The sequence below is a fragment of the Cyprinus carpio genome, chromosome B13 (genome assembly GCF_018340385.1).
Source record: "Cyprinus carpio isolate SPL01 chromosome B13, ASM1834038v1, whole genome shotgun sequence".
NCBI lineage: Eukaryota > Metazoa > Chordata > Actinopteri > Cypriniformes > Cyprinidae > Cyprinus > Cyprinus carpio.
Window position 1 is genome coordinate 20,807,468 of NC_056609.1, and position 234,001 is coordinate 21,041,468.

Sequence of the window (234,001 nt, forward strand, 5' to 3'; positions counted from 1 at the left end):
AGATATCTCCCCTCCTACTCAATTTATCCCTTGATTCACTCAGTAACAGTGTCCTAGTGGGCATGAACGTCAGATTTTTAATGCAGATTTAAGACACATTCAAGTGTGAAGTAAAAAGGGGGTCTCCAGTGGGGTCCCCAGGGGCCACAGGAGGTGTTTAATGGCACGCAATGACCCAAACGGCCGGCCTTGTTATGGTCTCTCCACTGGAGCTCCGGGCTTTCACAGAACCAGCATTGTTGGCACAGTGCTGCAGACACTCCACACAAAAAACAGAGGTGACAGGGCCGTTCCCCCAGTGTGCTTCATGTACTGAATGAAATCACTATAATGAAATCAAGCAAAGGCACTCACAAATATTCAAAACTCTTTCAAAGTAGCCTTTCGGATTTTGCATTTGCACTCTTATGTTTACTTTAAAGTTTACTGATAAAGAAGGGAAAATGCACAAATAGCTTCTTATCTTTCTTTAAACGTATTTATTCAGTTTTCTTTTATTTCATTTCCTTAATTTCCACGAGGAAACTTTTTATTGTATTATTACATGAGCTCTAATGCTTGCTTTCTTAAAACAGGTCAGCTTTGCTGTCATCGCCATGACATAAATGTCCATTGGACTCATATTTATGGATGTAGATCACTGGATGCATACAAAAAGGTTTTATGGCATATTGAATATTATGTAAACCTTTAATGTTTGAAGAAATATTGAACTTCTTTAGAAAGTAAACTAGAACGTAGATGTTTAAGTATTATGATGAATGCTTGTAGTAGCTAATTACCTTCTTGGTGTGTAAAATCAAAGTGTATCTTTAAATTTGGTGATTCAAATCAAAAAATATGAAAATGTAAAACCTAATCTGTTTCATAAATTTTTTTGTAAAAGCTATGAGAGCAGCAGTGTAGTAGTTCATTATAAAAAAAAAAAAAAACATCTTAAAAGTAATTTTGTATGGAAAAAGATAGTTTTTTTTTTTTTGAGGGCTTGTTGGGAAAAGCGGTGGGGGGAAACAGTACAATAACCTAGCACCTTAAACTGTGAAAGTGCATGTTTGCTGGATTTGTCCTCTTGTTGGCCTCCTGCTGGATCGGGTGTAATGTAGCAGCAGCTCCCGTTGGCTGATGGGCGGATACGTCAGCACCTCACTCCGCTTATGCCTGCTCCCGTGGATAGTGGCGGTCAGAAGAAATAAGTGATGTATCACAGGTTAAGCACGAGACCGACAGAACTTCTGAAACACTGTAACACTGCGTTAAAAGGCGGGAATCACCGCATCACTGGAAAACGTCACTCCAAAGTTGTCATACTGGAAACCTTGTTTTAGTCGCGTTTTTTTTTTTTTTTTCAGCTACACGGCATTCAATCGTTTGGAAGCTTTTTTCTGTGCAACATGACGGTTAAGTATGTGTTTTTAACACACCTGTTACTGCTTTGGGTCGGTTCCGATGCTGACGCGTCTGAAGCTGTTTGGAGAAGTGCGCGCGACAGCACGACAGACGCGCTCGTGGACACAGATGCGCTCTCACAACATATGTTTAAACTGTATGAGAAGTACAACATTGAACCTAACCGACTCAAAGAGGGAAATACCGTAAGAAGTTTTAAAGCAAAACCTGGTAAGTAACAAAAGAATAAATACATGATGCATAACAATGTACAAATATATAATGCATTTATTTTAAGTTTTAAATGTTTGATAAAATTCTACAATGATTACAATAGTAGGTAGGCTATTTATTTGAGCTTAATTGTGTCTTCTGAATGACTTGGTTTTGGTTTATCTGAAAATGGCATGTCTTTTTAAAAAAGATTGTATCAGAAGCAGGCATTTTAAAGATTTTTTTTGGGGGGGGGGTAGACATTTTCTGTCAGTAATTTTCAGCTCTATTGAAGTTTGTCTTGTGCAACCCAAATGTGTTACTCCTAGGTTTTTATGGTATGAGTTTATACTGTGTAAATATATAATATGCTAAATAATGTCACTACTATGCTATGTTTTGTAGATATACCGTGCAATACTGAACTGAACTGTTGCTATGGTTACCACCGCAGGCAATTTGTGAACTTTTGTTAATGAAACGTTTGAAAACAGTTACGTATATATAAGCTAGAATTAATCTATACAGACATAACTGTGCACTATGCATGATAATTGCGCATTGTCAAGAGCAGGCTTATAATTGTTGTGGCTCTTGTAGTTATTTCACATTAATATTCATTAATATAATTTAAACCTGAACATTAAAAAAATAACATTTGTTACACTCTGATGAAACAACGCAGTCTTTTTTTTTTTGCAGTCTGCTAAAGCATTTAATCATTGCCTATTGAAAGACTGACATTGTTGCAGGTTCTAACTCTTTAGGGAACCTAAATAAACATTTCCATATGTTTGCTCTAGGAGTAACATGTCTTCTCACTTCCTAGTGCTTTCTCCAACCCCACTGACAAAACAAAAAGCCTGTTGTTGGAGCCCATATTCATAATTAATATGTAACTCAGCAGTTTCTCTCGTATCTTTGCAGAGAATGTGGAGGAGAGGGTCTCGTACTGGTTGAATCTTACTTCTCTTCAGGGGTCTGAGGCGATTCTCACATCTACGTTTCACTTCTTTTTTGACAAACGGCCACGCCAGAGGTCCTGGTTCTGCAAGCGCTTCAAGAATCCGTCTTGTCACATCCCAAACCTACATCTGCTACCCTCTGTCCGTCTTCTTTTCCGGTCTCCCTCCTTCAGCTCAGCTCCAGGATCTCTACTCGGAAACATCACCGTAGTTCCTCACAGACGTGGGACCTGGCAGAGCAAGGATGTGTCTGTCATTATAAAGGAGGCCCGAGATAAGAATCACCTTTTGATCACCGTGGAGTTTGACTATGGAGAGCAGCATCAAAGGTATCAGGACCAGCTCCCGTCCTCCAGCCTTCCATACTTGCTGGTGTACGCTAATGACCTGGCAATTTCAGAGCCCAACAGCGTGGCTGCGAGCCTACAGAGATATGACCCTTTCATTGCAGACCAGCAGCCAACTCAGTCTCCAGACTCCTCACCTGACATACGTGTGAAGCGGGAACTGGACTTGGACTTCTCTGATCCCATTGAGAACAACGAGCTCCCGGAGGTGGAGTACAACAGCTTCAAACAGCACGATATGTGGGAAAGTGCTTACTTTGCGCTCAAGCCAAAGTCCTTTAAAAAAGAACGTCGGAGGAAAGGCCAGGAGCATGCTGATGGATTCGGCAAGTCTCAGGTTCTCCGGTTTGATGAGAAAACCATGAAGAAGGCTCGGAGGAGACAGTGGAAAGAACCTCGCAGCTGTTCCAGGAGGTACCTGAAGGTGGACTTTGCAGATATCGGATGGAACGAATGGATCTTGTCTCCCAAGTCTTTCGATGCCTTCTACTGTGCAGGAACGTGTGAATTCCCCATTCCAAAGGTCAGAGAACCTCATGGCGAGGATCAGCGTATGCGAATGTGAATCGTTTAGACATATTGAAATATTTAAAAATGACTATATGGTTAATACAGCTTTTCTAGCCAGAGGTTTTAAACAAAGAATCCCTTCAGAAAATGTTTCAGTTCCAGCACAACTAAAGCACACCGACTTTATGTGCAATTATAGTCAAATAATTGTACGCTTAATAGGGGTTTTAAGCACATTTTGGACACATTTTCTTTTGAAATAAGCCAGTTTTACAGTTCCTCTGTTCTGAATAATAGAAGGGTTTTGAAAGACATAATTTCCTCTGCTTCATTGAAGAATGCAAAACAAAAGTTGCATATCTAAACGCTACCATACCTCATTATCCTCTCTTTTCTGCCCTTTTCAGGTGGTCCGCCCCTCCAACCATGCAACCATTCAGAGCATAGTCAAGGCCGTTGGGATAATTCCAGGTATCCCAGAGCCCTGCTGTGTCCCAGAGAAGATGAAACCTCTCAGTGTACTATTTCTGGATGAGAGCAAAAACATTGTGTTGAAGATCTACCCCAACATGTCTGTGGAGACGTGCGCTTGCAGATAGACTCGCTGGTCACAGGAAAGAAAGACAAATGGGCATTGTTGTGGTTTTGACACCCAAATTTACCTAGAAGAGGCATATTGTCTTTAGTTTGCACTTGTTAGAAAGTGCACACATTTTTAAGGACTGCATTTCATTTTTTATAAATGCTTACAAGTGATATTTTAATTTCCTGTGTTTATCCACAAAGGAAAAAATTTTCATTGTATTAGTTGAGTAACATAAGCACTTACTCTTAAAAAACGTTCCTTATGAATTGTCGGCTTTGCTTTCATCTCTGTGACTCATGTTTGTAGATTACTGGATGTACAATGAGGTTTTATAGCATATTGAATATAACCAACCTTTTTTTGGCAGAACTGCTGAATTACATTGGAAAGTGAATTAGAATAAAGCATTATTTTATTATTCAGATGAATGTTGTAGTTACAGGTTAAGATAATGTCTTGGTGTTCATTAGAAATCTAAGTGTAACTTGATATTTGGGTCATTTAAAAGTATAAATGATGAAGTACATGTGAAAAGTGTGAACCCTTTAATCTACATCAAACTATTAGTGTGACTGCAAAGCAGTCTTGTTGTAACTAATCTGAACTTAGTTTTGAAACAGAACTTAAAAGATCCCAAAAGATGGAGTGTTGCTAATGGCTAGTGCTAGTTCTTTTCTCCTGTGCATTTGTTTTATTTTAAGAGATGTTACACAAGGTTAATATTTTGTATTCAGATGCATTTGATGATCTCAATTTGGTGCCATAAGCAAGGAGTATTTGGGCCAAATGTGTCAGTGTGTATAAACAGTTGTTCATTTGGAATCAGTATATTATATTTTAGAGAATGTATTTTTGTAAATGTGTGTTTTAAATTATGAAAACTAGCCTTATAATAAGTAGAATAAAATAAATGTTAAACCACCAGCTTGTATTTTCTGCTGCATATTTCTGCATTTCATGTGTTCATATTCTTCACTTAATGAAGAGAACGAAGAGTCTGGACAACTAGCATTGACATCAGAAACCAGTCTGGTACAGTACTTCTTTAACTTGACATCAAAGACATCTCTAACCCCCAGTTCCCACCTTCAGCCCACTTCAAGAGCATCAGGTCTCAAAGTGCAGGAAGTTCCAACTCTTACTTCAACAGATGATGTCACCCAGCTCAAACTAATTTGACATAAACCCTTTTAATCCCACTAGCCCGTGAATGAAAATGAGAGAAGCATTCTCACAGAACAGAACCCAATTACTGTCTGCTGTGTCTTTCCTTTGTGCAAGTTTGAGTGTTGAATGGCTTCTGTGTGCAGTGTGGAAAAAGAGAAACTTAAAGATGTCAACATGTTTGATTGTGTAGACTGAAGAGATGTGAATGTGTCTGCTGCTTTTACTATTTATCACTACAAATGTGAATCCAAAAACTTATTTTATATTAAACCAGCCTAGTTTGTTGGTTTTTACTGGTCGTCCACAAACCCCCTAAAGCTACCTGACCAGCAAACCTCAGATAGGTAAAACCATTTTTAAGTAGAGTTATCATCAACTAACTAATTTATTAGCATAGAAATTTGGCGGCAACCGAACTGATGAGATGATCAATGGTCTCCATCATAATCAAAAGCTGTTTTCTTCTCTCAGGCTAGGTTTGACAGTGTCAGCATGAATGAGGTTTGTTAAACTGTAGATCACTAGGTCTCCCACAGAGACCATAAAATAACAGAAGAATGTGAGAATGTAACGCCAACATCCACTAAAGCTGCCCAGAAACACTGAGGGAAACTCTCAGGTGAATCCCCTTTAGGCAATTTTTAGTTTCCTGGGGTGCACTTTAATATTTAAATCAGTTGTATAGGACACCAGAGGCTTCGTCAAAGTGTAAATACTCAAAAGTTACTGAAAACCAAAGTCAATATTTAGTTTTCCAAATGAGGCCTGATCAATTAATGGCAGCGATGAAAGATGCTCTTTAGAGCGAACAGAGGATTTTCTGTGTGTATGAAATGACTCTCTTCCAGTGATTACCGTCAGGAACAGACCGCTGGGCTTCTAATTGCACCAATATTAGGCCAGTGTATACACATCTTTTCATTCAATCTAATGTCTTTAGAAGTTCAGTATTTACTTTCTTGAATGAGCAGAATGTTTATAGCTAAATACAGATGGGCGTCCTTTTGAACTTCGCAGTAAGGTCAAAACTTTTGGCGTTCTGGTGAACTTTCTCAGTGTTGAGTTTATTACCTATTTGCTGCCTATAATTAAACGGAGACTTGCATGGGGCTTTAATAAAAAAATAAAATTAAAATTAAAATTAAAATCAATGCGACCACAACACCATTCTGACGTTACAGCTTTGGTAAAGTCATGAGGCTTCGGGGACTTAATAATTATTAGAGAGTGCACTCTACCGGTCACTCAGTGTTAGTGGCTGTGAGTGTATGCACGCCACTGATTCAAAAACGTACAATTATTTAAATAAAATTAAAATGCAAAAATGGTCAACCTCATTATTTTTTAAAGAAAGTCAGTATTTTAAAATACAAACTGAGACTTCATCTTCTAAACATACTTCTTTAAAATAAATTTAAAAAAAAAAACTAATTTGACTAGACAAAACTACATTGAATTAGAGTCATCTCAGTGTCACCGTTCTCTAAAAGAAAGTACTGTTCTCCTTCATGGCTAAAATCAGAGGCAAACACCTGGGGAATATGCTCAAAATCTTTAATGAAATACAATGACTGTACTTATCTCAAAAAGAACAGAACAAGAAAATATTTAAATAAATACATCCTCCTTGTCGTTGTGCTGATAAAAAAAATTTAAGTTATCTGAAAAGAACATTGTAACAAAGATTTGGGGATGGATGGATTTTTCAAATATAAAATCTCTTTACAAAGCAATGCTATTAGTTCATAATAGTTTTATTCAGCTGTTAGCAAACCTAAAAATGCTGGAGTATTTTATTCTACGGTTTTTCAATAGCATTTACATGTACTCATCCTGACATTTGTAAGGCACTGTTAAATTGAAAATGACCAGGCAGTTCAACAGTATTAGTCACAACTAAATGTATAAGGTACAGCTACCTCTAAATAGAAAGTTATTCATGTCTATAGCCACCTAGCGGCGATGCAGGCCTATCCTGAATTGCACTACCAAAGACCACCATTTAAAAGCATTGCCGAAAAGACAATGAATCTTTACCAAAAGTAAATGGTTGAAAGGTTCTAGTTTTTAGTCGGTCTGTAATGTATTGCTACAGAAAAATACTTCCCCTGTCCAATAGCAACCTACCCAGTTAACAGAAAATGTTCTCGAAACATTCTAGTAACTTTCTTTCAATGTTTGTTATAGCCTATTAGCCACCGGCTAACAGAGAACGTTCTTAAAACAAACTCTCAACGTTCTTCCACCGTTCCAGTAACGATAATAGAAAGTTTACAAAGTTATCTTGACTTTAATGTTCTCAAAACTGGAATGTATTAGCTGAACGTTTTACCTGGAATGTTTTCGAAATGTTTTAGCTGGACGTTCTACTTGTTTTAAATTGTTCAAAGAACAATCAAAAGTAACATTCTCATAATGTTTGCAGTATGACAAAATACAACGTTCCCTCAATGTTCGTATAACTAACATTTTTCAAACAATTAAAAAATTTAACGTTTCGAATATGTAGAGAACACTATGAAATAACGTTTTTATTACTCAATGGGAACGTTAGCAAAACGGTCTTAGAACATATTTTGTCAGCTGGGTAACTATAAGCGACCATCGCAGTATAAATGCATAATTTATGGTCAATGCTTCTTAATTACTTTTATATTGGCTACCTTGTTAAAGTGCGATGGAGTTTTTCTTCTTAATTATGTGATGTCATGTGACGTGAGAGGTGGTGACGCTCTCGAAAGTACTCGTGACAGATGGGACAGGTGAGTTTCTCCTCTCTTCTCCTCCTCACCTGAGCCTCTGCGGCGAACTCTTTCTTATGATGGGACCGCATGTGAAACACCAAATCGGAGGTCATTCGGAACGAGAGGTTGCATTTGGCGCACCAGTTCTGCACTGAAACACCCAATTGTGTGAAAGTAGGGGGTAGAAGTGTCAAAGAAGATGTGGACTGCAGCTGTCCACCTATAGATCTGGTCCAGTGCTCGGGCGCGTAATAAAAGGATCCTCCTGTAGCCAGAGGAGCGGACATCACTCCACCTGCATGAGCGCTTGGCAAGTCAGCGTGAAACAGGTGCGAAGCCAATACATTTCTGTATCCTAGTGAAGGTTTTGATTTGAAAGAGTGTGAGATTTTATCCGAATCTGGTGGTGAAGAATTATGAACTTTGGTGATGGTGCGTTTGTTGGGTTCACAAAACGCGCTCTTCTGTTCCGGGTGCGCGCTCTTGGGTACAACGAACGAGAAGGCGCTGCAGTCGGATTTCAGGCCTACTTCTGGTGGTTTTTGAACCTCGGTAAATGCGCTGCTTTTACTTAGCTTTGATACATTTGTTGATAATTTGTCTGATTCTGACAAATCCTGGAAAGGTGGACAGTCTTTGTTGACGTTGGCGGTGTTGCTGTGATTAGTGATGTTGGTTTTCTCTAATAAAACAGTTTTTTTGCTCCGGGGACTTAGGGAACCCTCTTGTTTTCTTTTTCTAGGTATGCCCGAGTCTTCGGGAGAACCGTTCATTTTGTGCTCCAGATCTCTTGCAATGTTGTGAAAATCTATGATTTTGCGTTGTTGCTTGACTTCTGGTTTCTGGTCGTTGGTTGGTCGGATAATATCTACTTTTTCCTGCGCACATAAAAAACGGCAGTGGGCAAGGAAAGGGTTTTCGTTCTTGAAGGCCTGGCCGCATCTCGTACATGTGTAGCCTGCGTATGAAGACACAAACGCTGTCAGACCACGATGGTAATAACAATATTAGGACACTTAAGCAACAATTCATTTACAAATAATTCATTTAAATATTACGGTTGCATAAATACAAATTTGGTAAATCTTTGAATAATGAACAAGTTGTTGTTTTATGCATCTTTTATGCATCTTATGGATCCTCTGTGTTCAGTGGTTTTCGTGTGACATGACAACAAAATGGCTTCCTGCATATATTTGTTTTTGTATAAAACCATTTTTTTCTCAAATATGAATAATTTACTAACCAAAAATTTACAGGAAAATTGCTTAACTGTTAATTAATATATATAAAATATCAAAGTACTTGTACAAAAGTTTTGAAGAAGAGATATTTAGACATTTTATTTTTGAATATGACCTATGAATAAACATTCCATGACATTGTTAACCAATTTGAAGGTACATTCAATTAAAATTATTTAATTAACATATTATTTAAACATTAAATAATTATTTTATTCCATTAAAAAAATCCTTGAAAGCAGCCCATACTCACCATCTGTCAGGGCTTTTGTCTTTATGTCTTCGAACCCCAAAAGATGTGACAACTCCTCGTCGTACCAAACAAGCAGTTCTTCCCCTTGTTTCACATCTCGAATAGTCCGAAAGTGCAGCTGTCCTCCTTTCAAGTAGGCCTCAGTATTCTGGTCATCTGTGCTCATTGCAGCCTGTACTAACCGTAGCCATGGAACTACTGGAGAGCCTTTCATCGCCTCAGGATCTACCTGTTTATATTGGGACATATTTGACATTAGAATAAATTTAATTTTTACAGTAAAATAGTTAACAATTGATCTTTTGCAGTGTATAGTGTATTACAACTTATATGTCTGGAAAACACGTTTCATTTACAGCACAAGACAATTTCTGTAAATCTAGTCAAATTCTGCAGTCTAAAATAAAAATGCAGTCTAAATCTAACATTTTACTCACCCGAAACACATATGATTTATTCCATTTGTCAAAGGACTTCAATGCAATGAAGGCTATAGTGTCATAAAAGGTATAATGAAGAACACAAGGTCCAAATGATGTTCCAGCTGGTATATCCTGTGTAACTTGTACACTTGTGAAGAAGTCCGTGACATGATGGTGGAGAAATTTGCTGTCATTAGTCCACAAGGAGCGAGGAATAATACTTGGCTCCATGCTTTATTTCTGGAAATTTAAATAATGAAAAGTTACAAAGAAGAAGGCAAGTACATGTTTCCATGCTTAAAATGGATTAATGGAGCAATCTGAATTTTTAATCAGCTAATTCTTTTTTATCAGTATTTTTCTAAAACACAGGGACATAGGAAATATATTGCCATGCATGCAATTAGTTAGACTACTGAAAAATAACTCGGTCTATGCGAAATCGATTGGTAAATCAGAACTGTTCAGTTTTTCGTTTTTCTTTTACGCTTTGTTTGATGTTCTTTAGACTGTAAATAGCGTTTAAATTCGTATAGTCAGCAGGCATTTTGTATAAAATGCAATATCTCACAAAATTAGCCTATATGCAGTAAAATTGCTACTCACGTATAGCAGGTTTGGGTTGAGGATGTTCCGTGGCAGGTGCACAGTCCAAGGAGACGTGATTTGCAATTATCCACAGAGAGCGCGATCACGACCGTCTCCTGATCCTGACTGTCTCTTGACTGTCTCTCGCGCTGCGCAGTCACGCACTTATCCACTCCGAGGACTCGGAGCTGAAGCGCCTCAATTCTCCCAAACCCCCGACCCCCGCCCCAGGTGGCAATTTGATTGGTGCCTCACCAGCTTTGCAGGCGTGTTAATTAGAAGCGAGGGTAATCAATGACAGAAGTCAGAGACCGTTAGATTGTGATGAGAAGCACAAAAGGCTGTATGCACTTTTAAAACGAATCCTAAACCAAGAGACATAACAAGTAGAAAATGTCGAATCAAAATTCAACTGTTAGATTTTTGTGACTATTCTCCAAATTGGTAAACTTTTATGTAGCATAACTTTGGTTGACTTTTAACGAAGAAAAGAAAAATTATAAAATGTATATTTGTTGTGTCTGTTCAACCTGTTTCTAATTTTTAACAGTGATTGTTTTATTAGGCTATTTTATTTCAGAAAAAATATATATCTTTAAAAATATTTTACTTTACTCGTTATTTATAATGCTTAAGATTTTAATAACATAATATCAAATAGAATTTAAGGAATTTCGTTGAAGCCAAAATTCTCTCTCTGCCGGAAAGAGGAAGTCTCAGTAGCTGTTGGCTGCCAGCTCGCCGTCCGGTCTGTGGTCGCTCCTCCAAACATTTCTCCTTGAGGAGGAGCTTTTAGTGTTTTGGAAGCGGACTCAGATGACAGCGGGATATAACACTGTGACAAGACATTCAAATATCTTTTTTGAGGAATAAATTTCATGGAAAACAGTTGCTTTCCGTTTCTGCAGGAATAATATGAAATGCAATTTTATCCCAGTGCTTTTGGAAAGAATATGAAATGGCACGTTCACTGATTCACATGAGTCTTGTTGTGGGTATTTTAGTGATTTTGATGCACAGTCTTCATACTGGAGAAGCTGAGCCTCATTTTGAGGACGAGAAGAGATCTTGTCAAGGTGCTTTCGACTTGTATTTTGTCCTCGACAAGTAAGTGGCCTTCATATTTATGGCATCTTGTTCTCCTCTCAGACGCCTCTGACGCCCTCAGACGCGCGTGCACTTCTATTATAACAACAGCCGAATAACAGCTGAATTGATCCAAATGCTTTAACATGAAACAATTAATTAATATTTTTAAATGGATAGTCATTTATTCTATTAGAAATAGTCTGGCGAGATATTGTGTGAAAAGAGTTATTCCCAAAGGAGACCAGACAAGGATGCATATGGCAGGATGCACTGACATGAAATTCGAGCAAAATTCATAACCATATAAACAGTGAACCATTAACAATCTATACAGAATTAACACAACACTGCTTTTAGTTTTTCTGATGGTGGATTCCTGAAGTTGTTGTCGAGTGTTAAATAGCTTTAGACGCGGTAAATAGGAGGACAGGACTCTGCCTTGGGCGATGCTTTAACAAGCAAGATATTCTCTTACCTGGTGCGGTTCACACGCACATTTGTGCATCATTATCTCAGGGGCGTCTCAATCATAAAAGGCAAATAGAGACCTCATCACAAGAGCATGCAATATTAGTTAGCTATACAAATACCCGTTTATAAAAAAAAAAAAAAAATAGGGTGTGTCAAGATAAATAAAAATGCATATACTGTATTTTTTTTCTTGCAACTGTAAACAACTGCCTGCAGTTATGTGTAACGTAATGTTTGCAAATAGTTATTTATATTTAAGTGTGTAATGAGCTCTTAGTAAGCATAAGTGGCATCCTAGTCCTCATAATTCTTTAGCACCTTGGAGTTGTGAATACCCAAACAAGCCTAAACATGCTGAAGCATGCTAGAGAACGGTTATAAAATAAGAGTTTTTGAGGCCATCAGATTTTAGACAAATATAAAGTAAAGCTCAAGAGCAACATTCAGTAGCAATGCCTGTACAGTTTAGACAATAATTTTGCTCATTTAGTGAAATCTATATGAAATCTGAAGGAATCCAGTTAAAGATCTATTACAGTACAAAATTTGGGATTTTAGCCATAACCCTTTGTTACTGTGTTTGGAGTGCAAACGCATTTTAGTTACACTTCACAGTTCGCTCTTCTGTTTGAAAGTTTTCTGAATGCCTTTAGAGACCTAAGGGATTGCATGCATCATCAGGCTTTTGCCACACTTCCACACTTTTAATCAGCTGAATGGTTCTGGCTGAATTTTCGAGGCCTTAAATGCCACTCAGTGACCCTACACTAATTGTAAATATCAGGCCATCGGTTCAAAGAGTTTTGGAAAGAAAAGCAGCTCCATTGCTTTTCAGAGAGAAAATACCTTTGATTATCAGTGGAACGAGAACTAGTTTTATCCCACTATACGTGGCTCCTTTTAATTTACGGCTCCTTTTAGACCATTTCTTAATATAACAATATTCTAAGTCAGCGGTTTGCTGAAGATTGATGTTAGTTTGGAGGATAAGAGATAAAGCCACATCAAAGGAAACCAGAACAGTCTTGTTATTCTAGACTGCTGCATACCAGCACAATATACTGAAATGTAATGACTTATTTCAGTGGCCCTAAAATGTATTTAGACACTAAACTACACTTAAAATGTCTGAATGTCATTTCATTGTATAACAAAATATCAAATGTATGTGTCATCTGTAAACACAATATGCTAGACCTTGAATTAACTACTTTTTGTTGTCCTTTTACTTTTTAAACCAGTTGGTCTTAAGGTGATTTGGATGCATTAGGATAGGAAATCAGTTCCCCTTTTGTACAAACAGGTGCAGAGTAACTAGCAGCTCTAGTTCATCCGATTAACTATGGATATTTTCCTTTGAAAGCCAGAAAGTTTCCTTTTTTTTCTCTTTCATTTTGAATGGAAGCCTATATGTATTGTTTTAAACTGACTAGCTGAAACTGTCTTGTGCCATTGGTTTCATATTCTGTAATCTAATGCAGCTACATACACCAGTTTGGGGTATTTATTATTATTATTATTATTTATTTTTTACATTTTTTTTTTTTTTTTTTTTTGCAAGTGTGGCCCAAATGTCCATTTTGGAACCACAGTGTATCAGTATATAAAATTGCAGATGTGTTTAAAACTGACAACAGATAAGCATTGATTGCTGGTGTTACTGCTAGATCCACACGTCCAGTTTTATGTTTCCTGACCCCCTGTCAGAGATGGTGCTGTGAGCCTTTTTTGATGCTGATGTAGATGCCAACTCTATTTTGGATCCCAACCTGTTACACTCATCCATTGCCATCTGTTCCCATTCAAATGGCTGGCTCCAGGAGGAAGGGGTGTTGCTCTCTGCTAGGAGGCAGATTCATCTGGCACAAAGGCAATTAGCCCTTGTTGGGAATGCTTTGGGGCCTGTAATTAATTAGTGGCATGTGCACATTTTATAGAGTACTCAAGGACCTGCTATTCTCAGATAGTGTATGTAAAGATGGTAATTGTTGCACAGAAGAGATAGTAGCCTCTGACTCTTTGAAGCATGCAGTTTTTCAACATGTTTGATTTTATTATAGATCAGGAAGTGTCAAAAACCACTGGATTGAAATTTACTCCTTTGTGGAGAATCTTGCAAAGAAATTTATAAGGTAAAGTTGCTTTAGTTTTGATGTACTTTTGTACACAGATACTATAATACCTTTCAGAAGTAATATGTGAATTTTTTTTTTTTTACAGCCTTTCAGAAGTAATATGTGAATTTTTTTTTTTTTACAGCCCAATGTTACGGATGTCCTTCATTGTCTTCTCAACTTATGGAACAACGGTTATGAAACTCACAGAGAACAGGTATCACACACATCAGCACCAAAACAATATTAATGTTGCACAGACATACACATATTGTTTGTCTCCATTGTAGTGACTTTCCTCCATCATCTGTATTTTAGAAATGAAATTACCAGAGGCTTAAATGTTTTGAAGAGAGAAATACCAGGAGGTGATACATTTATGAATCTTGGATTGAAACAGGTATCTTTTGATTCTCATTGAATCAAATGAGTCAATTTAAATCAATCACTGAATCATGTTCTAGCCTTCAAATTGTACTATGGTTAAAAATGGTTAATTTGGCTGCAGAATGCATTTACTCCTGTAACACTTCTTAGTACTGATCACTCTAGTTTTTTAATTCTACTATGGTTAAAATTCCTGCATTAATGCTGTAAACATCTGCTTTTAAACTGCAGGCAAATGAGCAGATATATCACGGAAATTATGGTAACCGTCACTCTGAATTACCATGCAATTCATTCACACTTCCGGAAAATCAAGCCTCAATGAGATGATGTTTATTTCACAGGGACAGCCAGTATGATCATAGCAATGACGGATGGGGAGCTAAACGACTATCAGTTTGTCACAGCACAACAAGAGGCAAGTACACAAGCCAGTGATGTGACAACGGATGTGGCATGTTCTCTGGCAGATATGTAATTGACTGTGGCATTTGCTCTGTAATAGAGCTGACTGTCTGTTGCCCATCTATGAGCAGGCGCAGAGAGCTCGGTCTTTGGGAGCCATTGTATACTGTGTGGGTGTAAAAGACTTCAGTCAGACACAGGTAACACAGCACCACTGCACAATAAATTGCTTTAGTGCCATCTCAGATTTAACCATAATTTCTGTACTGGAGATATCCCTGCAAACCTGTGTTGTATTACTTTTTTAGCTGGCCACAATTGCAGACACCATAGAGCATGTGTTCCCTGTAATTGGTGGCTTCCAGGCCCTTGAAGGAATGATAGACTCCGTAAGTTTCTCTGTTTATCTCTCTGTCCTCGGCTACGTATAAAGTTAAAGTTTTGGTAGCAACAGCTGCATTTAAATGAGGGGCTGAATCACATAAATTTTCCCTCCATTTGTACAAAAGACAGGAGTCACTCTCATAATTGTGATTGCTGGCATCTTGCCACTGTAAACGACAAACATGGATGCCATCTTTTAACCCATTTGGAGTCTGATATTTTTGTCAAAAGGAATGTAAATGACCAGGATGGAATAGAAGAATAGAAAGTAAAAAATTAATTGTGAAAAGTTTAAAAAAAGAAATAAAGTTGCATTGCTCAGTTTAATGTCACACTGTAAGATATACATTCATGTTTTGAGATATAAAGTCCCATTGCAAGAAGCTGCATTCAAGATATAGGCACATTGCAGGATATAAAGTCACATTGGAAGATCTAAATTGACATTGTGGGATATGAAGTCACATTTGAGATATAAAAACACATTGCAAGATATAAAGTTATATTGCAAGATAAAAAAGTCTTATTGTGAGATATAAGTCACATTGTTATATGTAAACACACATTGTAAGATAAGAGTCAGATTGTGAGATAAAATTTCATTGTGAGATAAGTCACACTATGGGATAAAAATGTCTTATATGAAATATAATGTCACATTGCAAGATACAGTCACACTGTGAGCTATAAAGTCGCATTGTGAGATTTAAAGTCACATTGCAAGATGCTGCAATTGGGAGATACAGGAGATTGTGCCGCTTTTATGAAGAGATCTAAAAGCATAACAATTTAGATAATTAGCTAATCCGCCTGTTTGCGTCACCAATGAAGAGATCTAAAAGCATAACAATTTAGATAATTAGCTAATCTAATTGTGTGAAAGCCCTGAGCAGTGTAATGGAAGCTCGTGAGTTGTGTAATTGTGAAATGAAAATTGCATGTCTGGCAGAGTAATCCGCCTGTTTGTAACGCCTGTTTGCGTCACCAAGGAGACTAAGTGCAAGCTAATAAGGTCATGTCAAGCCACATCCATCCTCTCTGGTCTACACACCACTGCTTAATGTGGCAGGCCTGTCTGCTGAGCAGCAGCCAATTAAACAAATGGGCATTTCACTGGTAAAGGCGGAGCGGAACTGCAGTGCAGTTATTCTGCAGCACCTCGGCTAGACAACAGATCCGATGTGGCAAACTAGGCCAGGAAGAACCAGCCAGGCAAAAAACAGCTCTCTAATTTCACTTGAGCATTCTCAACAATAAGTTCTCTGTCAAGTAATGGGACATCATACCCTGAAGCACACAGAGGGAGAGAGAGAGGGCACGCAGTGACCACTGCCAAACGATGGTGGTTAAAACAACAATACCCCTGCAGTTTGACCAAACACTTTTGTGTCTTAGCTCTAAGATATATTTTAGTTTAAGAGATCATTTAAATAAAAATTATTAATATCTTTATCATTATTTTGCATTTAATTAGATTTAAAATGATAGTTCACAACAAAGAAGATATTTTGAAAATGTTTCAACATTATTTGTCCATACAATGAAAGTCAGTGGTGTCTACAACAACAATAGATTGCACTGACTTCTACTGTAAGGACAAAAAGATACAAAAAAAATAAATAAATGTATGTCTTCTTTTGTGCTCTGCAAAACAACATAATTTGATAAACTATCCCTTTAACAATCATCTTGTATTATGTCTTTATTTTAAAACTACTAATCCAAAACAAAACAGTTAATGACCCCAAACCACTTAGATTAACATGATTAATGAACACAATCTGTAAAGGAAACATTGCATGACAATGAATGCCATAATTAATGAAACATGTTGTGTAATTAAATCAATCCTTGAAGTAATGCACTGTGACAATGTCCATCCGCTGTATGTGTAATATGGTGCTCCAGATATTACAGTTTAGCCAAAGTTGCATTTGAAGCTTGGGACTCATTTTTTGTTCTTATTTGATTGTGGTTAGTGGTTTGGTGTTTTAGTTGAGTGGTTTGGTTTGGTTTATTTGTCCATTAACATGATCCATATTGGAAACATTGAATGGCAATGAATGCCATAATTAATTAAATATATTGTTGTGTAATTAAATAAGTCCTTGAAGAAATACACTCATACAGCAATAACTTAGTAAATTAGTCATACAGCAATAACTGCATTATATTCCTCTAAATATTACAGTTTGGTCAAAGATTCATTTAAAGCATGGAACAATTTTGGGTTATTTTCGGGATAATCTGCTTGTGGTTAGTGGTTTGGTTCGGTGTGCTGTGACAGCAGTTCCAGTGTCTGACAGTCTCAGCGATCAAACTGATGAGAAGTGACCAGCCCGTGCAGCCTGCAAACAGGCCATCACTCTCTGTTCTGAGAGGAGGCCCAGCCATCAAACATGACAGGAATCGTTGCTTTGATTGACCCTTGTGGTTCCTCTGCACCCCATCCCCCAGTTTGGGCAGTGATTGAAGTGTCCGTGTTCGGACGTGGCACCTCTGCTCTAAACAGCCCAAGCCATCAAACTCTCAGGTGTGGATGGGAAGCGTCAGCTCTCCCGTGCAGCACAACGGGTGCGAGCCGACAGCGTACCAGCCCCTGCCCACCATCTCGCTGCCAGCGCTGCCCGCTGCCAAGCCAGTGTTGACCTTTTTACCCCTGCGCTGTCCTGTCAGAACCCGACACACCATGTCTGACAGTAACGAGGGAAGAAAAGGACATGGATGTTGATCCCCGGCCTCAAAAATTAAATGGAATTAGCCATTTCAGCTGTATGGACGTCACATTAAGCAGGCATGAGCAAGAAAGCTGGGCAAATTTAGATGCAGAGGTGGGGTGGAGAGGGGCTTCTGCATGGCAGACAGGATTAGTATAATTAGAGAGGAAATGACAGGTTAATTGGATCGGATGGGAGTGGAATTTGTTTTGGTAGATCCAGGATGAGACAAGAGACATGCTGAGAATTTTTTTTGGCTCAAATTTTCCCATGATCAGCATTTTCGTTATTCGCCAGGTCTTGCATACATATATTGAATAAAGGTTCCTCAGAGAAAATATTAAAATTGATCTTGTTTACATTGTTAATGCACACTTCTGGTCTTATTGTGATTGATTCATCATTGCATGTTACTCCAAAGAATAAATTTGTCTTTCCATGCATACATTGCTTTTTTTAAACCGCATAATTTTTAACTAAGAATAACTCAATCTTCCACTGAAACAACAGACTTCTCTCTGGTGATGTATGAATTTCTATTCTATCTGTTTTCTTTTTATTTATTATATTATTTAAAAGCCCTTGCTACGTATACTGTGTTTAGGCTAACTGAGACTTGTTATAGCACTTATATATCATTGCTCTTTTGTTGTTTTTGATTGCTTCCATTGTCCTCATTTGTAAGTCGCTTTGGATAAAAGCGTCTGCTAAATGACTAAATGTAAATGTAAATGTAAATGTATGCTAGGCTCCTCCAATTATTCCAAGAGGGTCTGGCTGCAGACTTGCACTTGCACTCTCAGACTTGCACTCTCAGACACTTGCACTTCCGCTAGTGACATCACTTGCAGTCTTTATTTTATATTTTGTTCTATTTAAATTATTATTTTTTGTTTGAATCTCTCAACATTTTACAACAGCAGCCAGGTGTTGAAGACAAGAAAAAATAAACTAAATTACAAAGTCACTTGCAATTGCCACATGAACTCTCAGCTACCTGCGACGTCACTTGCAGTCGACACAAATCATGCACATTGCCAATGGAGACAAGATGCTGTGGTGATTAAACGATTAAAACTAATTTAGTACCGTAACGTACAGGGGTCCTGCAAGAAAAAGACAAGACCCGCAAATCCACGGCCACAAAACAGCAGAATATGAATGCAGTGTGCAAAGTCTCTCATTAAGCGTTTCCTCCTGTAGAACACATAAACACTTAATATGGCTTAATGTATTAATATGCTATTAAAATATCAAATTCAATATAGTTTATTAATATAATGAATAATTTATAAAACATGGCAAAACATGTGCAAAACATGGCATAATGTGGCATAATAATAGACTAAGATGATCAAGATGACCAAACTCAATATGCTCCTCTTCATTATTCTAAAAGTGAAAAAAATGTACAGGCAAGCAGGTGAGCCCAGAATAAATGCAACACGCAAAGTTTCGCGTTAAGCGTTTTTCCATATAGAATAACTGACTACAGCTCTTTTATATCATTGTCTTTGTCCATTAAGCTACATTACGTGTTTTATTTATAATGATTTTCTATGGGAGGAAAATGTTTAACGTTAACCCATAACGCATTGATGCTTTTAATATCACTTAATGTATTTCATAATGCATATATACAGACAAACATATTTGTTGGTCTGTATATACTTTAAGTCAACAGAAAGACATATAGGCTCCTGAATTGTCTTTAAAGTCCATTATTATGCCACATTAAGCGTTTTGCTGTATTGGATGACAAGTGAAAGTTTGCTCATTGTGTTTATGGCCATCTGCTTGCCTTGTAGTAAATTAAATAATATCTGTATATATAATTTGATCTTTTAATTTCACTTCATGTAGGCCTATCTTAATACATTAAGCCATATTAAGTGTTTGTTTTTTCTATGGGAGGAAATTAAACACTTAACGAGAGACTTTGTGCATCGCGTTCATATTCTGCTGTTCTGTGGCCGCGAATTTGCGGGTCTTGCGGGACGCTGTACGTTATAGTACTAAATTAGTTTTAATTGTTTAATTACCACAGTGTCTTGTCTCCATTGGCAACACACATGATTTGTGTCGACTGCAGTGATGTGATGTTGCAGGTAGCTGAGAGTGCAAGTGGCAATTGCAAGTGACTTCGTAATTTAGTTTCTTTTTTCTTGTCTTCAACACCTGGCTACTGTTGTAAAATGTTGAGAGATTCAAACAAAAAGTAATCAACAAATAGAACAAAATAAAAAAAGACTGTTAGTGATGTCATTAGCGGAAGCGCAAGTGTCTGAGAGTGCAAGTCTGAGAGTGCAAGTGCAAGTCTGCAGCCAGACCCTTCTCAATTATTTAGTCTGCTTAAAGTCTGTTCATTTCTTACAGTCAACCTCTAGCTCGCATTTAGATCTGCTTTCATCCAACTGACAACTAATGAACTGAACCAAGTCAACATTTCCTGCATATGACACAATACAGGATACAGCATCTGTTGCTACTTCTATTACATTGCAACTTTAGTGATAATGTAATAAATCTTTCTCTTATTTAAAAAAGTACAATTAGCTGTGAATGGCAAATTACATTGGTTTTTTAGGTGTTTACTTATTAAAGGTAAAAGAGAACATCTACTATATTCAGGATTTGAAGCTTCGAAAGCTGGTGTAATACAGAAGACGAGAACTGAGACTTACAGTATAGTGTTCAGAGCAGTGATATTCTCCTGACCTTTCCATACAACTGTCTCGCCCTGATAGCACACAACACAGAATGTTTTTCATCTTGTGAACTTTACACACTTAAATGTTAAAGGTTTACAACCAGAGCATTTTCTGAAGGTGTAGCGTTATTCAGAGATGAACAGCAGACTCAGTACAAATCCACTCAAATCTCCCTCAAACACACACTGGTGCGCAGTGCCATGAGTAAGGTCACATCCACTCTGCATCCTTTGATGCCCGCTGAGACAGCTTCTAAGTGAGCATGTTTTTCTCTCTAACATATGCTGCTTAGCAGCCTTCAGAGGGTCTACAGCATCGCCTGGGGGGTCTCAAAGGTCAGGCAGCCAGCGTTGTCGGCCACCAACACAGCACCTCCAGCTAGAGATTTGTGAACCTCTTCGCTTTTATTATTAGCACCACTGGAGCATATGCATTTGCCCAGTTGAGTTGAGCGTTCCTGAAAGGTTAAGGGTGGAAAAAAAATAAGAAAACATGCCCTCTGGCTGAGCACACGTTATAATTTCAGAGTAGGGCTTTTTTTTTTTTTTTTTTTTTTTTTTTTTTTGGAAAAAGTCTACATGAGACAAAGATCTTATGTAGGAATGTTTCTCATATTTTAAAAAAGTATAAATAGTACATGAAAACAATATTTTATCAAATTTTTGGTTACATTTTTTCTGGAAGAAAAAAACATATGCTTTTCACTATGCATTAAAAGGACTTGCTAAATGTTTAGTTATTATATTTTTGGTTTGTGTTTCTTTAAGATTCTTTCCAAGTGGTTGTGAAAGGAAATGGATTTATGCATGCCAGAAACATCAATCAGGTTCTGTGCAGCTTCAAAGTAAATGACACAGCTACAGTGAGTAAGTAACATTATTTTATAAACAGTCCTTTTAATATTACATTCTTCTAAATAATGTAGGCAACATTCTTTTATTATGTAAATGACCATTTCTGCTATAGTAATAATGAAGTATTTAACCTGAGAGTAGGTCAAAATGATGATTATTGGGAAAAATGTATCTTATTCTTTTTCACGCAATTCATTTTTTAGATGAAAGACCTGTCAGTGTTGAAGATACGTTCCTTCTTTGCCCCGCACCAATCATAAATGAGGCTGGAAAGTAGGTGCACTTCATCCTGCCACTTTATAGCTTAATGCATTGGTACCCTTGAAAAATTAGGGTCAATGTCATTTGGAATTATTCTTATCAGTCAATCTTCACGCACCCTAACACGTCGAGACAACAGGCATGTGGTGTAAAAAGCCCAAGAAGAGCGTATAATTAGCCTCTCTGAGAGATTAGTCACCATGGGCTTGACCTGTGTGAAAAGTTCCCAGTGAGTGTGCATGTTAGCCCAGGGCTCTGGTGGTTTTCTGAGTTGAGAGAGAAAAGAACAGACAGTGAAATACAGAGCCGCTCGTATCCACATCAGCCAGAGCAGAGCCCCGGAGACTCACTACAGGTTACTTGCCAGGCCTTCTACAACAAATGAGCTGCTGCTGGCAGCTCATTTCTCTGCAAGCCCTCTGAATAATTATGTGTACCGCCGGCTGTAGACACCTTGAGGATTTCATCTGTCTTGTTCTTGTCAGGAAGATTCTTTGAGATGCCAATGAAGGAGCCTCTCATGACACTTTAAGCAAAAGAGGGCTGTTTTTCAACTCTGGGTCAGACTACATCACTGTACACCGTATTGCGTTGCATTTGCTTATGTGACACAAAAACAGCTGGTGTTAATATATCAATATTCAGCACTTTCCATTCATTTTAAATTTTGGATTGATTCATGTGTTCTTAGCATTATTTGTTATTGGATATAGTAAAAATTCACAGTTCCAGATTAATAATCATGCTGCCAAAGAATATAGAATACATAGTATTTTTATTTATCAAATCTCTCTAGAACACTCATTTCTGACTGGTCAACTGTGCCATCCAGCAGTCAGATGTTTCTTAATATTCTTAGTAAGATTTCTTAATAATATAATACTTTTTATTAATCAACTCATCCGTTAAAGTGAAAATGACCTTGAAGTGCTTCAGTATTTAAATTACTGAATATAATGAACTGTTCTTTTTATTAGTGAAAGTGTTATGATAATATTCAGGTAAGATAATTTTTTTATATATAAAATCAATATTTCTTGCTCATATATTTATTTAGTGAATTTGTGTAATAATCTGGAGGAATTATGTGGAATATGTGGATTATGCAATGTAAATATGTGGCTGGCGACCCCTAATAGGACCAGTGTTATTTTAGTATTATTTATAAACTATTCTAGTATTTATTTATTTATTTTATGTTTTGAATTAGCTTTTATTTTTGTTTTCATTCTGATTTTGGTTGAAGTTTTAGTAATTATATATATATTCTATGATAGGTAAAAATTGATAGCCTGAATGCACTGTAAGTTGCTTTGGATAAAAGCGTCTGCTAAATGCATAAATTTAATTTAATTAAATTATCTGCTTTGTCTTTTTTATATATAGTTCTTTTTATTTTTAATTTATATTTGTTAGTACATTTTAGTACAAATTAAACTCATTTTATTGCAGTTTTTTGCTAAGGCAATATTTCTAAAATAATTTTAGGTTTTTTATCTAATGTAAATTTAATTTGATTACAACTTTACTTCAAATGCAATTTTTAATAGTCTTAGTTTTTAGTTAGGAATCAAAATATTTAATTATAAATTAAGTAAGTAAGAAAGTGAGAAAGTGAGAGTCGTGTAATAGGTAAGATGATGTCTATTTTGCAGTGACATGTCTGGATATGGATTTAGTGATTATTGAAATAGATTAGTGTCTAGGTCTCTCAAAAGTCAGCCAGGATGGTATGCATTCATATAAGGGAAAAATGGAGATGAAACATTCCATCATAATCCAGATACAAGAGGGATGGAATGATTCCAGCTAATTAGAGTCAATGGAGAGTTAAAAATGCCATCCTTTTATGTAGACTTTGATGTTGTGGTGTAATAAGACCAACCATTAAGTCAAGTGATGTCTGTATAACCTGATTGTAATAGACCATGTGAGTGATGTTCATAAATTTTCGAGGGGTGAGAAAAGGCAATTTTGGGGCAAAGTCTGCCCTCTCCTCCTCTGTATCCACATCTTGTGAGACGAAGCTGTCAGTGCTGTCACCTAAACGCGTGGTGACTGAGTGGCCTCCTGAAGATGTGCTCAAAAAGAGCCAGCCGCTTCCTGATTGATGGAAAATGAGATGGATCTGTCACTGGACCCCCCTCCACCCAACCCCCTGTTATCCTGTTGTGCCCTGTTTCAGCCCATCCCCCATCCTGCCAACAGAGTGGCACTGGAAGGGGTGTGTAGGACCGACAGAGAGGAGATGGGGCAATACCCCTTCAGTAACTTATTTTCAGCTCAGTCTTCTCCCCCAACAAAGCAGAAGAAGAGTGGTCGCCTAAATCAAGAAAGCTGAGACTTTTCCAACATACAAGCACTCTGAATGCCCATGGTAGAGCCAAACATCATGGTAGATCCCTGATGTTCGAAGAAAATCCATTTTTGTGAAAGTTGTCAGGGGGAAATGGACACATTGTCAGTTTTGATGTCCATAAGCATGTCTTTATAGACTGTTATCAGTCACATGACAAACCCTGCTTTTTCATTTCTTTCTCATCTCAAGATTTTAAAATATGATGCATTACTAAAGATCTTATCCATTTTAAAATCCATATCACATATTATCACGATACATTACTTAGATCTCTTCTAACACTTTTTTTTCAGGTCATTAAGGTCACAGCTCAAGATCCAACACATAAGGGCCTTTTATTGGATGAAAAACCCAAAAATCATGGGAATTAAGCAAAAGTCTTCATTTGATTCCCACAGTCTCATTGTGACTTTGAGAAACATTTGAAGTTTTTAACTGATCTCAGTTGAAGCCTAAACAGAAATCATTGTTTGAAAGGCTCATTGTGTGCATATAAAACCAGATTTTATAAATGCATAGTATGCATACAGTAGTTCTACCTTAGATAACACTTATCAGTTAAGTTCCTGTGCCTACATGCTTTCAGCATGCTGGTCTTTGAGGGTTGGTGTTGTTATCCATCAAAGAGGAATGCAATGCAAGTCATTCAGGCTCCAGATTACAAATTTGAACAAAAAAAATGCTGATCTTTATGGCTTTAATAATAACCCCATTACAAGCTCACACATGTCCATCTGAGGAATGCAATGAATATGCCTTTTCAGCAGGTGTTATTGAAGTGTTTTGTGTGTGTGTGTGTGTGTGTGTGTGTGTGTGTGTGTGTGTGTGTTACAGGGTGATATATCTGCAGGTTAGCATGAATGAAGGTTTGTCCTACATCACAAGCTCAGTGCACATCACCACTACTGAATGTGTAAGTACATCTTTGTTCCTTTCTCAAAACCACTTCTGCCTGTAAAAACATGAATGGTGGATTGAGCTATGATAGTGATTCAGCCTCTCTGAATGTCTATTCGACATTGTTGTTTGCTGTCTACTACTATTTTGTTTTTTCCCCCTTTTCTCTTACTCTTTCTTTATCTCTTATGAGGTCTCCTCTGCTTTCTTTCATCAGAGGAGTCTGGTTTTGTCACGTAAGTTCAAATTAGCAGTGAAAAGATTAGTTCCATTGCTTGGAGTAGCCATTTGCCCTCTTCTTCAGTCTCCTTATCTGCATGTTGATTTGTGTTATGCCAGCAAATACTCATGAAGATTTATTTGTGTGTGTCTCTGAGTGCAGTATGATGGGACCATCCTGCTCATCTCTTTACTGGCTGTTTTTCTGTTGCTGGGACTGGTGCTGATGTGGTGGTTCTGGCCTCTGTGCTGTACAGTGGTACGTCCTAAAGGCTGAAGCTGTACACAGTTAACAATTACAGTGACGTCAAAACATATTTAAGCAATTAAACTTTAATTGAATTATATATATATATATATATATATATATATATATATATATATATATATATATATATATATATATATATATATATATATATATATATATAATATTATATAATAATAATATTGTTGTTGTTTTTGTAATTATTATAAAACTTATAAAATTTATTTATGTCATTCATACACAATGATTTAACAATGTCAGTATAATAAAAATAATAATTATTATTATAAAACATGTACTTATTTGTGTTATTCACACACTCAAACAATGATTTTTGTACCTTTCCCCAGTGATATATACAATATAATGCTTTTATGCTTTATACTTTATACTGTACTGTTTATAGTACTACTATTTATACTGTATTGCTCTTAGCTTAGATTACATTCTTTTACTGGGAATTATTTTTCTTTCAGGTCATCAAGGAGGTGCCTCCACCCCCTCCCCCTGAGCCTGTGAGTCAAACTCCCTCTAACCTCATTTTGTGCCTATGTTTGTGTATGTGTGTGTTTAGGCACAGCCATGCACCCAAATGAACCATGGAAATTTAGAGCCGATATGAATCGGGACACAAAGAAAACAGATTGCACACGATAAAATGAATAACTCTCAGAAGTTGAACCCAGCGTGGCCCAGAAATGGCATCATTCCTTGTAAACTGCATTCCCCAATGCTGCCAATATCCGTAGCTATGAGTGCAACTGCTTTGCAAAACTGTCCGTCACCATTTAAGGACATTTTCTATGCCACGGCCGTGTAAATAAAGACAAGTGAGCAGTGAAAGTGGACACAGTGGGGACCACAGCCTCAACCGTAGGATGACTGAATAGCAAAATTCAAGAAAAAGGGCTCATAATGATCCTCTTGTGTTTGCTTTGTTTCCAGAGGTCAAAGGCAAGCAGTCACTGAGGCTGATGGGAAATAAAAGAGCTTTGTGGAAATGGCTTTAGAGTGTGCATCTGTGCTTCTTAACACTGTGAGCGCAAACAAGGCGCTCTGTCTCTAAAGCTTCCCTTTGATTAGGAGACACAATGTGGTTGCTACTTTTGCAGCTAACATTATTTAACCGTGTCTTTGTGTTTATTCTGTCTGTGTAAACGGATGGGTCGAGTATGCTGTAGCAAATTTAAACAAAATAAAGTGTTGTTTTCAACATAACGTTAAAAGTATAGTCATTTTATGCTAATTATTACTGGTGTGATATTAGGTTTATGTAAGTTCTGTGTGCTCAACAGGAGTCCGATGATGAAGATGGCATGCCCAAAAAGAAATGGCCTACAGTAGATGCATCCTACTATGGAGGAAGAGGAGTTGGTGGAATCAAAAGAATGGAGGTGATGCATGTATGCTTGTACACAGTGTGTGTGTTTCAGCTTTATATAGGGTGTGTTGATCATAGGTTAAAACAGGCTACAGGGGGATGAAGGCCACACATGACGAGTGATGTTATATGTTATGAACCCTCAAGGCATTAGAACACATCACTGTGACCTTAAATGGTCCCTGTCTGCCTGGTGCCAAATCTAGATCATGTGACATCATCAGACATGCTAACGCCTGTAGATTTACTCCTGTCATTTGCAAAGGTAGCATTATTGGACATGTACATTGTTGTACTTTGCAAAAATACACACCCTTTTCACAGTTACAGTGCCTATTACTTGTTAAGTGCACTATGTAAAAACACTAGTGTTAATACAAGCTTGCATGAAGGGTCAAGGCGCCATTTCTCAGGATCATTGAGACATACAAGCACTAACATAGCTTCTTAGTATTGTTTACATGTGGAAACAATCATTTTTCTATAGTCTGTGTGGGCTATAACTGGACTGTGTTCCTGTGGTCTTTAGGTGCGTTGGGGAGACAAGGGCTCCACGGAGGAAGGAGCAAAACTGGAGAAGCCAAAGAACGCTGTAGTGAAAATGCCTGAAGACGAATATGAGCCTTATGAACCCAAACCCAGAAATCCTCATGGACGCAGATCTGCCCATCACAGAAAGTGGTACAGTCCTATTCAGGTATATGACTTTTTCCCCCCATAGAATTGAATATGAAATCATCGGTATTCACTAGATTAGCTTTGAAATATCAGTTAGATGTAGAAAGAGACAATGTAAAAGTCCAAAATTTGAGATTTTGAAGTCAAAAAGGTTTTAAAAGAACAGTTCTATGTGTCTTAGGGGAAACTGGATGCTTTGTGGGCCCTTTTCCGTCGAGGATACGACCAAGTGTCACTCATGAGACCTCAGCCCGGAGATCAGGTACAACCATAAGCACATTAAAGTAACAGATATTCCAATACAGCTTAATATTCCTCCTCAGAATAAAGACCTGATGCATATTTGTGCTTGAATATTATAGCATTTCTATTTTCATAGTGCCTTTGTTTATGTTGTTTATTCTTTGAATAAGATGATTTTTTAAAAGACTGAATCCAGCTCCAGTTTGTGTTGTTCTGTAATAGGAAAAGTCTTTATGTGTAATAGAAATTACCTTAATATATTGTTGTATCAAAGTTTTTTTAAGAAATAATACTTTTATTAATTAAGGGTGCATTAAAATCATCAAAAGTAGCTGTTAATGTGTGGGTTCTGTATAAATTTGCGCTTACTGGGTGCTGCCAAAGAAGGAAGCAAGGCAGCTCACTTGTTTTTGGAACCCAGCTGTTGTGACATTCCCACCCTTTCTAAGCATGCTCAGTAGCCGGGACAGGAAATAGCAGTCTAATTACGCTGCTTTTAATTCCTCCTCTCATGGAGCAGTAGTGTGGCCGAGCACAGCCTCTCATTCTCTTGTGCCTTTTGTAAGAGATGTCCCTCAGTGTCTGAGCCCTGCTCTCTGCACCCTGCATTATTCCATCAGCACAAGCTGTGTCATGGCAACACATCTGTGTGTCTATGAAAGGCATCTTTCATGTGGGCCGCAGTGTCGCAGACTGTACAGTATGATCCCATTGACATGGGCAGGCTATAGCTCCGTTCTCACTGTAGATGGACCGATCTGATTTACTTTGTTTTATTCTTCATGCTCCATAATGGGCTGCTTGTCTGAGGCACTGCCAGTGTACAGCTGCTCAGTGTACTTTGCATGAGCTTTAGAAGGTGCTGGTAAAGGCCAGGGCTTGGGTGGAAACAGCTGTGCTATTCAGGGAGATTTGGGGTGTAGTTGTGTGTTTCATGCCCACCTGCAGCACAATGCCTAGACAGCAGACACAAACAACTCGCTGTGCCCAAACAAGACTTCTGCTCAGCTATAGACAGCTTAATCTCTACATTAGTCCACATTTTTCTCTTTCTTTGCATTTCCTAGCTCTGACTGATTCACTGTCTCCTCCATCTCTGTATCCTCTTTGTCTTTTCCTCTATTTCTATTCCTACCAAAGGGCCTCTTATGTATATGGTTCTGGTCTTGTAGAGTTCAAAGATGGACTGCAACTAAACAGACTAAACAGACAACATTATATTGCTTGCCAAGCAACACTGTACTGATGTTCTTCAAACACATTGGTTAAGGGTTGTTCTAAACTAGTTCCCATCTTTCTCCCTTTATAATGCATATTTCATGATTTAATGTGTGCTAAACCCCAAGCATAAGTATTGAACTTCTGCAATTAATTAAACATGAACCGTTTAATGTAAAGATTAATTTGAACATTTAGTTATAGTTTTTAAATATGAGAGATCCTGTGTCTGTAGCTAAGAAGAAAAACCTGAGCGGAATGTGTGATGTTGTTGAGATCTCTTCTAAAACTTTAAAGGAGACAAATGTGAGACCACCAGTCTTTAGACTAGGAGAAACATCTGAGCACAGTGTGTGTGATGTTGTTGAGATCTCTTTTAAAGTTTAAAGGAGACCATTGTGAGAGTGTTAGAGTTTTTGTCTCAGGAGACAAGTTTGAGAAGCGGGAGACTCAAGCTAAAATCTCCATTCGATCTTAAAGTAACCTCATTTCTGTCTAAGAGAAACATTTGAGACGTTAAACGATTCTTCTTTCCTGTGGGTTAACTTGTGTGTAACCAAACCCTGAAACCCACATTTACATAAAACATCAACAGCAATCTTTTGTCATCTACTAAACACTATTTTTCTCCAGGAAGTGCAAATCTGGTTATTATTTCTGACTTTTTTCTATTGGTTTCAGCAGCTTCTGTCTCTCCAGACATTTTATTAGTTTAGAAATATTTGTGTTATTATATTATAAATTCAACTAAACTGAACAGTATCGCATAGGCATCTTATATTTTGAATGAATGTTAAACATTAACATGTATGACCTGTGCTAATGTGTTAATGTGGATGAGTCCTGGGTCAAACCCTTTACCCATAGGCCTCAGTGCACACATTGTGATGCAGAGGTGACAGCCTTGCTTTATTGCTGACTTATAAGTGTTGTGTAAAGAAAGAAGCACTTGTTGTTGAAAGTCTTTGTCTGGCCAGTTTACAAGCTTCACCTCCAATGCTCAGTATCTTCCCCCTCATGTCTGAGTGCCACCTACATTTCACACAAAGAAACTCTGTGGAATAGAGACTGTTTTCGTTTTTTCCTAATGACCCACAGAGATGTAAAAGTTGACTCTGGTCAACAGAAGGAAGTGGCTTTTTAACATAATTTACGAGTCAAGGTGAATGACATGCTCCTCTGATTGTTCTCAGGGATTTCCCTCTCTGCGCTCGAGTCTAGCCCTCACGTAACCAATGCTTGGTGGTCTGATTTAACAGCTAATTAAACAGAGAGCCCCATAACATGACATGGGGCCCATTTGGGAGCTGAGTTTTATTGTGATGGGCTATTGTTAGGTTGGTGGTGATTGATTCACGTCTGTCTGGCTGTGGGGCAAAGTCATCATTTTCCAGTCGTGTGCGGCGAAAAGGACAATTTGGAGAGGAGCACAGCAACAGGCCTGCACAAGCGTGAGCATATGGGCTGAATGAGAAAGGAGACTCATGAATACTGTGCAGATGTGGGTGGAGGGAGTGGGGAAGAGAAATCTGTCCATATGGTGTTTTAACTGCTGTGGATGGCCCCCAGCAGGCTACAAGATTCTACAGGCTTTACATCAGGGGTCTCAAACTCAAATTACCTGGGGGCCACTAGCAAGGTGTTGCTCTCTATCAGGATCTATTGAACAGCTGCAACAAATACAGGTGTTTTAACTGTTTACAGAAAACAATATAAGAAAATAGACACATTATATGTAGACCTTTCTTTACATCTGTTTCATATTTATGCAGATCACTTTCGGCATACTCAGTGAATTGACTCCACCCTTATTACTACACAATAAAAAGTCATATCCTCTCGTACCTTTAGACCCTTGAACAAAAAGGAGGGAATCTCTCCTGTGGCAGTTTAGCTAGTGGCCTTTAAACCGTCCATCTGTTTGTCTGATAAGTGCTCAAACAGCATGACAGAGACTGACTCCCCCCTTAACCGCTCTCCTTTCCACTCGAGTGAAAGTAATTTAAACAGAGTTCAGCAAGATCAGAGTAGGACACATATTAGTTCACGCTGTGCTTTTTTGTTGAAGGTGATAGTAACAATTGCTGTGGTGGTTCTAGAGCCTAATTAGACATGGCTGCCATGTTTAGCTAATATTTGACTGTTCATCATTTAATTAATTTATTCATTTATTATCTATTTTGTTAAATAAATTAGTATCACACTCCGTATTAAAATTGTATACACTACCATTTAAAGGTTTGGGGGCAGTATTTTATTTTATTTTATTTTATTTTATTTTATTTTATTTTATTTTATTTTATTTAAGAAATGAATACTCTTATTCAGCAAGAACAGATTAAATTAATCAAAAGTGACATTAAAGACATTTAAAATATTAAAAAATATTTCTATTTAAAATAAATGCTGCTCTACTGAACTTTCCATTCATTGAAGAAACCTGAAAAAATGTATCATGGTTTCCACAAATAAATTAAGCATCACAACTATTTTCAATATTGATAATAATATAAAATGTTACTTGAGCACAAAATCATCATATTAAAATGATTTTCATGTGACACTGAAGTAATGGCTGCTGAAAATTCAGCTTTGCCATGGAAGGAATAAAATACATTTGAAAATATAATAAAATAGAATTTTATTTTAAATTTAAATTGTAGTTTTAATAAAATAAATGCAGCCTTGGTGAGCAGGATAATTCTTTAAAATATATATTTTTTAAACTTACGACCCCAAACCCTTGCACCTTTGATTTACTAACATTAATAGAAAATAACCAAGAGCAATTTTAGTATATAAGAACAAAACTTCTTTTGAACCTGAAAGTTTGTTTTATGAAATTATGCTATGAAATGCTGTTTAAAAGTTCAAGCAGTTTGTTTATCACTTCAATTTTTAAATGTTTTATTTTTTGTAGCCAAGTATACTGTTTAACGGAAAAAGATTGAGAGCTTTGCCTTTATTCAAGCACTTGCATATGAATACATTACTTTTATTAAGCCCTGGCAAAAGTGGGTGTTGTAGTGGATCTCGAGTCATCCACAGTTTTCATTTTTTGCACCTAATGAAGCGTAAAGTGAGTTTTGAATGGCTTTGCTCAGTCCGTCCCAAAGTCTGAACCCTCTCTGACGATTCCTCCTGAACGATCAGCCTGGCTGACAACAATGAATCACTTCATCTTGAAGAATGTAAGTTTTTCTCAGAGACCAGCCCCTTGTTCCAACACCGTTTTCACAAATAGCTATTCTTCCTTAAGCGCAGCACTGCAACTCTTCAACCCTTCAACCCCACCCCCATGATTTTAGGGACAGAATTGCAGTTGACAGCTGAGTTTCTGGATGTCTGAAGTGCTGTGGGTTCATCTTCTGGGCATTTCTAGCGAAAGCTAGTAAGAGAACGCAGCCTAGGATCAGCTGTACTGAGCTTTGTTTTTGAATCCCACGCATTTCGCAGTGAACTTGTCACCTCTGGGGTTAAAAATACAACCTGTCCATATAAAATATATGAAGAGCATGGGTTATGTTTTATCCCCAGAAGTTATAGCTACTGATAGCAATGTAGTTTCAGCTTTGAACTGACAGTGATCCCGCCATCTGTCCTGTTTCCACAGGGGCGATGCATCAACTTTACCCGGGTTAAAGCAGAGGAGCCAAGGTCACCGCCACGCAGCAACTGTCCACCTCCACCTCCACCTCCACCACCCCCTCCAGACCATCAGCCACTCATGCGACCTCCACCCAAAAGACCACCATCTCGGGGACCCTCCATCAACCGCTCACCCCCAGGACCTCCACCAGCCCGGACACCCCCAGGCCCACGCGGACCCCCTCCTTCACGACCCCCACCCTGCCCTGGGAACAGGCATTGAGAACAATGGAGGGCTTTCACAGCTATCCTGAAATCTCTGCCTTTAATTCAGATTTGTGATATTTGCCAAAGCCACTGGTTTCCCACAGTTTCAGATTGATGAGTTTGCTTATTTAGAGTGAATGAAATGTGATTTGTTCTTATTATAAACACAGGCACTGAAAGAGGGACTGCAGTAATGCATGAAATTATTACACATGCAAATGAATGGTTTTTAAGGCACTCAAGAGCTTTGAATGTTGACTTTTGGGTATTTGTATATCAAATTTTGCATGATGTTAATGTGTCGGTAGGTTAGAGCTGAAGTAAATATGATATACATTATGCCCTGTTTTAATTTGTATCATAATTTTAATAGGTCACATCTTAAAAAAGGAAAATCAGATGTGTTGTGACTGCAGGGCAGTACAAACCACTAATTTATTGAGCTTTGGGTTCCTGGTAGGCACTTGAATATAAAATGACAAGGTGTCTACCACTGGTACAGGACACTCAGCATGATATTTTATGTAATATATTTTGTGTTTTGCTTTATGGATCATGGTAATTAATAATAGTCCTATACAGCAGGAAAATATTAATGTTATAATATGTTAATGGGTTGGACTTTAGGTGTTCTTTTGCCTTGACAAAAATCCCATTGTCTTGTTTTTGTTTTATATTAATATTTTCTCTCTCTCTTTATTAATATGAGAATGAGAAACAACATTATCCCCATTCTATGTAAATGTATAAAAGCAAGGAATAATAATAAAGTATTCAGTTCTAAAACTGTTTAAACTTGAGTTGAATAAGTTTTATAACCATGTCAGCCAAATGTGCACAAGCTTAGGGTTTTGAAACATTTCAACCAATTCCTTTAATTAAATTATATATATATATATATATATATATATATATATATATATATATATATATATATATATATATATATATATATATATATATATAGACACACACTACCAGTCAAAGGTTTGGGATCAGTAAGACTTGTAATGTTTTCTGAAGAAGTCTCTTATGCTCAAAAATACAGAAAAAAAAAACAGTAATCTTGCAATACAAAATGTATGGTCTATTTTAATATCCTTTAAAATATAATTTATTTCTGTGATGCAAAGCTGAATTTCCATCAGCCATTATTCCAGTATAAAGTGTCACATGATACTTAGGAAATCATTCTAATATGCTGATTTATTATTAGAATTATCAATGTTGGCAACAGTTGTGCTGCCAAATATTTTTTGGGAAACTGCAATACTTTGATGAATAAAAAGTTAAAAAGAACAGCATTTATTTAAAATATAAATCTTTTCTAACAATATAAATTTTTGCTATCACTTCTTAACAATTTAACACATCCTTGCTGAAAGTTATAATTTCTTTAAAAAAAGAAAGAATAAAAATGTACTGACCCCAAACTTTTGAACTGTAGTGTATATTGTTAGAAAGGATTTCTATTTTAAATAAATGTTCTTCTTTTTAATTTTTTATTCATCAAAGAATCCTGAAAAAAGTATCACAGGTTCCAAAAAATATTAAGCAGCACAACTGTTTCCAGCACTGATAATAAATAATCAGCATATTAGAATGATTTCTGAAGTATCATGTGACACTGAAGACCGGAGTATGCTGAAAATTCAGCTTTGCATCACAGAAATAAATTAGATTTTAATGTATATTAAATAAGAAAAACTTTGTTTTACATCATAATAATATTTCACAATATTACATTTTTTCCTGTATTTTTAATCAAATAAGTGCAGCCTTGATGAGCATAAGAAAGTCCTGTAAAAAACATAAAAAATTTCAACTTTTGTAAATCTTATGAATGCCGCTAAGAAAGCAAAATGGATGCTCATGTATAAACACAGAATATTTTTCTTTGATGAAGCCATTCTCCAAGAATTGGTCAAATTTCTTAAGATTGCATCATTTTCTTCTGAACCTTCTGCATGATTGTGGACTGTCTTTGTTGTGTGTCTTTTGTTATCAGACACATTTTACTGCCCTAGTGTAAAAGTAACAAAAACGCTTGATATGAATGAATATGATATGATATGAATCTACACGAAAAGTAATATCCCTACTGATGCTTAGACAAATTCCATAGAAAGAATAACTAATCTGGGAGCTGCATGTTTTAGCTTTATTTCCACTCATGCCTCACAGTTAACCTCATTTCTCTCTGTAAGCATTTAATAGCAGGACCTTGATTCACATCATGTAACATGACATGATTCATATGGTCTGATGACTGCAGCTCCTTTGGCTGGGTGCACCGAACACTCATGAGAAACATCAGTGTGTTTACTGGCTAGAAAACCTGGAGCCCTGTGGCAGCACTGGGGATGTTCCCATTACAGTTCTTGACAGCTACACATTATTCGTCTGCCTGCTCTTGTACCAAAGGAGAGTCTTTCAGTGACTCTATCTGTAAAATACAGTCTATATTTCCGATATCAGATTCAAACTTAGAACGTAAGAATGGAAATTATTTTAGTATGTATCTGAATGCTGTTGCAATAACGTACTCAGCTACCACAGCGTTGACGTCTGTGTTGTGAAGTGAAACAGTGCCCTCTATTGGCCAAAATCCCTGCAGTACATCAGACCGGATCCAGTGTTCGATTTAAGTTCAAATAATCTATATAAACAGCAGACTGATGTAATTTCGTGACTTAAAAGTTGAGGTTAAAATGTATGACCTGTCAGTCAAGAATTTTCTTTATTTGCAAAAGCCCTTCAAAATGAAAACAGAACAAAGAAACTCACACAGAAAACTTGAAAGTAAATGACAGAATCATTTTTGAGTGAGCTATCCCTTTAATAATAGGCCTTTGTCATGCATTGTTAATGAAAGATACCTCTCAAAATCAGCTAAAGCCAACAGACACCACCATACATAAACTGAGTCTGTATCACTCGATTCTCACAGGTCCATCAGGGAGAATCCATTCGAGCTTGAGTAAGAGGACACGTCTGACCTCCAGCAGACCTCCTCGTTCACTCACACACACACACACCAATATCCTCTGCTGAAAAACTGTAGCACAGAATATCCACCACTCTGTACCATTCATGAGATTTAAATGACTACATGGGAAGTGTTTTTATAACTTTAATAAAGTAATTTAGAAATCATTCTAGGTATGCTTTAACAAAGCACTACCGTTTAACTGTAGAAACATGATATTAGTCTTAATATTTTGGGTGGTTCAATACATAAATACTGGAAGGACAAAGTGAAAAGCAATATGGGATTTGTAGTTTTTATGGGGTTTTCTGAAGAGTTTATTTTCTGTCCAACACAGCAAGTCCATAAATACATTTGGCACAAAGCTACTGTCATACTGCTATGTTCTTAAATCCAACCACAGCACACATTTACTAGGACCTCTTGAAATCATCTTTAGAAGAGAGGCTTCCACAGGAAGTTCTCAAAGCATTTGCACAGGAAAACAATTCCTCTCTAGCTTTAATCTTAGCACACCACGGGAAATGAGGGCAGATATAGGCAGACCATAACAATAACACACTTCAGGCATTCCTCTTCTTCAGTATTTTCGATCCAGAGCGTGCTCCTTTTTTGGCCCCTCTGACCATGCCTTTGAACTGGCCTTGGAGTTTGGCCTTTTTCCTGTTAAAGGTAAAAGTAATGTTTAATCAGCTGCATCACTCATTTAAAGAGAACACGTGTGAATACAGGCTTTGATCCCTACCTGCGGTTGAGCTGGGCTTTCTTCAATGGTACATACGCATATGGGTCACACTTGCCAGACTTCTTAACATCACCTTTTCCCTTCTGCAACAGAGATGTTTAGCAGCCATTCATTTTATGTTAGTTACTAAAAATATTCTGATGAAAATGGCTCTTCACTTCTAACCTTAGATTTATACTCCGTCCCAAACTCTGGTCTTCTATCCAGAGGCCTGTGGATTCCAATGCCACCAGCTGAGGAGTTCAAAGAATCACAATGTACCATGATATTACAATCATTTCTTGGGCATAGTACCATGGTAAAAGCTTTATTTTAATACAAGTACCACTATATCCTTTGAAGTATGTAAGGATGCAATGATATTAATATAGTTGACATCGAGTTGAGTGATGCAATCAAGTCTAAGAAACTGTCTAATTAGAGATTCAGTGAATCTGAAAGTGTGTGTGTGTTATTTTTGCACTTCTGTACACTATACTGTATACATCCATACTATATTATTTGTAAAGGAAAGTTAACATGCACAAGATGGAATTGAACTTAAATGTTGTTGTCCTACCTTTGTATTTCATTGCAGGGTTGACATCCATATCATCATCATCTAGATCTTCATGCATTTTCCTCTTTGGATTCTTCTTCTGTTCAACAGGGACAGAGAGAAACTAACATCACACACCGCAAAACCTTTCTGTATACTTCCCAATTCTGTCGAAGGAAGTGGAATACAAACACCTACAGTTTTGACTCCAGCCTCTTCAAGTACATCATCCATTTCAGCATCTGAAGAAAGATATGGATATGATTGCACTGTGGTTTATTACAATTAAAAATGTGAGCAATTCATTTAAACAAAGATGATTATGTCCCACCTTTTGTTTTACAATCATCGTCATCTTTCTCCTCTTTGATGATCAGCCTTCCATCGGATGTCATCTTGAATCCATGCTCTGTTTTGCAGGCCTTTTTAAGATTAGGGTTGGTGGCTAGATATATTGTGAAAAAAAAAAAGCAATATAATACACAGATATATGAATGTACTTTATCAATTTGAGATGATTGAATCTAACTGGACATATCTAAAGAGCTCTTACCCAAAACTCTCTGCGCTGCTTTTGGATCAAGGAAGTTGAGTGGTTCGTCAGATACACCTTCCTTTAACCAGGCCTGGCCCTTTTTCATTGGCTTCTTCTGACCCTTTTTAGGCTTCTCATCGTCATCTGAGTCAGAGTCTGTCTCGGCCAGAATGTCCTCAATACTGCAGAGAGACAAATAAAAGCAAAACATCTACTCTCTGAAGTACATCCTACTCTGCACCGTCAACTAAGCTTTAAAATAAAAATTATTCTGGAAACATTGTACCTCTCTGCTTTCACTTTAGGCTTCTCATCCTCAGTGTCTGATCCATCCTCTTCCGTCTTGTTCACGAGTTTGCGTCTCTTATTCCTGGCCTCCGTTTTACGGATGTTCACTAGAATCTTGTGTTGATCAGCCGGCAACATGCTTTTGACCAGCTCAAATCTGAACACATTTTAATTTACAATTATACAAAGACACAAAAAGGAAAAAATGCATAAAAAAAATAAAAGGACCAAGTTGTCAGGTTTGATTAGCTGCTAAACTTACCCAAATTTCCTAATCAACTTGGTGTAAATGTTCTTAAGTTTCACCCTAAAATGTCTCCGCATATCATTCATATTGCTGATGCCTTCCATCTGCAAAATGATAGGGGGAAAAAAAATGTTACACGGTCACTTTAATAACAGACACCTCTCACACAATTTTTAAATGTTGAAATATGAACTCGAAAACAGTCTCTCTCTTCTTCACTTACAATAACAGCAATATGGCTGGCTAAAACCTTGACATCCATAGAAAAGAGCAAGACTTTTAGGAAACCCAGAGAGGCTTTGACGACGTCTCGTGTCCTGCTCGAAAGCAGCAGACACACATTTTGCAGCAGCAGCTCCAGTGAGGACACGTCAATGGTATCTGCACATAAAGACCAGACCAAACAACATTTTTGCTTTACAGTCAAAGATTATAAACATTTACTGATTCTTTACAATCTATGTATCATTACATTTTCTGCAGAAAAGGAGTTGTGCTTCCTCATAAAATTAAAGGCTAGTTGTTTGATTGTTCACCAGGGGAACAAACCAGCAAAAATAGCTCAAAAGTAGTGTTTCCACCTTATTTTTAAAGTAAGAATGGACATGTCTGCAGCTATTTGTAACTTTAACATGCAATGCTTCCGGTCACGTGCCCATTACGCTGCTTTGTATTATAAACTGACAATTTGTCATCATATTTTAATTAATTAATCAAACACTCTGGTTTGTAGTGCAAATAGTCATTCATCTAGTTATTTACAAATAACAGCAAATTAACTGGAAGTATTGCACATTCAAAGAAAATAGCTTACTTCCTTCTCGCAAATTAAGGTGGACAGCAGAAGTCACTCTTACCTTTGTAATGGAACACTAGTCTTGTTAAAGCCAGAACTGTACAGGTGATCATCGTTACAGAGCCAGTTAGTCCAATAAAGACATGGCTTAAATACTCATTTATGGCATCTGAAAACACATGATTATAAAAAAAATTATTTGAGCTCATTGCTTAGCAAGATACATCTTAATAATGCAAATTCATTTATTAAAAGGGTTTTATTCTTACCTTTTGTGTTCCCACAAAACCTTACAAATGCATTTCCGATCTCAACTAGAAGAGAGTAGGCATTTTTGCGGGCACCAATTGACATTTCCTTAGTGCAAAGAATCACCTAAACACATTAAAAGCCCCAATATTATAACTTTTTATAAAGATAACTCTCTAATTTAAGACTGTGCTCTATACAAGACATACCTCAGGAAGCAGAGCTGTAATAAAATCACGGTGTTCTTCATTCAGCTGCTTTACTATGTGAATCAGACACTTGAGTCTAGGCTGAAAAATGTCAAAAAAGCACCACATATTAATCCATTACACATTCTGTGTGTAAATATGATGGTGTTTTACACAACTCTCACCCGTTTGGAAGATGAGGCCGCTGTCGTCAGGCTATCCATCAGCATTGTTTTCAGCTTCTCAAGATTCTGCAGAACAAAAGCCTTACAAGACGCACTCTCTCCTCCACAAATTTCCTCCAGCACACGGTAGGCTTTCTTCTGGATGCTAGAATCCTTGCTCTATATACATAAACAGACAAATATTACCTGGTGCACTCATAACACGAGAGTGAAAATATGTTTTAAATTAGTAACAGGAAGATTCTAACCTCCACAAAAGGTTTAATCAAACTGAATGTCTGGGTCATGGATGCTTCATCTACAAACGGAGCCATTGCCACAATCAAGTCGATAACTGCAAGCCTACAAAATAAGAGCCACTTATTTTCCAAAGCATGATATAAGTGAAGGTGCAATTCCACTGAAACAAAGCACTTTTTAGGCTGACAGTCCAGCCACAAAAATACGGTTTCAAATTATGCATTTTTAAGGTTTTCATCTAGGTCTCTACCCTTTTCTAAGCGTCTCAAAGATCTGCTGAGACAATAAACGTGTGGTGCTGTATTACCGTGTGAATTCAGAGTTGTCTGCACCGCTGAGTCTCTCTGATGCTTTCTGCAGAAATGTGCACACCATCTGAACCAATGGAACAAATATTCAGAACCGGCAACAAGGGCAATGGCTCAATAAATATATGCAGACTGCAAGATATTCGCAGCTCATTTGTAACATCTAGGGGAGACTGCAATAAAGTTATTTTTGCTATGACGTAATTAATTTGTTAATATGGTAAATTAATTACCGCCTGTTCTGTAATGCTTAGGTAGACTCTGACTGTGTCCAGGACAGCCATTCTAGCAGACGCCGTCTCTCCAGGTTTCGGCTGCTGACTGTAGACATTAAAAAGGATGGGAAGGAAGTTCTTGGAAAATCGTTGCAATTCTGCCTTTTCCTCCTCTGCAGATGACCCAGAATAAAAAGAAATGCATTTAAAATACAATCATAAATCTCGATGAGCAGTCATCAGAGAAAATATAGATTTCAGATTTCATCTTTTCAAATATCAGATTTTGAGTTGGTTTGGTTTTAACAACCCAGCTGACCTGTTTCACAGCTCTTGTTGATAAGAGTCCGCAAGGCCTGGCAGATGCACAGACGGAGGTCAGGACGATCATTCAGGGCCATACCCAGAGACCGAGCAATGCCCTTAAATGATGCCAACAGATCGGTGGGTTTAGTGCAGAACCCAGGTAACATGGTCCAAATCTGGAAAAACAAATTACACCTTTAAAACACTGGGGGGAAAAAAGGCAAATCAAATTTGAAAATCCAAATGTTTCTATGTATGTAACAAGGACCAGTGGGAGAAAACAGTATATACAGTATTCAAGAGAGCATGAATAAAAATTACACAGGTTTGGAACAGCATTATGCTGGGTAAATTATTTTCATTCGCAGCCACTGCATACATAGTAACAATCAAAATAATCAGCCATTGTTTGTCAAAATATTTAGCGTACCTGCATCTGTAGAGTCTGATACACTTTAGCAATCAAGTTCTGTCCTGACTGCTCCAGTTCATCAGCTGCAATATCAGAGATCAACATTTGCATATACATATATCAACATGTAATTTAATACAGTATTACCGACACCACACAACATTTCCACATGTAAACCAATGTGAGTATGTGTGCTCGTGTGACCGATACATACCTGTCTGTTTAAGTTTGTTTGCCAGAGGGAAAAAGTATGAGGTGAAGTAAGCCAACTGAGTGTTTTTCACATGATCTCTTATGACTGGGATCAGCCAGCTACGCGGGAACTCCAGGTCATCACTGCAAAAAAATCAAACATTTCACAGAATTAATAAACTAATTTTTAATTCAAAAGACTGAGATGCACCAGCAAAGTAACTCACTCTGTTCCAGTGATGAGGAGGGGCACAGCTTTCAGGACCACCTCTGGGCCCATGCTCTCCACCGCACTGCCCACAGCCAGATCCAGCTCTCCAGAGAAGGGGAACTGAGGGGTGGCGCGCAGGTCACTGAGAGACTGCAGACTCTGAGGATCACACACACGTCTGTGAGTAAACAATCAATTACTTAGAAACTCACAAACTGCAGAATATACTGTATTTCAGTCAACCTTTATCATAATAGGATGAGCATGTTTTCCTGCAGCTCGGTAGAAACAGCCCAAGATCTGCAGCACAAATGGCCAAGAGGCGTGAAAACGATAGGACAATCCTTCCTCCACGATACTGAAAGAGACAGAAGTTAGACTTTAGCAAGACCATGCTCTAGGAATGGATAGCATTATGAAAGATGAAAGTCACAGGTAGCTCACCGAAACATCTTTAGGATGCAAGCCCCATTTCCAACTGATGTGTTTGGTAAAACGGATCCGATCTCAGCCATATGCGGAGCCACACACTCATTTAACAGAGTCTGGATGGAGAAGGGGAAAGCAACTCAACATACAAGAACAATAAGAAATACAATACACTGCTGATACACAAGTCGTGACATACCTTCAGAGTCTGAGTCGCAGCAGAGACTACTTGTGTGTGTGGAGACAGAAGACACGACATGGTGACAGTGAAGAGGCGAGGAAGATGACCGATGCTCAGAGAGCTCTGTAAACTAGAGGCCAAATATTATGTAACGACCAAGATTCCTCACAAAGGCACCCAACAAAAGACTCAGTGCTGAAAAACACCTACCTGGAAAGATGAGCATGGGCTTTTTCCATTACAGCAAGCCATGCTAGTAAAGGCTGCAGATCATTCTCACTTGGAACATAGTCATATAGAGCCTAGAAGAAAGGTGTTGAAAGACATGTCAATCTACAAAGTGGTAAATTAAAGAGACCATGTACATGTGTTTAGTGATTATCATACTCACTGTGATGATCTGTGCATTCAGTTCTGCAGACATGCTGGCAGGATTAGGCTTGTTGCTGAAGAGCTTGTGGAAAGCCTGCATTGCATTTGCTGTTACCAGCCAGAGAAACAGAGGCGGGTGTTAAGAATTGACAAGTCAATGAAAACTGATTGATCATTTTTAAATGAAAACGAAAATGTATCCCTTAAACTGCTATCTTACCACATGGCTCAGGGTCATCACACGGAGAAGGGTCTCACAGCAAGATTTTACAGAGCTCAGAGGAAGAGCAGACAGCAGGTCTTTTAGAAGACCAAGCACGTGCAGAGTGGTAGTGTCTTCTTTGCTGCCTGAGACGGAGAGAAAGATAATCACTCAATCAGTAAGCAGAAAATTATTTCATTCTGTAAAATATAAGAAAAAAACTGATTTGAGTCCACTAAGTGTAATGGACACTAGGTGGTGCTATAGGACCATTTTTGCTACACAACTGCCTATACAATAACTTAATGCAGTTTAATTTTCAACATTAATTTGTATTTTTTATCTAAAATGCTTTTGAAAAATAAAACTTCATTTACACACTTTGAGGATTAGTTCCACCAAAAATAAACAAGCAGTGAGATATCAGAGTAGAATGGCTGTGTGAAAAGATCAAGGAACTACTCATCTGTCCCGTACTTGCATTCTTCACAGAAATGCACGGTTGCTGATTTTCCTAATTTTTTATTCTTTTTAATTTATTTAGTGGTAGCCTCAGATGCTGGATAATTTCACCTGTTATCAAAAGCAGGTGTTATTGCTTGTTTTGAGCATTCCGACAGTAAGAACATGAGTTCACTGACCTCCTGACTGCTCCAATTCTTTGCAGCAGAATTTGGCTGTGGCGGCTGCTGCTGGGTGATGGACCGGGGCATTATCAGAGAACATGAAGTCGCTGTAATGAAGGACTGAGCAAATACCCTGCTGCGCTGCTTTTCGCACCTGCAACTCACAGACAAACATTATTCAGAAATCTCAAATAATCATAATCAGTCACTCTGCAATCTGAGTACAAAAACAGTGTTCCCATTGTGTATTACTATAACAACTAGTGCTGAACAGAATGATTAAAATAAAAACTTAAATGGCACTAAAGGAATATCAACGGTAACATTCCAACTCTGAGCAAATGGGAATCAAACAGACAGACCTTTGGTTTACAGTGCACTGTGAAGCTCAAAAGCCCATGGTACATCTGTAAAGTTGAAGGGTAACTCCAGACTGACAGATCCTGTTTACGCAGCAAAGTCGCAAGACAGGATATGATCTGCAAATGAACAAGGCTACGATTAGCATTGAACAGCCATGAAGCAGTCTTTGAATATCTAATCTACCTTCCATGCATTAGATTTTAAATACCTTTGATTTATTATTAACTAGAATACCCCCAACTGCTCCCCGGGCGCCGCAGCATAAAATGGCTGCCCACTGCTCCGGGTGTGTGTTCACAGTGTGTGTGTGTGTTCACTGCTCTGTGTGTGTGCACTTCGGATGGGTTAAATGCAGAGCACTAATTCTGAGTATGGGTCACCATACTTGGCTGAATGTCACGTCACTGTCACTAACTTGTATTAATTGAAAATGTAATCCTTTCCTAAAATATGTGTTCTTATCTAGAAATAAACTTAGAGGTGAAAATTGTCTAGAAATCCTCTCAAAATACTAAAACAATATGACAAACAAAATACAGCCTATTCATTTAATTAAAAAAAATACAAGCTTCTGCTAAGAATCAAAGTGTTAGATTTATTAGAAAAGTGTACAAACCCATCGCAGAGAGGACAAAGAGTCAGAATTGGCTTGGTTTGACATGATATCTATCAAAGCCTTGGCTGTTTCTGAGAACTTCTTCTTAAGCACTGCCACAGGCATCTTGAAAAGATGAGAAGAACATGTACTTATTTAGATCAACAGCTAAGGCCAATCTAAATTCCTTCCTATGCTTTTGTTTATTTGACTCATGACACGCCATTACCTTTTCATGACCAGGTTTAGGAGGTAAGCAACAGCTGCCAGAGATTCACTGCTATCTACAGCTTCGAGTGTTGTCATCTGCCAGTTGAAAAATGCAAAATGAAAAGACATTCATAGATTGATCCACAGAAAGTGCACTATTAAGCATTTCGACACAACCAAGTCGGTATGAAACAAATTGATTTCATTGGTGACTTTTATTTACCAAGGCTGCAAAGTACTCTGTCTCTGTCTCCTTTCCTCCCTGAGACCGAATCACTTCGGTTACAGCCGCCAATACAGCACAGATCTGTAGAAAATGAAGACATTCGTTATACACATTCAGCAATTTAATTTTTGGGTGAACTTTCCTTTAACAATATTCTAGAAATAATAGCTTATGGTGCAGCTCTCTGGCCATCAAACTGATTACAAACCTCTTTATGTGCTGCGGAGTTTGACTCCCAGTAGCGCTGTACTTTTCTGAAAGTGAGGTTGGAGCAGTCCGACAGTCCACTAAGAAAAGTCCCAGAGGTTTTCTCTGTCAGGGCTTGATCCTCCATGGCATCTCCTGCTTCCATGGCATCACTGCTTCTCTGCAGAGATCCTGACTGAAGCTCATTGTGGAGTTTCAAGGCATCTACTGTCAGATCACTTTTTTCTGTTTAAATATAGGCAGAGGTCTGATAAATCTGACGCTCACATCAAACAGACCATCTCAACACATTATGACGACATACTAGCCACGAATACAGTCAAAACATCGGCTATCCAACTAACTGTCAGAAATTAAAAAGACGCTATGATTTAAACTACTTTTCAATAAACCCGAAATTAAATGAGTCGTCGCCTTCCAAATGAACCAAGCATGATTTTTTTTGATTGTTTACGAAGTTCGACCAGCTAACGTTACCCACGTGTTTTCAGGAAGGCCAAAGTCTTACCAGAGGGACGGCTGAAATATCGGCTTCTCGCGGCCTTTCGATAGCGACTTGTCTCCGGATTGGAGTCACTACTGTGACCTTTCTTCCATCGCCTGATTTTCTGAGCTGTTCCGGATCGAAGTTTTCCGGACTTCACCATTTTAGCAGGTGAAAATCTTACAGTGCTGCAGTCACGTTTGTCTCTCCAGTCTGACTCCGCGTGTCGCGCTTAGGCTTGCGTCATCAGCAGGCGTCTTCTTTGGTGGGGGTCGCATACCGCCATCTACTGAGCATTAAAAAAATAAACTCACGAGTTGATTTTATGTCCATGTCACAGTTCCTAATTAAATTTTGCACAGTTTTAATTATTATTCCTTCTCCTCGACCACTAAGTAAGAGATCAACTTAATACTTAATACTTAACGGTAACCCGAAATTTCTAATTCTTTTATTATTTAAATATGTTCTCTTTCAAAAAGAGAGAGTTTTTAAAAATGTTCTACTGTCTCAACTTCGAAAAATTCACCACATACATTAAAAGACCATTTTATCTACTTTTTCATTTCCCTTAATTCCAACAGCTGGCACGCATATAAAATATACTATGCTAGTTTCAATTTGCTTCATCTTGTATATTATTAAAATATAAAAATATCAAAGGATAACAAAAAGGTTTCCACTTGCTCACAGATGACAGAACATATGATAAGCTGATATTAGGAAAATAAACCAGAGTTTGTCAGTCAGAAATATATCTTTGTATGTTGTTTATTAAAATATGGTGTGAAAAATAAACCATTCTCTGGTATTTACACTGACACACATGTTGACATGTTTTAAATTTGCTATTTAATTTCATCACATCATATTAAAAAAGAAAAAAAAAATCTTGTGTTCACTTCAGGCCAATTCATAATTGAAGCGGTGAACCTTTCAATCAAAAATTCAGTTTAAAAAAACACCTTTGCCACAGTATAAAAATTTGTCAAAATTAAAAAAAAAACTTGTGAAATGTTGACAGTGAGAAAATGTTAAATATTACAATATGCAGTAATTGTACAGTTTAGACCCATTTGCTTTGTTTCAACATTGATTACAAACTTTATTCATTTAAAATGATTTTTTATTAGAAATGATTAACCTGTCTGTCCTGCAATCAATTATAAAAGTATGTTTATAAACAAATGTATACAAACAACTTCAGCACAGGTTGTTGTTTTTTACAGATAACACAAATACGTAAAAGTCTCATAACAGTCTATGATTAGTGCCCTAATAAGATTTTAAAAATCCATACGCTCTGTAAATTGAAAAAAGTTATGCTCAGTAACGGACAGCAGATTGAATCAAGGATCAAGGCAAATGATACCACATAGAATATGGAAATGAATATCCACACATCATATGTAGGGATATTAACACCAAGAAGGCAAGGTATCTAATTTAATATTATAAAAATAGTGTGCTACAGTTATGGATTGTTAAGCATACAGTAAACAGAAACTTAAGAACTGATTTTGCTAAATCTTGTGAATATACTCTGCAATTGCTGTGGAACTATATAATTGTTTTACACATGCTTATATGCATGTATATTTGACCTTTTCAGCTCCTCATAGGTTCAAGAAAATAGACATTTCTGTAATTTTAAAAAAGCACAATAGTTGAAACTCACACTTGATCAGTGACTTGATGGAAACATAGGTTTGAGTTCATTGAGTCCCAGTTCAAAGATTTTTGTGTTTAGTTGGGAACAATGGGCTTACTAACAATGACCTGTATTACAAAGTCCTTCTGGATCTTGGTGTCTTGTAAACGTGTTTTATCCGTGAGTAGCTTTCCAGAGAAAAACCAGCGCTGGTGGGCGGTATCAATGTCTTCCTGAACTTTAAGCTGTTTTTTCAGCTGACGAATGGAATCGGCCATCGTGGCACTGAGGCGAAGGTCTTTTCCAGTGGAGAGACGCACCTTCAGCTGGAACTCCTTCTCCTTCTCCTGCAGCTCAGAGTTTTCAGACAAATTATGATCATTGCACTCAGACACCAGGTTGACTGGAGGAGCCAAGCAGTATGCAGGGAGCTGATAGCGGTTCCCCAGTTCATCATAGCACTCCATAAGGGACCCTGAAAGAGCAAATCAAAAGCTCCAATTCAGCTCAAATGCTGTTGTCATTAAACCAAATGTGTATATTTAGTATGTGTATACTGTATATGTATATTTATATGCATACTACTGTCTAAAAGTTTGGGATAAGAAAGGCTGTTTTTTTTAATTATAAATACCATAACAACAGTAATATTGTAAATATTATTATGAATTAAATGAACTTTTTTCTATTTTAATATATTTTAAAATGTATTTTTTTTCCTGTAACGACAAAGCTGAATTTGATGCTCAAGTAACTTCTCTTATTATTATCAATGTTTGAAACAATGTCATTATCAATGTTTAAAATGCTTTTTAAATGTTTACCATGAGGCAGTGTGATGCTGGCTCCATCTACAATAGCCTGGGCCAGTTCATGGTCATTACAGTCAATCGCTACAGCTGCAGCTTTCAGTGCATCCCAGATCTCTTTACGGCCATCAAAAGCTGGGGCCGTGTCCCAGAATTCATCTCTTTTACTGCGCAGCTGGCCCTCTGTCATAGGATATTCGCTTTTCCACTTGGGCTTATCTTTCTTCAGGGGCTCATTGCGTCCTACAGGAGAAAAAGACATAAATGTAGAAATGTCACCCGAACAATCTCCTGATCATTTAGATATGCATTAAGTGGCCAGACTGTATCCAGATGGCAATAGTGTTTCGCATAAATGGTTCTGATTTCTTATTAAAGAACAAGGACAGCAAATATGTCTAGTGCATGTGACATCACAGCTTTTGCCTAAATGAGATTCAGTGGACCTTTCCAAGAATCAGATTTTCCATGCTAGAAGCTTCTCTTTGACATGTAGTAAAGATTTCTAAGCACATAAATGGTGGTTTAAAACTACTTTTCCTTTAAATGAATGGAGCTATACAGATCAAATGTAAAAATGCAATAAAAATCAGCATCTAATCCACAACCTAAATCCCAACAGTCAAGCAAGCACAGCTCAATGTCAACTAAAAGACGAAGAGCTCATGTACAGTAGGCCAAAGGGAAATCCCTTTGAAGGCTATTGGCTCAGACCCTAAGTGGCTTAATCATTTGTATACAAACAAAACGTGACAGAATCACCGCACAGATTTTAAAAGAAACATACTGTAAGTGATCTTGAGAATCTTCATCACAATTGTAATAAACCTGCTTTCGAGTCAAAGCAGTTGTCACTGCGATGCACTGGAAAAAGCAAAACAAATTATTTATAGTGTCTGAGATTAAAGACTTAATCGGGTGATGCAAAACAGGATTTAGTGGCCTCTTTCCCATCATGCATCATTCCTAGTCAGATGAGAGTTTACAAGAGAAGAACGCCACAAAACACACTACATCATTCAGCACTTTCAATAAATTTGAAAAAATTAACTAATATCAAACCATTTAGCCTTAATTACTAAATTAATCCTTTTTATTACGCATTCTTCAGATAAACAAAGTCTTATTAAGTCCAAGTACATGATGCACTGTAATAAATCAGCATGTTTAGCACGCATTTAATACTGTATAATCAGTAATACTGTAAGTCATCAAACTAAAGTAACATGTTACAGACTTCCTTTTTCATTTCTAAATACAGGAGAATAAAATGCTAATTTAATTTGGCTTCCAATGGCAGGGAACTTTGGTGTGACAGAACAGGTATGAACAAAACTCTGCTAGCATGACCAAAAACCTGCCAAACCTTTCTTTAGATTTAGGGTCTTATACTAACAAATAAGTATGCTACTGTATATCAACAGCCTCAGCAGTTGTAGTATCTCTAAACATACACTGCTATTAATTGTGTGCTGTTCGATACTTACTTTTCAGCACAACTGTTATCGTTGGTTGATAGTCTCTTGAGTTTGCAACTCCCATCGCGTCTGAACAGTCAGTTATTCCTCTAACCAGTGAAAAGTTACTGGACAGTCGCTCCTATGACTTCATTCAGGGGTTTGAGAAACAATCAACTCCACATGTACAGTACTACAAGTCCTGTCATAGCAAAACTCATGACACTCCACTAGTAGCTTCAGTTTCTTGCAAAATGTACACGCCCCTCACCTGTTTTCTGAATCTAAAAATAACAGAACAAATATAAATCAAAGCAGATCACCAAGATATCTTTTAGCAGCAAGAAATAGACCTTGCTTTTACAATCCCTGGCTTGGGTTTAGATGTATGAGTGACTTTTTACAACAAACCTAATCCAGTCAACGCTATTTTAGACCAGGACGGATAGTCAAAAATAAACTGTAAATCCCAGGATTGTCTAGAGCAGGTGAATCCAAGCAATTCCACAAATACATCTAATCTAAAATGTCCCAATCTTAATGGATTTCTAGGTAAAGGAAGAACATTTTAGCATTTAAGCAGACAAGAAGTTTATATAATATCCAATATGTTAATCTTCTTTGCGCTGTGCCATCAAAAGGAAACAAGGAAAATTCAAGGAGACTTTCTTGTATGTTGGTTTGCTTAAGAAATTAATAACATTCTTTAGAGTTACTGCAGGGACTTATGGGTTCTATAGTGTAAGATCTGCCCTTGTACAACAAAGAAAATTTACCCTAAAAGCCCATTTAGAAATGCTGCCTAGAGGTATTTAAGATGATTTTGGTGATCTAAGGCAGAGGTTTTCAAAATGGGGTCCAGGGACCCCCAAGGGGCCACAAGGAAGTGCATGGAAAAATTTAGATAAATGTAAAAAAATTAATTAATTAAAATATTATTAAAACAAATAAATAAAACTTTAAAATAAATTAATTAAAATAAATAAATTAGTAAATAAATATCTAACAGTACAGTACTAAAAAAAATAATTTAATAGAAATATTTTTCAAATAATAAGAAACATTAATATTAATTTATAGTACAGGAAATTCTATAGATTTCTTTAAAATTTTAGTATGAGGGTCTCGTGCACAAGGACATATATAGGAGTGCATGGCATTTAAAGAAAAAAAACCCTATTATAATAGAAAAGTTAATCAGATCTTGCCATTTTACAGTGATACATTCTCTAAAATATCAGAAAATATATCTAAATATCAGAAATATCAAAAAGCAAGAAAATTCAGAGTAGGGCGAATAAGAAAACGCATTCAGACTATTTGCAAACAGGATTCCTCACAGATGAAGCCTTACCTCCTCCTTTGGTGCTGTATCTGGATGCATTCCTGGAGGACAGGTGAGACCTTTGACGTATCACCCCAAAACAACTTCCCATCACTCAAACTCACATCAGGACCAAGCTTCAGACGCCTGGATGCCCGAATAAATGCATTTCTACAGGATCCACAACGTAAAAATGCCTAGTCAATGACGTTAATAAATGATATTTTCTTTTTGCATAAGAAAGATTTTGTCTAGTTGAATATTATTTTAGGTTATCAGATGTGTTGCTGTCCGAGGGCAGAAACAAGCCGGCTGTATTCCGCTTAGTCGACATTTGTCTAAGACTTAAGCTGATCAGTAACCTTCCAGGAAGACAACGTTATCACACCAATGCAGACTACAGACAGTTAATACAGATCTAAACTTAATATTAAATTATCCTCGGAGTTCAACACACACATACTTCCCGACGTATTCCACACTCAAATCCCTAAAGAAGAATAAATCAATGTAGAGCTTAATCGGCGAACTAGTGAAATCTGCGACTAGAGGGCGCTCTTGCACGTCATCGTGAATGGAGAAACAGTAGAAAAACATCATGGGTAACAAATCTTCAATATATATTACAAAAATATTATTAAATAAAATATATTCATATATATTTTCCCAAACGCTGCTCCAGTTACTGTTACAACAATTAAACTGTAGTCATTTGTTATTAATCACCACTGACCTGGAGGGGAAAAAGAATGTGAAATGGTAAAACGATGGTACACTGCCATCTAAAGGCAGCAATATATTTAATGCACAGCGATGCATTTACAGATGTTAACAAAAATCCAAAAGGTAAGATGATGAAACAATAAATGCTTTTTATTTAACATATGATAAAATTCTAGGCAAGTTTCTTCAGATATGGTTGGATTTCAGTGCATTTAAATAATGATACTGTAAGTGAGATAAATAATGAGTTAAAAATCATATTTACATAATTAAACATTAAGCCCCACATGGCTACAAACCCTGCTTTAAAGGAACAGTTCACCCAAAAATGGGAATGCTGTCATCTTTTACTCACCCTCCACTTGTTCCAAACCCGTATGACTTTCTTTCTTCTGTTGAACACAAAAGAAGATACCTTTTTGGTAACAGCTGACAGTAGCCACTGACTTTCATAGTATTTTTCTTTTCCATACTATGGAAGTCAATGACAACTGTTAATTGTTTGGTTACCAACATTCTTCAAAATATCTTTTTTTGTGTTCAACAGAAGAAAGAAACTTGACGTGGAGGGTGAGTAAATGGTGACTGTTTTTTAATTTTCGGGGGGAACTATCCCTTTAAGTACAGTATCTTCCATAGATCGCACAGACAGCTGTCATGATTTCATTATAAAATATTGAGAGAACCATCCAAAATATGCATGGAATTTTTTGGAGGGCAGCCCTTTCATTTGGCCAGAAAGAGAAAAAGTTCTCCAGTGAGATCACTGTCTAAATCTGGGCTCTGCAGACTCCTGTGTTCCCAGGGTTCTGGTTCTGCATTCAGCCTTGGCACAGCAGGTGAGACTCACCCTGAGGAGCATGTTGGTCATCGCCAACTAAGACAGTCAAGTCTTTAATGTCTCAAACTGGCAGCATGTCTTTTTTAAGAGGGTAAATGTCCCATGTCAGTCCGTCACCATATGGGGTGTGTCCAGAGGGCAGGAGAACACGAGTCAGCCAATGACTGTGAAGATGATTATAATAATTTACATTAAAATCACAGCTTACAGAATGCAGAATTTGACTAAAAGCATGTAAAATGTGTCATTTTACCTTCTCTTTTCTACACCAAAGAACACCTTCCAGTTGTTTAGTTTGCCATAACTAAAAGGATTACGATAGACCTATAAAAAGAGAGAAAAGGTTAAATCATAGATCAAAAATAATTATAAAATTTGTTATAGTTTTGACATAGTTACCAGAGATCAAACAATAGGAGGAAAATAAATTCCAATCAGTTATAAAAGTTGAGACTTTTATAACTTACCTTTCCACGTTTAGCTAAACGTTTGGCCTCTTTGTTGTTTATATGGCGTTCAATGCTGGTTTCTCCACGGGTGATAAGTACAGCATGCCACAGTGTGAGAGCTCCTAGAGCGACTGACACTGTGCTGATGGAAAAAAACAGCAAACATAACAAAAGATGTGAGTCTATGGAAATAGTAAAGTCAGTATTGGGGCCACAGTGAAAGAACAGACTACCTTGTAAGGACCCACATGTAGATAACACTCTTGTGAAACATCCTGTCTTTGTAGGTGTATGGAGGTTGTGAAATTTCCTTTGTCCATTGAAGCATCAGAAAAGCAAAAAGTATTTTATATTATTCAAAATATAATGCATGATAATAAATATTTAGATTCATAAAAAATAGCAATATACTTGAAGATAATTTTATCCTTCAGAAATCATTCTAATGTGCTCAAGAAACATTTCCTGTTATGGTCAAACTAAAAACTACACGTTTCTACAGCAATGTTTCTGATTCATTGCTCCAAAGGGAAACTGTAATGCACCAGATCGTACCAAACAGAGCTTAAAAAGTCTAAAGTTCACCAGTAAATCCCCCTCATCCAATTGTGATAAAAGCAGAGTCAGTAAGTAATGCTCATTTAAATATGCACTGTTAGCATTGGGAGAGGGAAGGTCAGAAATCATTTGATGGTTTTCATAGCATGCTGTTTGTTTAAGAGTGTTAAATAATAAACCATGATACAGAAAACAAAAATGACAGCCCTAAAGCCAAATCAACAGCAGGAAAAACTACTTGAGCCACCTGTACTCCCTTCCCAGTCACGCCTTCTGACGGGACAATGCCGATGAGCAACCCAATCCCTGTCACCGGGACACCCTGTTTCTCCGCTTCCAAGTGTCTGAATTGCTATGGAATGGCAGAGAGACAGCTGGCAGTTAAGACATGCCCGTTACACCAGACTTTGAGAACAGACAGAGAAAAGGAGAGACACAACCATTCAGAGAGAGAGAGGAGTTAAACGCTATCTACCTTATTCATTAGAATAAGTAAAAGGAAAAAACCAACGCCCACAGAGGTGTTTTCAAGCTTCAAAATGTTATGATACAAAGACAGAGTTATACTAAATTGAAAAGTGCAAAGACAAAACAACAAATGTTTTAAAAAACAAAGCCTTACATCTATGGCATTGTATGCATCGATAAACAGATTGCGACCGCTGATGCTGCAATACATGCAGCCCAAAGTCAAAAAGAGACAAAAGGAGAAGAAGTAACGATGATTGTAATGGCCAACACAGTTGTTAAGCCAAGCTGAATATAAATAATTAAGGACTTAACTACACAGAAGTGGAAAAAGGCTGTTAAAGGAATAATTCCCCAAATTCAATTTCAATTCTATCTAAATTCAGTTTGATTGTTTCTTACTTATATACAAGTAAGGGAGCTGCATGCGTAATTATATTAATTAGCAACGTTATTGCTGCATGCGTATATATATATATGTGTGTGTGTGTGTGTGTGTGTGTGTGTGTGTGTGTGTGTGTGTGTGTGTGTGTGTAAGCAGGGAGTGGGGGGGGGCTAAAGTGTTCTTTTGGGGCAATCTGTTTGTTTAGTTTCTCTGATTATACATGATTATTTAAAAAAAAATATGTTCAAATATTGTGAGCTGATGGATTCAACAAAGGTAAACAACCTTGTAGCTCACAGTAGGTTGTCTTTAAAGCTTTGTAAGTTATCGTTAATTTTTTTTTATTATAATTTATAATAATTCTGTTCTAAATCTGAATATTATAATGAATGAATGCAATACAACTTGTGTATAGTTTGCAACAACATGAATCTGAATAATTGATGACAGAATTGTAATTTTTGGATGAACTATTCCTTTAAACTGAATGTTTAACTAAGACAACATAGCCAATATGTAAGAATTTTAGAGTAAAACAAGACCAAATGGGTGCACTTTTTACAAAATGTATGGTGATTTAAAAAGGATACGGCAATGATGATCCATTTTTAGAATACATCTGTAGAGAAAGACACAGGGATGTTGATTCATGTGAGTTTCTTACAATAATATTTTTCAGTGCAGCTGACACTGAGTCACCAGTCAGATTTTATAAGCCTGCTGGGACAGAGAAAACTGTGTGTCTCTTACGTTTTACAGATGCCACAGTGATGACTTCGTGCTGGTTTAGGAATGACACACTTTTTACAGAAAGACACAAACGGGACCTCGTTTTTCATCTGAAACACAATGTGAAGAAAGAAAGAGGAACTGTCATGTCATGAATGACACTGAACACACACTTCAGTTCAGCTACTGGATTATGGCATGTCTAAGGGTGCCAAACCTTTGGAGGGTATCCAGGAGGAGTGTTTGTGGCTTTGTAGTAATGGAAGACTATCATGACCAAGATCCAATTCCCATAACAAATGTGCCACATCATCCAGCCAAGAGAGTACGTTTGAAGGACCAATGGTAGAAGGCATACATATGCGATGAAAACCACAGAACTGGTAAGAGCTACTACCAAAAACACAAAAACCAAGAGAACAAGAAAAAGTGCACGGTGTAAGAGAAACAAACAGACATTGCAACAAAACAACATGATGGTAATTATGAGATTTACCATTCCAAACCATCGTGTGATAACCTCCACCATCCAAAACACTGGTTCAAGGATGCAGTCAAGTACCACTTCAGAGTTAGTGAGCGAGTTAAAATAAAGGGATTTGAAGATCAGTTTGATGTAGCTCATAGGCTGCCTCAGTCTTCTGGGCATGCGACTGCGACTGTGTCTGCCACATCCGCGCATGCATCGCAGCAGCAGGTGCATGACAGTAGAGCAGGGACGCATGTTCAGCCCCTGTAAAGACAAGATCATATCTTTTAATAACCTGTTCGAACATCCTGAATATCGGCACAAGCAAGTTCCTCTGCATACGGCCTGCAATTTGCTCACTGCCATTTGCCCTCATGCTGAACCTTTAAGACAATTAGATTAACCAAGTATCCTTCTAAGCAGATGGTGTGGATTGATATAAACCAATAATGCAAGCATGGTTTAGTTTTCTGACACCCCTGAATTATCTAGCATAATACAAACATACGAAAGGTTGATGACCTCTTTTGTTCAGTCTTTAGAAAGCAGCATACTTTACATAACTGCACTGATAACAATGCACCTACAACACCCCGCCCTTTCAAGTTTAGGGATGGTTAGGCTAGTGACTAATGCGTCTTTCTGTGGATTTGTAGTTGCAATCAAACCATTAATCTTACTAGAAGTGCTTCAAGCCGTCCCTTAAAGAGGCGCTGGATGTAAATTTAGATTAAAATATGCATAAACAAAGATCTGGGATGATGAAGAGAAACTTTGTTATTTATTTAAAAACGTAAGGCAAAACACAAACTCAGTGGCAAGCCAGTTTCAAGACAATACATTTATTAATCATATAGGTGTGTCCTCAGTTAGAATTTAAAAAAAAATTAAATGTTAGCACTGCATGCCCAGACGTTGTAATATTCAGATATGTGAGCGACGGATCTGGACAGTCTACATTCCGGTCACACCAGTGAATGTGGAGGGAACACCACCACCCAACATTGTAATTGTGACAGCGAAAGCAGAAAGAGATGTAATAGTTATATTGGACAGCAATATAACTATTACTTTTTTTTAAATCCCCCCCATGTCATAAACAGACTATAATCTCAAGGACAGATCGTGAGTCTGTGCCTCTAAAATTATCATTAAGAGAAATACACCCATAGATATTAAGTTAGTACATCACAGTGTCAAAATGAAATAGCTACAATATATAGTTACTATCTATCTGTCTGTCTTTCATGTATCTATCATCCGTCCAATACACACTCGTGTCTAGATACATAAATATACAAATATACGTATATGTATTTCTCTGTATACCGCACATAAGTGATGAAACAAGGGATAACAGTGATGTTGAGTACCTCGACCTGACTGAATCAAACAGCAAGAGCTAAACATCAAAGAGCACAGCATGGCAGAAATTTGTACAATCGGTTGTCTTACCTGCCCAAGATCTTCTCCTAAAACTGCGATTAAATCAACTCATGATACCGCTGAATGTTTTTTAGATATATTTCAGGACAGACGGAGATAAACAATCGAAATCAGCAGTTTCTATCCCTTTGATTTCATCTGATGTCTGCCTATCTGACGCTCAGGGACGTGAGCTCAGCTGTCACGCTGGGAATTCTGGGAATTGTAGTTTAAGTCGTGGAACGCGGAAATGTGATCTGGGAATATTTTTATAATGTATATTTTTATATTATTAATAATCAAAATTACGTTTTATTGTGTGGTATTTAATAAAATCATCGCATTTCGCTTCAATTTTTATAAGATTAAAAACAAACTGCAGCAGGGAATTGTGGGAATTGCAGTTTGATTCATATCCAAGTCATTTTCGCGAATCGGTTCTTTCGAACACTTCCTTTCAAAGGAACGGCTCAAGAAACAATTCAGTGAATCTTTTACGCTGCATGTGTGGGCTCTAAAATCAGAGATGCGGCTTTGCTCAAATGTTCTCTAAAGCGGCCCAATAAAGGCAAATTACGTGTTTTGTTTATGAAGTTGTACTATTTCCTTGTTTGTTGCAGTTGAATAACCAGTCCATAAAATCTCTCACAATAACCATGATTTTATTTAAAACGCGATTCTAATTTGCATTTACATTGTTAAAATAATTTACACCTGTTGGCTGAAAATGCTGTTTAAATAACTCGGACCTATTTCTGAACCTGTTCTGTTCAACCAATGCATTGAAAAGATCCGACTCAAAAGAACAATTCGTTAAGGACTCGGATAGTAGATGTTAACACGTGCTGTGGTCGAAATAGTATAAGAGAGATGGCATTCAGTTTCAACTTCGATATTCCTTTAAAGACAGACGAAACAAACGACAAAGCAAATGAAGTGGATCTTAAGTGCTCGGTAAGGTCATTCATTATTAGCTTGTTAAACCCGGCTATATCTTGGCTAGTGCTGCAAGACAGCTGACTGTAAAATCTAAAATTATGCTTAGAATGTAACGCACGCTTTAAATTCTAGGACTAGACGATATTCCATTTTAACAGTTAATGTGAAAGCGTATATGTAGAGGTAATTAAGCTACACCCCATGTTGTGATTGCATCTGTCAATATCATATGTACGTTGTATTTTTTTCCATAGGAAGTCAGTGCAACTGTCCCAAAGAAGATGAAGGATGCTGTGGAGCACCAACCTTTGTTGGATCCTCTGTCCCAAACTGAGAACTGGGTGCCTGAAACCATCACCATAGGTGCCCTGCCTCCCCTGCTCTGTCTCAATGAATCAGTGTTTGAGAAGACTGCTCCTGAACGAGAGGACAGTGAGGAGATTCTGGCCAAAACACTGACTCAAAACTCAGACTAGGGCTGCACGATTAATCGCATGCATTTGTCATGCGTGTCTCATCAGTAAAGCCGGTTCCGTGATTAGCGGTAAATATCCGTCACCTGTTTTCAAATGCACCGGGAGTTCATACACAGAGCCATAGTTCACTGACAAGCTACGCAATATCGTGTTCATAATCGAATTCGATTAATCTCAATTATGAACAGAATATTGCGTAGCTTGTCAGTGAACTACGGCTCTGTGTATTAACTGCCGCTCCTGTTTGAAAACAGGTGACAGACATTTACCGCTAATCACGGAACCGGCTTTACTGATGAGACACGCATGACAAATGCATGCGATTAATCGTGCAGCCCTAACTCAGACCTCATCTCTGGAATCTATGAGGGTGGACTTAAGATATGGGAATGCACTTACGATCTACTTGAGTACATCGATGATGAAGGAGAGACCTTCGCTGGGAAAAGAGTGTTAGACTTAGGCTGTGGAGCTGGTCTACTTGGCATACTTGCATTGAAGAGAGGAGCCAGCAAAGTTGATTTCCAGGATTATAACAGCACTGTGATAGAGCAGTTAACAGTGCCGAATGTTTTTCTCAATTGTGAAGATGATGATGAAAATGAAGAGAAAAATAGCAGCCCACCATGTAAGAGAAAAGCCCTGGATGCAACAGAGAAATTACTGGATCGTTGTGGTTTCTTCTCAGGCGACTGGAACTCTTTTCTCACACTTTTGCAAAATAAAACCCCATCTCCGAAATTTGACATTATCTTCACATCAGAAACCATATACAACACGGACTACTACTCTTCACTTCATAATGTGTTTTGTGACCTGCTTGATGAGAATGGTATTGTTTATTTAGCAACCAAATCTCACTATTTTGGAGTAGGAGGTGGCCTTCATCTGTTTGAGAAATTTGTAGAGCAGAAAAAAGTCTTTCAGATCAGATATTTGAAGGATGTGGAACAAGGTCTTAAAAGACATGTTGTATCATTGACATTCAAAAAGTGACATTCAAATTGTATTGATGTATGTTATTGATTAATGTGCCTATGGAATTATGGTGCAAGTTAACATAAAATAATGGATGCATATTCTTTATAGGTCAAATGGATGGTTATGAGATCCTAAATTGTGCTTGGTGTAAATAACTAATGCTAAAACAGCAAGAGCACCATCACTGAAACTGGAGTTTGGTGAAACACTCTGAAGATTTGTTGAAGTCAGTGTTCAAGCTGCAATAAAGCACTGCAGAACCATCATTAAATAAACAAAAACTGACACAAGTTTACATGTACCAGCATACATCTCTAGCATTTATCAAGCAGAATCACACAGGCCAACAGACAGTCTCAACACTGGTTTAATGTGAAAAGAAATGTACTTGGAGATGCCACATTGACAACGCTTGACCAAATATAAAGTGGAGACAAAGTAAAGTATGGAATGAATTACATAAAGACAAATCCAAACAAAAAACGTGTGGTCCTTGTAAACTGTTTAAGTTATAAATACTCAAAACCACTCCAAAATTCTAACATTTCAAACTGGTTACATATAGGTCCTATAATTTTTAACTTGTATAAACTTTTTCTACAGAGCTCTGTCTCGCTGATGTTAAATATGGGAGTCTTGTTTAAAGTAATTCAGTGCTGATGTATAATTATAGATTATATACTCTATTTCTTGGCTTTGCCCTGTGCTGCCACAGCTTCCATGGCTTTGCGAACAGTTTCCTCGTCTCCGAGGAACTGCATGGGCTTGATGGGCTTCAGGTTCTTGTCCAGCTCATACAGAATAGGGATGCCTGTGGGCAGATTCAGCTCCATGATGGCCTCCTCAGACATACCTGCAGGTGTGAAGAAACAAACTGAGACTGTGGAAGGAATTCAATTTAAATAATCTGTGGTGACCCCACAAGTCATTTTTATTTTTATATTATCCATTTTAATTTTAAAGTTTGAGTCATTTTAGTGTCTTTGGCAATTTTTTTTTTTTTTTTAAGTGTCTAAATGGCTTTTATTAATTTATTCAGTTTTAATTGTAGTTACTTTAGCACATCACGTTTAATTAAATGAAAGTGAGAAATGCCTAAATTAAAGGTTTTTATATCTTATTTGTATTTTATTTCAGGTCATGTATTTTATGAAAGATTCTATTAATTTCCATGACTTTTCCATATATGGAAATCATATTTAAAGGATTTCAATGAGGGTGGGAACCTTGAACAAGAGATTTAAATGATACTGTGGGATAATTACCCTCTAAGTGCTTCACAATCCCTCTCAAACTGTTTCCATGAGCAGCAATCAGCACTCTCTTTCCCTCCTTGATTTGAGGCACAATCTCCTCATTCCAGAAGGGTAGCGCTCGTGCAATAGTGTCCTTCAGACTCTCACAAGAAGGCAGCTGGTCCTTAGTCAAATCAGCATAACGTCTGTCCTATAGAAAGACAAGACATCCCAGAAGACAAAACTGGTGCATTACTCAAATGTTCTATAAACAAATCATCACCATGTTATAGTTCTGCTCTTTTAATCTAATAGAAATTCTTGTTCGTTTGTTCTAGGTCATAGGAAAACCAGAGTGCTTGAATGTTATCAACATTTGGAAGGGGTTTCCTATACAAATAAGGTTTGAACTTTGTTTTCTGAGTCTTTGCACTGATTAACTACTAGGACGTCAGTTTCAATGTGTAACATCAACATGCTGCAAGAAATTTGGTTTTCAGATTCATGTGTTGGTATAATGCATGTTAAAATGGCGTATGAATTCTATGATTTTTGTTGTACGGGATGCAAGAATGCAGATAATAAAAAAGTTGATAGGCATGCTGTCATTATGCAGTATCATCCATTCAGAAAGCTAAAAATTAAGTACATCCTCACCATGTGCACTTATTATTTGTTTCTTATATATTTTGAAAATCTATGGAATATAAGGGGGGGGCGGTGACTAATTATAAAGACAAATACATCCAAAGTATGCATTTGAATGTAACAAATTAAGGGTTTAAAGTACCATAATGAATAAAAGATGCTGAAGAACCCACCTTGCTGATGATGCTGTAAAAGTCATGATCTGCATCCATAGATGGTGGAGGGATGTCATAGGAGCGCCTCCAAATCTTAACCTGGGCTTCACCATGCTTGGCCGCAGTCTCAGCCTTGTTTAACCCAGTGAGACCACCATAATGGCGTTCATTCAGGCGCCAGGTCCTGTGCACAGGCAGCCACATCTGATCAATACTGTCCAAAACAATCCATAACGTCCGGATGGCCCTCTTCAGTACCGAGGTATAACAGATGTCAAACTCAAACCCTGCATCTGCAAAGACACAGTATAGGCTTAATATGGAACACAGAATTCAACATAATACAACTAAATATACTGTGATCATCATTTATTTTTCCTATTATTAAAATATTATTTAATGCACATTGAATACAGCATAGCCCTAATATGGAATTAAAACTACACAAATTAATATTACAATAACTTAAAAAATGTAGATAATATTTTTGTTATAGTTATTAAAATAATATAATATTACATTATAATTACTAAAATATTCTAATTTATTATATATATATATATATATATATATATATATATATATATATATATATATAGGCACTATATTTTTTGCTATATATTTTTATATAAATATATAATGCATAACGGTAAATGAAAGTCACTTCGTGCATCCGATTGGGAAATTCAGCACGTGAACAAAATCACGTCCTGTGCTGCACGTTCGCATCATGTAGGCCCCGCCCTCTACCCGTCAGTAAAAGGCAAACCGCCAGCTTATTGGATCAAATCGTACACGCGTCATGTAGGAGGCGGGGCTGTGCTGGGGATGCACAGTCTTCTGAAAGTCATTTGAATTTTCCGGTTTGAATTTTATTATTTAAAACGCAAACATCTCAAAGCAAACATTAATAAAACAACGCGGGCAAAGTGACACTCAGTTAAGACATTTCGCACATGTTCTTTCAAAAACCAAACTAGAGCTAATCTGCTGATATACATAGGACAGCAGATTCACAACGCTCATTCACAAATCATAATGCTGGAAAATATAATACTATACAAACCTTTTAAAGCTTGACCGCCTTTCTTTGCCTCCTGAGCCCCTGTCTCGCTCAGGTCCGCGTCGAACCAACCACAGAAGCGATTCTCCTGATTCCAGCAGCTCTCGCCATGGCGAATGAGAACCAGCTTGTATGCAGCCATTTGGGACAAATAATAAAGGTAGCAGCTAAACACAGCACCGTGAGCTCTGAGCTCTGATCGAACTGGCTGTTGAGCTCTGTAAAGAGTACTGTCAAAAAGACCCTCCTCTCATCTCAGTCCGTAATAAATGACGTTCCAACCTCCCCATCTCAACTCTCAACCAATCAACGCCTCGGAGCGATGCGCACCACGTGAAACTTCAAACACGACATGGAAAAAAACCGTGATCTTCCTGTAACGCATGTGAATAATTTACTGTAAAGCGTAAACCTCCTGTAGTGAACCCCGGGTTCAAAATGTTTTAGCAAGAATAAAAAGGAGTATAATATATTTAATCGTTCATAGTTAATCGATCCCAACCAGAGAAATGCAGTATTATAAATCACTAAACTAATAAAGGAGGATTCTAACTTCTCGTTAGAGTTCATTGGGTGTATCTTGGAGATGAGGTTCTGGAGAGCCAATCAAAAGCTACTTTTTAGGTGTGGGCGGAGTTTAGCCAGGGAGCTTGTCTGAACTGAGCATGTTCGAGTGAATGCTGCTGTTAATATATATCTGAAACATAGTAACTATTAATCTTTGGTATCTTGATAGTAACTATTAATCTTTAACTATATATATATTTGACTTTTTTTTTCGAAATGTATGTACAGAACTGCAGATCTAACCATAATCTGATGTTAAATGACTCATGATAACTCATTATGAGTAGATGGAAACTGCATTTTGCCACACCTTTTATTCCAGTGGGTATTTCTCCGGGTTGGCTCTTGAAAATCAGCCTACAAAAAGCTACTGAACATTTCCACTGTTATTTATAGTCCAGGGATAAAAACAATCTTGTCACTGGAACCTTCTATTAAACTAAAGACCTTGCCTTGTTTACTTTAGTCTGCATACTTAAGATTTTTTTTGCCCATTACTCTGACTCTGAGTTTACACTTAGAAGCAGTCAGTGCTTGGATGGATACAAACTGACGTAAATTACAGTATATTTTTATACGTTTTTTCTTTATGTCACCTTTTCTTTTTTAATTTTTATCCTATATCATCTTCTGCATCTCTATCAGCTTTGTACAAAAGTAAATTTTAATTAAGAAACAATATCAGAAACAATAACATTAATTTTAAGAGGCTGTACAACCATATATTTGCTTAATTTATGGTCTAAAATTATTTTGAACTTTTTTTCTGGCAGGCCGTGCTCGGTGAAGGATTTGGCGGGAAAAATCGTCACCGACTGATACGTCAGGATTCTGAACGTTCAAATCAACAGTCGCTGGTATCTAATGAATGTTATTATATTTAGATTAACGTTAATATTTCAACAACTTACTTTGGTCTATCATATACTACTACAACAACAACAAAAGTGTTCGTTATTTTTTAGAAATAAAAAAGTGCGCGTTAACCTGGTCTCCGCCCCACCTGCTGGCAGGGCGGCCGCGGCGCGGAAAGAGATGCTAGAGAGCGCGAGTGGACGAATGTGAGCTCTTCTCGGCGTTTGATTATTTGTCGTTTTTTCGTGATTTTTGTATGGTTTGTGCAGGATGCATCAGGCCATCACATCAGCTCAGATAGCCCACTGGTTTACTGTCGGGGTACAGTTTGCAAACATCACAATCACCGACGAAGTGAAAAAGGAGGCCGAAGCTCCTGCTACTGCAGACAGGTAACGTATAAGTTAAGTCATGAGTGTAAGTTTTTGCTGATTAAAAATTTTAATTTTATTATACAGGCATGCTTTAAGAGGATTCAGAAATATGAACAATACATATTAATGAGACGTGTGTATTTATCGCTAATTAGAATAAAAACACGACGGGAGACACGTGCTTTTAGGATCTAGTCTATAAGCATACATTTTAATAAAATAGATATTAATGCATGACCCTTTGTCAAAGTTTCGTTTTAAAGGGTCTGCCGTACTAAACCACATTTAGCATTTTGACAGTATATACACAGTTTGTTTAAAAATACCTTTAAAAGTGTCTTAAATCTTTTTGAACCAGCGTTAAGTGTTGCATAGAGAAGTATAAATGTGTGCAGGTGAATTAATATGATTGACAGCTGGTGGTTAACGAGACCATAGACTGGGAGGAGACCCAAGGATACACAATTTTCACTTTGTGTGTGCGTTTGCTGCAGCTCTGTGGAGCAGTTGTCTGAACAGACTTCTCCAGAGAAGGCCGGATCAGATGGAGGAAACCAGAAGAGCAGGAGGCCAGAACTACCAACCAGTAATCACCCACATACCAACTAAAGACCGTCTTTATTATTTGATTTTACTGACGTGATTAACTAGAATCAGTATTGTACGGTTCTGTTAACATAACATCTGTCCTACCACCATGTTTGGCTTCTGTGTTACCAATTAGGATGGAATTGCATAACTCACATTCACAATTCAAACTGTTTTGACACGTGACCTTTGAACTATAGGTCCAGGAACCACCCCGCCTTCACTTGGCAGTTATGAGTATCCAATTCTCCCTATTACTAAGAACAGACAAGAGGTACACACATACAGATACAAGGCACATGCAGACACATTTACACATAATTCAAAATAAGATTTTTCATGCTTGGTTATGTTGTGTATTTTCTTATATGTGCATATATCAATCCCTCTTTGTGTTTGTGTGTGTGTAGTTGGTCTCTCTGATTGAGAATAACTCTGTGATCATCATTCGTGGAGCGACAGGCAGTGGGAAAACCACCCAGCTGCCACAGTTCATTTTGGATCACTATGCTGAAAAAAAGACGCCCTGTAACCTGGTTGTCACTCAGCCTCGCAAAATTGGCGCCACCAGCATTGCCCGCTGGGTGGCACGTGAACGCAAATGCACCCTGGGCAGCTTGGTGGGGTATCAGGTGTGAGATCCATGGAGTAGAAACTGTTTACCTCAAAAGTGTGAATAGAATCATTATCTTGAATGGGAATAAAGTCATGACAAAACTGAAATAGTAACAGTTCTTTTTTTTTTCTCCATATTGTGACGTAAATATAGGGTGGGGACTGTGCATCGGTTGTGAGCATTAGAACTAGAACAAATTCCTCCCTTCCCACAAAACCAAACCTATAAAATATGCATATATATATTTTTTTTTTATTCTAAGCATAAGCTACAAGACTCACTTAATACTATGTACATTTTATTTAATGTCTCTTTCTCTGTCTCCAGGTGGGTTTAGAGAAGATGGCCACAGAGCACACCAAGCTGATTTATGTGACCACCGGAGTCTTACTGCAGAAATTAGTGTCATCGAAAACCCTCACAGAGTACTCTCACATCTTCATAGATGAGGTAGATACACAATCTGCAATTTATAGAACTAGACTACTGCCACATTTATTTGATCAAATATACAGTAAAACAGTAATATTGTGAAATATTACAATCTGAAATAAAAAACGTGTTTCTGTTTTTAAATACTTTTGAATGTTATTTATTGCTGTGATGCCAAAGCTGGATTTTCAGCAGCAATTACTCCGGTCGTCTTCGGTCTTATGATCCCTCAGAAATTATTCAAATATGCTGATCTGGTTGGTGCAGATAGTCTTTTGGTTAGTGTGCGGACATATAGCGCAGCTGTGCTCACAGCGACCCGAGTTCGAATCCCGCCTCGATGTCCTTTACTGTTCCCGCTCCCCTTTCTCCACCCAATACTTTCCTGTCATCTCTCCACTGTTCTCTCAAAATAAAAAGCACAAAAAGGCCATAAATATAACTTAAAAAAAAAATGCTGATTTGCTGCTCAAGAAACATTTCTTATTACTTCTTATGTTGAAAACAATTGTGCTCTGTTTAACATTTTTGTGGAAACCGTGATACATTTTTCAGGATTTTTGATGACTAGAATGTTCAAAAGAACAGCGTTTATTTGAAATAGATGTTTATTTGAAATTGTAACAATGTGAAAGACTTTATGATCAATTTAATGCATTATTGCTGAATAATTAATTTCGTAAAAAAAAAAATCTCACTGATCCTAAAGGTTTGAGCAATAGTGTATATTTATAGAAACAGTATGTACACTTGCCAGGCTAGTGATATTCACAATTCCAAAAGTTCAGTACTTGAAATTATGCCATACTGGTAAAATTGCTACAAATGTGAATCTTACAGTGAAACAAATATGCTTCTATAGAAAAAGTTTAAAATAAATATCAATTTAAATGAAAACTATGGCATGTAGACTTAATTGCTTGTATTTTAACCTGGTTCAGGTCCATGAGAGAACAGAAGAACTTGATTTCCTGTTGCTGGTTGTCAGAAAACTGCTGCGGACCAATTCCAGATATGTCAAGGTTTGTTCAGTGCACATACTTTAATTCACACAATCAGATTTTACCCTGTAGTTTAACTCTTCATCTTTTCTCCATTTATCCCACCTCACATTCTGTAGGTCATTCTGATGTCAGCCACCATAAACTGTGCAGAGTTTGCAGAGTATTTTGGTACTCCGATCCGCAATCAGATGAATCCAGCATACGTGTTTGAGGTAGAAGGAGCCCCATACGCCATTGAAGAGTTCTACCTGGATGAGCTCAAAACCATCCTACCTCTTGGAATCAATGTATGGGAAGCATAAAATATGCTATATTTTGGCATTTTCTGTTTAAATTCCTTTTATAAGTGTTTGTGTGTATGTGTCAGGTGGACCTAACCTTCCCAGTAGACCCTTGTATCACAGAGGAGATGTATAACGTTGCCGTCTCTCTCATCCAGAGCTTTGATGAGATGGAGGCTAAAGATCAAAGGTCAGGGATCACAATGAGACACACACTACCATTTAAAAGTTTTGGTTAAGATTTTGAAATTATAAATTTTTTTCAAAGAAGCCTTACCAAGGCTGCATGTATTTGATCACTATACAGTAAAATGGTAATATGGTAAAAGTGCGAAATATTATTACTATTAAAATAACTTTTCTATTTTAAAATATATTTTAAAATGGAATTTATTCCTGTGATGGCAAAGTTTAATTTTCAGCAGCCATTACCCTAGTCTTCAGTGTCACATGATCTTTCAGAAACCACTCTAATGCTGATTGGGTGATAAACTTTTTTTTGTTTGTTTTTTTAAATCAGTGTTGAAAAAGTTGTGCTGCTTAATATTTTATTGGTAGCTGTGATGGTTTTTCAGGATTCTTTGATGTATTAGATATTGAACATTTATTTGAAGTAATTTTTGTAACATTGTAAACTGTCACTTCTGACTAATTTAATGCTGTCTTGCTAAATATTAAAAGTATTAATTTCTTTAAAAAAAAAAAAAAAAAACACTAACGCCAAACCTTTGAATGTCACTGTATATTTAATGTTTTGGTAGTTTTGTGAGGTCAGCAATGCATGAAATGCTTTATATCTTTGTTGTATGTTTAAGTATTAAAAATCATATTTTAAGTAATTAATCTTAATGAAGTGTGTGTTTGTGTGAAGCAGGTGCTCTGAGCAAACTGGAAGTGCTACTCATCCAGAGAGAGGTAGTGTGCTTGTCTTTCTGCCTGGGCTTGCTGAAATACAGTATATGAAGGAGGCCCTCGCAAAACTTGTGCGCAAGAGGTACGTCTGTGTGTAGTGTGTTTAAACAAGTGTGCTTGTGTATGAATGTGTAAATGTGTGGGGTTTTTTTGCTCACAGGTTGCAGGTATATCCTCTTCACTCAACTGTCACTTTAGAGGAGCAAAATGGAGTGTTCCTGGTTCCTGTACCTGGATACCGGAAGGTAAAATTTACAGTGAAGCCAAAGTCTCTTGTATGTTTAGAGTGTTTGAAGAATGTATTGGTATAAATTTCTGCTCTTTGTATTCACAGATTATTCTCTCCACAAACATCGCTGAGAGTTCTGTCACTGTGCCTGACGTTAAATATGGTGGGTGTTTATTTTTACACCTTGTGTGAGTTCTTGAGGTCATCTCACAGTAATAACTTATGCATTATTTTGTGTGTGTTATGCAGTGATTGACTTCTGCCTTGTGCGTCAGTTGGTTTGCGATAAGGAGACCAATTACAGATGTCTTCGAATCACCTGGGCATCCAAGACCAGTTGCAACCAGCGTCGAGGTGCTGCATATGTGGACTGGTGTTCAACAGCACAGATGGTTCTTGAGTTTTCTGAAATGCAGTCTATAATTGCTTTTCCTGTCCATCTTCTCAGGTCGTGCTGGACGGGTGTCTAAAGGCTTCTGTTACAGATTGGTGAGCAGGCATTTCTGGGAGCATGAGATTCCGGATTTCACTATCCCAGAGATGCTGGTAGGGGAGCAATTACATCAATCTGTGGAAGCAAGACTTCAGAAATAATAATTTTTGAATTATAAAGTCTTTCTAAGTTGGTTATGGCAGTGTGTGTATTGATCTGCAGCGATCACCATTGGCCAGTACCTTGTTGAAGGTGAAGTTGTTGGATATGGGCGATCCCCGCTCAGTTCTCTCCACAGCCCTCACACCACCCAACCTAAATGACATCGAAAGAACTGTCCTGCAGCTCAAACAGGTCAATGAAACTTAGTGCTTGTTGGTTACTGCTTGGTAGTTGTTTGAACTTCCAGCCTGACATTAAAATTACATGATGTATTATGGCAAACACACAGCATTTTTGTTTAAGTTTTAAATGCATATATATTTAAATAATTAGCTATTATTTTATGTTCTCAGCTTTCTTTTTAGGTTTCATTTATAATTTTCATATATTTATGTTGTATTTTTTTTATTTTACTTTTTTTTTTTTATTATTGTGTGTTTTTTTTATTTTTAATTTTTTTTTTGTATAATTAATAACCCTGACCTCTGTGTGTGTAGATTGGAGCTCTTTCTGTGCAGAGCAACAGTCAGAGGCAATTTGATGGCGAGTTGACATTTCTGGGTCGTGTGTTGGCGCACCTGCCTGTGGATCTGCAGCTGGGCAAGCTGATTGTTTTTGGACATGTGTTCGGCTGTCTGGAGGAGTGTCTTATCATTGGTATACATTTTGTGTATTAGTGTGTGTGAAAATATCTGTATATCAATTATATAACAATGTCAGGTTGGACCAAGTTGCCATAAAATTTTAAGAAATGCTATAAATTAGGCCTGGTAATTTAACATGTTAATTAAATTAAATACGGTGAAAAATAATGCACTTTCCCTGCCCCAGACCTATGTGGGTCATCTGACATTTAATACAGTTGATAAATGACGTATATGAGGCAGGGCACCTCACTGCGTGATGAAGCCTTGAGAACATAGCTAGAATGTCCCTAAAATTCAAGATATGGGGCAAAAATGCCCCTGTTTGAGTTTGTCTTATATTAACATCATATTGTCAAGCAATAATTATTAAAGGTATAGTTCACCCACCCAAAAATGACAATTGTATCATCATTTCATCATCATCATCACCCTCATGGTCCAATATGTAATACATTTTATCAATTACAAAATATTTCTTGCTGAAGCTACTTTTTATAATGTCTGTTGGATGCTTTACATAACAATGACTTTAAATGACCTTTTGGGAGTAATTTCTCAGCCAAATTTGATGTGCAATTAATTAATCACCACATCATGTAAAAAAATTAGATTAAGACTTTAAATGGCTTCCCAGCTCTACTAAAAATATATGAACTGTCTTTCAGCTGCGTCTCTCTCTCTGAAGAGTTTCTTTGCCATGCCATCACTGCAGCAGTTGGCTGGGTACAGGTAGGTTTACCTTTCATCTCACATACACTTCATTGATTTTCTGAATTAGGTTTACACTTGATCCTTCTCGCTGGATCCTTATCTGTTTGATCTTACAGGAGCAAGCTGAGCTTTGCACAAAATGTTCCAAGTGACTTAATTGCTTTCGTCAATGCCTTCAAGGTATGAAATGGCAAAACTGAGCGTGCTCAGTAGATTTGTTTAGATTGTGATCTCATAAAGTACAGTTTATGAGTGTAAAGTGTAACAGTTTATGTGTAATGGTAAATATTAGTTACTACACAGTAGTTTGGTAACATTATTGTTATGGGTTAATATCAACCTTTTTTCAATTAATTGGTCTGTTTTTGTTCTTTTTTTTTTTGTTGTTGTTCAGGCCTGGTACACATCTAGAGCTAAAGGAGAGCTCAGACACCCAAAGGTAAAAACATATATATTGATCATATATATGAAGATGGGAAAGGAAACATTTGGGATGAAATACAAACGATACAAGATTATTGCCCTCAAAACCCGCTAGATGGAGCCCTTCCAAGATATGGTTTTATTTACCTTGACAACTGTCCTAAAGGCACTCAGGCTACATATATCAGCAATTAAAATATGAGACAAGAATGTTTCTGTGTACACTCTGACACCTTTGTTTTTTCCAAATATCAGGATGAACTGGAATGGGGCAAAGAGAACTGCATTCAGATCAAACGAATCCGAGAGGTAAATACAGTGTGCGCACATACAAAACATGCTCATTTTATACAAAATTTGCATTTTATACCCATTGAATGTGTGTTACAGGTGGCAGAGCTCTTTGAGGATCTAAAGAAGAGGGTGTCCAAATTTAACATGCACATCAGCAGCTCCTCAAATCCCACAGACTACACCAGCCTGCACAAACAGAGATTCATCCTGCAGGTACACACACACACACACACAATAATACACTTCACTGAACTACTGGTTTTTAAAAAAGTAGTACCTTTAAATCAGAAAGAATGCTTTAAATTGAACAAAGGTGACAGTAAAGACCGATTGTTACAAAAAAATCTATTTCAAATAAATGTTCTTTTGAACTTTCTATTCATCAGCTAATCCTGGAAAAATGGTTTAACAGTTTCCGCAAAAATAATATAGAAATTGTTTAAATAGTTTTAATAATAATAATAATAATAATAATAATAATAATATTTTTAGTTGATGTTTTTTTGTCAACAATTAATATTATTGTGATGATTTGTTGTGGATAGTGTGAATAATGGTGTATTTTTTGCTGAAAATGCATTTTTGCGATCACTGGAATAAACAACAGATATAAAATATATTAAAATAGAAAACCGTAAATGGAAATTGCAGATATAATTCACAATGTAACCATTCTTACTGTACTTTTGATCAAATAAATATAGCCTTGGTTGTTTCAAAAACATCAAAACCATCTTACCAACCCCAAATGGTACTGGATGTTTGAGTGTGTGTGTGTGTGTGTGTGTGTGTGTGTGTGTGTGTGTGTGTGTGTGTGTGAGAGAGATACTACACAGAATGTACTTTCTCTGTCTTTCTGGATTAGGTAGCCATTGCGGGAGCATTCTTTCCAAACTATTTCTCTCAGGGAGAGATTGATGAGCAGCTGGCATCTAAGGAACTTTCTGGAAATGATCCAAAGACCACAATTATGGTACCAGTGTCTCCAGTTACAAAAGTCTGTCAAAAAAATTATGGAGCCATAGTTTCAAATTAATTGTGCTGAGCAATTTGATTTAATGCAACAGATTTTGAAGGTAACTTTAAGGTAGTAACATTTTAAGGTGCCCCCTTTAGAACCAGAAATGGTACCTCAGGCTTGCAATTAATTGACCAATTATTTGTGTACTTGTGTTGATTATGTCTCTGGCCTAATGTCTTTTCTCTCTCTCTCAGATTAGGAATTTGCCTCCATTTGCATTCCTGTGCTATAAGCAGCTGCAGTCACTGTTCCGTCAATGTGGACAGGTCAAATCAATCTGTTTCGATGGATCCAGGTAACTTGCACACACAGTGTGTTTTGTAAGAAAGTCTGTTTTCACCACAGAATAATAAAAAAAAAAAAAAACTTTTTATCTTATAATTTTTCTTGGAATTCTGGATTTATATCATAAAATAAATTCAGTTTTGACTCAGCATATCAAAATTCAGATTTTTTTTTCCTGGAACATCAAGTTTATCTTGCAGTTCAGTCTTTCTTTCTTTTGCATATAACTAAGTTAAACATTGCTTGAACTAAATATGCATTTTGTAATACAAACAAGTCCTTTCATCAATTCAATTAGGTGTCTCTTAAAAGAGATGCTATATTTACTTTTATCAAAATAAAGATTTCTTAGAAAAAAAGTTGCAAAATGATAACTCAGAGTTGTAAGATATACAGTATACTCGAAATTGTGAGCAATAAAGTCAGATTTGTGTTATAAACTTGCAATATACTAGACGTTAACTTGCAATTCTGAGGAAAAATAGTGAGAATTGTGAGGAGAGAACTCCAATTACAAGATGTAGTCTTTTTATTTTTTGCAGAGCGTATGTGGAGTTTTATCGCTCTTGTGTGAGGGAAACAGGTGTGTTACCTGAGGTCTTGTTGGCACTGCTGCGAGCACGGCAAACTCCAGCGCTCCAGCTGCAGGTGCACCACGCAGACGAGGTGGAGGCCCACGCTAAAGGAAAGCCCATCACACACCTACGTTACACAAGGTAGCTGCAAGTCCACGATACACACAGACCTCATCAAAGACGCACGGGGGGCTTTATTTTGAAGATTTTTTTTGGGGTTTTATTGTTTGTTTGTGGGGGTGATGTGTGTGTTGTTGGAGTTTTTGGAAGGTTTTTAAATAGAGATATATTTTAGTGTTGATGGGATTTTATCATTAACATCACAGAGGTGAAGTCTAACTTCTTTAGTTTTTAAAAGCTTTTAAAGGCTTTTAGAGAAATGTGGCTTAATTATGACCCATTCTTGGTTCATCTTTGCGAGCAGTGTGCAGGTCATTAATGTGTATAATTGTTCTAAAGGTGATCGATGTTGGACATTTTTGGGGCTTTCGGACAGATGAGAGCAGTGTCGAGAAACAGTGTCAGTTAACAGCAGCCCTAAACATAAGAGATCTGAGACCTGTATCTGTCTCTCTCTATCCAAACCTGCTGTGTGTGGCCCCTTTCAAAGATGGACAGCAAATGGCCAAATACTATCGAGCCAAAGTACTGCACATCCTTGGCAGCAACGTAGAGGTACATGCCATACACACGTATGCACACTCACAATGTTCCAATGCAGAACAAAACACGAAGTCATATCTATAACTATTGCTCTTTGTATATATGTGTGTAGGTGTTTTATGTGGATTTTGGTAACACCTCTGTGGTCCCATGCAGCAGTCTGAGAGAGCTCCCATCTGACCTCATGACTCCTCCCTTTCAAGTACGTGTTTTCTCCCCAAACTTTTACATTTTAAAAAAGAAAAGTTTTCTTCATTAAGGCTCCGCAATATAGCGAAAAAATAACATGTTTAATCCTTTTTTGGTTTTTGTTTTATCCCCAAACTTTTTGTTTTTACCAGGGTTGAAGAATTGTACAGGGCTCTAGACTGTGAATTTTTTTTGAATGTGGGGCTCCTGATTTTTGTGAAACGGTCGCTGCCATTTAGCACGGTTTAGTTTTGCTTTCGTTTCATTTGCTGTTTGATGCCTCTCAAATGCAACAGACCATTTATCAGCTTGGACCGCAACACAAACAAACTTGTCCAAACTCAGAACAGTGTTACTCGGGAGCCAGAGATGATTTTGTGACAAGTGTTACTGCACAGATGCAACAGTGCTGTGAGATCCAGTGAGAAGCGTTTGAATTCGCCGCACAATGACAAGGTTGCTGCGAGATTTACTGAGAAGCATTCAAATTCTGCACAGATAATCTCTGTTATAAACAGCTCTGACATACGTCAGGAATCCAGAAGCGTATCGTTAACTGTAACTATGGTGTTGTGGTAGAAATAGTCTAATGTATTACATAATTCATTTCAGGGTTTGTACAACCTTTTGAGAGAGATTCAAGCACTTTTCAGTGACTTTCAAGCATTTCACACAACTATTTCCAGCACTTTAAAGCCCTAAAATGATCCAGTTTGAATGTTATTTTTAATGGGATGAACAAAATATACTTTGGTAAAGAAACGCTTATGTAAAATTAAAAAAAATACATCAAATCACAATTATAACCAGTAGACAGCATCAGAGAAGCACTTATTGGCTTATTAGTCATTGATTTATGCTTTTTCTCTATATTTTGAAACTATAAAATCATTATTATAAAATATCAAATCAAGAAATCAGATTTCTTCAGAATTTTACACATTTGTGAACGAAATTTTCTGCAATTTGCTGCTAAATCACACATAATCACTATGCTAAAAGAATAATAAAAAGTGACAAAGTGATGTGACATACAGCCAGTACCCATACTCAGAATTTGTGCTCTGCATTTAACCCATCCAAAGTGCACACACACAGCAGTGAACATACACACAGTGTGAACACACACCCGGAGCAGTGGGCAGCCATTTATGCTGCGGCACCCAGGGATCAGTTGGAGGTTCGGTGCCTTGCTCAAGGGCACCTCAGTCGTGGTATTGCCAGCCTGAGACTCAAACCCAAAACCTTAGGGTTAGGAGCCAAACTCTCTAACCACTAGGCCACGACTTCCCCTATTAAATGGTTTAATTTAATAAGAGTGGAATATATAGATCTTCTCTATATAAAAATTAAGTACATTTTGTATGCATCTTAACTCAAGCTGTAAACTGTCAAATCTGTATAAACAATAAACAAGAAATGAACATGAAATGTTATTAGTGACTGCACTTATTAATGCAAAACAATAGTAATTTTTATTATTAAATGACCTTTATTTTGAATACCCCCACACACCACCCCCAGCGCTACCAAATCTGCTCCTGGCGCTACCATCTGTAGAACTTAGTGGCGCTGGTGCCACTGCTCTCAAATGTTAATCTGGAGCTCTGGAATGTTAGTGTGCGCGAGTGCATGGTCTGCACTGTTCCAAAGTTCTTAAGATTAAGAATAGCAATGAATCAATCTTTTGTATTAGTCTTAAAAAGTGAAAGGTGTATAGATGTAAACAAAACAGATAATTATCTTTTCTTGTAAAATGTGACACCAAGATCGCAAATTCAAAAGTCCATAGTCCAGCTTATAAAAGCAAAAGAGTAAATCCTGTTCACAAAATTTAAATCACAAACAATACTGATGAAAAAGAATGGGTTGAATGTTGAACACTCGTTACTTGTTTATAAACTGATAAATGTTCATCAGCATGCATTGATTAATCCCATATTGTAGCAAAAAACAAACAAACAAAAGTGACGTAAATTCACATACATACTTGAATGTATGTATGTGAATGTAAATGAAATTAAAAAGGCATGTTTTATATTGTTTTTCACAGTAGGAAATATTTTTTAATAATTTAAACATTTAAATACATTTTTAACAAAACATTTTAACGAAGTTTGCTATAAGTTATCTGATGCTTCAACTCATCTGACACTTTAAAACTTCAAGTTAAATGTGGTCTGATTGGCTGTCTGTTTAAAAAAAATAATTCTGAAAGTGATTCCAATGATTGTTCCACAATCATTGTTAGAATTGTGGTGTATAATTAAAACAATTATTAAAACTTGAATTATAATTAAATATATAATCATCCTTGGTGTGACTGGGCCTGTAGTCTTAACACTCAAATATTCACTTCAAAATGAATCTCTTGGCAGACATATTTTGGCAAATTACTGTCCAAATAAAACGTTCATTAAAATGATTGCAGTATCCGTGAAGCTGCTTACATTTGTCGCCAACAGAGTCATTGTGAATATATGGTATATCTCTCAGCTCTCTGTTACAGCTGGATTTTCTATGGATTTCAATGAGCCATAAGATGTACCTGCATGTTTCATTGCAGGCACAGGAGTTTTGCATCGCAGGCATGGGTCCGTCTGCGCATTCGCTGATTCTGGGTGGTCGCTGGAGCAGCCGGGCACGTAACCGTTTTAAGACGCTCACGAGCGGCCGCTCTGCCATTGTGTCCCTTTACTCCATTCTGCACGGCGTCATGCGTGTCGACCTGCACATCTCTATGGAGGCGGGCGATGTCAGTGTGGCAGACCTTCTGGTGCAGGAGGGACACGCCTGTCACATACCTGAAAGCTTTGAGAGTCAGGTAACCATGCCACCACCACAGTAATGTCTACCTGACACGTTGTCTTGAATGAATTTGAATTCAGTTTTTCACATTCCTCTTTTGCCAGGCATCAATGAATAATGCCTACTAAAATATTTCTGCATCAAGTTTAAAATTATTTATGGTTCAAATATGGAAGCTTTTTCTTTCTTCCACTTTGTGTTTTTCGATCAGTTTTTATCTCGCAGTTGCAAGTTATAAACTCCTAATTGTGAGTTTACATGTCACAGTTTACACTTTTTTTTTTTTTTTTCCAAATTGCACGTTTATTTCTCACAAATGTCTTTTCTCATAATTGCGAGTTTATATTTTGCATTTGCAAGTTTTAGATTGATAATTATACATTTACATCTTACAGTTCTGACTTTTTCCTCTAAATTGTGAGTATATCTCAGACTTTTAGCCTAAGGACTGTGATTTTTTTTTTTAGATCTGACATTTCTGACTTTCTTCAGAATTGAGTTTGTATCTCAACCTTGGTAGAATCAAGTTTCCATATATAAGAGAAAATATTTGAACATTTACAAGTCTCTTAAAACATTCTGACCTGAATCAGCCAGGTCACTGTTGTTTATGCTTCTTTTTTTGTGTATTTGCAGCAGTCCCATGAGGTTCTGATATCTCTGTATGAGGACATGGCCAGTGGCAGATTCACCCCTAGTTCTACTAGTGGTTCATTGAACAGCAGGATGGAGGAAGACAAGCTGCTCATCAACGAGCTCCTTCAGCACTTTTGTGCCTCTAGCAGCAGTGCCCCCAAGTGCAAGGTGCTGGCATAGCAGCCCTTTAATCACCTACGTTCAAACTGTGCGGTGTATTTTCTGTGGGTCTTATGCTAAAGGTTCTGTTGTGTCACTCTGCAGGCTTTAGTTTATGGTCCCAGCAGCCCACATAAGGTCAGCTTTCACAGCATGAGCAGGATCAGCAACTTCAGGTTTGACCTGCCTGTCCATTTCACAGAAAGTTTCACACAAGTTGCACCCCAGGAAAGGATGGTGGTAAGTGTTGTGGGTTTGGTTTTGTTTGCAGGGCTGTTGGCATTGAGAGGGACGGTATTAACTCAGTAATGGTGAATGAAAGTCCACAGAACTGGCATGAGAGGATGTTGGTGGCTGCAACTGTGTCTCTCAGCGCATCAGGTGTGCACACAATCACATGATAACAGTTGGTTGGATTTGTCATAGTAAACGTAATGTACACTATCATTCAAAAGATTGGAGTTAGTAAGATTTTTGTTTTTGAAAATTAACTTTTATTCAGAAAGGATGCATTAAATTCAGGAAATATGATAATAGAAAAAGTGTCCTGAGCAGCAGACAGTATTAGAATGGTTTCTGAAACTGACACTGAAGACTGGAGTAATGGCTGATGAAAATTCAGCTTTGCCATCACAAAAATACTTATTATTCATTTTTATATCGGTGGCTAATTTTAAGTTACCACAGCTGGTGAGGTTAGTGGTAATTTGGTAGCTACACTAAATATCATGTGTTGTGTGTTTTTTTTTTTTGTTTTTTGTCTAATTCATGATTCAATTCATGGTACAGGTTCTCGTATCTTGCTGAAGGAAACATCTCTGATGCCTCATATCCACGGCCTTCCCTCCATTATTACTATGCTCTTCACCCCTGTCATGGAACTTCGGTAACAGTCACCATAAAAACTAACATCATTCTTTAAAGAAAAAAATCGATTTGTGTTTGAGGGGATGATGTTCATAAAACAAACTTACCAAGTGCAAATTTTCACAAGATGTCAAAACTACTGATGCAAATTGCAACCCACAATTTTTTATCGTCATAACTATCCTAGCATAATATGAACATTTGAATATGTTGGCTGAGTTTAATTACACGGAGATGTACTCTGCAGTACTAATGAGGACAGGACCTGTTTTACTGGTGCGCTGTGTGGACTGGGCTGGAACTCTGTTTCCCAAAATGCAGTGCTGCCTGAACATGACATTGAGCTTGCCTTTGATGTCAAGTTTGAAATTGAGGACATCACAGAGGTATGTTTTGGTGTGTATGTGTGATGATATGCATTCAGAGGTCAGTTTTGCATGTCAGGCTTTACCTGTGTAAGCTAGCAGGCTCTTAGCTAGAGTAGGCTACATCATGAAATTTCTAGATTATGCATATTTTAACAAAAGATGTGTATGTGTAGATAAATGCTTTGAGAGGCACAGTGAACAAGCTGGTGTGTGACGGACCAAATGGCCTGACAAATCTGAGTCCTGAAAAGATCAGCAGCCTTCAGGAGGAGGCCCGGGAACGACTTGTTGGGTACTCGATTACCATCCACCCTCCTCCTGAGACATTTGAGAGTCTCCATGACATGGGAATACTAACCTAGAAACATCTGTGGTTCTTTCTGTTTAGACTGTTCATTAAAAACCCTCCCAGACCAGAGTGTACACCTGTGTACTATGAGAAATTCAAGAAATGGAACCAGGTATAAATCATCCACTCCTAAAGTCTTTATTTCCTAAAGCTCTTATTAGAATGAGTTCATTGGGTTCTTCACTATGTGTGTCGTCAGGTGGATCGCTCCCAGCAGATGGAGCTACAGGAGAAGGATGATGGGAAATCCAAAGGTGTGCTATTTCAGCTCCATCCAATCACCTTACTGAACATGTGAGGAGCATCATACACAAGAATCTAGATGATGGAAAAGCTTGAATGTTACTTCTATTAAATGTGCAGTATTTTAGTTTTGCTAGTCATTTTTGTTACTTGAAAAAGGAAATTTTATTTGCTCAATGCAGGGTTCATCAATCTGTTTTGGAAAAATATTATTTGACTGCACTTTTTTGGTTCTTAAGAAACGCATCTAATTTTGATGTTATGTTTTAAATCGGTGTCTGTTTTAATTTACCTGTAAGCCGAGTTGATTGTTGTTGCTGTAGTTGAATGTGTACAGTAAATAATTTGTTCAAATTCTTGGACTTTTTTTTTTTTTCTTTCGGAAGTTACTTTTCTGTCTCTACCCAGGTTTAAAGCTCAAATATGAGTAGTTCACCAATTAGTTGTCCATAGCATTTTTGTGCACTATATTCCAAGCCGTCTGAAGCTGTATGATACCTTTATGTAAGGAACAGGACAATTTGTAAAAAAATTTTTTTTAAAAAGTTGTATGCTTATTTTCCTTGCCTTTTAGTTAAACGGAAATTCACCCCCTCACTCTTATAAATTAGTTATTGCCTTAAATGATGCATACATGTAATTTTTCTATAACATTTTGACCTAAATGTTTAATGAAAATACCAGAAACTTTAATTGAAATGACACTTCTCTCTTCTTCAATCATTTAGTCTGCTTAAACCCACTCCTTTGTTACAACTGTCTACAAGCTCACATTTAAATCTGCCTTCGTCCAGTTAACAACTAATAAATAGAACCAAATCTCACTCTGTCCCATAACAACCTTCTCAGTTCTCTTTGCTATGAATGACAAAATGCAAACCCTCCTACATTAAGGAACATTTATTTTTCCCATTCGTTAATTAAATACAGAGTGCAAATAGTTAAAGACTTTAAAATAACTGAACACTGAACATCGTACAAAGTTGGACAGTTTAGTACAGCTGGAGCTCTGCAGTCTGACAATCGGGTGCCCTAGAGAAGGACCACAAAGCTCGTCTTTAAACACCTACACATATCCCTACAGTTCTGCAAAAATTACAGTTACACATTTAGTAATAACATCTTCAAATTATTGTGCTCGAATACACAGAAAAGAACAAAAAAATCCACAATTCAACTCGATATTAAGAAGTATGTCTGTACACAGAGCCACTCGACCAGTGACGGTGAATTGAAGCGATTAATTGACATGGCAGCAGGAGATTATATGACAGGCATGATTTTCATTTTTTGTGTCACATTTTACAGTAGGAAATATGCACTGCAAAATAAAGCAGAGAGGAAGAGCACTGCAGAGATAGCAAATATTTACTCAAGACTGGACTTCATGCACTTAAATCAGAAGCAATAGAAGAGAGAAGCACTGTGTGTGTCTCCGGTATATCTATAGCTCTACAATCGCCCACAAGGTGTCATTTATGTGAATCAGTGTTAGTTACTTATGCAGGGCTTCACCTGTGACTGGCAACAGTGGGAGGGGGAGGGGGGTATTGGTGCCATTAACTAACATGATGATCTTTTATTGTTAATGTTTTTATTTATTTTTTATTCTTTGAGGTGACATTGGCCTCCTGTGTAGTAGGGGTCCTTCAGTGCTGGCAAAGTTGTAGATTTTACTGGCTATAGTGTTTACTTGAACAGAAGCGAAGAGTTTATTCCTTCTTTTTGGCCCCAGGAACCTTTTCTCTAATCCTAAAAAAAAGCAAACAGAAAATTAGGCAGGTTAATTTTATGTAAAAATAAATAAATAATAGATTTTGAATAATATTTATATAGAACTCACTTTCCCATTATCGAGTTAACCTGGGTGCGCACCAGTCCTAAGTACTGATCAATCTGTGTCTGAAAGAGAAAAAGAGTGAGGATTCACCATACACAATATGAATGTCAAAACAATCAATACTAAAACAAAACAACTATACCAAAAGAAAATCATTCACTATGGAAGCTTGTTTCTGCCATGGGATGTAAAAAAAAAAAAAAAAAAAGCTGATTGAATTACCTTTTTATTTTGTGGCAGAATAAAAAAGAATTACAAGATATTAACTAAATTGCAAGATTTTTATTTATTTATTTTTTTAATCCAGTGATGGAAACAAGTTTACATAATTCACTACTTTCATTTTTTTTCATTTCATTTCATTTAACTGTACATTGATAATTTATTGGATTGTGTACTTAATTCTGAATTATAGGAATAACTTCAAAATTAAAGTTTAAATTTATTGTAGCTTTTTTTTTTATATATAAAGAATCTTTAATAGCATATTATCACTCAAAATTGACATTGAGTATCATGAAATTTCACTGTTATAGGAACCAACATAGTTGTGGGGATTGGGAAAACTTTACCTGGTACTTCTCGTAAACCAGTGGCACGGTAAACATGGAAACCACCGCTAAAGAGAGAACGACCAAGGAAAGATACAGTCAGGGCAACTGAGCAGTGCTCCCAGAATGCTGTGTGATGTCACTTGATTACAGTTGTTTGAGGTTATAACACCTTGACCTACAGCAGTGTGTGTGACATGGAATTTCTGGGTGCAAACGCACAGCACAATAAAAACTGTTGAACATTTCTTAGAAAATCATGTCTTCATTAAGACTCGGCACTGATATAGGAGAAAGGTTATCATTTTCATTTTCATTTAAAATTCCACCAACTGACTTCACCCACTGGAGGAAAAATGTGTACTTTGTATAATAATTGTAATGTTTTCCATAATTACTGCTTTTTTCTGTATATTTGATCAAATAAGTGACACTTTACAAAACATTTTAAAATTTTGAAAACCCTAAACTTTTGAATGGTAGTGTGTGTTTGGCTGTTTTCTTACCCAGAATCAACAGGGTCAGGCCATTAAACAGAGCTCCAACATAGGTCAACAACCACATCAACACTGCAAACTAAGAACACACACACACACACACACTCATATATACTGTCAAATTATCTTCACAGCTTTTAAATATTTAAAGGAGCACTCAGTAACTCTTCCCACTGTCTAACAAAATTAACAGCACTTACATATCTTTAAAAGGATGCAAACCTACATGAGATGAAGACTGCAGTCGTATTACTGACCTAAAACTGCTGCTTTATTCTACATTGGGTGGGCGCCACTCGTGGTTTAAAATAACATGAGCTGAATGCATCGTCAAAAATTATTGGCCACTTTTGGTTCCAAAATATGCCTGGAAATAGTTATTTCCTGTAACTGAAATCTTTTGTGTAATACTCCGTGCCAATAGGTTTCAAGACCACTGTTCAACCAGTGAAACAAAATTAGAGAGTGCACCTTTAATACAAAAGGTTATCACGAATTTGGCTTTCACATTGAAATTGCAATAGTATCACAGAAAATGAGGGAAAGAAATATTCAGGAATGGAATGTTTATCAGCTAGCATGTTTTCACCTTTATGGAATCGACCAGATCCTGAACCAGGAACAGCCTTCGAAGCTCCTTCATGGTGGAGTTGATGTACAGCTGAGTCTTCTCCACATACTTACTGATCTGATCTGCAGACAGAGCGATCTCCACCTCAAGATAGGCCCTGAAAAGAGAGAAGCCATCAGAGTGAATGAACAGATTCATTACTGAATACCTACAGAGGTGAAAGACACAAACTGAGTGTTGGACTAACTTGAAGGGGTGGCCCTCGTCCGTTTTTTGCACTGCCTGCAGGACTGATTTGTAGACTCGGTAACTGATGGTGGCGGAGAGGACAGCCAGAGCGAGATACGCTATGACACTCACCACGCTGAACTGGGTTAAAGAGAACAGCAGCAGCAAAACACTGCCGAACACCAGCCCGGACTGCTTCACATCCCGCCAATGTAACAGATCTACCACTGAAGAGGGGGAGAAAAACAAGTAGAAATGTGATTAGAACAAGAACCTTGTACGTTTGTGCAAAATTTTACAGTGAGAAATTACAGCATGGACCTGATTGGTCAGCATCAAATCTGCACATTCACAGGTTGCAACTCTCTCTACACTTGTTCTATTTTAGTTCAGTAATTCTGCTCTGTAAAACATTATTTACGTAGCCGTCACAAATTAGCAGCTATTTAGTATTTGCACTTATTATGTAATAGTCAGCAGCATTGGCCATTTACTCATCACTATTAAAGAAGGTCTCATTCACTATATGTGAACATGAAATATGACCTTTATTTCTATAGCACTTTATACTACATAGATTGTGTCAAAGCGGTTTCCCAAAGATTAAAAGGAAATAACAGAAGCAACTATGAAAACCCTTCTAAGGAGATTTAAATTCTGCTGTAAAGCAGCTCTCAAAAACAATCGTGTCATTGTATAGCTTAAGTTAGTTCAGATCAATAACAGTGTGAAGTTAATCGATCAGCTATAGGCAGCAATGTTATTCATCTCAAATCAGTTCAGTGTTTTTTTAATTTAAGTTTAATACCAGTGTCAGTGTTGCAAGATGTGATTCAGCTATAAAGCAGCTCTACAGAAAAAATAATGCAACTATCCAGCTTAATTCAGTTCAAGTTCTGTGTGGTCATATAGATAAATTACTTAAAGTTAGGTGTCTTTCAGAACCTAACTAAGCAACCAGAAGGCGACAGTGGAGCCCTATCAGAAATTTCAATTCGTTTTATTTATTTCAATAATTGTGACTTTTACAGGTCTGGAAATCCATTTTTAAATTCTCTTTTGAAGTTTTTTTCTTGACTGTATTCATCGTGCATTTTCCATGAAGAGAAAATGTGTAACCTTGAGGCTATCAGTTCACACCTGTCTACCTCCCACTGCACCTGTTGTCAACTGTTCACACTGTACTGGATTAATTATTGCTATTGGCTAAGACAGTACAAATAGTCATGTTATCAGAAGTGCTGTAATATAATGACCACACAGTGAGCTATGAGTCTTCACCATACTTACATAAACTTTTAGAAATATAGCAGTGGAATGGAAAGGTGAAAGAAGGTTATAACTTTTATATTGCAGATTTGGTTTTGGCAAGTGCTCGAGAATATCCACCTAAAATGGATTGGATAAAAGGCAAAACTTTAGGTTACTATCGTAACCCTGGTTCTCTGATAATGTACCTAACAAGATGTATCTAGTCTATGGTGAAATTATCATCACTCAACATAGGGGAGATCAATTTATTTCTACAGCGTCACTATAGACGTGTACTATCTTAAGTTACAGTGGTAATCCCCCTTGGCGCAACCTAATATTAAGTGTCTTGCTCAAGGTTCACCCCTTGCAGTTCAGACCTTTTGGTTACTGGCCCCGACATGCATCTCACAATCATTTAGATATGAAAATGTACAACTACCGTTCAAACCTACAAAGTAGTCCCACTTTTATCCAGGAGCAAGTCATTCACCAAGTACAGGGAGCATGCAGTATATGCATTAAACAGATTAAAACCAAGCACACTCAATGACCAAATTTAACTTACAAAACACAATGCTCTGTCCTGCTCTAAGACCCAATTCTTAAAACATTCTGGAGCTTGTATTTGCTATTGATGTGAATCTGACCGATGATGAAGAAATAACGTATAAGCTTTCCGTATAAAATTTAGCAGGCAAATATCAGTGCAGTAATCATTATAGTCCAGGATGCTGATTGATCAATATAGAGTCTCCTATAGAAGCCTCTTATAATCATCAAAGCTGTATTTATTTGATCAAAAACAAAGTAAAAATGGTAATATTATGCAATATTACAATTTAAAATACCAGTTTTTTTTTTATGGATTTTCAAAAAACATAACATTCCTGAGATGGCAAAGCTGAATTTTCAGCAGCCATAACTCCAATATACAGTTTTACATGATCCTTCAAAAATCATTCTAATATGCTGATTCACTGCTTCACTGCTCAAGAAGCATTATTTTCAAAGTTTAAAACAGTTACTGCTTCATATGTTTTGTGGAAACTGTGATTTTCATTAATTTCATAAATCTTACTGACTCCAAACTTTTAAACGGTAGTGTACATAGCAAAAGCTATGAACCATCTGTTTGGTCAGCACTGACCCATTCATTTTGACCCATCCATTTGTTCACCCAAAGAGAATTTCTTTGCATTCTTGTATGCAAGTTCTTTCTAATTATTATGATACTTCACAACGAAGCAAGTGTGTAAGATGGTGGACAGGTTTCAAGCACTGTAAACTAGCCTAGGTCGTTCTTCTCTATCTGCTGAAGGAAAACACATTCCACCTTTCCATCATCTCTCCAGCCAAATATCACAAAGACAACACAAGTAGAACTTGTTGCCATGAGAACCAGCAGACTGAGATCTCTGAATCATCTTCAGTCTCTGCGGCAAGCGAGAGCTCCATGTAACTTCTGTATGTTTTCTTTTTTAAGCACCTGTATTTTTACACCTTCTGCTGCTGCTTCGGAAGAAACCGTTACACACTCACAGAAGCTGGTCTGTCACACTCGAGCGTGTGCACCACATCTGTAGTCCCCTGTGTGATTCTCTCATCAGTCCTGCTGGGCTAAATTTAGCCTGGCAGAGTTTAGAGGAGGGCAGAAATATCGGCCATTTTTATCTCGAGATTTCTGCTCGAGTCCAAGTTCAAGATGAAGTACAGATTTCATATTCGACTGATCGTTGAACACACTGTCAATTATTCTTAATAACTTCGTATGGTCTCTAATCAATAATAATGTAAAACAAAAAATACAAAAAACTTTAACACTATTAACAACACTATTAAACTATAACCTTTGATGATGATACTTGCCTGCTCTGACAAATCCTTCAGTTAACTGACTCTCTAAATAGAACAAGACTAAAAATAGCAACGTTCACACTCTTTTTCCTAACACACACCTTTAAGTATTTACTTAACTAAAGCAGACTGATATAAGACTATTGTTGAAGGATATCCAGTAGTTAGGTGACTTGACATGGGACATATAGACACTAAAGCACCACTAAATTCACTTCAATCCATCAAAACCAGTGACATCTGTAGTTAATTCCATCACTATAAACAATAGTCTCAGAGATCCCTGATTTTTATTCTAAAACACCAAAGCTAGCAAAAGACAGAGAGAGCTACTGACCTGAACCAGCCATGACTGCAGACAGCAAGAAAAAGAGAGAGAGAGAAAGAGTGAGTGGGAACGCACACAAAAGCAGAGAGAGAAAGGCAGAAAATGAGAGGGAGGGGGACCGGCTCATACTACCATTGGCTTATAATGGACACACACACCACACCACACACACACATTCATACAGCACACAGGGTGACAAATAGCCCAGACTGAAACACAAATACAGTCAAAAATCACAATTATGTGTGACCCTTTTGCAGAACCTAATTAATCCACCTTGTTTCATATGTCCTATGTGGCGAGTGTGTGTGAGAAGAGAAAAAAAGGGGGCCGCAGCGGTTGCTATAGATACAGTGTTCCAGTTTCCTTTACACACATTGCTTGGGGGCCAGCTTAAAATAAGAAGGTGGTGGTGGGGGGTAATTGTGTGCCTGTGTGCTGGTGTTTAAATGTCGGAGTGTAATTATAGCATCAGAGATGCACATCCAGCTTGACAACCAGGCTAACATTATATCCAACCATTCACTTCCTGAATGAAAGGTCAATGCCACGGGCAAAGGCCTATATGGAGTACGGCAGTTAAATTCTGGAAGTAAAAATCAGATTAATTTTTTTCCATAGGGGTTTCGATTTTTATGGATAAAACAGACTTAATAAAAACAGACTAACTGTGAGCTATAAAAGGTTGTTAATCAATGGCATATGCCACTAAGCTCACATTATTTCAACTTTTTTTTTTTAAATAGTTGTGTTCAACAGCACAAATCCTGGCTTAAAAAAACATTACACACGGTTCTGCAAAAAAACGGCATCAAATCAAAAAATCAAAAAAGGTTGCAAACCTTCAAGCACTGTAAATTATCTAACTAATCTCACTACGCTCTCAAACTACTTAAATGTTTGTATATATATATATATGCACATTTTGCAACAGTTGCAAAGTATGTTGTTTCTATATACGCAATCAACATCTTTAAATCAATATTTATCCATATTTTGTGTTTATTTTAGTTACATTTCCAGTTTGTATTTATTTTAATCATATTTGCAATGCTCTGGATTGTAGTTCGTTCTCTCATTAAAGTTGTTAAGCACAGTCTTGTACCTTTGTCTTTTTATATTAAAATAATTTTTCCTTCAAATCAAATTTATTATATTGTGATTCACCTTGTAGCTGTTTGGTTTGATTCATCGCTTATAACTTTTAATTAAAGACTTTTTTAAAATATTAAGGGGAACCAAGGCAGCTGAAAAAGTTTGGGACTGAAATCGAAATGGTTGAATAACTTAATATACTGTTGTAGCGCATCATAAAAAGATTGTCTTAATCAGCTACCAAAATGCTAAGCAAGTACACAAAACTATGAAATGCATCCTGGACCAGAAGGAGAGCATGTGTAACTGCCATAAAACCTTCTCTGCACTTCTGACCTTCACAATGCCCAAGCATAGTTACTGCACTATATTCCCATTGGACACTTTACTTTTGACATTCCATGTACATTTTCACTCCCTGACTGTCTTTGTTTACCTTGCCACTACAATTAAAAATGAAAATGAGATGTCATTGTATGGCTATTCTGCAGAACACAAAATCAGATTTTGAAGAATGCTGGAAACCAACATTTTGGTTAACACTGACTTCCAAAGTATTGACAAAAAAAAAAAAAAATTTTATGCTCTAAAGTAAGAATGCCATGCAGGTTTGTATCAACACAATGGTGAGTAAATAATGACAGAATTTTCTGTTTTGGGTTGAATCTCTTTAAAACAAGTTAACAGTGCCTTAGTCTTCCCAAATAAACATGACCGCTGTTTTTGTCACATTTTGTGCCAGTTTAAGTTTTAATTTGGGTTGGTAGTAGCTTATTGGTTAATGATCTGGGCTGCTGACACAAAAATCTCAAAAATAGATGACCCAGGCACCAGAGTTACTGCGATCACAATCCGGGTACTCGTACATTTTGCTCCTAATCAAGACCCCATACAACACACACACAAGCCTGGAAATTCCAGAGCTAAACAGGAAATGGAATCCAGCTCCACCAAACGATACAAATAACTGAAATCTGAAGGGAATGTATGTTCCCAATATTTCACTGATTGGTTACACATAACAGGGAAGGGGTGTGTCAAGCTGATTTGAGGCAGAAAAACAGAGATACCTCGATATATATATAAACACAAATAACTAAACATTGATACTGAATTAAAAATGCACATTTCCATTCAAAGGTCTACTAAACCAAAGACTATAGAATACCTTAAAGGGACTTTGACTAAACTAAACTCCAGTATCCCAAATCATGGATATTTCAGGTAAATCTACCACTTCATATTTTACATATACTGTGCTTGCTTTTGTAAAATGTAATCAGGAAGAATATTCTGTCCTGGCTTTAGAAACCCTGTTGTTTTATCCATTATTTAGCACATTAGAGCAATTGTTTTATTTACTTTATTTTACTTTTATTTAATTACTTCATACAGACAAATGTATATGGATGAGTTCAAATAAAACACTTCCTTCAGGCCTGTGAGTGGTTTAAAAATACAGCACTGTATGTTTTATATATTTATGTGTTGCTTTATGCATGTCTCTGTGTGAATGAGAATGCAGTAAGATGGTCTAGACTCTAGAGAGTTTGTTATGAATCATCAAAAAACAAGAAATGATTTCATAGTGATGTCATACAATCATGCAGGGAAAATGTGATGTCATACAAATAGCATACATATAGAGATAAACTGAGTAGAGTAAAAATGTATTTGTGCTGTAAAATGATCACGCTAGGAAAGGATTTAAGACATATCTCCTACGGTTTAGTTTAAAAGGCCCTAAATATATCTAAGTAGGCACCAGAATATATTAGAAATCCTCATGTGGGCTCTTGGCCCATGCCAAAACAACCACCCAGAATACTCTATCAACGTCCTAGAAACCATTAAGAATGACTTACACTGAGAATATTGTCAGGCCAATTATAATGTGGTGAATTTTGCATCTAGTTACAGACAGTAGTTTCAGGAAACACAACCATACACACATACTGTAGCTTTACAAACACAGACTGCCAACACTCACACAATGCAGTCCCCATAAACAGTGTGCCTGCACTCCCTCCCAACACCCTTTATTTAGGTGGACATTTAAATTGTGCCTGCCAGTTTACTAGAACAGCCTAGAGAATCCTGTCTGTTGGTTTTTCTTTTAAAAACTATCCTAGCTCACAATTTCTAAGTCTTGCATGCCCTCCCTCTTTCGTTCTCCAGGTATCATGGATGCCTGTTGAAGAGAATGATGTAATCAGGATGGGTGTGACCTGGTTGCTATAGCGACAGCCTCATCCAGCGCTGCTGTAACCGCGAATGAAGATAAAAACAGCCTCAACTCCGAGCCTAATCTAACGACACAGCGGGGTTACCATATCAGCATTACTATGAAGCAGACAGACCACCTGCCATCCCTCATCCCAAAACAGATGCCTCTCCCCTCTTCTCTTTGTCCCACCGGCGCAGAGACAGAGGCTTCATGTAAAACGCAAAACCTAATACAGCATAAAACACACAAGGCGTTGTACCATAAAACATGGTTTTATACAGACAAACACGAGATCTGTACCCTGCCCTCTCCAGCTGCTCCAGGTGCACTCTTTCTTCCCTTTATCCATTTCAGTCGTTTCTCTCGCTGCGGTCGTCTTTCTCTTTTCCCTTTCGCAGATCTTATATCTTCCCGTGGCCCACTATCTCACGCGTCCGAACGGCATGAATGGCCAGAAAGGAGAGAAGAGAGCAGAAGAGACACAAGCTACGTTACTGCTACTCGGTGAGGAAACGGACAGAGAGAGAGAAAGAGAGAGGCGCTGCTCTGCTGGATGAAACGGTAAACACTGCAGCCTCCGCCGCAAAGAGCGGAGCGTACCATATGCAAGGCCCCACCCTAACAAAGCTAATACATAAACATTAGCGAAGTCACGTGACCACGTTGGCATTGTTGTCGGTTAAAATGGGCGGAGTCTGCTGGGTTTTTAATCTTTCTTTTTTTTATTTTATCGCATTCAAACTTTAAAAGAATAGCAGGCTAACACATGTGGAAATAAATATCCTTATCCTCATAACGGTTAACGATTTACAAATATTAATTCAAAATTATAGTAAAAATTATAGTTACATATTATTAATATTCTCATTGCAGAGAAACAGAGACTAAACAAATAGAGAAACATAGAAACAAACAGCAAAAGAATAAAGCAAAATAAATAAAAATAAAAATCCTTTATGGGATAAATAGGGATAGCTTAATTTAAACATTTTATAATTTTTGGACACGTCACAGTCGTGTGTAAATTAATGAATTGATGTCGTTTTGTATTTATATTGTTAAATAATAATAATGGTGATGATTATGCACAATAATATTTCTGAATCAGTAAATAATAAGGTATTTCACCAGCAAGAGTCTTGGCCACTGATCTATAATAGAGAAAAATAGAGAAAGTCGATAGTCATTATATATAGATCAGTGGTCTTGGCTTATTCATTTTCATCATCATCTTCTGTCTCCTTCAGCATCTTTTCTTCTCTCTAAGGGCTCACCACGGTAACAGCTCAAGCGCTCGCGCTCCCGTGTTACCATGGCAACAGGCTGATCTGTGCTGATCCAGATTGTCTCAGAATTGCAATGCAATGTAGAGCGTTGTTGTTTTAATGTTTTGATATCACCACATTAAAAACACCAACCGGTTCACACGAAGACATACTTCCGCATTACTGTGATCTGTTGGTAATGTTCTTATGAAGTTTTTCCATGATAAAAACCTAAAGCTGTGTTACATAAACCGGCGGTCTCTCTCGCCCTCTGCAGGTGCTTTACGGCAGCGCTGCCGTAAAGGCGTTGACCTCTTTTTCTAACATTCCAGAACCTTCATTGTCAGTCACCACACAATGACTGGAATATGTGTTAAAATGCAATTCACAACATTAGACTTACATATTGCCTATCTATTATAAAACATCTTCGTCAGTTAATATGTAGCTGCCTGTAATTTTGTAATATAAGAAATTAATGAATAAAGGAAGCAATATAGCAAATAAATATTTAATAAACTGCTGATCCTTCAGACAAAATGAAGAAAAGCACTTCATAATGCTTGAATCATCATACGTGCACTGTCCCCATTTTACAAGAGGATTATATATATATATATATATATATATATATATATATATATATATATATATATATATATATATATATATATATAAACTGTTTATATATATATATATATATATTCTAGAAAGAACCACTTGATCCAAAACAGTTCATATGTTCTAATGTTCATTCCTCCCACTGCTGTCACAAATTCATGTCACTCAGGTTCACGTAAACACTGAGAGACAGACTAACTCCTGAGATCAGCATGTTAAGAGCTGTGTTCTGGTTCTGGAGTCAACAGTTTCATAAACACACACTCCTGCTATGAATGTACAAATAAAGAATTCCAGCTTTATTAATGGGCCTACAGAATATTTATTACGAGCAACATCAGCACATTTCAACATAATGTTGTTTAAATGTGCAACCTTAAACGGTTTTAAAAAATAATGACATGAGATCTGCAATATCTTTTGGGTCAAAATGGTGGGTACACCATTGCTTGAGCTTTTTAGCTTTTTCTTTGTTATTTTGAAGTTATGTAAATAAACCAAAGAGCAGTTTTTAAACCCACCACTAGAGGGAGATTTCCCCCCTAATTCAGCCTCAGTCGACCTCAGAAAAGAGTGGATCTGTCTGTGGCTGTGTGCCTGGCAATGTCAATGACTTCACAAGCAGCATGTTTGTATGAAGGAACTTCACAATGAAACTGATTTCATACCAGCTTTCAAGGCACCATGATGCACTCTCAGAAAAAAAAGGTACAAAAGCTGTCACTGGGACGGTACCCTTTTAAAAGGTACAAAAATGCACCATTTAAGTACTAATATGTACACTTTAGGAACAAATATGTACCTTTAAGGGTCTAAAATGCAACTTTTGGGGGTAAATGAGGTACAACGGTGTACATTTTGATAGGGTACCATTCCAAGTGTCAGCTTTTGTACCTTTTTTTCTGAGAGTGTGTAATGATGTTTAATGATCTAAAATACATTCTTGTGAGCTTTTGTGATAAAAAAAGGCATTTAATGACTAAATGGTGAATTTATTGCTAGAAATTTTAACATTTATGAAATCATTTACTCCATCGAATCATAAACCTATGCCGCTTTCAAAATAATGACAGGTGAAGGCATCTTAGACAGGATGTTACACAAATACTGGATGTTCTTTAATGCCTTACGTAAAGGCTGCTGATTGTGCTTTTGGACATAGTCATTGTCTCTCAGACTCTCCACTATTGAATCAAATTAGTCCTTGTAACATAAGCAGGTTTTTCTAATTAATCTTTAATGGAAAACACCAGCTGTGACAATAATCTGCTCAGCACTGCTTCCACTGAGCATTGTAGAATTATGAATTGGCATGACTAGTACGCATTCAAAGAACAGATAATAAAGAATGAGAACAGTGAGCTACAAAGCAAATCCAGGAAACTCTTGATTTAAATTAATACTTTGGATTCAATACAATAAAAATTAAGGTTTATTTTTATTATATATTAAAGAAATGGTCTCTTGTGAATCATAATGTGTTTCTGATTGATTCAGACTGTAATTCGTTATTCTGAAATATAAGTTATTATGTGTGCCATACTGTATGTGTTTAAGTCACTATAAGAGACGACTCATGAGAGTCCTTTGTTTGTGAATCTGAACTTGTACACAACCCAACAGAAATACATTTCTTGCCATTATTTTGTGGTTCATGTTTTTTATTGCATCACATTCAACACTCAAGTTAAATATGACTTTTTAATTTTTTTACTTTTGTCTGGCATGACACTTTTGCAAAAGGAAAAAGATTATGCTAATTATAATAAATTCTGAATGATCTACATAAGTAAACTACTGATTAAGTAAACTCGTGTTCCTTTTAAGCTTCTATGATCATAACATCTATTTAAAATAGTTTTTGCTTTGAATGTGTTTTGAGACACCACTTGGTGATAAACAGGAGATGAGCTGGTACTCCCACATCATCACTTCATGACACTCACCACCTCTCATCACAGCTGTCAGGCAGGGGATGTTCTCTGCGTCACAGAGCTAATGTTAGCTCGGTTCCAAACCTGCAATCATCTAGAACAGTGGTTCTCAAGCTTTTTGACTTCAAAGCCCCCACTATGTCCAGCACAATATTTGAACGTCCCTCATACTGGCTATTAGAGATATTTCCTCTAGCATTTTGCTTGTTGCCAGTGGGAATGTTAACATAGTAAGGTAATTAAACATTTGTTTTCAATAAAAAATAATAGTTAGTGAGGGGGAAAAGAAATATGATGTCAGTTTGCATCTGGAATTTTTTTTGTTTTCAGCATATTCATTAAGCTTCATTGGAAGTATGATGAGCCTTGGTTGAGAACCACTGTCCTGAACTCTCTGGCTGATACTCTAAAAGTATCCTTAGGATCTAAACCACTAGGCCACGGGGGAGTCGTGGTCTAGTGGTTAGAGAGTTTGACTCCTAACCCTAAGATTGTGGGTTTGAGTCTCGGGCCGGCAATACCACGACTGAGGTGCCCTTGAGCAAGGCACCGAACCCGCGACTAATTTTGTGGACTAAATGAAAAAAGTTACTGTCCATAAATATTTCTTAAAACTGTAAAATGCATTATTTTCATTTTAAAATGTCTTATTTAAAAATGTTTCTATGATAGTAAATTTAGCTAATCACTAAAGTGGCAAAGTAAACCCATAGTGAGTTTTTATTTGAATTTTCTTTTTGGTGGCTTAATATGAAAAATAAATGATGCCAAAAAAAAACCCTTACGCATTTGATCTAAACCATTAACTAAATGTTACAGTCATAAATTTAATTTACCCTCCATCGGCAAGTTTCTCTTATAAAAACTGTTATTGTAGTAGTATTTACAATTATATTACTTATTAATTTATAATTAGCAATTCTTTTTATATTTTCACTTTTCACACTAAGTTTCAGTCATTTTAATATGCTAATTAGCTTAAGTTAATTTTGTTCATCTAATATTTTATATTTTCTCTCTGTTATTTCAGCTTTATTTCAATTGACATGTTTTCTAATTAGTTATAGTTATCAATAGCACTGCTGCTTGTAGGAAGAATAATGCAATGCCCCTTACCTTTCTGTCTGTTGATGTTTTGGAGGAACAGGGACAGATCAGGCTCTTTCTCTGTGGTGGAACTCACGATACTGCTTTTGCTTTCATTCTCCTTCTCCTGACTGGAATGCTGCTCTGGAGTCACTGTAGAAGTTCCCATTACTGCAGGCCTGGGTTTGGTGGACCAGCTGTCCTCTGGTTGCGGCTTGGGCTTTTCAACAGGTACGACTTTCTCTTTTTCCTTCTCTTTTTCTTTCTCTGTTTCTCTCAAGGTGCTAGCTGGGGGGTCGATAAAGGGAGAGGCTGTAGCGCAGGAAGTCGAAATGGGCTTAGAAGACGTGACGTCTGTGGTCAGGGGAGAAGATATTTCTGGAGGTTTTGGGGCAGAATATTCTTGCTCCCTCTTGGGACTTTCCTCAGAAGCTGATTCGATTAGCAGGTCGCTGTCGAGCTCTGCCTCCCTTTCCTCTCTTAACAGACTGTAGAGCGGTGGGTTGCTGGATTGACCAAAGCCCCCCTTGGAACCCACAGAGAGGTCAAATGGGTTACTAGCACTGACCTTGTTGGTTTGTGGCTTGTCAAATGGGATACTAGCTTTATCGGTGGCAGATGTGTAGCTGGTCTGCTCAAACGGGTTGCTTGCTTGACTGAATCCACCTTTTGCGGGTGGGGTCTTAGATGTCAGATCAAGTATTGGCGAATCAGGTTCTTCAGCCACTTGCTCAATTTCTGAATCTCCAGACTCATCTCCACTGCCTTGAAGGTCTTGAGCCCATGGGGACGAGGGTTTGGCTGTGCTCTTGATGTCCTGGGCTTCAGGAAGATTGGGATGAGAGCTGATGCTGCTGGAATCTTGGGTGGAGCTCACAGACTTCATTCCTGCAGGCTGGAACAGCACATCAGACGGAGACTCTCGACCTGGAAAAGAGAAAAGTGACAGAAATGTCAGAATTCAAGAACAACTAAAGTATAAGTATTAATTATATACTGAAATAAACGGCAAAATTTTAAATGATAAGGTGGTATTAGAGGCAAGATAATATCACGAGTCACGACTACAGATCCTTGCTCCTTTACGCTTAAGGAAGATTAAGGAAAGCAGTTTGACACCGTCGTATAATAAGCACACTCGTGCCCTAAAGAGAACAGCCTGGAAAATGGAGCGCAGCTGGAGGAAAACAAAACTACAGGTATTTCATGTTGCATGGTGGGAAAATACCCTATCCTACAGAAAAGCATTAAAAACTGCTAGATCTGATTACTTTTAGATCTCTTTTAGAAGAAAACAGGTATGTATTCAAAACAGTGGCTAAATTAATGAAAATAAAGCACCAACAGGCATTGACATTTCCCAAAAGCACAGCAGTAATGACTTTATGAACTACTTTAATTCCAAGATCGATACTATTAGAGATAAAATTGTAACCATGCAGCTGTCAGCTACAGTATCACATCAGATATAGATATAGATCCCCTGAGGAACAATTCCACTCATTCTCTACTATAGGAGAGGAAGAATTTTATAAACTTATTAATTCATCAAAACTAACAACATCTTTCTTATTCCGAGGTCACCGTAGCCACCAGATCCAATCCATATCCAGCCCAGATGGTTGATCAGCACCTAGAGACGACCTCTATAGCCCAGAATTTCAGCGGAGACCAGGACAACTAGATGAGCCCCAGAGACAGATCCCCAGTGAAGACCTTGTCTCCTAGAAGGCCATCGGGACAAGACCAGGGCAACCAAATGAGCCCTCTGCACAATCTAACTTTTCTGCAGCATGTATCAACCTGCTGGTTTGAACTGAGCTGGAAGATGACATCACTGAATTCAATGATGAACTGCCTTTAACTGAAAATTGAGTGTTTACTATTGTCCTTTTGCATTGACACACTATTTTCCTATTTAATACTGTAAAGCTGCTTTGACACAATCTGTATTGTTAAAAGCACTATATAAATGAAGGTGACTTGACTTGACCTGTCTATCTATCTATCTATCTGTCTGTCTGTTTGTTCGTATGTTAGATGTTATTAGAGGCAAGACATCTTTCAGTTCATCTATCTTTAACTACCATTACATTTTGACACTTTTTGAAAGCTTTTTGAAACTTTCAAACTAAGCTTGACAACTTTGCTTTTCTAATTAAAAAAATAGTTACATTAATTTCAATCTATTTTAATTATACTGCCTTACTTTCAAATTGCAATCTGCTTGCTAATAAAGAAATGGATTTGGAAAATAAAAGGCTTTCTATTGAATTTTGAATGGTGCAGCAGGTGCATCACAAGGGGACGGGATCTACCTGTAGGGGAGTGGTTAGGGGAATGGTTAGCTGAGGAGGCTGCGCTGTCATCCTCTGGTTCTGACAGTGTTACCGTGGGAAGACCCTGCTGACCGAAACTGAGCACGCTCTCTCTCTCGAACATGCCCCCTTGTGGAGACACTCTCACCGGCTGGGACTCTGTTGTAACGGTGATCTTTACAGGACTGGCACTCTGTGGCGTTTCCATCCTACGGTAAGATCGGTAATCTGCCATCTCTTCATCCGAAGGATCCTCCACGTACGGGAATGCGTGCTGCCCACCGGCCGAACCCTGACTCTTCACCTCTGTATCTTCAGATCCAATAGGGCTCTTCTCCAAATAGCGACCCAGGTCAAAGGGGTCATGGCTGGATTCTTTATTTTCCTTTTCATGTGTCTTAGGCTTGAAATCCTGAATGTCATCTTCGTCTTCTTCGTCATCATCTTCATCATCTCCATAGCCAGACATGAGAGGCTGCTGCTTGTTCTTGGCATTGCCCACACTTCCAAAATCACAGAGGTCATCCCCCATGTCCATGTAGTTGTAATGGTCAGTCTTGTGTGAGCTCTGCAGGGTCGTCTGATGGTCTGAGGGGTCACCTGGGGTCATGCCGATGCCGGAGTCGGTCCCGGTAGGAGCAGGTGGGGAACGGTTGCCCTCAGTGGAGAAGATAGAGGCACCATCATTAAAAGGATTAGAGGAGGACTTTGAGGAAAGGAGAGAGGTGTACAGATCACCCTCTCCTGATGATGACTTCATAAACATGTCAGACAGAGAGTCACCTAGAGAAAGAGAGAGAACATAAAAATGTTATTAGTAATCAATGGATGGACAAAATGGAAATGGAAAACTGTTTTATATTTTTTATTGAATTATTTATTTATGTTTGTGGTAAAAAAAAGAAAAAGAAAAAAAGATTGGATGTAAAAATTATTTGCATGGTGTTTGTTTCCATTATTGGCTCTTGAATGTTTGCATTTTTGTGCTGATGCACATAAAACAACATAATAAAATAATAATGTTTTTTCATATGATAATATGCATTCAAACATAAATTTTTTTTTTCCAAAAAGCAAAAAAGCATGATATGGTACTCATGGATTGAGTTTTAATCTAATAATCCCTTGTGATTTTTGGTTGGGGGTTGGGGTATGAATGCGGGGTCTGAGTCTGAATGGGTTAATTGTAATTTAATATATTTGTAATTTAATATATTTGTTTAGACAAAAGTTTATTTGCATAGAATTCACTAATGGCAATAATACATAAAATATATTAGAAGAGCTCTTTATATAACACTTTAAAGCACATAGATGTCGACTCCCTGCTGAGCCCTGTGCAGGAACCAGAAGTCATATTTACTACATTTAGATATGTAGATGCTCATGGACTTTTAGAGTAGATAAAGAGTAGATTTATGCATCTACATATGAAGTGAAGAAAAGACAATAGACAAAGACAGCCCCACACAGAGAAAAGACACAAAATAAAAGAGCTTAACAAGAATCTATGCAGAGAATCAACATGAAAGTCGATTATTTTTTCAGAAGTGATTCCTACTGGACTAAGAAGAAAAGCAGATAGTAAGTTTGAACATGTAGTGATATTCAGACTGGTTGGATACTGTGAACATACACAGCTCCCGAAGACACAACTGGAAACATCTGCTCTGTCTCTGTGAAATCAGTTGAGTCTTAAGAGGATTAATGAAAGTTGGACAACGAACCCTGTGACTGTTAAATCTCCGATAACATGTGCACATCAGCCTGTGCTTAAATTACGGAAGGAAATAACATCATAATAGACCAATGGCTGACTGCAGTTTGGGAAAAGGAATGATATGATTCCAAAATCTATCATGCCATCTTGCTGTCTGCAGCTTTTATAGACAGCTGTCTTCTAAGGCAGCATAGCAGTGTTGTTATTGTTGACTAAAATAAAACTGAAAATATTACAAGTCATCTTCAGCCACTGAAATAAAGCTGAGATAAAATATAAATATTAGATAAAAAAAAAACAACTTAAATGAAAATTAATGCTGCCTTGGCAGCTACTGTACAATAACTACTTACAAAAACTAAATCTGAATTAAAAAATAAATTAAAACTAATATAACAACAAAAATACACATACATTTATTAAAACTTAAACTAAAATAAAAAAATATAAAAATAAAAGCTAATTCAAAATTGTAAATAGTACTATATAAAAAAATATTAAATAATACTGCAGCATGAAATGGAACCAAGTAAGTAGCAACTTTTAAGTGGCAGGAGACTCAACTCAACAATAATGTTTGGCATTAGTATGTTGCTAAGCTCATAACCCAATACTAAAATATAAAAATATATCTCACAAACAAATACTTGGAAAAAACAGTCACTTTTTAATCAGAACAAACTGTTTTCACAAATCCTTTTCAGTACCCAAATAAGCATGATAACACTTATTATCAATATATCTTTCTCTTCCTCCACCAACTTTGATAGATTTTTAACACTGAAAAGTGCATAATGGAAATGCCTTCTCAATTTTTGTTTGTACATTAAATGTGGGAATATCAGACAAATGCGTATGTATCTGTATTCAGTGACAGCCCGTTTTTTCAGCAACCTTGGTTCTGATATTTTTCACATTCATTTAAACCAGACATTTTAAAAAAAATTTAATACAGGATTCTAAGCTACAGACCAAAACAGCCACAAGTGAAAAAAGTTCTCTGACAAAGACAAAATTTGTTTTATGGGTGTGGCTGAATTCTATAGAGCATCCTAATTGCACCATTTTAGCAACATTTGCACTCCCCCACTTCACATATTCTGCACAAACGTAGAGTTGATGTTCATGTTTATTTTGTATTTTATATTTTTATGTTCCTAATTTATTTTTTCAGCTCTTATTGTATAGATTTTACTTGTCTTATTTTAAAATTGTTTATCTCATTGTTCTATTATTTATTCTTGTTTTTCTTTTGTCTTTGTCAAGCACTAATTTACCAAGACAAATTCCTTGTATATGTTAACATACAGTAGGCTACTTGGCAATAAATGTGATTCTGATTCTGATATTTTTATATAGTCAGAGTAGTATGCTTTTCTGAATTCAGCCAGTGACTCGATCACTTCATTTGCAATGCTTGCTGGTAGTAGGCGGACACTGCTGAGCTCTTTTGGCAAGACTCACATTTCCATGGTAACAGTGACTTCTCTGATTGTTGGAGGATTGTGGGTAGTGTAGTTCTTTGCCAGAAATTAAGGGGACAGCAGCCTCAAAAATGTGCATTTTGTACAGACTCTCATACATACTTTCTTTCTTCTGTGGAATAGAAGACATTTTGAAAAATTACTGTTTTGTGGTATATACAATGAAAGTAATTGGGGTGCAATGTTATTTGGACTTCTTTTGTGTTCTGTAGAATAAATAAAGTCACACAGGTTTAAAATGACATGAGGTAGAGTATATGACAGAGTATTGATAGAAAACATCATTTTACAATGAAGCTGAAATCACTTTGACTTGTCTACCACCATTTTACAGCATAATTCTAGGTTAAAGGTTTATACAGTTCATTTCTCTACAGTGTTGTGCTCTATTCGAGATGTCCTTGTATGCTAACCGCCTTTGGCTGAAAGTGACAGAAGGAATGGTCTTTTCACATTCACCCTGAACTGTTTGTTGAACTCGCTCGGCCTCTCTCTCATGCCTGAGTGACTTTGTGAATGCAGACAGACAGTACACACCAGCATTCCTCCTCGTCTAGGCCATTCCTCTCAGCGTACTAGACAGGCAGACAGAGAGAGAGACAACTAGGGAGAGACAGACAGTCAGAAGTGGATTATGGTGGACATATTGACATGCGTGAGCGATGTTACTGGTGGTGCGATCAGAGTTACGGGATTTCTGTTGTGTTGAGCCGCTCACCACGTGGACAGATCTTTTTCCAGCCTGTCTTTTAAAGATCCGTGAGCTCACAGGCTTGGTTACTGTAAAAAAAACTGTGCGATGTCTCACTCTCACTCAGCCTATAAATAGACCTCCCTCTGTTTAAATAAAAAGGGAGAATGCTAAAGACAGAGCCAACTACAGCCCAAACCAACATTGTATGAAAGACAGGAAGAGAGAGACAGAGAGAGAAAGAGAGAGGGAGACAAAGGGAAGAAACAAGAACCTTACCATAGCCAGAGTGTGAAAGAGAGAAAGAATCTTTGTGTGAGTGCATTTAAATGTGTTAAGGAAAATATGTGTATTTGGGCTTGTGTCCATGAGAGGAGGAAAGACTTTGTGTGTGTTTTTGTGTATGTGCAAGAGTGTGTGTTAACGCTAACCAGTGCATGGGGGAGCTGAGGGATTTCAGGCCCTGGCTCATGAATATTTGAGCATGTGAGAGAGACTGTGCATGGGCGTATGTGTGCATGCAGTTTCCCCATAGCTAATAATAGCACTCTGAGCCATAAAGGTGGTTCAATCAGACTCTTAATGGACCAAAGAGCACCTGCAGAAGCAGAAACTGACAATTAGCAACAGTAAAAAGCCATGAAAGCGAGCTGCGATGGCTTTCTGTATGAAAGTTTGAAAGCATGCGTGTGTATTTCACCTTATGTATATTACATGCTACTGTATGTGTGATAGGCTGTAGTCCCATGTCTCCACTCTGAAAGGGTTTCTATAGATACATCGCTACTTTAGCTGTCACACTGATCCATAGAAACACTAAAAGCACATTAAACAATGCAGCATGTGGTACAATTAAAGTACGACTTTGTCTGTCTCTGTACCTCAGATCATGTACACTTCCTTTTTGATAAGGTTCTATGTTTTATTATTGTCCGATATTATTGTCTGAGGTTTACAGTGCAGGATAATAATTTCTTGATGAGATGTTGTTCATAGCATCAAAATAAGTTTTTTTTTTTTTTTTCATTTTTCATTTTTTCCATATTTATGGCAATAATACAAACTTTACCCAACATGCTTCCATAAATGTTGACATCCTAAACTAATATGAGTCTGGGATATACGTTTCTTCCACTCCTCTTTGTTTTATTAACCATGCCATACTCAATACACTCTCTAGTATCTATAATACTACCTAAATACCGATAATATTCTCATCTCTAAAACAGTGGTGCACTCAGTTATTTTTGTTTATGCATTAGGACCAGCCAATATGGTGATCATGTTTGAAATGTAAGCTTTTGTTACTGTTCACAGTCCGCCACAATTATTTCATTCAGTATGCAAATGTGTCCAACAACAGGAGTAACCCAGACAAAATGAGCACTATTTGGCTGGTCATGTGATCTCAACACGGTGGCCCCCTGAGATGGTCCTCCATGTAAAATAGATTAGGCTACTGATGTTACTGGAGTTGTCATTTCAAAGGATATCATTTTCAAGTACTACTCATTAATTTCTTTGTAGAACTTATTTATTTGTGCACTTTTAAGGTTAGACTCAACAAACCAGATGTAAATGACAACATTACAGTTTATACTGAAATACATTAAATTGAATGTGAATGTTTTTTTATTTTATTTTATTATACAACAGAAGGTTGAATCAGCAGGGCTGGCAACTCTCGTTTCATTTTTTTTAAATAGTTTTATGTTTTCATGATTTCTTATGATTTCAGTCATATTTCTTTATACGATCTGCTTACACCCCACACACAGGTTAGGTTTGGGGTGGACCTTTTCCTTACAAACCGTGTAAAATAGCTGACATTTTCTTATTAGGTCTGGCAGTGAATTTGAAGGTTGTACTGCTGTTGTCACTGCTGTATGAACTGTCATATTGAGAAGTTTTAATAGTCTGGCTATGTGCTGCATGAAAAGGTTTATTAGAGGTGTGGACAATGCCCAAATATTGAGCCATACCCTGTGATTTAGAACAGTGAGACAGGCCGAGGAGAAGAGAAGGCAGAGAGACAGGCAGTGAGCACAAAGACAAAGAAATGATGATTACTGAACACACATCATGATCATAAGAGTTCTGTCAGCGTGATCGCTTAATTCTAAACGCATCAGAGAGCAACATAAGAATGTTTTGTTTGTTTTACTGTGTGTGTCGTTTGTTTGATCGTGTTATTTGAACTACCACAGTTGCCTGGAGCGCACTGTGCGTCTGTGTACGCAGAGACATCCAGGCGCTGTCACACCCATGGCCTGCTCTGTCTCTCTTCATCTCCAATTCATCAGCAGCACCAGCTTTTGCTTCATCTTTTCTTTAATCGCCGGCACGGGTGTCGCCGCTAAAACACAATGCGTAATTATGAAAAGCCCAAATTTACCTGTAGATGCAGTCTCCATGGCAACGCCGCTAGCCTCAAAGGGATGGAATTGTTGCTTGGGCGCGTGCGGATCGTCCCGCATCTCGTCGAAACAGGGCCCTGCGCTCCCAAACATCCCGTCCTTCTCCTCCTCCTCCTCCTTGAACCATTTTCCATCCAAACCCGGCCCCTCGCTCGAATTGGCGGACATGCTTGCAGTAATCGCACGCAGAGAGTTTGTTCGGAAGCGAGAACGATTGTGTGAGATCGCAGATTCAAAGATGTGACGCGTAATATGGCCGATCCTGACCGATGCTTCCCGTCTCGCAGCAGCGGAGCCAGTGGGCTCGATGTGTTTGGTTCGGTGTCTCGGAGCTGACGTCACTGTATCTGTGCGGCTCGCGGTTGGCACGGATTTAGGACGGAGAGCGACATTCCGGTTAGAGGACGGTCCGTGTGCCACGGGCGTGGTTCTAGCTACCTCACAGTACACATAATACGCACGCTATATTAATTTTTTTTTAACTTCAGCGCAAAAAATACATTTAGCGATGAATGAAACCGTCCGGTTCCGACTTTTTTATTATTATTATTATTATTATTATTATTATTATTATTATTATTATTATTGTGGACAGAAATGACTGGATTCGCAGGAGTTGTTACCAAAAATAATGTTCTTGATTATTTTGATTAGTCATTAGTACATTTATTTTTGTATTGTTTATGATTTATTTTAATATTTTATATTTTAAATGAGCTGTTTGTTCAATATCCTCTACCCAGTTTATTACTACTACCCAGTTTATTTTTGCTGAAATGGGATAAAATTGGTTAAATTTTGATTTATTTTATTTTATTTCTTCCCTTACCATTGGCTATGTTGTGTGTGTATGTTGTGTTGTGCTCTGAGGGTTTGGGGTGAGAGAGAAATGTTTTTGTCTTCTCTATTTTAATTTCGGTTTGGTAACGTTAGGCTGCTGTTTAGTTTCCTTTTTTAATTATATAAAAAATGTGGATTTTTCTTTTGCATTTAAAAAAAGTGTAATTTGAAATGATTTTATTTTGTGAAATAAGGATTTTTATTTTCAAATAAAAATATTTAAACACGGAGTAATTCTAAAGTCGCCATGCTACAAGAAGCAAAATTCCAAAAGTGACCACTGCCCTGAAACACTTTCACATTTGATGTAGTTTTACGGTCAAGTTTGTGAACGGATGGATGATCGGGTGTTTAGCACCATCTGCTGTCGGACAACAACACATTCCAATAGGGCTTCCTTAGCACCGGCGACCCACGCTTCCTTAGCAACGGCCTGGCGTAAACATTGCAGTAAGCAAAATAAAAAGGAAAATCACTACAAGTGTGGCTCGACAAAGGAGGGTTGATATGTTCACTGTTGAAAGGTATATTTACACTTAACAGGCATCACGCAGCTGTGGAACTTTATGGTGGAGAGAAGGTAAACTGATCTGTTGTAGTTGTAGTGCTAAATCATGGAATGTGAAGGAATTTGACTTGGTCACCTCACCTGCTGGGCTCTGACTATACAGTTGGACATAACGTTACACAAACAGGTGAGGAATTTCTAATGCAGATACGCATTAGTAAAGATTAGGGATGTATATTTTTGTGAAGTAAATTTTTATAAGTAACTTATATGTAAAAGGTGTTTGCAGCATTGCAGCAATTTGAATGTTTTGTCGTTGTTGTTAAGTATCAACTAAGATAGAGATTTAGTAACATTTTATTGTAATGTTTAGTAACTACAGTTGTAGTATTTAATAAAGAATTAGTGTATACGTTTTCAGTTCTTTACATCTGTTGAATGTCCATAAGCCTTTGAAAAATACTGTTTTTAAAGAGATCATGACACAGAATGAAAAGCAGAAACTAAGTGGAGACGAAGAAATTATAAAAGAGCTGGTGAGTTTCCTTTTTTTTTTCCTCAACTAAATTAACTTGATGTGCAATTTGCTCTTGTGGTGTGGTTTTCTAATCTAAGCCACATGTGCTGGTCTGTGCTGAAGTATCTTTGGTTTGTATGTCCTCAGTGTGTGTCTAATGGACTCTGCTATGAGAAGGTGTGTCAGGAGGGGAGTGGTGAAATGGTTCTGGAGATGTTTTTCTCTGGCTTCCCGCGCATGGTGGGTCTCTCTCTTTTCCCTAGATTGTCCAGTCTCACTATTGTCGGCCAGAGCATCAGCTCAATCCAGGGTCTGGAGTACTGCCCACTCCTCAAAGAATTATGGGTAGTGGAGTGCAAACTGAATGTAAGTTACTGAAAACATTTGGAATGTTTCTAGTGTATTTTTGTGAAAATGTTTTATGGATTGGATATCAGTGTGATTACAAAATTATTATTTTTTTTTTTCAATTTTGCCAAGGTTGTTCATTTCAAATGCTTATTTTCTTTTACTGATTTACTCTAATTAAGATGAAAATTAGCAAAGGAATCTAGTTGATTTTGATCTGTCTGGTATTGTTTGTGTTTTGTAGGAAATCTCTGGCCTGCATAACTGTGTGCATTTGCAGAAATTATTTCTGTACGACAACAACATCCAGCAGATTACAAATCTAGAGATGTTGGTCAACCTTCACGTCCTGTGGCTTAATAATAATGAGATCTCTGAAATACAGGTAGCCGTCGTTTCTAAAATACTGAGATACTGTAAATGAAATTTCAATGTATATTATATTTGTGTCTATACCTCTGTTTTACACCTTGTTTTACAGGGATTGAATTCACTTGTAAACCTTAAAGAGTTGAATCTTGCTGATAATGCTGTTGAGACTCTTGGTAGGTCCACTGTAAAACACCACATTTGTGCAATTTTAGCATTTAATTTTTGTACTGTAATATATAGACATTTAAAATATGTTACCGGATAAACTGATATTTAACATGTTTATTTCTAAGGTCATTGTCTGGATTCCAACATCAATCTCCACAATCTAAACCTCTCAGGGAACAAAATCAGTTCCTTCAAGGTATGAGAAATATAGCATTATTTGACCTGCTATTTTAAAAGCTTATCATAGCAGAGCAATTTATTTTCATGAATAAGGCATCAGTCGTATTGAATTGAATTGAATTTAACAGTATTTGATAAGGCGCGCAGCCATACTATCATTGCTCATTCTTAATTCATTTTTTAATACCTTACTTTAAAAGTACAGTCATATTTACTGTTGTTAAGCGAAATTTCCTGGGCAAACGGGAGTGCACACACACCAGATTTATATAATTACTTAATACAAAAATGCATTTAAAAAATAAATTGCTTCAAATTGCTTTAAATAATATAATTGCTTCAAAATTTATGTTTTCATTCTGAGTGCGTGTAATTTACATTTCAGAGTAAAATGTCCAACTATCGTTGATTCATATTTACTTATGACATTGTCTTACTTACAAATTGGAAACCTCGTTATTAAAACCCATGGGGAAGTAGTGGGGGAACCAATGATGAATTCGTTTTCTGGGTTTTGATGTCGTGGCTGCAGCACTCTTTAGACAATGGACATTTTTTGCCTCCAAAATTTAGCTAATGTGACCGCAACTTAAGTGTTAAACTTTGAAGCATAGCTACGTTTTTGTTGCGCACATGGATGCCTAAAATCATGTTTTCTCTTATTAGATTGTTGATTGCCCTTTGTGTAGAGCCAATTTTGTTTGTTTGATTGTGTCCAAGATTACCAGGTAATAATTTCCTTCTGGCCTTCACACCATTATTACCGCAGGCCTGTATCTAAATGCCATTATTGCATCCTCCCTCTCCTGCTTACTATAGATCTGATTACTGTTATTTCTGGCAAGGCTCTGTACTTTCCCAACTCCCCCAGAGAGACCTGATCATTTCAGGAATTGCTTTTCGGTTGTTATCATTATCATAATGTGGCATCTCTGATCTCTGATGCTTCTCCTATTTCCTGATGTTGCAAAAATAACAAAATATTAAAATCAAAATATCAATAAAAAGCAGCATTTATAGTGTAAATGAATATACCATAAATATGGGCAATAGTAATAGTGATGCTTGACCATGAAACATCAATATAAAAATCATTGCAGAATGTCAATTTTTTTTTCTCACAAAATTATTTCATGCTCATTAATAGTCCTGATCTCTGAAAGAAAAAACAATGTATGTAAAATCTGTACAACCCTTGTTTTCCATATAGGAATTGACCCATCTGGCTCGACTGCCCCGTCTACGGCACCTGAGTCTGAAGGACCCTCAATCCATTCCAAACCCGCTGTGTCTGCTCTATAATTACTACATACACGTCCTATATCACATGCCACACCTGCAGCGTTTGGACACATATGACATATCCAGCAAACATCTCAAAGACACTGCAGAGGTGAGAGAATCTCTATTTCATGCATCTGAGAGTGTATCTTTTGTGTTTGAGAATGATGAGAATGTGTGGTTGTGCATCAGTCCACAGTGCTGAAGAAAATGATGTATTACACCATGCGGGTACGTTATGCACAAAGACAGTTTGATGAACTCAAAGCCAAGCTCAGGCAGCAGAGGAAAGACCAGATACAACTACCAGAGGAGAGAATACGTGTGCTAACATACATGCTCAGAAATGTGAATATATACAGTTTTTTTATTATTATTATTATAATTAATATATTAATATTTAATTTATATTTTTAAAAGATATTATTCAATTAAGTCATCCTCATATTTTTAGCAGATTATTCCATATTCAATTTATGGGGACAAATTTGACAAACATTTGTGTTACAAACACATTCACCCTCTGTGAGCAGATGGAGTGTGAGCTGTCCTGTGTACAGTCTGTTGGTAAGAAGTCAGGAGAACCTGAAGACTTGACCTCTGACTTTGGTAATAACCACAGCCATGAGCAGAGACTGCAACACAAACTGGATGCTCTTAAAGACCGACTGAAGTTCTGGGAGCGGAGCCTGGAGGAGTGAGTGTGCATTTTTATATACCTAAACCTGTGTGCATGATTATTGTCCAGTCTTGCATATATGTTTTTTTGTTTGTTTGTTTGTTTTTTTGTCTCAGGGTAGAAGCATGTCACCAGCAAAATGTGGCTTTGGCCTCAGATAGAAGGGATATGATGGTGCGCTTTCTGCTATTGGAGCTGGAAACCGTGGGGAACATTCGCTTTGAGGAGGGAAACACCAGCGAACCTTGGTACCACATGTATGCATGCAAGATCTTTCGTACAGATACACAACATGCAGGATTTCTGATCTATACTTTTTTCTGCTTCCTCTCTCAGGTTCACATCATGTTACGATCTCTTGCTATCCCGTTTCTGTGCATGGGATTATAAACCTCACAACATCTCTGGCATTAAGATCAGTCGAATCATCCGTATCCATAACCGAGCTCTGCGGCAACGCTTCCAGGACAAAGTAAACTCTCTGCTCTGCAGACAGGAACCTTCACCCTTCTCACAGTGAGTCAGTCACACACTTGTTGTGTGTCACAGAGCCAGACTTTTAAATATATTTTTGCCCAGAAAAATGTACTTAGATAGGAAGAGGCAGTCTGACTTAAATGCAAAACATATGGTCAGTTTCTTTTTGTTTTTACTCATTGTTTATAGACAGATAAATCTGGTATTAATACCAGAAAAATAGACCACACAGATTATAAATACAGATTATTACAGATAAATATAGAATATTGTAAACATACAAACAAACAAACAAACTAATTTTGTCCCATGCATCAGGTATCAATATCAAATTAATTACATGCCATTCATAACTAGAGAGACTCTGACTGATTCAAAAAGATCATGAGATATGATTCTGACAGCACAGCGTCTGTGGAAGAGATTGTATATATATATATATATATATATATATATATATATATATATATATATATATATATATATATATATATATATATATATATATATATATGTGTATATATATATATATATATATATGTGTATATATATATGTATATGTATATATATATATATATATATATATATATATATATATATATATATATATATATATATATATATATATATATATATATATATATATATATACACTGTATATGCAGTTTTACTATTTGTGTGTGTGTGTGTATGTGTGTGTGACAGGAACTATAAACGCTGCATGGAGTATCTGTTCTACGTGCCCGATCCAGAACATTCCTGTGAAAGTGATGAGATACTTCCAATCCTAGAAAATGGTTTTAAAACTGCTGATGCATATAAGGTACAAAACCCATCAAAGCCTGGTGAGGACTGGTTATGAATTTCTGTTGTTTTTAATGGACCCATCATCTTACATGGATGTGTGTTTCTTGCCTTCAGGCATTAGGCAGAGAGAGAGCCATCCCCCTCTCTAACAGTGTGAGTGTGTCTGATCAGCTGCGATTGACATTTATGCAGAAGAAGAGTTGCTCAACTTCAGGAAGTAGCCCTGTAGATATTCTTCCCTTCAGACATGGTCCGTATTCACTCAGAGCCTTTAATTTAAATTTATTTGAATGTACTGTCAGTCATTTCTACACTACTACTGGCTCCAAACAATAATACAAAAATAAAAGTTTGGGGTCAGTTTTTTTTTTTCTTTTAAAGAAGTCTTTTATTGCTCAAAATACAGTATGATCAAAAATACAGTAAAAATGTAATATTGTAAAATATTATTACAATTTAAAATAGCTGCTTTCTATTCCTGTGATGGCAAAGCTGAATTTGAATCAGCAGCCATTGCTTCAGTCTTCAGTATCACATGATCCTATTAATATTCTGATTTGATACTCAAGAAACGGTTGTGCTGCTAAATATTTTCGTGGAAACCATGATACATTTATTAAGATTCATATATGAATAGGAAGCAAAAAGTGTACAAAACAGCATTTTTGATAATTTTCTCTCTAAAAAAAAGGTTTGCTTTTGTGCATTTTTGTATGTTTGTAGGTCAGTTGATAATTTCTAAAGTGTTCCTGGGCCGCAGTGCTGCAGTGAAGGAGGGTCTCCCAATAGACTGTGATCATTACCCTAAAGCAAACTCTGTCTACCACAGTACCAGCTCTAAAGAGCAAAAGCACATAGCACAAACAGCCCCTGGTGAGTTAGAGTGTGTGAACCCTTCAGAGAAAAATGTCTTCAGGGTAGTGGTGATCAAAGCAGTAATGTGTGTGTGTGCATGTGTGTTTCTGTTGATCAGACATGCTGTGTCCCTCCAGCCTGCCGGACAGCTGTGAGTGTAAACAGCAGCAGAAACTGTGGTACATGTTTGACAATGAAATGGTGCTCCCAGAGTACCTTGTAGACTTTGAATATATAACACAGGTATATGTGTTTAACAGTATATACCCTCACGAATTTACACCATCCTCTTGATCTCATATCAGAAAATAGTAATGAGTAATCAAATCATCTTCATCTTATGACATCTTCCTCTAGGACACATCTCAGCCCTCTCCAGACTCCCCGTCCAGTTCTCATGCATCCCCGGCTGATGCCCCATCTGTGTCCCGAGCTGAGCTGGACCTGGATGAGGAGGCATTAAATATGGAGCCCATCCTGAAGCCACACCCCAAGCTGCTCAGTCTAGATGAGAAATCCACACTGACAGTGGCCAGAGCAAACGTCCTCAGTCAGATCACAGTGAGACCTACAATACTTAACAGACACAAACCTGTATCTCTGTGATCATTTTATTGACGAATTTCCTGTCATAAAGGTGCTGAATCTACATGGCAACAGTCTGAATAAAATACCTGAGATTTCTCGACTCACAGCTCTAAAGCAACTGACCCTCAGCTTCAACGAGTTCACTCATCTGGACGATATTTCACATATGGTGATGAGATCATTCTATTCATTCATAACCTTCTTCTAAACATGACAGTATCACAAACATTTAAAGGCAGCATGCCATAATTGACAAAAGTCAAAACTGACCCTATATACTCTTTTAATACAACTTATTGGTCTTCATTCACTCTGAAATGTAAATTATTTTTGTCACTAATTACCTTTATTTTTAACCACTTGTCATAAAAAAAAACACTTTTAATGATGTAACCAATTAAATTAAGTCCTGTCATTGAATATGAATTTATTCTTGTGACTGTCTTTGTTTCTCATTGTCTTTCTGTCTTTCAATCCTTTAGCCAAACCTGGAGTACCTGGATGTTAGTTTTAACCATATTTCCTCTCTGGAGGGTTTGCGTGGACTTGGTCAACTCATAGAACTGGATCTTCGCTGGAATCAATTGACTCGAATCAGGGATGACATGAATGTTTTGCGTAAACACGTCCCTGCCCTGCTCCGTCTGGACACACGGCACAATCCTTGGCACAGGGTAAAAGTTACCTTACATGATTGAGTTTCATATTAAGACAGTAGAAAATGTGAAGCATCATGGCAAATGAAGGTTGAGCAAAGTCGTATATACACTCATGTTCAAAAGTTCGGAGTCAGTAAGATTAAAGGGATACTCCACCCCAAAATGAAAATTTTTGTCAATAATCACTTACCCCCATGTTGTTCCAAACCCATAAGAGCTCCGTTCGTCTTCGGAACACAGTTTAAGATATTTTGGATGAAAACCGGGAGGCCCTTGACTGTCTTATAGACTGCCAAGTAAATAACAGTGTCAGGGTCCATAAAAGGTATGAAAGTCGTCGTCAGAATAATCCATCTGCCATCAGATGTGCAATCTGGGTTATATGAAGTGACTGGAACACTTTTTGTAAGCGAAGAAAAAAAAATAACGACTTTATTCAACAATTCCTTTGTCAGCAGTCTCCTCTGTGTCTCTCCATATCACCGTATGATGCGTATGCTCTTCTGTATCATCCGTGCCACAAGGATGTGCTGTTTTCTTTCAAATCAAAGCTAAATCCTTTGTCAGCAGTCTCCTCTGTGACTAAAACTGCAATTCATCGATGGCCGCTTGAGGCTGGCTGCAAAAGGGAGTCAGTCCCATAGACTTGTTAAAATGCCCAACTTTACAGCAGAAAAAAAAACATGTTTACAGCCTGGTGCACAAAAATGATTTTGGTCTATATTGCTAATTTTGCCCTTCATGACAACTAGGGTGGTGAATTTTTTTATAACTCATCCGTTTAAATTATATTAAGCCTTAAAGTTCTGCATAATTAAGGGCGTGGCCACTTGAGTGATGGCGTCGCGCTAGGTCGCGCAACCAGCTCCCGCCTTTTTGCCCATTTTCGATTTTCCGGGACAGTCGCGCAGCCAAGATGGCGACGGCCCGCTCTCCACACTTTGAGCTTCAAAAACGCTATTGAGGAGTCTATGGGTGACGTCACGGACACTACGTCCATATTTTTTTACAGTCTATGCTAAATACACATAGAAACATCCTTGTGGTGTGGATGATACAGAAAACTGGAATAATGGCTGATGAAAATTCAGCTTTGCTGTCACATGAATAAATTTCATTTTAAAATATATAAAATAAAATTGTTTTCAAATAGAAAACAATTATTTTAAATTGTTAAAATATTTCACAGATATTACCGTTTTTATATATTTTTAACAAATAAATGCAGCTTTTTATAACATAAGAGGCTTCTTTTCAAAACCATAAAAAAAAATGTAAATGTTAGTGTATGCAAACACACAATTCACCATTGTAATCCCTAAACCAAGTTGGCCCTGCTGAGTATTTAAACAATTAAATTTTATGTTTACATTTAATGTGAATATAAGTGCATTTGACTTGTGTGTTTTGCAGAATGAGTGTGTGCGTATGGTGGTTCTTGGTCGGCTGAAGTCTCTCACTTATTTGGATGATGTTTTCGTGATGGAGGAGGAAGCGGCTGCTGCTGTTCAGGTGGCTGCCCGATCTAGAATCAACCAGGTATGAATAATCTGAACATTATACTCAATGTTTGTATCCATGTTTGACCTGGAACGTGTGTGTTTGCAGGCATCTCTGATGACCCACTCTCGGACTGACAGCGAACGTCCCCGCAGTCTGAGTTTGCTCTCTTCTGCTCACCTGCTCACACAGATCAGCCCGTCTCCATGGAAACACTCGCAAGAGCTTGAGTCCGGCTGGACCACCAAAGTATGACATATAAACATTTCTGTGTTTGTTCTGTGAAACACAAAGATATATTGTAAAATGTTGCGGATCTTGGCATTTCCAACCAGCATTTTTTATATGATATATCCCAAAATTTGCATTAAAAATAGGTGTATGGAAACATAGCTAATGATTTCATAATTCCTTGGTAGAGCCATATCTTTAACTGATATACTTTGCCCTTTGCCCTGCGGGGTCAGATCACAGCACTGAATCTTGATGGTCTGCGGTTAACCAGGCTCAGTAATCTTGAACGACTGGTGAATCTACGCTGGGCTTCATTTGACAATAATGAATTAACACGAATTGAGGGTCTGGAACACTGCACCCTACTGGAGGAACTTTCCCTTAATAACAACAGTATCAGCAGACTGGAAGGTAGTGCTCCTTCTTTCCCTTTCTCCCTCTTTTTTTCCCACTGTATCAGTTTAATATAAAACTAGGGACAAAGCTGTGTAAGCATGTGTTCATTGCTGCTCTTGTTTGTTTGGTGTGTGGCAGGTTTGTGTGCGATGCATCGTCTGACTCGTCTGAGCATTAACAGCAACCACTTACAGTGTTTAGACGGGAATGTTTTGGACCAGCTACCCAACCTTCACTTCCTGTCTGTAGAGAACAACATCATCTCATCTCTGCATGGGCTTCAAAGGTCACGGTCCTTATTTGAGCTGTATGTCGGCAATAATGACATCAGCACCACCCGAGACATATACCACTTAAAGGTAAGGAGATTTTATAGATTTGAATATCATTTTGTGCAGTTAATGATTTTTTAAGCCTTCATTGAAAGCACCTGTTGATGAGAATGCATGCAAAGTGCTGTAAGGTAATGTTAAAGAGAATAAAGTGTGGTGGTGATGTAGTGTCTTTTTCTCTCAGGCACTGTCTAGTTTAATTATTCTGGATCTGTATGGGAATCCCCTTGTAAAAAAACTGGAGAACTACAGGATCTACATGGTTTTCCATCTGCCTTCACTCAAAGCACTGGATGGAGTAGCTGTGGTAAATATAACTGATGCTTAAGTATGTATAGTGTTTGTTTTCATATGTATGCTACTTTTCAAAAGTTATAAAGAAATTAGGACATTTATTCAGAGTACATTAGTACATTTATTCAGCTGCACTTTTCCATGCAATGAAAGTGAAAGGGAGGCTGACTGTTGCCAGAATTTAAATTTATGGGTGAACCATTTGGGAATTTAAGTTTTAAAAAATACAAACGTGTCTGTGCTGTGTAGGAAACGTGTGAATCAGAAACTGCTAAGGACGTGTTTGAAGGGCGGCTCAATGCAGATATGGTGGCTGAGAAGCTGGGCCATACCAACTACAGAGACCTGTCAGAACTCAACCTGCAGTCTAGCTCAGTCAGGTACACATTAACTCTCACTACAATCCTACAGTCAGAATTAAACCAACACAGCAGAACTGGATATGTTGCTTCACGCTTTATGATTTCTATTTTACTGTGTGTTTTAGAATGGTGGATCTTGCTCCTGCTGATTTGTTCAGTAATTTACGCAGTATTAATCTAGATCACAATAACCTCACCTCATTCAGTGGTCTCGTCTTCCTGCCCAACATTAAGGTACGAATGAGTTTAGGATAGAACGTAAATACAACACTTATGTCTGTCTTTGTCTATGTTACTGGTTATGTATACTAACATTATATACTAATGTCCACTATGTGTCTATGTACATATGTATATATATATATATGTGTGTGTGTGTGTGTGTGTGTGTGTGTGTGTGTGTGTGTGTGTGTGTTTTGTTTGTGCATGTGGTCTTACAGGTGTTGTCTCTGAACTATAACCACATTGAGTCAATTCTACCACGTCAAAAAGTTCAGAGTCACATGAGCAACAAGCAGATTCTCCATCATAAAGTCAGTTCCAGTGGATATGGGCAGCAGAACAGCAGGCCCAGCAGGTGCTCACACACACACACACACACACACACTCAACATTACTCTGTCATAATCTATTGTGATAATCTATTGGTGATATACTGTAGTTTCTTGTCTAACCACTAGGGCGCATCACAATTACATATAATAAAAGATCCTGACCCAGTGAGTGTGTTTATAAGAGAAAACTCACAGCTTCATAGGCTGTAAAGTTTTGGTAGTAAAAGCCACATTTATAAACAAATTGTATGTACCGCATACAGTATTATTGCCATAAACTATACTCTTCTAGATGACACATACCTCTACATGTGCTTCTCATTCATTTTTTCTCACTTTTCTTTAAAATATGCTTCTCCTCTCTTTGTTTGTAGGGAAGGATTAAATGATAATTTGGAGCCTCTGATGTCCAGTTTGGAGGTTTTGCATTTAGGTTATAATGGTATATCCAACTTGATCAATCTACAAATCAGCCGACTCACTAACCTCAGAGCGCTGTTCCTACAAGGTATGTACAACCAAACCCCCTTTAAGGCAAGTCATGTCACTCAGCAGCCATCTTTGAAATGCCTCTCGGCATGCCAGTGCAGCTCCTATCTCTTTGAATGGGGAAACATCAATTTCTCCAAAACTGTCCGCCAAGGTTATGATCAAATTTCATAATTGAAATCACCAATGAAATCTTGCAACAACTGTATCATAAATGTTGTTTATTTGCTCAAATAGCGTTATTTTTCAGGCTAGACAAGCCAGTGTGCATGCGCAGTCCTAGGCGCACGTCTCAGAATGCTTACTCTTTCTTATAGCAACTTCCCATTAACGCCATTATGGTATTCATTCAAACTGGTTCGCAAACGAAGAATGCGCATGAACACAAAGTGGCGTGATTTATCATATGGACCAATCACAGCGAAACATAACCAGTCATACACAATCATATTGCGATAGTGGCATTGTTAAAACCTTCAGGGGAGGTGAGAGAGATGTAGACTCCTGCTGTAACATACCTGCTGGTGCCGCTATTTGACAGTGTTTCTATAGAAAAACGAGTGATTTATACTCTTTTTTTAATTAACAATATACAAACTAGAATGCGAACATGACAATGCATATCAATTCAACTTAACCACCTACCCTCCCACACTTTTTAATGTAATATTTTGTAATATTGGCATTGTTTTATTTTTGTACTACAAATTTTTTTCTCATCCAATATTTTGAGGAGACACTGCCTCCCTTGCCTCCTCAGAGGAAATGCCCCTGGTACAACCTCTCTTGTACAGCTGTTCATCACTGTCTGCAAACACATCCTCACTGAAATATACGGAAAAAATTTATGTTTCAAATAAATGCTGTTCTTTTGAATGTTGTATTCATTAGAGAATCCTGAAAAAGAAAATTAACAGTTTTCACAAAAATATTAAGCATTACAACTCTTTTCAACATTGATAATAATAAGAAATGTTTCTTGAGCACCAAATCAATATATTAGAATGATTTTTGAAGGATCATGTGACACTGAAGCTGAGATATAAGCTTTGCCATCACAGGAATAAATTACATTTTAAAGGGTTACTCCACCCCAAAAGGAAAATTTTGTCATTAATTACTCATCCTCATGTTGTTCCAAACCCGTAAGACCCGGAACACAAATTAAGATATTTCTGATGCATTCTGACAGCTCTCTGACCCTCCCATAGACAATGATGTAAGTAAAACGATCAAGGTCCAGAAACGTAGCAAGGAGATTGGTAAAATAATCCATGTGACATCAGGGGTTCAACCGTAATTTTATGTAGCTACGAGAATACTTTTTTTATGCAAAGAAAACAGAAAGAATGACTTTATTCAACAATTCGTCTCCTCCGTGTCATTTTGGAGAGTATCCACTGAACATAAACAGCGTATGCTGCTCTGTGTCAGCCGCACCACACAGATATATTTTCTATGTTTATTTACGCTTTGATTTGAACAAAAACAATGTATCAGTTATCCTGAAAGTCGTTATTTTTGTTTTCTTTGCATACAAAAATTATTCTTGTAGCTTCGTAAAATTACAGTTGAACCCCTGATGTCACATGGATTATTTTACCGATCTCCTTGCTACGTTTCTGGACCTTGATCGTGTTACTTACATTACTGTCTATTGGAGGGTCAGAGAGAGCTCAGAATGCATCAAAAATATCTTAATTTGTGTTCCGAAGATTAATGAAGATCTTACGGGTTTGGAATGACATGAGGGAGAGTAATTAATGACAAATTTTTAATTTTGGGGTGGAATAACCCTTTAAAATATATTAACATACAAAAAAAAAATCATTTATTTTAAATTGTAATAATGTTTTTCAGTATTACTATATTTGATCAAATAAATGCAGCCTGGGTGAGAATAAGAGACTTCTTTTAAAAGATTAAATGTTTAAACAATACATATATTCTTTAATATAATCTCTAAGTGTCTTTTCTTTTTCTCTAGGGAATGAAATCAGTCAGGTAGATGGATTGGATGGTTTGCGGAGACTACGTGAGTTGGTTCTGGATCGAAATCGAATTAAATCTTTGAGTGAGAACTCATTCTGTGGACAGGGAGTTTTGCTGGATTTGCACCTGGCAGAGAATCGCATCCGTGAACTGAACCACCTTCAGCCTCTCACTGAGCTCCGGAGACTGTTCTTAGACATGAACAAAATACTGGTACACAATAACACCTACACAAAAAAAACTAAAACCTACCTAAAATACAGTTACACATTAAATATGCACACAAAGTTTCATTCTTGACTGTAAAGCTCTACAAAGGACAAAAAAACTGTGACTTTTCCAAGCTCCTGTTGGGAAACACACTATAATTGGTTATATGCTGGATAAAGCTGGAAACTATCTCTTTAATTTATCATTTAAACAATTGTAAATCACCCAACTAATAATGAAAACATATTATCTTATATATATATATATAAGAATCTACCAAGAGGAACACAGTTACTCTCAACCCAACTGAGAGTGTGTGTAAGTTTGGGTACTTGAGGGTTGCTGCTCTTATTATTCACCCCTCCATTCTCATCTATCTGTATGTGTGTAGCTGCAGTTTTACTGTAATTACTAAATTACAGTAATTCAGTCACTTAGTGTGTTTGTATTAGTGTTGTTAGTCCCTGTGAGAGCTCTGCCTTTTGCCTGCCCCTGAATATAAAGTAATTACAGACAGCCATTACTGCGCCAGCACAGCAGCCCAAGGGGACAATTAAGCAGTATTTACATTGATTGAAGGTCAGAGGTGTGCGTGTATGTTTGTGTGTGTGTGTGTGTGTGTGTGTGTGTGTGTGTGTGTGTGTGTGTTTGTTCTTGAGTGTGTTTTTTTTTGTTTGTGTGTTTTTTTGTTTTTTTTTTTTGGTTTTGTGTGGTTTTAAAGATATCATTTATTTTGATTTTTGTTGTGTGTTTTTATTTGTTTTTTAAAAGTTCTTCATATGCCTGTTTATTTGAAACATTTTAATACAGTAAACATAGGAGTTAACAATACAAAAACCACTGTTAAAATATTTGAGATGAAGATATACTATACTGATATATTATGCTACTATAGTCAAATAAGGAAGCCTAAAAGAATAGTTGCTCTGCAAATTTCGCAGGCAATTCCATTCATTTCATTTCCATTGGAGTTTTGCATGAGGGCACAAAAGGTCTTGAAGCAAATTTTGCCCATGTTCAAGTTGATCATGCATATTTGCCATGCTGACTAACAAGGCTAAACTGACAAACTGAAAAAAGGACAGTTTTTTTGCCCACAAAAATTTGCATAGATTTTGCAAATGTGACACCTTAAGATGATAAAAGGGAGAAATCTTTATAAAATATAGTTTAAAATGCATGTGCCACATTCTTAGAAATGTAATTTTTGTATTCATATTGGTTTTATACTTAAAAAAAAAATTTCATGACAAATCTGAAATATTGAGTTGTGTAACCATCAAGCAAAAAGTAATAAAAGATGTCCACATATTTCAACATAAACAGTTTTCAACATTGATAATATTAAGAAATGTTTCTTCACTAAAGATTGGAGTAATGGCTACTAAAAAAATTAGCATTGCCATAACAGGAATAAATTACATAAAAAATATATTAAAATAGGAAACAATTTAAAAAAGAATTTTCATAATATTATCATAATATTCCAGAATATTAATGTTTTTACAGTATTTTTGATCAATCAAATGCAGTCTTGGTGAGCATGAGAGACTACATTCAAAAACAACAACAAAAAAAATCCTACTACCCAAACTTTTGTGTATATAAAAATTATATACTTATATGAAAGCATACAATAGTCAATGTGTTTCTTTTTTGTAAGTGTCTAAATGCAGTATGTATATCAAAGCGTATTTACGACCTAATATGTCTTTTGTTTGTGTTACAGGACATTTTAGAGCTGGAGAAACTGGAGGTGCTTCCTTCCCTCATGGAACTGTCTGTAGTGGGCAACCCAGTGAGTCACACACACACACACACACACACACACACACACACACACACACACACACACACACACACACACACACACACACACACACAATGCTCTAGATGAAGAGATTTCAAAATTGAGACCTTGGCTGAACTGCAAACTAACCATGATTACAGACAAATCCTTACACACACTCACTCTCCGGTTCTGAATAAATACAGTATGTTTTGTCCTCTTTAGTTGGCTGAAAATCCCTTTAATTAGACATTATATTCTGCCCTATGACTTACCAAGTGTGTGTGTTGCAGGTGGCTCGGCGGTCACTGCACAGGCCAGCAGTTGTACTGCATCTGTCTACACTCCAGGTTCTGGATGGCACGACAGTCACCCTGGAAGAAAGAACAAGAGCAGAGATTTTAAATAATGAAGCACAGGTAGCTCACACTTACTATCTAGATTAAATGAATGGATCAGATACAATTTATACTGCAGAGACAGTTACCTTGTGCATGTGTGTAGGGTTCTAGTTCAGGTGGTGAAGTGACTTTACCCGGTTTGGTACCATTGGTGACCCGACCGGCTCCTTTAAGAGGTGCAGGAATGCACTCACTCGTACCTGATCAGCAAGACGACACACATGATACCAGCAGATGTACGTATGCATACAGTACAGACACACACCAGATGTGTGTTAAACACAAACGCACACCATGAATACATGTTTGTGTGTGTTTTTTTAGATAGGAAGCAGAAAGCAGTTGCCTCTCTCTTGCGTGGAGTTCAGAGTGACTTCAACTTCAGGCAGATCAGAGGATCTTCCAGCCACTACATGACAGCGCTGCAGCAGAGCGGATACAGAGTTCTCTCCACTTTCCCTAACGCTGATCCTGAGACCAGGTCTGTACATACACACACACATATACAGTATAGGTCTTTATGTGATGTTGAAGGATAGAAAGTATATTAACCCTCATGTCGTGTTCTTGTCATTTCACATGGAGAGGATTTTCTTTTCCTAAAAATGCTAGTTAATGTTATTGCATTGGGCTAAAACTTACAGACTTCACTCACACAGGGTATAACAACTTCCTGAAACCACAACCTCTTTAACTTTTTTTGTTAAATATTTTTTTTTAAATCATTTTGGTCCTGGTCCCTCTTCTTTGATCTGATCTTGTGCACCTCAGTTTTTAAGTGAATATTGCCAAAATTATCCACAAATAGTGCTTTTTCATTCAAAAACTGAGATGCATAAGCTTCGATCAATGAAACCTATGACCAGTCAGTTCTAAAAAGAAACACAAAACCTGTGCTAATTGAAAGAAAACAAGTTGACAACAAGATTGAATCCAAGGATAATTTACAATTTTACAATTTACAAGCCATTTTTAAATGGTTGGTCATTTTTGACTGTGAACACCAGATTAGGTCAAAGATTTTCAGCCTAGCACAAGGGGTAATCTTGATATTCTCCACAGGTACAAGTGTCACAGTGTACCCAGACCTCCTCCTCCTCCTCCTCCTCCTCTGTAACACAAAGTCATAGATGCACTATGTGTGTCATGAATTTCAGCTTTGGTCTTGTATGTTGTTGTTCATCTTTGAATCTTAGATAAGACTTAAATCTTTAAATTTATTTATTTGGAATTGTGTCAATATCAAAAGATATTAAATGTATATTTTCTATTCAAGACTTTGAGTGGTGTCCTTTATCTTAAGTCTTTGTCCTTGCAACATTCTCACTTTCCATGAGGTTTGGTTTTATTTTTTAAAAAATGTATTTGATAGTTATGAAGTCACTTCAAATATAAAAGTATATACAAAACATTTGTCAAAAAAAATCTTTCTTGGAAACTCAAATGTTTTGGCCTGTAGTTGCAAAATTTGTCCATTGAGGGGTCCCAGAGGGCTTGTTTGGTTTTTAATTTATTGTGGAACTTGGTTGGAACATATAAACATTAAAATTTAACAGTGCTAAAAAAATTTAATTGTGATATCTGTTCTCAGTTTTACTTTTATAATAATAATAATTATTATTATTTGTTTTAATGTATTCTATAGATAATAAAAAAATTATTAGTTGTTATTGTTGTTGTTGTTAGTATAATACATAATTGTACAAAAGCATAATAATAACACTTTTTATAGAATAATGTAATTTGTACTTGATTCTTAAGGAAAACCATTTCCTGCTAATTTATAATACTCACACATACACACTATCAACTATTGCCAGCTTTGCACTTATGTGTCTGTTTTTCTTTTTATGACAAACACATCTCACGCGATTCGGAGTTTTGCCATCAGCTTTTCTCTAAGAAATAAAAGCCCACTCTGGGGTGGAATAGTTCTCGTTACAGCTATGGCAAACAGTGATTTGTGTCAGACTGTGACACTGAAAAGAGAGCAGAGGTTTTAGTCTGATGTGTTTATTTTCAGTGGGCTGTATTATGAGGGCAGTTTAGCAGCACAGCTGAAAATCCAATGTCTGGAGAAATTCAAAGGCAATCACACACATAATGTGTTCAGTAAAAACCTGTTATCACAGCTCAAGGTAATTCTCTTCCTGTTTTTCTGTGGAGTATAATGGTGGGGGGTTGCAAAAGGAGAAAGACACAGAGAGAGAGAACCAAATCCAACAGAATAAAAGAAGATATATTAAAATGTGGAGAAAATGAGAAAGGAAAGCCAGAGTGAATGCTGTTGAATTTAATGGTGGATCTGCAGTGGAAATAACACAGAGCACAGTGAGTGTGTTGTCCAAGCAGTGTTCAAAGCAATACAGAGATACGTCTGAGCATCTTGCAGCAGGAACGTTACTTTTTATCTGTTGATGTGTCTTTTACTGTTGGTCTCATGCAGGGATGTGTGTCAGACTTGAAAATAGTTAATTATAATTAATTTTAAGCTCACTTTAAAAATAAATAAATAAAAAATTCAGTGTCTGATTGTATAACTTCTTTTTCATTTGGTTTATGCATGTATATTGTCATTTCCCCATGTCTAATTAGCCTATACTAGATAAAATTAGTTACCTTTCTTTTATCATAATTTTCACATTTAAATGAGAATGGGGTTAATTTCATTACGTTCATTGCTTTGGTTTAAATAAATGTTATTTCTGCTATGCACATTCTAACAAAAAAAGGGTCGAGTCTTATTAAATGTGTTTCTTTGTTTGTTTTTTTTTAAGTAAATGTTTAATTAAATTGATAACTAAAGTAAATATTCTTTACATTGTGCAAACAGTCAAATATAAATGCCAGAGCTTGAGCATTTGCAATAGTAATAACTCTTTAAATTACTACACAAGCATATTATTTTTTCAAAAGGCTACTGCATAACAAGAATGACCTTGTTAATAGGTTTGCCAGCATACCATTTGCAGGTTTGCCATTTTATATTTTCATGGCTAATTCTGTGAGGGGAAATAAAGGTCTGTACGTAAAGACGTAGCCGTGTGTCGTATAGCGCCGCCCTTCAGGCCGTGTTGCCCAACTGCAGCAGAAGCAGAAGTGATGGATAGCGGGTTCGTTTTATCCCTACACAAACCCTATACTCACCCCTCTAATACTTCTCAAGCCTTTCACATTTAAAGGTATGTGTTGTTAAAAACAAAAAAGGCTGTTTCTATTTCTTTTTTTGCCATGTGGAAAAATAAACCGACTTTACGCCCAAACAGGAGCAGCTAACGCTAGCCGCGCTAACGAGTTTATAGCCGCTTTCTCGCCTCTGTCCTTTATCTGCTGTGTTTGGAAGAAACCAAGACGATATTATAATGTCATAAGATATAAGAGTTGTGTGTTTGGTTATTGTAATGGCCTGTAAACCGGTTGTCACGTTAAAGCTTGTCTCTTGTTGTCATAGCTGCAGTGTTAGCATGTGAACAGATCACAGGATACAAATCAACAAGACTGCATTAAAAACGTAAATCTGAGGATAAGAGCACGTAATTGACAGGAGAACCCCGTGAAGTCACTGGTTTGATGCTGATTGACTCCGCAACAATCAGCCTGTGTTTATGCTGTGTGTTTATTTAGGCTATAATCATCTCTGCTTGTTTTGTTCGGGTAACATCAACAAACAGGTAAACTGGGACTCAGATGTAAAAATACACAGATGCTCTGAGGTTATATCCTGTGGTTATTATTATTATTTTATTTTTTTACCACGTGAATATGGTTAAAAAATAATAAAATAAAATAATTGAAACTTGGTAACTAATATCTATCAGGGTAACTTACTTCCCAAGTTGATTAATTACAAGACATTTTTTTTTATTTATTTATTTTTTATTTTACTGAAATAGTGTGATTAGTATGCAAAATAATCATTCTCTAATTAAATATAAACAAACTTTCATACATTTCTGGAGCTGATATCTTGAACCCAGATTCAAAATTCTTGTTTCATGTTGTTTCCAATGGCATATTAGAGTTAGCCTAAAGGTTTTTCCAGATCAGATTTTTGATGTCTTCAGAAAATACGTTCAGCAACCAGAAAAAAATGGTCACCTTTTTTTTTTTTTTTTTTTTTAATGTTCCATAAAACAGTTGAATGATATATGAGCAAACCCCTTTGTAAGAAACTTCAGAATATAGATAGGAATAAAACTGGAAAGTTTGCTTTATGTAAGTGGAGATTTCAGGCTCAGTGCATGATTAAATAATATTTTGAGAAAATGCCCTTTAAAGATATTTATTGTAATTAAAATATACAGACAAAATAGATAACGTGTGATAAAATAAACACTTGTTTTGGAGGTTATATTCTTTTCACTAGTCTAACTTTAAAACAATTGCTTGGCAAGTAACACTGTCCTCCCATCAGAATAAAGAATACATTTATATATTTCTTAAATATACATATTGTATATATTATAATTATGTAATGTATATGATAAAACAATAGCTATAATTAATGTAAATACAATTATATAATACATTTAGTATTGTGTATGTATACGCTTCTGTTAGCATTTTCATTTAATTCAGTTTAAATTAATTAATTACATGAAATACTGATTAATTAATTGAATTATTTGCATATATAGAAATGTGCTAAAAAAAAAAACTCACAAATGAAGATAATAATAATATTATTGAAAATATTTTGTACATTATTTAATATATATTTTTTTTATGTTATTCTAGTCATTACATGTTAAAGACAATGCACCGCTACTCCATCTATGCCCTATGAAATATTAGTGTAAATTGTAATATTGTTTGTGTTTGTGTGTTCCAGTGAATCTCTGTTAGCGGAGCATGTGTGTGTGTTCCGGAGCAGCTGGGAGGAGATGACCGAGTCTGTCCCTCCCGTGCTGCGTTCATCATCATGGGGCCTGATGTGCCGCTGCTCAATGATTACAAGCAGGAGTTCTTTTGGAAGCGTTTCCCGCAGACTGTCTTGGGGGGGCCGCGGCTGAAACTCAGCTACTGTGCCCCGGCGTATGTTTATCTGCACCAGCTGGTGTTATTTCTGACACCATGGCTGTTGGGAGGCATCGGGACCCTCCTGTACCAGCTGAGGGTGCTGGATGAAGCCTTTGCAGGTGTTGTTTCCGGTGTGCTGATGCTGGGTGTTGGTGCCACCCTTCAGGGACTGGCACAGTGTATGGCACACAGGAGCGGAGTGGTACAAAGGCTGCCTGCTGCCAATAACATCCTTGCAGATGAGGAGGAGGTGGAGTTTACTCACTGTGTGGCTCCTGAGACGGTACATTTTGTGGTGCCTGGGAAGAAGTTTATGGGTAATGTAGTTTTGCACACGTTTCTTGCTGGAGCACTATGTGGATTGTCCACATGGTACCTGCTGCCAGACAGACTCAGCGGCCTGTATGATAACACGGGTGCAGGACTGGGAGCTGTCGTGCCTTTGTTTGCCCGAGCTGGGTGACTGTCTGTATTGGGGAGTATTCGCTCATAGTCAGCACGGCTACAGAAACAGCCACATTTCAGCCGCAGGACACATACGAGATCACGCCGCTCACCAGACCACTCTACATACTCTCCTTCATTACCGTGGACCTGGCACAATTCACCACTACACCCTGACAGCATATAGGACAATGACAAAGAAGTCTGTCCATGATAAAGAAAGGGAAACAACCTTTTTCTTTATTCATGTTGTGGTTTTTTTTTTGTTTGTTTGTTTTTTTTTGGAGGAAATGTGTTCACAATTTTCAAGATAAATTACATTTAATAACATTTAAAAATAGCAGCTGTTGTAAACATCAAGTAAAAAGTAATAGCATATATTCCTGGAATATATATACTTTTTATATTTTTTTTTTTTTAATTTTGATATATTTGTAACATTATACATGTCCTTAAAGTCACTGATTATAATGTAATCAATTTATTGCTTCCTTAATGAATATTAAATACTGAATATTATGTATTTTACTGACCCCAAGCTTTTGAATGATATTGTGTATCAAACCTATATTTTCCAGAGAAATAGCCTAATTTCCCAAACTACATAAGACTTTTCTTTATTTATTCTGCAATTCAAAATGCTCAGACATAGAAGAGGTGTATTTAATTCATTGTATGTATGAATTATATTTTTATTGTTTCTTTGAGTAAATTAATAGATTCCAGACAAAAAGTTGAGCATCTTGTCAGTGATTCATATGCTGAGTGTTATGAGCTTATACTTGAAACCTGGCATTGTGTACTGCAAATATTAACGGCTCTTAGAGAAATTGCTTGTGATGTTCCTCAGTAAGTCGCTTTGGATAAAAGCGTCTGCTAAATAAATGTAAATGCTTAGATTTATTTGAGTGTTTTCTTTGAGACCGTTGTTATATAACCTAAACTTATGAGGATTGTATGAGTAGCTTCTTCATTCCCTCCTCATTGGTTGTGGTTCTGTTCACTGTTGCAATGGGTTACCTCCTCAGCCAGGACCTGACCCAGCTGCTGGTGCTGGTGAAGGGCACATCTCCGACCTTGGGTCTGGGCTGGTGGGGACTTCCTCTTTCCCTGATGTTCATTATAGGAGCTTTGACTGAGGCTGGACTCCTTCATCAGCTTTACCTCATCAACTCAGGGAATCTAACATCTGTAGAGCGCTTGGAGTCTTCTGTTGTACCCCCAAGCCCACAGGAGGTGGTCGGCTGGATCCTTATCGCTCTGTTTCTTCTCACTCATCTGCTGAGAGAGCTCCAGGGGGCATGCGTGTTAGGAGGTGCCATGCTCAACCCACTGTACCCCAAACGGGTCACGACTGCCCAGGCTTTCAGGCAGAAGACCCGAGGTCTGCGTGTCGCAGGGATCATCCGGAGGATCCTATTGAACCTCGGTGAGGAGATGCTTGCACTGTACCATCCAAACAAACAAACCTTAGTCTTTCTGTTTATCTGTATAGTCTGTTGCAGGGAGATGTTGACTTGGCATTGATAACAGGTATGGATGCATGATATATCAATGCTACATTGGTTATTTGTTTGATTATCACAGTTTTTTAAAATGTATCGCTATTTGTCAGTATTGGGAATTTTACAATAAATATTACAATTGTGCATGCACCTAAAAATTTAAGTGTAATTTTTTTTATCATTTAACATTCACTGAAACTTTATCTTAAAAAAATGTTTTATAATAATTAAAAATAAAATATTACTTTATAATTTAATACCACTGTTTAGCAATTCTTTAGCAAGTCTCAAAATGAATAACATACTGTACATTGAAATGTTGTGAGTGTTAAATTTTGTAGCAATTCGAAGTATGGATTTTCTCTCGCCATTGGTTTCACATGGGCATTCAGGATGGTACGAAAGTTTATTGTTACACCTTCTTGAAGCATTATGAGGACATGAACAGCACACTTTCACCAAAATACCCCCTTGGTCTTTGGCCCCTGACTCTTTGGCCTTTGTACGGCAGGTGTGGCAGAGCTCTGAGGCTGCTTTGCTAGAGATGGTGTTGGTGGTGGTCATCAGACTTGCAGGGGGGCACAGAGTCGCACGCTGGAATGAGTTGGGCACTACAGTGCACCTGATACTGGTGAGCCAAACCTAACTTAATGCATTTACTGTAATAAAATTGCAGAGATATTTGTATAATAACACTTTTTTTTATCCATCCCTGTTTCTGGCAGGTCTCTCTAGTTGTGAACCGTGTATCTCAGTTTGTAAGTAAGCTGAGTTTTGCTCTCACGGTGTTGATCACATCCTGGACAGAGAGTAAACAGCGTCGTCAGTCAGCGGGAACTCTGCTAGCACTCAATGCTGCTCTGTTCCCAGTTTTGCTAGGTGTTGTGGCTCTCTCTTCCCTTCTATCTGCCCCTCTCCTTACTCTCTTCACACTACCTGTGTTCCTAGTGGGATTCCCCAGGCCACTGCGCTCGTGGCCAGGCACCCCAGGCACCGCCTGCCCTTGCCCAGATTCTGTATATTACCAGCAGCTCTGCAAAAGACTTGCATCTGCTATCAGACCTGCATTTGCTAATGGTGCATTTGGTGAGTGAGACCAACTGAGAAACATATTGCTGATCTCTAGCATTCTGAGCTCAGAATCATATTTTTAGAATGTTCCTCTACCTCAAACAGTAGAGCATAACGCTAACAATGCCAAAGTGTTGGGTATTTTAAGTCACTTTGGATAAAAGGATGCATTAAATTGACCAGTCTGAAATAGTCCAAATATAAAAACTTCTTATAGGTGTACCATAGTGATTCAAGATAAGCCAAAAACACAGTTTGGAAAATGGATTCATGATGTACTCACTTGTTATATTAATTTTGTAAAATTTGAACACACAAAAAGTTACGGACTGCAGCTTTAAATAATAACTTGTAAAAAATAGCAATGAATTTGTTAAATTTTATCTAATATCCATGCAACACTTCAAACTGAAGTTTCTATAATGAAGTTTTTTTTACCTGGTTGCAGGTTCCTGTACTCCAGAGTCTCATTACCTTGGACGCTTCCAGGGTCGTCTTCTTTGGATCTCTGTTCTAGAAAGAGGCTACGGCTATTGCACCGTTAACATTAAGGTATACTTGCTTTCTTGCCTTTGCTCTGTCTACAGAATACCAGTTTTATGATTCTCATTTGTGTGTTATTTCTCATTACCTGTCATGTTTCACCGCAGGGCTTGGAACTACAGGAGACATCATGCCACACAGTGGAGGCTCGGCGTGTGGATGAGGTTTTTGAAGGAGCGTTTGATCATGTAGAACGGCCTGGCCAGTGTTTCCGAATATTGAACCCTCACTGGGGTAACGTTCTGACACCCTGCTCTTTGTTGCCCGTCAGGGTTTACTCTGATGCCCAGAACGTTCTAACTGGAATCATTGACTCCCCTGACCACCTGCGTCAGCTCAACTCTGACTTCCTTAAAACATTTGTCTGGATTTTATTGCGTTACTGTGTACAGGAATTGACACGTGGTGCTCAGCGAACAAAAGGTCATTCACTACAGACCTCTGGACGCAAGTCACAAAGCTCTCAGCTTGCCGTGCCCTCGGAGCAAGGTCCGGCTGTGGTTAAAGTTGCCATGGACTCTCATATTCGCCCTGAGTCCTCCTCATCCTCTCACTTGAGGGGGCAAGACAGCTCCAGCCTCTCATCCTTTGCGGATTGGTCCGACGAGGATGATCTATTCGGTCCAGTCCCCGTACGGCGGCCAATAAGAATGATGGTACGGACAGATGAAGGACAGACCAAGTTAGGGATGGGAGTGTCTCTTCCAGGTTCTGTAGAAATCCACAGCCTGTACGAGAGCATGGCTCTGTCTTCTCTCCCCACCCTTAGACCTCTGGGTCTGGGTTTGGGGCTCGGCTTGCCCTTTGTAGATAAAGGGAAAGATAACATCCCTTCACTCACTTCGACTACTCTTGTTAGACCAGGCATCTCTAGGTCCGGTAGAGAGTCTGGATGAGCTCTACACAACTTTGCAGGATTACCATGACAACTGGTTCACTGGCCTGGTAACAGACCGCAGTTGGCAGGACAGTGTTGCACAAGAGAAGCCCTTCCTATTCTCTCTCGGACTCGATCACACTATGGTAAACACCACATTTACTGGAATGTAACCATTGCTACCGAACACTGTCTAGTATCTAATAGTGAAACAATAAAAGCATCTCTTCTGAGTAATTCTGTTAATATAATTACATTTTAATAACAGAGTTAAATGGAATTTTTAAGGAAATCTTAAAATGAATATAATTTTTTTTTATACCATACATTTGTGGTTAAGATGCTTAAATTCACATTAAGCATTTAACCAATGATTATTATTATTATTATTTTTAATTCGTATAAAATGTATAGAATTTTAATATTGGCCATTACATGAAAATTATTATCAGCTTGTCTGTAGTGACAAGAATTTAAACTGGTCTACCCCTAATCTTTTTCATGCATTATTATTTCCCTTGAGTTTATAAATTTAATTTAACAAAATAAAAGCCAAATTATCACTTACAGTTTTGTAATATTTTCTCTGTTTTTCATAGGGGACATATACGAGCTGTGTGTTGTCCCTGCAGGAGAATCTAGTCCAGGTGGGAGTTTTGAATGAGGAGGGTGTGAGGGGCCAGTGGGCCAACCTGTCATGGGAGCTACTATATGCCACTAATGATGACGAGGAGCGCTACAGCATTCAGGCACATCCTGTGATGCTGAGGAACCTAACTGTTCAAGCAGCTGATCCACCTCTGGGATACCCCATCTATTCATCCCCGCCTATCCATTTACGCTGCTTATGATAATAAGTGTTTATGGGTGTTACCCACAACCCTTCAGAGATCATGACACACAGGGATGCTACCAGCACATGAATTTCACAGTCAGAATTTTTACATTTCATTTCATCTTCATTCAGGGTACGGTAAAATATTTCATTGAAAGTATGAAACATTAAAAATTGTTACTGTTTTAGTGACATTTGACTTTTGAAAGAAGTATGAATATATGAATGTCAGCAGATAGTAAATGTGCAAAATCTTCTTCACACAATAATACTGTAAACTCGTTGAGACACAGAGCCCAGTTTAAATTTGTTCTCTGGAAAGTGTGCTCTATTTTCTCAACAGTGAACCCTTGGGTGTCCTTGACTGAATCTCACCTCACACTGCTACCATTTCACATTTTTAATTTTACTTTTATTTTTGTATTTTTCCACTTTCTTGTTAAGCCTCCGTCAAGAGTCCTAAAAAGGAGAAACAGGAAAACCGTTGTTCTTTAAAAAAAAACCTGTTTGTCAGATATCAAGGATGTGCCTTGGTTACTATATTCAGTGGTTATGAATAATATATATATATTTTTTTGTTCATGTGACCACCTTGTGTCATAAATATGAAGGTAAATTGGCTATGGCACCTTTGAGCTCAGTCTTTATATTGTGTAACTATGTATAGAAGTAATACAAATGTTTTGTATAAATACTTTACTGTCTTTTTTGTTCACAGAAACTTAAAATGTTAGAATATTAAATCCTATTTATAACTGATGTACAACATTTTAATACAGAAAACACAAAGAAAACAAATCCACTGCCCATGCATTTTTTTAAAGAATGTACCATTTGTCTTCTTGCTATTGATACAGCAAGCAAATTATAAGTTGTTTTCATATTTATTTAATGACAGTGAAATGTCTGTGTGACTTTCCCAGGTCCTTTTGGTAAGGAATTCACAAATCAGTGTTTTCTGAAGTTAGATTTTCAAGTTGTCTTGACCTTAGGCTTGCTGAAATAAGCAGAGTCTGCATCCTAGAAAAGAAGATGATTGAGAAAAGATATTACTGCTATTGTAGCATAAATAAACCAGTTCAGGGATCTGTTTACACCCACTACTCACCAGTCCAGCTTTGAAGTTTTGCACACGTTTTTTACCCAGAATGTTAGTCAAGTACCAGGCCAGAGTTGGAGTGTACTGCCACAAATAGCAGAAAAGTAGAAAGGGCTGCTCGGCGATCCACATCTCTTTCACACGGTTGGCCAGACCTACCAGGGTGAGTTGAACACAGCGTTCTGTAGACATCTTATGTGTCTGATCACCAGCTGAGGCCACAGGCTAAAGAGAGAAAAAAAACAGTACTTTATAGCTAAGCAAATGCAAAAGTATTTTGATATAATGATCATTGATCAATGAGCCTAAGTGCAGATAATTGTTATTTAAGTTATAGTTTTTATTACTATTTTGAATTAGCTATTAAATATACAAGTTATAGCCCCATTTGATGTTCACTGACTACTATGACATTCATGGGTGTATCTATCAATCTTGTTACCGCTCAACCAATAGCGAGTGTTTGGGGCATCGCTAATGTAGCAGACTGATCCAGAGGGTGTTAAGCTGACGACTTCTTATATGGGCAAAGAATTTAGTTTCAGTTAAATAAATAAAATATGCAGACAACGGGGTAAAACATGGGTAAACACTCGTGGTTGTTTTACACAATGGAGGAATGTGCTGGAATGGTTGGATTTGAATCAAGACGCCGAACTTGCAGAGTTTCTTCTCAACATTGTTAAAGTCAACTGTCAAGCCACAGAAAAAATAGTAAGATTTCTTAATGATGATAAGAATAATATTAAGGGTGTGTTGAAGTGGTTCTGCAAAAGATTGCATTTGAAAATATGCTTTTTTTTGTAATTGTGCTAAGTGACACTAGTGGCGCAGATAATTCAGTAAAAAAATGTTTAGTTGAAGTTTTTCCTCTAATTTTTATTTTATTTTACCAAAAAAACAACTGGTGCAAATACCTTGCCGAGCTCCTCGGTTAACGCATTCTGAACAATGCTTGATATTACAGGTCCGGGACAAATGGTACTGATGGTGATGTTCGGATAATCAGTGAGTTCTGTCCTCAGAGAGTTAAAGAAACCCTGGAGAAACACAACAAACCAGGAGCTTTTTTGTTTTTTTTTATCTTTTATGACTATTTTTACCAGACAATGCTGCATATGTGTAGGCAGATTCTCAGGGAATTCTGTCAGTTTGCTCTCACCTGCACCGCATGCTTGCTCGCAGCATAGCCCGTTGCCAGGGGCACCCCTACAAAGCCTGCAACGCTGCTGACGGTGGCTATGATACCACTACCACGGCGGATCATGTGGGGCAGCACCTGCTTAGTGACAGATACGGTGCCAAGGTAGTTGACCTCCATAAGTGCCTGGTACACATCCACATCAGCCTCTGTGCACAGCGAACGCTGCGTCCGGCCTCCGTTGTTTATCAACACATCTATCTGAAAATACACACACACAGGTGTGTTTTCTACACACTTGTTTCTGCTTACTGGTGCATTTTATGTTGAATAGTTCACCCATAAAATTTAAATTTGATGAATATTTACCCATCCAAGATGTAGATTAGTTACAAACATACAGCTTTTCGCTCATCAAACTCATCTATATCTTGGATGGCCAGAGGGTGAGTACATTTTTAGCTAATGTTCATTTTTGGGTGAACTTTTCCTTTAACCAGTGCATACTTTAATTCTTAGGTGTTAATACTAGGAAAATTCAATCAAAATCAGTATTTGGAAAAATGACACTTTTTGGTGTCAGCAATGTTTCTGAAATAGAAGAAACAATAACAGAAACACTCTGAAGAATGGACATGAAATCCAGATGGCATTTACATCACCAAAGTGCTTCAGAGCTGCAGCAGTTTTTTCTTGATGTGATCCGCGGTCCAACAAATCAAGTGGAAGGACAAGAATATCCTCATCCTTTAGAGAGAAGCGCTCTAACAGAAGGAGAGAAAGAGTGTATTTTGTGTCAGTAGGTCATGGTGTGGATGCTTTTAGTACATAAGTGTCAGGTACTGACAGCAAAGATACTTGAGAATCCACATTCAGAGTCACTCTGCAGCTCTGAGGGAAGAGACATGAGTTACAGTGTACTTAATTGACCCCTGAGAGGTTTTATGTTTACTTCTTCTCTCAAATGTTTCTCAGGACTGTTCCTACCTAAACATGTGCGCTTTACCCTCTCCAGCTCATTCCCCCTGCGGGCAGACAGCACTAGCCGAGCACCGAGTGCCGCGAGCTGATAGGACAACTCCTCCCCGATGCCACTGGAGGCTCCGGTAATCCACACCACTTTGCCTCTCAACTTTGACTCTGTAAAATGAAAAATAAACAAATGAATTAATTAATAAAATTCCACACCATGACACTATATATTATTTAATTTATAATTATCAAAAAAAAGCATAGTAATTTTTACAGTATATGGTGTTTATATGTATAAGGTGAAGTGCATCTTTGTAAAAGTTTATAAAAATATGTAAATAATACATTGTATTATGCAATCTCAAGCTAAATTAATACATTTTAATCTATACTGGGATATAATTGTGCCTTCTGAAATGATTCATGGTAACTGCGCTGACAGTTCTACATTTAATTTGATATTAAAACCCGGCTTGTGGGCAAATACAGCTACAAGGTGCTTGTACAGCTAAATTAGATTTACGGTTAGGGGATAGAATATAGAGTTTGTATAGTATAAAAAAAAAACATTATCTCTATGGAAAGTCCTCATAAAACATGAAAACCCAACATTTGTGTGTATATAAAGACACTGAAATAACAAATAATGGCCTCAGCTGTAATAGGTATTCTATAGTCTTTGATTATAACCATGACAATTCATGCAGACTTTATCATTTACTTGAATAAAAATGTGTGTATTCTGCAAACTCCGTAACCTTGCAGAAATGTGTCACACTTTATTGCACAAGTAGCCAGGTGTTGGTTGATTTTAGATTGCAAACATATTTCTGTGTATACATGTATATGTCTATAAGCGATTCTGATTCATATTACCTGGGCTGTTGCCGAACCTCGCCGCCCATAATAAAGTCAGATCAGCGTCTGCGAAGATGAAGCGTATAAACTGCGTTAGTAAATAAACTGCGCTCCCAGCAAAAATCACACACAGCCAACATATATCCAACATTTCTGTATAAACGCCGAGAAACTTTAAAAAAGGTAGCTATTTTACAGAGCAGTGGCTGAATGCGCTGGTGAATCTTGCACAGGCTGAGCGCTTGACAGATCCGATCCGCCTACAACATGCTGAAGCTGCTGCTTCTGAACCAAACAAACCCTGCTCAGTTCAGCCAACGACCCGGAAGGACCTACAGCATGAGGTCAAAGCCTTCCGGGTTAATCTTCTGTTTTAATGGAACACACAGTTTCACCTTTATTTTAACCTATCTATCTATCTATCTATCTATCTATCTATCTATCTATCTATCTATCTATCTATCTATCTATCTATCCACTCGAAGATTACAAAGCTTAGGCTACAGTAGCCTTATATTATATTATTTAATATTTATATTCCATAAATATTCTGGTTTTGTATTCAGATGGTGTTGAATAGGCTACAACAGTAGACAGACAGACAGACAGACAGATAGATAGATAGATAGATAGATAGATAGATAGATAGATAGATAGATAGATAGATAGATAGATAGATAGATAGATAGATAGATAGATAGGCAGAAATAAACGTGGAGCTCTTAAATTTTTGTTAAATCAAATGTCGTTTTGTATTTAGAAATGTTTGATAGACATTTTATTCATAGGGTATTACAAATAATTGCATTAGGCAGCTTGAACTTTATAGTTTGACACCTGTTCAACTTTTCTCATTTCTATTTTCCACCTAACATATTGAAATCCATTTAAGTGTGCCTAAAAGGGGCTTTTTGTTCAGTCATGTTAGATTTAAAAAATGTCCCGTGCTTGAGAGGTGAAGGATGATGATGGAGGAGGCATAGTGGTAAAAGTACAGAGGGATGGTGAATGAACGATGGCTAGGGAAGGATGCGATTGTGATGACAGATTGATGTACAGATGGATGGATGGATGAATGATGTTGATGGAGAGATGATGATGATGATGATGATGTCATTCTTTTAAGTGCGCAACCCTGCTGAATCCACATCCGGGTCCTGCGCTTCTGCTGGTGTGCAGAGATTCGGTCCCGAACGCAGCGGACCAAAATAGCGGTCAAACCCGACCCCTTACACGTTCAGGACACAGCATAAATGGGAATTATGCATCCCTGGTTTAAACAGATAAGGGTGATCCGCTCTTTCACAGACTGAATGCAGAGCAAAACAATCCGCCAGCCTCTCTCTCTCACCTCCACCGCCGCGCTCAGTTTATATCTCTCTCTTTCTTTTCGTCCTTCTCTTTTATCTGGTTTTTAGCTTCTCCACAGCAGAACTCCCCAGGACTTATTTTTAGTGGGTAAGTTTCTGTGCTTTTGTATTTTGCCTATGCGAATGGCAGAGCTAGCCTGTTAGCATGTAGGCTAAGGGAGTATGCGGGTGTTGTTTGAGCTCGGTGTGCTGACCTGTCGCATGTGGCCGTCGCATGGCGCGCAGAGGGCCGCAGGTCTGACAACCAAATCCCGAGGCTTCACTTGGCCTCTCGTTAGCATTTAGCTTGCTAGATTGTCTGACCTCAAACCGTAGACGCGAGTATGTGCCAGGCTCTTAGCTCATTCTCTTTCCCGATTACATTCACTAGCCTATTTCACTTTGTCTAAATGTTTCAGTCAAACTTAAGGGAGGCAAACGACAGTATTAGCATTAAGCTAGCGTGCTAACAGGCTCGCGACACCATGACGTAATGCGGAATAGAGGCGCGTGAACATGCGGCAGGTCTGCACGCAGACTTTCAGTTCACTTCTGTTCAGCACTAACAATGGCAAAGAGCACTGATTGCTGATATCTCACTGTAAAGTGTGAATGTACTCTAGCAGTAACGTTAAACCCAATCTGCAGCTAGATCAAATTTATAGAGAGTTTACCTGTTAAATATAGAGGAGTCAAGTCCGGAGTTCTATAAATTGCACTGTTTTTGTGTTCAGAGTGCGTAACGCTGTGAGTGGCATCGGTAGCAAAATTAATTTTGAATGTAATCTGCAAAATGGCAATACAATATGTAAAATGGCAATGTATTTCTGTAATTAAATTTACATTTTCCCATACATATGTGCAACATTTAGTGCTAAATGAAAATTCAGTTATATAATTTATATTTGCCATTTTCTAAACTAGTTTTAATCTGTAAATTAAAACATTTTAACACTTTATAAGTTGAAAAAATGTAAATGAAATTGTATTACCCAAATTGATTAGATAGGTTTAACATGTCCAAGCGAAAACTGTAGCAAAATTATCATTTAAATGCCATTTTTCCTAAATGCATTTAGACATGCGGGTAGGACACTTGAGATTGCATTTTCACCATGATACCATGTGATAATTGTAGCAAAATGCAATGTGAATTTCAAGATGCATTCTGAGCCAAATGTGCAGCAAAATGATTGCAAAAACTCTGATTGATGCAAGACGCAGAAAAGGTCAATATTCCCCATTTACCTATTTGATTTTTTACTTTATTATTATCTTGTTGTTTTTCTCTGTGAGTATTATGTTTGCAGGTGCATCGCACATCTCACTCTGCACACAGAGTGATGTACGTAACCAGGGTCAGCAGGGCTCATACAAAACGTCTTGCTCTGAAAAGAGCTGTTTTTGACAGGGTAAAAAGGGTGTTGTTTTACACTACCATTGAGGGAATTTTATTAAACTATGTTACAGACTTTTCATTAAGACCCTAAAGAATCCCCCCCCCCCATGAAAATATCCAGGTAAAATAAAATATATTCCAGACTTTTCAAGGGCCCTCTCTTCCTTTGGGGCCCTGGTAATCAGTACTGGTTTTACCCCCAGTCCGACGCCCCTGGGTGCATCCGATGACCCCTTTAAGGCAGGGGTGCCCAACCCTGCTCCTGGCGATCGACTGTCCTGCAAAGTTCAGCTCCATTCCTAATCAAACACACCTGAAGCAACTAATTAAGGTCTTCAGGCTACGCAATATCGCGTTCATTATCGAAGGCAATTCATCAATATATCGCCCATCCCTAGTCTGTGGTATATTTTCACTGCAAAACAATATGAAATGCCGCAAATATAGTTGCTAAAAAGAACTTTATGTTGTGTATTTGGTGTAATGCAATGTGTTTGTGGTTTAATGTGGTTCAAAAAACACATTATTTTCCACATAATGTACATTATTGTTGCTCTTCTATGTCCCGCCTTTCTGAAACGCATCGATTTTTACAAAGCTTATCGTTCTGAAAAGCGAAGTGTGATTGGCTGAATGCCTCAAGCGTGTGATGGAAATTTTACACCTTTTACCATACTGTGATGCCGTCTCCCGGCATGGCGAGACAAAACCAATAAAACCCATTACAAACGAGGCATTTGTTGCATCCAGTGGGGACATAATTACTGATTATGACGACACATACTGTGTTTTTACGCTTTGCATTGCGTATTGTGCCGCGTAAACATAAAACCCTGTCTGCATTTGTGATAAAACTCAAGTTTGAATCATCAATGTCAAATCCTTTACATATAAAGAACGTACTTACAGGCTGAGTCAGAAGCGAAAGACTGTCCATGCAAAGTTGGAACTGCCCCACTTTATAGAAACAGCCTTTGAGCGCAGACTTATTGTAGGCTACTCTGCAGGTTCAGGAAACGGTCCTCCATAAAATGCTCAGCTCACATCTGAGTATTTAGGTTGAACTGTTCTGCAACAGTGTTGTAAATACAACTTACCACTGATTTCTAGTTGTGTCCTCTTTTGGAAGGCAAAACAAAGTAGTTTCGCTTTCACAATAAAACACACAGCATCACACACGGTGGGCTTGAGTGAGGAACTGCCGGGGGGCTTGAATGAGGAACGGCCGGAGGGCTTGCGGCAACCACATGTGATGACCCCAGACTGGACTACGCTTCGTCCATGGTGAAAGGCGATCCGGCGATCCCCAGCACGAAGTTTCTGTATTTCCTTAGCGATCAGCTCTAGGCATGGCGAAGCAGATGTCATCCTCATTTGGAAGGCAAAACAAAGTAGTTTCGTTTTCACAATGAAACACACAGCATCTCCACAACATGGTGGCGGCATCAACAATACTACAGCGAGAATAAAAGTTACTCCTCCTTTCTTTGCATGAACATTTGGCTGGTGTTATACAAATATTCCCACACAGTGACGTAGTCATGTAAGGGCGTGTTTAAACAAGGCGTTTTAGGAGTGCGTGGACAAGTCTTAACTTTTATAAAGAGTATCTCTTTGGATTTGAGACTTTAGTCTTTGCAACTTTACAGATCTTCTTTATGCACCAAGAGCTTGTAACACTCCAAAGAAAAAGGAAAAATTTGAAATCGCATCATATGACCCCTTTAATATATCTAGAAGTAAATGCAAAAGTAAAAAGCATTGAATGATGTGTTTCTTATATTTATTGCGTTTAAACACTTCTATGAAATATTGTATTATACTGTGTAAAAAAATCACAAAGCTGAATTAAGCATTTTAAGTAACAATGTATTTAAATCAAAATAATAGATAAATGTTGTTTGAAGTAAACAGCCACGGATCAGTTGCAGATTTCAGTGTGAAATCACAATGAGAGTCAGTGCTGCTTCTGCACCACTTCTGTACACGGACTGCATATGCACTGCAAACGGAGTATGTGTGAACCTGGTGTAACTCTACCTCACATATAGCTCACGAAATCAGGCTTGTGCTTTGTGTAAGCTATTGTGTAACAATTGCACGATTGTCAAAACAAAAATGCAGTGCATGATCAAACATTTAGGTGAGACATATTTTTGAAATGTCTAAAAAATGCCCCCCTCCACCCCTCAAGTGAAAAAAGCCCTCTCACAAGAGTCACCTAAAAGGGAATTCATTTTCGAAAATGAAATTCAGGCCCTGAATAAATGTCTAAAAATCTTAATTGAATATCAATAAATAATTCTACATGATAAAAAGAAGTCCTTAAAAAGATCAGTATCGGTGATCGGATCGGCAGATACTGCTTTCTATGATCGGTGATCGGCCTCAAAAATCCTGATTGGAACACCCATAATTTAAATCATTTTTGCAACCATTTTGCTGCACATTTGGCTCAGAATGCATTTTGAAATTTACACTGCAATTTGCTACAATTATCACATGGTATCACGATGAAAATGCAATCCTAATTAAAGTGTATTAAATTTTAGTGTATGTGAATTTAGGAGGTGCAAGCATTTAAATTATAATTTTGCTACAGTTTTTGCTTGGACATGTTAAACCTATCTAAACAATTTGGGTAATACATTTTCTTTTTAATTTTGCAACTTATAAAGTGTTAAAATATGTTTTTAATTTACATATTAAAACTAGTGTAGAAAATGGCAAATGTAAATTATATAATTGGATTTTCATTTTGAACTAAATGTCGCACATATGGTATGGGAAAATGTACATTTACATACAGAAATATATTGCATCGTCATTTTGCATATTATATTTCAAAATGAATTTTGCTACCCAGATGCTTCCATAGTACTTGTCTATTTTTAGTATACGAGTGTGTAATGTGTGTAGCATTGCGTTATCTGACAGCCATACATGGCTGGGAACCCGCTGTATGTGTGTCTGCCTGCCTTTGTGATGGGGTGTGTGTGTGTGTGTTTACATTTGTTTCTTGTGCCTGTTGGCATGCCATCGTTTATTTCCAAAGTGACCATTGGCATGACAAGACTTTTGTAGTTTCAGTAATCATGAATTATGAATAGTGGTTTAGTGCTGTCTTTGTGCGTTTACGCTTGATTCGGGTTAGCGGGAAATTTCCCATTAAAGGTTTTTCAAGTTCAAGTAAATAGTTTCAAGTTGAAATTAAATTCAAATCAACCCTTAATGAATGTTATTAAATACTGATCATATTGTAAACAATTCATCCAAGCATTTGTTTAGTTGTTAATCTTCTGACCTCATAATTCTTAATCAAAATCTTCCAGTGAACTTGTCCCTGGTGACACATATGCCAGATTTCTCCAATCATTTAGTCCACTTAAACCCTGCCCCTTTTCTTATAACTGACTGCATGCTGGCATTTAGATCTGCCTCCACAACCAGTGAATATAATCAAGTCAGTCCCCTTGTTTTACAAATCCATTTCATTCAAATGTGCCGCAGTTTAACAAGAAAAGATCTGTTGCTACTCCCATTTTATTAACTCATCTTATCATTATCAGTAGGCATTGTCAATTTTTCCTGTTCTTATTTGGATCAATAACCTACATTAAATTGGCTTTAATGTTCACATATCAGAACTACACTGCAGAACAAATTTTTCTTGACTGTCAACATGAGTAGGCTTGATTTTGCTTATCATTTGGCAAAGATTAAAAAGTTGTTGTTAAACATTTACTTGTTGCAATTTCATGCAATATTTTAACACTTGAACAGGGTTATTGAACTCTGCAAATGATGGGTGGGAATATAAATTTACTTTAAAGTTGTAAGTCTATAATTTCTGTACCGCTAGTGTCACCAATTTCATTGAGACAGACATATCATCCTGCCCTAAACGTATACCACTGCATATCTAATTTGTAAAAAAAATAGCAACTGCATTTTAAAATGTGATTTTAAAAAAGCCTCAGGTTTGCTGCGCTTGTTTGTGGAGATGCTCAATTTGGGTACAAATCTTGTGATTATATATATAAAATTGTTGATGTTGTTATCTGAATTATTAGTAGTAGTTGAAGTAGTGGTAATGATATAAAGAAGTGCTTAGTAACAGTTGGTGGTAGGTAATCAAAATTACATGTATTTGAGAATTGTGAAATTTTGATTGTATTGACTGCTGAAGTTTGGTAACATGACTACCCTATACAGAATGAATTTTTCAGTGAATCGTGCGGCCATATATCTGGTCCATTTGGGATGCGAATAGCAACTAGTTTGGCGCTGTTAGTGGTTTTTATGTTGCTCATCGTTCTCAAACTTTTCTGTTCTAGATTCCTAAGCAGCAGTGATGGGTGCATTTCTGGATAAGCCAAAGATGGAGAAACATAATGTCCATGGTGAAGGCAACGGCCTGCGCTATGGCCTGAGCAGCATGCAGGGCTGGCGTGTAGAGATGGAGGATGCACATACTGCTGTCATCGGTCTGCCCAATGGCTTGGACCCCTGGTCATTCTTTGCTGTTTACGACGGGCATGCAGGATCGCAAGTGGCACGTTACTGCTGCGAGCACCTCCTGGAGCACATCACCAGCAACCCTGACTTCCAGGGTGGAGGCGGAGGAGGAGGTCCAGCTGTGGAGCCCAGCGTGGATAGCGTGAAATCTGGAATCCGTACTGGTTTCCTGCAGATCGACGATCACATGCGGCAGATCTCGGAGAAGAAGCACGGTGGCGCAGACCGCAGTGGCTCAACGGCTGTCGGTGTGATGATCTCACCCCGCCACATCTACTTTATCAACTGCGGAGACTCACGGGGTTTGCTGAGCCGCGGAGGGGCTGTGCACTTCTTCACACAGGACCACAAACCCAGCAACCCCTTGGAGAAGGAGAGGATCCAGAACGCTGGAGGATCCGTGATGATCCAGCGCGTCAATGGCTCCCTGGCAGTGTCCAGGGCTCTGGGGGACTTTGACTATAAGTGTGTGCATGGTAAGGGTCCCACAGAGCAGCTGGTGTCGCCGGAGCCCGAGGTGTATGCCATCGAGCGGTCAGAGGTGGAGGATGAGTTTATTGTTCTTGCTTGTGACGGGATTTGGGATGTAATGGCCAATGAGGAGCTGTGCGATTTTGTTCGTTCACGACTGGAGGTGACTGATGATCTGGAGAGGGTCTGCAATGAAATTGTAGATACCTGTTTGTATAAGGTGAGTTTAAACAGACTTTTACCAGCCAGTCTGACGAATGCTTTTGTCTATTAAAAATACAGTGAAAGGAGATAAATCACACTTTGTTGATAGTTAGCAAAGTATTTTAAGCAGTCAGTTTCCAGTACAAAAGTTGGGGGTCAGTTCATTTTTTTTATTTTTTAATCTTTATTCAGCAAGGACACATTAAATTGATATAAATTGACAGTAAAGACTTTCTACAAAAAAATGGCAATTTGTCACACAAATATGTCAAATAAATGCTGTCCTTACGAACTTACTGTTCATCAATGCATCCTGAAAAAAACAACTCAGTTTCCATTAAAATGTCAAGCAGCAATGTTTTCAACATTGATGAAAATTAGGAATGTTTCTTGAGCACCAAATCAGCATATTAGAATGATCATGTGACACTGAAGACTGGAGTAATTGCGAGTGAAAAGTAACATAAGAGACTGCTTTCAAAAACAAACAAACAAAAAATCTTACAGACCTCAAACTTTTGTACCCATTAATTTTATTGGACTTTAATTGGTCTTTTATTGATGAATCTTAGTTTTTTTTAATATATATTTTTTTATATTTAATGTGATGCATACAAATGTTGTAATAAGTAATGGAAAATTATTATTTTTTTTTTTATAATACATTTTTAATAGCTTTATCTACATCAGTATTATACAATGAACATGTGATCCAGCTGTACTGAACACAAGTGGGTTTTTTTTTTTTTTTTTTTTTTTTTTTTTTTCATTTCTATACTGACAGAGTGTTCATAACACAATTCTTTCAATTCTAAATCCTATCTCCCGCATTTTTCCACAGTGTTTCATTGATATTAAATTTTGATTTGGTTTAAATTTTGATGAACCCCTCTGTTCTTCTGTGTCTGGACAGGGAAGTCGTGACAACATGAGTGTTGTGTTGGTGTGTTTTGTTAGTGCACCGAAGGTTTCCCCTGAAGCCGTCAAAAGGGAAGCAGAGCTTGATAAATACCTAGAGAGCCGAGTAGAAGGTATGAGCTAACCTTTACAAGCCTTCTGCTATTAAATGGAATCAGTAATTCTGCTGGACCAAACTTGATTGCTCTGAATTGTTGTTGATATAATAGAAATCCTGAAGAGGCAGGGGGATGAAGGTGTGCCCGACCTGGTACATGTGATGCGCACGTTAGCATCTGAGAGCATCCCCAACCTACCACCTGGAGGAGAGCTGGCCAGCAAGTGAGTACCACACAATCTCGCTTTCTCTCTTTACTTCAAGTTCCAAAACCTAGTGATCTGTCCATCCAACATTTTGTGAACCATTGGTGGGTAATTCTCACAGAACCTTTCAATAACACAATAACATTCAAAAGTTTGGGGTCAGTTAAGACATGAAAGAAGCTTGGGTCTGCACCAACCGCTCTCTAGTTGCTGTACTTGAAGAATCACATATGAAGTTCCATTTTGCTTTCAATGAGGCAGCTCAGTAGGTTTTGCTACAGAGGTGATGTTTCCTTCCCCTTTCTTTCTTCACTCAGATGATTATACCTGTCTCTGTTTTTGTCATAGACGGAGTGTAATTGAAGCAGTATACAACAAACTTAATCCATACAGGAACGAGGATACAGTGAGTACATCAGCCTGACTCTGTGTGTGTGTGTGTGTGTATAAATGCTGGGATGTTTGCTTGCAAGATTTTTTGTTTTGTTCTAGAATTAAGTTGCAATGCACAATTTTGTTGTTTGTCACCTTAAGTGTTCCAGAGTTTTGTTTTTTCATTTGTGCATGTTTCCATCCTATTCCATATTATCCCCTCTCATCTGACAGTGCTGGATAGGCTGAGCTGTGCTTTGGAAAGAGTTTTGGTTGAGTGCAGGGTGGAGCCCCTCAAATTTGTTGAGCAAACAATTTAATATTTAAAAGAAAAACTTAAACACTTAAATTAAATGTTGATTGAATAATTTGTAATGGATTGATTGGATGATTACAACTCTCTTGACTCAGTACAGTTCTTGATCTGAAAATAACTTAATTACATAAGATGTGATGGTACTGTATAGGGCTATCATGGTACTAAATTTCAATAGTCAATAATACCAGTAATATCTGCAAATTCTCAAATAGAATCAATTTCAATATAACAGAAAAAATGAATATTATCTAACACACTTTATTTAAAAGAATAAACCTAATAAAATATTAGCATTAAAGATTATTATTATAATTTTTTTACAATTAAATCATTTTTAAAGTTTTTAAAAGTAATGACTTCAAAGTAAATGACAAACAATAAGAATAATAAAACTAGGCAAGCATTTTGACCAAGAAGTGCATTTGAATGTTTATAAACAGCTGCATTTTACCATGAAGTGTGATTGCTCTTTATAATAGTGGCATTTTAAAGCATCGTTTACAAAATAGAGTTGGCACTTGGTACTACCAGTGCCATAGAAAGAGTGGTATGTATTTATATGTATATATAAAATAAATAAATAAATATATATATATATATATATATGTATATGTATATGTGTATATATATATATATATATATTTTTTTTTTTTTTTCAAATATGGACTTTCTAAAAATACTTTTGGCATCCCTAGTGGCAAATGCATTGTGATTTGTGATTTATTTATTTTTAACAAACTGATTGTGTATATCCATTTTTGTTTCATATAGACTTGACTGAAAATCAGGCACCTCGGGTGCTCTTTACTTCAGCACTCAGCACTTGATTCTGATGCTTTTCATGACTACCAACCTTGACCTGCCACACCTCAGGCTGTTCTTCCAGTTCATGTATTTTTACAAACCAGTTCAAGCCTTCCCAAAATAACAATGGAACATTTTCAGTCTGTCATTTTCCTCTCTTCCATATTTATTTAATAATTTGTTCATGTCGTATTCATGTCATATTTATGTTTTAAGGGGCAGTTCAGCCTGCTAAGTGTGAACCCTGATAGGTTGGTGTGCATATTGATGGGCTTAAGCTGTTTGATCCATTGGTGATATTTTTCTTTCTTTTGGGGTGGTGCTTTGCTTTAGGTGTAGTCTCATAGATTGCTGGGGTTGGGTAAACCCTTATAGGAACCTGTAGGTTTTTGAGGAAGATTTTTTTTTTTTTTTTACAGTTCTGCAAAATAATGAGTTTCCCTGTGAATTGGTGTAAAATAGGCCCAGAGAGGTTGTTGTGACTTTAATGCTTGTATTCCAGATACAGGACTTGTATTTGAATTGTCTTAGAATTGGAATACACAAACAGCAATTTTAGTCCAATACCTGAGCAAATCTGAATTTGGGAAACTATTACAATAGAACCACAATAAATCTGTCTTTTGGATCACTCTGGACCCAAATATGTATATCATTAATATAGGGTACTGTGATTATAGCCAAAACTGATATCTCAATCGCTTTTGTGCTTTTTTCCATATTCAGTGTAGTATGTGATTTTCCCCAATCCAAGGAAGCATCCTCTCAAGTAATAGTAATAAACAGCAGTATTTACATACCTAAACACTACCATCCAAAAGTTTGGAATCAGCTAGATTTAAAATGAATAAATGAATACAGACATTCCCATTGTTAAAAAAAAAACATTACAAATAAATGCAGTTCTTTTGAACTTTCTGTTAGTCAAAGAATCCTGCCAAAAGTATAGTTTCCACAAAAATGTTAAGCATTACAACTGTTTTCAACATAGATAGTAATAAGAAATGTTTCTTGTGCACCAAATCAGCATATTAGAAGGATTTCTGAAGGACCATGACACACTCAAGACTGGAGTAATGGCTGCTGAAAATTCAGCTTCACCATCACAGGAATGAATTACAATGTAAAATAGAAAACATCTATTTCAAATTTTTAATAATATGTGGTAATGTTACTGTTTAACTGTATTTTCAAATGATCAAATAAATGATGAAATAAATACAGCCTTGGTGAACAATGTCTTTAAATAAAAACTTTTGAATGGTAGTTTATATAATCAGTGAAATCCTCGCAAATCATAACTATGTAATTTAAAGCCCTAAATGTATGTAATAATTGCCTACCTTTCAGCATCACAACGATACTAGCTTAATTATTACATTTTTAAATAACTAATCCTGCATTCTACATGTTTATCTGTAGCGCGTGTCTCAAGTCTGTTCATACTTACGGCAGTTTTGTCTCTGGAGTTCGCCACTCTAACCAAGTGATTGATGCACCACAAAATCTCCAAATAGCCTGTTGGCACACAAGCCGCATCAAGTGCTGTAATTTCTGTCAATTGCAATCAGCGTATCAGTTTGGCCATTTAAACCCAAGATTTGGATCCCTCCATCATTTCCATCAACATTTCCTAGAATCATTCCTGATTTATCTTCACCTGTGTTTCATACTGTTTCTCACACAAACATGCTTTTTCCTGAGTGGTTGGCAGTTGGAGCTTGGTGGGATCTCACAAGCTGCTCTCCTCCTCTCTCCATTCAAGGACTCTGCATCCACAGATGACATGTGGTAGCCCCGCCTCTTTAAACACTGCACAGAGTTTACAACCCTCCAGAACCCTGCACAACAAGCTTTCCTACAGGATCCGGCACCAGAACCCTGCACAAGAACCCTCAACTACTACAGAACCTTTACAAGAACCTACCACAGCCCAGCTCAGCTGCTCTGGACTGTTCGGAGGAAGAAGAGGTGGAAGAAGAGGAAGGGAATGAGGGCTCCCTCCCCTTGTTCACATAATGCTCCCTCTCAGTGCTAGGCAATGGTACCTTCTGGAAATTTTCTGCATACTCTTCTGTCCCGATTCACTCTTTTCCCAAATCCTTTTATCCTTAACATCACCCTCTCAAAAAATCCAACACTTTTTTTTTTCCATTTAAATAATTGTTTTGGGTGTTATTAATTTGATTCACATTTCCTTGTGTGTTTGTATATTTCAGCTTTTATTTCTGTGAAGTGCAATTGTCTTGTACAAAGAAAAGCCTGTATCAAATGCAGCTTTAGTTTTAAGTTTATAAAAATAGAAAAAAAGGCACACCTTTATTGCCCTGCCTGCTTTTGTTTCCTCTCCAACCGCTGAAGCCCAACACATCTGCCTCTCATCTGCTTTCCTTTCACTTTTTTTTTTTTTTTTTTTTTTTTTTTTTTTTTTTTTTTTTTAAACAAAATATAACTTTTTGTATTTTTACTTTTTAAGTGAAACGGGTAAATGATATGGGCTCACAGCACAGTACAGTAAGCTTTTTTGTAAATCTCACCGCACAGATGACAGTAATCGTTATGTTCTCTCAGTACTACTGTTTTTCTTTTTCTGGTGGGGTGGGTCTTTTATTTTCGCCCCTTTTTTTTCTGAGGAAACCGCTTTAACTTAAACTAAGCTGAAATTGTGTGCGTGACTGTGTGAGAGAATGAGCGAGTCTTATGAGAAATCAAAGGTTTGTGTTGTGTGTGTGTGTGTGTGTGTGTGTGTGTGTGTAAGAGGATGCATGTTTGATCCACCAAACTGTTTCCATAGTGCAAATTTTGTGTGTAATTCTGTTACCCGATGCGCTAACCCAGATTCTCTCTCTTATTATCAACACTAGGACTCTTCTCTACAGTGTTCTGCACTACTGCAGCTTCTTGATTCTTGATTTGTTTTAAGTTGGTCTAGGAGCATTTTTAAAGGATCTCCTGCTCTTGCTGGAAAGTAATTGTTAAGAAGCACTCAGAACTGGGACAGGCCCTATTAAGTGCGTTTATGTGTGTGTTTGGTTGTCATTGCATATGATCTGAATGGATGTGAGAGATTGCATGTTTATTGTGCTTAAAATTATGTGGGTTTTAATGGGAATATTTAGTCTTTTGACACATATATAAAGCTTTAGCTATAGTGCTCGATCACCCATCTGCACTGCTGAGAGAGTGATGAGTGAAAGCTATCTGAGATTAACACTCAACTCAGATTTTTCTTCAACTTAAACCATTCGCCTCATCTCGTGTTGATTTATATTATATGTGTCTTTTTTTTCCTCTTTTTTTTTTGATGTGGTGATTACTATCTCTCTCTCTCTCTTTTTTCAAAGAACAAATACAGTGTGATGCAGTGAGCTGGCCAGGTTTAGGCCAGAGCCTGCATGTGTTCCTCTGACCAATAGGGAGCGCAACAGAGTACTGTTTGCTGCTAAAGTGTGTGCTTGAATCATTCGTTCATTCATTTGAATGCTCTTAGTTAATATTCTCCCACACCTTTTCCCCCAATGCTGTATGTAACATAGTTCTGAATTAATTTAACTGTATTTTTTTCAGAGAGATTGTCACTTGTTGATTTGTCCTGATTGTCTGAAACGTGACTCGGTAAAATCACCCTCTTCGTCCTTACATTCCCAAACTAAATTTTATGTATGGAATAGATTATATGAACAGGAATTCCCTTGCATTTAATAAATATAAGTTAGCTTTTTAGTCTAATCCTGTGTATTTGCATACTGAAAGAAGGGTAGGTAAAAAGATCACTACTTTGAATCTTTTTTGTGAACCTCACAGGGTGATTTAATAAACTAATATTGTAACAAAATGACAATCTAACAGTGTATGGCTAATGTTAACGTAAAAATCTCCCTGTATCCTCTATTCTTTTGGCTTGTGTTATAACACTGGCATAAAGATCAGTGTGTTTGTGTGTGGAATTGTAAGCTGTGTGTTTTCCCCAGTGGAAGCTGGAATGTTGTGTAACTGGAGATTCACGAAAATAATCTAAAATTAACAGGATGTTTTAGGATGGTCTTAGAGGCCAGGATATGTTCATGTGTCTTTAAGCTTTTTGGATCCGCAAAGCTACGTGGAATCACTTTAGGAATGTAGACACGAGGAAAAACGACTCTTAATAGGATTCTATTGGCCTGCTTAACCCTCAGTTTGGTCTTTTATGGGCTTAAAAATCACTTGTATGAAAATTAAATTATGTAACTTGTTTTGAAAAAAGCGTTTTGTTGTATATGCAATTCTGAGATTCATGGACTGCTATTAAACAGGTTCTCCTTTTTTGTTTGTAAGAATTCCAGATGGTTTTTAGATTGGGGAAAAAAAATCAAAAATACAGATTTTTTTTTAGTTGTAAGATGGTCATAAGCACAGGTCTATTAAGTGAGGAGAGGTTATGGCTTACAGTGAAACATACAAGCCCAGTTATAGATGATAGAGATGTTTATGAATGTGTTTTTACTAAGTCTTGTCGCTGAAGTTGACAAGGGCATTTTGCAAGGAATTCAAATGACACATGAACCTTTGCATTTGTTAATTGCGCATAGATCTTTTGCTAAATATGCGGCACAAACCCTTTGTATTTTAGGTTTATGCTCTGAAATCCTATTTCTGTGGTCTCTTGCTCTGTAGTGTTAGCTTGATAGCTCATTTCAGTTGAAATTATCCGGACCTGCCTTCTAATGTATAAACCAAGTGATTAATGCAGCCTTAATGCCTCCTGCAAAACCCCACCCACAAACCCTTGGGCTTTACTCGTATATTACAGAGCTCTGTATGCAAACACACCACAATTTTGTGCTAAAGGGAACTCAATTTTATAGCACGGTGTGCAATTCCATGGTTCGGCCTCACACGTTCTCATAGACACACGTATGGTATTTTACTCTGGTGAAATCCCACCTCCTACCCCAACAGGATTATTTTTGCTGATGTCAGTCATCTGCTGTCCTTATAAGCTAAGCTATTTTGTTAAACAATTGATATGTATATTTGTATTCATTTATAAATATGTACACAAAATGAAGTGAATAATCAAGGATAATCTCTCCTCCCTGTAACCCACTGTGACCCACTGGTCATCCTCTAACTGTTCCACTGTCCATTTTTGTTTTAATCTTTTCAGACTGGAAATAAACCTATTTTATTTGAAAAAAAAAAAAAAAAAGATTGTGTAATTGTTTTTTATCTTGCTTTTTCTACAAGAAGCGTTGTTGTTTTGATGATACATAATTAAATATTATGAAATGACAGCTCACAATGAAGGAAGGATATGCTAAAAAGAAATTCTACAAACATTTGTTATATTTTGCCTGTTTTAAAAGCAGTGCTCAGAAATTATACACAGGAATTAATACTTCATCAAGGATGCATCATCAAAAATGACCAATGCAACTGATCTAAAGTGATGGGAAAGACATTTAAAATATTGCTATTTCAAATAAATTGTTAATTTCTGAAGTATCAAGTGACACTGAATGAAAATTCAGCTTTGCCTTCACAGGAATAAATTACATTTATTTATATATATATATATATATATATATATATATATATATATATATATATATATACACGCACATAAAAATACCGATATTCTTAATTGTAATCATTTCACAATATTATTGTTTTGGCTGCAATATTGATCAATTAAATACAAGCCTTGGTGAGCATCTTCTTTAGGGACCAACAGTGTGATCTAAAATTTGTGCTTAGAAGCTGCGGTTTATTTTTATTACTATTACTAGTGCTTTTGGGGTTTCTGAGACCCATAATCTAAAGTAAATGTAAAAGCAGTCGTAATGTGTCCTTTTTGTGTTTTAAGATTTAAGGTGAATTTGGCCTCTTGTTTCTGAAGGGAGGGCCAATTAAAAAAATCAAGAAAGATGGCTTCAGATGTAGGAAAAAGTGCTCCAATTTATTTAAAATATACTGTTTATTTTACATACATATTTACCCTAAATATGAGTCATATAATGCTCACAGCATTTCAGTCACAGTGATATTTTCCCCTTACTTGGGAACCAGCTACGTGATTTTTTATAGTCTGACCACAATGTCCTTGAAGTTATTAAAACACTTTAATTTTTGAGATGAATGGCTGGTCTCTATTTAACAGATTTTTCATTTGCCTTTCATATGTTGATGAATTTGTAATATGAGTATTGATGTCTCATTTTGACATCAGTCTTAAAATGAAAACGCAAATGTACATCTTTTGTGCAAAATCTTTTGCACTTTACAGTGGTAAATTAAAAAGGGGTTTGGTAGTGGAAAGATGGGTGAGAGCGCTTAAAGACTGCTTTGTTTAATTATGAGAGACTTATTTTTTGCATTTCAGAAAAAACAAGAAAAAGGAGTTTTGCTTCTCAGGCAAACTTTTAATTGTAGCCACTCTTATCACATTCAATGTTCCTATTTGGGTGATGTCAGTCCATCTATTTTATAGATCTGAAAAGTTCTACTTTAACTATTTTGTCTTTAAGCAGCCAGGTGGGGGCAGTGTGAGTTGGATAAAAGGAAGTGACTATAAAGTGTGGCCACTGTCAAAACCAGTTTAGAATGAAGAGAATGAAGTGAAGCCACTGTTAAAACCAAAGGCAGTCAAGAACAGACTACTTAAATTTAAATAGCTACAGCAAAATGGAAATTTATTAATGTCTGATCCTCTCAAATCTAAAGTATCCAATCTAAAGTCTAACTCTGATAAAATGTAATTTTATATGTGTACCAATGAATGCGGCTAAAGTAGGTATTGAAGGGTAAATGCAAACATTCACCTAGGAGCTACAAGACAGAAGTGTATTTAAGAGATTTTAAGATTTTAGATTCAAAAATAAAAAATTCTTCAAACATTAACTTACCGTTGTCACCCCCCCCCCCCCCAACCAAAAAAAAATTTTTTTTTTCTTTTTTTTCTTTTTGTGTGTGTGTGTGTGTGTGTGTGGAATGCAAAAGAGGATTTTTTTTTTTTTTTTTTTGAGAAATTTTTCAAAAGTTTTTTCAAACTGTTTGGTTTCCAAAATTCTTCAAAATATCTTAATGTTCTGTAGAAGGAAGAAATTCATACAGGTTTGGAACAAGTACAGCAACAATACAGCATGGCCTCAAGTGCCGTATTGCTTTTTTTCCCCAAAATAATTAAGGAGTTGTAACATTTGTTTTAGCATAGTTTTATTAAGCTAATTCATTAAGTAACTTTATTGACCAACCAGAATTCTAGAAAACAACTGTTTTAGATAGCAGGTTAAGGGCTTATATGTTCAAATGTGAACTGATTGACAGTTGGGGTTTGAAATCATGAATATTCTGAGCCAAACTCTCAACATTCCATGATCCGACTGGAATATGTGACTTTTAAAGATTTTAAAACACTTGGCATCAATCACATGCTGAACGTTTAAGTGGTTACAGAAGAAAACCTGTGCATCTTACTCTAAACAACAGATGGTCACACACTACCAGACTTTCAATTATTCTGAACAAAACAACCTCGCGCAGAAGAGACACATGACAATTGTCAATTGACAACAAGACCATCATACTCTAGACAATTATCTGTGAAATCTGTCACTCAGACTGGCCAAAATATGCAGACGGGCTCTGACGTTTGGCTACTAGTGTCTTTAGATCAGGCAATCTGTACATGTAGTGGAGTACTATGCTGAGAAGAGAAGTTTTCAATGCGTGTATATAGCATTTTTATTCACAATATAATTATAGACAGTAGTAGATTGCAGAAAATCTACTGCTAAAGTGAGTGAACGTCAGGAAAGCAGCTGGACCTGATGGGATTTCTGGCAGTGTTCTGAGGTCCTGTGCTGATCAGCTCGCTGGTTTGTTTACATCCATCTTTAATGAGTCCCTTGCTACCTTGGTGGTTCCCACCTCCTTTAAAAAAATCTTTCATCATCCCTGTGCCTAAGAACAATAACCCCTCTTGCCTGAATGACTATCGTCCAGTTGCCCTCACGTCAATAGTCACGAAGGTCATTGAAAGACTTGTAAAGAACAAAATTTTCTCCTCCATCCCTGATACTTTGGACCCTTGGCACTCTTCCCTCATGCACATTGACAGCAACAATGGGGACTATGTAAGGCTGCTATTCATCAACTTTAGCTCATCTTTCAATACTATAGTCCCCATTGAGCTAGCTTCTAAACTCATGGACCCTGGCCTGAACTCTTCACTCTGCGTCTAGATTTTAGACTTCCTCACTGGTAGACCTCAAGTTGTGAAAGTAGGCCAGTTCACCTCCAACTCCATCACCCTGAATGTGGGAGCTCCACAGGGCTGTGTCCTGAGTCCCCTGCTCTACTCTCTCTACACACCTAACTGCGTGTCTACCCACAGCTGCACATCTGTTTTCAAATTTGCTGATGATACTGTGGTCCTTGGCCTCATTTCCAACAAAAATGAGTCCACATACTTGGATGAGGTAGAGAAACTTGAATCATGGTGCCAGGACAATTGTCTCTCTCTGAATGTGAGCAAAACTAAAGAGCTGATTGTGGACTTAAGGAAGAGACAGCAGTGGCCCTATACTCCTGTTGATCAGTGGGACCCCTGTGGAGAGGGTGAGCAGCTTCAAGTACCTTGGTGTAAACATCTCAGAGGACCTGACTTGGACTTCACACATTCAAACTCTGAATAATAAAGCCAGGCAAAGACTGTGCCATCTGCGACAGCTGAGGAAATTCAGAGTTTCGCCAGCAATCCTGAAAACTTTCTATTCACAGATCATAGAAATTGCATCAACTCAGTGTGGTATGGGAACAGCTCCAGTCAAGAGTGCAAAGCCCTGCAGAGAATTGTGCGCTTAGCAGAGTGCATATGAGGGCCTGCTCTCCTCTCTCTGCAGGACATCTACCTCAAATGCTGCAAAAGCAGAGCTGTTAAGATCATCAAGGACTCCAACCACCCTGGTAACTGTCTTTTCATTTTGCTGCCATCTGGTAAGCGCTTCTGTAGCCTGATGGCAAAAACTGAGAGACTTAGGAGGAGCTTCTTCCCCCAGGCCATCAGGCTCCTAAACTCAAACTCAGTCTCTTAACATCAACATGACTTCACTTAATAATCAGTAAGATATTTAATATACTGACATTGTCACCTCCACACCACAATTTCTGTAATTTTTATTTATTTACTTTATTTCCTCTATTGCTGCTATGTAACTACCCTGTACAACATGTTTGCACATTCTTCTCTTGTACATTCCTGTTCATCATAATATTTATGAAGTCTACAGTAAACTGTCCTATGCATTTTATTTTATTCTTTATTTTTTTTTTATCTTTTTCCATACCTATATTTATATATAATATTCTTTGTGTTTGTATTCTGTAATAATTTCACTGTCCATGGAGTGGACCTGACTTACATTTCACTGCTGGTTATATATTCTCTATATAACCATGTATGTGACGAATAAAAATCTTGTATCTTGAAATAAACCTGCAATGATGACTCTTCGCCACAGATGGGTTTACAGCCTCCCTGTTTGGCACAACTGTGTTTTTTCTCTCTTAGAGGACTTTTGAACACTTTTCATGCCTGTTGACCTGATGCATGCTGTTTCATAGGGACCTAAGTCTGTCCTATTATTGTTTTTCCTGTTATACTGTATGTGCATGTTTGCAAGGAAGAGTTGTATCTCTCTGCTGCACCTGCAAGGATTCATCACAGTCATACAAAACAGCTCAGCCAGCCGATAAAAGACATATAATATTGACTCTGCTATTACACTTCTGTTCTCTTTTATATCTCTTCTTTTATATTCTCTCATGCTTCTCTCAACAGTTATCACTCTATTTTGCTGTGTGCAGTTTGTGTATTTCTCTGTCTTCCTCTGTCATTCTCAGTCACTGAAGAGCACTGCTGTGTGAAACAATGCAGTGAAATTCTAGCTCTTTTTGTTTAAACCTTATTAAAAGCTCTTGGGTGTGTTTTCAACTTACTCTGTAGAGATTTGAGTTTTGGGATGTAGATTTCTCTCCCAGCCAGTATTTTTCATTTGTATGTATTTGCTTTGACTGGGTGCTGAGTTTGTATTTTAACCCTTAGCATGCTCTGTTGTGCTCTTCTCAAAATGGCATGTGCATTTCTGTAGTCAATTCTCTCTATTCTTCTCCTCCAGGATCCAGACATCCTTTTCTTCAGAGGTTTCAGCTAGATGCAGCACAAGTCCTCTCCTCTTCTTTCTCCTTTTCTCCTTACTTCTCTCCTTTTGTCCATTTATGCTTTTAAGACTTATGCTTTTTAGAGGTAATAACTTTAGAAGATCTTGAGAATGAGCATCCTGTTGTTTAGCACTTGCACAGGTAGTTTTGTGTCTCTGTGATGGTTGTTTTTAGGATTTAGGTTAATTTTAGTCTCGCTGAATATATCATATTCTTTCAGGAAGATATACATATATGTACTACCTATCAGAATTTTGGGGTCAGGAGGTTTTTTAAATGTTTTTGAAAGAAGTCTCCTGTGCTCAACAAGAGAATTTGTTTTATCAAAAATACCGTAAAGACAGTATTATTAAGAAGTATTACAATTTAAAATAACTTTTTTTCTATTTTAAGCATAATTTAAAATGTAATTTATTCCTTATTTGGTGCTCAAGAAATATTTTGTATTATTATTAATGTTGAAAACATCATGCTTAATATTTTTGTGGAAACCATGTTACATTTTTTCATGATTCTTTGATGAATGGAAAGTTCAAAATAACAGTATATATTTGAGAAAATGTAATGGATCCTTGTTAAATGAAACTATTCATTTCTTTCAAAAAAAAAAAAACCTTACTGACCCCAAACTTTTGAACAGTATAGTGTATATATCGTTTTCCACCAGAAGTGACTGTCTTCAAAACGAATAGTAAATTCTTAAAGCATTCTAACTTATAAAAGGCATTGTTTCATGGAACACATATTATAATGTGTGCCATGAAAACAACAGAAGATCCTCTTTATAATGATTTACCCTCTATGAAGTGTGGAATATCCCTCTTATTGCATCTACAATGCAATAAGTATTCATAAATCTGGGAACAATGATGCATAGACCATGAAACAAGGTCGACAGGCAGAGTACTGCTGAGTTTGATAGCAGGCGGTTGTTGTGATTCTGCTTTGTGTTGTTGTAATGAGAGCACACAGCACCACAGTTCCTAACCATCAGAGAAGAGACGTGGGGCTTCTGAAGGGACCAGTCCACAGTGAAACTCTTCAGAGAGCTTTTCATTGGTGCTGATGGTACTGATTACCTCAGAGGGATTCAGTTACCTTACAACGAACCAGGTTTGCCACAGACGGATCCGGCTGTGTGATTTTATAACTCAGGTAGAGCAGTGGATGGCCGTCATGTTGATTCAGGTTTTTTGTTCCTTTCTAAACTCAAAGTGCAGGTGGAGACTCACACTGTTCCAGTTTCTCATACAAGTCATATTCTGATTTAAAGGCCATTGATTTTTGAGACATGGGACAAAATGTACTTGACCTGCCATAGGATTATAAAGAAAAAGTACAGTAGGTTAATTTAATGGATAGAGACCGAATACCAAACAAAAAATCCAGAAAAAAAAAAAAAACATTATATAACGGTTAGAGATTGATTTGTATTTCAGTGAGTGAAATAAGTATTTGATCCCCTACCAACCAGCAAGAATTCTGGCTCCCACAGACTGGTTATGTGCCCATGTGGAACACAGATTAGTCCTGAAACTTTAAGAAGTTACTCCTGATGTCAGCTCGTTAGGTGTATAAGACACCTGTCCACACAATCTGTATCTTCCATTCCAACCTCTCCCACCACCATGGCCAAGACAAGTGGGAATGGGCTACAAGACTATCAGCAAGAAGCTTGGTGAGAAGGAGACAACTGTTGGTGTGATTATTCAGAAATGGAAGAAATACAAAATAACCATCAATCTGCCTCGGTCTGGAGTTCCGTGCAAGATCTTGCCTCATGGGGTAAGGATGATAATGAGAAAGGTGAGGGATCAGCCCAGAACTACACGGGAGGAACTTACTCGCCTCGCCGTGTTTGGAGGGAGAGAAATGCTGACTATGACCCCAAGAAGACCATCCCTACAGTCAAGCACGGAGGTGGAAACATTATGCTTTGGGGCCATTTTTCTGCTAAGGGTACAGGACGACTTGATCGCTTTGAGGGGCAAATGGACTGGGCCATGTACTGTAAAATCTTGGACAAGGACCTCCTTCCCTCAGCCAGAACACTGAAGATGGGTCATGGATGGGTCTTCCTCTTCCAGCATGACAATGACCCAAAACATACCACCAAGGCAACAAAGGAGTGGCTCAAGGAGAAGCACATTAAGGTCATGGAGTGGCCTAGCCAATCTCCAGACCTCAATCCAATAGAAAATCTGTGGAGGGAGCTGAAAGGGAGTTTCCAAACGACAGCCAAGAAACCTTAAAGATTTAAAGAGAATCTGTAAAGAGGAGTGGACAAGGGCTTCTGCATCAAGTTCTAAGTCATGTTTTGCTTGGGGATCAAATACTTATTTACTCACTGAAATGCGAATCAGTTTCTAACCTTAATATAATGTGTTTTTTCTGTATTTTTTGGTTGGTATTCTGTCTCTAAATGTTAAAATAAACCTACCATAAAAATTACAGACCCTTCATTTCTTTTTAAGTGGATAAACTTACAAAATCAGCAGGGGATCAAATAAATATTTCCCCCACTGTAACAGTGCGTGTAGTTCGACATCACACAGAGTTGATGTATTTTTATATATATATATTTAAATTATTTTAAGAAATTGCACTCATTTCACTGAATTTTCTCTCACAACTGTTAAATGTCTTGTAAATTGTAAAGTATAATTGTTTGTTTTTTTTTTAAAATAATTTCCTTAATTTTAAAAGGTCCTTAATAAAGGTCCTTAATACATTTATTTTAATACATATATTTAATACATAATGTTTTTAATACATTTAGTAATGTATAATAAGAAAATGGTGGTGCTTTTGTCTGACTGCTGGTCAACCTCAATTCTTCAATTAATTGAAGTGAATGTTAGATTTATCAATATTTTTGATAATATTTGACTAATTTGGACTATTTTATTCTGAAATTCTTGATCCATATTAAATGTTGTGAAAAAAATCACTCTTTGTGAGAAAACTGATTGCAACAAAATACATCTAAACATGTTGAACAAAATTCTAAATATATTTTTGTTTTGTTTTGTTTTTCCCATGTCTCAAGAATCAGTGAAGTTGTGACTTTGATTTACATCATCAGAGCTGCTAGACTTTCTTCCTTCTGTATGGTGCTAAATATTTAAAACAACCTAATAAAGATTTTAAAACAGCATCCTGTCACAATATTATTTATTGTGTCTTCCTGACTCTATTGAATTACACAAACTAAAGTCATCCTAGGAGTCATGTTAGGTAGAGATAAGAGATCCCTAAGGTAACAACCGCACATATTCTGTTTTTTACAGTACAAACACACACACACACACACTCATTCTCAGGGTGAATGTGATTCTCGGTAAAGGTCACTGTTCTGTGTTACTGACACCCTGAGGTGTGAAGTTCCCTCATCGTGGCATTTCAAGTCAGACACACACAGACACCATATATCAGCTCTCAGTTGCAGATCAAAGTGGCATCTTATGCTTGGTGACTGTAGGAAAGTGTTTCTCACAAGAGTAAAGACAGAATATGAGCGAAACATTCCTGTCAAATTGTGTGTTATTAAATGAACTTTCATAGATTTTGGTGTGACTCATAATGCCTCTTGATTCATACATTTTGCTGGATTTTGTAAGGGACTATCCCCTCTCTCTCCTTTTCTCTGTCTGTCTTTTTTTTTTCGTTGTTGAACAGGTGCCGCTTTGACCAGCGACAATGGTGCTTTAAGTTTTTCTTTCAGTTGCTCAGTGGGATGTCTTCTGCTTCCGTTTGCCATTTGGAAAAAAGGATGTGACAGAGGGAAGGAAAAAAAATAGAGTGAGAGATTATTTGGCAAATCACCCTTGTGGATTTGGCATTATACACGAGAGCGTATGCGCTTGTTGGTAAATATGTAAATGGTGCACTGTGAAGACATCCTGCCTGGCACGATTCTTGAGCCAAAAGAGACACAAAGACGCAATTCAGAGAATAACTGCAAGGAAGTTAAAATAAGGAGAGAGGGCAACATTTACAGATGAATGACACTTTATGGACAAAATGGATTGCAGATTAAATGTTCGTAACGTAAACTGGCAAAATGATCAATTTAAATGCAATTAGATATAATTTGTATTAGTATTATACTTAGGCTATTTTTAAACAAAAATAGTTCATTCTCTCATAATGCACGTGAAGTGAACCTGCTAGCTTTTAGCTGCTTTTTCTAAAGGCACTTAGTAACTAACAAGTGAAAGTTTGACTTAAAATGTAATAGTGACATTAAAAACCCTCTTATGTTTGGAGTTCAAGATATAATTTAATTACGTTTCTGATACCTTTCTGCTCTGCATAATAAAATAGAAATTGAATCCCTGAATGGGAGAACTTATAAGTTTTGTGGTGCTGTGATCTACTGCATAATGTAATATATTTAAGAATCACCCATCCTACCACTTCATGTGACTGAGAGATGCATAAGAAAATGGGTAAGCTTATTATCAATAATAATTTCTGAAACTTTTTCCATTGTCAGAGTAAGTTTCCTACGTAGCAGCTAAAATAATTTGTTAAAGCAAATTTGTATGGCTCTAAAACATGCCATACATGTATAAAATTATGTGAAGAATTTTGTCTAACAATAACCATGGATTATTAAATGACATAGCTATTTGAGGTGCCAGTAATAATGCTTTCCCCACCAAGTCATTTTGGATGTGATCTTGTGGGGCAAGTTGTGTCACTGGACCACTTTTTTTATAAGTAGCTTACCACCTGTATGTTAGAACTTTTATTTCAGTTTAATATAATTTTCACTCGGGACTGAATGTAGTTCATATGAAGTTTACACAGCCGGTCACGTGGCAGGAATGAACCAGTAAAGCTCAGCGATCTTCTTTTTACTTGTGCCCTCTGTTTCCAGAGCGCGCAGGTGAAGGACGCGCATTCATTAAAGTCGCATGACACCCTGTTTGCCTGGCCCTATAGATTTAGCTGTATTGTTAATATAGATTGCTTATTAAATATACTTTTCAGCACTGGAGATGACTTTTGAAACTGTCTCTCAAAACCCTGTTGTTTTGTTTTTATCGTCAGGCAAATACTATAAAATTGGAATTCAATAGAACAGGGCAGCAATTATTTCGGGTTGTGACTTTAATGGATCCAGATTGACAGAGCAAAGACTGCTACATAAGAGGAGGTGAACACAACTTCACCTTCAATTCAACAACTTTAAATGTGAATTTTTAGAATATGTTCTCATAGTCAAAGGTGATTTAATTTCCCTGCCGGGAATAATTCACAGCAGCGCTTTTGCTTTTCACTTTGGAATGTTTTGTGAGGCCGGATTATTGGGGGGACAAAACTCACCTCATATCTTTTAGAATGTTTTAAATTTTTCTGGTGTAGGCCTATTCATGAAGAAGCAGATTAATTATTCATTAAGAAAAATAACTAATATTTTAGAAAGATGTATTTCAAATTGAAAACCTTTTACCAGCTCGTAAGTCTGATTCAAAAATGAAAGTTAAAAATTAGTTGAATACTTTAGTTTAAATCACTCTGACCTTTTTAATTTCTTTTTCAGACTTTTTTTTTTTTTTTTTTTTTTTTCAATTTCAAAACTTTTTCAACTTTTCCAGAAACACAAAATTGGAAAAAACAGAACATTCAGAATAAAAAAGAAGTGTTAAATTGGTTGTTTTATGTGTATTTTCTACTCGGTGCAGTCACTAAAATCACCATAAAATCTAAAAATATATATTTTAAACGGAGGATATAACAGAAATCTCCGCCGCTCACGACACGTTCTAAATGGACAGCACGACCCTACTGAAACATTTTAATAATTGGCAAAGACTTCTTGTTTCTTGTCAGGCCTCATTCTAGTGTTCCCGTGCGTGGCCTGTTCGAGTGGCCCGCTATTGTCCCACAGCAGCCCGCAGGGAGGAAGCGCTACTTTGGGTGGTCTGACAGACCCCCGCGGCTCACAATAGCGCGGTGCCCAATTATGAAGAGGACGTTTTTCTACTTGAAGGTTGTTGATTTACGGCTCGCAGTTCAACCGCCTCAAATTACCATTCTGAGTGAAGCAGACATGCACATTCAAAGCACTTTCCGTATAAAGCATGAAGAGTGAGAGCCCAGTTTGTTGTTAAGGTAAGAAATAATGTTTTAGATAAATTTGTTGCATAATAATATTATTTGTCTGTTAAATCATTTCATTTGACCTTATATAATAGGCTTCTGTGAATTTAGTTATGAAGAGGTTTCTTTGGTGAACAGTTTTAGCAAATTTACATTCAGCAGATCTGTCAGGCCCGGCCAGGTTTTTACAGTAGAATAAGTGCTAATAATGGCAAACGGATAGGCTATGAGAGGTGATAATGAATCGTTTTGATGGCCATCTATTTCCAAAACACCGTCAGTGTAGCCGCTTCTTTGCACAAACTAATACATTTCAGTCTGTTCGACTGAATCTTTTTGACGATGATTAAAATTACTTTTATTAGCCTAATTATTATATCGTTACTTCTTATTAGAGGTAAAATCTACTCATCTGTTTACATTTTTTTTTCTCGGTTTGTTGACAACTTGATGTTTTTGTTGTTGTTGTTGTTGTTGTTTTCTTCTATTCTTTGTAAAGGTTAATGTTTTTAACATTAATTTTATTAAGTTAATGTTTTTTTTATTATTATATCAGTTGATTGTAGTGTGGCCTAATTGTTTGCATATAGCTACAATTTATAAATGTGCAGCAGACTATTTTGTCTCAGAAGGTCGAGCAGATTTAAATCTAATAACATCTTTTATGGCAATTTTATTTAACTGACCAAATTATGTACATTTTATATAGCAACTATTTTAAAGGTAAATAACATTTCTTACAAATATTGCTTTAAATGCTCAAGACAGTATACATGCAAATCTAAATAATTTCTGTATAGGCTACCTTTTAGAACCCAAAAGTCAACTTGTCAGTTTTTGGACTCACTGATGAATTTTATCCTTAAATTATGTATAGTTTACTCTGACGTATTTTACTTGGTTGTTTAGATCACCTTGATGAATTTTACCATGAAGTTTAGGGTTGTCATACTGTCAGGAGTTGTTGGCAAAGAAGAAGCAGGTTCAGATTTAATCTCTCTAATTCAACCTTCTTGGTTGTAAAACTCTGAAACTACATAAACATGACAGGAATGTTAGGGATTAAATCTGTTTTGGAATCCCCAGATAACAACAATGACAAAGTATTCCCATTTTAGACCCTTTATGTGTAAAAATCATCTTATCACCAACGCAGAGCACAACATAAAGATTTTCTTCTCCACTGAGCATTCAGGTGCCTCTGAAATATCAGAAATAACTGTGGTAAATATTTGTTATGGATCCAAAACAGAAGGAATTTTTTTATGTAATGGATAAAAAACATCCATCAGCCATGCTCTGTAAAAATGTCTTCAGCAGCCTTTATTAAAGGCCCATAACTGACCATACTGTCATTTATAGCTTTGCTTCTACGCTGCGTGGCCTTCACCTCAGAAACATTCCTTTCATCGCCGTGTATGCGGTCTCTGTTATGCACTTCCCTGGTATGTATCTGCGTGGGTCAGTGCTCAAAATGACTACAAATCTAAAATGAAACCGTATTCTGGTGCGGACAGTCAAGGTCAGAAGCCGCAGCGAAGAGCATGAATACTTAAGTCAGAAAGGTTAGGAGAAACAGAATGTCTGCCATTCATTTCCAGAGGTTTACTTGTTTCTAAGAGTCCAGATGGACTTTTTTCTTTAATAAAACGTGGTTCTGCTACAGGCCACTGACATTCCTATGCAAAGGCATTGCCCCTGTATAGAGGAAGGAATAGTAAGATCTCTCCACACTATTTATACTCAGAAGGGGACGCATCTTCAAGAGACTGGTTGAGTATTTTTAATCGATCGATGGGAATTGTATAGGCTAGCCTATTCAAAATATTTGTTCCTCCTGAAACTACAAGCATCACTGACTTTCTTCAAGTATGTACACACAATTATGTGGGTTGAGATTTCAGAACAGTAAAACGCGCTCGGCTAAGTTGTGCTGATTCGCACCATCTGATCTCGAGGTGTGTGTATATATTTCCTTTTTGTCACAGAATGCTTTATTCTGAAAAAGCACCACCTACACACAAACATAAGGAAGTGTCCTCATCTGTTCCGCAGTATTTGCCTTCACCTCCGTGTACGGAGGGCAGGTGGGGGAGTGGAGTGAGAGTGGGAGCAAAGTGAAAGAGTCTGTGAGCCTTAACAAGCTCCAAATAGAAAAAGAACATCATTTTCATTAGGCTGCCAGACAAAAGCAGAGGCCCCCGTGTTTTTGGGGAGGTCTGCTGTGTTTGTGCGCGTGTATGCGTGTGTTTCCTTGGGATATGCCTCTTCGTATGATTGTGAGAGACTCTGTGTGTGAGTGTTTTTCAGGGACTGTCCTCTTTCCTGGCTGCTTTGTCTCTGATGGTATTGTGCGTTGCTCAGAGAAAGGACTTCCTGGTCAATAGGGAGTAGAGTACCGTGAACTCCACAGCCCCCAAACCACTCCACACACACACACACACACACACACACACACACACACACACACACACACACACAGACTCAGACCCTTCTCAGCAGGCCGGGAAGCTGAGAGAGGGACGGCAGGATGGTGCATTTGTGAGGAGCACTGGTTGCTAGGTGACTGACAGACAAGTGCTCAAGTCAGGGCCCTGTTTTTAAAGCTAAAACCTGTCTTTCTGAAATGTTTTACTGATTGAATAGATTCACAGCAAAACATAGAACCAGAATAATGTTAGGGTCATCGCTACTGAATTCTGTTTCATTTGTTACAGAAATGCTTGATTCTGAATGAAAGCTCAATTTCTATTCACATATTTGTGTATAATGTATGAATTGACATTTGTCCCAGGCAAACTGTTACCTCTATTGATGTGCTAGTTTCATATTTCAAGATTCTTCATGAATTTTGATTGTGTTTGTAGTTTTTATAAATCAATCTTTTTTTCCATGCACTTGTGTTAACTGTGGTTAATAATAACAATGGTTAAACAGTGGTACTAAACAGATCAGCAAGCTCATATGAAGCCACAGCATGAACAAGTTTTTGTTTTAGAGAGATAGTTACCTGCATTAATGTCTTTGTGGTCCAAGTCCCTAGCTTTCAAAAGTTCGGGGCTGGAAATATTTATTTAATGTTTTTGAAAGAAGTATTTTATGCTCACCAAAGTGGCATTTATTTGATCAAAACAGTCAAATCAGTAATATTATGAAATATTATTACAATTTAAAATAACTATTTTAATACTTTAATGCTGTAAAATATAATTTACTCTTTGGGTGGCAAAGCTTACTTTCAGCACCCATTAGTCTTCAGTGCCACATGTTCCATCAGAAATCATTATAATATGCTATTATAATATAAAAACAGTTGTGCTTTTTAATATTTTTGAGATTTTTTTTTCAATATCCTTTGATGAATACAAAGTTCAAAAGAATAGCATTTATTCTAACTAGATAATTTTTAAAACAATGGAAATGTTTTTTCTGTCACCTTGCAAGTATTAATTAAAATAAATAAATAAATAAATAAATCTTATTGACCCAAAACGTTATACTGTGTGCATAGTAAATCCTAAGGCAGATGGGGGCCAAGGAAGGGAAAGGTAGATAATGCAATTTTTTTTTTCACTTTGATAGATTTGGATTATTATTTATTTTTTCTCATAAATTCATTCATAATATGAACACCTGTAACTTCATTTTCTCATCATCATTTTCTTTATTTCTTACGTTCTTGCTTTTTATGTGAGTCAGTTTAAGAGATAGAAAATATCATTGTCTCAGCATAAGTCCATGGAAAGACACAAACACAAACATTTTATTTTTGGGTAACAGCATTGTTAAGTGATTGCTGAACTTTAAAATAACCCCAAAACAGATGGCTTTGTCTTTTTAGCTGATTGGCTAAAAAGATTAACCTGTATTTCTTTATGAGGATAAACTGTCTTGGACAAGCTCACTCAACTAAAGACCTACCCTCTGTTTACGTACACATTCTCTACATGCGAGACAGACAAAAGCTAAATCTAGTACATTGTTCTTTTGCTTCAGGGCTTAAGGCTTGATCTCAGATTTATGAGTCACTCACTGCAAGAGTATCACAGCACAGCACCATCCCCTGACTGCTCTCAGAGGACAGAGAGCAGACGATCAGAAGACCTAGTGCAGCCACACGCCACATTTACTCACTGCTGTGTGTGTGTGTGCCTGCTGGGAGTCAAAGTGAGACGAGTCTCTGCTGTCACTAGCTGTCAGAATCACTGCCACGCACACACATGTAGTAATTACTTAGAGAGATGACCTGTTTTTCTTTGTCTCTTCTCCTTTAGCTCAGTAACTTGGACACATACCTGTCACCAATGACCAGTGAATGATCAGCCTTGAGACAACCAAGTCTGTGTGGCTCTCCAGCACACACACATGCAGTTCCCAGATCTTTCTCATGAAAATCAAAAGTGTCAGATTGGCATTTGACATACGCCCTGAGTACAGAGATCACACCCAGCCGTAAATATCCTCCTGACACACACGCGGCTGACCTTGTCATCAACACACACACACACACACACACACACACACACACACACACACACACACAGTCTGTAAGCTGTGTAGCTGAGCTCATTCAGCAATAGAAAAGTCTGTTTATGTACTACCAGAAGGCATTCAGCATGTACGGCAGCAGAGGCGGAGATGATTTATTTCTCTGAAAAGCGCAACAGCATCAGACATCCATATGTCTGACTTTTATGTTGCCCTGTTTAATCAAAAGCGTTATTTTAGAGATCATTCAGTGCAATGACTTATCAGCAAGCTTCTGGATAGTTTCACATTTTATTAATGTATTAATGCTTTCCATGTCACAAGGTGGTTTTTGAACAAACTATTATACTTTGTTTAATTTAGCCATTTTATTTTTATGTGCCGTTTAGAGGAAGTTCTGTCAAACTTTTTTGATAAAGAAAAATAAAAAGTATATAAGTATATAATCGTATTATTATTACTTTATATGTCTCATTTTTTTATTATTGAACTTTATATCTCACAATGTGGCTTTATTTCTTATTTTAAGCTAAAATTAAACTTTCTTATTTTACATTTTATTTTTATAATTGTAAGTTTTTATATGCTGGAAATGGGCATACAAAATATACTACAATAACAGACAGACATGGGGAAAAATATTCAGATAATGTTACAGCAGTCCATAGAAAATGTCCAAACATGAGAATTTTTTTTTAGATTATATATGCATCAGATGGTCTGTTAATGCTGCTAAAAAAGTTTAAGAATGGTTCATAGATTTTGAGAAGAAAAGTTTTCATGAAGTTATTATTAATTAGTTGGTGAAATAAATAAATTAATTAATTAATTAATGAGAGTCAGTTGCAGTTACCAAAAAACAGAATGAAGCATCTTAGAACTTCTGTGCGGTTCTTTAGATTTCTATTAAAAGCTTTTTGCAGGATACCCTGCACACTGAAGTGTATAGTGGCCATTAGCCTTTGTGCATGTGTAAATGCTTTTTCTAGTCTTGGCAGTTGCCAGAATGAGACTAAAGAAATAAATCAATGAGCTTCAGATCAGACTAAACTGACTCTGCAGACCATCAGGATTAGATTAAAACAGTAACTGATATCTTTTAGTATAGGACTCTTTAGATGCTCAGACACTTAGCTAACTTAGACACTTTTTTAGTGTGATTTGTAAGCTATTTCTTCACAATTAATGCATAATTAGATGCAAATGTGTTGTTGGTAGATTATTAGCTTGTCTAAATTCATAAAATAAGTCTTTTTAGTCCATTAGAATTAAAAAAATCCCTTATATTTTTCAAGACAAAATCAAAGAAATGAAGACCCCATATGTCAGCATAAGTCATACAAGTGTTGTGACTGAGCAGTGGTTTTCAGATCAGGGGTAAGTGGAGCTTCTCCAGTGCTGGTGTTTCTGGTTGCTAGGTAACAGTTAATGTAGACCAAAAATGGCTGTCTCATTTGTGTCTGTGATGGACTAGATGTTGCATTGTAGGGTTTAAAAGCCAAGGGTTGTTGTTTTGTCTGTGTTTAATTTCTGTAATGCAAATCAAAATGCTAATAGGGTGATTCCAGTATTAGTTGGTAACATTATCGACTGTTGTGCATTGTTTGTGACACTTTTTTGTACCCAGACTGAATACATTTGCACACATGAAGGTTTCTACAGTACGTTTGTGTCTGCCTTTTGGGGGTGTGTATGTGTAGTCACATGTCTATATTATTTTGCAATTATGTAGTCGCAATATATCTTATAGCATAAGATTGTTAAAAAATGACAAACTGAATGAAAAAAAAATAAACCGGATGGCTGAGGGATCCTGTTGTGTTGCTGGATAACATGAGAGAGAGAGAGGGAGCAGGATAAGCCAGAAGGGTCATAGGATAAGAGGTCTTCTCTGTTACCACAAATCCCAGATTACATCTAGACGGGAAAATGCCATGGCTGGACACCGATCTGTCATGAGGACACGCCCACACACTCGCAGAGGTCTGTAACTCATCTGGTTTGTCTATGTACTAAAGCAAGCAAAGACTTTATTTAATTGAATCCCTCACTCGTTTGCTATTATCTGGGCCAGTGGAGTATTAGCAAAGCCACTCCAGCTCTGCCAGACATGATATCTTAATTAGAATGTAAATCCCTGGCCTATAGGAGTCATCCAGCGTTCGGCCTCAACCAGCTGAGAGAACAACAAAGCGGATGGCATTTCTCGAATTTGTGTGTGTTTTTTTTTTCTCTAAAACAGACCACTGTTTGACAGCGAGAACATGGTTTCAAAAGGCCTCTGGTATGCAGAATGGTGGCAGTAATAACATATGTACCATGTACTAAAATGTAATTTATTCCTGTGATGCAAAGCTGAATTTTCAGTAGCCATTACTGCAGTGCCACATGATCCTTCAGAAATCATTCTAATATGCTCATTTGCTGCTCAAGAAACATTTTTCCTTTTTATCAATGTTGAAAAAAGTTGTGCTGCTTAATATTTTTGTGGAAATCTTAAAAAAAAAAATTAAGATCCTTTGATGCATAGAAAATTCAAAAGAACAGCATTTATTCTAAATAGATTTTTTTTAAACAATATAAATGTCTTTCCTGTCACCTTGCTGAATAAAAGTATTAATTTATTTTAAAGCATTATTGAACTGGTTGTGCTGCTTTATATTTTTGTGGAAGCCATGATTAATTTTTTCAGGATTCTTTGATGAATAGAAAGTTCAGAAGAACAGCATTTATTTGAAATGGAAATATTTTGCAACATTATAAAAAAATATTCTGTCACTTTAGATCAACATAATGCATTCTTGCTGAATAAAGGTATTATTTAAAAAAAATATCTTACTGACCCCAAACTACTGGACAGCAGAGTATGTGTTTGAATCCAATAGAGGTTCAGAGCTGATGCAATTTGAATGAAGAACGGAGTTTAAATCAACACTGCAGTGGGCTTTAACAGCCTCTGCCTGTTTAAGATACAGTTAGAAAATGCAATAATCTCTTTTCATTGTTAAAATGTATAAATTAGAATCCATAACACAGACAATGATGCATTATGTGTAATGCATGAAAATAAGCAAATCATGGTCATATTTTATACCACTGTAAAAGTGAAAAGATACTAAAAGCAATAGACTGCAACACTAACCTGTTGCTTATTCATGTGACGTCCACTATATGTGACTCTGGACCACAAAACCAGTCATAAGTAGCACAGGTATATTTGTAGCAATAGCCAAACATACATTGTATGGGTCAAAATTATCGTCAACATTTTTCTTTTATGCCAAAGTTCATTTGGATATTAATTAAAGATCATGTTCCATGAAGATATTTTGTAAATTTCCTACCGTAGATATATCAAAACTGAAATTTTTGATTAGTAATATGCATTGATAAGGACTACATTTGGACAACTTTAAAGGTGATTTTCTCAATATTTCGATTTTTTTGCATGATCAGATTCCAGATTTTCAAATAGTTGTATCTTGATGAAATATTGACCTATCCTAACAAACCATATATATCAATGGAAAGCTTATTTATTCAGCTTTCATATGATGTACAAATCTCAATTTATCAAAATTGACCTTTATGATTGGTTTTGTGGTCCAGGGTCACATATATATTCTAAAGTCTTTCTCTTGTGAAGGGGTTATAGGAGGAACTGTATTTAGAGTTCTTGCAGGGACCTTTTGGGTTCAGGTTTGTACGTTTCTCTAAGAACTGCCCTAAAGTGTACCTAGAGGTTTTCCAGAAGATTCTGAGGACAATCTGAGGAACTAGTGCCTTTAAGTACTTAAAAAATAAATAAATAAAGGTTTTCACAGGGATGGAGGCTAAAATGACGAATTTAACGGGTTATCAAGCCTGGTTTGTATGTCTGTGTGTTGTGTCAGAGAACAAACAGATAACAGAACTCTTTGTATGAGTGTCACTCATTATCTTTACTCTCTTTCTCTTTTTCTCTCTCAGTCGTTCAGGGATAGCGGTGTCAGGCATTACATTATGTGTGCAATCCTTATTATTCAGCTCGTGCGTGCTCCATCCCGGGCTCGCGCTTTGCCAGGACGCAGTGTCATTTCGCAGCTCAAGTTACGGAGCACAAGCAAAAGCTAGGAGCGGAACGAACGAGTCTCCACACTTTATTTCCGCGATAACTACCATGCCCAAATGTCTCATTTTGTTTTTAAGCAGGGACAATAGTTGTTAGAAAACAATTTGAGAATGTGAAATGACGGTTATTTTAAGAGTAATGGATTGATGGACAACACAACCTCCCTTACAAAGTCCATGTTTTTAAAGTCATTTTTTATTAACAAGTCTTGGAATGATATCAAAAGCAATGCATTATTTACTGGGTGACTTAGTAGAGAAATATTGCCTATGCTGAGGTTAGTGTATGAAATATTTACAGAACTCTGAATATTTCAGCACTGCTGCTCATCCAATGGTTTTCCCAAATCCTGTCTCCACGGCGCATATGCATGGGGTCGCAAATCCTTTGTTTTTAGTTATTTTAGTGGTCGGCGTTAAAAACTGTAATGAGATGGATTAAATTGCCACTTAATCGTCTTACTGTGTCTACCTCTCATTATGGCCAACTGTCACGCCATTACTGTATGTCGTTAACCTGTTCGAGCCTATGGATAATTGATTAACACTGTTGCCAAACACTCTAATATCCTCCGCGTGGATTAAAATTGGCTGGATATCTTTGTGTGGTCTATTTTTGCCAATCTGTCATTCTAATGTGACTGTGCTCAATCGCCTTACATTGAAAAAAGTGATAAATTATTGCATGAAGACAAAGTTATTATATAATAAAATTTTGTTAATTGCCATTGGTTTCCATGTCATACACAGTATGAGTTCAGGATGCCAGTTTAAACACGATAAAACGCATGCATGTATATTTTTTATTAATAGATGAGGTGTATTATAATCCTATGGGCATTCTGATTCCGAAGCGCATCATGACAACGGCTCCCTGTTTCTGAGACAAAAGAAGATCAGGTTCCTGAATCTGCCTGGGTCCTCCTTCATATAAAAATTGCAAAAAGCACTTTTAGTTGAACTTGTGTATCTGTGAAAATTATATCAGGCCCTTCTGTCAGACTGAACATTACCTTTGAAACGAGACATGCCTTAATGGGACCGGACACTTCCAACCACCTAAGCGTGCTCAAGATGAACTGCTGCGTGATTTTAAAACAGAGGACAGGTGTACTGAAAACTGGACCTACTTACCAGGATATCCTATCCATATTATATACGCATCATTTGTAAGGTTTAGGTTAAGATGTGTTATCCGTGGTGCCAATTCATCCTGATAGGTATGACAAGATGTGCTACCCACATTTTCAGCACATTTGTGTCTACATCCTGTTGGGTTTTTTTTTCCTGATGAAATGTGGATGTTGTAATTTTTGATAGCTTATAGTCTTCTGGTAGGTCAATTTTTGTTTTAATTTATTTATTTGTGTAGAATAGTATTGAATGTGGCATGGGATTTTCATTTTACTTTTTAATGAGAGGATTTTCTTCATTAAAGTTCTTTTTAAAAGTCTATAGTGATATAGTGATCACGTTTAGCACTTTATTTCTGAGGTCCTAAACATGCGTCACAGTAATGTTATAGCTTCATTTGGAGGCACTTTTTCGATACATAAATCATGTTTTTATTTTATTTTTTTAGTTTTGATTGTTATGTTTGATTTTGAATAGGCAATCATTTGTAATTATAGGCTACTGCGTATGCTTTTCAAAGAAAGTCTTACTAATGTCTTTTTTAGTGCGTTCTGTATTTTAACAGACACTCTTTCCTATCGTTTTATTGACGACTCAGAGGGGGTTGCTTCCGGATTTCTAGCAAATGACAACATTACATTCAGCGTCTCTGAGCACAAACGTAAAGGTCAAAATGACGCTTTGACGTTTTCAGTGAAAGGCGCTGTTGCGCGCTGGGTGGTGCTGAAATCTGGTGCTGCTTCACGCGTGATTGGCAAACCTGACAGTGATTGACGTGTGTCCATAGCAACCAGGCAGCCAATCTGACAAGTCCAAAAGAATAACGGCAGCAGGGGCTAAATGTTCTTTTATTTTGCTCCTCAGAAAACACCTCGCTTCCAGTTTTTTATGCTCACACTCAATCAAATAAGAGATTTTGCCGTTCAGGCTGCTTGAGCCTGCCGCACGGCATCGCTCCTCAGCTCGTTTTGTGACACGGCTGTTAACTTTTGCCGTTTTCTGACAGACTCGCTGAACAAAAAGACGGGCGAGACAGTCGAGGATCAACACCAGACAGGAGGACCAAAAAAAGAGAGAGATTGCAGTCTCCATGTTCCAGCTGCCCATCTTGAATTTCAGCCCCCAGCAGGTCGCGGGGGTCTGCGAGACGCTCGAGGAGAGCGGCGACGTGGAGAGGCTCGGCCGCTTCCTCTGGTCTCTCCCGGTGGCGCCGTCCGCCTGCGAAGTCCTCGGGAAGAACGAGTCTGTCCTGCGCGCGCGGGCGGTCGTGGCCTTTCACGCGGGAAACTTCCGCGAGCTCTACCACATACTAGAGAACCACAAATTCACAAAGGACTCACACGCGAAGCTGCAGGCGCTCTGGCTCGAGGCGCACTACCAGGAGGCTGAGAAACTCCGTGGGCGTCCCTTAGGACCCGTGGACAAGTACCGCGTCCGGAAGAAGTTTCCACTGCCTCGGACGATATGGGACGGCGAACAGAAAACGCACTGCTTCAAGGAGAGGACGCGGCATCTCTTGAGGGAGTGGTACCTGCAGGACCCTTACCCGAACCCGAGCAAAAAAAGAGAGCTGGCGCAGGCGACTGGACTCACACCCACTCAAGTGGGCAACTGGTTTAAAAACCGGAGGCAGAGAGACCGAGCGGCAGCGGCCAAGAACAGGTATAGAGATCTCCACTGAACTGCATAAAGGCGTTTAATCATGTGCATATGATGTTTCCTTTTATTATTTATAATGTCATTATCTTCATTTTTTTATCTTGAAAAAATCTTTGGAGTTTCTTGCGTAAATTAATGTCCAAATCGACGAGTTGTTGGCAAAGCTCCCTTTGTTTATCTCTTACTAAAATGTACTAATTATTTTACATATCTCAGCTGATGCATGAGGTTTCATGCCGGAATGATTTGTGATTATAAAAATACTACATAATCGATATCATAACAAATATAACCGAAATATATTTTCTCTGGATTAGGAAACTTAAAAAGCCCGCTTAAACAGATTGCTACATTGACAGCATGCTTCAAATTATGTAATTCATGGTTTGTTTTATATGCTGCAACATATATTTCTATCAACTATTTTTGTTGTACTGCCTTAGACAATATGTTGCATAGCCTAGAATCTTTGTTTATAATCAACATACAGTATTGAAGCTATATTATGCTATAAGAAAAGTTCACTTTAAGTCTAAACAGTCACCATTTGATTTTAGCTCGTGCAAACGCACCTACAACCTGAAATGTTTTTGACAGCGTTAACATCATATCATCGTCACAAGATTATTGTAGTTTCCCACACTCGAATAAGAGGTGTAAATGGTGTGTTTAATAAATATTGGTTGACAATTCAAGCTTAATCCAAGACTGATTAGTTTAACCAGATATTTCAGTAATTTATACATCAGCGACATGAGGACATTTCTTTATATCCACTGTCTCCACTGTAAGCTATGAATGTCGATGTATCCTCATTGACATTTTTTCTCTTTTCACCCCTGCAGGCTACAGCAGCAGGTTCTGTCCGGTGGCTCGGTCCGATCGCTTGGGGACGATGACACCACAGTGGACCGCCTGGGTCCCGCCTCAAGCCCAGAAGTCAGTCTCTCGAGCAAGGCCGCCACCTCCGCCATCTCCATCACCTCCAGCGACAGTGAATGTGACATCTAACGTGACAGGCTTCAAAAGAGCAAACAGGAGAACTGTAAGAGACAATCTAACAACAACAAAACTTTAGTGCCTGCAACCGGCCCAGAGAGAGGCTAAAATGAAGGATGGAAAAAAGCGTCACAATTTTATTTTCCATTCGTTGATGTGATCAACAAAATGCGCAGTGCTTCTCACGAAGACAAGTGGGAGTTTTCGAAAAAATCTTCTGAGGGCCGAACCTATTGTTGTATGTGTGCGTGCTTTATCATGAAAAGACTGAATAATGTTTTAATGTTCACTTGTCTTTTTAATATATAAATGATGTTTATTTACTTATTTAAAATATCATCGGCCCCTAGGTCCTTTATTTGTGTGCTTTTTTATTATAATTTTTGTTGTGCGTAATGCTGCGCGTCGTGAAATTTCTGGAAAAAATAACCATGATTTAAAAAAAAGAAAATAAAAATAAAATCACTGTTGAATTAAGTAACGATCGCAAATTCACAGCGGTATTTTCTTTACGACATTTATTCCAGTGTTTCCAGTGTAAAAGTGAGGCATGCCATGTTTTATTTCATGATTGTTTTTAATGTGTCTACACGAAATGTGAATGTTATATCCTGAAGAACAGATTTAGAACAGACGGAGATCAAATATGTTGCATATTTTAATGCCTCTCTGGGAGCTCAATCTCTCTCACACTCGAGCAGTAATTGGCTAAAATGCTTCGCGTGGTGTAATGCGCTCTGACAGCACAGGGTCAGCGAAAGGCCGAGACGCTCTCCCGGATGTCAACACAACCCAAGCTGTGATCTCCTGTTTAAATAGAACCTTCTAGTGTCCCAAACAAGCTGCAGAAAATACATTTGTCAAAAGTGGATGATAAATGAATGCTTTTTTTTTATTTATTTATTGTTTTTCATTTTACTATGATTTTCTTTCGATACAAAATTGTTTATATTTATTTAATAGGCTATGTAATTCACAACATGACTATAATTCACACGTGGCTAATCTAGTGGGTTAATACCTTGTGGCATTAAGATTTACATAAATCGACTTTTAGACTAGCTGTAGCCTAACCGTCACAACTTAATGCTCTTCCCCCCTAAACATATCGTTTTTGTAGTTACTCATTTTCAGAGAGATTTTTCTTCTTTGTCAAGTGCCAGAACGATAAAGGTTTTTATACCCTTCCAAATAGTTTTTTTTATTTGGAAGAATAATACATGTTTGTAAATATTTCATAATATTTTAAAAGCACGCTATTCTTAACAAATCTACTTAAGGTGTTTATGTCGCAAATGAGTGAAGGGGCCGGCGCAAAAACACAGCGCCTCTGTTTTCCAACTGCTTGAGGGGTTCACGGCGCGCACCTGGGTTTAACCCGCGCCATTCATTAACGCTCCCAATAAAAAGCACAAGCTGTATTTTTCAATCTTCTTTCAGTCTGAACAACGGCGGGGCCAAACCAAGTGTTCCTTCCGAGAAAAAGGAGAAAATAGGAGCCAAAGCAAGGGAAGGGAAAGGAGCACGGCTTTATTTAAACACTGGATAGAGAATGGTGGAAAATTTCCGTTTCTTTTGAGCGCTGGGGAGTGCAGGGTGGGACGATGAAAAGTCTTTTTAGCAGTCAATAAGGTTGTCAAATTGGTCAACGGTAATCAGCACTAATGACGAGTTGGAGAGGGCCGAGCTAACAAAGGAGCACCCCGCCTTCCCCTCCCCAAAGACTCAGCATGAAAAATCTCTGTCCGGGTTGCCAGAGGTATACAGAAATCCAAACTTTTTTCATTTGTGTGAGTGAGTGCGTGGCGCTCTGGGGAGTTCGCTGTCTACATATATGGTTCTAAAAAAACAATAATAAAAAAACCAAGATACCTAATTTTTACATCACAAATGGATTCCTTTTGATGCCACAAAGTGCATGAGAATTAAGTTACTCGGGAAATAAAAACCGAATTCCTTTATCATTTTGCAAATGGAGAGAAAATGCTCAAATAAGCCTTAAAATACACAATTTAAAACAACGTTTAATTAAGGGTTTGTAAAGGACGTGTGTACACATTCGTTCATATACCTATTATTGCAGCCTCTAGGGATGGTTTTTTTAAAAAAAATACAAGTCTTCTAAATAACCTCTCAGTTAAAGACGATTTCTCCAGTATTTGCATTTGTGTTAGTCTGTCAGTGTGTAAAGAGCTGCGAATAGAGCATAACAATTTGCAACTGCACTTTTTTAAATAAAAACAATACACACAAATAGGACGGTTCATGTTAACGCCATGTGTACTTAAAGCAACCAGCAAACATCTATTGCAGCAACAACAACAACAAAAAAATAAGCTTCTGCTTCTTGTAGAACTTAACTAGCTAAGCATCCTTTTTGATTTCACATGCAAATGTACTCTGAACTCTGTTACACTGATAAGGTATTAATTAATCACGATGTGGATTAATCGCTTCTACATGTATTATTCTCATACATGTAAGTCACAAGGGATAAAAGCGTCTTCTAAACGATTAAATATAAAACAAACACTTTAGCATACAGGCCTACTAAGTTATAGGAAACGTGTAGGGTTCTTATGTGTGCGTTTGTCTTTGGTCATAAATACATGCTTACGTTGTAGAATGTGTCTAATACACCTTTGCTTCTTGCGTTTATGTATTTATTCAGGTTTCACAACTGGATATTTTTCTTTTGGCTTTTGGCTGCGACCTCTGGTGGTCAAATGTGGCGTGGCATGACTCCCAGCTCAGTGGCCTTTTTACCTGGACAGATGCCTACATCATCATATTGAAACAAATACCACAAATCAAGAATCACAACTCGGCTCTGTAAAAATTTGTAATTTGTATAAACTATAAATGTGTGTTTATCTATTATAGTTTTCTTCCAAAGAAAACACTTTCCTCCAAAGCCACTTAAAAAAGTAGCCTAGTTCATTATAAAAGTGCCACAATACAAAGTTTGCAGATTTAATAGAACGGTTTCATGGGCACGTGTGTTAGTTACTGTATGGGTGAAGCGTGCACGGAAGAGTTGCGCCAAGAAATTATGCTGGTCTATTTACATTTGAAAGATCATTCGGCTATTTGAGGTTGCTATACAGACAGACTACATCGTGTTCTAAACCTACATGGACGTCTACAGACTCTGGATGTCCAAGAAATCCTCACACGAAAATGGTGTGCTTTTTATGTCATTAACAGAATCGCACTCATTGAAAGAGGCGCCATTCAGCACCGTGGACAGCTACACGACAAGAACACTCTCCTCGCCCATAATTAACACTTTTCTAGTCTTGTGTTCTATATATTTATTTGAACGGCATTTTATCATTTTACTTCATGATCCTAAGCAAAGGTAAAGTCTGTTCTTAAATAAAATTCTGTCATAATTTACTCAACTTCACATCGTTCCAAACATGTATGACGTTCTTTCTTCTGCTAAACACTAAAGAAGATTTTGAGGAATGCTTCAGCTGTTTTTGACCATACGTATAGAAGGCAGTGGTGTCCAAAACAACACTGGACCATTATTGACATTCCTTGTACGTGAAAATTTCTCTAAACATCCTCTTTTGTGATCCACAGAAGCAAGTCACGAAAACTGTTTGGGTGAAACTATATCTTTATGGATAGGCTATATTTTCTCAATTAAGTTTTTCACGGTGAAGTTTTTCCACGTCACACAAAGTTCCTGAACATTTCCTAATTATAAATAGGCCTACTCATCTGAAGTTCTTAATGGCACAAATGTAAGTTCAGCTGTCTGTTCCTGGTCTGATCTTTACAGACAAATCAATAATCAGAGTGCGTTGTCGTCTATCTTAGTTTGTCCTCTTACAACTTCAAACAAGAACCGTCCTTAAAGAAAACGAATGCGAATTGAAATCCATGTTTAATGATGGAGACATTTATAAGAGATAAATACCTACATGTTGTTTTGACAGATGGTTGTCGTCACTTGCAGTCAGAAAAAATGTAGTAGACAAATACTAATATACCATAAGAGCGGTCAGAAGAAAACTAGCATGAGCGTTATTGAAAAGCGATAGTGAGCCAGTAATTGTGCTCGATCTGAAGCTTTAGTCTCGGATCTTGACAGCTTCTCAATAAACTAGAGTTTCTTTGGCAAGACCGTGAACATTTTAACCGAACATGATCATCTCATCTAATTGCTTTTCAATTAACACGTCGATTAGCAGTATTTTTACTGCGGGGACAATACATCTGGATCAACCCAGTGAAACAGACACAATGCTGGCAACTCAAAAACACCTAAACTTAAGCTACATCTATGTAGTAATCGTAAATGCACATAATCCTGCAGGTCAACTAAACTTTATACACTCTATAAAATGTGTCAATATCAGAATACTTCTTATTTTTATTTAAAACATAGATATGTTAAATGAATGCATAATCTAGGCCTACAATAGATGAAAAATGAATGAGTCTAATAGATAAAGGCCTAGGCTGGCGCAGCTGGTACGTATATTGGAGTGGAGAAGTTTTGTTTATGGGGAAATAGAAATAGACTCTTTGTCTTCTAAAAAATGCTGTCTTATTCAACATAAAGTATGTCGACATATTGAAATCACGTCAGTGTCATTCAAATTACCACGTTACTGAAATGAAAACAGATTAGTTAGCGGAATTAAACGCTGTATAAAACTTTCTATTGAGTAGACAAGACTGCGTTGACAAGTGTAGTAATGTTTTTATAATGCAATACCTAGTATCAGTCGCTAGGGGGAGACAAATACATGCTCTTCTTGACATAGTAGTTCATATCTAGCAGGTCTACAGTTCATTCTCCAATATCACAAAGTTTTATGCTTTGCCATTAAAGAACTTATACACATACAGCATTTACAGAAATGTGTGCAACCGCTCTGTAATTGTTTGTAGGCTATATCAAAGGTGTTTTGTTTTGACGTTTCTTGTATGTCTTGTTTTTCTGTTATTGCCGCTACTCATGAAATTAATAATAGCCCTATTTCTCCCGTAGTCTCTCTTCACTTGAGTCTTTTAAAGATATACATTCACTTATTTTATTTTTTAACATATAATCTGTTGTTTTCTGTGAAATAGAATAACAAATGTCTGAACATTTGCTTGTGTTTTGTGGTGCCTAACATTACCACCAGAGGGCAGAAGAGACATGTGGTAAATAACCCTGCAGCCACAGTAATTATGATTCTTTCCAGCTTCTGCTAATGAGATAATGAGTCAAGACCACAGAGTCAATGTGTTAGCAAAACAAAGTGTACAAGGCATGTATGTGATGGACAAATAAGAGAAAAGTGTGTGTGGATACTCTTAAATCCCCTCCTGTTTTATCAGGAAAATAGATCAGTCTGCTCTGGAAGTCTCTTCATTGAAATTTTGTATGTTGATTTTTAAATAAATTCACTGATAGACAATGGATCTTTAAGTTAAATAACTAGCTACATAATTAATCACAGATTAATTTTGCATAGCTAAAGAGTAAAGTGAAAAGAGAAGAAAAAAGATGAGAGAAGAGAGAGAAACCCTTTTGTAATGCCTGTTGGGAAACTGTTTTGTGTAGTCTGTCCAAATCTCCTGCTGATATCTGGACTTTACCGGAATTCTATAATCAATGTGAATCTAGATCACCGTGATCCAGAGAGACAAAAATTGCCACTGGAATGTTAGCCAGCGGCAGCACGCCAGAGAAACCTGGATTAGACTACAAGATGAGGGTGTGTGTGGTGTGTGTCTAAGGTTTTGGACTATATCACAATGATCTCACTGTAGCAGTTATACCCCAAAAAGAGAATGCTCCAAGTCCCAATGAAAAACAGGAAGCTATCATATTTCTGTTTTCATTTCCTGAGTTTTTTCTTTAATGAAGCCATCTAGAGTTTTATCCTGTTCTCTCTCTCCCTCTCTGGGGAGTGAAACTTTAGTTTAATGCTTCCAAGCCTGAAAGAGCTGCCAAAATGAATTCTATTTTTTGGGTTGGATTTTTTTGACAGGGATTGTTTTTAAAGATGCATATTTTTAATGCAAAGATGCTATAAATAACTGATATTATTAATAATAAAAAAATTAAATGTATTTATTATTATTATTATAGTTGTTATAAAATATTTCATATTAAGTTATTTAACAAAACAATAGGGCATATAAAAAATAAAATAGCTATAGATAATAAAATAGAATGTACAAACAGGAAAATATGTTTTCAAACTAAAACAGCATATATTTATATATATAAATGTGTGAGTGTGTGTGTGTGTGTGTGTGTGTGTGTGTGTGTGTGTCTGTGTGTGTGTGTGTGTGTCCTACTGAAGTACTGTAAGTGAGAAATGGCTGCTTCAGTTTCAGTGACCTTCAGAAAAGTGGATTTCAAAACTGATGTGTCGCCCATATCCTTTTCCCACAAACACATGTTAGTCTTTGTCGGGGGTCTGGCTGGTTGAAGTGTTGTTAGGTCCATGCATCATTGGTAACTGAATCCCTCTCTTTCTAGCTCTCTTGAGACTCAGTTTAAAAGCTCCTTCAGTGCGTACCCCCCTCCCCCAAAAACCCATTTAAGGGTCAGTTTCCTTGAGAGTTCTGGATGAGTGACTACCTGTGCAGGTGAAGCTATCTGACAAACAGATCCTATAGTGTGTGAGATTGACTGTCATGTTGTACAGGTGGCAAACCAGAAGTATTTCAAGGCATTTTGTCTGTTCCAGAGAATCGAAGCAGCACTTCTGACATCAGAATCTAATCAATAACCTATGTAGTCCTATATTTATTTATTTATTTTACCGTACATGGCATAAATAAACAGATTTTTTTTTTTCCTAAACTTTTTTTTTAAATTTCTGACATTAAAGGTATTGACGTCAGCCAGTCGTTTGAGATTTATTGTGTAATTATGTATGGATGCTTTTAACTTATGTTTTCCCTTCAGTGTGATAAACAAACTTCAGTGTGAAAACGTAAACAAAAAGACATTTAATAATGACACTTTGTTTGGGGTTTGATTATCATGAAAAATGAAAGTCTGATTCATAGCCTTTTTAAACTTTTACTCTGTTGAGAAAACAGAATTGGCCACATCACCAACACAAAAATCTAAATAAACCTTTTTCTGTTTGGATTTCTCAATTTCTGGCTTTGTTTAAACTACCAATATGAGGATAGCAGATGAATGTTTATATGTGCAAAATATAATTAGACTGTTGATTAAAACCACAGCTCACATTCATGCCCAGCATTGGCCTTATTGTTGGAAGAATTCTGGGTTCTTCAGTTTAAATCAGGCACAATATGATATTTATTCTCAATTTTAAAGATATTTAGAAAAAATTTGCCTGTGTTTATGGTTTATGTATTGTTAAAAGTGACAATGAATATTGAATATCCTTTTCAAATCTGGATAGATAGATAGATAGATAGATAGATAGATAGACTTGAAGATAAATTTCACTGAAGGTAAATTTCTGTTGTGCAGCACCCTGTGGCTTGAGGCTGGAAGGGTGTCCCCCTCATTCCTGCAATCAAGCCCCTCTAAACCCATAGAATGGTTCTAATTAGGGCCCGGAAACCCTCTGCGCTCACTGTTCAAAACCATTTACACTGACACGAGACTATCGACGTGAAAGAGACCGAAAGAGGCGAATTCACACTGCAGAATGTTCCAGAAATATTGCTTTTCATATGCGGAGCTGGAAATGTATTGTCTATTTAATTTTTCTCTTTTAAAAATGTCACCAAATGTGCAACAAATTCGATTTTTAATCTTCAGTTTTTCCATTTGTTTAAAATTTCAGTTGTTGTGGATTTTTTTTTTACTAAAAAAAGAAACATAAGTTCACGATTGTTTCAAATGGGGTTGACAATGTTTTATAGTGGTTTTGGTGGACGAGGCGTTTTGGGTGGAGGGTCTTTAGAGGCGCTCTTGCGAATCGTGTCAATTTTCAGTGGCCCAGAACTGACAGAACAAACAGAAAACCGAGCAATACTCCCCCTTTCTCCCTCTCTCTCCATTCTCTCGCATTTTTGTTAGTCCGACAGCGTAATGAACTAATAAATGTTTATCAAACTTAATGTTACAAGGCTTAAAGTGACTCAGTGTGCCCGGTTTGACCTTTTTTAATTTTTGTTTTACTGAATAACGGTCAAAAAGTCAAACTCGGCCCTGCGCGCAGCCTGGCGCCTCTTGGCGTCTCTCTGCCCTCTACAAAAGGGCCAGTTTTTCTTGTTGATGTTTCAGGCGTTCTCATTTTTCACGCGCTCATGCCCTCTTCCGGCTCGGACGTGTCACGTGGATTGACATATTATTTTGAGCCTTTGTGTTTATTTATTGTAGTTTCCTGATGTTCTTTATTTCGATTAACAGGCTTTTCCAAGTCAAAGAAGAATGCTAAAAAAACGTTGACAAAATGTGGACAACGTGTGATTAAAAAATAAAAAATGTTGGAGAGCCTCTGTTTTCAAAGATACAAATAAAATGTAGTGCTATATTTAAACTACATGAAAAAAGAACGAAACAAAGTTTCCACATCCATAGAGTTTAGTTTAAGGTGTTTGAAGCAAATGGTTTTCTCATTAAAAATCCCTGCTATTCATACTGTCCAATACAGAACAATTTCTATAAATTAATCTTTGAGTTAAAACATCATAAATTATTAAAGGTTTATGTATCCAACAATTCTGTGAATATTCTTAAATATTGGCCTCACTGGTTTTACAAATTTTACGCACTTGTCCAGTATACTCAAAATTCCCAAAACTCAGAGAAGCTCTTTTGATTTTCTCCCTTTTTCCTAATCGTTTGCAAAACAATAATTTATTTCAGCAAACGTCCTGTGCGTCATGAGAATATGCGCGCCGTAAATATTGGTTATTTATGGTTTTAAGTCTTGTCGCTTAAAATATGAACGAGACGTCCTAAGATCCTAAATCCACAAGGCTGGATGTTAGAGATCCTAACAGTGAATCCTGGATCTGATGCGGATGTCCTTGCATGCTATGCACCGAGTGCTGTGCACCGAGGCCGGGCATTGGGTATGCGGAAGCCCCGGGATTGTTCATGTTCCCCTGCAGTAGAAGCACGGAGTTGTGCTCGGGGCTCTGCGGCGGAGAGAACTCATCCTCCGAGCTGGACATGAGCGACTTCACTCCGTCGAGCGGAGACCGCCGCTGGCTCTGCTTACCGCCAACGCCGTTGTTCTCGCTGTTTTCTCTGTTGGGTGAATATTACATTATTAACATATTATATATAATTTACATGTTACAAGCCTGAAATTAGGCACATAGTAGCCTGTTAGAAAGTGATAGACTTTAATAGGCCTGTTATGGGTTCAAAATAGTTTAATCTTAAAATAATTGTTAGCTAAAGAAAAAATCTAATGCTTGAAGTTTGCTTTGTTTAGAGAAAAAAATCCAACTGTTCACGCACCAGTGTACCTCGTCTTTATGTCAACATGACTGAAAAGATAACTGTCATCACAGATTTACCATAGACGATTTTAGAGAATATAATTCAAAGTAAACCATTAGGCCTATTTATATGAACTCTAACATTTAAAATCTGTAGGCTAATTAAATGATATGAATACAGGCCAAAATAAATTCTCACTGCAATAAGAAAAAGGTTTTTCTCGTCTTCTGCTCGTTTCGTTCTTCAGAACAAAAAGAGACTTTTTTTTAAAATCCTAACCGAATTATAAAAATAAAAATAGCTAGGCAATATATAAAGTATTCAATTACAAATTATAAATTACAAATATAGGCTACAAATGATAGCTACATTTAGACAATGTAACTTGATTTTGGTTTAGATTCGTGTTTATGGTTAAATTTAAGTGTCAATATAATATAATAATTCTGATATAAATTCCTCAAATAGGCTATTGTTGTTCTCTCTACAAGTGACTGCAATAATCAACGCTAAATTTGAGCGGTATTTTTTTTTTTTTGTGAAAACGTTTATTTCATGTACCTCAGTTCACTCTCAGAAACGATAGGCCTGTGTTCCTGTATCATTTTTACATGTATTTATTATTCTAATTATATCTCACCTCTCTTTTGCCTCAGCTGCCCGGTCTCTCTGCCTCCTGTTTTTAAACCAGTTGCTGACCTGTGTGGTGGTCAGTCCCGTTGCCTCCGCAAGCTCACGCTTCTCCCGTGGAGATGGATAGGGATTGTGCGTGTACCATTCACGCAGCACGCCCCGAGACTTCTCCTTAAAGCAGTAACTGGTCTCCTCGCCGTCCCAGATCGTACGGGGCAAAGGAAATTTCCTGCGCACGCGGTATTTGCCCACAGCGCCTAGCGGGCGGCCCCGCAACTTTTCCGCCTCCACGTAGTGCGCCTTCAGCCACAGCTGCTGCAGCTTGGGGTGGTTGTGCGCGGAGAACTGGTTACTCTCCAGGAGCTTGTAGAGCTCACGGAAGTTTCCCCGGTGGAAGGCCACCACGGCCTTCGCTTTCAGCACGGATTCGTTCTTGTGGAGGTGGTCACAGGCTGGCAGGGACCAAAGGAAACGTCCGAGCCTCTCCAGGTTTCCACCCTGCTGCAGCACCTCGCAGACGCACGCGACCTGCTCCTGCGTAAAGCCGAAAGAGGGCAAGATTGACATTGCGGCCCGGTGCAATCCACCACGTAATACCCTCCTATTCCGAGGCTCTGTATGTATTCCTCTTAAATGAGTCCTCGGACAAAAATCCCCGTGCCAAGTTTATCTCTCGCTGCAGCTCCAATTTTGATAGCCGCCTGTTATCCGCTTGTGTGGCACCACTGTCACCCTCCGGGGTTGCACACGTGAGATTCGGATGCGGTTTGTCCTTTTGGATATAAGACAGAGAAACCCAGCACAGCGTCATTCCGTGATTAGCTCGCCCCGGTCTGTTCTGAAACCGGCCAGCAGAGCAGAACTGCATCTACAGATCCGTTCCGTTTCCTCCCCGGAGGGCGGACGTCAAGGCCTGAAACTGGAGACCTTGAACACACACACACACACACACACACACACACACACACACACACACACACACACACACACACACACACATGCACGCACGCACGCAAGCACATGCTCACTCACACTGCAGTTGATAGGCTACTAATCAATTATTAAATTATCACAAGCACCTCCACAACCTGGCATGCAGAATCTATATCGTCTTCCGTTTTTCTTAACATCACAGTTTAGGTACTTCATAGGCTATATATATATTTTGTACTACTGCTTTAAGTTAAATAGCCTACGTTCTAGATTAATAGGAAGCCTATTCTATAATTTATCATGACCACTGTGTGCTCCTAATTAGGTGGCATTTTCACAGCTTGTTAATTGTGTTAAAGTTTGGTGACGGATTTAAGAGTCAAAGATGCTGAACGGGAGATGCAGAAAAACAATCGTTTCTGAATATTTATTGTGTAATTCAGTCACACATCTAAAAAAATAATAAAGTAGGCTATCTAAAAAATTGTTTTTGACTTCGTTTTACTAATTAATAAATTACACAAGCAACAATACCTATATTAATTCATAAATGTGCAAATACATGAGCTCTTCTGCCAGTTGAACTTAAGTCATTGGCCTTGAGAGAGAATAACCTGCTGAATCTAATGATACCGTCTTAAATCGACATAAATCCGACTTAATTTCAGTTATCTGATGTACTACAGTAGATAATAGTTATAAATTGTTTTTATCTATCTATTATATAGCCAAGGCCTACCCTCTTAAGAATGTCTTTAAAAAATAAAATTATTTCCAGTAAGAACCTTATTAAAATGTAAATAACTTATTTAATCTATAAAGAATCATAAAGAAACTCAAGAGCACTAAAACTGTTGTTAATATAATATGTATTCATTGCTGAACAATCCAGTATACAGCGTTTCAACTTTTAAATAAATTCATCTAGTTGAAAACGCCCCTCCGCTGGAGCATTTGGTCCGTGTGGTTTTGTAAGCTGGGTCTGAAACACAAAACCGATCCATTAACAAATAACTTGTGATCTTGACGAGCTCTTATTCTAGGTCACAGCTCTTTATCTCTGAAGATATCCGTAACATGACACCAGGAAATCCAGCTGGTCCGCCTGAGGTTATTTTATTTTTTGGAAAGATATTCCCCCTAATTTTTCCCTATCCATTTTAGGAGGGTGTGAGGATTTTGGACCTTGAATATTCCCTAATGCTAATTAATATCTGTGTAATCTTTAATTGTCCTCTCAACACCTGTAAAAACAATCAATCTGTTCTGTCAGGGGGCGTTTGTCAGCGCCCCTCTCCTTTTCCTTAATGGTTTATTAATGCCATTGAACAAACATGGCAAACTCAGCAAGCAGATGTATGCATTTTAGAATAATCTACTTAATCTACACATTCTACCAGAATCAGAATTGTAAATAATCTGTATATCTGAGCATCTTCTGAGAACTCAAATGTACTTATAGCCAACTGCATCTTATGTATTATTTTTACAACGTAACACTTTGCAAACAGCCAAATTAATCACAAAAAATATAAGGTTTATCTATTAATTGCTTTTATAATTGCACAGTGTAATGTTAATTGTGACCCATTTATGTATTTAGTGCTAATTCTAGCCATGTTGTGAACAAATTAATTCTAATATTTTTTAACAAACGTGTGCCTAAAACTATCTCTACTGTCCTGAACAGTTCATGGGCCGATGGCAGCTCAGGTTACGGTAGTAGCCTATGTTCAGCACAATGCACTCCCTCCATCCCACACCAGATCCTCTACCAGCCCCCAGCACGACGGCGTGCCCGCTCTTAGATCATGATCATTTCAAGATGTTCTGGACCAACAGAAGCGCGCGCGCTCATACGCACAGTAAGGCCCCGACGTTACCAATGGGCTCTACTGTGTTGATACAGGGTGAGGACACACACACACACACACACACACACACACACACACACACACACACACACACACACACAACATCCTAATAAGTGCAACATAAATGTCACAGTATTTCATGTTTAGTAGTCCGCGCTCCACCACTGTGAAGGTGTAAACTGTTTTCTTTTCACTGAGTTTGTGTTTATGAGTTTTCTGTGAGGTGTAAATGAAAGACTGAGCGGAGGAGAATCCACTGCTAATTAGACGTTGTTGCAGCCGAGAGAGAGAAAAACTATTATTAAGCGTTCCAGTTTTAGTTTTAAAATAATATTGACTAATGGAGCTTTTACTTTCATTTTAATTCGTTTTAAACAGCAACATTTTTTTTCAGTAAGAACTAGATTGTTAAATGCGTTTTAAACACGATTTACCTGCATTTGTTTTGTTTTCAGGCCTGTATTTAGATACAGGGGCGTAGCAACAGTTTTAAACGACTGGGACTCGTAATTAGATGTCAAAAAAGTCATGCTTTCTATAGGCCCTGATTTAACGTCAAAAACGTTAAAAAATTGATTATAGTTTATTCTTATTATTCTTCCACATAAACTGATATGAGATTTTATGTTTGCAAAACATACGCAAATAACAATAGAGTCTATCCTAATCGAATTTTTTAAAATATTTAAAGCACTAAAATGGAAAACTTTACACGTAGCTGCTGATTTAAAATTTGAAGGAAAATCAGTCACAACCTGCAATGATAATTTCAGTGCACATTTTTGCACTTTAATTACTGATCAGTTAATCGGACACTCTGAAAGTACAGAAATAAAGAAGGAAACAAAAATGTTGTAACGATGATAACATTTTACAGTACAGTACAATCAGTCTCCGTGGTCTTAAAATAATTCTGTCTTAAAACAGGTTTGAGTCATTAAAGGATTCTAAAACATAATCAGGCGATAAGAGATGACCTATTTGAAACTAAATACGATTTAATTATCGATTTACACATCTTACTTTTGTAAGATTATAATTGGAAATAAATAAAATAATTAGACATATTAATAATATAGTAGCCTGTTAATATATTGATATCATAAGTATTAATAACATTAATAATAATTAATATTCAGCAAATATTTTATGTTATTTAAAATGGATCAATAACAATAATTCTCTCTCTCTCTCTCTCTCTCTCTGTAGCTTATATTAGCCTACTTGCAAAATAAATTCAAATACAAATTTGTCAGTCTGGCAATCTGCAGTCTTAAAGTGCCATATATTTTGTACTACAGGAAGAGGGCGCCATTCAGTGTAATCTATCTGTTTTCTTCACAAACGGACAAATAATAAATCTCGCCCTCTGTAAAATATGTATGATCTATTTCATACTCTTGTTCTGTTAAAGTTCTGTAATTCTGTCTTGTTCTTATGTTCTTCTATGCAGTGCAGATGTTGTTTCAGCTCAGAATCTGGAAACAAGGAAATAAAATGCCATTAAATTAATTTAAGAGTAATGTCTGTCCTGCTCTTGTGTGTGGTCTGTTAGAAGAAATAATGAAAAAAGAAAAAAAAAAGAAAACCCATTGAGGTCTCTCCCTCTGTGGTCCAGTTTCACCAGGGGGCATAGATTAACCCCATGTATGTGTGTGTGTTTCACTGAAATCTTTGGATATTCTCTTAATTTTTTACAACCTGTGCCAACTAAATGCTTTTGCATCCTTTTGAATTGTTCCCCAATTGAATCTGTATCTGTTTGCAGAAACATGTGTTTAGTAATATCTGAAAAGTAATAGTGGCCTGTAACTGCACAAAACTTGTGCTGTATGCATGAAAAAATCACCTCTGTACCTCTCCTTCTCTCTCTCTAAGCAGGCATACCAAAGAAATTGTGTAAGACTGCAGAGGTCAAAGTTCAGTAAAGATGAATGATAGCTTCATAACCCAGAAGGCAAAGAATGAAAGTTTGATGACACAATTTGTTATTATTAATGTTTATGACAAGTTAGAATTCAAGTTCAACTTCTTATTTAGTTTGATGACATTTCTCCTTCAGTGCAAACTTTAGACTTCAAACTGAGGAAAAATGGTTTAAATAAACACAAGTATTCACATTTGTCAGCAAGTATATCTGACACTCTGCGTTTACATTTGACATTCACACTTACAAATCTCACACAGTAGGTCTGGTTCATATACATCATCAAAACCTTACCAGTAAATGAAACACACACACACACACACACACACACACACACAGGTATGAAACACAGCTGAGGAGCAGCGTGTGCCCTTTGACCTCTCATTAGTGGGGGCGTGGGGGAAGGTTCAGGTTACAAATCCAGCTCTGTTTGCTATTCAGGGTTAAGTCCCCCTCCTTTCAAACCCCCAAAGGTGAGAGGTCATAGTTTTTAATAAGGCTCAGTTTGAGAGGTTCATATTTTTATCACCGCTTCTTATTGTTGCTCAGTGTGAGGTATGCTTGAGTGGTTTCGATCACCATCATGTTTTTTTATTTGCAAAATTTGACATAAAGCCATCACACAGGATTAAAATCAGCACATATTATAAATTCTCACTGACACTCTTCTCTCTCAAAGCATTCATTTTTCGAGCTGGAGTTATCTGATACCTGGCTGTCTCTCATGGCAACCGGGTCACCTAGGCTGTTTGGGAACAGGTGACAATGCTCTTATTTCCTTTTCTCTATCTTTTTCTATTGTCCTGTCCAGTCCTGTTTTTCCCTACTTGGTGAAAGGAGTCATGAACTACAATGCTGAAAGGCTCCCAGCAATAGTGCTGAGATGATGGTATATTCAGATTTGTTTGGCATCCAAACTAGTTCTCTCAGCTAAATTTCAGAGAAAAGCTTTGGGATCTGAAATTACTTGGTTGGTTAGCTTGAGTTTTTGTGGTCTTAAAAAAAGAAATAGTTCGCCCAGAAATGAAAATTCGCTGAAAATGTACTCACCCTCAGGCCATCCAAGATGTCAGAGAACAGATTTGGAGAAATGTTGCACTTCGTCACTTGCTCACCAATGGATCCTCTGCAGTGAATGAGTGCCGTCAGAATGAGAGTCCAAACAGTGGATAAAAACATCACAATAATCAACAAGTAAAAGATCATTTCACTTTTGTGACGTGAAAAAAAGTTTTTTGTTTGTAATAAACAAATCCATCAAGACATTTTTAACTTCAAACCGTTGCTTTCAACTAAAATAAATCCTCTATTTATAGTGAAAAAGACATCTTGTCTGAATTAGGAGAGAAATATGCACAGATGTGCAAACAGTTCTAAACAATTTTGATATGAGGGGACAACAGGAGTCTGAGTTTTTTCACTGGAAGAACTGTTATTAAAGACTATGGACTGGTATTTTGATAATAATGATTTAAAGTTAAAACGGCTTCGTGATGGACTGTTTCTTATAAATGCACAGCGTTTCACTTCAAAAGATCTTACTTGATGAACTGGATTCATGTGAATAACTTCTGGAATATTGTGATGTTTTTATCGACTCTTGCATTCTGCATTCAGGCGGCACCCATTCACTGCAGACGATCTATTGTTGAACAGTTAATGTAATGCTAAATTTCTCCAAATCTGTTCAGATGAAGAAATAAACTCATCTACATTTTGAATTGCCTGAAGGAAAGTACATTTTCAGGAAAAAAAATTGAATCCTATAGCACTGCATTTGAAATTCACACAGTACCTGTCAGTGGCATCTGTAACAGCCATTTACAAATCAGAGAGAATTTCTCTGTCTGTTTCTCTACCTCCTTCTAGACCCCCCTAACAGGAGACAGCAAGGCCTCCAGAAATCACCCTCCTGTTTATTTGAATTTAGAGTCTGAGACAAGAGCAGCTTGCTAACAAGCTCCAGACCACCAGGCATGTGCAAACAATCACCGCTGATTTTCCAGCACCCGGCCTGGCCTTTCTGTATCAGGTCTCTGCTTCCCTCCTCTCCCTGGCTACTTAAATCTTTTTATTTGCATGTTTCCTGTCCGTCTGAATATTTAACATCCACTGCAGACATAACATGAAAACGCAAACAAATCTGTGTCGAAAGTTTACAAGATCTCTCAGTCTTGAATGAAATCACTCGAATGAGGCTGGTTGTCCAGTATAAATATTTAATGAATCACTTTTTGTGCTTCTTATTTATTTATTTTCTTTAGAAAAATACATAACTTTAACATTTTTGTTCATGCTAAAATATTATTCACAAGGCTGTTTTGCTTTTTGCTCATATATTTACAGCCATACGTTAGCTCATTTCACATATCCCTTTAATTTCTGATAATCCTGTAGAAGACTTTTCATTCATTTCTAAGTCATTTCTCATTCCCAGAATGGCTGCATAGCTTTAGTCATGGAGTTAAATACTGCAGATGTCAAACCAGCACCAAAAACAATTTTAAAAAAAGTTACAGGCAACCTGAAGACCAACCAAACGTTGAGCCACAGAAAGCAAACTCAAAACCAAAAACTACTGTAACCAAAAACACACACTCTTCCATATACAAACATACAACTCACTCACATACACAATCATATAAAGTTTTTTCACATTTACAATTGTGCTGTCTTTTTAATATCTTTTCAGACGTTTTTGGTTTAATGTACAGTATAAATTAAAAGCATGATTTTTCTTGTTGCTTGTTATTGCTTTTTAGGTGATATTAGTTTTGACAGCAAATTCTCATTGTATGCTTGCAGGGATGGATCATTGTAAAACCCAGATGGTAAGTTTAATCAAATCCTTTAAGAAAACAATTGCTTTCACTATTTTGAATGACCTGAAGATTTAAGTTACCCTCATTTCTGTCTGAAAACAGTTTGCATTTCAAATGAAACAAGTAGTTCTTAGCATATTTTGTGCACAGATAATACTCTAAACTTTGACAGTCGTACAACATCTGTTACAGTATCTGTGACAAGCATTTGATTACCATCCACCATTCTGACTCATCCCTTAATTTGTATAAGCAAACATTGTGTATTTGTATTTATATTTGTATTTTCTACAATACATATTATTTGCCTATTAGTAATGCAATTGGAAGCTGTTGGCAATGTAATGACCATGACAATGCCACAAAGATTGTCACAGATTTTGTATTTTTAATCTGCATGTGAATAAAGTGTGTCTGTGCATGTGTGTTTCCATAGGGAGGTGACCTTTAAGGTCTGACTCAGATGACACATGACCAGACATCCACCTGTCTGCTAAACTCAACTCTTCTTGGCAGAAACTAGCAGGTGACTCTCATAAAACACACGTATATCCACACTTGCCACTGTGAGAGGAAGAGAGATAGAGGGAGTGACAGAGAGAAAATGAGAGCTGTCTGGTACTTATAGTTTCAAAAATGCATGTAAACACTTAAAATAGAATGAAATGATTGATGGAAGGGATATAGGCCTTGAGAAAATATGGAAAAATATTCTTCTTATATACCAGGGGTTTTCAAACTTTTTGACTCACAAAATGATTATTCCCATAGCAAAAGGAGACCATTCCTAAAATATAAAAGGCAGCTATATATGTTTGTGTATAAAGACCCAATTTCTACTGGGAAAAATAAAAATATATATTTAAGTGTGTTTAAAATATTATCTGGAAAATACTCAGTTTCTATTATGATACTTTGTTCCCTGTTTCTACAAATCAGTTTTGTTAGATGTAGAGAAACAATGAATAAAATAATTAAAAACAATAAAATTAAACATTGTAATTAATCTCTGGATTTTCAGAATGAAACAATAATAATCTCATGTCTATGGACCTCCTAGCACTCTCTTGTGGACCTCTGGGGGGTCTTTGGACCATAGTTTGAAAACCTCTGTTATACTTATAGAGTACAGCTGAAAAGGTACCTGTGTGTGGAAATATAGAAAAAAATGTAAAAGGAAAAAAAACACTTTCAAAAACTGTGTTCTCCAAATATGACTTTGCATAGATTCTCCAAACCAAACTGGAGTCAAACCAAATGACAGAATCAGCAAAATAATTTAATACTTAAAAAAAAAACATCAAAACATTCAGAGGCTGAAAACAAAAAACCCTCAATCAATATTTCAAAATAATGTTGGGATTTTTGGTAAAAAGTATTTTACCCCTTTCTCCACTTAAATTCAAAGGTCAGTCATCTCTTCTATATGCACAGTTTTTAGTTTTGTCAGTTGTTTTTCCCCTTCATCCTCCATTTCTCTCATCTCTCCCTTCCCTCCCTCTGAAACTGCACATAGGAAGTCTCCATTTAGGTTTGAGGTCATCTGGGCATCATGACCTCTGAACTCACCGGTAAGGTCCGTTTGGGCGAGTAAGGATGCGCTAACTGTGAGAGTGGTGTAGTCTTGTTGGGTAGTTGTCATGGTTGTGTTAAGTGAGGTGGGGGAGCTGTGGGTGGGGTCAGGACTGTAACCCAGGTGGTAAAGGTATCCACCAGGAGTCTCCATAGGTTCCTTCTTCACAGCAGACAGTGTGTGTACACTAACCAGGTTGTAGAGTGCTGTGCTGGGCTCAAGAGAGGTCAGCTGCAGCCTGTCCTGCTCCTCCACCTGGTTGTGGCACAGAGAGGTGGGAGCAGGAGAACTGCCATCAACAACGCCTGACAGATGACAGAAAGAGAAATGAGAAATGACAGAACAAGAGAGAGAGGAGAAAGCTCTCAAACTTTTTGGTGATATACAGATATTATAAGGATATACAGTTCATATTTCATTATTATGTGGTTTACATGTCAATGACCACAACAAAAAAAGGGACATTTTATGAATTTTTTTTTTTTTTTGTGACTTAGAATGCAAGGATGGAATAAATTAATCAAAGGTGACAGTATAGACTTTTTTAATGTTAAAAATGATTTATATTTCAAATAAATGCTGTTCTTTTGAACTATCTGTTAATCAAAGAATCCTGAAAAAATTGATCACAGTTTCCACAAAAATATTAAGCAGCTCAACCGATTTCAACTGTGATAATAATAAAAACTGTTTCTTGAGAAGCAAATCATCATATTAGAATGATATCTGAAGGATCATGTGACACTGAAGACTGGAGTAATGATGCTGAAAATCCAGCTTTGCCGTTACATTAATTAATTACATTTAAAAATATATATTTTTTAATATATAAAGAGTTATTTTAAATTGTAATATTATTTTACAATATTACAGTTTTGCTGTATTTTGATCAAATAAATGCAGCCTTGGTGAGCATAAAGGACTTCTTTCAAAAACATAAAAAAATTTTTTCTTTGACACTCATAACAAACCCAACACACCTGTGGTCTTCTCATCTTGCACAAAGGATTGATGTAATCTTGTGAGTGATGTTTGATGAGATTCACTCACCTGGTGAGGGTGAAGAAGATGATGAGAGTTGCAAGGAAGGAAGTACCACCTTGTTGCTGAGCAGCGAGGTCCCATTGCCTTCAGAACCCATGTTGTAACCTACAAGCTGCAAGCCATCAGATGGAGTCACATTGAATGCCGAGCTAATAGACGTGGTCTGGTCCTGAACCGACACATCCTGCCTCACATTCTCTGCTTTCACCTCTACATCTGTCCCATTTACAGTGCAGTGAAACGAGGGGTACGCCAACGCAGGGTCTGCCGTTACCAGTTTATCCTCTTCTGCACCATCCATCTCCACATCTGCCGCTGATCTGCAAGCCAGGGACTGAAGTCCCAAGTTCATGCCACTGAAGAGGACGTGTCCTGTGGTGGAAAGAAATGAAGGGGTGCCATTGTGGAAAACAGAGGTGGGAGTGTTGACTGAGACTCTGTTAAAGATGATGGATGCTGGCGAGACAGAGTTCCTGCTGTCTCCAACTTGCTGGACGATGACCCCGGCCTCCAGAGCTCCAGAGCAGAGAGACACAACTGCATTCCCCACGGTCCCATCACTGCAGGTGGACATCGGACACGGGGACAGAGACTCCTGACCTTTACTGCTCTCATCCTCTGTACTGTGATTTCCATCTGACTCACTGAGAGAATGTGAAAGACAGAGAGATGAGAGACAGTGAGTGTCTTCTTTTTGTCTCCATCCTACATTTTTGCTCATTATAACAGATTTATGTTCTGTATAGTTATTTAATCTTTTTAGCTACTTCAGTAATTTAGTAAGTCTTGAATTATAATAATAATAAAATTATTTTATTTATTTTATATTTTAACATTTTTACTTTTTAATATTACTTAGTACAATTTCCTAATACACACAACTGAAATAAGATATCACAAATTGAAAATGTTTTGGTAATGCAAAATTGGCGCTAGCAACGACAAGGTCATGGGTTCGATTCCCAGGGAAAGCAAGAAATGTGAATGTGCACCTTGAACGCAATAAAAGTCTCTTTGAAGAAAACTGCTAAATGCACAAATGTAAACTGAACAATAAAACATACAGAGAGAGTCCACCAAATCATAAAAGCTGCAAAAAACTAACAAACAAAAAAACAAAAAAAAAACAAAAACAAACATAGGCTACTGTATGTGCGCCATTGGAAAATTAAAATATAAACGAAAGCAAATTGTTTATCTGTGCTCATTGGGAAAATACAAGATAGAAATACTTGGACAAATGATCAAACTCATTTAGTATTTCTAAACTGGCTGAAAAAGATCAAATCCAGGTGTCCATATGCAATTCATTCTGTAAAACAGAACAGTCTAAATGTCTATTAAAATCTAGAAATAACTTGCTAAAAGATTATTTGAATTTTTATTGCATGATGGAATTAGTATTTTTTGACACTGATGTTGATGATTTTGGCAATGCTATATGCTGAACACTCGTACCAATGAAGTACTCTGGAAGAAAGATTGAGAATATTGAATTATTACTGTTCACTCCCTGCATAACTGTACATGAGCGCGGACTGACGCAGCTGCAGGAAGATGTAGACGGGAGCGCGCAGAGACAAATGGAGAGGTGAGTAACCACTTCACACCGCGGGACCACCTAGATCACAGCTTTCATGTGTAAGCGGTAATCCTGTCTATATTACATCTTTTTACGCACGCACGCACACCATTTGGCGCAATGAGTCCTACGGCGACACAACCCCGCGAACACAGCATGACTTCACAAATGGTCAGCTTTATTTCCACAGTGCCCCTCGCCAAACGGGGATGGGCCGCCAGTGACGAAAGGGTAAATTTAGCTGATATTTTAAAGACCGATACAGCGCGATTCATCCACTGACAATATTTCACAGTGCCTTCAGCTGTTCAAACATAAATTCGTTTAGTTGAGAGAGAAGGGCGCGTTTAGTGAATGACTGCAGCAGCTGTGTGACTCCGACAGGACTTCCACAACTGTCGTATGTCCGTTTTCATAGCCAGCCAAAAGATTTTGGCATTTAATTTTTTTTTAGCTATAACGTCATTACGTTACGGAAGATTAAACTGTCTGTCTGTAGCCTACATGAGTTCTTAAACGCTCCTCGAGACCACTGCGTTCTGTTCTATTTCTTTGTTTTCTATTTAAAAACATTTCAGTATTGTTAAATTATTATCCCATTATTATTACTCTGATATAACCCTGGGGTTTAGATAAAATTAATTTCATTTTTTTAAACACTGATAATCTATTGAACATTATAAAAAGTAATACTGTTTGTTAATTATATTAATAATAAAATGCTACCGATCAAATCTTTGTTAGAGGGGTTCCTGGCTGAAACTCTGAATGGGGGTCCTGAGTCTAAAGGTTAAAAACGCCTGACATGGCCTATTAATATTATCACATTGGCCACACCTCCACATTTGGCATTACAGAAAAGCACAAGATGTCCTAAAAACAAATGCATGCATGTTCTGAGTAATATTAGCAAAACACATTGCCAAAGATGAATTGTTAGGATAAGAACTGAAACTTTTTTGGTAATGTTATGGAGCGCAGGCACAGCTGTAGCCTAAATGTAAAATGGCCACATTCACATAATATGTGATAAAATATATGATTGATGACAAAAACATTCCTGATCAAGATGCGTCAAGCTTCGTGTGACATCAGATTTCTGTGAATGGAAAAAAATATGTATGTGTTGGAGGGAGGTCACTTCCACCAGGTGCGCTGGAGCTTTGTTCACAAAGAGAAAAACATTAAAGTGAATCCTGTTTTACCAGTGCATGTGTGTATGTGTGTGTGTTAAAATAGAGTGCTGAAGAGGTGGTTTTCCTATCCCCTCTGGCTAAAAAGAAAAGTAAATAGTTCGGAGTGATTTATGTGGCGGGGCGAACCTACGCGTCAATGGATCCTGAGTAGCTATACTCACTCAAAAATAAACACATACATACACGAGGTGGTGACTCACGCGATACATTTTACGCACACGTTCGAATGCCCCATAGAAGCTGCCATTTAAAATTTCGATCAAATCATGTTTTTATCTCTATAATTTAAGATCATTAAGAATAAATTAAAAAGGAGAGTAACTGGAAAAAGACTGGTAACGGCTCACAAGTTGTGACAATACACAAGCAGACAAGCAGAAACCATTTTTAGAAGCAATAATAAAATGCTAAGATCTCTCAAAAACTTTGCCTTAACTACTGTATCTCAGTCTTGTCAATAAACCAATTAAATCTCTTGACAAACGTCTTATATTCATTCAATCATTGAAAGAAGTTTGTGTTTATGGCGTTCTCGTTTTTCTCACCTTTTGGACTGCGCCTCTGACGGGTTTCTGTCTCTCTGCCTTCTGTTTTTGAACCAGTTGCTGACCTGTGTAAGGGACAGTCCTGTGATCCTGGCCAGATTCCTCTTCTCGGCCGGGGACGGGTACCGGTTCTGCTTATAGAGGTCCTTCAGAGCATTCCTGGAGCGCTCTTTGAAGCAGTACACCGTCTCCTCTCCATCCCAGATGGTCCGGGGCAGGGGAAACTTCCGTCGCAGGCGATATTTATCTACTGCGCCCAGCGGTCTACCGCGGGCCTTCTCCGCCTCCGTGTACCGGGCTTTGTACCATAAGTCCTGCAGGGCAGAGTGGCACGAAGGGCTGAAGCTGTGGCTCTCCAAGATGCTGTAAAGCTCCTGGTAGCGCGCCTGGTGGAAGGCCACCAGAGCCTGAGCGCGGAGGATACTCTCGTTACCGCGCAGCAAGTCGCTCTGCGGGAGAGACCACAGAAACCGGGCGAGTCGATCCACGTTGCCCCCCTGCTGAAGAGCCTCGCAAACACACGCAACCTGCTCCGGTGAAAAAGCCAAAGAGGTCGCAGTTGCTGCGGGTGAAGTGTGCGCAGACAAAGAGTCCATAGTGGGCATCTTGCGCTCCGGTGGAGAGGTCTGCCCGACGAGCATCCCGGTGGCCACCGGAGTGTCCAGAGTCAGGAGTTTGACGTGCCCCCGACTGTCCGTGGAGCTCTCGAGAAGCTCCGTATACTTCACATTTTCCTTTTTGATCTCGCCTGCCACTGTCACTTCACTGGAGGAAACAGACATTGTTTTTATTATTTACCTCAGATTCCTTTAGTCCGTCACCCCGCCTCGTTTCTGCCCAAAGCTGATCAGGTTACTCGTGCGCCATGCGAGTGATATCGGGTGTCTTTGTAAGTGGATAGCTTTCCCCTTTCGCTCCAGCAGCGTGACTTCTCAGCCCGATAGTTTGAGGGGGACACACATGATTGGCTGGCTACACGAAATTTCGAAAGGGGCGGGGCGAACGCAGCTTCGAGGCGAACACATTGAAATGAAGCTGTCACTCACTCAGCCGTGACGCGCTCCAGCAGCTCACCTGCGCTATTGGTGAGATCTCATTCGTAGCTTTTGTGTGCTGCTGTGTGTTTACTTTGAGCTTAACAGACTCAGACTGTTCATACAACAAACACTTCAAACGACACAGACATTTACAAAACGACAAGCCTTATCCATTTTAATCTTCGTTTGAAAGGTTCTTGGTCTAACTTTGTAAAAACTTAGTTTCGAAAATTATTGTTAGGGTAGCCTATATAATACAACCAAATGTGTGTGTGTGTGTGTGTGTGTGTGTGTGTGTGTGTGTATATATATATATATATATATATTATATATATATATATATATATATATATATATATATATATAAAATGTATATGTATGTATATATCAAATTTATATGTATATCAAATTATATATATCAAATGTATATATTTATAAATGACAAGGACATGTTCAAAATAAAAAGAAAGGGAAGTAAAATAGAAACTGGTGATCTATCTATCTATCTATCTATCTATCTATCTATCTATCTATCTATCTATCTATCTATCTATCTATCTATCTATCTATCTATCTATCTATCTATCTATCTATCTATCTATCTATCTATCTATCTATCTATCTATCTATCTATCTATCTATCTATCTATCACTGAAACTCAGCGCTGGACAGAGCTCACAAACTCGAACAGTGTTTGAATAGGAACAGTTGTAATAGACATATTTGTTTCCACCCGGCTGTTTTGAATGTAACACTCCTGTGCGCTCTGGAGTGTGTTGACTGCTGTTTATTCTTTTGCAGGCGGACTAAAACAGATATAAACACTAATAATGGATGATCAGGGATGTCCGAGGTGCAAGACGACCAAATACAGAAATCCATCTCTGAAGCTGATGGTGAATGTGTGCGGACACACGCTGTGAGTACATGCTGTCAGAGCTCTTATTCAAACCTGTGCAGACCCTAAAACCTCCAGATGTGGAGCTTTATTCGTGATGGCCAAGACTAAAAGTTTTATTATGTGTTTTGTTATATTGTATATTTGCTTTAATAAGGCCAGTGTTTCAACCTGTGAGTGAAGTAAACCGATATTTCTTTCTTTCTCTTTTTTTTTTTTTTAACTCTCCTTACAAAAAAGTTACCATAGTAAGTTAATTTTAGCTATTACTATGAAATCATAATAAATAAGCATGTGATGTACAAACATTATAAAGCGCTTTTATAATCATTTACACTTCAAAGTTATGTTTTGATACATACATGACTGATAAACCTAAGATGTAGCGACAGTTATGTCAGCTACATGAAAAAAATACTATAGTAATTTATACTAAATACTATAGTGTTTTTGAACCATACTATATTAAAGTGTATTACACTATATATATATATATATATATATATATATATATATATATATATATTAAAGTATTTACATCACTTTGTTAATGAATGCTACAGCATACTGTAGTATTAACTATAGGGAACTGATAAACTGTAATAAATACTGTTTAGTTTTTACTACAGTAAACTGTAGTGTATTGTAGTATAATATACCCTATAGTTGTAGAAAACGTAGTACAGTATTGGTTAAAGTAATTTGTTTATATCACTATAGTTGTTATATTACCACAGCAACTATAGAATTACCACAGCAATTTACTACAATATGGTTAAAAAAACACTATAGTATTTACTATAAATTACTATAGTAGTTTTCATGTGTGCTGACCTTAGTTTGGTAGTTTTATTGTAGTAATAACAAAACTTTGTAACAGTGGTATTTTGGTGGAAACTATTACAATGATAAATGTGTTCGGGATGAATACAGACGAACGTGTGTTCAAACTAGTTGTTCATTTGGTGCATGAGAGTAGTCATTTAGCCACAGAGAGGGTGTAGTATGTAATCTACAGTCATGGCCAAACGTTTTCATCTTCCCTCCTTTTATAGCAATCAGTCTGCTCTTTCAGTCTGTTTAGTATGATAGTGATTTCACCTGACTAGTACTCATTCACACTTTCACATGTCCTGTTGATATGATTAGTCAGTTAATGTTAGCTGGTCATTTTGTGTCAGGATAAAAAAACAGTGAAATTAGTTTTTTGGGGAAAAGTTCATTTTTTGGCCAATGAAGCTTTTAGGAATTATTTAAAATGCATCTGATAACTCTGCACAATAATCTTGAATCAATGTGAATGAACGCCACAACACCTTAAGCAACAAACATTGCAAAACACAAAATTTATGTCACTGCCAAAACTTTTGGCCATGACTGTAGTATGTGTGAAGTCACGTGACTCCTCGTGTTCTGGACGTCCTTGACCTGCAGAGAACTTAAGGACTCATGGTGCACTGCTGACCTGGGACTCACAGATTGTATGAATATATAACACACTGTTGACACGCTGCTGGAGACAGTCCAGCACACAGTCCCCTGGTAATTTCTTGAGAGTTCAGTTTACATCTGTATGCAGAAAATCAGGATGAAGGCATTACAGCTAATACATGAGCATAGTCTGTGATTAAATACAGATGATGGAGTGGAGATGGAAATGTTGCTTGTTTGTTTCTTCAACTATGGGCTTTTTTGGCCCTTTGGACTTTGGAGAGAAAATAAACTCTTACAGTTTTTCTCAATCGCTCAAGTTTTGAAAAAACTGCAATTGCCTATTTGATACAATAGTGTATAAATATTCTCAATCAGTTTTTCTATGTCGGTAATGTTTTTAAAAATTTTTTTTTGTTACTCAGCTAAATGCTATTGTGTATCACACAGAGCTTCTTAGATTTCCATAGCAGGTAGTGGTTTACTGGGAAAAGTCAATTGTAATATGTACATTTATGTGTATTTAGTATATTTATTTTGTGTTACGTGTAAACAGACAAATTCTGTCATAGATATTTATTGAATATATACATGTATGTCTGACAAATTTTTAAGTAACTGAATGATCATTTTGCATGGGATGGCTCACACAATGAAATAATGTTTAGAAGTTGTGAAGAGTATAATAATTTTACTTAGAATCAGCTCATAATTTTTGATAAGTAAGCCATGTGCAAATTGTAAAACATGATTAAATGAATAAGAAATTCAAATCAGATCTATGAACTTTATTTGATTTTGAAATCACACCACAACTAAGGGACAGTTATAATTTGTGAAAAAATAGATTTTTTTTGACATTACAGATATTGAAATGGTTAATTATTTCACTCTTTTTTTTAGATTGTTATAGTTTTCATAATAGGCTAATAATAATAATATTAGCCAAATTTTAAAATTGTAACTTGTATTTTAAGATTGAAAATCTACAAGGGTAAAATAATAAAATTGAATAGAAAAGGCATTTGAATAATAAAATCTGTTTTAAAAATCACCCATGGGACATAAAAGTGCCTGTAGTTGAGGACACACTGTGCTTGTGACTGTTAGGCTGATGCTGAGTGTGTCCTGATGACCTGCAGCAGTAAAGAGGCAAGGGCACAAGTAGGTGTGTGTGAGAGATAGTTGATGAGAGGGACACAGGTAGCTTATGTGTGTGTGAAATGCAGGAGTTTGCAGATTTTGTGTGTGTGTGATGGGGTCAGTTGTGCTGAGTTAGAGGAGTATATTAACCTCTCAACGTGCTGACAAACACGGATCGGGAGTGGAGGAATGAGCAGGGAATGTCTAGCATTTATTTACATGAGAGTCTGTGCTCGAGTTTTGAGGTGCTCGAGGGTCTGTCGTTTTCTCTCTCACACATGCACACTCACCTTGTGCATGTTCAGAAATAAAGTCTATCATCTAAAGTAAGTTCAAAATTAAACAGTTGAGATGCTTCAAAGAAAACTCAAGCCAGATATCAGCTGATCCAGGGTGCAGTGGTTAGTACACACGGTTCTGATTCTTTACACTGCCACCATCACAAAACCAAAAATGTACACTACTGTTCAAATTTTGTGGTCAGTATGTTTTTAAAAGGGTTTTCTGATACTCAGCATTTATTTGATCAGAGATACGTATAAAAGAGTAATATTGTGAAATATTGTTACTCATTAACAACAAAACAGTTTTTTATTTTAATATATTTTACAAATGTAATTTATTCCTGTGATAGCAAAGCTGAATTTTCAGCCGCCAATAATCCAGTCTACAGTGCCACATGATCCTTTCAAAGTCATTCTGATATGCTGACTTGATGCTACATAAACATTTATTATTATTATCAATGCTGTGTTCTTTTTTTTTTGATAAATAGAAAGTTCAAAAGAACAGCATTTGAAATATCTGAAATATGATTTTTGTAACAATGTAAATGTCTTTTGATTTATCAACTTAAACCATCTTGTTAAATAAAAGCATTAGTTTCATTCAAAATTAAGCTTACTTAACCCTTTGTGGTATTTAATTTTTTTTTTTATCAATAAAACTAAAATGTAAAAATCTAAACAAAGAAAGTTATATTTTATGAGCATTAAGCCAATTTACAATTACAACAAATGATTTGTTAGCTTTTTATTTCTGAAAAGGTTCCCACTTTCACGCCTCAATAATTTCCTGTCACCAGCAAAGTTTGTCCACTGTATCATATACAGTACCTGGCTTACTGAACAGTTTCAGAGAGCAAATTAATCTCTAGAAAGAGTGAGGGAAAAAACAGACAGAGAAAAGGAAAGTTGAACTTCTCAGTGGAAAATAAAAGATTGTTTACTGTATTTTTAAGAAAATCTAGTTGAAACTCAGCATTAGTTATATGCATAAATCCTGGGCAAGAGGTAACATTGGTTTTTAACACACTGTACTTTGTCAGTTCATATTGTGTATGTGTGCTTTGCTTCAAACCCATCCAGTCATCACTCCATTATGATTGAGTAAGACCACCACACACACACATATCAGGCCTCTGTTTTATCCATTAGTCTAACTTATGGCTCTGTTTGGAAAGTTTCGTGGGCCCAATTTTACCCTCTGAAGCAGTGAGATGATTGAAATGTGTGTTTGTGTGGAATCGCTTCCGAAGGCTTTTCCAGCAGATTTCACATTTCATTACTGTTTATTTTGACCCTCATTCAGCAGACCTTCTGCCAATGTGAGTAAAATGTGTGTGTTTCAGGTGTGAGAGCTGTGTGGAGATGCTGTTTGTCCGTGGCTCAGGTAACTGTGTGCAGTGCAACACTCCTCTCAGAAAGAGTAATTTTCGCGTGCAGCTCTTCGAAGATCCAGCCATTGATAAAGAGGTGGAGATCTGCAAGAAGGTTCTCAAAATGTATGTGGCAGAAAAAGTATGTATATGTGCATCCAAAATTGTCTTATTGGCTCATTATTGTGTTTTAATGTATTTCTTTCGTCTTTCAGCTATAATAAGAGGGAATTTGATTTTTCCTTTCTGAAAGAATATAATGACTACCTGGAGCAGGTGGAGGACATTGGTGAGATACATATCATTTATTCATTTTTTTTTTTTTTTTAATTAGTTTCTGGCATTCTATAAATGTTTTACAGTTTTAATACAGTTAATACAACCAACCAATACTTTAAAATAGCTGAAAAAAGATTTTACACAAATCACATTTAATTGTTCCGAAACTTTTGAATGGGGTTATTTTAATAATTTTGGCAATTTTTCTGTCTTGTGAACTATATATTAACATATATAAAGACTGATCTGTAGTTATTAGAAAAGTTTGTTTGCAGTTCTTGCTGATAAAGGCGGCACAAACAGATTTTAAGTTTAAAGGGGCAGTTAGTGATAGCAGGTGTTGGTGTTGGAAGAAATTTTTATTTTGGAAGAATTTTTTATTTCGTTTAGATATACAAAATATATGTAAAACAAAACTTCCTGTTGAAGTATTGCAATTAACATGTATTTTCATTGGCATATTTGTGCATCTACTGCTGAATGTGTTTTATAATCAATAGAGAACACACCTATATTTGATGTTAATATTTACTTTTAATAAATGCATTACTGGGAAAAAATTGCAGTGCTTCATTTTGCGGTAAAGTAGAACTGTTTGGTTAAGATAATTTTGTGTTTGGATGGCTGTGCTAATTGTTTTGAAAACAGTTACATTGCATTGGAGAAAAGAGTCAAATTGACTAAAAAACTGTAAATGAAAGAAATGTATTTACCTCTTTCTCTGTCCAGTGTTTAACCTGACTAATAACATAGATGTTGAACGGACCAAGCAGATTATGGAACAGTACCAGCGAGATAACAAAGACATTATACAGAGAAACAAAGCCAAACTAGTGAGTATGTGTGCATGGTTCTGATTGGACAGAAATAGATTGTAGGAAAAGATCAGAATGACATCTTATTGGAGCCACAGCTTGGCATTTTGTGCATGTGCTCAAGACACAGTAGAGCTTTTATTTAATTTTTTATTTGATCTTTCCATCCCTAATTTAATATTGCCTCTCTAGACACGTGAGCAGGAGGAGTTGGAGGAGCTGTTGTTACAGGAGCAGCAAGATACAAGCAGAGGAGACTAGAGACCCTGCAGGAGGAACAGAGACAACTACAGGCCAAGAGGAAAAACAAACAGGCCCTGCTGGATGAACTGGTACACTAACTCACACAAGTGTTGATTTGTTCCATGGGTTGATGTCTCATTTCATATAGTCTGTATTTCATATACTTCACACACAATATATAATACAATATCTGGTTGGAGTTGTGGCCTAGTGGTTAGTGCTCTGGCAAGTTGAGGTGCTTCTGCAAACATTGCAAGTTTGGCTCTAACTTGTGTTATTTCCTGATCTTCCCTTCCTTTCCATCACTGTCCTCTCCTCAATGTCAATTAAAGTTTCAAAAATGTTTAAAATAAAAGCAAATCCTCAATGTTGTGTTTGCAGGAAATTTCCAAGTTACCTGCGGCTCTGCTGTTGGCCCAACATAAAGATCGAGCTGTTCAACTGGAGACCCAGATAGAAAAACAAAAGCAAAAAGGCAAGCCAGCAAACATCTTCTCTACTGGAATAATGATGGTGAGGGAACAACATACATACACACACACATAATCGGTAAAGGTGATAGTGAATAACATTTTTAATCATATTAATTAATAATTAATCAAATCAATTTCTGGTTTATCTGATGATTTTATATATATATATATATATATAAATATATAAATATATATATATATATATATATATATATATATATATATATTGCAAATTATATATTTTTTTTTTTTTTTTTTTTTTATAGATTTTATATATATATTTTTATATTTTTTTATGTGTAATATTCAGCACACTATGTGCACAAGCTTTTGCGTACACACAGACACACCAGCATGCTTGTATTAGCCAGTGTGTGAGTATGACGTGGGAGTGTGTGTGTGTGTGTGTGTGTGTGTGTGTGTGTTTATATCATTTTGTGGTGCGTCTGTGTTGTAAAGCAGGTAAGACAGGTTTGTTCTTTAAAAAAAATCCTTTCAGCGGTCACTGCAGAGGACACAGACCTGAACCAACATGTCATGAATGTGTATGCAAACGAGGAGGGGGAGCAATACATCTCAAAAACTGCCGTTTGAGAATAAAAACAGAAACCGTGTGCATAATTGTCTGTGTTTGTGTGTGTGTATCCAAGTGCATAAGTTTCCACAAACGCGTCTTGTGGTTAGCATGAAGAGATGAGTGGTGTGTATGTTGGCATGGATCTTGGCACATGGAGGATAGTACCGGGAAAAAAAGTGTTCGTCAGCTCCGTCAGATGGCTATAGACTACTAGGCAGGAGGCATGTGTATATGGTTATATTTAATGCACAGATGTTTAAGTTAAGCAATGTGTGTGTTCGTCTGACTTTTTGCAGGCAGATTCATACTGGGTCGGCATAAATGTGGACAGAGCCAGTAGAGGCTTGGAGATCAAAATAGTGTGTGTTACAGGGCATGTAGAGGGCATTGGCTCTCACACTTGTTACTTGAGCTCAGTTAATGCCAGCTGGAGGGTCCACAAAGCTCACTTTATCCCCACTGAACCTGTATGTGTGTTCACTAGTGTTACACGGTAAATTCAGGACACTTTCTCAGTGTGAATTCAGCGACTGATGATTATTTTTCTGTGAATAGGTCAAGATTTTTAAGATAATGTGTTGATGAATGTTTGTTGTATTTGTGGTAATATCTGTGTGTTTTTGTGACATTTTTCTCGTGTCCCATGCAGAGCAGTGTGAGTGTGTGATCATTTTCAAATGTGCTGATCTGAGGTGAATGTGTGTATGTGTGTGAAGGTCAGCAGAGGTGCTGATAGACAGTTTATATTTGTTGACCTTGGAGCGTCCTGAAGACTTGCATAGTCAGAGTCCCGACGCACTCTCCTGCCTCATCCCATGTGAAACAGAAACCTTTTGCCGTTCTCTCACGTTCCTCTTGACTTAACCAAAAAATGTATTTACTCGGAACACACATTGTTTAATGAAGCTTTGTCAAAAGTAATTCTCTAAAAACTTTAATAGACAATTCTCATTTAAAGATATTTATCAATAGTTAATAACAAAAGCAATAGAGTATAATTTAGCTTTAAAGCAATGATTCTCAACCACGGAAAAATTCCTTGGAAAATTTCCAATGGGGTCTAAGGATGACTTCAAATATTTAAATTGATAAATGATATTTATATGTGACCCTGGACCACAAAACCAGTCTTAAGTTGCATAGGGATATTTGTAGCAATAGCCAGAAATAAATTGTATGGGTCAAAATGATAGATTTTTCTTTTATGCTAAAAATCATTCGAATATTAAGTAAAGATCATGTTCCATGAAGATATTTTGTAAATTTCCTACAGTAACTATATCAAAACTTCATTTTTATTTAGTAATATGCATTGCTAAGGACTTCATTTGGACAGCTTTAAAGGCAATCTTCTCAGTATTGGGGTTTTATTTTTTTTTTTTTTTTTTTTGCACCATCAGATTCTAGATATTCAAATAGTTGTATCTCGGCCAAATATTGTCAGATCCTAATAAACAATACATCAATGGAAAGCGTATTTAATCAGATTTCATATGATTTATAAATTTCAATATTGAAAAATTGACACTTAAGACTGGTTTTGTGGTCCAGGCTCACATATATAAAATAATCTGACTCTAATCTCAAATAAAAAATGCTAAAAAATAGATTAAATCAATATGTAAACTGACTTTTACAATAACTAAACAATACTTATTACAAAATTAATTTACACACAGGTTTTATAATGACTTACTTATTGATTGATCGATTTTATTTTATTTAGGTTATTAAATATTTAAAGTAGTTAAACAGAAATTAATATATTGGACATTGAGAGTCAAAATGTTATATGCGTAAAAAATGCTTTTAAAAATAGATGAAAAATTTAATTAAAAATTGCAATACACAGAAAATCAGCAGCTAATATAATAATATAATTGTAAAAACAAACCAGGATGTCTGTCAATTCCGAGACCTGTTGCTTTTTTCATTTCTTTTTTCAAACGCATTAATGTAAACTTGAATTATGATAAATTATGAGAATATTATCAGAACTCTTTAACAAAATTCTAAAATCCAAAGTGAAATTGATTGGCTGACTTTATGCAATTTTTGGATCAAGGTGCACAATTTTTTATCAGTCCAATGGGAAACAAAGCTGTTTTCAGTTTACAGGATTGCAACAATCAGCTGGATTTGGCAGTGCTTTCAAGGTTCATGCCATCAGATTTTTAAAAGATATTCAGAGATTTGATTTAGGAAATTAGAAGTTTGTATGTAAGATATTCTTGGGCCTACCTGTGTTGTTATTTGTAGTTATATCTGATTTCATATTTACTCACTCCAAATATTACATCAAAAAATATTTTAAACTTAATCATACAGATCTTAATGTATAAATTAATGGTTCTTGGCAGAATAAGATTTATGGGCTATGGTCAGCTTGGTCTGCTTTGGTGACCAACAGTGTGGATTTTGCTGGTACAAAGAGAATAGCTAATCATGATAGTTATTTACATAAACTCTTAAAGGTACAGTAGCAAAAACAGCCTGTTTTTATTTAGTTAAATTATGGTTAGTAAAAATAAATTTTGACTGTTTTTGGTGCAAGAAACTTTGATTTGAATAAAATGCTACAGAAGTTTATACAGTTCCCTTTAAGATTTTTGTTTCTTTAAGAAGTTTTGGAGAAACAGCCTTCTTTAGGTTTACTTTCCAAAACCAAATTTGAGAAGGCATAGTTTACAACAGAATTTCCCAAATCCCATCCCACATTCTGGTTGATATTTGTAGCTGAATGCTGGCAAGAAGCAATACCACCACATCTCAGAAATAATAACTGGCATTTGCTGGTTTGGTGAAGAAAATTATCACAGCCACAGAATGAACAAACAAATGAGCCGTTGCATCGTAGAGCCTTTCCTGTGCCAATCAAAATTTTCTGTGCCTCCCAAGACAGAAGTCTAAAATGCAGAACCAGGGGAGATGGTTTATTTTAAAAATTTTAAATTCAAGTCCACCTCGTAAAAACATGTTTACTATGTGTTAATGTCAAACATATGGACTGATTCACTGCCCAGGCAGGGGTGAGGTTAATGCGCTGGACGGCACTGAATGTCGAAACGCAGCAGATATATGATTGATTTAAACACAAGGCCCTGTTAAACTGTGTGTAACTGCTTGGAGTGAAACTCTGAATGCGCAGACAATCAGAGGGGTGTTTCAGCTCAGGGATTTCCTTCCCTCTCCACCCCCGCACAGTAATGAAGATGGATCGAGCCAGCAGCTCTGTTTTAAGGGCGCTGGGGAGTGAATATATATCTATAGTCACTCAGCATACTCAGAATCAGCAGCATTTCTCTATACACACACATATTAAACACCACAAATTAATGCTGAGTGCAGATGTTCATTTTGAGTTGGTAAAGATGCGGTAGTGGTTTACCATGGAGTGTGTGTGTGTGTACTGGAGTTCTGAAGAGTTTTCCACTGGTATTCAGCTGTTGACAGGGTAATCTATGATTGGATGGTTTGTATGTGTTGACATGGAAATCTCTAGACAGATTGTGTTTATGTGTGAGACGTGAGTTTGGAACTGATCAGGCTGGGTGGACAAGAATTTATGTTTGTTATTTTGAATTCATTATTAACCACATACATTTGGTGTGTATGTAGAAAGTTAAAGTGTTCAATTTGTAGAATTGGAATGCTGCATCCACTTTTTATGAACCTGCAAGTGTGTGTGTGTGTTATTTGCTGGGTTCAATGTGAGGAAAAATAGTTTTTAGTGAATAAATAAAACCAGCCAAGTAACTTTATTGAAGAAATCTACTGCAACAATAGTAGTTTTAAATTTAATGGCAAACATATTTCTCAAGCAATCTTGGGGGGGGGGGGGGGGGGGGGGGATCACATGGATCTTATTTTTTTATTATTTTTTAAATATATACTGTTGTCGAAAGGTTTGAGGTCAGTAAGATATATATTTTTAAACGAAATCTCTTATTGTCTTATGCTAATTTATTTGAATAAAAATATAGTTAAATACAGCAAATTACATTTTATTGCAATTTTTAACTGTTTTCTATTTAAATATATTTTAAAATGAAATTTATTTCTGTGATGGAAATTGGCAAAACGAAATTGGAAAATGGTTGTGATGTTTTTTTGTGTTTTTTTTCAGGATTCTTTGATGCATAAAATTTTGAAAGAACATAATTTATTTAAAATAGAAAGCTTTTGTAATATTATGAATGTCTTTACTGTCCCTGATATAAATGAAATAAAAATATGAATTTCTTTAAAAAAAAATACTGACCTCAAAATGAATGGTAGTGTAAATACAAAATATTCATATTAAATATACATTATTCCCAATTTATTTTTGCCAAATTCACCCGCCATTGCCTAGTGTTGCAAAAATGTGATTTTGTACTTTGGCTGTGCACTTAGGTTGCTCACACTCAGGAATGTTTAATTGGAGTCAATTAACAGATTGTAAAACGTCCCTCACAAGTGTTCTTTTTCACGCTCTAGTTACTTTTTTCTTTTTTCTCTTCCTGTTTTGTGTCGCATTATTTTACTTTGCTGTTTTGTTGCTGTATAAATGCATGCAGTAGTACTTTAAAATATGTGTAAAGAGGATCTCCTATGGTGGTTAATTCTTATAAACACACACACACACACACACACACACACACACACACACACACACACACACACACACACACACACACACACACACTCACTCACACTCCCTCCATGCTGTGGTTTCTGTCTGTCTCCAGCAAGTTCAATCTCCCTTGTGTGTGTTGCCTTTGTGTGTGTGTGTATGTTGGCAGTGAGTGATGTTGTCATACATCTTTAGATCCCCTGCTTGGATCTGTATCCATAGAGGGATGTGTGTGTTTGTTGGCACCCATGCATTTGTGTGTGTGAGACTTCATCTCAGACTGAATGTCTGTTAGTGTTGTTTAAATGAGGTCATCTGCATTAAGTGTTTCATTTTAAACTCAGTGAGTGTGTGTTTTAACTATTATCACCTCAAATGGCGTTAAATAAAATAGTGTAAAATTAAATGAAAAGCTAACAAAAGTAATATATTTTATAGGTATATGTACCTACTTGGTACATAAATGGCTGTCCTCAGAAATCACATTTGTCCATGCCTTTTTAACCAATCTTATTTGTTTTTTTGTGTGTTTGTCTTTGTTTATTGTTAGTGTTTGGGGTTTTAGGCAAGCAGTCTGTCTATTTAAATCTTGTCTCATTTTTTTGTGCAGTGGTGTTTTATTTATTTTTTTTTTTTTATTGCCATGAAAATGTGTGTTTGTTTTTATTGAAAAGTGAGTGATTGTGTCTTTCTCTCTGTCTCTTTCCTTCAGGGTCAAACTGTTTCTTTTGCTTCTGTGTCTCGCATGGAGGAGGTGTTGTACGTCTATCAGCCTCTATGCATTGACACATATGGGCCGCCCATTCCAGAACTGGATCAATTGGGCCGATTAGGGTAAGAATCAGTTGCATTTTGCTAATGTGAATTCTGTTATGGTAACACTTAACAAAAAGGTTTCATTGGTTAACATTACTAAACTACATTAGTTAACATGGACTAACAATGAAAATTTTATTTCTCACTATTAACTAACATTAGCTTTGATTCTGGCCTCAATAATCTCATAATTTGTTGCTTATTAATAGCTGTAAACATATCAGTAAACGTATAGTAAATATATGGTCATGCAGAATGAGTCATTAATATGTGCTTCATAAGTACTAACAAACCAGTAGCAAGTATGCTAGTAAATTGCATGCTAATAAGCACCTTGTTACCTTTATTTTTTTATTAATCCACTTTAACAAAGGTTAATAAATACTGTAAAAATACATTGCTTATTGTTCATTCATGTTAACTAAAGTATTAATGTTAACAAATGAGATCTTACTGTAAAGTGTTACTTACATTACATTACATTACATTACATTATATTATATCAGTATGTCAGTAAGTTAATGGGCATTAAAGGGTTACTCCACCCTAAAAATGAAAATTGTGTCATTAATCACTTACCCCCATGTCGTTCCAAACCCGTCAAAGCTTCGTTCGTTTTCGGAACACAATTTAAGATATTTTGGATGTGACTGTCCCATTGACTGCCAAGTAACTTACACTCTCAGGGTTCAGAAAAGTATAAAAGAAATCGTCAGAATAGTCCATCTGCCATCAGTGGTTCAACCGTAACGTTATGATGTGATGAGAATACTTTTTGTACGCGAAGAAAACAAAAATAACAACTTTATTCAACAATTTGTCTCCTCTGTGTTTGTTTGCATCACCGTAGCGCTATTTTGGAGAATATCCGCTGAATGCAAACTGCGTGCACTATTCTGTGTCAGCTTCAACACAAGGATACGTTTTCTATGTGTATTTACGCTTTGATTTGAACGAAAACAGCGCATCCGTGCAGCGCAGCTGACACAGAAGAGCGTATGCTGCTTGCGTTCAGCGGATATTCTCCCAAATGGTGCTATGGTGATGAGGAGAGACAAATGAGACAAATTATTGAATAAAGTCGTTAATTTTGTTTTCTTTGCGTATAAAAAGTATTCTCGTCGCTTCATAATGTTACGGTTGAATCACTGATGGCAGATGGACTATTCTGACGATGTCTTTCATACTTTTCTGGACCTTGAAAGTGTAAGTTACTTGGCAGTCTATGGGACGGTCACAAGCCTCCTGGTTTTCATCCAAAATATCTTAAATTGTGTTCCGAAGACGAACGAAGCTTTTACGGGTTTGGAACGACATGGGGGTAAGTGATTTATGACAAAATTTTCATTTTGGGGTGGAGTATCCCTTTAAGGAAGACTACATTTTTTTATTATTGTTCCCTTTCTGTTGAGAGTGTGTGTTTGACAGAGATAAATGACCTCTTATTCAAACAAATAAACCACATCTCCCATGGTGCACTGCTCCCAGGGTAAACAGGAAGTCTGCTGACATTTTTGCTATGCTTGCAGTTTCACACTTCACTTAAAGTTTAACTTCGTTAATGCAATGATCTTTATTCTGCTAATGCTGTTTACTATATCCTACCTCTAATAATTTCTTAATAACCTGAACATGCTCCCATGAGGTGAACTACTTTATGTAAAATAAAACAGCTTTTATTAGCCTACTGATGACTATAGTATTAAAGGGATAGTTTATCCAAAATTAAAATTCTGCTGACAGAATGTTAATCTTTGTGTGAACTAACTAAGATGAAAAAATTTTTTTACGATGAAAAAAATAATTGTTAACCTTTAAATGCAAATTAAGCTTAAGTTTACCAATACTTCCATTGTAAGTGTGTTTCTGTCACAGATGCTGTTGACAGAGCTCAACTTGTACTGACCCCCCCCCCCCCCCAGATAGATAGATACACACTGGAATCTTCAGCCGAGGATCTTGTGATGTGGTTTGAGCTGAAAAGCAGAGGACAGGAGAAGAAAAAGAGTGAGGGTTATGAAAAGAGACGATAGGGTGGATCACTCTCTTTGTTTCTTTTTCTCTTTCGTTTTGAAATCTTCTTTTTTTTCTTTCCAGCTTCAGTCTTTTGAAGTCGAGAGCAGACGAGTCTCTGAGTGTTTGTGTGTATGTGTGTATGTGTGAGGTTGACAGAGAGATGGATTTTTTTTTTTTTTGCTATTTGTCTTAGTGTGTTTTGACAGTGAGTTAGTGGAGATTTATGTTGGACTGGTTTGTGTTTTTGGAGGGTCATGTATGTATTCACTTCCTCCTCACCCTCGGGGCGAACCCCATCCTCTGTGTCCCCCCCGTTCTGTACCTGTATAAATACAGATTGGGTGGGGCATTTTATTAAAGACAGCTGTGTGCGTTTGCGTCTTGAAAGGAGGAGATTGGGTTGAAGTTTTCTTTCTTTCACACACAATGTCTTCAGGTGTGGTCAGCTGCATATGTGTAATGTGTGCATATTGTTTGAATGGTAGAATAGTTTTTTTTTTTGGGGGGGGGGGGGGGGTAACTATAACTTATATGTTCTTATACTCTTACAATATTGCATATACATATATTTCAAGTTTTGGCTGTTCAAGTCTTCCTTCATGGATCAGTAATATTCCCATCAAACCCTCTCAGGACACACACACAAACACACACACACATTCAGTCAGTGATGAGTGATGTCTCTGGTGAGTTTTGAGACGTGTCTGCAGAGAGTTGGATAAGGTAATTAGTTTAAGAGGCATTTGTTATTGGACAGGACACAGCTTGTATGTGAGTCTGTGTTTGTTTGGGTTTAGTAAAATGTTTTTAAAACAAGTCTCTTATGCTCACCAAGGTTGCATTTATTAGATGAAAAAGTAAAACTTTAATTACTGTTTAAATATATATGTATATAAAAATGTCACTTATTTCTGTGATAGCAAAGCTTTATTGTCAGCAGCCATTACTCCAGCCTTCATTGTCACATGATCCTTCAGAAATTATTCAATAAGCTGATTTGGTGCTCCAGAAACATTTATTATTATTATTAATTTTGAAAACAGTGATCTATAATAATTTTGTGATGATACATTTTTAAAGATTTTTTGATGAATTGAAAGTTTAAAAGAATAGAATTTATTTCAAATAGAGAAAGCTTTTGTAATATTATAAATATCTATATTTACACTTTTGATCAATTGAATGTGTCCTTGCTGAATAAAAGTATTAATTTATTTAAAAAAAAAAGTCTTAGTAACCCCAAACTTTTGAATGGTGGAGTGCAGTGATATGCAGTGATTTTTATTTTTTACTTCTATTTCTTATTATATATTTTTTGTTGTGCTTAATTTGAGTCCTAAAGTATGAAACAGCTAGTAAAAAAATGCTTCTATTTTGCATTGTTTTTAAATTTAATGCAGAATTGATTTATTTTCTTTTAATTATAAATGCAAAATGTTTTCACAAGTTCCTGAATTTCTTAGTATAATTTTCTTTAGGTTACTTGGAGCAATTGCAAAGGACTTGTCTTTCACTGCCATGCCAATGTTTAGACTACTACTTCTACAGAAACACACTTTGCCATACATGAAGTCATCTTGCTAGACAGGAAGTAATCCATCAGCAGGTCAGAAGAGGGCACGTGTGTGAACAGGGTCAGTAGCTTTATTATGTTTTTCGACATAAATCTGGTTGATTGTTGTTTATTTAGGTAATAAAGAACAAGAGGTATTGTGAATATAACCATGCACAAGGCAAACAGTTAAAACCTAACAGTTACTACTTAATAATGAAAATATTAAGCGTACAAAATTTCATTAGACAATTTCATTAGGGTAATTCAATAAGTGTCATAATTCTAAAAGATCTTCTTCCTGACATATTTACTTTATTTTAGTAAGCTTTATACAGCTAAAAAAGGTGTTTCACGTCGTAATTGTTATTATTTAGTGTTTTGCAGCACGGCTGGATTTAACCAACTATAACCAATCAGCATTCAGGGCCAGACCAGACCTTTTCTAGAAGGGTCAATGACTGCAGACATGTCTTCCATCCATTCCTCCATCTCTTCTTGTCTGTAAGGCCTTTTTTGTCTTTTTTTTTTTTTTGGAAACTGCATTTTGAGATTTGAGATTTGATATTTGCATATGCAAACAAGCCTAAAACAAAGTTTCTGGCCTTGGCTTCAAGAGTAAATTTGGCTTGCAAATGGCCCCTGTTTCTGTGTGTAAGAGGTAGCAAGAAAGAGCTGAACTTCTAAAACATACCCCTAGGGTGCATTGTGAAAAAATGGACAAACTAAACTTGTTCACCTTTTCTCTCTCTCTCAGTCCAGAGATTTGAGTGAATTTTGCATTTTACAATGGTGTGACTTTTCCTTTGAGCAAGGAATCTTCACACATGATCTCCCAGATGTGTATGGGTGTGTGTTTTTGTTCGCCTCATTCAGACTTGGTTGTTGCCGTCTTTCTTTAAAACATAAACCATGCTACACGTCTTCATGCATTACAGATACACGCTGCCTCTGTAAACAGCAATATACCTTCGGACCAGTAGGTTTTAATGACCCAGGTCATCTCTTGGCTTCTGCGTAGATGAGTTTGCTCTCTGAACTCTGATGAGGATGTTTGTGTCATGGATGAGTTGTAGTTTGATATATGTGCTACTGACATAGCAGTGCGGGCAACCAGATCTGTTTGAGGAATGTGTGTGTGACACTGACCCTGTAAAAATGACAGATTGTCCAGCAGCTGCTAGAGAGTTTTCTCTTTTTTTTCTAAGGGAATATTTCTGTGCTGAATCCTGTGCTCGGAAAGTCTTTCTCAACTTCTATTAGGCATTAAAGGCTGGCAAGACACGCAGATCCCTCTGATGGAGAACACACACACACACCATCATCACCACAGTGTGTCAACACTGATACAGCTGCATGTTTTAACTAAAAACTGCTCTGTTCATGTTAAAATTTCAACCTCATTCAATTGACAACATGAGCTATGTCAGCAACATGTCTATCTTGTGAAGTATACATCAAGATAGCTGGAGCCATACTCAGGCAACCAGTAATATCCTCCTAAACATTTTGGTCCTAGTCCAAACCCTTGCATTAGTCACTTTTCAAACTACTTTTCAATTTTCTTTCCAATATTTTCTTCCTTTAGGACTTTTCTTCTTGTACTTCAGTTTGAGGCAATTTCATTCATATAAAAAAAATGTATAATTTAGTGCTGTCAAATGATTAATCGCGATAAATCGCATCCAAAATAAAAGTTTATTTTTTTACATAATGTATATCAATACACACAAATGCATGTTCATATTTAAGAAAATTTTTACATTTATACATTAAATATAATATATATATAATATAAATTATATGAATATAAATATATACATGTAAATACATGTAATTTTTTTCAAAATATATACTGTGTGTGTATTTATATATACATAAAAAATATACACAGTACACACACATGTATTATGTAAACAAAAACTTTCATTTTGGAAGCGATTAATCGTTTGACAACACTAGTAAAATTATTAACTTATTTTAACTTTTTAAAATTTTTTACCAAAAATGTAATTTAGTTTGTGAGAAATATACAGTCCCATTTGTTGTTACAAAAGATTTTTACTTAAAATAAATATTGTCACTTTCTATTCATCAAAGAATCCTGACAAAATGTAGCATTATTTAGCAATGTTTCAACAAAGATATTAAGTGGCATAACTGATTTCAACGTTTATAATAATAAAAAAAATTCTTATTTGGTACAAATAAGCACAAAATCAGCATATTAGAATATTGAATTGAAGGAACATCTGAAACTGAAGACTAGACTAATGACTGCTGAAAATTCAGCTGTGCCATCACATGAATAAATTACATTTCAGAGTATATTTAAACAGAAACAGTTATTTTAAAATTTATTTAAAATTATTGCATTATTTTACAATATTTACTGTATTTTTGGTCAAATAAATGCAGCCTTGGTTAGTATAAGAAACTTCTTTCAAAAATATATTGACCCCATTTTTACACCACCACAAACCAAAATTATAAGCCTTACAATTTATGGAAAATAATTTACAATATACAATATATGGAAAACATACAGTTTATAATATACAATTTATTCATAATTTGCAATTATTTTGACCACATGACGTGAACATACACCATTTTGTGAAGGTCATGAACTTTTATTTACTGACTTTTTTTTCTTTTTTTTTCCCGAAAAGATAAATCCATTTTTAGTTTTAAAGACTATTTTGTTCCACTTTCTTTCTTTCTGAATCTGTATTAAAGGGGTTATATGATGTTGCTAAAAAGAAAATGTTTGTGGTTTAAGGTTAAAAAAAAACACATTATTTTTCACATACTGTACATTATTGTTGCTCATCTATGCCCCATCTTTCTGAAACGTGTAGATTTTTGCAAAGCTCATCGGTCTGAAAAGCGAGGTGTGCTCTGATTGCCCAGCTATCCAGTGCGTTGTGGTTGGCTGAATGTCTCAAGCGTGTGACGGAAATGTTACGCCCCTTAAGACTGTGATGCCGTTTGCCCCGGTGTGATGAGACAAAACCAATAAATCCCATTACAAACCATGCATTTGTTGCATCCAGTGGGTACATAATTACTGATTATAATGACTTATACTGTCTTTTTACATGTTGCTTTGCATATCGCGCTGCATAAACAAAAAAACATGTCTGCATTTGTGATCGGAGAAACGACAAACAACAAGCTACTCTACACTTCTCAAAACTCGCGTTTGAATCATCAGTGGCAAATCCTTTACATATGAAAACGTAATAACAGACTGTGAGTCAGATCTCTTTGGATTTGAGACTTTAGTCTTTGAAACTTTACAGACCTTCTTTATGCACCAAGCGCTTTTAACACTCCTAAGAGAAAGGAAATATTGAAATCGCATCACATGACCCCTTTAAAAAGTGCTAACAGTGATTTACTTAGTGGAATTATATGTGTGGTTTGTGGATTAATGATGGAGAACTGAAGCAGCATTCTGTGTGCATTAGCTCATGGTCCAGTGCTTCAGTAATCTCTGTTTGTTTAGTTTGTGTGTGGTGTTTGGAGGAGCTTAAGTGTTTCTGATGATACCTGACCCCCTCTATCACTCTCTTCCCTCTCTCTCGTTCCATTTTCTCTCCCTCTCGCTGTAGTATCAGTTTACAAGTAATTTTCAGTTGTCTCATAATGAATGGCCGCTGTGGACTCCAGCTGCTGGAGAGTTTTGTGGTGTTGGGCTAGTGTGAGATCCCTCCCACAAGCATTAGGTTATGCTTGTCCTGATGCTTTGTGGTCAACCAGTAGTTGTCAATTTGGAGAAGAATGAAGAAGTGACATTTTGATGCATTGTTACTCATTAATATTAACAGCAATTACATTCTTATATATTTAATTGTGGCGTAAAATGCATAGAAATATATTTCTATAATATTTATTTTAATATACATAATATATTATTGTGAATATATAATATTAACAATATTTTAAGGTCTGCAAGATTTTTGAAGGAAATGTACAGTATACATTTTATTCAGCAAAGATGCATTAAATTGATCGAAAATGACAGTATTTATAATGTTACAAAAGATGTTTTAACACAAATGTTTTGCACAAAAATATTAAGCAGTACTGTCATTTTTCAGTACTGATAATAAGAAATCAGCATATTAGAATGATTTCTGAAGGACCTTGTGACACTGAAGACTGAAATAATGGCTGCTGAAAATTCAGCCATCATAGAAATAAATAACATTTTAAAATACATTAAAATAAAAAAGTCATTTTAAATGATATTTCACAATATTACTGTTTTTACTTTATTTTTCATCAAAAAATTGCCTTGCTGAGCATAAGACTTTTCAAAAACATTGAAAAAAATCTTACTGACCTCAAACTTTTGCACAGTAGCGTATATGTTATATAACATTATATTTAGAAACAGTAAAGGAACAGCTGACATTTTTGTTTGAAACATTTTATTTCTTTTAAAAATTAAACAAATTTGTTCTTGTCATTGTGAAACCCATGGACTCATGCATGTAAAACAATAGAGCTGCTCCCTCTAGAGGATTAACCCCATTATGCTCGAAACCAAAATTGTGGGTTTGCAAACCACTGTTAAGCTATTCACTGTTACACCTAATCTTCTTCTCTCATGTTCAGGTATCTGAATCATGTGCGTACAGCGTCTCCGCAGGATCAGGCTGGTGGTTATACATCAGGACTGGCGTGCCATCGTGCCATCCAAGATGCTTTCAGTGGCCTCTTCCCCTCATGATATTACAGAACTACAGCCACTGCCACTCCATCTGTTCATCAGTCTTCCTAAAGACTCACTGACAAGCAAAGGGAGAGGCTGTGAGTATTTGGACGCATGGGAAAGATTCCTGTGAAGGACTCCTTATGAACATGACCCATTCAGAGGGCCAGCTTCAGAATAGCCTGGAGTTTATGTTGAAGAATGACATAAACAAGCTTTAATAGGTGTACAGATATTTTTGTTGATCATTTTTGTAATGCTGTTCGAGTTAAATAAACACTTTTTTTTTTCTCTGTGTGTCAGTGTTGGTTGTGTGATCGTCTCAAAGAAATGCAACAGCATTCACTCTCATGGAATGATTTATTAAAAAAAAAAATTAAAAGAACTAAAACAAAACATTTTAACAGAGAACATTGAGTGTATTCAGTCTGTCGGATCCTCACACTTCTGTTTCTTAGGATTCGGCTCTTCTGAAACATCTATGGAGCAAAAAAAACATTTTAGCACAGCTGTGTACTGTGTATGTTTTTATTTCATGTTTTAATACTGCTGCCCAATGACAGTAGTAAATGTGAGAGTCTCTTACCACTGTCTTTGGTGTGTGTGGAGTATAGGACCCCTCTCGGCAGTGTAAAACTCACACACATCATCTCCTTATTGGGTGCCACATTCCTCACCAGGTGCACAGAACACTGTCCTTGCAGGGAAGTCTTTAAACTGGCCTCCGCCCGCTCCACTACATCCCTCTGAGCGTCATCTTCCTTGGAGAACCCGTAGCAATGCACCTGAGGCAGGTTGTCAAGACTCTGGTCTGGCTCCGGGCCCAGCAGACCTCTGAAGGCATCGAGGAACTCGAGGGCCAGTGCGGGGAGATTCATCACCACATGAATCTTTTGTGATCCCTTCATTAGAGCAGGCAGGCGCTCCTCTACAGGTCCCCGGATGAAGTTCCGTCCATCCATGTTAAATGATGTTATTTTTCGGTCAACCTTGTTGAGTTTAGCATTGTGCTGGAGCCAACGGAAGGACTCTGGGTTTAAGTCGTTAGCGAGGACCTCGCAGCCTCGGCGGGCCGCTGGGATCGCGAATGGACCGACTCCGGCGAAAACATCCACTACGGTATCGCCACGCTGAAGAAGGGAAACGATGCGCTCGTGTTCGGTGCTCAGTCGAGGGTTCCAGTACACGTGAGAGAAATCAAATTCGTAAAACACGCCATTCTCACGTACCTGAGAGAGGAAAAAAAATGTAGATTACAGACAGATGTCTCTTTGAAAACAGACTTAACTGAATATGCTGACTCTTTATATAAGATGAACTCACTTTTGCTACCATGTTACTCTCTCCTGCCAAAACCTCCATTTGGAAGTTTCTATAAGTGGAATCAATGGTGTTGGTCTTGTTGACCACACAAGTAATTCCTGGGTTCTTATCTATGATTACTTGACCTGGAACAAAACACAAGAAGTCCATAAAAAGATTTAAACATCAAGAGATAGTTGACCCAAAAATAAATATTCTATTATTTTGTCACCATGTCGTTACAAACTAGGGTTACTAAACTGTTTAAAACATTTTTGTTAATTGAAATAAAGCTGAAATAAAATTAAATATAAATATTAGATGAAAAACATGAACTCAATAAAAATGAGAAATACTGCCTTGACAACTAGCTTAATTGAATAATTTTAAGTTGAAGAACCAAAAAAAAAAAAAAAAACCTGTATAAATATAAACAAACTAAATAAATATAAACAGAAAAAATATAAACTAAAACTGAAAAAAGAACACTTAAAATTGAAATCTAAACTAACATTTAAAAGTGGACAAAAATTACAAATGCACATTAAACTAAAAATCAAAACTGAAAAAATAAATATATATAATCATTATTAATATTTAAAAATACATAAAAAAAAAACTAAAATAGTATATAAATAATTCTAAAATAACACAGTTCCAAACCCGTAATGACATTCTTTTTTCTGTAGAACACAAATGAAGAAATTTTGAACAATGTTGGCAACAGAATCGGACCCTATTGATTTTTATTTTATAGACAAAGACACTGACACATTTTCAAAATATTTCTTTTTGTGTTCCACAGAACAACAAAATGCATACAGGTTTGAAATGACATGAAGGTAAGTAAACAATGACAGAAGCTGATTTATCATTTATCTCACCAATCAGTTTTCTGTAGGGGAGCTGGTGGTCTCTCAGGTTCATATGGGCGATGTGGCCCACTCTACTAAATCCTGATGTCACATCCTGTCCTTCAGGAAGTACAGCTCGCAGTATCTCCTCACTCTTAAGGTTCTCATAGGTGAGTTGCAGTTCATACTTCTGGATCTCCTGAGGCACCCCATAGGCTTTCAGAGCTTCTGCCTCCTCACCGCCAAACGAATCTGCAGATGTAATGCTGTTTGGGTCCAATAGCAGCAGCCGATGTTCTCCTTCACTACTGTCTTTATTCCCATCTTCACTGTGTTCCTCAACAACCCGTTTGAGTCCCGGCCTCTGTAGTGCCACTTTCTTCAAACTCTTCACAGCTTTGTTGAGAACATTGGTTGGTATCCGTATGGCAGGCACACTGACTGTCTGACTGAAAGCTGCTCGGTCCAGTTCTGTCATGCCCCGGACTGTCGGAGGGGGCTTGTAGAGCCCCAGATCAGTCTGTGATTGGTCAGTCATGGTTTTCTGAGACTGGACTAGAGTGGAGAACTGGAGGGGAATTCTTGCAAATTGGTTTACTTTCTGAAACAGAGAGACACAACTGCGATGTTTCTGCAACAGGAACAAAAGTCTGCCAGATCTGTTGGTCAAAGAGAGAGAGAGAGAGATAAAATACAAAAGTGTATAATGAAACAAAAAGAAGAATTTGCAACCTTTTCGTTAATTCAATTACAAAACAATTTAAATAAGTGCACATTTTAGCAGCAGACTGTTACACTGCTAACCTTGATAATAAACTACAAGTGTATCTGCTTATCCAAAGAGCTTAAACCGTGTAATTCATTACATTCAAAACATAACTAAGTTTTATAATATTAACAAATTAAACTGTGACTGCTCACCCTCTGCAGCCGGCAGCCATAAGAAACACGCTTTACAGTACGTCATTTCTAAGCGACCGAGTCTTCGGCTCGTGATTGGTCTGTGACGTGAGATATAAGTGGACATGTGACCTTTTTTTTTTTTTTTTTTTTTTTTGTATAATCACGTGAATAGAGATGTTTACGTTTACTTGAGTCTCTTTTGGAGCCGGTGGTGTGAGAGGGGATACATGAATTGACGGTTGTTGCTGTGCAGAAGAGTAAACTAAACGGCTGAACATGTGGAAAAACAACGCAAACTGTAGCGTGCAGACGGGGAGCGAGTATGAGCCCATCGGAGAGGAGAGCAGACCGCTATTAGCACAGGTAAACCACATCCTGTCATCTCCTGATAACATTAATAATAAGAAGAAGAAGAAAAACGAAAACAAGTGTCAGTGAACGAAAGGTGTCGCTTTTTCACATTAACATATTGCTAAGCTAAGACTAAACATTAATTAACGTCCCAGCTAGGATTAAGATGAAGTTGATTTGTATAGCACCAGTGTAAATTGTACATGCAGTGTTGTATTAGTTTTTGCAAATTAAATATATTTGGCGTTCCTCTAAAACCATAAAGCTGTGTTCTAATGCTTTCCGTGGAAATGGAGAGGAGTATGTTTTTTATGTCATTTGCTGCCTCGTGCTTTCTAATCATTTTCACCTCGTCATATGGTGATCTTAGGCAGTTTTATTTTGTCTTTGCAAAGATTTTACTTCCCTTTGTGCTTTCATTAACTTGGTGTCTAAGCAGACAGTAATGACATTCATTTTGCATATTTTTTCTCTTGCATTACGTCCAGGATCTATTTTGTCTTAGTTTGCTCCAGTGTGAGCTGATATGTTGTTGTGTAATTTCTGGTCTGTTTATCTTCCTCACAGGGTGCTCAGGCTAGAGGTGCATCCTTCTGGTCTTCTGCCTTTAATCTGATGAATGCCATCATGGGTAGTGGCATCCTGGGTCTCTCTTATGCTATGGCCAATACGGGCATCATCGGATTCAGGTACACAGACATAGTGTTTCCGATTCAATACAAGTTCAACTGTGCTGACAACTTTTGTGGCATAATGTTGATTACAACAGAAAATTGGTTTGATGCACCCCTCAGTTTTTTTAAAGCAAAATTGTGGTTCCAGTAAGGTACTTGCATACCTTACACATAAACAGAGCCATGCAAAAATGTTCCATTCGGCAGAGATTTTTACACAAGGATAGAAGTGAATGACTTCTTTGTAGAGAACAGTCTGGGAGAAGTTGAAATTGTTATCGCAAACTATATGAAACAAACATTATTCCACAAATGCTTTCAATAGAGCTTCCCTAGTATCTGACACAGTACAGTCATTTGACCTTGTTTTTTTTCTCAGTATTCTGTTGCTGGTGGTCTCTAGTTTGGCTGCTTATTCTATCCATCTCCTGCTGCTCCTCTGTGACAAGACAGGTAATATCAACTCTTTGACTTCTTCATTACCCTGCATAATCCTGTTTACCTTTCAACTCTGTTTATTTGAACCCTCACCAGGGTTATTATAGTTAACTAAAATTACACACATCTAAACTAAAAGTTAAACAAAACTAACTAAAAGCACACAAAAAAAATTAAGTTACTAAAACTAAAATGCAAACGAAAAATACTAAAATTAAAAACTAATAAAAAAAAGGGGGGGGGGGATTATACTAGTGATCCTAAAATAACACTTATTTTCATAAACTCTACATCAGTTGAGAAATCTCTGCTGACAGACAGAGGAGTTGTAGGCAATTTGTAACATGGTGAAATGGTCTTTCATGATTATACATTATAACCGGGCCTCATTATTGCATATGTTTTTGTCTGCTAGGCATCAACTCTTATGAAGCTCTTGGAGAGAGAGCGTTCAACAGACCTGGCAAGGTTGGTAAATATCACAGATCTAATATCTAGCCTACAATGCTTTATTTATCTGATTTTGTCTTTGTCTGAAGATTCCCTGCAGTTAAGCTGTAATGATGCACTGCAATGTTTCATTTTGTAATATGAAAAACTAACTGTGTCTGTGGTCATTATCTTTGTACTCGTCATAACTGAATGCACTATAGAAGTAAAATGCGGCTTTTTACTCCCATAAAGCGTGTTTTTCACTTGTTTTGAGCAGATTCTTGTGGCCTGTACTATTCTCATTCAGAACATTGGAGGTGAGGTTTTCACTTTCACTTGTATTTAATTAAAGTCATACCACTTAACCTTTGAACTCTGAAATTAGAATTTCTACATGCCCTGATGCAGAGAGTCTCCCCTCTCTTTCGCTTTCATGGTCTCAATTTCAACATGTTTTATTGGGTGGATATATTACTTTTAACTTAGCAGGTTGGTCTGCAAACAACAGCTATATTACAAAAAAAAAAGTGAATAATAAGAAAAATAAAAATCTGTCTTTTCTTTCTGTCTACCTTTCTCTGAACACTGCTTCCTAGTCACTGTGAACAGTAGTAAGTATTCTGTGTGTCATGTGGTGTTCAGTAGTAGTAAAACTGAATTTTGTTTATCATGAATCTCCCAAAACTACTTAACATAAAATCTATCTCACTTTCACACTAGAATTTAGAATGGCAACAACTGTGTGTTTGTGTGAGCGCAAGTGTTTTGCTGCAGTCAGGTTTTCAATCTGGATACAAGCCAATCCTTTCATCAGCTGTCTGTTAATCATCTGTGTTTGTGTGTGTATATGTGACCATATGATATGAACTCGTGGCTGTTAGCATGTAAGTGTAAGTTTAGAATATGTTGACCTCAGAGGTCACTGCTGTTTTTAAATAGACCATGTGTTACTGTCCGTGGAATTTTTCTGACAATATTGTTATGCATGTTTGCATCATGATGATGTGTTAGAGTGTGTGTTTGAGGTGTTGCATAGCTTGCTTGTGTAATGTGCTGTCATTCTCCTTCTCTAGCCATGTCCACCTACTTGTTCATTTTGAAGTCTGAAATGCCTGCCGCCATCACCGGCTTCATGAACACAGAGACTTCTGGGTAAATAAATATATACCACACCCTCACACTACATTCTGATAATGTGCAATGCAAGTTTTCAGTGTCAAGTAATTTTTTTCTGTTCTCACTGAAATTTAAATTTGTCACAAAGCAACAGTATTAGCCAATCAGAACATATTTATTGTTAAAAATGATCTTATCAAAAAGTAGAAACTGAGCAACCAATAAAATGTCAAACAAAAAATCAGACTAAAATGGAAGATACAATGCTATTTAAAAGTTTAGTCTCATTAAGATATTTTTAAATACTTTTATTCAGCAAGGGGTGCATTAAATTGATTAAAAGTGTCAGTAAAAATAATTATGATGTTGCTAAAGATTTCTATTTTATATATATGCTAAAATATTGAGCAGCACAACAATTATAATCATAAATAGAAATTATTGAGCTGCAAGTCGGCTTATTAGAAAGATTTCTGCAGGATCATGTGACACTGAAGACTGGAGTAATGTGAAGACTGTTAAAAAATCAGCTTTGCCATCACAGAAATAAATTACATTTTAAAATGGATTAAATAGATTTCTTACTGTATTTTTAATTTAAAATAAAATTCACAAAAAACTTCTTTCAAAAGCATTTAAAAATCTTACCGCCCCAAAAATTTGAATGGTAGTAGTACATATGGTTTATCACACAAATATGATTTACATATCACAAAATCGGAGGTGAAAAGTTTTACATCTTGAATTCATTACAAGTCAAATTAGAAACACGATTCAAGAACAGAGATAGAAGGGGACACTTTCACAAAAGGTCATTCACTGACTGGCAGAAAAACACTCTTTCTCTCACTTCCCTGACTTTAAGCGAGTTTCCGAGAGAGAGAAAAGAGCAAATATTCCAGAGTAAAGAATGTAACGGTCATTATTTTATTAGCCGCTGTTCTGAGCTGTGGTTCAACTGTGCCCCGTCCCCACGCAGCTGGTTTGGATTAAAGGTCCGTTCACGTAAATCTCGCACATATGTTCCACCCAACGAGAGTTGTGCCTTCCCAAGATCCCCTTTACCAGTACAATTACTGTGACCAGACCCAGACACACACAAACATCACTTCTCCATCTCTCTGGGAGGAGCAAAAATCACAAAGCGGCCACAGTATAAATGCTTGAAACTTTAGTCATTTACTGTAAAATAACATTTTTCTTTCAGTGGAGTAATTTATCTTCATTTCTTCAAGTGGATCAGTTAGGCTGTCTAGTACCTCCCTGTTGTTAAGACAGAACCACAGGAGATCTCTCTCACACACCATCCTGTTCAAGATTCCGTCTCCCAGTTCAAAGAACTGACATACACATTCACATTACTTATTTTTTCACATTTTTGTGGAAACCATGATACATTTCTTCAGGATTCTTTAAAGAATAGAAAGTTCAAAGAAATGCATTTAGTTGAAATTGAAATCTTTGGAACAATGTTAATATAATAATATAATAAAAGTATAAATGTCTTTAAAAATCTTACTGTTCTCAAACTTCTCAATGGTACAAAATGAAAGGGATAATAGAGACAAAATAATAAATCAAATAAAAAAGGTATTATCATTTATTTATTATAATTAGTAATTAATAATTATTATGTTGAAATGTTTTTCTTTACATTTATGCTTTTTTTTATCTTATTGAAACATGAAAAATAACTCTTAGCAAGGTATTTGTCTACACTGAGTTGGTGGAAGTAAGTAGAATACTGAATAAAATGATCAGTCTCAGTTCTCTCTTTAAATATTTTATTTTATTTTTGCTCTGTTTTATTAACATAAGAAAGTGAGCACTGATTCAGGAGTACTTGGACAACGAGAGCGAATCTGAGGAGGAATTTCTGGCATTAGATGTGGGGATTTCCAGAATCGCAATGTTTTAAGGGTTGATTTGGGAAGCAGACAAGTGTTTTGTGATTGATATCACATCCATGGGTTTAAAACACTCAAGTATGGGGTCAGTAGAAATTGATACTTCTATCTAGCAAGAGTGGATTAAATTGATCAAAAAAGACAGTATAGGCATTTTTACAAAAGATTTCTAATTCAAATAAATGATGGTCTTTTGAGCTTTCTATTCATCAAAAAAAATCATGAAAAATGTATCACATTTTTGGCAGAAATATTTTTTCAACACTGTTTTCAACATTGATGATAAGAAATGTTTCTTAAGCAGCAAATCAGCATATTAGAATGATTTATGAAGGGTAATCACAGGAACAAATTACATAAAAAAAATATATGAAATACAATAAAATAAAAAGGTATTTTCAATTATAATAGTATTTCACAGTTTTACTGTATTTAATGTGTTTTTGATAAAAAGCTTAAGAGACCAAAACAAACAAAAAGATCTTACTGATCCTGGGTGGATATGAAGAGGTGTGTATGCCTTTACTTTGTGCCATTTTTTTAATGCAATTTTTTTTTGTCCTTCTTAGAAAGTGGTTTGAGGATGGTGTTACACTATTGATTATAGTGACTCTAATTGTAGTGTTGCCATTGGCTCTGCTTCCTAAGATTGGTGAGTGACAGTTTTTTTTTTTCTGTATTTCTGTTTTCTGTAATTATTCTGTACATGTGTAAGAGAGTGTCTATCGTCAGGTTTCCTGGGATACACCAGCAGTCTCGCATTCGTCTTCATGCTGTTCTTTACTGTAGTGGTGAGTTGTTTTCGCTCTCTTTCTCTCCCTCTCCCTCTCTTTCCCATGTTGATGTTTTCATCTCTCACACAGGTGGTGGTGAAAAAATGGTCCATTCCCTGCCCACTGCCAATTAACTCTACTGTGAGCCTGGTAAAGACCACACACACACCCTCACAGCCGGACCGCTTACCAAAACACCCCACGTTAATACCCAAAGCTCCAGAACAATAGAACATTTAGCTGCATTTATTTATTTAAATTTAGCTATAGAACCTCATCATAACTTCATAACTCCTCAAATTTTTTTTATCACAACAAACTTAAGGCTAAAGCATTGTTTTTAAACTGTCAGATATTAGGTTTTTTTTTTTTTTTTTTTTTTTTTTTTTTTTTTACTTCTCTAGAACTTTTTTTTTAATTATTAAAGATGGGCTTTAAAACTTTTTATAAATTTTTGTTTTTATTTGTTTCTATATAGTTTAATTAGTTATTTTTCCTATTTTTAACTTGTTTCTCACAACAGATACAGATGTGATAGCTGGCATGGTGCTAAGCTATAAACAATTAGTCATTACTCTCAGATATTTTGTGCAGTCTGATTGGATCCAGTCAATCAGAAACAGGATGTAGAATCTTTTTAAATAAGGGAAGTGGTCTTTGACCTCTTGAGCCAGAGGTCAATGCCTTTTATTTATAACAGTGTGCCGATGTTCAGCTGCATATAATGTGATACCAGAGAGCATTTTTTCATTTTGTTGCTGTTCTGATTTCATTGTAATCTTCATATTCACATTAATTTTCTTTTTCTATCCCCAGAGATTAAATACCTCTGAATGCACCCCACAGATGTTTGTGATCTCTAGTAAGGTGAGTGTGTGTGTTTTCCTCAGAAAGGCGAGCTGTGTTTTGATTTAAAGTCTGCCTTGCAGGACTATTAGAAACCCAAATATTAGTTGTAATATTATAGCATAACCGCACACACATCAGGAGGGTGAGAAATGACCGTGTGTGTGTGTGCATTACAGAGTGCTTATGCCGTCCCAACAATGGCTTTCTCCTTCTTGTGCCATACGGCAGTTTTACCTATTTACTGCGAGTTACACAGGTTAGGTCACTCATTGCTGTTCTTTCTGTGCATCTGCCACATATATAGCCTGTTGTTGCCTTATTATATGCATTTATGTATATTTTTCAGACCCACAAAGCAGAGAATGCAGAGAGTGGCAAATGTCAGCATCTTTCTTAGTTTTGTGGTGTATCTGATCTCTGCCGTGTTTGGATACCTCACCTTCTTTAGTAAGAACGTTGCTCAAGCTACACAGTCCCACAAACACTTGATAATGACATGACCTTACATTTTTAGTTCCAACAAAGGAGCTGGAAACAAAATACTAAGACTAAAACTAAAAACATAAAGGAAATTTTCATTACTTAAAATAAAATAAACATCAGCTGAAATAAAATATAAAAATAATTTCTCATTCTCAACCTTAATTTTAACTTGTGTGACAGGGAGATTTTTTCAAATGTTCTTTATTCGCAGCACATGTGGAATCTGAGCTGTTGCTAGGATATGACACCTACCTACCACGGGATGTTGTGGTGATGGCAGTGCGTCTTGCGATTTTATTGGCCGTTCTGTTCACTGTGCCGCTCATTCACTTCCCAGTAAGTCAAACGCCAGATTGTGAACTATTTAAGAAAGAAATTCAGAAAACACATCCTCTCTCCTTTTCTTTCAGGCACGTAAAGCCCTGTTGATGTTATGCAGGGGAGAGAGGGAGTTCTCCTGGCTCTTTCATTTGCTTTCCTGTTTTTTCGTCCTCACTCTTGTGCTGCTGCTCGCTATTTTCGTCCCTGACATTAGGAATGTCTTTGGTGTGGTGGGTGAGTGTGTGTCCATACGCTCAGTGTGTTTAGTTCAATGTGTTTATGTGTGTGTCTGCATACCTTTTCTTATGTGATTCTAGGTTCTACGACCTCCACATGTTTGCTGTTTGTGTATCCTGGAATGTTTTATTTGAGAATCAGCTCTGAGCCAATCAGATCTCTCAATTCAGCAGGGGTATCTAAAGTCTTACATGCATTCAATAACACATACATGACTTCTTTAACAAGGCTAAATTTATTTGCTAAAAAATACAGTAAAAACAGTAATATTGCAAAAATATTATTACAATTTAAAATGACTGTTTTCTATTTTAATATATTTAAAATGTAATTTATTCCTATGTTGGGAATAAATGTGAGTGTCACATGATCCATTCTAATATGCTGATTTGGTGCTCAAGTAACATTTCTAATTGTTATCAATGTTTAAATAAAAGTTATGCTGCATAATATTTTTTTGTGGAAACCATAATACATTTTTTTTTTCAGGATTCTTTAATGAATATGAAGTTTAATAGCATTTTTACACTTGATATGTTAATTAGATTGTTGATACTATTTTGCTTTCTTTAGTTTTCTTCCCATAAGCATCTTTTCCAACTTTCTCTTTCATTCTAGGCGGTTTTTCTGATGGTGATTGGTCTGGTTGTGGGTGTGCTGAGCCTGTGTGTCATCATTGTCTCCTGGGTTCAAGGTCCTTGACCTTTGACATCATTATTGGGCGTATTGCACGAGAGAAGAGAAAGCTTATTTTACAGGTGACACACCAGGCAGAGACTCTTTTCTGAACCAAATTAAGGGAATCCCAATGAGATGAGCCTGTGCTCTTATGACAAATCTCACATCCTCATAGCACTTTATGACACTTGAATACTGAACAGAGGCACAATCAAATTCAAAATATCCAGCAGAGCACTGAAATGCATATTATGTCTGAATGACAGGAGAGTGTGACTATTTTTGAATCAGATGGTTGCTTCCATCCATAGAAAGACAGCTGGGACCAATGAATGAAGGAAGTGCACTGCCGATTTTACAATAACTGAATGTGGGATATTAGATTTATACAGATGTTTAATGAATTGGAAAAGCTGCTTGTCTGACTAAAAAAAAAGCTCAGATTTAATGATTAGTCTTTAGAAGACAAAAACCTATCAGAACTTTCAGACACTAATCCCAAAGATTTTCTGTTTATTCAATATAGAATTCAAAATGTTTCTTCTATTTTCTATATTAAACAATGAAAAATATATATATTGAAAATATACAAGTGTATTTTTTTTGTACCATCACAACCCTGTTTACATGTCCAAAAGGACAATTTTTATGTATTATTATGTGAATTTCGATAAATAAAGGGAAATAAGAATTAAAACTGGTTTCTTACTGACTCGTGTACTGTAGCATCTGGAATGGAGTCTGTGATCCATGTTTAGTCTAAGAGATCCAAGTATTAGTGTGTGTTTTTGCTGGTTTGCACGTGAGAAAGATTGATAGGCTGATTTTTCTTCATTGATTTGGACAGAGGGTCCTCTGTATGTCAGATAATGGAAAACAAATGCTCTGTGTGTGTGTGTGTGTGTGTGTGTGTGTGTGTGTGTGTGTAGGCTCTGGCCTTTGCTCTCTCCTGCTGTTTCTAATATGCTGCATTAGCTTGAGAGGCCGCCCAATGTAAGGCAGTCTGTAACACAGATACACACAAACACACACATGTGCACAACCTTACATGTACTTAGTGAAAAATGGTAGTTTTGTTATTCTTGAGGTGTGTAATTAAAGCAACATTCATCTTGTGGCTTAGGATAAGAAAAAAATGGATTTGTGTTACATGGTTACCTTGACTGGCATCACCAATCACATGATGAAACCATGGCATAGTGCGATTTAGTGGATATTTTTTATAGTAGTGTAGAGGATTGATGTTCAGGTGAACCTCACAAAAACATGTCATGTTTTACCAAAAAATAAAATAAAATAAATAAATCCATTAGTAATTTGTCCAGACATTTTATTTTTTAGTTTTAGTTCTTTTTAGAATTTTTATTCTTCTTTTTTTAATGTATTGCTGTAATACAGTATGTTATAGTAATACAGCCAAATACTTCTGATTTTTAAAACAAATATAATGGGTAAATTCAGTTTAAATAATATATCATTTTTATCATTATTATTATTATTTATTTGTTTATTTTTTAAATAGAGATACATCCATTTACTTAAAATGTCAGGGTTTGTAAGTCAAATGCAGGAGTAGGAGAAGACATTTAAAAATCATTCCTGGGCCTTTTCAGTAAACATGTATGAAGAAAAAGCCTTTAAAACAACATTTCATGCTAGGTTTAAAAGAGTGGAAAATGAGATCCACTGCTTTTGGGCATCAGGCAAGAGTTCTGTCTCTTTTCATCCTTAATTCAGGCCTGCAGTGATAGCTTTACCTTTAGACTACAGTCCACATTCACACACACCAACAGAAACATCTGCTGACTGTTAACCGCTGCCTACAGAAGGTGATTTTGCTGTATGTCTGTCTGATTTCTCTCATGCCATTTGGCCCTTTCATTCTGACATCTGCTTTTTTTCCCCTGGACTACTTTTTTCTGCATCTCTGTTCTTCTCCTTCCTCCTGAATTGATTTTCATGCTCGATCAGTAACTGTGCTCTCTGTGTCACAGACATTCAGTAAATTATTCTGAAGACTCTGTTAGGAAGATACAAACACACATCCAATCACACAATACCTTACTTACCTCTATACTGACATTTGAGTGTTTTCTAAGACTTTTCTCCTCTTTTGTCATTCTCTCTGCCCTCTGAAACCTCTAATTCTGCTCTGACGCCTGGTCGGAGCTGAGACCACATCACATCTGGAGTTCATTTTACTCAAACACACACACACTTACCCTGCCCTGTGCCACACACTTTCTCCTCTGCTTTAAAACTGTTCTGTCCTCTCTGCTCGCTCTCCCTGTCACTCTTTTTAAACTCGTCTCTCCAAACACTCACTCCATCATTCACTCTCTATTTCTTTCTCTGATTTTTGTTTTTCTTCTTTTACGCCCTCCTACCGCAGCTGTTGCCATTCCCAAACACTGAGTAATAATACCAGCCAGAAAATACGCACTCACACACACTTTGGCCTTTCACCCATAAATACCTCACCCACATCTCAACGAGTTGCACGGCCTGACAGAGTACCAGCAGTTCAATAAGTGAGTAACTGTGTGTGTGTGTGTGTGTGTGTGTGTGTGTGTGTGTGTGTGAATGAATTTCAAACTGTATATGGGAGCTGAATGGGACCTGCTGAGTTTGAGCATGTGTATTTGTGTTTAGTCAGGTATAGTTTATGAGCTTCAGTGAACAAGCAAGCTTGCATGACTATAGAATGGAGAGACTGGGGCTAGTTGTCACATAGGGATGCAGATATGTCTAAGTAACTATGAGGTTTTGTGTGAAAGGTTTAACTGTGTTTTCTGGATAAGGATGGGGCAAGTTGTTTGTGTTTTACATTACTGTCTTTTAAAGCAATATTGTTTTATTTTATTTATTTGACTTATTTTATTTTATTATTTTACTTTCCATAATATATGGTGTGTACAAAGAAATTATATATAATATGTTGCATAATTATTTTATATAATTCATACATAATTTTGTATGTTTTGTAAAGGAAAAGAAAGAAATTAACACTTTTATTCAGCAAGGATGCATTAAATTGATCAAAAGTGACCGTAAAGACATTTATAATGTTAAAATGTTACAAAAGCTTTCTATTTTAGTTAAATGCTGTTCTTTTGAACTTTCTGTTCATCAAATTATCCTGAAAAAAAAGTATGCACACACACACACACACACACACATGAATAATTAATACAATTTTATGTATTGTTAAATAATTACATATTATATTAATTATATTATATTATATTATAAACTGTTTACATGATGTACCTAATCCAGACTTTCTCACTTGCAACCATCAAAAATACAGCTAGTTCTACTATGGTTTATGGTATGCTGCCTTGTGACCAGACACAAAATCACCAGAGGCCCACTCTACACACACA

At 36.9% G+C, this 234,001-nt stretch overlaps 19 protein-coding genes and 1 pseudogene across 37 annotated transcripts; 10 read left to right on the forward strand and 10 right to left on the reverse strand.

Annotated features, from left to right (window-relative positions):
• Nucleotides 1-1,096: 1,096 nt before the first annotated feature.
• Nucleotides 1,097-4,931, forward strand: gdf10a (growth differentiation factor 10a). Its single transcript, XM_042737222.1, has 3 exons — nt 1,097-1,617; nt 2,527-3,434; nt 3,829-4,931. Exons 1-3 carry the CDS (start codon nt 1,392-1,394, stop codon nt 4,018-4,020), a joined length of 1,326 nt encoding a protein of 441 aa, XP_042593156.1. The 5' UTR covers nt 1,097-1,391; the 3' UTR covers nt 4,021-4,931.
• A 1,767-nt stretch (nt 4,932-6,698) lies between these two features.
• On the reverse strand, nt 6,699-10,597 carry LOC109072695 (PR domain zinc finger protein 8-like). Its single transcript, XM_042737221.1, has 4 exons — nt 10,444-10,597; nt 9,853-10,077; nt 9,416-9,644; nt 6,699-8,876 (listed from the first exon to the last, which is right to left on the reverse strand). Exons 2-4 carry the CDS (start codon nt 10,066-10,068, stop codon nt 7,867-7,869), a joined length of 1,455 nt encoding a protein of 484 aa, XP_042593155.1. The 5' UTR covers nt 10,069-10,077; nt 10,444-10,597; the 3' UTR covers nt 6,699-7,866.
• A 114-nt stretch (nt 10,598-10,711) lies between these two features.
• Nucleotides 10,712-33,701, forward strand: LOC109097669 (anthrax toxin receptor 1-like). The gene is made up of 19 exons (XM_042737238.1): nt 10,712-11,532; nt 14,046-14,117; nt 14,245-14,316; nt 14,418-14,499; nt 14,718-14,748; nt 14,831-14,904; nt 15,023-15,091; nt 15,200-15,280; nt 16,365-16,402; nt 17,634-17,659; nt 21,471-21,569; nt 21,761-21,830; nt 25,012-25,090; nt 25,457-25,552; nt 26,038-26,076; nt 26,857-26,955; nt 27,472-27,639; nt 27,802-27,882; nt 32,695-33,701. The coding sequence occupies exons 1-19, from the start codon at nt 11,384-11,386 to the stop codon at nt 32,950-32,952; spliced, it is 1,683 nt and encodes a 560-aa protein (XP_042593172.1). The 5' UTR covers nt 10,712-11,383; the 3' UTR covers nt 32,953-33,701.
• Nucleotides 33,702-36,206: 2,505 nt separating this feature from the next.
• rrp12 (ribosomal RNA processing 12 homolog) lies at nt 36,207-45,734 on the reverse strand. The gene is made up of 34 exons (XM_042737216.1): nt 45,500-45,734; nt 44,993-45,216; nt 44,782-44,865; nt 44,578-44,654; nt 44,370-44,475; nt 43,753-43,869; nt 43,406-43,544; nt 42,783-42,910; nt 42,582-42,680; nt 42,401-42,492; nt 42,209-42,320; nt 42,025-42,125; nt 41,824-41,938; nt 41,597-41,739; nt 41,392-41,513; nt 41,196-41,260; nt 40,779-40,941; nt 40,478-40,632; nt 40,244-40,311; nt 39,945-40,038; nt 39,697-39,855; nt 39,533-39,613; nt 39,344-39,449; nt 39,136-39,243; nt 38,502-38,659; nt 38,294-38,382; nt 38,030-38,188; nt 37,762-37,925; nt 37,540-37,653; nt 37,407-37,450; nt 37,230-37,308; nt 36,836-36,903; nt 36,671-36,753; nt 36,207-36,588 (listed from the first exon to the last, which is right to left on the reverse strand). Exons 1-34 carry the CDS (start codon nt 45,636-45,638, stop codon nt 36,489-36,491), a joined length of 3,855 nt encoding a protein of 1,284 aa, XP_042593150.1. The 5' UTR covers nt 45,639-45,734; the 3' UTR covers nt 36,207-36,488.
• A 492-nt stretch (nt 45,735-46,226) lies between these two features.
• ubtd1a (ubiquitin domain containing 1a) lies at nt 46,227-51,868 on the reverse strand. Of its 4 annotated transcripts, none has more exons than XM_042737233.1 (4): nt 51,180-51,868; nt 50,747-50,887; nt 47,951-48,178; nt 46,227-47,601 (listed from the first exon to the last, which is right to left on the reverse strand). In XM_042737233.1, exons 2-4 carry the CDS (start codon nt 50,826-50,828, stop codon nt 47,222-47,224), a joined length of 690 nt encoding a protein of 229 aa, XP_042593167.1. In that variant the 5' UTR covers nt 50,829-50,887; nt 51,180-51,868; the 3' UTR covers nt 46,227-47,221. The 4 variants fall into 4 exon arrangements, with proteins under 4 accessions (XP_042593167.1, XP_042593171.1, XP_042593170.1 ...); XM_042737237.1 differs by lacking the exons at nt 50,747-50,887; nt 51,180-51,868 and adding exons at nt 48,723-48,799; nt 49,423-50,400; XM_042737236.1 differs by lacking the exons at nt 50,747-50,887; nt 51,180-51,868 and adding an exon at nt 48,723-50,400.
• Nucleotides 51,869-51,938: 70 nt separating this feature from the next.
• zdhhc16a (zinc finger DHHC-type palmitoyltransferase 16a) lies at nt 51,939-56,972 on the reverse strand. Of its 2 annotated transcripts, XM_042737227.1 has the most exons (11): nt 56,794-56,972; nt 55,366-55,602; nt 55,087-55,281; nt 54,891-54,979; nt 54,731-54,759; nt 53,910-54,043; nt 53,535-53,639; nt 52,963-53,039; nt 52,748-52,871; nt 52,534-52,604; nt 51,939-52,444 (listed from the first exon to the last, which is right to left on the reverse strand). In XM_042737227.1, exons 2-11 carry the CDS (start codon nt 55,591-55,593, stop codon nt 52,342-52,344), a joined length of 1,155 nt encoding a protein of 384 aa, XP_042593161.1. In that variant the 5' UTR covers nt 55,594-55,602; nt 56,794-56,972; the 3' UTR covers nt 51,939-52,341. The 2 variants fall into 2 exon arrangements, with proteins under 2 accessions (XP_042593161.1, XP_042593162.1); XM_042737228.1 differs by lacking the exon at nt 53,535-53,639.
• Nucleotides 56,973-57,524: 552 nt separating this feature from the next.
• LOC109088347 (histidine protein methyltransferase 1 homolog) lies at nt 57,525-59,449 on the forward strand. The gene is made up of 3 exons (XM_042737230.1): nt 57,525-57,717; nt 57,957-58,166; nt 58,518-59,449. The coding sequence occupies exons 1-3, from the start codon at nt 57,634-57,636 to the stop codon at nt 59,172-59,174; spliced, it is 951 nt and encodes a 316-aa protein (XP_042593164.1). The 5' UTR covers nt 57,525-57,633; the 3' UTR covers nt 59,175-59,449.
• A 59-nt stretch (nt 59,450-59,508) lies between these two features.
• LOC109088346 (phosphoglycerate mutase 1-like) lies at nt 59,509-62,524 on the reverse strand. The gene is made up of 4 exons (XM_042737232.1): nt 62,264-62,524; nt 61,216-61,490; nt 60,425-60,605; nt 59,509-60,012 (listed from the first exon to the last, which is right to left on the reverse strand). The coding sequence occupies exons 1-4, from the start codon at nt 62,400-62,402 to the stop codon at nt 59,843-59,845; spliced, it is 765 nt and encodes a 254-aa protein (XP_042593166.1). The 5' UTR covers nt 62,403-62,524; the 3' UTR covers nt 59,509-59,842.
• A 1,177-nt stretch (nt 62,525-63,701) lies between these two features.
• On the forward strand, nt 63,702-79,305 carry tdrd9 (tudor domain containing 9). The gene is given in 35 exon segments (XM_042737215.1): nt 63,702-63,888; nt 63,952-64,074; nt 64,551-64,642; nt 64,845-64,918; nt 65,055-65,276; nt 65,588-65,710; nt 66,634-66,714; nt 66,813-66,983; nt 67,064-67,167; nt 67,852-67,971; nt 68,050-68,134; nt 68,224-68,281; nt 68,368-68,472; nt 68,567-68,664; nt 68,774-68,905; nt 69,211-69,370; nt 70,026-70,089; nt 70,188-70,251; nt 70,466-70,510; nt 70,750-70,803; nt 70,885-71,001; nt 71,654-71,761; nt 72,004-72,104; nt 72,637-72,997; nt 73,129-73,344; nt 73,445-73,534; nt 76,088-76,345; nt 76,966-77,133; nt 77,230-77,300; nt 77,396-77,505; nt 77,914-78,010; nt 78,239-78,377; nt 78,533-78,651; nt 78,748-78,820; nt 78,908-79,305. Coding segments are annotated over 35 exon segments (4,128 nt in total). The 5' UTR covers nt 63,702-63,862; the 3' UTR covers nt 79,007-79,305.
• Nucleotides 79,306-79,836: 531 nt separating this feature from the next.
• Nucleotides 79,837-103,285, reverse strand: rtn1a (reticulon 1a). 4 transcript variants are annotated; one of them, XM_042737217.1, is made up of 10 exons: nt 102,911-103,285; nt 96,621-97,403; nt 94,333-95,229; nt 86,084-86,098; nt 82,658-82,865; nt 82,429-82,567; nt 81,849-81,918; nt 81,364-81,410; nt 80,795-80,853; nt 79,837-80,703 (listed from the first exon to the last, which is right to left on the reverse strand). In XM_042737217.1, the coding sequence occupies exons 1-10, from the start codon at nt 103,098-103,100 to the stop codon at nt 80,664-80,666; spliced, it is 2,448 nt and encodes an 815-aa protein (XP_042593151.1). In that variant the 5' UTR covers nt 103,101-103,285; the 3' UTR covers nt 79,837-80,663. The 4 variants fall into 4 exon arrangements, with proteins under 4 accessions (XP_042593151.1, XP_018958083.1, XP_018958081.1 ...); XM_019102538.2 differs by lacking the exon at nt 86,084-86,098; XM_019102536.2 differs by lacking the exons at nt 94,333-95,229; nt 96,621-97,403; nt 102,911-103,285 and adding an exon at nt 89,697-90,006.
• Nucleotides 103,286-103,503: 218 nt separating this feature from the next.
• On the forward strand, nt 103,504-121,039 carry lrrc9 (leucine rich repeat containing 9). Of its 5 annotated transcripts, none has more exons than XM_042737211.1 (34): nt 103,504-104,296; nt 104,372-104,467; nt 104,755-104,816; nt 104,945-105,163; nt 105,390-105,530; nt 105,627-105,690; nt 105,811-105,881; nt 107,076-107,258; nt 107,339-107,494; nt 107,680-107,843; nt 107,942-108,073; nt 108,162-108,341; nt 109,008-109,125; nt 109,224-109,359; nt 109,833-109,982; nt 110,083-110,207; nt 110,322-110,525; nt 110,602-110,721; nt 111,035-111,226; nt 112,625-112,750; nt 112,820-112,960; nt 113,179-113,356; nt 113,480-113,700; nt 113,858-113,980; nt 114,217-114,347; nt 114,455-114,563; nt 114,770-114,906; nt 115,258-115,391; nt 117,360-117,577; nt 119,304-119,372; nt 119,657-119,782; nt 119,868-120,000; nt 120,089-120,245; nt 120,827-121,039. In XM_042737211.1, the coding sequence occupies exons 3-34, from the start codon at nt 104,760-104,762 to the stop codon at nt 120,879-120,881; spliced, it is 4,470 nt and encodes a 1,489-aa protein (XP_042593145.1). In that variant the 5' UTR covers nt 103,504-104,296; nt 104,372-104,467; nt 104,755-104,759; the 3' UTR covers nt 120,882-121,039. The 5 variants fall into 5 exon arrangements, with proteins under 5 accessions (XP_042593145.1, XP_042593147.1, XP_042593146.1 ...); XM_042737213.1 differs by having other exon boundaries at nt 104,378-104,467; XM_042737212.1 differs by having other exon boundaries at nt 103,504-104,222; nt 104,316-104,467.
• Nucleotides 121,040-122,795: 1,756 nt separating this feature from the next.
• Nucleotides 122,796-130,752, forward strand: LOC109088344 (pecanex-like protein 4). The gene is given in 11 exon segments (XM_042736126.1): nt 122,796-122,946; nt 124,596-125,232; nt 125,235-125,403; nt 126,172-126,700; nt 127,084-127,128; nt 127,244-127,363; nt 127,458-127,818; nt 128,252-128,355; nt 128,454-129,059; nt 129,157-129,369; nt 129,823-130,752. Coding segments are annotated over 10 exon segments (2,946 nt in total). The 5' UTR covers nt 122,796-122,946; nt 124,596-124,685; the 3' UTR covers nt 130,075-130,752.
• A 238-nt stretch (nt 130,753-130,990) lies between these two features.
• Nucleotides 130,991-135,927, reverse strand: LOC109088391 (dehydrogenase/reductase SDR family member 7-like). Of its 2 annotated transcripts, XM_042737243.1 has the most exons (8): nt 135,693-135,927; nt 134,147-134,194; nt 133,286-133,438; nt 132,956-133,062; nt 132,320-132,559; nt 132,075-132,197; nt 131,167-131,382; nt 130,991-131,078 (listed from the first exon to the last, which is right to left on the reverse strand). In XM_042737243.1, the coding sequence occupies exons 1-8, from the start codon at nt 135,712-135,714 to the stop codon at nt 131,031-131,033; spliced, it is 957 nt and encodes a 318-aa protein (XP_042593177.1). In that variant the 5' UTR covers nt 135,715-135,927; the 3' UTR covers nt 130,991-131,030. The 2 variants fall into 2 exon arrangements, with proteins under 2 accessions (XP_042593177.1, XP_042593176.1); XM_042737242.1 differs by lacking the exon at nt 135,693-135,927 and having other exon boundaries at nt 134,147-134,458.
• On the forward strand, nt 135,223-171,919 carry ppm1aa (protein phosphatase, Mg2+/Mn2+ dependent, 1Aa). Of its 3 annotated transcripts, none has more exons than XM_042737240.1 (6): nt 135,223-135,586; nt 141,214-142,085; nt 142,983-143,100; nt 143,197-143,308; nt 143,639-143,696; nt 171,835-171,919. In XM_042737240.1, the coding sequence occupies exons 2-6, from the start codon at nt 141,231-141,233 to the stop codon at nt 171,841-171,843; spliced, it is 1,152 nt and encodes a 383-aa protein (XP_042593174.1). In that variant the 5' UTR covers nt 135,223-135,586; nt 141,214-141,230; the 3' UTR covers nt 171,844-171,919. The 3 variants fall into 3 exon arrangements, with proteins under 3 accessions (XP_042593174.1, XP_042593175.1, XP_042593173.1); XM_042737241.1 differs by lacking the exon at nt 171,835-171,919 and adding an exon at nt 144,753-146,006 and having other exon boundaries at nt 135,227-135,586; XM_042737239.1 differs by lacking the exon at nt 171,835-171,919 and adding an exon at nt 146,551-147,211 and having other exon boundaries at nt 135,232-135,586.
• Nucleotides 171,919-176,169, forward strand: six6a (SIX homeobox 6a). Its single transcript, XM_042737245.1, has 2 exons — nt 171,919-172,490; nt 173,333-176,169. The coding sequence occupies exons 1-2, from the start codon at nt 171,919-171,921 to the stop codon at nt 173,496-173,498; spliced, it is 738 nt and encodes a 245-aa protein (XP_042593179.1). The 3' UTR covers nt 173,499-176,169.
• A 5,842-nt stretch (nt 176,170-182,011) lies between these two features.
• On the reverse strand, nt 182,012-184,428 carry six1a (SIX homeobox 1a). The gene is made up of 2 exons (XM_019102564.2): nt 183,533-184,428; nt 182,012-182,694 (listed from the first exon to the last, which is right to left on the reverse strand). Exons 1-2 carry the CDS (start codon nt 184,090-184,092, stop codon nt 182,400-182,402), a joined length of 855 nt encoding a protein of 284 aa, XP_018958109.1. The 5' UTR covers nt 184,093-184,428; the 3' UTR covers nt 182,012-182,399.
• A 3,493-nt stretch (nt 184,429-187,921) lies between these two features.
• six4a (SIX homeobox 4a) lies at nt 187,922-197,969 on the reverse strand. Its single transcript, XM_042737246.1, has 3 exons — nt 197,022-197,969; nt 193,705-194,342; nt 187,922-192,959 (listed from the first exon to the last, which is right to left on the reverse strand). The coding sequence occupies exons 1-3, from the start codon at nt 197,801-197,803 to the stop codon at nt 192,484-192,486; spliced, it is 1,896 nt and encodes a 631-aa protein (XP_042593180.1). The 5' UTR covers nt 197,804-197,969; the 3' UTR covers nt 187,922-192,483.
• Nucleotides 197,970-198,786: 817 nt separating this feature from the next.
• LOC109088397 lies at nt 198,787-219,566 on the forward strand (annotated as a pseudogene).
• Nucleotides 219,567-219,572: 6 nt separating this feature from the next.
• On the reverse strand, nt 219,573-222,466 carry LOC109088343 (tRNA (guanine(37)-N1)-methyltransferase). 2 transcript variants are annotated; one of them, XM_042737247.1, is made up of 5 exons: nt 222,375-222,466; nt 221,484-222,112; nt 220,621-220,745; nt 219,884-220,526; nt 219,573-219,776 (listed from the first exon to the last, which is right to left on the reverse strand). In XM_042737247.1, exons 1-5 carry the CDS (start codon nt 222,392-222,394, stop codon nt 219,721-219,723), a joined length of 1,473 nt encoding a protein of 490 aa, XP_042593181.1. In that variant the 5' UTR covers nt 222,395-222,466; the 3' UTR covers nt 219,573-219,720. The 2 variants fall into 2 exon arrangements, with proteins under 2 accessions (XP_042593181.1, XP_042593182.1); XM_042737248.1 differs by having other exon boundaries at nt 222,258-222,377.
• Nucleotides 222,467-222,506: 40 nt separating this feature from the next.
• On the forward strand, nt 222,507-231,312 carry LOC109088342 (probable sodium-coupled neutral amino acid transporter 6). Of its 4 annotated transcripts, XM_042737249.1 has the most exons (18): nt 222,507-222,719; nt 223,275-223,396; nt 223,761-223,834; nt 224,235-224,287; nt 224,529-224,568; nt 224,660-224,740; nt 224,848-224,862; nt 225,325-225,403; nt 227,844-227,926; nt 228,007-228,065; nt 228,138-228,197; nt 228,864-228,914; nt 229,073-229,152; nt 229,243-229,343; nt 229,591-229,715; nt 229,790-229,934; nt 230,018-230,112; nt 230,556-231,312. In XM_042737249.1, the coding sequence occupies exons 1-18, from the start codon at nt 222,633-222,635 to the stop codon at nt 230,637-230,639; spliced, it is 1,434 nt and encodes a 477-aa protein (XP_042593183.1). In that variant the 5' UTR covers nt 222,507-222,632; the 3' UTR covers nt 230,640-231,312. The 4 variants fall into 4 exon arrangements, with proteins under 4 accessions (XP_042593183.1, XP_042593184.1, XP_042593186.1 ...); XM_042737250.1 differs by lacking the exon at nt 224,660-224,740; XM_042737252.1 differs by lacking the exons at nt 229,790-229,934; nt 230,018-230,112.
• The last annotated feature ends 2,689 nt before the right edge of the window (nt 231,313-234,001 follow it).

Excerpts from the sequence above, each read along its gene's own strand:
- gdf10a (XM_042737222.1), top strand. The coding sequence starts at position 1,392 with ATGACGGTTAAGTATGTGTTTTTAACACACCTGTTACTGCTTTGGGTC. Across the intron at positions 1,618-2,526 it reads AAGTTTTAAAGCAAAACCTG|AGAATGTGGAGGAGAGGGTC; the intron begins GTAAGTAACAAA and ends GTATCTTTGCAG. Across the intron at positions 3,435-3,828 it reads GTGAATTCCCCATTCCAAAG|GTGGTCCGCCCCTCCAACCA; the intron begins GTCAGAGAACCT and ends TGCCCTTTTCAG.
- LOC109072695 (XM_042737221.1), bottom strand. The coding sequence starts at position 10,068 with ATGGAGCCAAGTATTATTCCTCGCTCCTTGTGGACTAATGACAGCAAA. Across the intron at positions 9,645-9,852 it reads ATAAATCATATGTGTTTCGG|GTAGATCCTGAGGCGATGAA; the intron begins GTGAGTAAAATG and ends CAATATAAACAG. Across the intron at positions 8,877-9,415 it reads GACAAAAGCCCTGACAGATG|GCTACACATGTACGAGATGC; the intron begins GTGAGTATGGGC and ends CTTCATACGCAG.
- LOC109097669 (XM_042737238.1), top strand. The coding sequence starts at position 11,384 with ATGGCACGTTCACTGATTCACATGAGTCTTGTTGTGGGTATTTTAGTG. Across the intron at positions 16,403-17,633 it reads ATTTCACTGGTAAAGGCGGA|GCCATCACTCTCTGTTCTGA; the intron begins GCGGAACTGCAG and ends GCCTGCAAACAG. Across the intron at positions 21,831-25,011 it reads ATCATAAATGAGGCTGGAAA|GGTGATATATCTGCAGGTTA; the intron begins GTAGGTGCACTT and ends TGTGTGTTACAG.
- rrp12 (XM_042737216.1), bottom strand. The coding sequence starts at position 45,638 with ATGGTGAAGTCCGGAAAACTTCGATCCGGAACAGCTCAGAAAATCAGG. Across the intron at positions 42,493-42,581 it reads TGAATGCACAGATCATCACA|GCTCTATATGACTATGTTCC; the intron begins GTGAGTATGATA and ends CCTTTCTTCTAG. Across the intron at positions 38,383-38,501 it reads CCAGCCATATTGCTGTTATT|ATGGAAGGCATCAGCAATAT; the intron begins GTAAGTGAAGAA and ends ATCATTTTGCAG.
- ubtd1a (XM_042737233.1), bottom strand. The coding sequence starts at position 50,828 with ATGGGAAGTTGTTTTGGGGTGATACGTCAAAGGTCTCACCTGTCCTCC. Across the intron at positions 48,179-50,746 it reads ATACAGCACCAAAGGAGGAG|GACGCAATGAGCCCCTGAAG; the intron begins GTAAGGCTTCAT and ends TTTCTCCTGTAG. Across the intron at positions 47,602-47,950 it reads CAGCATCACACTGCCTCATG|GGTCCCTTATGGAGTGCTAT; the intron begins GTAAACATTTAA and ends TTGCTCTTTCAG.
- zdhhc16a (XM_042737227.1), bottom strand. The coding sequence starts at position 55,593 with ATGCGTCCCTGCTCTACTGTCATGCACCTGCTGCTGCGATGCATGCGC. Across the intron at positions 53,640-53,909 it reads ATGCATACAATGCCATAGAT|CAATTCAGACACTTGGAAGC; the intron begins GTAAGGCTTTGT and ends GCCATTCCATAG. Across the intron at positions 52,445-52,533 it reads TTTGGTGTAGAAAAGAGAAG|TCATTGGCTGACTCGTGTTC; the intron begins GTAAAATGACAC and ends TCATCTTCACAG.
- LOC109088347 (XM_042737230.1), top strand. The coding sequence starts at position 57,634 with ATGGCATTCAGTTTCAACTTCGATATTCCTTTAAAGACAGACGAAACA. Across the intron at positions 57,718-57,956 it reads AAGTGGATCTTAAGTGCTCG|GAAGTCAGTGCAACTGTCCC; the intron begins GTAAGGTCATTC and ends TTTTTTCCATAG. Across the intron at positions 58,167-58,517 it reads TGGCCAAAACACTGACTCAA|AACTCAGACCTCATCTCTGG; the intron begins AACTCAGACTAG and ends TCGTGCAGCCCT.
- LOC109088346 (XM_042737232.1), bottom strand. The coding sequence starts at position 62,402 with ATGGCTGCATACAAGCTGGTTCTCATTCGCCATGGCGAGAGCTGCTGG. Across the intron at positions 60,606-61,215 it reads TTTACAGCATCATCAGCAAG|GACAGACGTTATGCTGATTT; the intron begins GTGGGTTCTTCA and ends GTCTTTCTATAG. Across the intron at positions 60,013-60,424 it reads GATTGTGAAGCACTTAGAGG|GTATGTCTGAGGAGGCCATC; the intron begins GTAATTATCCCA and ends TCACACCTGCAG.
- rtn1a (XM_042737217.1), bottom strand. The coding sequence starts at position 103,100 with ATGTCCGCCAATTCGAGCGAGGGGCCGGGTTTGGATGGAAAATGGTTC. Across the intron at positions 81,919-82,428 it reads ATCTGGTCGATTCCATAAAG|TTTGCAGTGTTGATGTGGTT; the intron begins GTGAAAACATGC and ends GTGTGTTCTTAG. Across the intron at positions 80,704-80,794 it reads GTTAACTCGATAATGGGAAA|GATTAGAGAAAAGGTTCCTG; the intron begins GTGAGTTCTATA and ends GCTTTTTTTTAG.
- lrrc9 (XM_042737210.1), top strand. The coding sequence starts at position 104,760 with ATGACACAGAATGAAAAGCAGAAACTAAGTGGAGACGAAGAAATTATA. Across the intron at positions 109,126-109,223 it reads AAACTGCTGATGCATATAAG|GCATTAGGCAGAGAGAGAGC; the intron begins GTACAAAACCCA and ends TCTTGCCTTCAG. Across the intron at positions 120,246-120,826 it reads AACGCTGATCCTGAGACCAG|GTACAAGTGTCACAGTGTAC; the intron begins GTCTGTACATAC and ends TATTCTCCACAG.
- LOC109088391 (XM_042737242.1), bottom strand. The coding sequence starts at position 134,279 with ATGTTGGATATATGTTGGCTGTGTGTGATTTTTGCTGGGAGCGCAGTT. Across the intron at positions 133,063-133,285 it reads GGTAAAGCGCACATGTTTAG|AGCGCTTCTCTCTAAAGGAT; the intron begins GTAGGAACAGTC and ends TCCTTCTGTTAG. Across the intron at positions 131,383-132,074 it reads TAACCGAGGAGCTCGGCAAG|CCTGTGGCCTCAGCTGGTGA; the intron begins GTATTTGCACCA and ends TTCTCTCTTTAG.
- ppm1aa (XM_042737239.1), top strand. The coding sequence starts at position 141,231 with ATGGGTGCATTTCTGGATAAGCCAAAGATGGAGAAACATAATGTCCAT. Across the intron at positions 142,086-142,982 it reads TAGATACCTGTTTGTATAAG|GGAAGTCGTGACAACATGAG; the intron begins GTGAGTTTAAAC and ends GTGTCTGGACAG. Across the intron at positions 143,101-143,196 it reads CCTAGAGAGCCGAGTAGAAG|AAATCCTGAAGAGGCAGGGG; the intron begins GTATGAGCTAAC and ends TTGATATAATAG.
- six6a (XM_042737245.1), top strand. The coding sequence starts at position 171,919 with ATGTTCCAGCTGCCCATCTTGAATTTCAGCCCCCAGCAGGTCGCGGGG. Across the intron at positions 172,491-173,332 it reads GCGGCAGCGGCCAAGAACAG|GCTACAGCAGCAGGTTCTGT; the intron begins GTATAGAGATCT and ends TCACCCCTGCAG.
- six1a (XM_019102564.2), bottom strand. The coding sequence starts at position 184,092 with ATGTCAATCTTGCCCTCTTTCGGCTTTACGCAGGAGCAGGTCGCGTGC. Across the intron at positions 182,695-183,532 it reads GCAGCTGAGGCAAAAGAGAG|AGAAAACAGCGAGAACAACG; the intron begins GTGAGATATAAT and ends TTCACCCAACAG.
- six4a (XM_042737246.1), bottom strand. The coding sequence starts at position 197,803 with ATGTCTGTTTCCTCCAGTGAAGTGACAGTGGCAGGCGAGATCAAAAAG. Across the intron at positions 194,343-197,021 it reads TCAGAGGCGCAGTCCAAAAG|TGAGTCAGATGGAAATCACA; the intron begins GTGAGAAAAACG and ends ACATTCTCTCAG. Across the intron at positions 192,960-193,704 it reads ATCTTCTTCACCCTCACCAG|GCGTTGTTGATGGCAGTTCT; the intron begins GTGAGTGAATCT and ends GTCATCTGTCAG.
- LOC109088343 (XM_042737247.1), bottom strand. The coding sequence starts at position 222,394 with ATGGCTGCCGGCTGCAGAGG. Across the intron at positions 222,113-222,374 it reads ATGGCTGCCGGCTGCAGAGG|ATCTGGCAGACTTTTGTTCC; the intron begins GTGAGCAGTCAC and ends TTTGACCAACAG. Across the intron at positions 219,777-219,883 it reads CACACACACCAAAGACAGTG|ATGTTTCAGAAGAGCCGAAT; the intron begins GTAAGAGACTCT and ends TTTGCTCCATAG.
- LOC109088342 (XM_042737249.1), top strand. The coding sequence starts at position 222,633 with ATGTGGAAAAACAACGCAAACTGTAGCGTGCAGACGGGGAGCGAGTAT. Across the intron at positions 223,397-223,760 it reads ACGGGCATCATCGGATTCAG|TATTCTGTTGCTGGTGGTCT; the intron begins GTACACAGACAT and ends TTTTTTTCTCAG. Across the intron at positions 223,835-224,234 it reads GCTCCTCTGTGACAAGACAG|GCATCAACTCTTATGAAGCT; the intron begins GTAATATCAACT and ends TTTGTCTGCTAG.